The sequence below is a fragment of the Lepisosteus platostomus genome, chromosome 2 (genome assembly GCF_059453375.1).
Source record: "Lepisosteus platostomus isolate fLepPlt1 chromosome 2, fLepPlt1.hap1, whole genome shotgun sequence".
NCBI lineage: Eukaryota > Metazoa > Chordata > Actinopteri > Semionotiformes > Lepisosteidae > Lepisosteus > Lepisosteus platostomus.
In genome coordinates, this window is record NC_142612.1 from 66532195 (window position 1) to 66802318 (window position 270124).

The 270124-nt window shown below is 37.5% G+C and overlaps 3 protein-coding genes across 8 annotated transcripts; 1 reads left to right on the forward strand and 2 right to left on the reverse strand.

Annotated features, from left to right (window-relative positions):
- Positions 1 to 568: 568 nt before the first annotated feature.
- fndc3ba (fibronectin type III domain containing 3Ba) lies at positions 569 to 167710 on the reverse strand. Its single transcript, XM_088614103.1, has 26 exons — positions 167555 to 167710; positions 131744 to 131882; positions 129311 to 129386; positions 83489 to 83565; positions 76241 to 76481; positions 75581 to 75850; positions 63083 to 63141; positions 55959 to 56116; positions 52313 to 52372; positions 50124 to 50262; positions 49106 to 49159; positions 45053 to 45177; positions 42976 to 43150; positions 40816 to 40902; positions 39681 to 39819; positions 38649 to 38720; positions 37516 to 37634; positions 37013 to 37118; positions 34284 to 34456; positions 32698 to 32811; positions 31538 to 31687; positions 27723 to 28003; positions 22233 to 22448; positions 14744 to 14910; positions 13372 to 13499; positions 569 to 4222 (listed from the first exon to the last, which is right to left on the reverse strand). Exons 2-26 carry the CDS (start codon positions 131852 to 131854, stop codon positions 3911 to 3913), a joined length of 3609 nt encoding a protein of 1202 aa, XP_088470229.1. The 5' UTR covers positions 131855 to 131882; positions 167555 to 167710; the 3' UTR covers positions 569 to 3910.
- Positions 167711 to 180577: 12867 nt separating this feature from the next.
- LOC148676838 (transmembrane protein 212-like) lies at positions 180578 to 186522 on the reverse strand. 2 transcript variants are annotated; one of them, XM_088614032.1, is made up of 4 exons: positions 186245 to 186510; positions 185874 to 185933; positions 183163 to 183486; positions 180578 to 182066 (listed from the first exon to the last, which is right to left on the reverse strand). In XM_088614032.1, the coding sequence occupies exons 1-4, from the start codon at positions 186401 to 186403 to the stop codon at positions 182046 to 182048; spliced, it is 564 nt and encodes a 187-aa protein (XP_088470158.1). In that variant the 5' UTR covers positions 186404 to 186510; the 3' UTR covers positions 180578 to 182045. The 2 variants fall into 2 exon arrangements, with proteins under 2 accessions (XP_088470158.1, XP_088470168.1); XM_088614042.1 differs by lacking the exon at positions 185874 to 185933 and having other exon boundaries at positions 186245 to 186522.
- Positions 186523 to 192526: 6004 nt separating this feature from the next.
- On the forward strand, positions 192527 to 243196 carry LOC148676839 (phospholipase D1-like). Of its 5 annotated transcripts, none has more exons than XM_088614067.1 (27): positions 192527 to 192670; positions 215777 to 215950; positions 216533 to 216702; positions 216942 to 217084; positions 217605 to 217713; positions 217913 to 217978; positions 218345 to 218403; positions 218797 to 218889; positions 219216 to 219368; positions 219877 to 220026; positions 220858 to 220941; positions 222286 to 222367; positions 224103 to 224213; positions 224460 to 224651; positions 226380 to 226602; positions 227811 to 227912; positions 230962 to 231090; positions 231530 to 231648; positions 231758 to 231871; positions 232001 to 232111; positions 232258 to 232346; positions 233607 to 233720; positions 235400 to 235449; positions 236982 to 237116; positions 239191 to 239344; positions 239651 to 239768; positions 241396 to 243196. In XM_088614067.1, exons 2-27 carry the CDS (start codon positions 215809 to 215811, stop codon positions 241618 to 241620), a joined length of 3237 nt encoding a protein of 1078 aa, XP_088470193.1. In that variant the 5' UTR covers positions 192527 to 192670; positions 215777 to 215808; the 3' UTR covers positions 241621 to 243196. The 5 variants fall into 5 exon arrangements, with proteins under 5 accessions (XP_088470193.1, XP_088470183.1, XP_088470203.1 ...); XM_088614057.1 differs by lacking the exon at positions 192527 to 192670 and adding an exon at positions 200522 to 200680; XM_088614077.1 differs by lacking the exon at positions 192527 to 192670 and adding an exon at positions 200522 to 200680 and having other exon boundaries at positions 226383 to 226602.
- Positions 243197 to 270124: the final 26928 nt, after the last annotated feature.

Below are 270124 nucleotides of genomic sequence, written 5' to 3' on the forward strand. Positions count from 1 at the left end.
TGAATGAAGGAAATCGAGGAACAGGTGAACTGTTTTTTTTTTCTTTTAGTTTGAATCTTTTAATTTGAATCTGAATCCTCCAATTCTGAGAAGGTATAAAACGAACAGTTTTAAAGAGATAGTGATGGCTGGGGTCTAATGCAGATGGCATCGACATGCCTGTTTATAGTTTCTTTATAGTAATCAATTTTATGGTAATTAGACTGCAGGATACACCGACGTATGAAGGGTTTAGCTCAACTCGCGTGTCCTTGCAATAAAAGAAATATTGCAAGTCTGATTCTTGTGGAATTTTACATTGGTGATAGCATCAACACGCAAGCAAGATTGTCAGTGATAAACACTCATCATCAAAGAGTGAGAAAACTACTGCTGAATTCATCTTACATCTCATTTAGTGTGTATAGCCAGAAGTGCACTTTTATGATTTTACATTTACACTTATATTACATTTCTCTGAAAGGGCTGTTTGCGATCTTGCAAGGCAATACTGTTGAACCCAAGCTAAGTCACCTGAAGCTAAATCCCTTACATGCTGAAATCATGTAAAAAAGCATCTGAAACAATGTCAGAAAAAATTAAAACATTTATTGGGCATAAATATATTACATATACGCTACAGATACAGTTTAGTCTTACATACAGAGTGTAATATTTGCAAAATCTATACATTTAAAATTGATATGGCAGTTTTTTTAATATAATGCATATGAAATTGTCTAAAATTTACAATACAAGAAGAAGTTTATGATTTTCTTTTTAATCGTAAATCACAAAAAGCTTGGAATGTTTGTCTAACTGTGAGGTAAAAATACACATTTTTCAGATTAAAGATAACGTTGAAAACTTCTGTTTCTATAAATGGGTAACATTGAAACAGTACTGATCATTGGCCAGGGTAGTGTATTAAGATTCCATCATTTCTGTTAGAAACAACAAACATAGAACATCTCACGGTCCACTCAGGGATGATTTCAGCTCCTTTCAGATCCATTTTTCTGATGTGACCCCAAAGGTATCAAACACATTTACAGCAACATTAAGGAGTCTATCCAGCTAAACTGAACTAAATGCTTTAATTAAGCATAATTCATTCATTCATTTACAGCCAAGCATTTCTCAAAAATTTAAAAATGTTTGAATTAATTTATTTAAAAAAAAACATTTTCCTGCCAAATTTGTGACTGTAAGCTATTTAGAACAGCTGGATAGACTCTTTTGCATCATGTATTTTCCAATTATCAAACTTGCTTTAGAAACCATGAATGCTGCTTGGTTAAGCATCACAGCTTAATTTTGATACCTTATAATAAGATTTGCTTAAAACAACTGTTTGCTTAAAAAGTGCTTCATTTCTGTTAGTTTTTCTTACCATCATACTATATCTATATAGCTATCTCTATATATTATATCACCAAAATACTGGATATGTTCACTATTGTGCTATCCAAGCAAAATTATGGGAAAAATCTCCTTCTCCAACCTGCTGATTGCTTTTTTAAAGTTTTTTTTTTTTTTAGTGTAAAATCATTCTTTAAAGTTCTCAAAAGGGTTATACAATTAATGGCACAAGAATTTGTTTAACAAAAAAAATCATTACAGTCACAGAAGCTGCTAGTTTCCTTTTCCAGATAATAATGTAGTGTCACAAAGTATCTCATCACATAATCTCTTAAATAAAAGCGAAAATAAGAAGTGGACAAGCCTTGACTTTGGCGAAAGGCATGAGTTTAAAAGCTCAATAACACTAATTTGCAATGCCAAATTATAGCCCATTAACGAAACCATAACCTGTCTAACATCTGCTACATATATATAGGCAAAGAAAATACGCTGTAGGTCAGCACTTGTTTTGAAAGGAGATGATTATGCATTTTGGATACACGTAAACCTCTGTACTGATACTGACAATGAATGCACTACATGTTCCCAATTATTGAAAAACTAACAAACACATAAAGGGTTATTGATATTAGGAATGCTGGCCTGTAAATGTAAATCTAAAATACGACAATACAAAACAGAAAAAAATATAACATGCTACAAGAAAACAAAATTAGTACATAACTACACTTGTCTCTTAAATTTAAAAAATAAATAAATGAAGATTGCACTGTAATTGGCATTTAAAGTACTGTATGCAATATATAGTATAAATAAACCTAAAAAAGAATTATACCTTACTTTCCCATTAACTTTGGTAAAGGTATTTTTTTTTTAACTAGTAAACGACTTTGTTTATGGACAACAGAGCAAGGCACAGCTTAGGCAATGAAGAAAAAAAGCTAACAGGCTAACAAAGATTTTAAAAAATCACAATACAAAATAGTGTTTGCAGCACCCTCTTGGAAATGTAATATTTGCGTCTTCACCTCCTTAAAGTTCAAGTCCCTGAGGTACATTATACAGGCTTGTCACAACGGGGGTTTCCTAGAAGATCAGAAACCCCCAATTAAACTTCAAAAGAAGCTGCAAGCGTGACACAGAAACTCTTTGGAATTGTGAAATCTGCTGGTTTGTACCTTGACATTGCTAAAAGGATTCTGTAAGGACTTCCTGTTGTTTGGCATACGCATTCTTGTGATACACTACAGTAAGAATGGGATAGAGCCTGCTATTTGACCTACTGGCGGTTATAGTCCTAGTAGAACTTCACAGCGTAACAAGCAACGAACACAGAACTTGCTTTTCACACGGAGATTACCTTACAGGGTACATCAGGTTTATTTTCAGGCAGACCTCAGACAAGGCCTGGCCCTGTGACTCCTGAATGCTTACTGGAGCTGAAGAATTAAACACGATCATGGGGCTGCAGAATGGAAGCTGGATACGCAAAGGGAAGTAAGGGTGATGGATTAGCCAAGTTGTTTAGTGGCTACAGATAACGTGAGTAAGCTCAGATCATTAGATCAGGGCATCAGCACAAATAAAATTCTGCAGCATCCTATAGCATGACCAAAAACAGTTCTGGTCCAACAGTTTTTGGATTGGCTATGGCACTCTGCAGCATTTTTGCCTTACATACAGCCATCTTTACAACCTGAACCTACAGACTACTGACCACAGATTTTAAGCACCATTTGTTTTTGCGCTGACTCATACTTAATTTAAAACCTTTACTCCAAACCCAATATTACTTATATTACACTGTATCAATAGAATTTATATATATATTTGTTATATATTAGATAACTGGTTCCATTTTTTTAAAATACAGGATAGCAGCATCAATTTAACCATGCCTTCTGCATGGACTGAAACGTGCTTTGGCAGCTTAATGCTGGTGGTATTGACTCAGAAGCTGAAATATGAATAACCTGTTTATATGCTCTGGAGTTAGTGTTTCATAGTCTCAAAATTTGAGTACTGTGATTTCTTAAAAATACAACAGCCCTGAACAATTATTTTTAATACCACGTGGAATCCATCTACTATCTACCATTTGATCCATGGCCTTCTGGGAGCATGGCGTTATTTCCTGGGGCAATGATCAGTAACAAACTGGTAAAGCTTTGATGCCTACATCAAATATGGCTGTAAAAAAAAAGTTGAAGCAAGATAAACAGTGAACAAAAACGTTAAGGCCATCAATGTAAAGAAAATATTTTGTAGTCATATAGATTTAAAAAAATATAAAAACATGCAAACAATTCTGTTAACAACTGCTTTTTGCTCAACTTTTTTTAAGGCTTGTTAATCAGAATTTTCTTTCCCAAACAAGGTGCAGCAAAGACCTAAGGCTTTTTGTTGAGCTAAATCTGCATGATGCAACACAGAAAACGGAAACACGGATAAACGAAATAGGAAAACAGGACAAGAAAAATCTGAATACATACTGGGACTATAATGCGTAGCATTAGTTAAAAATATACCTCAAGTTTTCTTTCTTTTCTTTGTCATCGCGCACGTATTACTTCATAAAGAAGTATTGCAAAATAAAGGCAATCAAAATGGACAGCGTTGCAAAGCCCAGAACAATGAGGGCGGCAAACTGTTCATCAGTGGAAATGATGCCCTTTGATTTGGAGCCGTCTGTGTTCCCCAGCTCTCCGGACACTCCCACCTCGCTGCGGCGCAGAGTGAAGAAGGTGGAGGGGCTGTAGGGTCCACACAGCTCCTGCGTGGTGTCCAGGCAGCGCCGGCAGACACACACACGAAACCGATAATCCACGTTGCACTGAAGGCCTGAGACTTGGAATGCGGTGTCCTCCCCTCTGAATATCTGTTGAGGATGGAAAAGAAACGGAAGGCCTCTTAGTTTAGCATTTTGAGAAACCCTTCCAGCCAGCACAATTCTGACATTTGACTAAACCTTAATGGTGACTGAAATAAATGACACCCCCCCCCTGTCACCATTACCCAGATCCCATTCCGTGAGCGTTCTGTTTTTTTATTTTCAATCTTACCTGGAGATAAATGGCCCTGCTGCATTAGAATTTCGCACTCCTGCTACACGGCAAATCTTTCCTGCTCCACTTGTTGTTTGACAATGGATGCCAGACTACTTAGTAATATATTGCAAATCACACAAGTTTCATCTTTGCATCGGTATTATAACTTGATGTAGTGTTAATTGCATCAGTTGTAAACTTACAAGAACACCAAAACCACACCCACTTTATTCCATATATCAGTGTCTACTCTGCAGCGCTTTTGTGAATATTACAGGAACAGTTCTTAACTATTTCATGATATTACATTCTGAATTGTGAATCAGTGGGGAGCTTAAAGAAGACAGTATTACATGCCCACAAAAATACCAAGGGAAAATGCTTTGATTCATTATAATGTATTATGATCTAACTGTAAGGAACACAGAAATGGATGCATAGAGTTGGCACAGTACAGTATTTTAATATTCAATCATACTACATGTATTCAGATGTAAGATGTATTCAGCTAGTACCATCTACTATTTTTCTTGTCCCATTCTGATTTTGGAACAGCACAGAAGAGCCTGATCAAGAGACTTCTTGCTGCCCTCCTATGTAAATCCCATTCATTCACAAACTTTGCATAAGTATCACATGCTAACATTTACATAGAGACAAGCAGAGGAGATGAGAAAAGTTTGGAACCTCAAGCACCTGCATTTAAAAACTCAAAAGATGGATAAGAGAAAAGGTACTTCAGAGTTTGGCTCAAAAAGATTTTGTTTTTCTTCTTTTTTAGAATACACAAATATACCCCATTGTGAACATCTACGTTCTAATATAAACCACTATATACTGTATTTTGAAGAAGCTGCCATAATCGATGAGACGTATACATTTTCCTTACTCTTTCATAGTGACATTATATAAGTTGCATATTATTTGCATAACCAATAATACTTAATTCCACATTTTACATTTGCATAACATGGCAAAAATTATAGCTTTATTCCTCATTTTCTATTTTGTTTTTTAAAATATTATTATTTCCTGCAAAATCAGTTAAACTAATCCCCAAAGTGTTGTTCACTTAAATGAAATGTTCATTACTAAATGCAAAACACCATTTTACAATGAGAAACATTTAATAATAATATTAAAAAATTGCGATTCTTTTTACAGGGTATTTTAAGAAGAAACAATTAAAGGAAAAATATTGTTTTCAAGCATGTAATCGTGGACTTAATCACTTAATTAAAGTGCTGTAGATTGTCCAATGAATTCAATTTGAGTGAATTATCCCTGTGCCACTATGTAAAATGAGATAAGTGAAAAGCAGTGAGCACTCCCCATGATCTGCAGGATGTACTGGTGTCCTTGTTTTTTAAATACTCAAAGCACAAAGAGCTGCAAGCCCTCTATCTGCCAGGTGTTTACTTAAAATTAAATGATAGAAAACACAGTTAACTCTAGAAATGTTCAGTTCTGCAAAACAGCTTGGCATTTTACAAAATGGGGAGGATTTCTGAGAGGCAAAAGGACAAAATGCTATGATTCTGAACAATATCAGCATCAGCACTAAGATTAATTAAGAATGTAAGAAAAGTTGTAGGCTAGCCATGTCTTTAAAACAAAATGTCCATTTCAGTATGGTTGTGGTGCCTTTCTTGAGACTAATTTCAAAGAAGAAATTATATTTAGTTTAGGTGTACAAGATTAGGAATAAGCATCCACTTTATTAAATACTGAAAATATATTGTTTGGCTTTGACGGTGCTCATCATACAAGGGCAATTGTGTTTAAATAGCTTTTGCATTGAAATTCAGATACAGAATACATACATACAGAATACACGATGAAACTGTATTATTTAAATAGGCATCATAACAGCATATTTGCACCCTTTTAGCTTGTAATTTTTTTAAAGGAAAGGCTACAAAGCTATAGCAGAGAGCAATTATTCTCGATTTTATTTTTATGATGATAATCAGCAATAAAAAACTTGAATGCGTTTTAAACAACCTTCTTGATGTTTTGGAAGGTTATTGCAGATTGGGATGTATGAAACCCTGATTTCAGGCCTGAGTCTGGCAGATACTTAATACTAATTAATATTTGTATTCCAATATGTCACATTGTGTTTGGAAACCAGAAATATTCCCTGCTCACTAGCCATAAACAGCAGCTGCATTTTGTGGGATCCACATGAATCACAACTACAGTACAATATAGAATATTTCTGAATTATTTCTGAATCTATCCCTTGTACAGCTGTATGTTACATAAATTGATGCTAATTGTAAAGCTAGTTACCCAAATTAATTCCCTCATTAGCTCCCCAAAACATTTCAGAGATGAAGAAATCCTTTTCACGAACCCCCTTCCAGACACTCTTTAAATTAATCAATTTTAAACCTACAAACACTAATTAACCAAATTAAATCTAAATTGCCTGACTACAAGGCTAAAGCTGTTTCTTTTTGCAAGTGTTTCTCCTCTCCTGTAGTTAATTGAATACTCTTCAGCTAATTTTCCCCCCATTTTCTTCTTGGTTCCTGCACTTTAGTTCAATTATGACTTTTGACACAAGCATTTAGTCTTCATTTACAGGTATTAAGACTATCTCTAAACCTCCAACTCATCAATATTATTCCTGTTTAGGAAAACTGATGTATTGCAGAATGTTGTATTCTTGGAGACAAAAGGCTAGTCATGTTTGTTTGAGTCCTGCTAAAAAAACAGGGTGTTTTAAGAGATCTGTGGGAAAGAACATCATTCATGTGACAGTTCTGAAGATGTACTGTAGCTTCTTCAAGGCATTCTAAGGTCAGATTTTAACTTGATCTATTATCTAGCCAAACCAAACACAGAAAACTGATGTGCAGGCACTTCAACACAGGAACAGACTACTTTAAGATTATGAATTAAAACTAGAACAATCTAAACACTTCCAGAGGGTTCTGCTTCTGTAGTCAGCAGTCAAGATATCCAAAATGTTTCAGGTCCCAAGTAAAAGTAAACTATTTTGACCTGGATACCTATTCACATTTCCAAGTGCTTTAAAAACTGAAGTCCTGTATTTCAGCACAATTACAGACTACAGAATACAGGCATTTATACAACACAGGCATGATTAAAAATAGCATGTTAATAACCTACTGCTGAAATGGACTTAGACTACACTCACCAAAATTCTAAAAACATGTGTATCTCCCTATGTACCCAAGGGTTTCCTCTGGGAGCTCTGGGGGGTTAAGCGGCTTCTGGGAAAACCGGTCCTGGTGTGAGTGAGGCCCTATTTGTGTCCTTAGAGGTGGCAAATTCTGAGAAGCAAGGGGCCATATGGTAAGCAAATTCTAGTAAAAGAACTAGAAAAAAGGGATTAGGAAGTACAACTGAACTGGACAGAAGAGAGAGAAGGAACAAGTGAAAGGTTTATTCCATGCTGAAAAGAGAAGAAAGGAACCCGAAGAAGGCTCCACAGCCTCTTCTCTTTTCAGCGTGGAATAAACCTACAGTATTACTTGTTCCTTTGCAACCCACGCATGCTGACGTAGCTACTTACTTGGACTAGAAAAGAAAGACGTTTTCAGGGAAAGAACTGTGTAATTCCCTCAGTGGGTTAACATGATGGCTTAAGCGCAAAGGTTTAAAATTGCACTTTAAACTAAGAGCAGCACCAGTAATAACACACTGGACTGCAGTTAAGGATCAGTATCGAGTCTGAACACATGATAAGTGAAACAGCATTGTATCCAGTAAAAATGTTAGTTACCTAATACCCTATTATGTGTAGGGACTCCAAATGGAAGATTCCCAAACAGATGACAGGAGCCAAAATAGCTTTATCATTGTCAAGGTTTTAGAAGAATCAATTTGTTATGTGCAGATTGGTTGCCTATTGGAATACATTTAATTTTCTAATGGGGCAACAGATTTAGACAGCACGTGCACAACATCAATTATTCCAGGTCCTGTTCAAAATCATGCTCCACAGAATAACAAGGGCATATGTAAACAGATATTAACATACAGAGAAATTTCTAATGCACTGCCCAGGATATATATAAATATTATTTTTAATAAGTTGTCTGGGTATATTAAAAAATAACTATATGATTTCTTGGGAAAATGAAATATACCTTTATAACAAGACAGAAATAATAAGTGTAAAAGGAGCTCTTACATTTATAGCCATTTACAATACAGTTATTCAGCAGTGAATGAGACAGAAAGATCAAAATGGTAGATTTTAGATTTGATCTACCAAGACTCACAATTTTAAATGAACTCCTAAAGCCAGAAATAAATCATTATTTAGAAGAGTTTAGCAATGGGAAAAGGGAATCAGATTTTTAATAAAAAATAATATCATTTACAAACAGAGAACAGAGGAGGTAATGAATCATTCACCTACACCCAAAAAACATTTAATAAATGGTTTTAACAAGCTCAGCAAGTGCTTACATTTTGAACTATAAGTCAGATAATGTTTAAAACCTATGCATCAAAAAGCTTAGGACCAGGAACAGGTTCATTCCATCCTGAATGGTAAAAAAAACACTATTTCAGCTGTGGGCTCTTTTTCAGACATTGTGTGTTTGCATGCCAATGCAGCTACCTATTTTCTCAAATAGCTTATATCCACAACACTCTCAGAGGCATCTATGACGGCCCCCTCTTGAGTCTGGAGCATGATTCAGGCCACCACAAGGCTGCAGTACTGCAGGTAAATCAGCATTCTTTTGCTGATCTCGGCTAATGGTCATCTGCTCAAAGAGGGCAGTCAATTTATTTAAACATTGGTATTGAAATTATCTCCCAGCTTGCATTACCTTTGTAATTTGGTTATTACGTTAAGCCACCGGTAAATGGAATTGCTTCACCTTTTTTGCTGTTGTGAGTGGAAGTAAAATAGTTGAAGGACAAGTCACCAGATGAAAGATCACCAATTAAGCAGCTGGGGAGATGGCAATGTTACAGCCCAAGAAAACCGATACATTATCTAAAACTTTCTTCCAAAACTGAATAATTGATGGGTTATGCTATAAGACATGAATGTAGCTATCCACTACATGTGGCCAAAGGAGATCAATCTTTTAGCTTTGTGATGAACTCCATTGAATATTTTATACTGATTAAACTGGATTGAGCACTACATTAAAAATACAGTTTTTCTAAAAGTTTATGAGAGTCAAAATGTAAATCCCTTTTCTATTTATGCCTTGGGATATAAATCTTCACCCAGGGAGGCATGTAATGTATAGATCTTAGGTAAGAGTTTCTGTGTTCCTGTGATTTCCCCCAGCATGGTAGTCAGAGGAGATGGTAATAATGGTAGAGACTGAGTCTTGACTAATATGTTTAGCTCCCCCCTCAATTGAAGATACTGAAAGAAGGCATTACTTGCCAAAAATAAGTCCTGTTGTAATTTTTCAAATTGTAATAAAGTGCCTCTGTAAAAGATTGGGTTTTAAATGTGTGATACTCCTCTGTCTCCATGATTAGTAAGATGTTTTTTTTTGGTAAACAGAACAGTGTTATTCCCTGGCTGCGAATTAAAGTATTTACTAAGCAGCTGGAGAATGCAGCACCAATTAAAACTGGTGGAAAAAAAAAATCCACTGCAGACATCACAGGAAGTAATTATTTATAAATACATCTATTTCAATTCATAAAAAATAACTGCATAGGCTGACAAAGAGAGCCGGAGGGAATTCTAAGTACCCCTGTGAGTAGAATTATACAATCTGTTTATTTTCTGGCTTATGTCCCTGTTGTAGTGCGCAGAACGTCTCATAAATGTGTCTGAGAGAAATTATTTTTAATTTCAATACAATATAAGTTCCTTTCCTTAGTACATTATACATTACATTTATAGTTGAATACCCCAGACCTTTAAACAGTAAAATGGGACTGAAAAACTTTATTCCACATATAAGAAAAAATGTTTTCTGCATGCATTTTTGCCTATAGCCACAATAATATCTTAAATAAGTTCACTATGTAAATGCAGGACTGTCTAACTTGATCTAACAAGATTATAAAATGAAAGATTAAAAAAAAGAAAAATATAGTCAGGTGAGTCAGTAGTGTATGTATTCTGGTACAATCTAATGGCACAATGTGTTTGAGATCCTGATGGGCTGAAAGGTTCTGTTTAAATGTAAGGAATATTTCTTATTATTAATGCTGAATAAGCTCTGATTTAAACAGCCATGCTAATCATCAGAAGGACCAGATTGTACAATGTACAAGTACAAAGGTCTATATACATTTATACAGTATGGCACACTTACCAAATCAACAATTGAAAATGACTATGAACAAAATCCAAAAATTCTACAGCACTTCCACATATATTTTATGCTCTATTAAAACTGTAAAGGGTCAAGGTATCACTGGGTTTAAGCAAGTGGATGAAAAGGGTAATAATTAAACAATCACTTTGAAAACAGGAGAAGCTATTTCTTTTCTGCAGTTCTGCAACATATTTCAAAAGTCATGGGTATTTAGAAGGGGATATAGCAGCTTGGAAAATATGCACAGGAATATGAACTATACATAAATGTGGTCAGGCACAGCTGCATATACATATACAGTAGGAAGCTTAAGTCATCATTACTGCTCCCCTGACATCTTCTTGAAAGACCCCCAGGGCTTTTTTAATTTACTGACTTTACAAACTGCTGAGTAACAACTTCCTCTAAAAAAGGACACCCAAATCCTGTCAATTACATGGATGATGAGGGATACCTATTGGAAAATTCTTTAATTAAAAAAATTATGCAGCGAGAACATGAGCAATTACCCTTCTTTTCCCATTATTAATGCAATCGGAAACGCAAGCTGAAATGAACTTCTCATTGAAATGACAGAGCTGCGCACTAAAGCAATAATGCAGAATACAACAGCAGTGGGCGAATGAAATGTATGAGGCTTAAATTGTTAGAAACCTCATAATCTACAGCTTTTATGCTTTAATTTACAAAAACACACAATGCCCTGGCCCCAGAGATATATCTTATCATCGGCACTTCAGCAATACTCTGTGTTCTTAGAATAAAACACAAGGAAATGTAGCAAGCATGCCCAATTAATATTCCAGTAACATCTCATAATGTTGTGATACATTTTATAAGCGTTAACAGAAAAAAAAAGAGGACAAAATCTTCTCTAACATTAAGTGGCTATAAAAGAGCCATAAAAGCTAACAGTTATATCACTATAATTTAATGTCTTCAGAGATGTCAGCTCTCCTTACCAGCTAGATGGATATTAAAATAACTCTAATTCACTATCTTTTACTGGCATTTGCCAGATATCAGGTTATATCAGAGTGCTAATTAAACTTCAACTTTCTCTTCAAGCTGCTTAAAATTCAAAATCCAATTGTGTAATAATTACAGTGCACATTAACAGCCATTAATCAAGCAAATGTTTCCTAACGAACGTTACCCATTTTAAAACATGGGTCTTGAGTACTCAAAAACACTTGAGTATTCTAATCTTCAAAGAATATCGGGTTGAATATGTGATTAATAAGGTTTACTTTGTTTCCGTGCAGCTTTAAGAGCATGACCAAACTGAAAACTGATGAAATTCTTATTGATCATTACAATGGTTATGTCACAGGGACAATCTTTCAGCTAACAGAGCAAGAGCAAAGAAGTACAGCACTGCAATTTCGGCAAAGGACCTTGGCATATTTGGCATCCAAAATTTCGACTACTTTTATCAAGTATCATTAAATCGAAGGAAGGTGTCTCTATACTTAACAACAAGAGAGCCAGAAGGTTGTTCACTGTGAGAACTCATTCATAAACACTCTGCATGTGTGAAGAGATGTCAGTCACATATCAATAAAAATCCCTATCACAAAAAACAAACAGAAAAATACTCTCCTCTAACTTAATTTTAGTGCTGTTGCCAACTTCTAAAAACAAACTTAGTCTTTTCTAAAGCACAGTTTGCCATGTCTAATAACGCACTTAAAATGTTATTATATTACAAACACATTATCTACCTGGGAGTTACAAAGGTTGTTTCAGCAGGAGGTTCAATTTCACTTCTATGAAATTGCATATATATGCATATATATTTGTTTCCTTAAGTGTACATTTACACAGCTATCCTATATATCATTTTTTCTCAAAGATTTAGCGAGAAACTGTACCTTTGAAGCACTGAATGAACTGGCATTCTATAATGGCCCTATCCTTTATATCAGGGACTGTTAGAATGGTTGATAAACTTGATTGTATGTATTGTCTATTCAAACTCAAGGCAACAGATACTAAATTTATTTAGACAGTTGCATAAATAGAATATGATATACAAACATAAACCACTGTGAACTCAGAAAAATCAGCACTTAGAATATATTTATTCTATGAGTATCAAAAAATTACTCTATGCTTTTATGAATGCTTTCTATTATATCAACTTTATCTGTTAATGCAGCTTAGTTTTGGGTGAGAAAACAGGATTGTCATAAAGCAATTTTCACATCACATCAGACAAGAAACTTAAAGTGAGAACAAAAACAAAGTTATATGTACTGTCATGAGCAGCCAATATGATATGTTATAGTACCTAATCCATCATGTTTATCTATCAGATTTAATTGACTCATTGTTGGATCCCCAATATTAATATAATTTGTTCCTCACCACATTCATTTTAAAAGACTACTCTTACACATACAAGAGATCTGATTCTTTATAAAGGAAAAACTGGATGATGAGTAAAATATTGCAAAGCACAGCTGTGTATAAACAGCAAAGGCAAGGGGCTTTTGTGAATTGACATGAATGTGTGACTGGATGCTTGTTACATCAAAAAGTAATGTATTGAAATATAATCTATCCAACAATACATTTGGAATAAATAAATGGAGTATTTGTAATCAATAGCAGCTGTTATGTTCTCAGCATACATAACAGAGGCCTTTGATGAAAAACTTTACTGAGATACAAAATCGGTAATGATAACTCACCTGTTTGTACTCTGATTCTCTCCCAACCAAGACTTGCAGAATGTAGTTGATGGGGTCTCCTCTCATTGGTGGGACTGCTTCCCATGAGACTTCACAAGAGTTACCTTCAAGTTGGGCTACTCTAGGAGCTAGAAGCATAAAATAAGCACTTATATACAGCTACTTGCAGTAAAAAGGACACAGAATGTGAAACCAATTGCAAAAACAAGTTACAAGAGTGTAAAACAGATTGCTAATTTAGCACATACTAAATTATTTTTAATATATATCACAATTAGGCCATAAATCCCAAAGCAATTACATGAGAATATACTATACTGGGGTGAACTGCAATGATGCTAATCACAAAAGCATCCTTCTTTTACCATGATAACCCTACAGTACCATATGCTCATATGAGATGTCACATCGGAAGAAGACAGCTGAAACATGCTTCTTCTTTACTTTACAGTGAAGAACTAACTGTTGTCTGTCACTCTGTAGGCTTGCAGGCTGACATAGGTCCCCACCAGAGATGTGCAGAGACCTTTTGGTGGGCAGTGGCTCAAAAGAGAAGAAGGGGCACTTTCTGGGGCAGGATTTGTTACATTAGAGTATCCTGGACACAAATCAGTGCCCGCTTGTATTTCTGTGTGCTTTCATTTTACAGGAAGTTTGGATGTGACTTTTGAAGGCATGCTCTCCTGTTTGTGACTGAACCATATTTATACAACTAAGAATATGCATGTGAGCTGTTTATATCAAATACAAAAAGACTGGTTTGTCGACTCAGTTAACTAATTTTTCTTAAGGAAATCTCAAATCTAGCTAGCTAAGTAACCGTGCAGACAATAATGTGGCGAGTTCATCAGTTTGCAAACCTAGAATAGGTGAATGAAAATAGTCTCTTAAACACAAAGTGCTCAATACGACACCCTTGGTATGTTACTTTTGTACTGTCCTTCTGAAAAACCTGTGTATCTTCTCACTGTTCAAAAATGTTTAACATGGCCTCCACAGGTGTAGTAGCATACGTTGCTTATCGCTGCTTTTTTTCTCCGCCTTTTACAACGAACAGGAGGTGGGCACTTGTGCTCGGATGAGATCAATTAGGTCCAATTTTTTCCCCCCTAATGGGACATCCATACTAAATAGGGAAGTAGAATCATCAAGTAATGAAAAAAATTGATTGGAGTTTTTTTCTACAAGGAAAAAAGGGCACTTGGGCCAATGAGGGCAAAGGGGCAGGGGCTGAAGCCAGTGTAAGCCAGTGTAGCCACCCGGCTCTGCACATCCCTGGTCCCCACAATAAAACCCTGATAATAATATCCTTAATATCCTGACTGAAGAATATTGACTGAAGCATATCAGTGGATGCTTGTATATCCTTTACCTTTGAGAGCAGGTGGCACCAGTTTGGTTGTGCTGAAGGTGTACGTCTCAGAGAATGGACCTTCTCCTGCGTCGCTCACAGCCTGTATTCTGAAACTGTAGCTTGTCGACTCTGTCAACCTCTGTACCTTGTAGGTGTGGCTTGGGCCCCGGTAGATAGTTACAAACCTAAGGGAAAAGAACACAATCTAATGAGTATATACCTACACTGTGTGTGCTAGGCTTATACGGTTTTGGCAGTGTCGGTGGTAATTGCAGGCAAACCTCTGAGAGCCTTGTGTAATTTGTGTAATTTGTCATCTTTTCTTTTGTGTAGAAAATTAATTATGATATTAAAATTAGAGCCAAGACTATTCATTTGAATTAGCATTAATCTTCTTAGAATTCTAATATTTTAATACAAACTATGGGGGAAAAGGCAATCTGGGTTTGTATATACTGTATGTACTGTATATACAAATGCACACACATACAGTACATAGAGGAAGTCTCTCGAAAGACCTGGCAGCTGTGATGTTTGTCCTGTAGCAGCTCAAAACACCACAACAGGCGGTAGGCATTTGTGGAATTAAAGCCCATATGATAAGGCTTGTGTTATTCAGACTCTTAATTATGAATTATGACTGTGCTGTCTGTGAGAGCTTGGCAGGAGAGCAGATCAGCAGAATTCTCACAATTAGGGAATGAGTAAACAACCACCAAACAAAACACAATTCACAAAGGAGCATGTTAGTCTCCCATTCAATACACTTCTTCCCTTCTTTCATTACGGCACATAATTAACACTATGTACTTAAGTATATAATAAAGCTAAATCTAAACAGAGCCTGCATTTTCCTGGGGCTGCTGGAAAGTCTGAAGATGGGGGCTACTGTCCTGTCCCTAGAGCTTTCTATTAAAATACTAAAGATGAATCATGACCAAGCTGTTTTTTCGGGGGTGTCCTAATTAAGAACGCGTGACCTTTTATCCAGTTTTATTATCTTTACATTCCGCTGTTAGAACACAGCGCAAATCGACACATAAAACACACTGCCATTAAGTATTACAGAGTAACAAAAAATACGGCTACAAAAAACAGCCTGTGATCTTACAATTATTTAAATTTGTCTCCCCTCCAAAATCTCAATTCCAATTTACAAAGCTAGAACACACTGAATTAAGACCATGAATTTGCCATACTTGATTGAATTTTAACAGCAAGGCTTTTTTATAATGAAAGAGCATCTCAGCCCAACTATGTAATAAAACAATTATAAATATAAGCAGCACTTCCCCGTAAACAGTAAATATAAACAGTAAAGATGGGCTGATAAAAAGGATAAAAGGACCAAAGAAATCATTAATATATCCTGGGGAAATGCCTGCACCCTGCCTGACTAGTTCAGGGGTCATTGGTGTCAACCTTATTCATCAGGAACAGCCAGGGAGCAGTACTATGCAAATAAAATATGCAAAAATGAAAATGAAACATCTTGCATGTAAATCTTTATAAAGGTATAAAATACTATATTAACTTTGCCATCAGTCTCAAAACCAAGTACACATTTCTACCTATCAGTTTGTTCTAATTACAGCTGTCGAGACTTTCTGCGAGACAATAATTAAAAACAGTTAAAGGAGTCTAAGTGTTCTGCAATGCTCTTTTGAAATGATTAATTCAAACTCTATAAAACAGCAAAGATAATACACTAGGGAAAGACTGGAAGCATGATTGATGACAATTTTACCACAGACATGGCTTAGCAGAAAAGAAAAAAGACTGAAAGAAATCAAAAATGAGTTTTCTGATCCATTTCTAAGCATTAAGCTCAGAGGCCTGGCTCCTTTCAAGAAATGGTTGGATGATACCCTTGGATTAATTAAAAACTAACTACCAAATGGGCTCTATAGGTCTCCTCTTGTTCATAACATTTATGTTCTTACATTATCTTTGCAAATCCCACCATAAGTAACGCAACTTTTATTTTACTGCAGTAAGCAAGTGTAATTCTTTATTCTATAAAAAACAAAATACTTTGTGCTAGGATTAACTATGTCCACAGATTATACCTATATAATCTACCTATATCTAGGAAGAGCTATGGCTATAGATTAATTTTCAGGGGTAAAAATGTGCTTCCTTATTTAATTATCCACAGAGAACATAAAATGTGATCCGCATATTAAACTTCTATATTTGATCAAAGGGTGTCTTTAGCTTTTATATTCAAACAAGATGCAAGCAATTCTAGCACAACTGAAAAAAATTTGTGAATTTAATTTGTGAAAAGATTAACAGTACAACACCATTTTTGGACTTCACAGCAATCTGATCTTGGCTGCTGTAGAGTATGGATGGGATAAAAAGATACAGACAAGAAACAAAAGTCTATCTATGACACACTGGGGTTAACTTCTTTTTTTCTCCTTTTTATCACTGCAAAGTCTAAAAAATAAAACCTACATAAAACCTCTTAAATAAGAAGGATAAGCTAAAGAACCAGAGGTAGGCAGTTTCATCGAGAGAAGGGGATGGTTTGAAATTCTCAAGACCCTTTGAGTTTTATGGGATAGGGGGCAGTACAGAGTTGTGAATTCCTGCTTGCACTGTGGCATGATCTGTGGGTTTCAGTCCTTGCAGATACTGGTCTCTGTGCCTGTGAACAACACAGTTAAATGACTGGGCTGAATTCCCATATAGATTCCAGAAGGACTGGCTTACTCTCCAGAAGGTTTAGGTACCCTCAGTTTAACCCAGGATAATTAATTATAATAATAATAATTGCTTACACTTATATAGCGCTTTTCTGGACACTCCACTCAAAGCGCTTTACAGGTAATGGGGACTCCACTCCACCACCACCAATGTGCAGCATCCACCTGGATGATGCGACGGCAGCCATAGTGCGCCAGAACGCTCACCACACATCAGCTATCAGTGGGGAGGAGAGCAGAGTAATGTAGCCAATTCATAGAGGGGGATTATTAGGAGGCCATGATTAGTAAGGGCCAATTGGAAATTTGGCCAGGACACCGGGGTTACACCCCTACTCTTTTCGAGAAGCGCCCTGGGATTTTTTATGACCACAGAGAGTCAGGACCTCGGTTTTACGTCTCATCCGAAGGACGGCGCCTGTTTACAGTATAGTGTCCCCGTCACTATACTGGGGCATTAGGACCCACATGAACCACAGGGTGAGCGCCCCCCGCTGGCCCCACTAACACCTCTTCCAGCAGCAACCTTAGTTTTTCCCAGGAGGTCTCCCATCCAGGTACTGACCAGGCTCACACCTGCTTAGCTTCAGTGGGTTGCCAGTTGTGAGTTGCAGGGTGATATGGCTGCTGGCATAAAGGATACCCACTGGCCTTGCGACCCACTAGTCTAGTTGTGCAGATATACCCTGTCCTCAGAGTTTCACACTAAATCACCTTCTCCTTCTCCAATGCCAGTGTGCATCTTCCAAAATCTTCTTCACGCTCAAGGCCACATTTGTTCTCTGGTCTATACCCATGTTGAAATGCATTAAAATTACACAAAAACCAATAGGTCAACTATTGCCCTTGGGCTCCTTGAAATAAGTAAATATTGGATTTCAATGAGTCACAAATTTGCTTTATGTCCTTCTGAAATTTGCTCTTAAGCATAGGCAGAGGCTGTGTGTAGTGGTGCTTTCATGTGTTGCTGTTGCTTTCAAACTTTTTGAGGATTTTATACCTCTAAAATGTACAGTATATAAAATGCATTGTATATATTTATCACTCTATCCACTCACAACAAACTCTCTAAACAGTATATCAGTAACTCTCAACAAAAGATTTCCAAGCATCACTGCTTGACATGATACTGAAATCCGTATGCACTTAATCTAATTCTTACTTCTATTTCCTTTGGCAATAATGCCAATGTAGGAGTGTCATAAAAACTTTCAAGAACACATTTTATGTCAGAACCCATCGAGAATAATGAACTGCTTGAGGAATAAAAGCATTCACATCCAACGAATATAATAGGTTACCACTGCTGTAAGGAGGTATTTTGTAAATTTCACACTTTGTCTTGCAGATGGTCTCTCAAGTCTACAATGGAATGGTTTTATTTTGTCATTCATTGCAGGTAAATACTGGAATTGCTTTTTTTCCTCTTGCTGGGGTTCTTAGCTTCAATATTTTTTTCTGCTCTCTTCCCTGCACTTTCGGTTTTGATGGTAGAAGAAAGAAGTGCACAGCAGCAACTGCCATTAAAACCCCATATCTGCTTTAAGTACAGCTGTAAGAAAAGAAATCCTTGAAAGGTTCTCATTACAAAAAGGAATGACAGCAAAATATTGTGAACCACTATTTGTTTAAAAGCAAGGATTTAAGTAATAAAGTATTTCTGGCATGCCCTATTCAATGAGTTTGTGTTTTGACAAAGACTGGGTCTGGACATCGTAATGCTTGCTGCTGCTGGTATTTAACACTGAAAGGCAAGAATGAGAATAAAAAGTACTATATGAGAAAGTGAAAGATGTTTTTTGAACTGCTGGAATTAATTAATCAATCAATTAATTAATCAATAATCAATACTCCAAGCAACACCATTTTTGTAGTTGCCACACTTCATCGCCTTTTTTGTGTAATGTTGTTATGTAACAATATCTGGCATACAGATATGAGTATCTCCATCTTTTCACATTAGTGCTCATTTGTGTTGTTCAGATGTTAATTTTCCTCTATAGCCAATCTATTTATGGAAGTGGGCTTTATGTTCCTCCTGGAAAGTGCCCTTTTTCCTTCCTTGTGATTGGGCTCTGAAAACTAACTGCAGCTCAAGATTCAATTTGGATGCCATCCCAAAAGGCATCAGTAGGAATTAAACCTTCATCACCTGCTGCAAAGATTTAATACTTTGCTTCTCTACAAAGTTTTGTTTGTTATGTTTCCCTGCACACAGTATTTCATTTTCAAGGAAATGAACTGTACATGACCCTTTAAACTGCATGCACCCCCTTGCAGTTTTTGAACAAACGGACAAACCTGAGTGTCATTTTCACTCAAGAGGTAATCCATATATTTTATATTAGTTCAAAAACTGCTCATCTTATATTGCCGTTCTGAGCTCAAAGCACACATAACTATATCATAGGGTACCTTCGAGACAGATACTGGATGAAGGTAATTTGATTTCCAAAAGCTATCAGTATTGGTTTTCATCAATCAATGTCCTCTAAACTGATAGGGTAGATGCATTTGAAATGTCTTCATAGAAGACAGAAATTGCTTATAGGCCATTCGGAACAACATTACTCATATAATTTGTCATCTAATGAAGGCTCAGACTTAAAGCTTGCACAGAGTCAAAACAACCTCTGTTCAGACTCAACCACAGAGACATTCCCTGCTGAATCAAATAGCTTAAACACAAAAATCTATTCATATCACTAAGTTGTTTCAGAATGAGAAAGAAATTTAAATGGGGATTTCAAATTCAAAGACCTTAAATCAAAGAACAGTACTGTGTAACGTGCGGATAGCATAGGGTTGTGTGCTTAAAGAAGAGTGTTAATCATAATTATAAATAATAAAAATAACACATGAAAAACAGTGATCAGTGAATGAAATGTTTGCCAGATCTATGAAAGAAGATGATTTAATCACACGAAATAATGATTTTATTATTATTATTATTATTTTATTCCTTGCTCGCCTTGTTTATGAACCTGAAAATGTGATTTGGCTCTATCTCATAATTCCATAAGGTATTAGAGCCTTCATCTATTGCCCATGGGAAGCAATTACAAACTTAACAATAAGAGTTGCTGGAACTAGAGACAGCTGTATCTATCTTAAATGAATAGACAAAAGTTTTTAGACTTGCTCTTTATGCTATTCTTTTATCTGAACTGCATTTCTACAAGAAATGTTTACAGAAGGTGAAATGTGCAGAACTGAGCAGTAGGCGGTAAACTGAGTAGTAGTTTGCTACTTAGAACACCTGAAAGACTTGAGAAAAACAATAAAAGCACATACATCCAATATTTAGTAAAACAATACTTAGAGATGGTTGTCCTGTGGCATACAAAAATACAAATACTGAAAAAAGACAATTCTTAGATGCACAGGTTTTAAATTATAATTTTCTACAGTATTTAGAAGACAAACTTCCTTTTAAAACTAATGTATACTGCAAATTCTTTCTTCTAACACATTATAAATAAAGGCCTCTTCTTTACTGAACGGAACAGTCAAACTTATTAGGTAAATGTCAAACAAATCAAGGTACATTTGTAAGGAATTGTTTACACTCTGTCTTAATAAAGTCTTGAAATCCTGCTCTTTGCCTTTGAATGAAAACTTAAAAAACACCATCTTGGATCCATATATGAAAGTCTGCTTGAGCTGGATGACAAATACGGCACTATTTTTAACTCAGATAATTCAGTCTTATACATTACACAATGGATTCAGAGAGATTGCACAGAAAAGCCAACTGTCTGAAGCTAACGAGTAGAAGCAAATGTGCTCACTTAAGCTTAAGTGGTGGTGCTACCACAACCGCCACACTCATTAAACTGCAGTTAAAGGCAACCTTTTCTTTTCAATTTAACTTCGGAGTTCAGTGAGTGGTTCTGTATTTCATTAAATTAGTTATGGTTTTAGGCCTATCCGGGATTCTAATGTGTTTTTAAAAATACAAAGAAACTTTAAAGTACACTTAAAAACACTGCTTCAAAGAATCAAATTACACTGCAATCTAAAAAAATACCCTGAAAAACTGGTAGTTTTCCACAATTTTTTTCTAAATAACACACAGACATGCAGATAAAAATAAAGACAGAAAAACCGTCCTGGAGAAACACATCTTTTTCAAAAAGGTTTTATTACAAAAATAAACTGACCTAAAGCTTCTACCTTTTAGACCCAATGAAAACCAATACTTTAAACTTGTTAGTTTTAAAGGCTGTTGGGTTATGGAAAAAGCTACCCAGCCATGCTGGTGAACCTGACACCTGACTAAATGAGATCTTGGCATCAGTTGTTAGCAACCAAACAAGACAGATGGGGCGAATGACCTCATCTTGTGTGAAACCTTCCTAATGTTCATAAATGTGATCAATAATCGAGAAGAAAAAAGACAGAAGTCTGACTCTGATGATTGTCACTGATGCAATGTTCAGCAAATGGGAATATACGGTACATAGCATATGTACTGTAGCTAGACTCAGATCTCTGAAGACCAGATCTAAACAGCCCCAACAATCACCAAACCTCCTTTGTAGATGTAACACCTTCATATCCATGCTTGAAATAAAGACAGTGTAGTTCAGGAGCAAACCACGAAGAAGGCTCCACGGCCGAAACGTTTGCGTTTTCTTTCTTCTTTTTTTCAGCATGGAATAAACTTGTTCCTTTGCAGCCTACGCATGCTGACGCAGCTACCCACCTGAACTACTAAAGCACTGCTTTGGCTGTTTCTTACTGCAGTGCAGCTAGATCTATCAACCCCAGCAGTTTGATGAGCCTCTCACCTTCTGTTCTTGTCCTCGATCTGAAGGGCGTAGGCCACGTCATCCGTGAGGAGGATTTTGGTGTTGCTGTTGTCGCCCCACTTGAGTTTGAGGCTCTGGGGTCCCGCGGCGGCGCACTCCAGCCGAGGGGGTGCTGGGGGCAATGGCCTGGTTCGCACCCGGAGGGGCTGGCAGAAAGCTCCGGCTCCGATCTCGTTCACGGCCCGGATCCTGAGGCTGCAAGCGAAGCCAAGAACAAAGTGAACAAAGTGAGGACCAGCTCCAACGGGAGAACCACAGAGAGGAAGCAGCCCGGGTTCAGCTGAAAAGATTCTGAAAACACATTTCTGTATTCTGTATAACATTTTTGAAGAATGCTTCAAAAGACTGCAGCACAAAAGCAGACAAAATCCTTCCTTGTGAGGTGTAAGACTTTAGACCGCTACATTTGAACAAGTGATGACACTGACAACACAATGGGGAAATTAAGTTACCAGCACAGCTCAAAGACTTGTAAGAGAATACAAGCACTATATAGGCAGGACAATTACTCCAAAAACAGACATATTACACAGTATATCGACGCAATCAATGTTAATCAAAATCTGCAGTGCACTCTTCCTAAAAGAAGAACAGTAAACATCCAAGATAACAAAAACTTGGATGCAAATGCAACAAAACCTGTTAAAGCTTAACCTGTAAAGTTAAAGTTCTAGGCAAAGGAAGAGTCAAGGAAGAAATCAAATTTGTTCAATATATGCATACTATAATAACTAATCTGACATTTTAAAACAAGACTTAATGAGTGAAACAAGTACAAATATGGGGGGTACTTTATTAATATTGGTACAATATTAAAAATAAAAAGTTGTCTATTTCTAACAAAGTATTCTATATTAAGCACCAATTGCATTTCCTGAGTAAATATAAATTATTTATTCACCTTATTCATCAATGCATTTGAAAACAGCTAATCTTTTGACAAAAAAAGTTTCTGAAACACTGAACCATATTTAATTGTACAGTATATATCCTAGGATAGTTTGAGGCACAGGACATAATCAGGCACCATACTCGAAATGGAAGTTTCGAAAGAAAGAAAGAAAGAAAGATTTCCAACTGAAGTTCTGAACATAGCTGTTTAGAATTGAGACTAGGATCAAAGACGAGTCCAAGGTTTCACATTTTAGGCCAAAATCTGAACTGAGTCTTAAAGACCTAGCTTTGAAAAATGATTGTGTCTGGTAGGCGATTTGGGTGCTTAGGAAGTAAAGCAGAAAGTTTGCAGTGAGTCTCCTTAATGTAATTAAAACACATAATGAATATCTTCTGATCCAAGAGTGTATTTTAATTAAATTTATCAGCCTAAAGGGGTATATACTGTATTAAAACTTAATGTGCCTGAGGAAAAAAAAACATTTTCAAGCTTTACATTTAAGTCAAGCTGATGTGTCTGTTGGTTGTTATGGAAGTGCTTGTTGTTCCCATGTTCCCATTAAAAATACATTAAAAATTGTATTCAGCAAACCAATATGTTATGCTATTGAAATGAGAATACTTGCTTATTACCAAGAGCAAAAATATAGATAATGTATGCTCTGGACTCGGACTTGGAGGACACAGGGTTTATATACTAGGTGGGTTGAACCTTTGAGCATTATATAAATGGATATAAACATAAGTGACAATGGACTAAAGCCCCAAAAAAGTAATAAAATACACCAGAATATTACCTATGCATTTTAACCAAAATGAAATTTATGGGCAATTCTACTGAAAAATGTAAAGTGTAATAAGGCAAACTGAACTTATTTTATTAAAATAAGTGAATACAGAGACTATAGTGTCTGTTTTTTTTTTAGATTTTACATGAAAGCTTAAAGGAGGCTTTACTGTCAAGTTTAAAAGTTAAATTTAATTAATCACCCACTCAACATTTTATATCTGATAGCATTCTGATGTAATAACTTTTTTTGCAGCCATTTTTTGTATAGCTGTAAGCAGCAACATGCTGTCCACTGGTTTAAAGAAAACGTGTTAACAATAAGACATTTCTTATGCCATTTTCCTCTTCAAAAGAAAGGGATAACATGAGTCAGAAAAAGCAGGGTTAAAATATGCTTTCAAAAGCCACTGACCCTGACCACAGCATGAAACATCTTTCTGTGTACATTCTTTTAATGCTCAGAAGTGTTAACTTAAGACTGAAAACATCAGACCTTTCACTATTTAGCAGCTGCATATCTTCAAAAGCTTAATGATCAGGTCACCTTCTTTGTTCCTTTAACTATTTTCTAAACCCACAAAGTCAAAACTTGGGAATTCTTTAATATATCATCTCTAAAAATAATATGGGCCATTTTCAATAACTGCATTCCTAGTCCACATATGGAAAACCCAGTCTAAAAAACTGTCATACAACTGTTTACATTCAAATCATGACTATATTTCTCTTCATAGCATCCTCTGGCTTTTGTAGTCTTCTGAAGCTGGCTTGGTATATAGATTTACACACTATGTAAGAGCTAAGAAGAGAAAAACTGTGGCCAGTTATGGAATGTTTGTGCTTTATTGCTGCATCAGGAGTTTTACACAGGAGTAAAGATTTGCAGTATAACAGATATTTTTTATCAGGTTCTGTACCCATAAATATAGTCCTTATAAATCAAGGCAAAATGTCATTGCTACACAGAACTGCCTCCTTTGGATAGACTTTTACTTCTAGCAGCGTAGGCGCATTGTATTAGGAAATACGGTTTGAAGTCAAGAATATTGTATTTTCACAGGACTAAACTAATAGAACAGACTGATGTTCTCAGAAAAATTTTACAGACAGCGGAGCACAAGTCTTCCTTCTAAGGTAACACATTTAAAAAGTTCAAAAGCGATCTCTGAGGTCAGGACAAAAGTGCTAGACTTTCCAGTGACACCTAGAGTATACTTATTGCTGCTGTCTGACCATTCCACATCAGCTTAAAAAACAGTAGGGACATGAGGCAATTTGAAAAAACACTTCTGGGCTCCTGTTAGTACTTGGAGCCAACACTGGCGCAAGTTGTTTATGGAAATAAATTGAGGATCAACATCTTTCTAGGTTTTCTCAATGCTCTTTTTCTTGTGTGGCACTGCTGTTCTACTTCAAAAGTAAGTTCACACATTTTCTAAATTGCTTATCATTCCATTTGGTGAAACAATAATGTTTAGACTATGTAGTTTTTTTATCAATAAACCTAAAACCTGTATTGTGTTTTTAAAAAAATATTCTACATTTAATAAAAAAAAATAGTAAAACCGACACATGATAATTTATTTTCTTTACTAATATCTGGTTTTGTTGAACAGTCCACTAAATTATGGATCATTTACTGAAAGCTCTTTCTTTAATGGCCACTTTCTCACAAGTATATTTGATTTGATTTCTCACTATATACCCACAATTAGTGCCACTGCCTCACAGGCTCCCGAGTTCGATTCCAGATAGGGGAGCAATCAAATAGGTTTTAACATATAAGATATTGCTCTGTGAATATATAGAAACCATAGTTACCTAGTGGTGTTAATAGTTTGAGCTCCATTATTTTAGGAAGCATTTGTGAAGGACAAATGTGAAAATTCTTTAAGGACATTGCTTAAATTAATTCCAATCTGCATCACCATTTTGCAGATGTGCACATTAGAAATGTAACATAGCATGCTTAACTGACACAGACATTTAATTGACATTTAATGGGAGAAGATGCCTTTGAGACAGAAGTATCTATACTGTATGTCTATAGGATATTGAAGTAAACAGATTTTGTGTTACCTTACAAGCATTGGAAGTCCAAAGACATTTACATTAAATCATTCTGCTGAAGCCCATTAATAAAACATGTTATTCTTTTATCTTAAGCTTGGAACTCGCTTTAGCATGCTTAGTGTTGCAAAGTTAATCCATCCATCCATTTTCTAACCTCTGCAACCAATTCTGGGACACGGGGGACCTGGCAAGCAATGGTCACAGGTAGGATACACTCTGAATGGAACGTGAGTCCATCACAGGGCCCCCCCCACTGTGAGGCAGCAATGCTAACCACAGTACCACTATGCTTCCCAAAGGACATTCATATCAATTATTATTAAATAAACAGTTTTAGAGTATAAAACGGTCAACAGGACTGACCAGAAGAAGACAGTAAACAGAAAGCTAATACTGAAAGATACAAGAAAGCAGGTTTACTATGACCAGCTGGGATTGTGTTGTGAATGTCTGAGTGTGCAGGTCCAACCAAGTGCTGAAGAAAGCATCAAGTCAACCACTGTATAAAAAGACTGCTAAACCTAAGAAGGAAACTTAAAAAAACATGACTGGTGAAACCACTAAGCAAAATATTCTTGTTCCAAAGAACAGCAGACACTGCACCAGTAAGTGTGTTTTTTTTTTCAGGAGCTCCTGGATACAGCACTTGGACCTATTGCCATCAGACACCTGTCCTGTCTGGCTAGACAAAGAAACACTATATCAATGCTTTTATGACTTGCCTAGCCTGCATACAAATAGTTACAGCTCCATACAATAGTTGCTTTTTCTGGGCAATAAAGCATTATTTCTGAAGGCTGTTGCTGGGAAGGAAAGCATTATCACAGGGTAGTTTAAAAGTTCAAGCAATGGAGAAAACATTATGTCATTAATCAGCCTTATCAGAACGTGTATCAGGCTTGCTGTACAAGTTGGATACTTCCACAGAGTGAAGTGATCACTTACACAAACCCTTTAATGTAATGTCCAAATAAGTTAGAAATAGTAAAGATCTGTCTGAGTGACGCAGATAACACCCAATACTTCAGGAGGCAGCACAACGATGCAGTAAAATAACTGCAGCATATTTTAAGAGCCATCATTATTCTTCTGGCTGCAGAGTCAGTTTAAAAGGCAGAGCATTAAAATGTTATCAAAATCATACAGCTAGGGTGTTAATCATAGCTCGCAGCTCCTGAAGCAGGCACTCTTGTCAGATGGGCACTGCAACCCATGATTATATTTTTACACTGAGCATATCGCTGTCCATTCCACAAGTGACCTTAATACAGAAATGCCTGATTTGTTTCTGCTGGTATGGATAAAATCAGGCTCTGTCACACTTAAAACAAGCGTTCATATATTAAATTATGTTTTGTTGTTGTTCTCACAGTCAGTTTGGTCAAGTTTCTTCCTCACGAAACAACCCTGTATTTCTGGCACTCTGAAATACACGAATGCTTTGCATGCTGATTCAGACATAGTATTAATAAAGGGTTTGGGTCCCCCCAAAACATATAGTGAAAGATGTAGTTCTGCATTAATGTAGAAATACCATGAAAATTGAAACGAACATGCTCTTTACTTTTTTAAAATTTATAGCACAACCCTATGGAAAAAAATTTATGATATTGCTTTACCCAGAAAAGTTAAATGGAAAAAATAAACCAGTAATGGCTTGTTTTATACAAGCAGCACATATAAGAGTGAAATTGCTTAATGGCTTTGCTCACCTGTATTCACTGTCTGGCTGCAGCCCTTCAACCACATAGCAGGTCACATTGTCCACTATAATTTGACTGTCTCCCAGTTCGATGGTGTATGAAATTACTTCTGATCCATTATTGCAAGGCTCTTCCCATTTTAAAGCAAGGCACGTGGAGGGGGAAATTAAATGTGCATCTATGTGATCGCTGTCTAAAACAAACAGCGTGGAGACCATGTCAGGCACAGAGGCAGGAGTCCTGCATGTCACCAGCTCGCTGTAGGACCCTGCTCCTGCTTGGTTGGCAGCCTGGAACCAAAAAATGAAGAGGAACTCAGTGTCTCTTTATTCCTGATAAAACCAGAACATATTTAAAAAAACACACAGGAAGGAACTGAAGGACTGGGAAAATCGTTGAGTAATAACCAAATACAGTACATCTCTAAGATCAGATGGGAACTTCTCACCCTTGAGACAGGGCAGAATGCTTTTTTAACAGAGCTTCATTTTTAATTCAGTTAATTCTGCAGAAAAGCATGATGGGTTCCTTTATATTTAAAAATATTTGTATGTTTCACGCAGGAAACACCACTGCCTCGTGTTACAACCCAGACACAGTAAAACCATCTCCACAGCAATTTCCCATTTTAAACATCCCCAAGGTCTCCATCTCGTTTTTATGTTGCTATGTAAAATAACTTGAAGGCAGCATGCTCTTGTTATTTCCGACCGCCAGCCACTGTCCTTCCCCATTTTCATAGCCGCTAATTCATTCACATGGGGGGAAAAGATAAACCTGATCAGTTTTGGAAGATATTTAGAAGCACAGCATTTTGTACATTCAGTGTTAAATTTCACACATCCAGTTAAGTGATAAGATAAGATCACTTTATTGGCCATATACAATTTCTTGTATTTGTCTTTTCACTTTGACTTTTCACCCCAACTTGCTCTCCATGAGACAGACAGACAGGAAGAGAGAAGTTTGGGATCAGCCATTTATATGGCACCCCTGGAGCAGCTGGGGTTAAGGGCCTTGCTCAGGGGCCCAACAGAGTAGGATTCCTCTGACGGCCGTGGGATTTGAACTGGCAACGTTCCAACAACAGGCGCAGATCCTTAGCCACAGTGCCACTGCTCCACCCATGCATGAGCAGAGGATCTACCAACACTCCAATCATGGCCATGAGCACTTGCTATTATATACACACTGCCTTGCTTTTAGAATGAAATTGCTTAGTCTGCATGCTAGCCTTAGCCTGAAAATAGAAGTTGTCTCAGTGGTCACAATCACTTTTAAACAATACTGTCATTACTCACTGTGCTCCTTCAGATACATAACATAGTGTAAGGAAATGGACACTTTATTTTTACTATTCTGAAAGGCAGAATAAAATGTGGACATTGAACATATAATATGCAGCACAAAACTGTTTTATAGGCCTTCGTAAACCTTTAAAACTTTCTCCTAACACTCCTGAGAGATTTTAACGTTATATTAGTACTCCAGCCCTCCCATCACAGTGCAATAGGTCTATATTACAATCGCACTCATTTAATAAACTCATTTACTGAATTTAATGTTAGCCTACTTTACTCTATGAAAAAAGGCATGGCAAATCAATAACGAATTCAGCCTGTACACAGGTTTCAAAATCTATCTGAATTGATAAAGATGAGTTACAGGTGAATAAATAGGGATAAATATAACCCTTCTTTCCTCTATGTTTTTTTTCCACTAAATAAAAATTATTCAAATCCACTTCAGAGACAACAGCAATTTCAATTAGCATATTTTTATGACTGAATGCTTTCAGTGCTGTGAATGTATCTTGATTGTAACAGACAGGCAAGGGGGGATGAAATACGATATTTAGGAGAGATTAGTCAACCCACTGGAAAAGGTTCAATATGTGAGACACAAAGCATTGTATACTCTGAACTTGACCTTTCTGCGTACAATATCTGAAAACAGAACTCACCTCAGTGCATAACAATTAAAGAGAAATTAGGACTGTTGTGGTTTAACTCTTTGTTTTAAGTTAGTTATATTAAGGTTTTTACTGCATCTGTTGTGAAAAACCAGTCTGTGAATCAGGTGTGGTGACCATAACCGACTAATGTTAAGAAAAGACTAATACAGCACATGTGGCTGAATAGTAGCTCCATTAAAAGTGACCAGTGTTCTGCTGTGACACAAGCATCTGTCTGTATCCCATAGCACTGCAATCAATAGCAATCAGGAAACCCGCTATTTACAATATGGAGTTCTTGACTGCTATACCAGTAAAGAGGGACAGCATATTGTACAGGCTCAGCCCAAATCTTTCTGGCCTGTGTTTGTGATATGGCCATGTTTCCAATGTGGATGTTTCCAATTTGGCTGATGGCTGTCAGGGCTTGACAAGGGTATTCATGAGCTGCTGCAGTTGAGGGATTTCTCAGACCTGCTTGGAGTGCCTGTGAATGATGTCAGTGAGAGATGTACAACACTTCTCCAATCAGTGCTAACTCTTCTGCATAGGCCTCATGGGGCTTGTCTAGTGGCAGTAACAGGTGGGCAGGTCAGATGAGAATATAGATCATTTCTCATTCTCTCTACACATTAAATAGTTTGCAGGGTAGATTGAGAGGATTAATAATTCCTGACTCTAAACTAAAAAACAATCATACATAAAATATAAAATTAAAGGAAATTCTAGCTGAGGAGCTCTTTTACTGTTCTCCTCAGTTGTCTGTTGTCGGAAGATAACTTTAACCCCTACCTCAGGAAGCTACATGTCCGCATAACCTGTTCTCTTTTCTCAAGGATTAATCCGACACCCTCTTTATAAACCATGAGACAAACTGATATTGCCAAGGTTACAGGAACAGGTGAGGGGAGGTCCATACAGTCTCACTTTTGAGGCTATTTTATATTCTTTCCATTGGACAAAGTAAAATGAGTCAATGTAGCATCACCTGAAATGCCAAGTCAGTAGAATGGACACTAAGAACAAACCAAACTTGGTGTGAAGGATAAACCTTTGAGGATTTCAACTGTTACAGAGCACTCTGAGTTCACCTGCCCTTGCAGTCACTGACATTACTTCTTTCACCATAAATTACCTGACATTGCCTGCAAAGAAAACTGTTAGAAAGCAATTGGTGCTGCAAGAGATCTTCCGCTTTAGCACAAAGATAATGGAAGATAAAGAGTGTGTGCTGCTCTTGTGTGATTGATAGTGCTATAAAGTTTTAATCGCTATGCAGAAAAATAATGGTCACTGTCTTGCGGTGTAGTCAGGACCTGTCTGTCATTTTCAGAGATAAAGAAAAAGTTTTGCATCATTGTATTAACACAGTTTATGCACTGTGAAATTTAAGAATCCATCATTGGGCATAAACAGCTGTATGTTTCTGAACTAATGTTTTCTGCATTGTTTTTTAATAGCAATAAGGTTGAATAAAAGTGTATAAAACTCTTAAACAGTACTGTACAAAATTATCTTTTGCAAATACAGTCTGTAATATATTATGACCAGAACATGTTGTGCATGGTTACGGAAATTATATCCAATTTAAAAAACAAATTAATTAAACATTACGCTGCAGTCAGCACTGAGAATCTATGAATTGATACACAAGCACTGCAAGTGTGATGCACAACAAAAATTGTGAGAAATCAAAATCCCATGTCAGGAATAAAAAAAAAGATAACTGTTCTGCTCACCTGCACAATTATCTTAGAACTTAGGACTTTAAAAAAGCCTGAAAGACTCATAGATACAATGTAGATTAGTAATTGCTGTGAACTCTGAAAATAACCCAAAATCACTTGAATTGTCCAGGCTGCATAATTACCTGTAGTCTACAGCAGTAAGGTGTTGCTGCGTCGAGATCTGAAATTTCATACTGCGTGTCAGTACCACAGTAAATGAGTTCCAGGGGCTCCTCTGCTTTACTCCACTCCAGCCTGTACTCTGAAATGTCAGCCCCAGAGTTCTCTGGGCTCTGGAAAACAGGAAACAAGCATCTATCTGACAACTGCTGAGAGAAGATATGGTATATTTGTTGTATATTCTGTAGCAACTAAAAAAAGCTTTCAGATTGGAATGGACACCTACTGTAACCTTCTATTAGCTGTACGTGATATTGTGCAATACTATAAAAATGATGTGTTTAAATCTTTGAATAATTAACAACACTGACAGCAACATCATGCAGTGTGTTTCTAGGGAATTAAATTTCCAGTTACAGTGCCTCCTGTTGTGTACTCTTGTTGTCCAAGAGACTGCAAACGCCACAGTCCTATTTGTAATGTGTCCTAATTTCCATTGTTGCACAGTTTAAATATATATATTCACATATAGAATCTTAATCAAGAAAAATATTCGCTATAAAAGCCAGTGGATCCCATTCTTTTGCCACAAAGAGCTGCATGCATTTTTTTTGTGAGTGTGAGGGAGGGGGTGGGGGGCTTGTGCAATCAAAGAGCTTTCTCCTCTCCGGACTACAAAAGATTGAAACCATTTGATAGCACAAATTGAAATGTTCAGGGTAGCAATTACCTCTGTACCTTTTTCAAACTATCGGGATGTACAGAAAGGCATGTTTTATCTATGTTAAAAACCATCTGAAGCTCCTGCGATTTGCAGTGCCCTTCAGCTGCCAATCCCTTTGATGTAATGTATTCCGGGATACTCGTCTTCTTTTACAAGCAGCATCCAGCTTCTGTAATTGGCAGTGTCGATGGCAGGAAGTTATGCAGCTCAAACCGAATTTACCATTTGACTTATCACATGGACACTACAGAGCTACATCAACCGGACCCTTATTCTTCATGAATAGGTTACGAAAAGTCAACACTTTCTTCTTATTTACTACAGGAGTTACACCATGCTATAGTGCCATTATTTTATAGAATATCAACTGAAAATGCAACATGGCTTAAAATCTTTGCGTTTCTCAGTAACAAGTATGTCTATGAAATCACCTCCCTCCACGACTTCTTCGGGACTTACCTCCCAGCTCACCAGCATGCAGGTATTGGATGTAAGGGTCAGACAGGGTGGCCTACACTGGCCTGGAGGCCCAGCTGCAGTTGTCACCTCTGTGGCTCCAGAATATGGACCGTACTAGAAAAACACAGCAAGAAACATTCAGTTCCTGATGTGATAACGAAACCATCTGAATAAAAGTGTCAGAAAATACTAGAGACCGAAGATAATTAAACACATACCCCCAGCAGGTTTTGTCTCTGCATAATGCGGTTAAAAGTTCACAGTATACACTAAGCTATTTTCATTGTTTATTTTATTTCTCAAACAGATCCATTCCTAAGATCTTAAAAAAGCAAAAAAATGTGATGATCTCCTTCGTGTGCGTATATTTAATCTGCTTTGTAGATTATGTAGACTGCAAACTAAACAGCCTCTTGCTTGCACATTAGGATCAAACAGATAACCATCTTTACAACCTTGTGTCAGGAAAACAGAGACTTGTACAGATGCGGAAAATATCCAAGATAAATCAACAATAAACTCCCATTCACTCACTTATTGTACTTAGTGTTCAATACACCCAATGCTATATTCAGATAAAAGTTCTGAGTTTTTCTTCTAAGTGCAATTTCATGCCTGCATTTCAAGACAATATCGAGCTCACAATAAAAATGAGTTAACAGCAATAGAGATTAATAAAGAATGGAACATAAAATTACAAGGGTAATCAATTTGCTCTTCACAGGCAAAGCAGAAATAGCCAACCTGTAGCTTAACACTTTCCACAGACTTTTGTCAAATCCGTTTAGTGTTATACCTAACAACTGTCTTCTCCAAAACAAGGGAAAAACACGCCATTTCATCTAACTAACATGGCATGTGTATATTTAATGCCCAATTACGGGGCACTTTTGACAATGACATTAATTATGTCACATCTATGCATTACAGCTTCTCCACTTAAAACAAAGAATTTTCTGATTGCCCAGAAAGTAGTTCTCTAGGGACAGCATGGATCTGGAAGAGAACAGAATTCATTGACTGTTTCTGTGGTCGTCAGGATAAAAAACGACAGTGTCTGAATCATGTCTCCAGAGCGGATTAAGCAAAGTTCAAACTATCAGCGACACGACCACAGAAGAGGCTGAAAGTTTGTGATGCATTAATGCTACTGTGCATTACACTACAAAACAGTCATAAAGTGACTTAAGTCAAATAGACAGAGCAAGCCTTCTCTTAGATAAATGGAAATATGCCATATTAAAAATGTGTAGGGAAAAACCCTTCCTTGTGTATTTTTTTAATTCTGAAATCCACGATAGTGTTCCCAAAGGTTGCATCTGACTTTTCATTTTCATGAACAAGAAATCCTCACAAGCTAAGGGAGCAGGCAAATGAAACAAAAGATCATTCAAAAACGTCTACAAAAATACAAACATTTCTACTAACAAGCACATTCTAGAGCACATTCACTCCTAGTGTGTGTCCCTATTGTATTAAAACTGGCTTGCCCCCCGGTACAATTTTCGATGTGCTTTGGGATAAACATCATGGACACTTCACCAGTCAGGCACTGTGGTGAGACTTCATGGGCCGAGTTTACCCACCCCAGCCTCGTTGGCGGCTCGGACTCTGAAGCTGTATGTGGCTCCGGGGAGCAGGCTGCTGACGGTGCACTCCAAATCAGGGCCGTGATACACCTCCGAGGGCTCCTTGTTCTCTTCACTCATTTCCAGGCTATACTCTGTCACTTCACAGGCTCCCTCGGAGGCAGGACAGTCTGCAGACAAAGAAAGCCCAGGTCGTTAAATGACCTTTACCTTTCCTTCATCGCCCATGACAAACCCACAACACACCCGAAAACATTTCCCTCACGCCATTCTTGTCTTTGGGCAACAGAGGGAGGACGGGCTCATCTTTAGAGAGAACAACAAGAAATAAAACTCATTCTTTTACGGGCTGTCAGGCGAGTTACAGCTACTGCACACAAAAGCCCAAGAAAAAGTAACATCACCAGTCTTCTTATTACAAATGGAATGGCAGCAGTAATTACATCTCAAATCTAGTTGTTCATCAGGCCAGAACATGTTTCAGTTTCTGCTGGGCAAGGGAAAAAGGTGGCACTTGACTTCCCCATGAATGGTGGGCTTGTCCATCCAAAGCCTACCCCCAGTAAAGATGCTGGTACTGGACTCATTTTTTACAGCTGGGTGGAACGGAACATTACTTTTAGGGGTTTGGACACATTACCCTGCAGTTAGGAGTCTAAAGCCCAGCCCTGTAGTTAAGTTTTCAGTATCATTCAACGTAGCAATAGTCCTGTGACTTAATTAACATAAGTTACAGGAGGCAGACGCATGTCTGCAAGACTGTGCCAGGATACTCTTTCAGTGTGGCAGACACACAGAGTATGCAGTGACATTTCAATAACAGTGGAACAAACTGCGGCCCTACAGGACTGCCTTCAGGATTCACTGCAGTTTACAGACATGAATTTTAATAGGCACAGAGATAAAAAGGGTATGTCCGGGAGAATATAATTGCTCCGTATATTCCAATTCAACTATTATAGATGCATAATTAGAATAGCACTGTCTGGAAATCAGACAAATGACTTCACAGAAGCTTCCCTTCCCCTGAGATCAGGTTATCTCCTAAATCCCATTTTATTAATTCAGAGATTTAAACCTTATGAACAAGCATGAACAAGTGTGAATGTGAACTCAGTTGAGTGCAATATCTCGACGGGTCAGAGGAGAAACAATGGATTTCTTGGGGAATTCTAAAGAAAAATATTATAGAGTAGTTCAGGTGTGTAGCTGCGTCAGTAGGCTGCAAAGGAACAAGTAATAGGTTTATTCCATGCTGAAAAGAGAAAACTTTTTTTTATACTTCAACAAAATCTCCCATCTCCGCTGAGCAAAATAAAAAAGACCCTAACAAGGATCAAGCAACGCTTGTCTTTGGATCTGTTTTTAGATTTTTGATTCCTGAATGACGATGACCGATGAACTTCAGAAAATGTGTACAGTTTAGTTATCCATTCACTGATGAACTGTTGCCATGGTGACACCATCTCTACATAGCGCTGAAATGCTGATTCGTGATGGTGAGCGTGAGCTCAGGCAGGACGCTTTTACTGCCTCCCTTTTTTCTCCATTCTGTTGCCCGTCACCTGTACAGACATACGTGCAGGACTCAGGCTATAAGCAATAGCTTTTCCCTACCAAGGCAAATTGCACATTGCTTTGCCATGTGATGTTTCGGTGGAAGTACATGCAGTGCTCAAGGTCAGAGTGATACAAGGAGACAAAGCAAGAAACAAAAAAGAAAACTTAATGGAAGTGTCGAGAAAACAATTTGAGATTACGTAATAGCCCACAGGTTAGAAATTATTCCACAACTGAAAAGAACTGCTACAGTTTTAAGACCAGATTAAGGAGGGAACTCTACTAAGAAACGTAATGTAATTCACAGATTCAGAGCCCAACTATGATCAACCATTAAAGCAAATCCAAAATATCAGTAATACATGAGCAGATTCACTTATAAGGTCTGCAAAAAGTACTGAACACAATCAAACAAAGAAGCAATATAGTGAATTACATTTGAATTCCTTTTATGCAAACCTAATTGTTTTAAAGGAAATGACGGGAATAATTCATAGATGTTTTATGCACAAGCTGTGAAAACAGAAGAAGTTGCATCTGCACTCAGTACATAAAAGTATTAAACAAAGCTTATTGTTCTATTTCAATCTCAAACACTAGGGATACAAAAGGCTGTACCCTCTCGATTTAAATGGCTCTTTTTACCTATAAACAGCTTATTGTCCTTGAAATTATGATTAATTTTTTTTATACGTGATTCAGAGCAAAGTAGTAAACAACATCTTCTCATCCGTTTCATTTGATAGTGGCTGAGGTGGTAGCTCAGATGCCCATGTTTTTTACTGCATTTGAAAAAATACGTTAATACCATGAATTACAGCTATGGGGGTGGCATGGTGGTGCAGTGGGTCAATTTGAGACCTGGGGCGCTATCGTCGTGGTGCTATCTGAAGACATACTGGCAGGTTAATTGTCTTCTTAGAAAATTGGTCCTGCTGTGAGTGCATGCGGGTGTGTGTGTGTGCTCTGTGATGGACTGGCATCGCATTTAGGGTATACCCTTCCCTGCACCCATTGATTACCAGGAAAGGGCACACCTGTGACCCTGAATTGGATAATGTGATTAGAAAACAGATAGATATATAAAGTCCCCCTGCATGATTCACATTTGTAGAGGATCAGTCCGGGAAGGATCTGAACAGAAATGAAAAGATAACTTGACTTACCCCACTGTAAGTGTACTTCCTTATGTCTGACTTTGCCTATGATTCTTGGGGGTTGACATGGACCTGGAGCAACACTTAGTGTGCGAACTGGCAGGCTTTCAGAACACTGCAGAAAAATTAGACACAAGTGCAAAACTGAGTGGCAGGCCTTTCTTCTGTGTGATTCCAAAAAGCCGCCGAGTGGAGTACAGTAGCAAGACTCAGTATTTAAAATAACATATGAAAATTTAACCATTGAAAAATAAGTTAAAAGCATTTTCAGAGAGGGTATAAGACTTAGCTTTCAATGCTCAAACTGTCTTGGACTGACAATAATTGAATACAATAAACATTATATGTCTAATTAATCTTCCCTTTACCTGTATCATGTATCTTCTTAACACATGCAAGAAGCCTGCTGGGCCACAAAAAGCATGAAAAATAACGCCGGATTTATTTTTGTCATATCTGACTGACAAGCTAGATTAGGCTTCCACGGCTAAGCCTAGGGGATTTCTTCATACCTGACTATGCCCTCCAGTGCTGATACAGCAAGTTCGGAGCCTGTACAAAGTGCCTGGTTTCAAGTGATCACATACTCGTTCTGTAGCCGGTCCACTGTATGCGATGTTCCACTGATTTGCTGTGAAGACAAAGGTTTAGTCCTGTCATTTTTCAAACGTCATTGTGCCTACATGGTGCTTTGAAAGTTATCTGGCCAATCCAAAAACTTTATTGTGAAAACTATGAACCTTTGAGGAAGTAAAGTCTGAAATACACATGGAATTCCCACAGACAATGGCATACTCCAGCAGGAGTTAAAATGGAAGATATACTAGTGATTTTCCACCTAGGATCACAGAGGATGATAATCGTGGATATAGCCATCGTTTAGGAGGATTTTGCAGGTCTACAGAGATCTGCATGGAGTATTGACATACAGAAAACATGATGGGTGGATTAATACCCTTATTAATGTATTCCTTTTTTTAATTGTATAATGTTAGCATGACCAAAGGGGTTGGGCAGCCAGTTGACCTTGGACCCTTAGATGTTTTTTTTCTCCTTACTAAGGAGTTTCTGGTTCCTCTCCTCCGTTGTCTTCTGGTCTTTTCTGTTCTGTATTCACAACATATATGGTCACTTGCTTTATTAAGCGCCTTGGTGCAACCTTGTTGTGAAAGGTGCTATATAAAAATAAATTGAACTGAATGATGATTTATGGGGTTTCTGGTTTGTACTTTTACATTCTTTGGAAACATGTTCTCCATTGTTGGTTTCTATATGTTCCAATTTCTATTGCATCATTGTCTTCATGATACTATTGTTTAAACAGGGAAAGTGGCTTCATAAGCACTGTATATAAACACATAAAAATGATTTTCACATGCAAAACAAAGCATCAAGGATAACAAGGTGGAGAGAGCCTTTGTATTATCTGTACTACAACTGAGTGCAATTACAATTCTCTAAAAATTGAAACCAATTTACTGAGAGAACACAATGTTCTGGGCTTGGGTTTATTGTACCTCTATGTGAACTCAATGTAAAAGAACAACACTGGATTAAAATAAAACTGCTAGATAGGGACAAATGACTGTTGAGTGCAGCACAAAGGTGTAATTAAATGGAACATGATATTGACTGAATAATGTACCATCAGAGTTTCCTTCTGAAATTTCCAAGAGGTATTTCAAGATTTCTGAACCGCCATTGTCTTGCGGGGGGTCTGTAACACAAACAAGAAAGCAGACGTCTTAAAAAACAAAATGACTAAGTCAAACATCCAATAACCGTGCATCGCACCTCATGTAACACCAAAGTATGACGACAATGCACTGTTTTATTATTTTAAAACAGATCTGGAGTGTGATAAAGCTAGAAATAAAGACAAATGTAAGACACGTCATCATTGCATTTCCAAGACAACCTAATCTTCACCACAGCTGGAAAGAAATCTATTACATTAATAATGAATACAGTATTTGGTCATCTAGCCATTTCTGTGTATTTGCAAATAAAATTAAGTTTAAAAAATTGTGTATATGATACTTATTGTATTACTAAAACATTTAAACATTTATTATATGGCCAATCATTATTAAAAATAGCATTATGTTTAACTTCATAGTGATAAAAGGTTAATTTCATGGTCTGCAAGTCAGTGAGGATTTCTCTTCTTAAAATCAAGCTTGCAATACATAAATCGCCCAAAAGATTATGAATTCTGATTAGATAGGCCTGACAAATAAATATATCTTCTGTCAAACATAGGGAAGCTCTTAGGTAGTACTGATAAGAGATGGATTGTTGGATTAACTGATATCCCTAGGGACTTTTATTAATAAAATATTACTTAAAAAATGCTAACTGACTTCCTTACCTTGAATAAAACTTTAATTTCTTAAATTACAACTAAAAAACTGGAAAATGGGAGGTCCCACAACTGGGGAATATAGTGCCTGGTAACCTGCATATTAAACTAGATTATTTGAGTAGACATTTATTATACAAGTGGCCTAGGAATGGAAAGATATTAATAAAACAGCACATTGGGTTCTGCAAATGGCACCCTGTGCAACACAAATAACATACAGTGGTGGTTTTATTACCGCTATTCCAACCACAGAAGAAAGCTATATCAAATATGCAAGCCACTAGGGAAGGCAGACAGGAACATCAAACATACCCCACTTCACACAGAAGCTGTAAGGTGTGATGGGCCCTTTCACACAGGGCTTTGAGGGGGGACCTGGCTTGTCTGGGCTTGTGGTGCAAACAAGAACTTCGCTGGGAGTGCTCTTCCCTTCCATGTTGGAGGCAATGAGCTGGAGGAATTAAAGGAGAAAAGAACAACTACATGTCACAAATATAGATAATCCGCCTAGTTTTAGATCACATTTCGCTTTTCCTCTCCTTTTTTATTCTGTTACAAGACATAGCCATCTTTTCCATTTTTAAACATTTCTGACAACAGAGACCTACTCCGATCATGGAGGTTTTCTAGGTCTTTTTAAAGACCTGAAGAACTGGGAGAAACAGGTCAAGTGATCCAATTAAGCTAATAATGATTAAGTTTAGGTCGTTTAGGTTTAAGTGCAGATTTGGACAGAAAAACTACAGACAGACTAGCCCTCAAGGAGTTGAGATGGATCACTCTGACTTAGATAACATTAACATGCATTGTTGAACTGTGAATATTTAATTTCTTGGCATTTGCTTCCCTTGGAATTTATCCTTAGCTTTCATATAACATGTCAGTTCAAAGCCCTATTTTAAACAGGGCTTTCATTGACTACTGTCAAAAATCCTATTGCAATGAAATGATATGTTTTTTATTCTTATCTTTTAATGTAAAAAGACTCCATTATCTATTGTAGAAACACTAATGGTTCTCTTTTATTCTAAAATACAGTTTTTACCTTGTTTAAAAGCTAATGGTTTGGGATCCTGACAAGAAAAGTCTTTTTAATTTAAATATATACTACAAAGGTATGGCAAAGCAGCAGTAATACAGAAGATAAAAATGCTAAATGTAATGCTACAACACACGTGGAACTAGTATCGTTACAAAGGTACATGATAGAAAGATTTCTAATTGACTTTCTTGTTTTCTTCAAGAGCAATGAATGAGCTTCTAAATGACCAACAACCCTGGACATTCATGACTATGTATGGCTAACTCTTAAAAATCAATTCAAAGGCTCACTCATAGCCAAAGCAGGGACAGAGAAGTTAGTAAAATATATTCAGAGAAAGACGTATTCTGCCAAACTGTCTTTGTTACTCTCATGTGGCTGTGGTAATCTGTGGAGTTCACTTACCCTGAATTTATACTGTGTACTTCTCTTCAGATTTTCTACAGTACAAGTCAAGGTTTCCCCTGTGTATTTCGGATGAAACCCAGTTCCCTGCCATTGGATTATGAAGAGAAAAAAGATCATGACATGAAGATAAGTACCAGACGCTTACCTTTGTGGCCTTTGGTTCGCAATAAATGAGCATGAAAGCCAAAAGTAAATATACTGTTCATTAATAAAATAAAATGGTTTAGGAATATTGCAGTCAGGCATGGGTCAAACCTAACTATATAACTGCATATTAGACATTGACTGACTTATTGTCCAGGTGACATCTGACTTTTTAGAAATAACAGCCAAACAGCCTAATGGGGACTGATATTTGGCTGATCTTACAACTCAATGGCATAACTGTGCATAATTTAATTCTTACAGCACATCATATTGATAGAGAAGAAATACAGAGCTGCAGGAGGTACCGTTATATGGTTAAGGTTGTAAGCGGATGGCTCTGCAACCTTTTCAATAATAGCTCTAAAAATATATAACATTCTGCTTTACAACAGCTGGCAACAGAGGAGTGTTAAATTAGCTATTAAGTGGATTCAAATAGGAAATAATAACAGGTTCCTTAATACTACCAAGCAACCTTCAACAGATTATAATATAGATTATAAACTAGGCATTCCTTTATGCAAGAGATCAAGTTTCATTTTGAATAAACATGATGACAGTGGTGGCACAAACAAAGAAATTGCTCAGTTTTCACCTACTGTAAAAGCTTCCGTCTCTCTATTTTACTGAGTAAACGGAGAACTTCAGTGCTAAAACGTAATTTAAATTTCGAATGCACTTGAAACATTTGTGTTGCACGTACTGTAGGTTTGTTGGCAATGAATATTAATAAACGACATTATGAAATAAGTTTAATAAATTGATGGAACCAAGTGTTTTGGTGGTAGTAAATAACACTGTTTATTTTCCTACAAGAGGTTAAAAGCAATATTGTATTTTGCTTTTGAAACATAGGCTGGATGTACTTTTAGTCATCTGTTTTACTTCGTTTAGAGAGATGGCGATGGGCCTACTAAAAAAATAAAAATCTTGTTTACCATAGGGAATTTAAGATGATATTGTACTTTCACGTAGAGCTTTGTTGGAGTTATTTAACACTACATCGTCGAACACAAATTAGTATACAAAACAGAATTTTAAAATAAATGGTAAATGTTTTCCATTTATCAGTTACTGCAGATGCTAAAGATGGCATGTGCAAACTAAATTCTTTGCAAAGCTCTTTTAAGCATCATGATGTTGAATGCAATTTTCATTAGCTAATTTAAGAAGCTTACAGCTTTAGCCAATTTAAGAAGCTTAGTATTAGTAAGTTGCAAAATGGATAATATATCTAATATAGCTGTTTAACTAATAATAACAAAATGGAAGTATTAGAAGACAGAAAAGACTAGTGTTAAAACTTTAAACAAGAATGGCAAAAGAAAAGCTGGACTAGAATGTAGCTTTTAGGAGGAGGTTCTAGATAGGTTACACTTAAGAAAGAATTGAGTTTTGTGTCTTGTTTATTAATTTGAATATATTTAGAATTTTTAGTGCTTTTAAAAATCTTTATCTACGTTGTTTTTAATAGATGCATTACTAAGAGCTTGCATTCTTCAGAAGACATTTTGCTGTTATAATCATGTTCTTCTATCGACTTCAAAACACCGCAAGCATTTTGTGCTCAATTTAGTTGTACATGTACACAAAATATACAATATTGGCGAACGGCAGCCCAGTTTTGGAAACACTGATGTTGGTACTGGCTTGTACAAAACAGTACCAGTGCAGCACTAGTGCATATAATCCCTGTGCAGCAATATGCAACTCAGCAGGTATTAATCAATTTAGCAACTTATCAGTTTGAATATGTAAAGAAAAAATCAGATATGACCCAAGAAGGTGGTAATTGTGCACTTCTGATTTATACCCTGCATTATTCCCACTATACATTGTCTTAATAAATAGATTGATTTTTGGCCACAGCACACGAACCAATGCATACTATCAAATTCAAGCAAAAAGGCTGTCTATTAATCAGTCTGCTGACAATGATGTTCTGCAGGTAAGAGAAGATGGCATGGGAGTGCACTAACAGCCCTTACATTATTACATTATTCTCCTTACATTATTCTCCTCCTGTATTTCCAGGGTGTATGTGATGGTCTCCTCCTGGGTGCAGCCTTCTGGCCTGTTCCACTCCAGTGTGATCCAAGTGATACCGGCCCTGACCAGCCTAGGAGGCAGGGGGAGCTGAGGGATGTTGCCAGATGTGTAAAACACCACTTCAGGGCTGAAACCACTGGGGATCAAAAAGAGGCACCGTGAGACCTGTGAGCTGCCCAGACAGGATTAGAAGCAAAGGCAACATTACACAGGCAAGCTACGCGTACAAGTGGGAAGTACACCAGGGCTCCAGAACAAGTCTTCAACATTCCAGAAGAGATTCGGTGCTAAACGTCATCAAACACATTGGAATGTAACCCACATTCCCATCTCTTCAACCAAAAAAAGACTCGGTAAAGAAGTACAGGTGACATGTCTTAGAGTCACTGTTAGCTGACAACACAGACCAGAGGCAGTTATGTTATTCAATGATATAGAAGTGTTGTACAAAAGAGGGAGATATTGATTTAAGATGCACTATAATATAGGCAGTGCAAACACTCTTGCCAATGCAAAGAAACGGATGTGTTTTCGAGAACTGGGAAAAATAATGAAAGGAACTAATATTTTAAAATAAGGAAATCAATGACACAAATGTAAAAGTTTTCTACATTCTTAACTAAAAAAATAACTTTAAATCAGTACTTTATAGGTCACATGCACAAGTCGCCAATCGATCCAATATCTATAATATACAGTAATTCTATATAGAAGTTATACTGCATCTGCAAGGTGAAAAATGGAAAAAAGCATCCAACACTGTCACAGAATCCAGTGTGGAGTGTACTTTTTATAAACATAAATCCCAGGCAATGCATGCGCTTTCAATATTAACAGTTTATATAAATCACCACCTTCAAACTGGTGGTGACAGCCATTTTCTTCTGGTTTTATAGGCCTCCTTATACTGCTAACTCTCAGAGAAATTTAAAGTGTCACTGAAAGTTCAGGTGATAGGAAAGTAATTTAAAAACACTTGTTTGCCAGTGGCGACACATTTTAAATCTGAGCACTTCCACTTTAAAGCGCTCGAGATCTTGGCACAAATTTAAAGAAGAACCATCTAAAAACTTCTTGCAAGCAATGAAATTATTTTTGAAATGGTTTGCTTCTAGTCTTCCAACTTTATGTGGCCATTAGTGTGAAGCACTAAATGAAAGTCATTCTTCAAATAGGTTTTTGAACATCCAAAAAGCTTTAGGAAGAACTGTAAAGGGAAAGCAGGTACTTTCAGTCATGAAAAGCTGATTTCAAGTCTATGCAGCTTCATAGGCACAAAGGCAGTTAATGAGCAAACAACTGTTTTCTTGTGAACAAAGTCAGAAACAGCAGCTACACAGTATATAGTAGTGAAGCACACCTGCAGTATAGTTATAGTTAACAAACCAATCACCAACTTAAAACATCTTTGGCTCAAGTGTATGTAAGGGAGCTTAAGCCAGCCAGGGCTTTGTCCACAAACAACTCCTAGGACCTTGGCTTGGCACCTGTTGAACTGGCCATGATTTCAGCAAGACATAGTTCTGACAAGGAATGGATATGAAAGGCATGCTGGGACACGGCCTGTTTCTCTGCATGTAGAACATGGGCTGCAGGGGTCAGCTGGTAAATAATTTAAAAATGAGATTTGTATTATAGAAAATTAAATGGTGACTCCAATTTTTTAAACAATATATATATATAACTGTAGCTGTCCATAAAACAGTAATACAACACAGCATTGAAATTCCGGAGCTTTCAATAAAACAAGGTCATCATGCAGAAACGTGATATGATGTCCTTAGTGGATCTGAGCAATCATAAATAAATCCAGTCACCTTGACTGACAGTTCTTATCTTATCAGAAAAGTAATACTCTGCTATGCTAACTAAATTACTTAACCTCCTTATTCTCTGTCCTTGAGAGAGGTGCAATACTATGTTGTACTTGCTTATGTGGAACTGATTCAAGAAATGAAAATGAGAATTTTACAAACTACATGATACTAATTCTGTACTTTAATAAAAATAGCAACAAAACAGTTTGCTAGAGACATACCTAGTGCCAATGTCATTCCGTGCTGCTAATCGAAATGTGTACCCCATCGCTGGGCAGAGTTTAGTTAATTTATAGTGTCTCTGGTTCCCAAAATAACATTCTCTGAAACCATTGTTCTTCTTGCCCTAAAAAGTGAAGAGAAAACAAAATTAGGAATGATACAGTCATCACGGACAAATTTCTGTTTAATGAGGGAAAAAAATCAAATTCTTGAACTACTTTCATTTTCTGCTAGAAATGCTCAATGAATACATGGCTTAATGTTACAAGAAAAATGGCTGCACTTCAAATTTATATATTCCATTATCCTAAAACTGAAAATGTAAAGAACTCCTACTCCAAAATCAGGTTACAAAATTCTTATTTTTATCCTGCTGCACCGTGTGAGTGTGCGGGTCGTCAACTGGAGATGATGTAGGTGCGTTAGTAACACAGCAGGATTAAGGTTACTGAAACAATAACACATCCACATTACATAAAAATATTATGAAATTTATAAGACATTACAGGTGTGAGAGTTATAGTCGGGCAAAGGCAATAAATAGGAAAATGGCAGCTAACCTCCTTTCTCCATGTGAGCATTGAGAGAAACAAGTACATTCCTATTCATAATTTTAAAATAAGATGACAGGATAAAATGTCTTTGAAGGCTAGCCAGTCTTTTACCAAGAGGATCCCAGTTCAATCCCAATTATCCCATTGGCCTGCACGGGTTACAGGAGAGCCCCCTTCTCCAACATTCCTCCACTATCTAAAATCGCCATTTCAAAATATTTCTTATTTTTGTTTATTTCAGTTGTGTTTATGCCTGCAGACTCAGAATATTTCCATGAAATGCAGCTGGGTCATTAAATGTCACAAAATATATGCTGCAACTGTTGTTCAGTTAATGTGCTGTTTATGAGGGAGAACGAGGAGATATGTTGTGACGCTACATTACTGGAATACTGTGGGGCTAACAAAAAAAACACTGACTGGAAATAAATGTTCTAGTATACAAGGCCAGAAGAAAAACATCACATCAAACACAAGATATTAAGCAATATTGAAATAGTCCGGGCATTTTTTTATCTCTACATGAACTTTACTTTTAGTAATATTGTTGCATTGTGTGATGTCAACACTACACCTTCCCCATTTAAAAAAAAAGGCCATAAAAACAAGTAAAACAAAAGTTAACACTTCTTCTTGTTCCCAGTAACAAACAGAGGATGATTGGCTCTGTGGCTAAGGATCTGCGCCTGTGGCTAGAAGGTTGCGGGTTCAAATCTCGCAGCTGGCAGAGGAATCCTACTCCGTTGGGCCCCTGAGCAAGGCCCTTAACCCCAGCTGCTCCAGGGGAGCTGTACAATGGCTGACCCTATACTCTGATCCCAAGCTTCTCTCCCTGTTTGTGTGTCTCACGCAGATCAAGCTGGGACATGTGAAAAGACAAATTCCTAATGCAAAAGATTGTATAGGGTTAATAAAGTGATGTTAAGTATCCCCATAGTATTTACTCCTCTCTATGGATTCTTCCTCTTTTTATCACTTTCATATATCATATCATATCACTTTTAGCCAAAGGGAAGAAGGAGGAAAAAAGTATCGTAACTGTCCGTCAATGTGCCATCAGATCATTAGTGTTTGATGGATAGTGTGGTTAATGCAATGACTTTGGCTTCATTCTAGAGATGAAGTAAAGAGCTAATAATGAGGCCAGCAGCTACACTTGCCTCCACAGGACACCAATTCATTTGTATCCTCCAGATCAGTTAATGGCCTCCTCGCTCACGGTGTAGGACTTTTTATGTTTCTCAACTTTTTTACCAAAGGCCCACTGACATAGGATATTAAAGAGGAAAAGAAACGCAAAAGCAATCCCTTTACAAGATGGCCAGAAGTAAGATTTTGTCAAAAGCTCTGTCTGCCAAACCTATTGGCATTTTATAAGAAATACATCATTTAATCACAGCCACAACCTTTTTCAAACATCCTAGAAAGATCCATTCAAAAGTGTGTGAATCCTACAAGATCCACCCAGAAACTCAACAAACAGATGAACTGTGGGAAATGTAAATTAGGCAGCCCACATGCTTATCGCCCCTTTATCACATTTCCTCATTATAGCCTGAGACTTTCAAATTGACGTATTTTTCAACCCGACTCTTTTAGTTACTTGGCATCTATTTACCAAGTTTCCTGTTTAATAAAAAAAACAGCATATTTAGTTTTGGATTGTGAAGCATGGGTCATATACAGTATGCTAAATTGAATTGAATCTGAATTTAACATTTTACTTTGCTTCTTAGCACTGGATACAAGGAAAGGAACCAGCACTGTGAGAAGGCTCTTTCTCATAAGCAATTTGATACTATTAGGGAAAGCACTAGAAGGCAGCATTGCCTTACAATACTACTTTCATTTTTCAAGAAGTATTTGGCCACAGGATGTGCATATTTTATTGGGAGGCCTACAGGACAATAGTCACTATGAAACCTACATAGGTACAATCCAGCATTTGGAGGTTCTTTTAGTCTTCCAGCACCACCTTAAAAAAGAGAAGGCAGACAAAACCACAGGGAGTCTTTTGCTGATAAATGAGAAAGGAAATGTAGACTGAAAGGACAAAACATCCCCGCTGCAATTAAAAGGAGATCTGCCACAACACGTTGTACACAGACTGGAATGACAGCGAGGCACTGATTGAAAATTACTGTGCAAAAACACCTTAATAGCTAAATGTTCAAATGTGTTTTTACATGGTAATAGCAGATGTAATACAATATACCATTTAATAACCCCAAAGCTTTTAACACCTAAGTTGCCTGTGCTGGAACAAAACTATTTAAAGAAATTTCAGTATCCAGAATATGTCAATGCTGCACTTTTAACTATTTGAGATTCCTGTTAAATTTTACTGTGTTCATAGTTGTACAAATCGTCTCTAGCTGGAAGGGTTAGTTTTGCTCTTCTGGTTATTATAAAAGTGATTTAAAAGTCTGCAGGAGATAGCTTTTTATCTTCAGCCATTTATCATCCCATAAATTCCTATTTCATGGACAAGATGAAGTTCTAGGGATCTGTCTTAGGGATTAGTTTCAATTGTGATGCACAATAAAATCACTGACACCTCAGTTCAGATTGATAATTTCTGTGATATACAACATTGGACTATTTCACAGAAACTGCTTCTATCAAGTGGGTAATGAAATTTTAAACATAACACTGTAGCTTATTGTTTGCTGACAGCTTTGTTCTACTTTCTAAAAATATTTATTGTTCAGTTTGTTTTCAAAACGGTGAAGAAGCATCCTAAAGTGTGCAAGGTTGTTCCATAAACTGGATGGTGAATAGAGAATGTCAGCACACGAAGCTTGAAGGTTAGGTTTAACAGAATTAAACCTCTCCTGTAAGTCCTCTCCAAGTGATTTACCCCAAGACAACAGAACTAAATCCATGATTTAAAACAATATTTAGTCTTGCACACAAAAATCTAAGGTCCTATCTACACTATGCTTTAAAAAGCATCATTGTTTTTAAGGTTTCTTCCATATTGGTACTATATCCACACTGCAATGTATTTTATGGTGTCCTTGAGCCTGGACAGTATGATCTGGTTCTAATTATGGTGTATTATATGTTGTGATTTGTTAGAAGTAAGGATAATATAACACTGATCTAAATTCTGTCACATTACTCCTGGTAATGGATGAGGATGCATTGAGCTGGACTAGAGTTAGAGTGGGTAGCTACGTCAGCATGCGTAGGCTGCAAATGAACAGGTAAAGGTTTATTCCATGCTGAAAGGAAAAGAAAACAGGCACAATGTTTCAGCTGTCAATTAGAATGTTTTTGAGAACAGAGACTGGTCATGCAGTGTAGCCAAGGATTAAAGCAGGCTGGGAAGTCATCAAGTCGGGTGGATACTAAGAACCCTATCAAGAGGAATTCAATCTAAAATGTTTAATAAGCATAACAGACGCGAACATCAAAGATAATTATCTCTTAGCCTTCCTGCCATGTTGCTTGATTTTTGTTCTATTTTTTAAAAGCTGATCATCACAAAAATACCTCATCCCATTCTAACAGGTAGCTGGTGATTTTTGATCCGTTGTCCACTGGTGCCTAAAAGAAAGATGAAAATCTTTCAGAAACAAACAAAAAAAAACAGTCTTAATTTTAGGCACACTGTCTTTATTTGTGTTTTTCATGGAAACTTAGTACCCTACTGACACGATGACCTGTGCGATTTAAACATCTTTTAATAGACAAGTTTATTTTGTCATCACAGACTCTAATAACAGTAAGATCCAGACAATGAGATACAGTATTACACACTCAGTTAAAATGGGCTAGTACTGAAAATTCAAAAGTTTTTGCTCTAAAGACATCTTTTATGAAAAGTAGTGGTTGATTCCATTTGCTCTCTTCATACACACACAATGATTACAATTCTTGTGTGATTTTGGAAGAATAACATTGCTATAATTTATATAGGCCATTTATCATTTCTGAGGGACACATATTAAAGACAAGCATAAAAGAAAAAGCATTTGAATTACCATTTCAAAACTCAACTAGAAAGAAAAAAACATTTAGGTATTAAACTTATATTATGAAAAACAATTTAATTTTAAGTGAGCAGCATCTCAAGATTAACAAGTTTCAAACCTGGTAAATTCTGATCTACTTGAAAGAAACAGTACACTTTAATTTCTAGAGAACTTTCAACAGCAAATGTTAAGATGTCAGAACAACACACCTAAAATGCTATTCTGGCAGACTGCTGAGAAGAGAAAAAACATTTGTCATAGTCTTTGCTTGTCAGATTTCCTTTTATTTCTTTGTTTACATCTCTGGGTTTGGGGCTGTACAGATATCCAGTTTGAGAAACACTGCTGACTTAATATTCATCACTAAACTGAAAAAAAAAACATACATGAAATGTACTGAGAGGCATTAAAAGTGCAAAAAAAGAGTATTGGAACCAAAGCTTCTCAGTATACAGCCCATTCTCATACTGTATCTCGTTGTTCATAATTCTAGCACAGATGTTTGGTAAGTGGGAGGGATTACTGGTCAGTCATACCTTCCACTGCAAAGTGAGGGAACTTTTGGTCCTGTGAGACAGTTTTGGAGGGCAGGGACAGTCAGGTGTGCTGCACTGTGTGGTAAAGCTTCCTGTTTCCGAAGACGATCCCTTGACAGTGTTATACACTGCGTTGACTCTGAAAATATATGTATCAGAACATCAAAAGTAAAACAGCTGCAATCACATACAGTGTTGGACAAAATCATGAACACACAAACCTATATGTCAGTAGAGCATGTAAACAAAACATGTTTTGCACGCTTTATAAATGGTACCCAAGGTTATGCGATATTGGAATAAATAAGATCAGTTTACATGGCCCATATAGTGAGGAATTATTATATCAATGTGTGCAGCTTTTAAATCCTAATTCATTGGAATAAACACATCGAAATGTATTTAAATTTAAATCCAGTCCCTTGCTAAGATGTCCCACTGCTACAGCTGACTAATGCTGCATTTCCCTGCAGTGCCGGCTGTGGATTCGCCAGTTCCAGAAAGGCCATTTCCTTTTTGCACTGCAGTGACCACACAAGCTCAGAGCCAAGCCAGGGAAGAAGCTTGTCTGCAAAACTGACTCAACATCTCTGTCACACCTTTTCGACAGATAGGAAAATTTGCCACAACCTTTAAAATAATGAAGGTGACGAACACATTAAAACAGACCTTAATCACCTGGAACAAAATGTAAATGGTCTGTCACTTAAACAAACAAGCAAAGCAAAGTCAACTCCATTAGACCCGAGAGACTTTTGAGCTTAGCAAAAATTAAATTGACGCTAAAATGTATTTTGCTGTATATTAAATCACTGGTACCATCTGGTCTTGTCAGACGCTTTTAGAGTTTGAAAATGAAGGAGTCAGTAACACTGGCCATCATTAAATATATTTTCTAACAGGCGTGAACAAGGAAAAAATATACTGAATAGGTTGATGCACTTGGATAATTGCGACTGTTTAGCATACTCATAGTCAAACAGATTTTAAAAAACATATTCATGTTAGTTAAGCTGCAACAAGGTTTGATTTTGACATAGTGCAGCTGGTTCGCCTTGGGTAACTGTCAAATTTCTGATTCCAGTAAAGCTGCAGAAGGACTTTAAGAATGATATTATAGGTTGTACATTTCCAAGCAGATGTTTCTTCCCTTCTTGGATTTAGTACTACTTGGTGCATGACAGACTCTAAAGGGCATATTCATAAACTTGATCCATTCTATAATAAAAACTGAAGACATTTTGACCTGTGACTATGCAAATCACCATGTTGACCTTTAGATTTTTTCCCTATTCCCCATGTGAAAAAGACATTGATATTATAGTTCATCTTTCAAGCTCTCTACTAGTCTTTTTTTTTAAATGATTCATGGGTGATTATATATTTATTGCACTAAATGAATATAGTAGTAAATCTGTTTTATGAATGTCTGCTTTCTAAGAGCCGTATGTCACCTAAACCACACCCAAACACAATTTCTATCTTCATTTTGTGGCTTTTATTTTGAGCAGATAGTAAGTTATCCATTACAGCAGTGAAGTGAAGAACAGTGAAGTTAAACCTTTCTATTAACTAGTAGAGGCTATAAAGAACACAAACTGTATATACAGTATATAGTACATTTTAGTCTTATCTACAGCTTACAATAGGTAAAATCAGATTACTAAGGTACTAGACACACAAATCCAAATTAGCACATAACACTTTCAACTCAGGAGCACAGTATGACAAGCATATTTTAGGCATAATTAAAAAGATACTATTTTCAGTTATGTATTTAAAAAAATTAGCACACTCATTCAATACAAAACGCATAACTGAAATCAATCTGGTGTAGCTCACATAATTGACCGCTTAACCAAATATTTATGAGAAACTCATTATTAGTACATTACAACACATCAAAAGCAGCTATGCACTTTTACAAAAATAACTGAAAATGTAGTAGAGGCATGATTTTAAAGTACTCTACAGCACATTATATGGAATAATTACATTAAACTAGCATTCAGACCTACTCTTCAGGGACCATAATCAAAGAAGTAGAAATCAAATTTATATTAGAAGTACACTTATTCAACTTTTAGTCTAGAGTACATTCAATTCTTCAGGTTATAGTAGGTGCTGAACAGCAGCACTTATTTGAATTATATAATTTCAGACAAAGAACGTTCAAAGCTCCTACTAACCTCACGTGATAGTCTGTTGCTGGTCTTAAGTTTTTCAAATTACATTCTAAGTCTTCTCCACTGGAAAAGAAGAAAAGGAGAGAATTAATTGGTTTTTAATTATCTAGACCCAGCAGTCGTATACCAAACATCCAGTCTGTTCCAGAGCTAGTTTTTGATTTGTTTGTAAAATTAGCAATCACAGTTAAAAATAATTATGGAATTAGTAGTACACACACTCTACACCACACTTTATCATTAAACACTTGTTTTATCCTTTAATAATCTGATTCATGAAAGTTGGAATATCCCCATAACACTGCTAAATCTATCACCAATTACTGCAATACCACATAGGCATTGCAACAAAGTTTAAGGCACATAAGACAAACAGTGTGCAAACAGTTCATCATCATACAGTATATATAGTATCATATGTACAGAATATCATGCTTTTCTTAGTAGGGCACACAGAACTGTTCTCTAGTTGTTTTTTACTGAATTAATTATTCTTTAATTGAATAAGATTACAATTATAAGAGACACAAACAGTAATGTAATGGACAATGAAGTTCTATACTTAACTATGTAATGTCTAGAATCAGTATGAGTCATATTATAATTATTGATTACATTTTGAACAATTAAAAAATATTGAATATCACTCTATGCCAGAATACCTTTACTCAAGATCAAAATATACAGTTTAGGAATGCATCCCTATTCCATACTATAAAGTAAATGAAGCAGTGGTTAAAAGGGCTCACTCAAACACAATAAGAGCCCCTATCTATGCTCATCATTTGCTATTTCTGTCGCAATTAAGATTTAAAAAAAGAATAAAAGACATGACTTGTTGATTTGTATAGATTGTGGGAAGCTGAAATACCCCGCAGTTAAAAAACGAATGAGGCTATTCTCCCTACAATGGCAGCACATTTATAACCATGATGTCCTACAGAATGAGCCTTTAGGCTTATTACTGAACTTCCCATCATGTCTCTTGATGATATTTACCATTTACAGTAAGTGGAAAAACATTGCATCCTATTAATCATTGCAGTTCCACTGGATACGAACTGGAGTGAGAAGCAAATGAGGTAAATGCTCACATCTGGGCCCTAAAGACCCCTGGTGAATCCAACGTGTCCAAATTTGTGAGTCCAAAGCAAGAGCTGCCAAAACACACTGAGGGAAAACATAGGACCTTCGTCCTTATCCTATGACAAAATGCATTAAACCGTAAAACACAACCTTTGAAACATTTTATGTGGATTGAAGCACATGACCAGAAAAAATTCAAGATGCTTCTGCGAACAGATTAACCATACAAATGCTGTTGAACCATTTGAAAAAAAATTAAAGGTGTAGTAGAGGCCATTTACTGAAATTCTTTAGGGATTTCTACTCTTGCTATGCAAAAGTAAAAATACTGAAAAGCTTTGCATACCATCAACTCTTTATGGCCAGGTAAACTGTATTCATGAGTTGCTTTGAAGATTTTAACTTCTGACTTGGCAGATTTGAACAGCTCATTGTTGTTTCCTTCCTCTGTTCAGCACCTCTGAAATCAGTACGGGTATTACCAGCTACAATAGAAAGGTCTTTGTCTGGAAGATGTGAAGTTCTCAGCACTGCATCAACACCCCAGCTACCGTTTCTACATGAAAGTCTGCGAACTCCATAACTCAGAAACACACCCTGCAAGGAGTCAGACAATAGTGATCAAGCACACAGGCGATTTTCAAGGCTCTGTAGTTGTTTTACATCGACAGACACTGAAATGAACGGCGGTCCTTCAGCTGCTGCTGTCTCCACAGCAAAAAAAAAAAAGAGAATAAGACAACAATAGCTTCTGATTTTATACAAGCACATAGAAATTTCACAACTAGTCCAGACATGTAGTCTTTTGTAGGGCAGCTATCATTGTGCTCTTATAAGATGAATAAAATGCACTTTCCTGAGCCTCAAGGTATAACTCCTCCCTGAGGTGTTTGTCTGGCAGTAAAGAATTGGTTTATGGTCTAAACACATCCTTAGGTTTGTTTTTGATTCATGAACCCCGATAACAGAAAATAGTCTACTGCATTCTGAGCATTTAACTCTATCTCTACTCTCATTGCCTTTACTTCTTTTGTGGAAAAAAAAAATGTTTTGTGTACCACGTATCTCATTTGTTTAGAATTTGAAAGAGTTTAAAATTAAACAGATGGTCTCGATTCACACAGACATCACCACACTTACAAGCTCTACAAACCATAATGCGCAGTAAAACAAGAGAGATTAGTGGTTAGATTTAAAGGTTCATGTGGTTTCCATGTCCCTCAGCTCTGTCTGTTATTACTAAGTAAATGATAAACTCTGTTCTGCTTTTTTATAGCCTTCAGAAATTAAAAATATCCTAGCAGTTCTGCTCTGAACCTATCAGCACCTATTGACCAATAATGAAAAATCTGGATGGTTTTGTTAACATTGCTTATATATTTTACCAACTGAACTTAATCTAAATGAAAAGCTTTCTTCAGGACACCCAGAGAAGAGTTTAAGAAGTCTGTCATTAGAGATCTTTTCTAATAAAGCCATATAAATAGGTACACTGTGTCAATATAATTGACTGAACACCTAAATGTACTGAGTTTGACCCTTCTAAATAAGTAATAACATTTGGTGCTTAAGTCTTTCATTGTTTGCTTTTGCAAACTTTGTTTTGCTGTTTAAACATAAAACAACATACAACAACAAAATTCAGCTTAATGAGATTTCAAATAAATAAGATTTCACTTTATTCCAGGTGAGGAAATCATTAGAATTTAATATTTTGAAACAAAGGTGTGATGCTGAAATCACTATTGATCAGGGCACTCTTAAGAATTCATTCTTTCAACCTTGTATGTAGTTTAGTCTGTTAACACAAAAATGTAATTGCTGCTTGATGATGTATGGACAGACCAAGCAGCTATACATCTAAACATGATTGACCAAGGCGGATTAGCTGACTGGTAAGTGGTTTTGTTCAAAACCACAGTGTTCACTGAATCAGCAAGTCAGACTTTTCAGACTTCACTGCTTCCGAGCAATGCTGCTCAGGGGCAAATGAGCCTGGGGGATAATAACGACTGCCTCTCCAGCTAAAGCTTGTCAGGTCCTGTCAATCCTTTTTTTCTTCACAACTGATTGGACTCTGCTGGTGTGAAAACGGAATGATTAACATTCCGTTTTACCTGGCTACCAAAACAGCGGAGCAAATTGCAGTGGTAAAATCTTTCATCAACTAATAAGGGCTTTACTTAAATTACGTATGAGCCTGCTTGAAACACAGAATTGCCTGCCATAAATTTTCAAAGTTTTTTCAAAATAATGTGAAATATTTTAACTAAACAGTTATTACTGTTATTACTGTTTTTTTGTTGTTTTAAACAGTTATTACTGTCCACCATCACGGGTTAGTAATTCCTTGCCCTTAAAAATAGCCTTGTTACCCTGGAAAAAATAAGTAAAAATAAATTCTAAGATTTTCACACCTAACCTCATGAATAATATTTGAGCACAGATACAAAATACTAAATGTATGATGTGAACACAGGGATTTAGGGTTGTCTGTGGAACATATACTGTAAGCAAAATTATTTTAAGAAAACATCCATTCAGAAACTACAGTAATGCTCACCTGTAAATAATGTTGTATTTTCCATCCCTCCCCTTGTCTGAAAGCATCACCTCATAGCTGCATGAGTATGGGATACCATTGGTGTGCCTGTCTCCATTCAGGAGCCCAGACGGTGGATTCCAAGTCAATCTGGCTGTCCTGGCTTGAATATTAGACACCTTTAAAAATACAGGAAATATTTAAGCAATCTGATTCACAGCAGGAATGTGATATAAGATCAGCTATATGCAATTACATGAACTACTCTGCTTAAGTAAATCATTTTCAATGAGACATTTTAACACATTAAGGTCACTGAAGGTATTCTACTAGTGATCTGATCATTTTTATTATGAGGTTCTGTAGAATGTTAATAAAGCACAGTCACACGGTAGTATTCATACAAACTCCAACCAACACATTCACCTCATCACCACCATATGTATATGGATGCTTTATTAAAATTCTCAGTTTATAGTTATTGGTTTATTGAATATCTATTAAACCATTCATATGCACATCAGTTTAATGTGTAAACAAAATAAAAAGTTTTTTTATTAGAAACCCACTCTGCCAGTGTCACATCACTGTCAATCTGACTTTCTTTACAGTTTAAAATGCTACTGGTCTTCTTAATATTTTGATCTGTGTGAGGTAAAACATGCTTTCAGAATAAGCAGGCATAGAAATAAACAACAGCAGCCCAGCTGCATGCGAGTAACACAGATTAACAAAGATTCGCCCATTTATCAATGCGATTAACAACCTTGTGGAAGAACTAATTTTTATGCCACATCAGATTTTAATAACAGGAACTATTACCATTTATAGAATTACACGTTTTATAAAAGACACTTGCCAGAGTTATAGCCTTTTAAGCCTGCTCGCAAAGCAAACTCTTTACTCCTTCGTTAGAAAAATGAGAAAAATGTAAGTAAAATTAATTTAAACTGATTGGATTTGTTTCTATTACATTTTCAAACAGACAAACACAGTTCAGGTCTATCTTCTCTATTTACTTTTAATTACATTTCACATTGATTTGCAACTGCATGCAATCTTTACTCCAGGAGACAAAAAATGACAGGGTAAAAGAGGAAAACAAATTTTATTAATCAGTAAGAAATGCCTAATTTTAACTACCACTACTTGACAGTAAATCTACTCTTAAAAGGAAAACGTCTGCAATTCAACTGCACAACAAATCAAAAGGGAAGCTTTCATGCCACAGACGATGTGAAAAGGCAATGAGATTGCCCCATGTTCTGCAATAAAAAAACAACTTATCACATGTCAATTCTCGAGTCCTAGAGGTTGTGGAAAACGCTCAAATGAAGAAAATTAGGAACGACTTATTAACCTCCACTAATTCCCAGTCTGCACCAACAAACTGTTGCTTTGTCCCATCGCCAGCCTGCATTGTACACACTAAATCTGTTCAGAACAGTGTTGATGGGGAAAACTGCTAGGATGCTCAGAGGAGACCATGAAATTTATGGATGATGCTGTTTAAATTTGCAAAGCGAGCAGAATGACGACGACTTCATCCTAAGGCATTGCACATCTAATTTAAAACTGAATTATATGTTGCCATGATGAATTGCCAGCATTCTAATTTTTCAAGGGGACAAACATTTTCGTTTTGAGGACGGAGGAGTTGGGGGTGGGAGCGCAGTAAGAAGCTCTTAAGAGGCTAAAATTGCATTATGTCATGCATGAGTTGACAATTTATCAACTTGTAATACCTCTTCAAAGGCTTCACAGGCAGACCACATTGTGCAAACATGATTTAATGCTTTTTGTGACATTGTGAAGGCAAACAAAGTTAACTTTGTGATACAAAATGAAATTACAATAAACACACAAAAAACCACAACAAAATGAGCTAATTTTCGTATTTAGGAGAGTCCGTTTGTGTCCCCAGGCTTTTAGAACTGAATTAAGTTTATACACTGAAAATCTCATGCTAAGCATTCAATAAAGGTTTTTTTTTTTAAGTTGCTGAAACCCAACCACCAGTGTAGTAAAATATCTGGGCACATAGTTAATTTTTAATGAAAGGCAGTAAGTAGTTTTCATAGGTCATTAAACATCTCTAATATTTAATGATATTTTGATAGATTAGTCACTCAAAATAACCCCACAACTCCTTATTTAAATGAAAATCTTTGATTTAATACAAAGAAAAGTTCAAAAATCAATCCTGCTTATTCATATTCACACAAAGTTATCTTTCTTGCATGAAATATTCTCTAATGCAGGGTAATCTGTGCTGGTCTCTTGCTTTATATAGTATTTTTTCAAATGCATTTTGAATATCTCAGAAAGTTCAGCATTTGCACACTGCAGCACAAAGATAAAAAACATATAGGATATGAAACATTAATGTTTATAAATTCTAGTAGTAAATGAACTAAAATCTTAAAGCAAACCGAGAAAGAAGACTGCAATTTTCCACAGCTTTGCTGATGTCTCACAGTTTACATTATAAGCTTCAGTGACTTACACTAAATGAACTGAAGTTAAATGCCACTTACAACAGCAAAAAACAAAATGTTGAGGTCTCAGGCCTATAATGAAAATTTCAACCTTTCAGCACACCTGCATACAAAACAGGTTTCACTGCGTGCCTGAAAAAGTTACAAACCTGCCCAACATGCTTCAAAATTTCTATTTCTTTATATAGTTAATGCCCGGTTCTTTCTAAAAAGTTATGTTTAATGGTTGATTTAAGTCAAAGGAAGCACTTCTGGCCATGGCTTCTCATCCATTTCTGGCTGGAGGAAGCCTTTTTTAAGTGATTACTCTCAATAAAGATTCCCAGACTTGACCCTTCACTTAAATTCAAATAAGGAAGGAGTAAAGGTTTATTCTGTGCTGAAAAGAAAAGAAACACAACATTTTGGCTGTGGAGCCTTCTTCAGGTGTGGCACAAGAAGAAGGCTCCACAGCAGAAACTTTGTGTTTTCTTATTTCTCTTTTCAGCATGGAATACACCTTTACTTGTTCCTTTGCAGCCTACGCATGTTGAAGCAGCTACCTACTTGAATCATTTAATTAAGGCTACTAGAAAATAATAACAGCAAAACTGCAGGTCAACAATGTACTTGGCTGCTGATTTTACAACCCAACCATTGGAGGACTGGGATGAACATTTCTTGGGCATTATGGTCCATTTCATTCCAGTTTGGTTACTAAAGGTGTACTGTTTGCAGAGTGTCCTTTTGTTTGCGATGGAAGAGTGGTGCTCTTTGTGTAATATGCAATAGTCTCAGCTCTCTATTCCGCTTAACACTACAGAAACTCGATGAGCCACTGTGGTTCTGGTATGGACTTTACCTTTTAACTTTCCTGAGAAAATGGTCAATTAATTGCTATTATGTCAAATATTGGCAGCTTGCACTTATTTTTATACTATAACCATTTTTTTTCTATGGACAATAAATGAGCATAAGAAAAATGTATATGCTTGTATTACATATATTAATATAAGCTTCAGCTTGTAAGGCAACAAAAGCATCACATCACATCCCCAGGTTTGGCTACTGTACACAAGTAACACGAGTCAGCAAGGATCCTACTGAGATACTTGGCATGGAGCACAATCATTTTATTTTATTTGTGTCCTTTCTTAAAGGACACAGGAAACCAAATTCAATCTTCCAAGGAAAGATGAGAGGTAACAAAATTTAAAAATCATTCTGTTAAAGCAATTCGTCTTTTTTCTTTTCGATACTAAAGTGGTGAAGGTTCAAATAGATTTCTTGAACTTTCTTAAAAATAAACAAACAAGAAAGATGCAGAAAAGGTATTTTGAAAAGCATTCACAAATTCTTTGAGCAAAGGGCTAATAATATGCTCTGGCGAGATTAAACAACACTACAGTTGCAAGTACAGAGAACTTTTAAAATATAGTACATTGGGCTTATAAAAGTATTACATGATGAAAACTGTGGTACAGCGTATCAGTGATTCATGTTCACCAAATCATCTTTGCTTCATGTCATGCACACTGTGCAGGCTTTGTTTGTGCAAGTGTACGAAATAAGACACTTTACAGGTAATGGGGACTCCCCTCCACCACCACCAATGTGCAGCCCCACTTGGATGATGCGACGGCAGCTATAGTGCGCCAGAACGCTCACCACACATCAGCTATCAGTGGGGAGGAGAGCAGAGTAATGACGCCAATTCATAGAGGGGGATTATTAGGAGGCCATGATTGGTAAGGGCCAATGGGAAATTTGGCCAGGACGCCGGGGGTTACACCCCTACTCTTTTCGAGAAATGCCCTGGGATTTTTAATGACCACAGAGAGTCAGGACCTCGGTTTTACGTCTCATCCGAAGGACGGCACCTGTTTACAGTATAGTGTCCCTGTCACTATACTGGGGCATTAGGACCCACATGGACCGCAGGGCCCCCTGCTGGCCCCACTAACACCTCTTCCAGCAGCAACCTTAGTTTTTCCCAGGAGGTCTCCCATCCAGGTACTGACCAGGCTCACACCTGCAATCATTTATGGCTGCTGGCATAAATGATTGACCACACACGCCACTCTTGTGTGCCACTGGACCTTCCTCTCTATTTCAATGAAATCACATGGATTTACTTCAAGCAAAGCTTGTGTCCTTGCATGTCTTAAGGTTCATATTCTTTTACAGTTTGTGTAATGCTGCAAGCACAGCAAAGCTACTGTATATAACAAGAAGTTGTCACATAAAATTAGGTGTTCCGTCACCTTCTTGAGGGTGACGGAACACTACACATATACAACATAAATATTTAGCTCAGTAGCCCATGTTGATTTTTATAAGGTGACTTATTTGATACAGTAATATCACAGAGCTTATTAAGTTTCAGTTTTTCCTCGGATCGATAAAAGCCTTTTGATAATTTCAAGCTAAATTTTCCACATTACCTTTCAACCTTCATTTCTGTAACATTTATACAAAACCTTGTATTATGTTTCTTTTAGCCTTTAACTCTATTATCCATTTGGCACAAAACTAGTGTGTTGTACTTCACCATTTTGGGGTCTCTGTTATAAATAAGTTACCAACAGATATTTTGGTTTTGTTAAACCACAATGCAACCCAGAGATACTGCAGACAAATGACCTGAAACCACTTTTCTGAATGCTCCTCTCCTAGTTTATTTTTTGTAAATTAAGGTCTCCCACCAACAGTAAGACCCTCTAATAAATGAGTGCTTTACAAATATGGACTCTACACTGAAGAAAGACTCTCATGGGAGGATCATTATGCACAAGTCTTCAGGTTCCGTGGTTAGACTGATATGTGAGGTGATTCTGCTGCAGCACTAATCAGCTCCATTTTCCTGTATCTAAGGCAGCATGAAAGAAGATGAGCTATAAACAGATAAAGCAGCAATTTATCTATTATTACCCTCTTGTTACCAAGCAGAAAATTTGAGGGCACTGGCTATGTGCAGCATCTATTAATTTTTTGTGTCATTGTGTATGTGGGAGGATGCATTATAATGTTCTTTGGTATTTTTAAAAACAAAAGTAAGCGGTAAACAGTAGTAAAGGCCACAGAGGACTCTGGGAGTGGGTGAAAGAAGTGCTTTCTTTCCAACTATGGTATATTTCAGAAACCATGATTTTGTTTCTAATTAGTTGAATAAACTAATATATATTCTGAGATAAGGCCTCTTAAATGTTTTTGTGTGCGAATTTGTTTGCCAATTATCAAATAACGTCCTTATCTGTTTAGCTTTTTTATAGCTTTTGTCTTCGTTTTCTTACAAGTCCAATCAATATGTCTATTCCTTTTTCAAACCTAGTGGAAATCAGTGAAGCTAGTGATGATCCTTTCAGAGGATCATTCTGGGGAAAACAAACACTGCAGTGATACTAGCTATGAAATGAGCTAAATGGTCAGTTATGAAAAGGACTTTGGTCCTTTAACTGAAACAGTTAAACATAGATGCCTAAACCTTCAAGTGTTGGTATTCAGGTCATTTTGCAAGGATAGTATGGAAGAGAATTTTGAATCATTCCGACACTGAATAACAAACTGTTCAAACAGCAAAAACAAAATCTTATAATACATTTCATCATGCATAAACACTCAGGGTACAGACTCAATACATTTGTGTGCAATGACACAATGACACTAAGTTAAAAAGAACTGCTTAACTTGCATTTTATTGCACTCTCAGTGGTGCATCTTAAGTGTCATAATAAAGTTGAAATTATACCAGGATTCAATTTTCATTACGTAGAACAGCTGCTTTCAACCATACCTGTAAACCTTTTTTTACCCTCAAAGATTTAATATGGAAAACACGTCTGATGAAAAATAACAGGAAAATGTATGACCAGGCTAAAATGTTGTTTCTCTCAAATTTTGATATCCCCCAGAATTCCAAATATATAAACTTTATTTGTGTTTATTCAAAAACATTAAAAGTCATTATTTCAGCAGCATAAATGTATTATAAAACCAAAGTTATAAATTCAAATTTATAATAAAATGTTGAGAGAACATTAAAAGCTGAGTGTGGAAGGAGCTTGAACTCATTACCTTACGTGCAATAAACTGGCTGCATTCAAAAAACTTTTTGGTTACCTTAGTCAGGCACTCAAAAGATTCTAGCATTTAACAGAAAATAATTCCATTGAATTCCTGCAAAACATATTCACTGCAACTTTGAAAAGGCATTTTCAATTGTGGCAATATTCTGCCACCAAGTGGACAAAGCAGACTTCCAAGATTTCAGGAAGGTTAAGGACCAATTACCTAACCTGGGATGACCTGCAACCCAGCTATTAAAACATCATATCTACAAATGAGAAATTGAGACAAATGTGACAAATTAGTCTTCATAATCCCCCATTAAGTAAGTCTTCTATTACACTTAATGTTGAACCAAACTTGAGAACCAGAAATTATGAAGCAACAAACCTGCAGTCTTTCCTCTAACCTATACAACAACCATTTATGAGTGGACCATTTCCTTCTATATGATTCATATGCAATTATGTCTGTCATTCTAACACATAGAATATTAAATTCCAGAGCTTGATAAATCAAGGTTTGGTTATTAATCATGTTTGTGTTCTGGAAATCCTGTCAGCGTCACACAGCACCAGTTTTATTTGATCATTGGAGGCCTACCTGTGGTTTTTCGATTCCTGAAAGCATGTCTTGAACTCTTTTGGTTTCTGAATCATGATCTGTGAAGAAAAGAAACAAACTGTTATATCTGTCATGTTCCAGTAGATGGCAGCTGCTACTTTTCTTAAAAGTTAAATGAATGCAGGAAGGTTATGTTTACACACTATGAACTTTTATGACATATATAGGGTGTAAAGTAAGGAATTAGTGGAGTCAGACTCAATAGTACCGCAGTAAATAAGCACTGGAAGATGATCAAAGGAGTCTGTTACAATAATAATATGTTATTGTTACAGCAAAAGTGACCCTTGTTGATCTAAAAAAATGTGGTATGGAGGGAAATTAAAAAAAAATATCAATATGAACAATACCTTTTTTTTCCCTCTCATTCCTATGTGTACACACCCTTCCTAAAAGAGTGAGTCTCTTATTATCAGTGTGCACATTAATTCAAGCAGGGTTTCTCACCTGGGTAAAGAGAGACATTTCCTAGGTAACTGCTAAGTCATCAATTTTTAAAGACATGGATCATTTAACCGAGATCAATTAAATAAAACAATATGTTAAGCTAAGTTATCTCAAAATTCAGAGATTTAGAACACCGTCAGCCTTCAAGGTATAAAATCCCTCCTCTAAACAGCTTGTTTACAGTACCTAGTGATCCTGATTTTTAAAAACCAGTTGGGTTTAGGATGATCCATAAGACTAACTGGACTGGGACTCTTTGGGATCGGGGTTGGTTTTCCTTGCAATGAAGTAAAAACTATTAACCTTGAAGAAATGGAAAGAGTGTGGGTATCCCTTTAAATCCTTCTTCCATGCTTTTGGCAGCATTCTGCTGCTTTGGACAATACTTAGATAATAGAACACACACTCACATGATAGTACACTGGTAGAAAAATAATTTTAATTAAATAAGACCATGTCAAAACATTACAGTAGCAACAACATTTCAAATATGTGGGGCGGTTGTGGGAAAGTGGGAAATTAGAAAAGAAAACTTTTTTTTGTATTGGTGTCTGTACCTATTCTGAAGACCATGAGAATTCCCCTTTCGTTAACATTTACTGTCTGCACCACAAATCCCACAGCCTCTCAGAAATCCCTAGCAGGTGCTATTGGATTGAGCATCCTGGAATGATTTAAAATCTGAAAACATATTGTCTGGACTCAAAGAGACGTTTCTATTCTATTAATTTCTATTCCAAGTGTTTTTACCACAAAGCTTAAACAACATAAAGGCTTTCAAACCTAAAAATAACATTGCCAAAGAACTCTAAAAAAAAACAGTTTTCCCCTTGACAATTAGACAATTATTCACCTAAAGATGAATAATTGCAAAATTATTACCTTATTAATTAATGAGGAACTCCCTCATTAGTATACCAGAATAACTTTTCACCAGATACACGAATGTGATCATAAAATTTCCCTGATCCATTGCTATCGATATTAACATAAGAATACAGTTGTTTACAAATTCTCATTTGTACTTTCTAAATGAGACAATCAAGACAATGTTAGCAAGTTCACACTTAATACTATTAATAATAGACAACAAACATGTCTTGTAGACAGTCCAGAACATCCCAAAACAGTGCAGTAAATTTCAAAACGTCTTATGAAAGACAGAAAAAGACTAATAGATAAGTCTAAATAGATAAAAGGAATCCTTTGTATTTCTTGAATGTATAGGTGTAACAGCTGCAGAGGAATGCACTTTCCTTTCAAAAGATTCAGTAAAAGAAAGAATCATAGAGTAAAAACAAATGGAATATGTTCAAGCCTAATAAAGCTTAATAAAGGTCAAAAATAAAGCTGCAAATAATTATGACTGGATGCACTAATTAAAGCTTGAATTCAAAATGTCATTTTGTCATATCTTCACTAAGAATCCTAGGCCCTACCCCTACATAATCCACTGCCACCCTCAGTGCCAGGAGAAACCTTAACTACCTGCAGATCAATCACCTTGGACCTCACCACTGAATACAGTATAGTAATACATATCAATACATGTTATAAATAGTATAATACATATCCCAGTATCCCTAAAAGAGCCCTTCTTGTTCATGCAACTCCAGGCTATCACAGTGCAGTCCTGGGACATTCTGTGATCAGGTTCAGCCAATAAGAAAAGCTACTGGATCTACCATCCAGAATGACAAGGACTTCACTCACATCCATCACCTTCACTCACACCAAAGGGTCAACACATAGGTGTTCTCACAACGGAAAAACAAATACAACAGACCCAGCAATCTACCCGTCACCCACACAGGCAGGCTAGAAACACACTTACACACAAATACCTTTTAATCTTTAATGTGCTCTCACTAAATTATCAAAACACAAACTGGAATTTGAGTTTTAAAAAGGCTGGCCTAATCTCGGGCAACAACTGTGGTAAATGTGGTAAGATGTCTACTGTTCAGCAGTTAGTTATCCACCTTTTATAGTCAGCTAATCACTGAGTTGCAAGCTTTTAATACCGGGTCTCTGTTCTTCTTGTATGGTTTATTTGGGCTTTGTTGATTTGCTGAACTGAATTTAATAAAAGATGGCCACAAAGCAGAAGGAAATTTCAATGAATGGTATAAATAAAAAGTACCGTCAACCTCCTTTTTCAGAAAATGGAAAATTGAAGGCAGTTTCTAACTAGTCCCTAAACACCTGGAAGGGACTTAACTTAAGGTGTGCCACACCTGCAGAAGAACACCCTTTTTTTTCAAAGGTTTAGGTTCTATTTTCATTCTGATGACTTGTATTGACTTCAAATTTGCTTTCTGGACAAAGGAAAAAGGCTTAAGAAATTCAGAATGCATTGTTTTTACAGAACTCATGGGGCTGATAGTGAGTGAATCACTGGCGTGGTGAAGTCACTGCAGCGTGACCTCCAGTTGACTTTAAGTGGATAACTTTTTCCCTGAACTCTCTCAGCATTAGTTGGGGCAAGTCATTCTTCCTTCATTTGCAGTCTAGACCTTTTTTCGTCCATGTGGATATGATTTATACTCTCTAGCTGAGAAAGAAAAAAGATAAAAAAAACACAGCAAATCCCAAAATAGACAAACCTTGTGGCACAGTTTTTTTTAACTTTAACTAAAGGTCTTAATAGAAGGAAAAAAAACGAATGAACATTTGTTGTCAGGCTTTAGATATAATGCTCTACTGCACATATCTCAGTTCTTAAGTTAATCAATCTGGATATGTGGAACCCTAGGATACTTTTATATTCCCGCCATGATCAAATAAAAACTGATCCATTTTACCATCTGTAAGTTACAAACCTAAACTTCCTGGTGGGTTTCCATTGGAATGAAATTCAGGAAGACAAAAAGCCACCATTAAATATTGATTTTTTTTTTCAACTGCCAGACAGGACAAGTTTAATTTAATGTGAGCATAAACCCCAATTCTTGCTTTTGTAATCTAGCTATTTGCAGACAATTAGAATTTTTTCATCATTGTTTTATATCAAATGTTTTTCAGAGCTCAAGCATCCTTTTTTATCATTCTTCTCCGGCTGAAGGCCAAAATGTGTCACAGAAAGTGTCAGATTGAACCTGTAATTCTCCATAAAAGAGACTAAAAAAACCACAAAACAAAAATCTAATAGTGGGAACTCACAGTGCAGTTGGTGTGTGCCAAATTATTTGACTAGGCCAAAGGTCAAAGCAATTAAAACACAAATGTTACAGCTCTACTGTCTGCAGAACTTCTTTCTAATAACAGATCAGGTCCTCATGGTACAAATGAGCCACAGGGGAGGCATAACACTGCGTCTTCCACTAACAAGACGTTTCAAATGAAACTGCATCTCAGAGGGCAGATATGGCATTTGATTCACTGAAATGCACAACAATAAAACCAAAACCATCGCTGAATTATTTTTATTTCACATGTATTATCCTCCAGAAGGGCAGAAAGCACATGATCGTATTTGTTGGAGATCTAGGCTGTGGCGTTCCTTCTTGCTATTAGCATTGGCAATAATGAACATCCCCACACACTTTCTGAGAGACTGTACCATGATTTAATCTGCTCCTGCCTTACTAACAGGCTGTCAGGAAAGGCTAAGTCCACCATTCTGCAGTGGAATCAGTATAAAAGATGAGCTGATAGACAGACTCAAAATATTAATGCAAGAGCTTCAGTAAAAAAAAACAACAGAATATAAAACATGAGAAGCCTCTGCTGGCTGGAGATGATGCAGTCCACCTACACAAATAAGTCAGACTGAAGAGAGGGAAATCTATTTAAATGTTTAAAAATAAACTGTTGCTGCCATTCAATTGCCTAGCGACTCCCACTTGGCCATTTTCCCCTTGTGTCAGCAGGCCTCCAGTGTACTGGATATTGCCTGTGCCTTTTTTAAGTACCTTAGATGAGTTGACTTCCATATAACAGGAGTGCACCAACGGCGCTTCTAATAGACCACTTACTTGCACAAACCTCACAAACCTCTCTTTTGTGGAAGAAAATAAAAAAGCTTATTTTCCAAAAAGTGTCTATTTTCCTGTAACCATGTCACCAAAGAGCCTTGCGTTTCTCAGCAACTGACTTGCTTTTCCAAGGAACAGACTGGCTGCTTGAAAACGGTATGTCTTTTGTCCACATTTCTTCCTTCCCACTTTACCCCATACACTTTTTTTTTCACAAGGAGAGAAAGTGTCTGCATTTAATTAGTGAGTGAGGTCACAGGGAGAAACCATATGATGGCAAGAAAACCGGCCAAGAAATGAGAAATGAAAGTGTGTGTGTGTGTGTTTAAGGTAACCAGGACTAAAAGCACGAGAGAGAATGACAGACAGAAAAAGAGAGGGAAATGAGAAGGCAAGAGACAGGGAGCATTTTGAAAGACAGGGGAGCAAAGGAAAAAAAGAGAGCTTTGGCTAGACAGTAGTCCGTAGGATGCAGAGTGCTCTGTGATGTTTACTGTTTAAACAAGCCCTCCATTCCAGGCCCATGACATCACCCCAAGTTGGAAGAAGCCTGTACATATGGTTCTCAGGCTGAGGGGTTTGAGTGCAGTACACTCAGCCATAACAGAGCTTTCTTTCAGAGACAGGCTTACCCTCCCTCTTTCTGCTTAACTCTCCTCTAAGAAAGGAAAAGCAAGACCGAGTCTGTCACGCTGACAGATCCACGCTTGCACTTCTGCTTAACGGGGAGAGAAAAAAAAAAAGTTACATCTACCAAATAATAATCTGGATTTTGAGTTCATCGGGTCCAATGCCAGGTTTACACGAGGGATTAAAAAATAAAACTATGTGCGGTTTCATTTCAGCAACGGCTGAATCAAATACTCAACTATAAATATTACCAGAGACTGTCATGTAGCAGATGTTTCAATGAAACATCTTTCATTTTAAAAAAAAAGAAAGAATCCCCTACAGGAAATGTATGAAAAAAACTTACCAATTAACCTTACTTCACATCATGCATTTTTTTTAAACAAAGAGAAAAACTCACTAACTCAATACTATCTCCAACTTTATCTTTCTCCCCATCTCTCTCAAGAGTCAATGGCTTCTGGATGCAAGCTGAAAATGCAATCTGCCACAAGGCACAAAGACATGCTTCAGTTTAATTAGGCCGGCTGGCTTCCGTGCTGTGGGAATCTGTTGTTCTAAACTCTAGGAGACACGGCAGTGGAAAGTATTTACTGAGCGTCCAAACTTTCCAATGGTAGACGTGACCCCCCAGCTGGAGCCGCCCCGGTCAAGAGCCAGTGTGAAGCGAGTCTGCCGGACGCCCGCGTTCTAAAAAAACAAACCTGAAGGGACACCCAGGGAGACTCTAGACTGCCAGGAATGCCTTAGCTGTCAGCTTCGACAGGAGCCGACTGTATTGCTGAAAAGATACATCAGGCAGACATTTTGGTTGACAATTTAAATGCATACACACAGAGCTGAAAAGAACACAGCTCATCTTAATACAGTTTCCCTTCAAAAAAGGAAAATAAAAACAAGCATTATAAAAAACCACTGCTAAGGCGTCTTAAGGTGCTATTCCACTTTTTTTAAAGAGCGTTCAACCCTGACATCTTGTGGTTGCAAACATAAATCACCCTTTGAGATTCCCAATTAGAAACGGGTTAGGCTGCCCTCAGGGTCAAAGGATAAGGAATAAAATGCCTTTGGAAATGTATGCTTTAATTTTCCCTTTTCTTAGCAAGTATCACAATGCACATGCTTACACAGAGAAACAATTACATCCAGCATGGTCTAGATAAAACCAGAGGAACACCAGGCATAGCCTTAATCAGGTTCAGCCTGGAAGCCAATATCAACAAACCATCTGGCTTGAACCATGTTCTTTAATCCATTCAGCATGTTAGAACAACACAAAAAGCAGTCAGAAAACTATTCTGTTAGAGTTGTTGTTAAGGTAACTACATGCAATATTGGAACTGAATTGGTACAAAGCCCTACAAAAACAAAACCCCAAGACTGTGTATTTGTTCTTATCTCATATCAGTGCAAGTTTCCACAGCTGACAAACAGTATCTATAAAGACTGATGCCTGTCAGAAACAATTAATGAGAAGGTGTAAAAAAAAAATATATATATATTTTTATCAGCCACACCTATGAGCAATAACTTCACTTTTGCCCAAATCCATGTGGTACATTAAAGGTTATAGAAACAGCTAGTGTTTTGTACAGCATTTCCCCAGTGTAGAAACGTAGGGAATAACTGAGAAAACCAGCAAGCGGGAAGGGAAATTAGGGCAGAAGACTGTAGGGTCTTGGAGTTCCAGAACATTTTCAACTCTAAATAGCAAACATTCCATCTGCTCACCAGCTGTGCATCCTAATCCCTTTCACAATTACTGCTTGCTCCACTCCATGAGAACTGACAAACCCCCTTTCTTTCTCCATGCTTTATTTCACACAGTTTGGCAGAGCTAATTCCTAAAGGCACATTTCCACTGTACGAAAGAAAAGGGAAAGGGGTTTGGGAAGGGTGGAGACCGTTCCACTGCTAAACGGTCCTGTGCAGGAAACAAACATGCTCGTCAGGACACTGGCTGAGTTGAAGACTTCCGTCTTCGGTAACTTTGAACACTAAAGGGTGTAATTGAGACGTTTACTTATCTGACCCCATCCGTACCGAAAAGGTATTCTGTCTGAAGGTGGGAAGTTAGGAGTGATTTGAAAAGTTAAAAAAAAAAATCACAAGCAACCCGGGATTCAGGCCGACTGGAGTCACAAGGTAAAGGTAACTGCAGGATCAGATGCATATGTGTTGGAAACAGGAACATGCTATTTATTTTCTATGATTATCTACATTCCCATTGTAGATACAATTGATTCATTTATCTTTAATTACTCCTAATAATTAAATGTCCTTATTATGTCCTTAAACATCCTTTTTAAGAACAAATCATTCCACAAACACATCAAATAAACAAAAACTGAATTTAAAATAAGTATTTTAGTAAAGTATTGCACGTCCTGAAAAGAGAGGGTTACTGTCCATTCATTTTTTTTTTCTGTTTGTTTCAGGCATCTTTATTGAAAGATTTCAAGCGAATCCACAGAAAATCCCCTAAATCAAAGTGCTCACTGTCAAAAGGGTACAAGGAGCTTGGAAAGAACAGAGGTAACAGACCTAGTTTGCAACACATGCACAAAAACGATAAGAAATGCTGGCTTGAATTTGAACAGCGAAGCACGGTTATGAAAACAACAACTCATCTCACAAGCCAATTGCTTTAGTTGTTTCCTATTTGTTTCTTTCATTCATTACAAGGTTGTCATGACTGAATCAGCCTTTATTACTGTTTTTTTTTAACATTAAGAGACACTCAGAGACTTAGTTTTCTAATCTTGTCTCATCACAGTCCTTCACTTCAGCTGTGAAATATTCAAACGCGTACAGAGTACAGAGATTAGCTTCTATGCCAGTATTGACTCCTGCCCTTTCAATCAACAGACACAGGAATGTCTTGGACACATAATGACTGCTGATGTAGCATACACAAGGACAGCTATTCATTTGACTACATTTATGAATAAAAGTTTTCAACTTTTGATTATTTTTTACATAGCTGGTGAAAGTCTATTTTGAAGTACAAAGAAAAAATAATTTCTCAAAATGGGACTTTAATGTTTCCAGACTTTAATTTGAAATAATTACACAAAAAGGAGAGACATGCCTGAAGGCTACCCTAGAATTTCATGGTCTTGTTTTGGGAAGAGACAGATTAAAGCTTTGTTTATAGCAGATCGAGATGCTAAAAAATGAATTAAATAACTGCGTTTGCTAATATGGCTCATTGCCATGCAAATAAAATTCCAACAGGAATAAACAGTTTTAAAGAACAGCTTTGAATCCTTAATTACAGCCAAAACAGATGTGAGTCTGAGTAATTTTATGTTGCTGTAAAATGAGGAAAAACATCCTTCAGAAAATACTCTTGTGCGACCCTTCATTTTTTCTCTACTCCAAATGGCTCTGTATTACTTGCTTTAATGGTTTACCTGAATAATATATGTTCTTTATCAAATGGCATCCTTTATCCAGTTTCTTGTTTTCATACCAAATAGATGACATATAGTTAGCATTCTACAAAGCTCTCAATTTTACTTAATATTAAAGAAAGGCATGAGCCTAATGAATTCTAGAAAAGTGAAGACTTAAAGTAAACAGAAATATTAAATTATGAAAAAGTAACAATGTCTCAATAGAAAGATACAATGTACTCAAATATTATGGTGACAGTGACATAAACATGTTCACTCTACTTCATACAACCACAAATGGTGACTAAAGAGTGCCAGTGTGAGAAATAAAAAGAAAACATCCTGTTGGGGAGGCTCTCCTAGTGTCCTGTTGTGACTTAAGTTTAAACTCCACAGGGGTTCAAAGCAATTTGCAAACTTCTACCCTGTGAGTAACACGCAGTCAAACTAGACTTCAACCCAGTACAACACCTACCCCCCTATACCAGAAACTATTGCCCCTGATTGAAAAAATAAAAAATGGATACTAGTGGTAGGCATTTTTTAGCAACTCCAATCTCCTTTGAGGCTGCTGACAAAAAAAAACAAACACTTGCCCTACTGTGAAACAATCCATATTCTGTCCTATTGCTTTTAAATTATAATTTGCTCTGGGGCACATATTCAATTGAAACTGTCAAATCCATCTGACCCAAAGAATTTGTATCCTACCCCCAAAAAATGGCCGGCTGTTTCCCATTGCAGGCTTTGTCTGGTATTTCTAATCTTAACTGGACCCAACTCCAACTGGGGCTGACGGTTAGAAGCTTGATTAGACACCCGCAAATGTACTGCTTTTTCTGTTTCTTCCAGGCTCTGTTATTACACACAGAGGAAAAAAAGAGGAAAAAGTGAAACCTGTGCTTCTCCGCACCAGTCAGGTAGTGGGATCCCACAGCACCATCCCTAGGACACGCCATGTGGAATGACAGCCCAGAGTCTGCCAAAATCATAACCTCGGGTACAAGCTTGATGCTCATAAGAGCTACGAGTGCACATACATATTAATCCAAAAAACTAGACCGCCTAACAGAAAAGGACTCCACAGAACTTTCAAACTTTGTCGTGGCAAGTGTGTGCGCGCGTGTGTGTGTGGGGGGGTCTATGAAAATGGATGAGTGAAGAGGCGAGAAGTACTGAAGAAGAAAATATGACATAGCAGCTGAAAGGCCAGCTGTTATTCCAAGGAACATGCAGAGGTTAATTCCACCGTGTAAAGGAAAAACTAAGAGTAAAAAACAACGTTTTGGCTGAGGAGCCTTCTTCAGGTGTCTCTTCTGCACCCTATTTAACATTACTGGCCTGTCTAGGCCTTTGGCTAAGTTTGCAGAGACAAATCTGTGTTTGCAATATCATATATTATCCATTCACACAGCCGGTCAAACTCATAAATCATATCCCCTTGTGAATTGATCATATTTGCTCTCTCTTCAGAGGCAGAAGTATAAATGAAGCATACTGTCTCTAGCCTTGGACACATGGAAATTTAGCAAGTCTGTGACTAAACCCCTTGAATAGTATTCAGTGTGTTTATGAATAAGAAAAAGTGTTTTTAGAAAACATTTAAAAAGAAAAGCTGAAAAGAACTTTGCAGAAACAGGATCAGAATATCCCATGTACTTCAATTTTGTCTTTGTATAGCACAAGCTCTGCGCTCTTTATATTTGTATATTTCTCACTTGATATTTTTTACAAGATATAACAATAAAAAGTGCAAAAATGTTTCATAACATAAGGCCAGAGATCCAGTTATGTTCTTGAGAGGAGTGTATAAGGGCTGCTCTAATTTGTAAACGAAAACAAGTTGGTGGGTGGGTGAGAACACTGAGGAAAAAATGTGAAAAGTGTATTTTAAGAAGGAAATATCTGAATTTAATAGACAGCTTGCAACAGAATTTCCACGATGTCATGATAAACTGAAGAAAATACTTGCAGAAGCCAAATGTATCTATTGCCTCCTGCGGAAAATTCAAGAAACTAAAAACCAAATTGACTTGACTGATCCAGTAGAAAAAAAAATGCTGAAAGTTAAGTAGCAGTGTACTTCTCTCATTACTGCACTAAACAAATTAAGACATGTCCTGAGATTCATTATGATTTGTTAACAGCTCAGTGTGTTCAGTGCTTATCATTCCCCTGGTTGAACTGGCAATCGGGCTACAACATTTCCAGGACTTTTTTTCCCCCTCTTTTTACTATTTTTTGTTTTTTTTAAAGGAAGGTCAGCTTTGTTTCTGCAACATGAAACAACCTTATCTAACCGGGCAGGTGCACACTTTAATAATTCAGTCTTGCATATTGACTCGGTGAGAGATCATGTCAAAAACTCTGTATTAAATACCCACGCTCTCCCCCTTTGCAAAGTCTCTGAGCCAACATGATTTGACAAGAAACCCCGTATAAAATGTCACCACAGGGGGGCTTTGAAGGCGTGTGCGTATCAGAGGCAAGGCTAAATGAGGTTCTTCATTGGGAAAATGTGCGACTCCTAAGGTATGCCGGCGGCCACTACCTGGGCACAAGTGCTGCATTGTGAACAAGGAAAACGATAGTGCCCCAGCAGCTTCCAAATATCTGGTTACTATGACAACACCGCTGCCCCCTCTTTTCTTTTCTCTGAAGAAATAAGAGATTTCTGACAGAAAAAATGCTATCCCGGTGGGAAATAGGGCACATGTAAAAGTGCAGCCTTTGACAAAGGGCCACTCTCGGTAGATGAACAAGAATAAAAAGGCAACTTCTTTAAGTGGATTTCATTTACAACCAATTAGTCAACACCTGATCACACTTCACAGTGATGGAAATTCCAAAGGAATCACTTGATTTCACACTGTTACTAATTTCTATATACTGTACAATACCAAAAGATAATACTGGTATGATGTTACTATGAAGACTATTTTTGTATATTATTTTGACATTTGTTTCCGTAATGAAATAAACTAAAATTAATGGTGAACTCTGCTTAGTTTTGAATGATGATTCATTCCTATTAAAACTGCTTTGTTGTCTCAAGATTTTGGGTTCTGCCACTCTTGTTAAAAAAATGAATTCAGTTTTTGCTGTGGCAGCTCTCTTCATTAAAAGATTGCTCCTTCAAGGCTGACTGCAGAATTATCCTCATTACAAAAATTAAAATAATCATAATTATAGGGGGTTCAATTAATCATCGCAATGTGAATGGCATTTTCATCTGTAACATCATCATCTTTCAAAAATTATGCCTCATGTTAGTATTTAATTGATGCCATTTTCCCAGTATCAATCAGACAAGAAGACAGGCAATTTGCAAAGACAATAAAAGAAAAATCCTGTGGTAAAAAAGCCCAGTAAAAAATGATACTTTATGAGATTGCTTCACAATCCTGTAATTTACTGAATTCATTATTAAAGGGTCCAGAACGAAATGTGAGACTTGATTCTGTAAATGTGGTACTTTCCAAGGTCAAATTTAGCCTGTAGTTAAGCTAAAATTACTCAGGTCAACTATTTAAAATTTAAATTGAGAGAAATTATAGAACATAGGCTTTTATCAGTGCAAATTCTCACCCCACTTACTATTTATTTTGTTTAATTAACAATTAACTGTCCACTGACACTATTGCATATGACAGTCTATGGAATGATAACTACAAGTGCTTCAGTATAGTGCTCTTATCTATTCTACTTTATTGAAATGGTTTCACTTCCTGCAGTCTCCTAGCTACACTAACAACACGGGTACAGGCGAACAGGTCTGCACTCGTCGTTTCAAAGGCATTTTTTTAAAGGCTTAGCTTTCAGCTTAGACAGTGGTTGGAAACGCATCTAAAGAGTGTTTAGAGGAAGAGTAGAGATCATTCAGCAGCCCCTCAGACCTGAAGAGATCCCTCAACAGGTTTGCAGGAAGCCTTTGACAAACTCTGGGGATTGGGGGAGGGCGGGGGGTGTTACTGTCGACCCCAGCTGGCTGCACCTGCTGACCCATGCCCAGGGAGGTTTCTTACCTGGCACGTCTTGTTCGCTGGCCCTGGGGCTGCTCCTCGCTCGACGCTCCGTCTTCTTGATGCCTGGGCTGCCTCCCCCTGCCCCATTGTGAGTCTTGCCGTATCCATTGTACACTGCTGTGCAGCCCACGTTGTTTTTGTAGATGGACGCAGGGGGACTATTGAGCCGGTTCTGCCGGTCCAGCTGCCGTTCTTTCATCTTCTTGGGTTGTGGCTTGTACTGGTCCTCCCTGGTTATGTAGTTGGACATACCGTAAACGGGTATGATCTCTTCAAATGGAGAGAAAACAAAAGAGCAACTTGAGAATGAACGACACCGTCGGCGCCCATCTACTCAGTAACATAAGGGGGGTTTCCCCGTGAAAAGTCTTTACAATAACAATTAGTGGAATTCGTTTAGGTTCCACTGTGTACAGTATGAGCACCCAGTCTCTCTGTACTAACCCTTATGATCCCACTGGGCTCTGCTTTTCATTTCGGCCCTCAATTACACCAATCAAACTCTTATTTCAAGCTTTTTAGCTGTTTGCCCTTCCTTAAAGTTGCAGATATAATTTACCTTCTAATACACACCTGCTTCAGAGGAGAACACGACTACCGAGGCCTAATTAACAAGTCATTAAAAGATGGCGGGTTCTCTAAAGCGTAGTAGACTCTTACCTTCCCCATATATTGTTGGAGGAAGGTGGTGCTGTGGAAAGAACTGGGGTGGTATGTCTCCCGGCCCTGTGACAGGGGGGTAGAAGGCTGTATGGGAGTTGGGGATGAAATGATGGTGGTGGGCGAGGTACGGGGGTATGTGGTGCGTAGGGGAGATGGCAGAAGGGTAGCTGGGGGGGTAGCACTCAGGAGACTGTGGTGTCACTACCACACGTCGCACTCCAGTGTTGTCTTCAATCACCTGTGGACAGAAAGAGGACAATGGTCAGTAAAAATTTACATTTTTATTTTTGCTTTCTGATTGAAGAATGGCTACAACAATAAAGCCGTATTAAAAAGATTTTCATCTTGGTTCATCAGCTTAGCATCAAGGTAGCATAATGAATTTGGTCACCTAGAATCTACATATGTGTGACTAAGCAATATTAACTTATTTGGTATCCTCTATCCCCAGCAATGTTATTTACAAATCTTTTGAATGTAGCAAACATGGCTTGCTAAATCGTATTTGGCAGTTTTACTGAACTTTTTCCAATCTAAGTGGTAGTTGAAATTTCTAATTAATGAATTTAATATATAGGATATAATGCCACCTGCACCTCCATTGACAGATACAAAATTGTAGAAATAAGTATTTTCTCCCTTAAAATTCAATAGATTGTGAATTGCACTAAATATATTATTGTTGCAATAATGCACTTGATCTATTGACAATGAGGAAGGACACACCCACATGTATGCACTGAATAATCTCAACTTAATAAATCAGTGTATTGGGTGCCCAGACACATCTGTGAGTGTCAATGACTATTTGAGTTCTTAATCATGTATCACAAATCCCAGGATTGCATGAATACATTTTATGATTGTATGGCGACTGGATCTTTTCATAGTGCAAGACAGTGGTTTTACCACCTCAGTACCTAAGCAAGGGTAGGCAGGGTCAGTACTCAGATACTTAGAAGCCCTAGTTGTCAGAAGAAAAAGATTAATAATAATAAAAATAATAAACTTTATTTTATATAGCGCCTTTAAAGGTGGCTTCTCAAAGCGCTTTACAGGATGACAATAACAATAAATAAGAAGACTACAACAATAAATAAGAAGAATACACAAGATAAGACACAATAACAATTACAACAATACAACAATAACAATAGAGGAGACCGTGGAAGGTGGTACTAAGAAGAGCAGAGGGGTGAAGAGTGGAACCAGTTAAGTAAAGGCTTTTCTGAAGAAGGTTTTGAGTCTGGATTTGAAGGAGTTTAGAGAAGGTGACTCTCTGATATCCTTGGGCAAAGAGTTCCAGAGCTTGGGGAAGGAGAAGCAGGAGAAGGCCCTGTCGCCCATACAATGTAGACGGGCTTGGGGGACAGTAAGGAGGGCAGAATTTGAAGAGCGGAGGTTGCGAGGTGGGGAGTAGGGCGATAATAGTTCAGACAGGTATTGAGGTGCCAAGCCATGTAGAGCCTCAATTAAGCCTTAATTTAAACAGTGAAGTCATTTCTCACTCTCTGGTGATGCATGATTGCTGTCACGTTCCACCCAGGTGGGAGCAGCAATTCAGTGATGGATCAGGTTTGATCCCTTCCCTTATGTAAAGTGCGTCTGGACCAAAGAAACTAATTAATTATGCATGTCTGGAATATAAAGCAGCAGCATTGAACTGTTTTTCCACTGTGATGGAAATATTCGTTGTGTATTTTTCCCCCATAAAGGAAAGACTGAGCATCCTCACTAAAAAATACATTGTGTACCATCTGTTTGCACCCTCAACCCATGGGTCTATAGCAAGTATATCTATCTGCGTATGACTCTGTTATGAGACTGTCTGCTCAACTTATCTGAGGCTCAGATCATGTTCCGACTTTGCTGGCATTCTCAGCCTGAATAGAAAAACTCTGGATCAGCCTGTTTTGTCGCTCATCTTTCATTAAGCCAAGGTTGACAGAAGGCCAGGAATGTACTAGTCAAGGGCTGGCCTTCCTTTTCAGTCTCTGATAAAGTCACTTTTTTATTCAAATTCCAACGGTTAATTGAGAAAGCAATCACTTTCTGAGAAAACAAAATAAGAATATTTACTTTTCCCAGGCTTGTTTTATCATAAATAAAACAGAACATGTGCTACTTATTTACATATTGAGAGTGAGGTGTGGTAGCCAATTTAGTACAGTATATTAAAAGCAGAACACTTGATGGAATGTAAGAGCCAAGAAATAGCAGAGTTTTTTTTACTTAAATCGAGTGTTTTTGGTTTGCAAAGCTTGAAATGAACAAAAAAGAAATTCAGGTACAAACAGTTACTGTAAAAGGTAAGTGAGAAAAAACTGTCTCAAGTTTATATGCTCTAATGCCAAGCACATTCTGATTCAGCACCTCATAAAGTCCTGTAATTTAAGTGTTAATTCAAATGAATAACCTAAGAGCAACTTTAAACTGAAAATGTCAGTTATAGTAATATTTAACATCATATGATGACAGCACCATAAAATATACAGAAAAGTAGAAGTAATTTATTAGTCTATTAATGCATGCATGTTTTTAGAAAAATAAAGTTGATGAATTTCAGATATTAATGTTTTCAGTAATTTTGAATAGTTTGTCATCTGCGACTGATTGGGACATTCAAGGACTAAATCGCCTTAGTAGTGAGAAATTGGATTGGGCAGGGGTGATGAGGTGATTTAATATAGACAAAAAAAGGAAGAAAAAAGAAAAATGGAAATAGGACAGAAAAAATGCCCCACTTAAGTCTGATATCCACAAGTTCACAGACATTTTGGATGACCACAAGGTCAACATCATCATTTGAGTGTGAAGGACTATCCAGTCACTACAGAACTATACTTTTAGTAGAAATTGATGACATTTTGTTTGCAAAGAATAAACTGATCCTGGAATGCAACATGCTCTTCCTGATGTGAGGGTATTCCAAAAAAGCTACCAACACCCTTGGTTGCTCATGTAATAATGGCTTTCATGCATGATGAAAATGCAACAGTGATTCTACCGACTTGCCAAACATGAAAATAAGTTTGAATTTGTTATAATCTGTGGCACAGAGGACAGGTATGTGCTTCTGAAAGTGCTACGAGAAGAATTGGACAGAACTCCACCAGACAACATCTGCAACATGGATCAAAGCAAGTGTCACAGATGAAGAGCTTGTACCACTTCCAATAGTGGGCACACATACTACTAGCCTATGACTTTCACAGGAGACCACCTGTTAATAAACCCCGTAGGTAACACATTTATGACAAATTATGTCATGTCTGATCATTACAATGACCAAAAAAACATTTCTTTTGATGAATAGTATATATTAACACAAACAAATACACAACTTGTGTTTAGATACAGCAGAAAGGTTTTATTAAATGTATTCCCTCAGTAATCCTTCCGATTGAAAGAGGAAACTCAACGAAGACCTAAACAATTGTTTATTAGAACACAGATATTTTGGCGGACAGTGTGATTTGTCATTTGGTTAAATTACATCAGAAGACTCTAATGCCTGTGGATAGCAGGAGGAAGTGGGATTACAGTAACTCTCTCAAGGGAAACAACTGCAAACACATTCAGTGTTAACCCTTGCAAAACACTGCTTGTCCTCTTGCCTTCTACACACATCAGGATGTGGAAATGCTCTCTCTCCATCTCCCCAGTTTCTGAACGATGTTTAAACAAACATGACTCTGCAAAAGTGTTGCTTCCCGCTTGCACTTGGCTCTGATATGTGTTTGTCCCCGATTCACAGAAGATTAAATGAATTTGAGACAATTAACAAATGGGACACCCGAGAGATACTGTTTCACATCACTTGTGTAATGTATCTTTCTGCTTTGTCTTTGTTTCTTCACGTCACTGTGCTAAGCCTCCATCTGTGACTAAACTCTTAAAAAACCACTGACAGAATTTAAATCCTCTACTTCCTCAGGAGGTAGAAGAATAGGAGGGAAGAGGTGACTAATGACATTTAGTTATGTAACACATCCCTAATTATTTTTTTCCCTTTGGTTTAGACTGTTCTCTAAAACACCAGCTGATACAACTGAACCAATGGACATAACTGAAGACGAGATTTTTTTACGCTCACTGGCTTTCAAGGTTGAAAAGCAACCAGCTTCCATTTCTAGCCAAATGCAACATTTGAAATACACGTGTCGAACAATCACTTAGTGAGCTGGCAAGCACTGTATTCTGAAGGCCACATTTTTTTTTTACCTTTCCTGGGACATAGCAAAAATCAGCATCCATAGACAAATTACTCCAATTGGTTTAAATGCCCTAAGTATCTTCTCAAAAATGAAGTTTGAAGCGCAACAAATGGAATTTGTTGTAAAGGATCCATATATGGACATAGTCTGAGATAATTACGTGCAAAGCTATCTGAAAAGGTACATTACAGGTCATCAGTTTTTAAAAGATCTGAGATTATTATTTTCCTCAACAGACAGTAGGTATCCATTAGGCACTGTACTTCTTTTCAGCACTTTGAGACAGGCTTTTAATTTCAAAAACTAGATGAGGATTTTTAGAAAGGCAACAGGTTTTCAACAGTTTTTATTTTATATTTGTGGGAAACCAAGTAAAGATGCAGAAGATGCACAAAATGAGTTACCATCACACCAGTAAAAACAAGAATGAAGTTCTAAACAGAAACATGCGATTTTTATTTCAGCATCACACATCAGCATTCATTCCCCTTCACAAAACAATGACTGTGGATTTCCCAGGCTCAAAAGCACAAATTATTTTGTGTCAATTAAATGCGATGACCTGAAATGTCATCGCTTTCCACTTGAAGCGGCACACACCTGCACAGCACACATATTGAAACAAAAACCTGCTTGACTGTAGAGTACTGCTATTACTGCTAGCTATTATACACTGTCTGCTTCTTCGGTGCCCAGGAGATGGACCCTTCCGCCCTGCAGCATACCTGATCATACATCTGAGTTAACATCTCAGGACAAGGGGGGGGCGGGGGAACTGGGCTTTTAGGTGGGTTCACCCATTCGTTCCCTGCTTCATGACTCATCTTTCACAGGGACCAAAACAGGCAAGGGGCCAAGAAAAGATTGGGCTGATCATTCATTTGCAGCTCCCATACACAGAAATTACAGATGGCTTTTTCACCTTACAGTACATAAAAATGTTATACTATTAGATTAGGATGGGATCCATACTTTCGGTAGTGGGGAACTACACTGAGTTAAGCTATTTTATCACTTTCAGAGAGAGAGAGAGCTTTGCTGTGGGAGGCACCAATGTGGGCTCTGAAATTACGGAGCTGCACTCAGCATGTGAAAACACTGAAATCAAATGGAGTAGGAAGGCTGTTCCTTTAAGCGGTTGCGTACAGTCCACATTGGGCTCACTTGCTTCTAGAGCTGAGGGAGAGTGTGCAGCTGCACCCCAATAACTGCTTTGGTGTTTGATTTCACCTCGATGTAGAACAGGGGGAGATGAAAGCCCATCTGTGATTACTGAATGTCCCCTTGGATGGGGAATCACATTGCCAGCAATGTAGTACATCAAAAATGTCACTTCTCCGCTTATAAACGTCTTTTTAGCTAAGGAATTTTAATTTTAATTTTATACTTACACTATTAACAGTTTTCTACAGCTATACAAAAAGGCTGACTTAGAAATTCAGGAACAAGTTATACGGTGACATTCAATCCACCTGTGTCATGTATTTTGTCAGTAAAATGTTCTTGGATTTTTATGCTCAGGTAAAAAATCATTTTAGTCAACCACAACTACTAATTTAAGAATTAATTTAAGATATGTGATGCTGTCAGAATATTATCAATAAATAATGGTCATTTTTGGTTTACAAGACAGGGGTAAAAATTGTGGATATGTTTGGGACAGCAGGCCACACAAGAAGTGTCAAATACAAAAGGAAAGAGTTCAAAGGCAAGCTAGCTGAGGGGAATACAAAGAAAATATGACATGCAGATCCACAAAAGTTTAATAGCACTAAACCTGAGGGAACAAACCCTGCAATCAGGGTTTTATATTTTTCACATCCTGTTTTTTAAAGCTGTAATTCAGTCCACTAGTCTCAAAGCATCAATATAATTAGTCATTATTAAACAATCATTGGAGTAAACAGTGATACTTTAATCATTTTGATAATCACAAAGTGTGCAATCCACAGATAAACAGCACTACAGACAGATGTGGACATTTAACATTTACTTCCTAGGAGTTACAGGAGTGAAAAAAGACATTGTATTAATTTCTTTTAAACGTGTCACAAAATATTTAATTGTTTGAATGTATTAATCCCTTGTTATTTAGAGCATGCGTGATGAGATATGTATTATTATGTCCCCTTTCACTTACTAATCACTTAATAGAATATTGCAGTTCAGAAAATTAAATAGGGAAATGTAATCCTTTGTTAGAAATAAAAGTCCACATCTATGTTGGAATAAATGTTACAGTCTCTTTTCCTTAGGAATAGTCTGCTGTTGTGTTGTTGACAATTTTATGTTGCTTTTATGACGTTGCTTTATTGACGTTGCACCGATTCTTCTGTACACATTCACTCAAAGAAACAGTTTAATGTAGTTGGAACAGGAAATTCATTTTTAGAGTTTCAGAAGATTAACACTGGATGCATCAAATCTACCCTTAACATGGACTCGAGAGGCAAATTTCTCTGCTTAGAACAGTGTAGAATCTGAAATTTCAGGTGATGTAATACAGGGAGTTTTTCCTTCTCTGTTTCAGCTGGAGGTCTTCTATTTAGCCAAATACTACATCAAGAGTAGGAGCTCAGCAACTGAAAACAGCTTAACACAGGTTCTTCAATTTTCAAGCCCCTTCTCATAGAACTGCCTGAGAAATTACTTCAGATGGCCTAAAATGGAAACTATATACGTTTACCTACCCTGACTCACCACTTCCCTCCTAGGGTTTCCACATTGTTGTTTATAGCCACAAAGGTAGTTTTTGTATGAAGGTGTTATGCAAACATATTCTATTGTATTGTACGGTTTCTTTTACCCGGAAATATATTTTGGATCTATCCCACACTATTACTTTGGATCAATCCTTTGGGGGCAGAGCCATAGATGTTTAAATAATAATGGCATAATCAGAGTGAAGGTAAGATCATTTATCCACATATGAAATAAACAAAAATTGTTCACCATTAAAAACGCCAAACACAAAATGGTTTTCCTGACTGACTAGAAGAGAAACATCTCCCCACTCTCTTCCTCTTACCTGGGAGATGTAACCTGGTGGCACGTGAATTGGTGGAATGGAACCATTGGGTGACATCATCGGAACTTCTGCAGGCCCTGTCAAACAAAGTCAACAGTCAGATCTCTAGAGCAAAGAAAATCCCTTTGTATAAGCCAAAGGAAACATTCCAAGTATTCATGCCATTTATTTTTCCAACATATATGCAGCATGTTTCACTCCCATTTTTTTCACATGTGCAGGGGAGTGTGAAGGCTTTAAGCGAAAAAATAAGTAAAGTAAAACAAACTTGCTTTTTAAGCCAACTCCTATAAAATGAAAGAATCTATATATTTTCCTTCACTGTTAAACTGATTTAAGAAGGATTTCTCGTGGCTTAAGAGGTTCACCACTCTTAGTGTAGGGTAATTATCCACTGTGAAGACATTCACACCTCCATGACCGAAGAAAGACTTGGATCTCTTGGCTCTGGGTCACCCCCTTCAGTGGAAGTTTTAACTCTTTATGTACCTTTTTGTAGCTTAAAAAACCTGAACAATCTGTGCTTTCTACTTGGCAAACAGAAATCCCAGTCAGATATAAGGGTCTCTTCTTAAGATGTGACTGTCTTTTTCAGAAAAATGTATAGGCTTGCATTGCGGCTTCATATATCCCCTCCTGCACACCGATCTATGGAAACACCACAGCATAAACATATTTGCCTCCATACAATGAAATTTAATAAATAAAATGTGGGGAGAAAAATAATATAGATATCATTACATTGATAATATTTTGATACCATTTCTAAAGGATATCTAAAGATGTCCTTTAGGAAATACAGTAAAGGCCGTTCAATTTTGTATTTCTATTTTGCTACTTAGAACACAGAGACGTTATCTAAAATAAGTTAAATTCAATTCATAACCAAAAAACAACTTCAAACAACCAGTATTTTGTAAAAGGATTAGCCTGAACGTTATATTTACAAGCAATTAAAGAAATTTAAAAAATTGGAGTGCTTGTAGCAATTACTGCAATATGTTTGGGTTCTGCATCATGTTTAAAGGAAGAGAGTCACAAGACAAGCACTGACTGTTCAACAGAACATCAAATTTAATAGAATTTGAGTAAAAAGTACAACTTAACGATTAACTTCTTTGGCACATTAAATCACAATTACCTAGGACGCTAAAGTACTTATAATATGGTTGCTATGTTACTGAGTAAGTGTATGTTCAAGCAACTTAAATTCTTTCAGTTTTTCAAAAAATAATAAAAATGACTAATGTACAAAATGACCTTCTGCTTTGCCAAAAAATAAAATCACATTTGGGGGCAAAAATCATGTACTGTTTCTGCTGCTACTGGATGGTCAAAATCCCCTGATTATTATCAATCCCATCTGTTTCAAGAACAGAGATAATCTCAGAGATAATGGGTACAAATGTCAATGCTACTGTAGGGCACTCTTCAAATTACACCCAAACAGAAGACTGATACAACTAGAGTCCAGGCTGTCATCTTGAAACAATCACTCTTGAATCGAGGCAAAGGTTTGAAAAACCCACTCTCTGAAGCAATGCAGATTTAAACAATGCACTGCAGGTTAGTGCTACACTAATTCCACAGCTGCATGATTAGCCAGCAATAACTCCAGGAAAAATGTCATTGTAACTGAGGGACAGGAGATTTCCCATTCCCTCATCTCCAGTAAGTCCCCTGTATTATAAAACATTACAAACGTAACCTACACTTCATGGAACAAGAGAACGATAGGTGCCAAAATCTTGGAAATCAGACAGGAGGCAGCGTGGAAAATATTTGTGGTACTCTGAAAGTTCTATTAGCCTTGATCCAGTACAGATGTAGATGTACTTGACGTCTCAATATGGGGTAAGTATTACTTAATGGAATTGCCAGCTTCTGTTTATCAACAGCAAATCATAAAGCTCAGCTGGCAATAAGATCTCCGCTTCAAAACCTCAGCATCCAAAAGTTGAAAGTAAATGTGAATTTCTGAGACTTACTGACCCCTCCCCTCCTCTCCCCCTGCTTCTCATCTGTAGCCTGGAATCTGAAATGTCAGATTAACCTCACATACTATATCCTCATAAAAGTAACATAATAACAATATGCAAAAATAATGTGCACAAATGGAGTAATTTACCTGATAAGACACTTATAGATTTATATTTACATTAACTGATCACAGATCATTCACCTATCAGAGCACTCCCTCATCTTTTCAGCTTTACTCAATAAATAAAAACTATTGGCAGCAGGTTACAATTAATCTTGCTGTTTTTTTAGGAGAGGAATTCACTTCTGGAAGCTGGAATTAGCATTGGATACTGGCATTTGACCTCCTTCAAGACATAGCTGTGAGGTTCAAACCTCAGATTTTTAAGGATTAAACAAGACAGACAGTTTTCAATGTTATAAATCTCCACAGATAATACTGTGTTATTGTAAGTTCTGCTGTAGTGCTTCACAACAGCTTCAGTAGCACAATGTGAAGCTGGTAAAGACATTTCTTATCTCTGGGGGTTTCAACAGTTAGGCTTCTTCTAAGTATGCCACTATAAATCATTCAGATGGGTTAATGAATTCTACAGTAAGCCTAATATTTTTCAACATCTACCACACAAAATCTATAACCACTACGTAATATCCTGAAACAGCATACCTGTGAAGGCTTAGTGAACAGAAAAGTCATTGACAAAACTGAAGAAAATTTAGTGCGCACACCACATTAATCTACCATAACATGGTGAACATACTGTTACCACCACAACAGATTTTCTTTGGGGATAGTAGTTTGTCTCTTTTTCAAAGCAGACCTGTTATTCTAATCGGGGCAACTCAATTTTTTTCCAGTTAACATAGCAGGATTTTCAACATGTGTGATATTCCTTTGCTGTAAACAATTCCAGTAATATATCCTTCCTTTTCAAATTTATACAGCGCACAAGTTTAAAGTGTTAGCCATAATGTGTTAGGATAATGCCTCCTTAACAGAAAATGACAAAAACCATCCTTACAATAAAGAAAACAATTTGACAATGGAAGGAAATAAACTTTTGGAGGACTTGGTTAAATAACTAAGTAGGCTATTTCCTTAATTATCTGTATAAAGAAAGAAGCATGCTTTGCAGTTCTGTAGATGTTTTTAAAAACTAGTGCAAGGTCATATTGTTCTCTCTTCTTCACCACAAATGTCCTTTACTAAACAGTTTTTTGGACACAAAGGCAAACTGAAACCAACTGGATTAGACACTGAAGCTTACCATAATTCAAAGAACAAAAACAAGCACAATCTTTTTGGTCTAAGGGACCATTTCTTCATATAAACAGGAAATCTGGCTGGAGTTGTTGATTGACAGCCAAGATACAGCGGCAATTTTTCCACTTTTTTTAGTAGCACTTTGTTTGAGTGAACACAGAGTATGCAGAAAATTGACAAATGTACAATGTTCATCTGAAGCATTAACTCAGTGGCTTGAGCTGCTAGGCAAACAAAACCACTACAGATCTGCCATCTTCACACGTATACTCTCCCTATTACTTGAGCTCTTTTGTGCTGGTATTCAATACTCAGCCACTTACATGCGTGATCATGTCTCAGTTTTATGCCACATGAAAACAAACCAAACAGCTTTACTGTGTACCAAAAATCCATCCAGCTATGTACTTAGTAGTGCATGTCATATTCAAACCTGAGAGCAAAACAGACTTATGACATTATTTCATAATTGATATTCACCATATATTCGAGATTCCACCAAATTGAGATATTTGAGACAAAATATTTCAAGCTTAACATAGAAAATTATGATAGGAAATCTAATTAACTGATGAAATTACTTAGAGGTATGATGTTTAAGCAATAAACTTCGATGATGTGTGCAACAGACTTCCTCTCAACTTCAAGTAATTATTTTCCTGGAAGAAGTAATCAGAATTCCAGATAACCTAAGCACCATTTAGTGGTATGTAAAAAGAAACACAAAGAACTCATACTGTTCCTGTGTCCACCAATATGCCCTAATGCATACAAATAGAAAATACAAGGATTTCATAAGGAGAGAGATAATTAACTCTTAATGAAACCTCTTCTAAAACAAGCAATTAGCCTTAAAGACATTTTCTTAATAGCCATTAACTGCAATTAATTTTACATATTTAAATTTTCAGTGCTTCTAACTTCTTATAACCATCTTGCAAGACATAAATAAATGGAAAAAACAGGACAAAAAAATCAATTCCTCTATGTTGATTTTTGAGAGCTAGGTAAGGGTTTTGAAAAAACATCCTGTTATATTTTTTTAATCCAGCAGACTCGATGCATGTCTGATTATGCAGAGAAGGAAAATGTTGGATCTCAGTAATGCAAACTAAGGTCATCCCAGGAAAACACAGACGTGGCTGCAGCAAGGAATGCGTCACAAAAATAATTCATACTCTGCATACTTTTAATACTACACTGGCAAAAAGATTGCTCTGTCTGGCATACCAGCCATTTCTTTCTTGCTGGAGATTATTGGTAACCTCCATCGTGAAATTCATTACTTAAAATTACATGCTCTTTGGTAGGCACCACTTAAGTTAGTAATTAATCATTTTAAATTGAAATCCACACAAATGGCTTTGCCAATAATGCAACTTCACCTGGGCAAAAACTTTTTGTGATATACTCTGTTATTGTATAGTTACAATTGTATGGCACTCACAAGGGAATCCTTAGGGCAAATATCTGTAATCAGCTAGGGGAAATAAGGTACAAGAGTCATCTCCATCTGCTATACCACAATGTTGACAGAGGCCAGAGTCACTGATTTAAGGTGGAAATTATATGCATAAAGAGGAGTAGTAACTGAAATCCCTGTTCATCCATCTTGCAGGAAACAAACAAATGGAATAGGATATCTCTACTGTAAGAATCAAAGGAACTCATTGAATAAACCCATTAGTTTGTACAACCAACGCAAAGAGAGCAAATAACAACATTGAGCAATGTCTAGTGTGTGGGTGTGTGTGGGCGGATAAGCATGTGTATTTTAGTATTTTCAACAAAACAAGGTCAGAGAAACGTGTCCTAGATGTTAAGAATAAACATTCAATTTTTGTGTAATCACCATAATCATGATCTACACGTCCTGAAAAACATATTATTGGCTCTATTTTTTAACTCATTGACATTTCATGTCAATATAAAACCAGAACAAACACACAGTACTGAGTTCAGTGATCTCTAGTGCTAGAATTGAGGCTCAGATTTAAGGTGAGAGGGCTTCATTGGCTATGGCTATCGTTAAAGTTGAATCTAATATTTAAATTGTATGCTGAACTTAAAGCATCAACAAGCAAATTATAGTACAGAACACACTAACTAAAACATAACACCAGAAAAGAGTCACACTGAAGCTTAGCATCAGACGGAGAACAGTCTCACTGAAGAACAGCATCAAAGTGCAGGCTCATCCACTTTTCTCACTGGCTGAGGAAGAAGGTTGGGAAAACTTTCCTTCCTCAGAGCTTATAACAGATTCCGATGTTTCCAGCTAGACAAGGGAAAGTTGATCAAGCCCATCTGTTTCAACATCTTGAACTAATAAATAAATTATATAATTTCTCTTTGCAAGCCATTGGTACATGGCATTCTCCCTTTATGGACTAACTTGGGCAAAAACTTGTGGAAAAAAGAAAGTTAGCTGAAAACAGTTTTCCCATGGGTTAAACTATGCTTCCATCTTTACCAAAATAATGTCAACCCTTTAAAAACATGGAACTTTTTAAATGCATTGGTGTAGAGACATTATAAATGTTCTTCGGTGTGCATTCATGATTTTTGCAGAAAGAATGATGGACAATTTTTTTAAATGGCTAATTAATGCCGATAATGAGCTCAGCCAAAAGGTTCAAGAGGCACAAAGGGGATGTGCCTTCAGGAATTCATTTTCTTCCGCTTAGTTTTTTGATCACTTACTGTTTGGTTTAATACTTCTATTGCTTTCCAGTTTTGTATGATTTCAATTTTGGAGTCTTTTGGCAGGAAAATAGCTCTGGGGGTAAAATGAATTGGGGGAGAATGCAGAACTCTTCCTTCACATTCCCAGACTCCTCCTTATGTCTTACATTCCCAGACTCCTCCTTATGTCTTAAGGTTTCAATGAATACCTTTGGATTTTTTAAGGAATGCTGAAATATCATCAGAGACTGCTGTGCCAGCACTTCTGGAAACTGCTGTGACACTTTTCATAAATTTGGTAAAGAACATTGGGGCTAGTGAACTTTTAGCCATCTAAAAACGGTGTGGTTGAAGCATTAAACTTTAGACATTTAGACGTTGTAACAACTGTATTTCAAGAGCTTTCATTTAAGTCTTTAAAAAAGGCTCCTGATCTTATTTGCATAGAATGGCTTTAATGAAGACTAAAACCAAACCAAATCTGTCTCGCTAAGGACACTTTTGGCCTATTAATTTAAATCCAGGCTCTTACTATGATAAAAAAAATTGGTAAAAGTTGGCACACTGCTGAAGACTGAAACAATGGGTCCATTTTCAAACTAAGATTTCAAGCTAACCAGAATAAAAAAAGTATAGTATATAGACAAAACTCAATTAAATGTATTTTTGAGAAACTTTTCGTTTCAGTTTAAAAGTATTAAGGTCCTTTTGAAGTCAAAGTGATAAAAGGATAACACATCTATAAGGCATTACTTTTAACACTGGTTAACCAGATGTTTTTTTCCAAGGGAACACAATTTTAGATGTCAGAGTTTTGTTTACATACAGCGCTAAGCTTCACGGCTGTTTCAAACTGTTAAAACAGATCAGAAGAGACTAGTTAGGGGGCATCAAGAAGAGGTGGAGAGGGGCAAAGCTGAGGGAAAGAGGGGAAGGCAAAAACATTTAAAATTCCTTCGGGTTTCCCAAAGGGTCAAAAGGGACGGGATGTCTAATCTTCAAAGGAATGTCTCTGATGGCATTATTCAGTGAGGCCAATAAATCCATTAGCAGGCTTCTCCACTTTATCTTTGCAGGTTCTGCATAGGTATGCCTTTCAGACTCAGCACCCCCCACCCCCAAAACACACACACACACACACACATTCTGGCCCTTTCCGTCCAGCCTCCAGCCCCCTAAAGCCAAGGAAAAAACTAAAAGCAGCAGCAGTTCAAGGGAAACTCAAGAGGGCACTACATAGAGGGACCTGGGCCTTCAGAAATGTTGTCTTTTCTGTCTCAGCATCACTGCACAAGAGGCCCCATTCAGGTCTCCATCAAGAGCCTTATAGAGACAGTAATATGTTCACAGTTGGCAAACAGAGGTCTGTTTGGACAGTTTAAGCAGCCCTCTGCTCGGCAAACATCAGCATTCCTGTAACTCCACAGTAAGGAGAAATGGACATTGCGTTCCCATACTGGGCCTCTGAGGCCCAACGGGACCTTCTGCAAAAACAGGAAAGTCTTTGTCTTCAGCAGCTACCATTTTGAACGCAGCTATAGATTTTCAAGGGACTTTAAACAGAATGAAGGCTGAGTATGTGTAAAAAAATAGCTTTGTCAATTTACCAATTTCACATCATATCGGAGCTTAATATAAAATATCCTCTGTGTGTACTTTTGTGTTTTTTAAACAAAACTTGGCCAGCTCACTCATTTTACTTTACATCATGAATCAGTGAGATTCACCAATATACTGTCTTCTTCAACTTGGTCCTATAAAATGAACATCTACCTTTAATTTACACTTAAAAGATAATTTAAATACGTAAAGCAGTGTGGAGGAGTGGTTAGGATTTCCTCCTATCTTGGTGGAAAGCTGTAAAGCTTGTCTGATTCAAAACCTGGCTGGTGCACTTGGTTTGTACCCATGAGCAAAGATCTTCATTCAGATTGCTGCAGCAAAAATTCCTAGATGTATGAATGTGCACAAACGCAAGTTGCTTCTGGATAAAAGCAGCAGCCAAATAAACTAATAATAAACTAATTTCTGACTGTGATGCTCCAGAGACATTGAAATATGCAGAGAAAAAAAAAGTATGGTTTCTCTATGACAGACATCCAAAAAAGTATAGCGGAAATGAAAATAATTTTTTAAATAAGGCCTAAGTAAAACACAGGCTCCAGCTGTGGCTTCTTTTTGGTTTTCATTCCTCACAATATAATACAACAAAATCAAATGTGATTTCCATCTAGACAGTGCCTGGATTTTTATATTCGCATTAATTATCTCATACTCTTATAAAAATGGCTATACTGTAAATAAGAATTTTTCAAGCAGGCAATACTATCTAACAAAGGGAGTAAGATTTATCCTGGTAAGAATTTGAACTATTTTCGTATTTGCTAGAAACGCATTCGTTTTTTTGCTATTTCTCAAGTTTTGAATTCGTGCGATGCTAAAACTATCCCAGCATGGTGGGCCCTGAGCCAGAGTAAACATCAATCTATCTCCACTGTGGATATTAAAGACCCAGTGACATTCCTCCTAAGAACCCGGGTGTCCTGGCTAAATTCCCATTTGGGTCAATGAAACCATGGCCTGCTTAATTTTCTCCTATCTTGGTTTGTTCCAAAATTCATATGATATGGTTTTTTTAGCCCGGCAAATATGGCTTGGCCACCCCTTTCAACCGGATGTTTATCCAATGAGCCTGTGAAAAATGTAAACCTCTAAAACAGATCTTGCAGTATACATAGCAATGCTTAAAAAAAAATATTTTCTCACCGTCACAGAATTACGGTCATCTCCAATTAATTCCGTTGGGTGGTCCATTGAATAGCATATACTCCTGCAGTTTATCCACATTAAATCTACTCAAACTAACCATACCACAAAGGCCCCTGGGAAAAATGTATAGTCCAATAAATATTGACAACAAAGTCTGAAGATATGCAAAAAGAAAATTATAAGGCCGTTGTTAGTTATGTAGTATGAAAAGAAAAGTGAAGTATTTTCTTTGAATAGCATGAAAGCATTTCTCAAAATTGCTCATTAAATTCTCCGAGCTACTGAAAGATGATTTACTCTGACAGTCAGACTGAGAGGCACCTGTAGATCCTCAGTCCTCCTCTGTGACTGGCAGTTCAGCAACAAAGGCATGATACACATTATTATTTTAAGCGCAGGCTTGAAAAAATGAAGAAACTGGATGCTCCTATCAATGAAAAAATAATTTACCTTCGTGTGCTGTGCATCGCTAGAAATAATTACATTTAACTAAGCCAGGTTTTTATATTTCGACACTACATTAATTGCAAAGTGTTTTTACAGATTAAAGGAAGTACTTTAAAGACATAAATGAAAGAATCCTGAGCCAGTGTCTTCAAGCATAACTAATTCTCCTGTGCTTCCATTGTAAGCATGACAAGACTGCCTTAACATGTGAACCAGGGTTCAGGGTTCACTTTTTAAAACTGTAACTTACACTACAATGTAATACAGGAGGAAATGCTAATCAATTCCCTCTCAGATAATCCCAAAAAATAATTGAAACATCACCGGAGATAAATTTGTTTACCTCCTTCTCTTTGTCACAGTCAGGCTAGTGCTATCTGTTAATGATCTTACAAAGAGCTAATAGTTTTCAAGGCCACTAACACCAATGTACCTTTAACATATTACAACATGGAAAGAAATGACAGGGAGACTAAAAAGCAAGGTGAGCTGGTAGCAAGTCGTTGAAGTGCCTTTTATAATAAAATGAATATGCTTTTTAAAAAACAAAACAGCTTTGCTATGGTTGAAAGCCAGCCAGGCACGCACTATTTAGCAGTCCACACATGGCCTCTACCAATGATAAAATAATCTACCATCATTACATCAGTGCACAATTCAGATTGTTTTAGCTTCCCATAGTAATATTAATATAATATGGTAGTGTTCTTTTTAAAAAAAAAGTACTATCACTACTGACTATAATTTGTCTAATTGAAATCTGTCCATGTGCTAGAAAAGATGTGAACTTATTTTACCACCTCACCAAAAAATACAGGAAATTGGCTTGAAAATACTAGGCTTGGTCTAAAAATATGAAATATATATCCATATATATAAAAACCCTCACACTTTAAAAAGCCTGCAATAACAAAACTTCCAATTAATGTTTGCTCTGAAATATTTCAGACATAACTGCACAGTATAATGTCTAAGTCATATAAAAAAATATGTAGTTAAGTTCACATTCAGCATAATGGTACCTACTTGGTACCTAGTTTGAGTACAAATGGCCCAGTGAAAACAAAGTTGGAAATAAAGTGTTGAACTGTATCTCCACGAGAAATCACTTCTGCATAAACAATCTGTTGAGAAACCAAGCTAAAAACTAACGACTGGACATATTAAAGTTCACTGCTCACTGTTGTTTTTTCCATTTTAGAGTACTTAAAAATGCAAACTAGACATAGTTAAGTAACTACATAAACACTGAAAAATGTAAACGTCCAGGAATATCACAGTATTGGACTACATTATCACTGTCCTTCACACTCCCTCTTTCCCTCTCTCAAACTGTGTATATACACTTATCAAATGTTTTTAAATTCCTAATTTTTGCGTGCCCTTCTAAGAGAGTTTCTTTGCTATGGCATGAAGGTCTGTTGTCCATCCAGGAAGGAGACAAGATCTTCTGTACCACAAATACAATCAAAGTGAAATGCGAAGTTGGTTCAAACTCAATTTTGCTGGAAATTCATGTTAAATAAATTACCATTAAAACTATAACATTTCAAGCACATTAGTTAAAGCACCTTTCTATAACTAGACGTTATCCAGCAGTTTTGCAGACACCAACCAATTAGCACTCATCATGGACTACCTAATTTAACCTTTGGCTGTTAATTTGTTAAATGATTTAAGTGCTTTCTTTCATGTGGGGATCGTGTACTGTACAAGCATCAACCAAACCCGAGCAAGGGGAAGCCTGTCCCAACTGAGGTTCTTATTACTCAGTCAAGCCCCAACCCAACTGTGGTTTATAACAAACTTTATAATTACTGGATCTCTGTAGCAAATGGAGATTCATCACAGTATCCAGCTGAGCAACTGAGACCTCAAGTCACGCATGGCAAACCCACCACCAGCAAAGCTTCCAAGTCAAGCCACACTGCTACGTATCAAGAAAAGCTAATATAGCTGGCACGTAGCCCAATGTTTCATTAAGTAATGCATTTCTGTAAACACTGGCTTTTTTTGCAGACCAGCAACAGACCAGAGCAAAACGAATAATTCTGCCATAAACTAGACATTCAAGCCCCAAAATCACCTTTGCTTGTAATAAAAGTATGACACAAACTATTACGCCATCTCTTTTGCGTGTGGTTCAGTAAAATACCAGAAAAGGCTACCAGAAAAACAGCTTTTATGGCTGAATAAACTTTCCGTAATTGCTAGGCATGTTCACTATTGTCTCAGAGCCATGCTTATCTAAGTACTGAATTGACTCTAAACTTGAGTTGGTGAGCACAAGCCCTATGGCAGCAGTCAATAATAATAATGATCATATCAAATATAATTTCATACTCGAGCAGTTTATCCTGGTAGCCGCTGGAAAAGTCCAGGTAAACTCACTTGGTGCTCCCCAACCCAATAAGCACACACAGTAAACCTCCATTTCAAATAAGCCTAGCAACTTCAAAACACTTGACTTTACCAGTCAAAACAGTCAAAGCACAAGTGCACAGGAAGACTAATGTTCTTTTACAGTTCTCTCTCGGCTTGACTAAAAACTAAAACGTGTGCCAAGTTAACACTGTACATTTTATATTGCTATTATTTGGCACACAACTCTTAGTCTGGAACTTAACGGAACACACTAAAGACACCATAAAGAAAAATATTGCATCTTTATAGCCTAAATCTTTTTCTTCTGAGAAAAATAATTAACTGTAAAAAGGGACCCCAAATATCTAAAGGCATTGTTCAAGACAAGTACTGTAACAAATGCAGTGTGCACTGAGAAAAAATAATATTGAATCTAGGTTAAGAAAATTTTACAATTGAATCCTTGAAAGCAACTGCCCAACAAAGAAGATACAACAACATATACAAAGCTTGCAAAGTATTCAAAGTTCTCTTAATATTTACACAGTTACAAAGTGCTATGTGAACTGGTGTCTGCATAAATGTATATATTTTACATACACGTCTGTGTGCATGGGCTAGGGTGTGTGCATAATTTAACTACTTTTCAGATAGAAAACAGCTACAAGTATTGTTCAAAATTGTTGAGCATATTATGCAAATAATAAAATATCTAATCAGGATTTCTCAAAAAACAAGGACAGACAGCCCTGACATCATGAATGCTGGAAGTTGCTCCTTTTTTAGACCAAATATAAAAATGTCATCCTCCTTAAAACTCATTAAAAAATACAGAAACCAGACCAGACTGTTTTAAACCACCATAGAGGAAATCTATGCAGTCTCACTGCATGAATACAGGAGAGATAGCTGGTTGTTATGGTGACCATGGTCAATAAAAAAGCACAGGGAAGCACAGGGAAGCACAGAGAAATAGATCATGCTGTATTCAGGGTCATATTTCAGTAAAAATAACCAAGTAGAAGACATATGAATCCCAGAATGCAACATCATTCAGGGAGGATACCTACAGCAGTTTGTAACTAGCTCCTTTTATATATAGGTACATATATAGGTACAAACGCCACTTGACAGTTTAGATACAAAAATGCTGATAACTAAATTCAAGCAATTTGATGTATAACAGGCTCCTAAAGTCTGGCTTTTTAAATCAACAGTGCAGCAAACTGTTTAGGAGAATACAATTTGTCCAATGAGGCATTAATTGAGCTAAAGTAACAGTCTTTCTGTGGTCTTGTGCTATTAAATATTATTTTAAAGAGGTCTATAATACCTGCTGGATTGCTGCCTGTTAGACATACATAAGTATGCAATAAGTACCTAAGCATATAATAATGCTATAGTTTCATGCTTTGGACAGTGTTCTATGTAGGTCCTTGGATATTTACTTAACCCTACCTTTCAAATTCTGTAAAGGAATACAATTATCATCCACCTTACATTTCTGTTATCTAGCAGATTAATATTTGTCACTGATTCTAGTAAAAGAAAATGCTTTACAGCTGTTGGGCAGACCTGAAGCAGCAAGTATAGATCTAAAGCAAACAGGAATAAAAACTAATAAACATATGGTTAAAAATATATAAATAACATGGTCATAAGTGGTTGCAAGGAGTACTTTACATAATCAGTGGGTACCTACTTATTAATTTATTGGTGTGCTTGATTATCAGTTTGCTCGCTGTCAACGGCGCTTGGCCAATTTGTCATGCTATTCCAGCAGAAAAAGAAAAGTGTTCTCAGGACAGAAAGTCAAGAGATGCTTTGGCAAAATGCAGAAAGGCAATAGGGTCGGAAGACATAGATTTGGTAGACTGTAGAGTTTTTTTTATATGTCCACATTTGCATTAAAGTAGTAATATCACACAAGGTCCTGTCAATGATAAATTACCATGCGAAAGCTGTCAAAAGAGTCCTTTCATAACATCCCTACACATAAAGGCACAAATGCCAATTGATCAAGAAAGCAAATGGCTACTTTTCTTTCCAAACATTCTTCCAATTAACTTTAGCAAAAAACACAAACAGCTTTAGAAAAGAACAAACATTTGAATGTATTCTAAGTTAGCATAATGGCTATAATTAAAAGATTAAAGCAAACATTAAATAAATTGCACAAACTACTCCTTAACCAGTTTTGTTATTACAGTGATCCATATGTTACATTTTATACAAGGTAACACAACTGTTTTCATTGATCTCTGTAGCAGGAATAGACTAATTACATTTTTTGTTTTGTTGTCTGATTTGTAGACAGATCTGTGAAAATCTTAACAACAAACTCAAATTACGAAAACCAACATAATCCAAAACACCTTGGCATATCTCTAAACATCAAACATCTTTTCAGGATAAAACACAATAATAAAAGAAACCATCCAGTAGGTCCTACAAAATGTTCCACACAGGACATGATGTAACATTACATCATTTATTTCTCACAACGTACATGGTAAGTGTCAGTAACAGCTGTGATTTCTCCCTAAGGAGGACAATACAGCCTTTTATGTTTCCTGAATGAATTGAATGATCAGTAGCATTGTACTCTGTATAATAAAAACTTACTTAAGGTTTTCTGGCAAATAATGGTCATGTAAGAAAAGGAATAATTCTACTACAGGATGGGAAAGCATTTTTTTACTTTTCTGAAGATTTGCATTACATCGTGAAGGGTTAAACTCCCCAGGTAAAATATAAAAAGGAAAAAGATTTCAAGCTAATTATACACTTCATGTTGTTATGAGAAGATACAAGAAACAGGTGGCCAAGCAGTTCTTGAATGAACAGCACTTCAGCAGACTGTAAAACCAAGGTTTCTCAAGGTGTTCAGCCATATTCTTTTGTACCACACAGGTAGATAATGTATTTAATTAAGTATTTTAGAGGATTACCTGAAACAAAATTTCGAACATTCTGCAGACTTCCAGGATCAGATTTTGAAGGAAAAGTTCTCTGTTTAATCTTGTGTAACTCAGGTGTGTATCCTGTACATTACCTGCCCATCGCCAAAAAATCTAATTGAGAGGATTCCACACACAGCTCTGAAGAATAAGCTCCAAGACATGCTGTAAATTCGGCGACTGCATTGATCTTTTTGACACAGGAATACCTTGAGATCTACTAAGGGAATACTGATCAAAATTTACAAAGCTAGACGGCTCTGCTGAGCATTCTGAGGGAATTTGGTGCTATGGTGACCTAAATCTGCACATAACTGACACCACCTGCGTATAATGACATTTTAGTAATGACAGATGTACTTCATGCATTCCTTGCTGTTTCAAGTGAAGTTGTGCCATGATTTTACAAGCTGTTATACTGCAATACAAAGATGGTCCACATTATTGTAAAGGCAAGTAGAGTATCTGTTACTCTAGTGAAACAGGTAGGGTGGCTCGGGGGCAATATGACTTGTGAAGTGCTGTAAATGAGCATCGTCCTAATTTATATATGTAATGCATTTACTTTGACATCTGCTTTTTTCAAAGTATGCTGTTAGTATCTTTTCAATAATTAAGAAATGCTCTGCTTTGCCATGCTCTGCTTTGCAAAAGTAACTTGCAAAGAAAGGCTTACACAGATGTGGCAAATGTTCAATTTTACTCCCACAAAATAAATCAAACAAGGAGCTACAAGCTCCACTTTCAAAAGATATTCTGTCAGGTTACCTTGAACTCAGAGACACACGTGGAAACCACAGAATGCTACATATCCCATGGCCTGTAAAGTTAACACTGAAACAAATTCCTATATTTAATGCAAAACAGATTCTGAAAGTTCAAACAACTTCTCTGAAATGTTCTCTATAAAAATAAGTGGGGTGAACATAAACCTTACATCTAATCTGCCTGAAGGAGTGGTTTTCACCCGCAAAGGTGCAGGATCAAATTACTTTCCAGAATACAATATGCCAAAGCTTGACAGTGATCTGTCTTTCCATCTGACTTTGCTCTGCTTTGCAGACAATTGTGCAAACATTCATGTGGAGAGACAGATACTTCAGCTTCTTTTTTTTCCCCTAAGAACAAATTACAATACATGGGCAGTACTCTTCTTAGTTTTCGATATAGGATTCTACGGCAGTGCATTTTCAGCATTTGTGAAGGAGGTTGGTCATAAAGAAAAGGAAACTCCAGTTTTCAATTTATATAAATGCACAGCACAGGAGCTGCAAGACTTCCAACTCTCTATTCTCCAGTTGTACCTCAATCTGGTAAAATAAGACACACCCAGCGCAAAGCTGAGGGGGTTAATTCTATGTCGACATGCTTATCAACTGTCATCTCCTGCACAAACCTCTTCCCAAGCCACAGATTTCAAAGGGGGTACAGGTTGAAATCTGAGCAGGATCTGAAACCAGGTATCCAGAGATGAAAGACCGAGGTAACCAGTAACATGTTCTCTCTTTCCTTCTCAGTATAAAACAAAACTGGTGATAGGAATCGCCAATACATCTCTACTGGGATCCAAAAAGTCCAAAATCTAATACCTACTGAGTTATGGAAGGGGGGAAAAAAAGCAATTGATTTCTTGATAGATTTCAAGAACCTTCACTGAGATGCAACTTCAGCCACCACAGTACAGAGACTATCCAAAAGAAGAAAATTAAGTGACTTGGTTTGACAATAGCCAACCAAAATGCTGATTCTGTCCTTTAAATCCCTCCTAGTGATTTCAGATTTTATTGCTCTTTAATTGGTCCCCAATGTTTCCTGTAAGGCAAGCCAAATTTCTCTTTCTTCCTCAAGAGAGGCATGCAAGTTAGACTAGCATTATGGCATCACAACCACAAAGGCTTAAGAAAAACAAATAAGAGGTTCGACTGTTTGAAATTGTAGCTTACCACCAACTTTCCTTGGAGTATTTTATTACAGTGAGAACTTACCTTCGAAATCTTAAAGTACATGCTGTCTGACAGAAGTATACCTTTTTTTGCTTTAGGACTAAAGCAAATGAAACCTCAAAAAAAGTCAACTACACTAAATAAGTCACCAAATGAAAGACTTTAGGACAGATATAAATATCTGACTGCCCACAACACACACAGAGAAAAGCATACATTGTGAATAGAATATTTAACTATTAACACATTATAGTGTGATGTCATACTAATGTACATGTGGTGAGCATAGTTTAAAAATATTTTAAACATGGAAATGAACTGCAAAGACCTCTGTGAATAATCCTGAAATGTGCTTTTACTAAGAGTAATTTCCAACACATTAGCAAGAGTCCATGTTTATACGTTTGCTGTATCATATTTTGCTCACATTCAAATATTGATTTTTGGAGCTTGCCTGGCAATTAATGCCTTACAGAACACAGCGAATTATAAAGAATAAAATGAGCACAATGTGCAGCTGTCTGTTCTGTGAAAGGTTACTTATCAGTCAACACAACCAACAGCTGTCTCTTTTGATGGTGTTACATAAGAATAATCTGGATGATGTTCTTGATATAACTCAATTGCTAACAACACCTGAAAGGGGTTTGCTCAGGAAGTAATGTTGGGTAGTTCAGTCAAGTTAACATCTTCCCAAGGAATTTACGAGAGGCAATAACCACAATCACAGTCATTAACCTGTTAGTTTTCTGGAAGTGGAACCATTTTATTACTTTGTGCCTGACTCAAGCCTAATAAGAGGATCTGTAGTACCACATTGCTGGACTGGCGTTACTGTATGTTTAAGGTGCTGTTCAGCAGAGCCGCAAACTGCGAAAACTCACACCATTGTCTCTTTAAGATTGCATCTCTACCATGTGAAAGAATGTTCGCGGGTGGAAATCTGCAAATACGCTGAAAAAACGCCCACTCAGGAACTTCCTGAGAAGTGCATTTGAAACAGCGGCAGCACAGACAACTCTCAAAGTGTCTGCCAGATAGCTATAGCCACACAGAAGGGACTGCTGTTCATGTAACCCTCAGTGAAGTAGAAGCCTCTGTCTCCTCTGACTCATTAACATCCTAAAGGCATGACATCGCTTTTCCCTTGTGTTTTCATGCATTTCCTGGAACGCCGGACACAGATTCTATCATTATTTAACTGCTGAAGGGTTCAATGGCTGTAAAGCACAAATAAAACAGTAAATTTAGCCTTCCTCTGCCAAACAGGTGGTGAAGCAAGACCCAAACGCACTCCTTTCACATCAGTAAGGAGTAACATAGAAATGGGCTTTGATAACACTGGATTAAAAAGCAACAATGGGACAGCTCTACACCACCTGTGGGTAGCATTTATTTGATTTTGAGGACAAAGATTTGTAATCACCATGAAAGAAGTGCTTCCTTCCAAGTCTCACATTTCCAGAAACTTTGGATACTTAAAAATCTATCCATAGTAAATAATTTGATATTTTTTCCCCAACAACACAGCACTGCGTGATGAGGTTCAATACATCATCTCGGCGACTTACAGGAGGAAGACAACATTTTAATGCTTTAAAGCCAAGTTTGAAATTAATTTTAGTGTTTCCCCTACTTCTTGGAATATGGCACACAGGAGCGTAGACGTGGGGGGGTGGGGTGATTGAGGGTCACAAGCTCAACACAGCCAAACAGAAGAATGAACTTTTAACAGACCGAAGAATTTTAGTTTCCATACAACAGGGGAGACTTGCAGCGAAAGGGCTCAGAGCAGGGGTTTTAACAAGTTGTCAAGGGACCACATATTCTGAAAACTAGGTATTTCCGACTTAACAAAAACTTATTTTGCAGTCATTTTTCCAAGCTTCCTTTATAGACATTCCAGTCTTCCTGTCCTGGCATATAAATTATATTTTGAGTGGATAGTTCCTTCAGTAGCTTGATGCTAAATCCAGTTATTTGCCTGTGAAGCACACTATGACATAGTAAACACATAATGTGTTTCAAAGTGCTTCATGCTCCACTATATTGTTATAAATTTATTGACAGGATAGATATTATCAAAATCTTGTAGATTTTTTTTTAATCTATATTTTGTCCATCATTGTATCTTAAATAACAATTCAACAATTGTAATTCATTGTACTGAATGTAAAATTATTACGCTTTATGCACTCGCAAAATCAAAATATTTTGCTGTAACATAAAACCTATATAAAACTATATTAAACATCCCTCTTCCCGCCTGCCTTGTCCAAACTAGTTTTAGAGCAAAGATTAATCTAATTGACTAAAATACCTAATCCTGACCAGCACACTTCATCACATTTAAAGAAAGGAAGTGCAAAGGAGGATGGAGTGCCATTTATCCAAGGTGAATAAGACAGATTCATCAGAATTCTGATTCATGATTCACATTTCTGCATGTTTTAGACCTCATTAGCCTTAATATTATATTCTACTAAATAAAAGATATATATATTTGCAGGATGTTCCTATAGTTACCAGTAAGGGGGATTTGGAGGAAAAGGGAGCAAAAATAAAAGCAGAGAAGGGAAATTGGCTCTTCTAAGGGTCGCTGCATGACCTTTCAGGAAAGTGATGGTCTCCCTGGCATGTTGTTGCTTCTGTTGCCTAGCGACTATTTTCACTGGAAGTCTCCCCTGCTCCTTATCTGCTTTCTCTCCCCTGCCACTGGATTACAGCCTTCAGTGAGAAGTGGGCTCCTCATACTGTGCAAGACAACAGCATCTGTTTTTCTTTATGTCAAGTTGATAACTGGAAGGCATTTAACCATTCACAGTTTATTTACCTTCTTTGCCCGTTCTACGTCAGATTACAACGACATTAAAGTTTTCTATTAACTGACAGTGCTGCAAAAAAAAGCAGAATTGTAATTGTAATAAAGTGTCGAAATGTGTTGCTCTGCCCTAGCAAGTAATATGGAACGCACATGACAATGTTTCTGATGATGAAGAAATGAATAAATTCTAGATTCGTTCAACAAGCTTTATGCAAGACTAGTGACTACACTACAAAATAATTCCCCACATTTTGTCAGTATTTTAGAATTGAAAACACTGCTAAAAAAATAAAGGCTGCCACTGAATAATTGTTCAAGCCATCACTTTGCTAAGCATCAACACTACAATTCATTTCTCTCCATAGGGCAGGTGTTTAGGTTGAAGTAGCACCTACTGTGACACACATGATCCACTTGATAGGCAGTTTTATTTTACTGTTTAACACAATGAAAATTCTATACCATAACAGGGCCACTGGAAAATGGAAAAAACACAAAGAGCATTAGTACAAGCCTGATAACCAGACCCCTTGCCCCCCCCCAGCCCTATTTTTTACTAGGCTGACCTATTTGTGTTCTGGACCATTTCCAGAAATCTAGTGTTAGTGTAATGTCTAGATGGGTGGTGAGTTAAATCTTTGTTTTAATTCTGGAGAGAGCAGAACTCAGTTCCTGAAGAGCAGCGTTAGAGTGACAGACACGAAACAAAGCTCTGTTGTAGTAGACTAAAAAAGAGGCAGATCTGAACACCCCCAATATTCAAGTGAGGAACTCCCTAGTGCATGTGAATTCGTGTACAGTATACCGTCTTTTTGTTTTCATTCTTATTATGAACAGGGGTTAATTCAGATATAGCACAGGAAAGGAGCAAACCAACTATTTAAGGATGCCTAAAATTAAAAATGCCATTCTTTAGAAAGTTAAAACAAACCTCAGGCTCTTATTACATTACTGCTGATTACAGTAGATAAAAGTTGTTATAAGGTAAAAATGCTCCTGATGGTTTGTTGAAAACAATCGCACCCATACCGAATAAAACCACTTTAAAGAAAACTCAGAAAAACACTTGAATTCCATATTAATATGCCAACATATTTTCCAGTTAATAAAATATTTTTCCTTAACTGCAAAAGATCCATTTTGCCTGTTGTTTACATAAAATCGCTCAGATCTCTGCAATGTTCAAATTACAGTACATTGTCTTTAAGGTATGTGAACACATGATATGAAAAAGCACACTTAAGGAATTATAACAGAATGCTGAATGTTTTTTATTAGGAAGAATGCTGATTTTATAGTTTTGTTTGATTTTTTAGTTTTTATAAAGGGAAAAGCACTATGCCTGAGCTACACCCCTTATAACCATTCAGCATTCAGACCTGTTATTCTGCACAGTCTGTTCTCCTAGAAAGACCCCTTGATTAAAAGTGGATGAAGCAAGATGTGAAAGGCTAGAACAAGTCTATCTCACATGTATTTTGACACTAAAGCACCAAGGACGAGCTAGGAAAAAGTGAGATGTGTCCGGTTTATATTTCTGATTGAGTGGGTGGTATCAATGCAGCTCCCCAGGCAAACTTTTGAACTGGCACTTATCCATGAGATTGTTTTTAATTATTTAGAATTATTTAGTCTCAGCTAAACCTAGATACCGTGACTCATTCTTCCCACTCCATGACAGTAACACAGACTTTAATAAATGTCACATCTGCAGGACTGTAAACAAATCCGAATCATTAATAAGCACTCCTTGCACAGCATACTTCCTTCAGCCTTGTGTTTACAAAACATGCTTGACATTGTGGATGAAATGGGAATCCTGGAGGTTTTAAAATTTAATATAAAAAGAATTCCCCTCCTCCCCCAACTGACATTTTTTACAGTTGTTTCCAGTTCTTTTTTTTTTAAATCACACTGAGACTACAAAAGACATATGTTACAAACATTTGACTTCAGACAGATTGCGCTCTGTGAAAACTAAAATTCAGAGACTGAGATCGTGGAACAGCCTTCGCACAGTTAAGATTCCCTCCAGAAAAAAAAATCCTCAACACATTCAGATGTTTAACAGCATTTCCTTCCTCTTTGTTGTCACTTTCTTTTTCTTTGTGATGTATACAAAAAAACTGCTGTTCCACAGCCTATGAGTCACAGGGAAGGAATTCCTCCGTCATGAAGATTTGTGGAGCGATTGTGAGAAGGGTGACCCACTTGTTAGACTGAGAATCCAGAGATGTCCTGGCTTTCATTTCTCCAGAGTTACACAGATTCACAGAAGTACACAGGAGCATGAATGGAGCAGCTTTACCTTTCAGCTCGACACTATGCAACTATAAAATATCAGGAAACAGAAATAAAAGCCTTTTGTGAATAACAGCAGCACAATCTTTGGCAAATAGTTCACACATAACATGCAGCACAGATCCTGCATTAACTATTTAACTGTTTTTCATGAGGACAAATAAGTAACTGCAGTCCCCTTTACACAAGCCCATAAAAGGTGTCTACAAAAGACCCACTGCAAGTCCCTTAATAATGCTCAATGCACTGTTACCCCATAAAAATTAAAAGGTCCATCTTGTCACCAGACAATAAGATGGTGTTGCTCAACTTTTCGAGTGCACACAAAGGGTAGCCTAACAGTGTGGGACCACACAACCATAAAGAATTCGGGGAAACCCCACATAAATGATAAAGGAATAAAGAACACCTATAATCTAGGTCAAACTAAACCAGGAAGCTTCAGAAAAGTCACTCCCTTGATTCACAAGGCTGTTCTTTCCCTTTAAGTGCAGGTCTGCCAGAACTTGCCCACTCTGCAGAATGTTACGTTTATATTAGCAGCCAAACGAGACAGGAAACAGGGGGGAAGAGAAGCACCTCTTCCCCTCTGAAGTGAAGACACTGGTGGGAATGCAGTCCCTAGCGAGCAACACAATGCATCACTATCTACCGGACAATGTGGGCATTTTTCTGTACTCCCTAGGATGTACCGGGCCGCATTTTGCAGCAGCAGCCACCACAGATCCTTAAAAGAGAGCAGACAAAGTGGGAGTGATGTCAGTGAATGCTTTCCATTTGGAATCAGAGCATGGGGAATGACCGCACCCACACTCAAATACAAAGAAATCTAGGCCAAGATTCCTTGGATGGAAAAACTTTGAGAAAAACATGCTTTCTGTTGCAGTGCGAACAGACCTCCCTCACTGCCTCCACATTAAAAGATGCAGAAAACCCCTCTGTGCCAAAATGCTGGTATTGCCTTTGAAGAGCAGAACAGCGGGGACTGGCTTCAAAACTTAATCAGCAGCTTTTCCTTCCTGTTCTTATGCTCACGGTATTTTATCTGGTCAACAAAACACAATGCAGAATTCTACATTTTTTTCCCCCATTGCTATTTTACATAATCGGCAGCGGCAGACTTTTCATGGCCATTTTAGTGATGAGAGCACCTTGGGTAAGGTACAAAGTTAAAACAAGTTCAAGGCCTGTTCCATTGCTAATCATGTTAAAAAATTACAGTTTGTTAAATAAGGTGCACATGGCAAAATATTCTGATACCAAAAGAATGGCAAATATAATTTCCTCAAACAGGGTATTATCTGAGGATATTACTATAACCTACTTCCTGGGATGCCTATAAAATGTATTAAAAGGCTAATGAGTCAACAAAGGGTACTCACCAGAATTGTATTAAGATTTTTTTGGTCTCTTCCTGAATCTGACAGACTAACAACAAGAGTAACAAAGTTAGACAAAGCAGCTATGGTGAGCTGTGTGTTTGTATAGAGACTTACAATGGCTACAATAGGCCTTGTTTTACAAAGGCTTACTTCAGCTTGTGTGGTTTGAAGGTTTTTTAGAGAGCACGTCCTGCCTTGCATAAAAGAGACAGCAAAGCTTTTAATTTTAAAAAAATGCAATTGTCTATTTTTGTCTTTGTACAATCCCCCCCCCCCAGTTGTTAATCAAACTGGCTTCATCACTGCCACATAGACAGAAAACAGGAATAAGCAGAGTGCCCAGGTTTTCTGGAACATTCAGCGTGGCAGAGCTATACCCTATGTGCCATCCAGTGTCTAATCTGGAGCATAATCTGGAGGATGTGATTCTGACAACACTACAAGTTCATGTGTTCCAAGTAACTGAGAGAGGTCAGAGTTACAAGGGAAATCAAACATACACTGGTCACCTCAAGTGCTCTCAACCCCAATGAGGCTCTCAATCGTAAACCAGCCCAGACTCAACAGGTTCACATCCAACATTATCCAGGAAAACTTCTATTTCTTGTTGTCATCTGCTATTACAAAGGGGGTTGCATAATGGACAGGGTGGGGAAACTAAACGATTGATCTTGTACATACTATTGTCCATTCCTTCTCTTGCACCAGAAAAGAAGGGCATGCGTCACGCCTCTTTTTGAAGCCTCAAACATCACCAGAACCACTACAGTTAAATTTTCTCAAACTTCAGGGATATATTGACGACACCATGCAACCAGGCACATTATTTATTGCGAGTGGTTCATGGCAAATGGGTAAAATACAATAAAATAAACTCATATACAACTAATGGACAGACTGAGCTACAATTCAGGAGAAAGTAATAGGTTTATTCCATGCTGAAAAAAAGAAGAAAGAACACAACGTTTCGGCCGTGGAGCCTTCTTCAGGTGACCTTAGGAATCCTTTCAGGGGAAGAATGTAAATCTTGGTCACTTTGTACTGTACTGTATTAATGTTATTAAGCAAAAATAACTATGTGAAAAAATCACTTCAATTAGCCAATTGTGGTAAATGTGAATATTTTGTGCACAGTGAGACTTCACAGATCAGAAGAAGCCTAATACAAGCATTCCACACAACTGAATGTAAGATGACTGAGCACATGGATTGGCAGACATATTTTATCCTTTTTCATGTTTTCCCCACAAACGTCAGAGCAGTTTAACTGTCATTCTGGCATTTGTGACCATTGTCAGAGTGGAAATTGAGGTTTGCAAATTTTAATTGTTCCAATAAACCAAGATGGCCAACATCAAACAATAAAAGTGCTTGTTTGTTAAAGCTCCATACATGAAATGGAAATGAATGAACATGTTTTGGATTCCATGAATCTGAATATGTTTATTAGTCTTTCAATCAAGCATCTGCTTTACTATAAGCCTACAAATAACATTCAGGTGTTGTCATGCTAGTAATGCAAGATAATGTCACATGAAAAAAATGAGTTACAAGGATAGGATCGAACTTTCACACAGTTAACAGATGCATGTCACATAGAGTGTACAATAAGCCTTGGAAGCCGTATAGTTGCTTGCAACTTCTAGTTTAGACTCTAGTTTAGTTTAGACTCTGAGCAGGGTGAAAATCCGTAAGGCTGCAGGGCCTGATGGGATACCACCTCGCGTCCTGAGGACATGTGCAGCCCAGCTGACCACAGTGTTTCCAGACATCTTTAACTCCTCCCTGTCACAGGCCATGGTCCCCACCTGCTTTAAAAAAACCACTATTGTTCCAACCCCCAAAAAGGCAAAAGTGACATGCCTGAATGATTACCGCCCAGTAGCATTAAAATCTGTGGTGATGAAATGCCTGGAGAAGCTGGTGTTGTCACACATCAACTCCTCCATCACAGAGTCCCTGGACCCCTTGCAGTTCGCCTACCAGAACAACAGATCAGTGGATGATGCTGTCTCCCTGGCTCTGCATACAGCCTTGGAACACCTGGACACTAAGAACTCATATGTGAGAATGCTGTTTGTGGACTACAGTTCAGCATTCAATTCCATCATACGCAGTCAACTGGTGACTGCTCAGGGGATTAGGTCTGTGCAACTCTGTCTGCAACTGGCTGCTGGACTTTCTTATCGAGAGACCACAGGTGGTGCGGATAGGCAATAAAACATCAACACCACTCACCCTGAGCACTTGAACCCCACAAGGCTACTGTCTGAGTCCAAGGTTGTACTCCCTGTTCACTCACGACTGCACAGCAAGACACAGCAACAACCGCATCATTAAGTTTGCAGATGACACCACTATAATAGGATTGATCAGTGATGATGACCAGTCCACTCACATGGATGAAGTCGTACAGCTGCTTAGGTGGTGTCATAGCAATAACCTGGACTTGAACGTAAAGAAAACGAAAGAGCTAATAGTGGACTTTTGGAGACACAGGCCACACACTCACAGCCCACTCAGTATTAATGGAACGGAAGTGGAAACAGTCACCAGCTTTAGGTTTTTGGGAATTCACATCTCTAAAGATCTAACCTGGACTGTGAACACTGACTATCATGAAGAAGGCTCAGCAGCGCCTTTATTTCTTGAGGTGCCTCAAGGGTTGGGGGATGCTAATACATGTGTTGGTGAACTTCTACCGCTGCACCATCGAGAGCATCCTCGCCAACGGGATCACTGTGTAGTATGGCAACACCTCTTCGCGAGAAAGAAAGGCACTACAGAGAATGGTCAAAATGGCCCAGAAGATCATCGGCTGCGGTCTCACCGAGATTACACAGCTCTATGAGGACCGCTGCCGTGGTAGAATTCTGGCCATCACAGAGGACAGTCACCACCCCGGGCATGAGCTCTTCACCCCACTGCCCTCAGGCAAGAGATATAAGAGCATACAGACACTTACCACCAGATTCTTCAATAGCTTCTTTCCACAAGCAGTGAGACTGGCAAACACATTTAGCCATCCCCCTCGGACCACACCTACACCATCACCATCTACCTCTTTATGATTTCTTATCTATTGCACATCTCCAGTCATTCTTTACACGTCTGTATTGTTTACATTCAAACTGTCTACATGTTTACTTGCACATTGTCTACTGTTTGTTTGTATATTGTCTTGATGCACTGTTTGCACTTTGTTTTGTTTTTTACACTTGTTTTACAATCGAGAGACTTTCTGTAAGTAAGAATTCCATTGTACCAGTACCGGTTACATATGGCAATAAATTTCAAGTTCAAGTTTATCCTTTTTCCGAGTGGTACCCTTAAATGGATATGAACTAATCTAAATCTTTATTCCATGCTGAAACGAGAATGTAGTGTTTCCTCTCTTCTCTTTTCAGCACAGAATAAACCTTTACTTGTTCCTTTGCAGCCTACGTATGCTGACGCAGCCACCTCCTTGAACTACTTCAATCTAAATCTTTGTCTCCTCAGATTGGAAATATTGGAAATGTCTGGACTAGAAGACTCAACCCGTCTCTAAATTAGCACTTCTTAAGCCTCAAGAACTCCAACAGCATTTGTTTTTGGAAAAGCAATAAAAAATAAATGTAAACAGACTCCCCTTTCCAAGAATCTAAATGCCTAACCAAACACTCACTAAAAACGGTGCTTTTATTTGGTTTAAAAAAGATTATGATTTAAACAGTGATGGTGTCGCTTACCTAGAACTTGAGTTTAATAAAACCCGGAGAGACTCGCCTAATCCAGTTTCTAATATTCAGGTGTTCATAAGAAGGGCATGAAAGAATATAACTATTCATAGCAGCAATAGCTAAAGAAGGACATGACAGGAGCATTGTTTGTCATGGGGGGAGGGGTAAGCAACAGTCAATCAGAGAACTGTCTCACCCACATCAACATCTGGCAGTCAGAGCAAGACACACCTGCACCCATTATCTGCCCACCAGGTGTGAACCCCAGGGTTTGGTTGAGATGATCAGAGAAAACAAGAGCTAAGACATCAAGCTGGAACCGCGGGGGGCAGAAAAATTCCCCTCTTCATGTGCCATACAGATGAGTGCTCTTCTAATGTGTGGTGAGTTGCTTTGCCTAGCAGACGGTTGTAAATTGCCAGACCGGGGAGTGACATGGAATTAGTCATTAGAAGAACTAGCCAGACAAGCAACTACAGAACAGTGTTTATGAGCTGCTTCCACAGAGAACATGATACATGTATATACGAACACATCATGTATCATTACTATTCTCAACTGTAATGTTTATAGCTGCAGTGCGACTATGAACCAAAAAATCAATGACTGCTAAAAACAACTGTTGCATTTCATGTAAACAGTATCTAATGGTATGTTTCTACAGCTGTATTTTAATTTGAAGCTTTTTGTGCCTTTATATTTTTACATTTAGATCAGTCAAGCATCTGGTCCTAGCACTTCATGTTCACAAGGTGATGGATGCTGCTTGTTCTGGCATGCTTGTGAATGAAATAAAAAATAAATAAGGAACAGGTGAAGACTTATTCCATGCTGAAAGGAAAAGAAAAGGGATGCAATGTTTTGGCTGTGGGGCCGTCTTCCACGTTTCCACAGCCACAAAGTTGCATTTCTTTTTTTTCTTTTCACCTGTTCCTTTCCAGTCTACACAGAGGTAGTTGACACAGTTACCTCCTTCACAAAAAATAAATGCTTACAAATTGAATATTATTGGACAAGTCTCGCTTGAAGAACAAATGGACTAATGTGATACATACTGCAGTTTGTGAATGAAATTAATTTATTACATGAGTAAATGTGATACACAGCCTAAGCCTGAACAAGTCAATTTTCAATTTAACAAAAATGCTTTAGGGAATCTGTCTTAATGCCACAGACATTGCCATATCTAAAATATCTGTTTTACACTGAGCTCCAACACCATTGAAAGCTCTGACCGAGTAAAATAATGAATCACACAGAAAATTAAAACTCTACTTGTTGTGAAGTCAAGTGATGTGGGGTCGTGGGTTACAAAACACACGCAGCAATTTCACACCGTCTTTGAAAGTGAGCAGTACAACACCTCAGAAGATTTGAACCATCTGCTGACAGGCCTCTGGCTCTTTGATTATAAAGCAAAATGGAATTACCCAGAGGAACAAAGGAGGAGGCCTTGTCCAGCAGAATAATAGAGAAACGTCATCACAGCAAGACAGAGCTTGGGTGGCAGTGTGGAAATGACTTACTCTGAAAACTCTAGGACTTCATTCTGCCTGGGGACCAGGACTATTTACACAACTGTTTTCATATGTACAAAAGATGCTAAGTAAATAATGATTTCCATGATAGTGCAACAAGTTTCAGTTTAAATGATCTGGAAAGACATTTCTAGAGGGTTCAATTTCATGGGAAGTATGTTTGTAAAAATCTACTGCAGTTTTTGTGCATGTTAATTTAAAATATACATGTATTACTTAACATAGTTCAGGTGGATAGCTGCGTCAGCATGCATAGTCTGCAAAGGAACAAGTAATATGTTTATTCCATGCTGAAAAGAGGAGAGAGAAAACAATGTTTTGGCAATGAAGCCTTCTTCACCTATTGCTTGTTCCTATTACTTAACATGTTATGCAGTTAAAACAAATCAGATTATGTAATGCTACATGCATATTAAAGTTTAAGTTTTAATTAAAGTATGCAAATGTATATATATATATTATTTCAATTAATTTAATACTTTAATGAAAGACGTTTGATCTCCGAGGAGAAATCCAAATGTTAAAGTGTTGAAAAAATGTTGAAAAGAAATTGAAATGTGAAACAAGAACAAAAAACTGAAGATGACAAAGAGCATAAACAGGAAATGTTCTAGTCTCAAATATTTTCTTACCTTTAGCTATCACAGCCTTTGCTATGATATTACCTCTGCCCCTCCTAATTAAAGTGAACATGTTGACAGACTTCATTAATTAGCTGAAGCTAATTAATCAGCAAAAAAGGATTAGAAAGCATCACAGACTGATAAAGTTACTATTGATTTTATTTTGGACCACTTTTCAAAAACCTCAAACCACTGCATAACATCTATGATACTCCTTCAGATGAACTCATAAAATAATACAATGAACAATTATTTAGAAGAATACAAAAATGCAGTTAAACGGATTGCAAAAAACAATCACATTAGTAATAATAATCATTCATGAGCACAACTCCTGTTTGGAAAGAGTGATTGATTTGCACTCGGAAGCATAATTCTTTTCCCTCCAGTAAGAAAAATTGTACTTAATTATTGTAATAATGCACAGTAAAGTATATGTGCAAATTAATGCCATGTGCCAAAATGCCCCAAAGCTTTTCTTTGGCCATGTGCAAGTTATTTAAAATGGAGAGCTGCACCTACAGTGCGGTCCAGTGCAGGATCTCAGCACCCCTAGGCCCTCTCACAGTAATTACTGTATCTGAATCACAAGCAACCTTTCCGGTTCAGTCCCAAAATAAGGCAATTTTTGCTTCCTTGGTTTATCTCTTCCATCCTATGATCTGATATCAAAAAAACTAGTTGAAACACTCCCTGATTTTGTAGGAGACCCCAAAAAGGAAGTTTTTGAAGGTTTCAGTGTAACACTGAATGTGATGGTCAATAAGAAACGGCACTGCTTCTGTGATACTCTCTCCAGATGTGGTGAATTTACCAAAAATCTCCAAGGCATTTGGAAGTGCCGTATGAGCTTCATGTACACCTGTTGAATCTATTATCCCGACAACAGGCAAACTCATCCGACCAAATCAGTTTGTTCAATTCTGTCACAGGTAAAAGGCTGGATTTAGACAGGAGCATGTGTAAAGCATTTTGATAATAGGGCCTTGTTTTCACATTTCGCAATCAGAACACACAGACAGCAAACCAGGATCGGGGTTAGTAAGGCTTTGCTTCATTCTGACATCCATAAAATAATATCCTATTGCTTTTCTTCAAGTGCTCTAAACCTAAACAGAACTGTGAGCTGAATACCCAATACAGCATATGCGTACAAAAATCAACACCCTGAAGACACTGGGCTCAGGATGACCTGAAATAACATTCCTGATAAAACCAGGGCAAGGTCAGGAAAGATTCTGAAGCCACTTACCGACCAAGGTCAGAAATAGTGCAACAACAGCCCTTTTTTTATTTTGATTACGCAAATGAATACCCTTGCTTCCCCAATTTGATAACTAAAGAGAATATTTTCAACTTTCCTTTCCTCTTTCACTTCCAAAATCTGTTGAAAACAACTGCTCTAATCTTGTTAAACAGTTTCTTATTTTCTTTATTTCCTTACATATAAAAGAGTAGAGGGAAAATTTGACACAGGGTATTTTAAATCCAAGCACATAACATACAAACCAGTAACCAGGATATTTTCAAATATAGCCAGCAGCTATATCACTCTGCAACTCACAACTAGCAACCCACTGAAGTAAAGCAGGTGTGAGCCTGGTCAGTACCTGGATGGGAGACCTCCTGGGAAAAACTAAGGTTTCTGCTGGAAGAGGTGTTAGTAAGGCCAGTAGGGGGCGCTCACCCTGAGGTCCATGTGGGTCCTAATGCCCCAGTATAGTGACAGGGACACTATACTGTAAACAGGTGCCGTCCTTTGGATGAGGCATAAAACCGAGGTCCTGATCTTCTGTGGTCATTAAAAATCCCAGGGCGTCTCTCGAAAAGAGTAGGGGTGTAACCCCAGCGTCCTGGCCAAATTTCCCATTGGCCCTTACCAGTCATGGCCTCCTAATAATCCCCCTATATGAATTGGCTTCATTATTCTGCTCTCCTCCCCAGTGATAGCTGATGTGTGGTGAGCGTTCTGGTGCACTATGGCTGCCGTCGCATCATCCAGGTGGGGCTGCACATTGGTGGTGGTGGAGGGGAGTCCCCATTACCTGTAAAGTGCTTTGAGTGGAGTGTCCAAAAAAGCGCTATATAAGTGGCATTTTCATCTATGCTTGGGAAAAGCGCTATTTAATTGTAAATTATCATTGAAGAAGGGAAGGAGAGACTTTGGAACTATATATTTTCACACCTGCTTCTGACAGAGTGTCAGAACAGATACCTCTAGTCAACAAAGTATTACTCTATTGTTATACAAGTCACAAGCATCTATTTGGACGGAAACTCACAGCTAAAGGTGTTGCACTGTCTATTGTTTATTGCAGCAGAGAAGATTTCACACCAGCATGACAGGTTTTGTTAAGCTTCTGGGAAGCCCTGAAGAGGATGAGTACCATAAAAGCAAGCACCAGTCAAATTTGTCAGTGTGTCGCGAAACTGGCATCACAAAGAAATCTTGCAGTCACTCACAAAGCTTCACACTTTATAGGGCTCGATGTCAACAGTCACAGCACCATCCAGATTAACAGGCCTAATTAGCTCTCTGGATCTTCCCAGCATTCTAAGTATGCTTTGTTTTTGTACTGATACCATAAAAAATACAGAAACAGTCTGTTATTTTAACAGACAATAAAAACAGAGAAGACAGTATGGTATATAAGAGGAGCTTCAAATGTTCAATCTTATAATATGCAAACCCAATATGGCTAATGTTAATCTACTACCGGCACAGACACCATTGTTATGAACAGAATTATATTATTGTTGATAGTCGGGAATTGCTAGTTTTTAAAAAACAATTTCAGCCATTTTGGAAACCTGCCTCTGTGATAGATTAGCCCAAGTATTAATGTACCCTTGCATTCAAAATGGGCTGTCAAATAACCTCTGCACTAGAAACTTGCAATTTGAGCCAATTCTTTAAAATCTCCATATCCCTAATTATAATTTTAGTAATCACAACTAAGGAAATAACATCTACAAAATATTTTGCAAGCAAGAATTAGACATTTAATTCTATGAAGGATGAAAATGCAAGAAATTTCACCTGTAGAAAAGACTTTCTTCCGGGTATCTCAGAGGAAGTCCACTATAACCTGACCCATCTAATTTTAAAAATATCAGCATTAAGGACAGGTTTACCTGTCAAGGTATGCATTTATCATGCATTGAGGGCAGTTATGAAAATATTTAATGGAATTTCCTACTACAAAATTATTTAAAAACATACAACTTCCTAAATCAACACAAAAGCTAAGACTTGGGTTGCTATTTTACCAGATGATGCAACAAACATCAGCAAGGAGGGGCACAGCTGGCTGGAAGGCAGTACACTTGGATTTTTGTGGCTGCCGAAGACAGACCTCAACAGCAGTCACCATTACAGGCAGGGGTAAAGGTTCTACAGTTAATGCATTAAATTGGCACTACATGCTATGGAGCTGCTGCCTACCAGACAGATTCTTACTGCTGTTTTACATGTGTTACAAATCCATTTCCCTTTCTTAATCCAGAATTCACAGATAAGATAAGATCACTTTATTGGCCATATACAATTTCTTGTCTTAGGAATTTGTCTTTTTGCATACCCCAACTTGCTCTCCATGAGACACACAGACAGGGAGAGAAGCTTGGGGTCAGAGCGCAGGGTCAGCCATTTATATGGCACCCCTGGAGCAGTTGGGGTTAAGGGCCTTGCTCGAGGGCCCAACGGAGTAGGATTCCTCTGCCGGCCACAGGATACGAACCAGCAACCTTCCAGCCACAGGTGCAGATCCTTAGCCACAGGGCACGCGCACCGCCTTAAGATAGCCTAAGATATATACACCGGTTCCCGCCAATGGCTCCAAACATTAACGCACTATGTGGATAAATTGTCCAGCTATTAGGATTAAGGCTGATGGCTCAGACACAGCAGCGAGCTTTGCACCCTGACCGTCTTACCTTTAATCTATAGAGTTCTACAACGGCTGCATGGAAAGAATGATACAGAGTATGCTTTGATGACCAAAGACCTTGATTCTAATTACACCAAGAAATAAAATTCTGAGAAGGGGTTTACCTACTACGAACGAAAAATAAAATATTTTCTTAGCATTCCACTAAAATGAAAAGGTTAAAATCCTTCAGTTATGAGGAACTTAAGAGTAAACACTTAGGGACTGGCTATGCTCATTGACAAATCTACTACAAATCTTCAAGATGCTATTAAAACAACCTAGATGAGCTTCCTGTCTGTGCGGTGCTTTGAACTACTGTAACTAAGCACTACCACTGTAGTGTGATCAAAGGCCCAGGCTAAAACAGACTTCAGTCTTCAAGTCTTCATTTAAGTACTTGAAGAAAGCTTTGATATCTGCAATATAATTTTTATATCATTTTTGTGTACCAGCCTAACCTGCTCAACCCTAACAACTGTGCCTGCATTCAGCATGCTTTCACCTCTCCTGTTTGGCTCTCTGCCTCCCTTCGTAACTCCGAACTGGTTTGTCTACCTCCATCAGCTCTCATCAATCCCCAAATCTTCACTGGGATCGAGCATTTGGATTCTTCAACCTGTCAGAAAGAAGTGGCTCTTTCCATCTACTCGTTATGTCGTAAAAATATACACTTCCTTTTCTCCTGTCCCGTGATGAAATCCTCTTGAATTTTGAACAATTTTTACTTTTTGTTATTTCTTGTTTATAAGTAAGAAGTAGCACATTAGAAAGGTGTGCCGGGCCTTCAAGGACTGTAATCACCACTGCCCACTTGTTACCTTGAATGAAAGGTCATTGTAACGAGAGCATTCAGTCTTGCCAAACACCCTTGGAGGTGTGAAAACTGCTTTGCAATTTGAACCACTTATGGAAATCAGTGTTGGTGTGGTACAGATGAGCTTGTTTTCTGGTACAGGAAACATATGGTAGCGAACAGAGACTATACTTTATGAAAAGTGAAAGTACATACATGATACTCTATGCCCCATCCATTATCTGTCGTTTATAGCATGCATTGGTCATATTTTGGTTGTTGAACACAAGCCCAATAGGCAACTGAATAAAACATTAGCAAATGCTTTATGTTTTGAACATTAAATAATTCTTTAAGGGTGTTGACTTCAGGGTGATTAGCTGTGATGTACAACTAGGGAAACTTGTGAAAATGTAAGAGCAAATATCACTTATGGTGTTTTTGTGCAACTGACTAGAGACACTTTCTAAACGTCACTTGTGGAAAGGCAACCCTGTAAGAAGGAAAGCAGACTGACAAAAGACCATGGAAGGCCTTTGTGACACATCAGTGAAAATGTTCAGCATTCCTAACTGCTGCTATCTGTGTTTGGCCATGAGATAACAAACGTGATGATACAGAACATGAGCAGAAAGCTATGGAAGCAACATTAACCAGCAAACCCAGTCACAACGGAACAATCAGGAAAATGAATGGAAGAGTGTGGTTTCATGGATTTCTAGGGACCACAATGGTTAGCCTCAGAAAATGATGATTCATGGGCAGAAAAAAAAACGAACTGGGGACTTATGAGCAAATCATTATTGAAAAAAAATACAATGACTGAAAACATGCATATGGTATTTTCATCAGCACCTCAAACTGTTCCAAGGAACCAACCAACCAGAGTATGCAAAAGGGCTTCAAAATTTAAAATGTAAAAATAAATCATCAACTTCAATTTGCTTAAATATCATCATGCCGTATCCCGTCACAAACCTCATCATTGAAGCAACACAACAGAAATACCCAGTAACCCAAAGAAAGCACATTTAAAAAAATGAAGTTTGCTCATGTGGAATGCTGGAATATCTCCATAGTCTAGCTTGTTTAATGTTATTAATAAACAATAATTAATATTAATGTCTATGCTTTTCTCGAGAGATTATCCTTCTCAAACACAATCAGACCTTTGCTTCGCTTTGGAGAATACAGGAATTTAAAGAATATTAATAGCAGGGTGTAAACAGTTTTTCCTATTTGTTATGCAAGTGGTAATGGATTAGGAAGGATGCACTGAGTATTGTAAGTCCAAAAGAAAAGACCACATCACACTTTATAAACTGTTCCAAATGTTTGATACTTTACACATTTCCCTTTTAAATTTTGTGCTTTAGAGATTCGTCACACATACTGCACAACCTGTGCAACTCACTTGTCTTTTCTAATTAATCTGTGACGATATCGGAGAAGTGCTTTTGACACACCAGAAGACAGCCAGCCAAGATATGAGTGGATAACAGGAAATGAGAGATTTTACAACTTTCCACTATCGTTGGAAACACAGTTAGCAAGTTTTTAACCTATGAAAAAGGAGAAGGAATGTTTAATCGTTCAGTCCTAAAAATAAAAAAAAGTCCCAGTCAAGTAAATATTTAACAGCTGATGAATATTTAAATGATTCATTGTGTAACAGACCCTCAGCCTGCCAAAGAAAGAGGGTGGTGAAGGGGGTTGCAGAATCCCATACAGTCTTTAGCAGCTCTGATATAGAACAGCCACGTCAGCAGGAAGCAGAGCTGGCTGCCAGGTCACATACTGACTGTCTGGAGCTGCTAGCTTGCCGAGAGAAACACAGCAACCTAATGTATAGAGGCAAATTAATATACACTCAGGAGGGGGGAAACCTACAGGGAAAATTATGCCTAAAGGTTCCTGTAACCTGCTTGAGGTTCTGTGATACAAGCCGTGTCACAATCCTAGCTCACCTAGAGCTGAAACGCCAAGCACCAAACAGCTGTGGTAACACAATCTTTTTTCAAAAGAAACATACTAACAATAAAGAAGATCAGAAGGTAGAAATAAGGATTGCTTGGTGAGCAAATAAAACTTCAGGTTTTTATCACCTTTCCCCTAGAGAGGAATACACCCTCCCCCCAGCTTGAAATCTTTCAGATGAAGCGCTTAGACACCTTTGAAGTGACAGGTCGCGTGCCCAAAAGCTGACTCATTGAAGACAGGGATGTAATGAATAGTTCCCAACAAGCCCTATGTGTCTGTCGAGGGGAAGGTGAGGAAGTACTTTAGCCTGGTATTTCAGTGAAGACAGGAGCAGACATGCTACTGCAACTACAGGCATGAGCTTTCATCTCCTGGCTCTCCAGACTGTCCCAGTTGAAAATATTCACACTAAGGGTTTAATCTACAAGAGATGATATTTATGGCTACTTTAAAAGTAAATTTTTAACAACTCAATGTTCATTGGTCTGCATTCATTTTAACATGCGATTGCCTTTCTGAGCCTCTGAAAAGTATAGGATTATAAACTTGAATATGATTTGTTATTAAGTCACTGTACTGCTCTTATAAGGCATTACCAAAATACCTTTTCCTTTCTGTCACTATAAATTTCCTTGTTGCAATTAATGATGACACAAGATCCAGGTCTGCATTGACAGCAGAGGTCAAAATGCCCCAAAACCTGACCAAAGATTCAAAGAGTCACCTTCTCGACCATCACTAAGATAGTGTTTGCACATCTGTGCAAGACAGCTCTAACCTAAAGGAGTTTGAATCTGAGGGCATTGTATTTGAGGACAAACATTCCACTGCGTATCCTTCCACCACCCTGCTACCTCTCATGATTTTCTGCCCAGGAAGACAAAGCCTGATTAACTCTCGTCAAACATCAAAGATTTGCGTTAACTGTATGCAAATGGCAGGCTTTCCCTTTCCCAGCAGTCTGTAAATGCTTACAGCACAACAGAGGGATGAGATCTGGAACCGCCTGCAACCAGCATATTTAAATCAGAGGGTTCTAATGCAGACCCAAAGATGCAATCTATGCGTTAAAAGACTATGCAAAAAAAGAGCACGCAACTGCTGTTCAAACACATCTGGAATAAATACTTTTAAAAACTGCACCACATATTCGCTGAGGCACTGGGTCCAAATGGTTGCTGTTCCAAATGTACTCTGTAACCTTCTGGTCTTCTCATTGCTTACACATAGTCCAGTAGACAGAGAAGGAATTTCTGTTTTTTTTTCCTGTGGCATGCCACTGAATCCAAATAAAACAGCCCTGGAATACTTAGCAGCTATAACAGTAAAAGCTGCATTTAAAAAGAATAGCTAGTCACAGACACTCTTGTTCTAGAACTTCCAGGAACTAGTCTCCCAATCAGGGCTACCTTTCCATGAAGTATCTATATACCAAGTCAGTAGAGGAGCTTTTGTTTTTAGTTTCCATCTTGTTTGAGAAATCAACATTGTCATCACTTCATATGTTTTTGTGTAATTATGTGAAAAAATGTCCGTCACCTCCACATGAATGGCCTGGGGCATAGGATTGCTAAAATAGTCTTATATTTGAGTCCTTTTCACAGGCCCTAAACACATGCCATAATTGTGCACCTATAGTCTGAGTTAAGTGGAATTGTTGGAATCTGAAGGAGAAATCGATTACAGTAACTAATCACTTCAAATGGAATCAAAAGAGCATTCACATCTAAAGTTACACTTCAGTTATTTCAGGTATCTACCTAGTGAAGGAGCTTCAGCATTCCTTAGAAATGTAGGTCTCTAGGCCCCAGTGGAGTTCTGGCAACGGTTTAAAATCAGTGTACAGTTCAAACAAACATTGCTTGAAATCATTTCAGATCATAAGAGTAATTGAGCAGACATACTTCAGAAAAGTCATCTATCAATCCCCGAGATTCAGATGAAGTGTGCAGCAACAAATTCTACCAATGCATTAAATGAGTTAGGGAGAACAAAATCAATAAAAGAAAGAGTTATGAAATGAAATCCTCAAATTATATTTCAGAACTCGACCAAAGTGGCACATAGACTGGCAGATTATTTTTTGGTGGATTAGGAACCTGGATGCACTATCTAGTGTTTATTCACCGCTTAAGGTTAGTCTAAACTGAGTGCACTGGGACAGACTGGACAGCTGGAGTCTGAAATGAAACTAGCTTGGTAGTAAATAGAGGAAATGTTCACAAATGCACACTCACAGATAGACATGCAGACAAATCAGAGAGATCCCCACCTGAAACGATAAGAAACCCCTTTGTACAAAACATTATACCAATTATACCAGAACATCCAGAAACTCAAAAGTAATTTTGGGATCTACAAAAACAGGTTTCACATTGAATTGTTTTGGAGCTTTTCATACATTCTACAGCTTATGAGAACAGGCAGTGAAAGCTTCCATCTTTTCTTTTTATATAAAGTATTTTTCAAATTTGAAGGCAAAAGCTTACAATGTGCGATATGGCACACAAACCGAAGGGTACCCAGGCTGTTTGAACAACATTAAAGCAGCCCAATTCATAAATCAGAGCTGAAAAAGAACAGAACTCAAAAACCATCACTGCCAAAAACCAACAACATTTTGCTTTTCCATAAAGCACTGTTCCTATTTAAGGTGTCAAGACAGGAAAAAAGATGAAGATGTCATTGATAACTTGGAAATTACAAGGTCATTTATTCTGTGCTGCCTGCGGCAAAAGAAAAGATTCCCTTTCCAGGCTTCCATAAATCAAGACTCTTACAAAACTCCACTAAAGAACACTTACTAAGGTGGTAATTTAAAGATAAAACATTTTAAATGTATTTTAAATGTATAAACTAAAGATGGAAGGAAGCATGTCCAGCTTCTGTGCCTTTAAAAAGTTATGTTCCCAAATTTTCTAGTAGAACATTTAATTGCAGACATAACAAAAAGCAAGAATTTAAACACTTTAAAGACAAGGAATTTCAGCACCCCTTTTCTCTCTCTGTTGTTAACAGTGGACTCAATTGTTGTACCAGTTTTAGCTGTATTTTTAGTTTTAGTTCTTGATCACAAATTTAATTTAGCCAGGAATATGCAAGTTTGTTCATTATTCACGTGAGAAACCCAAATCCAAGGTAATACGCTGTATTAAGTCATTACCATACCTGAATTGTGAGACATGATACATTCTCCTGCTATACAGTAAACAACAAATAGGGTGGAGAAATCTGATGAGTCTTTGGAAGAGAGCTCACTCGCCCACAGCTTCCAGTTATCAACAGTACCATTTTTAAACACAAAAAAAACTAAATTGAAATGCAATTTTTTTGGAAGAAATATTAACAGTAATACAGTCCCGAAGTACAGTTAAAAAGAGCCTTCAAAATTAAATTTCATACAAGATACAACATCAAAAGATTCGCATATCGGGGTATTACACAAAAGTGTTCATTTGACTTCTCAGTTAAAATGTGGGAAGACGCAGTTAATTATCTTTTCAAAAAATGGAATTGTCACTCATCCAAAGGATTAGAGAATCAATCTGGATCACAGGCAAAGACAAAGGCTGATGTGCTGTGGTACATTAACAGATACTTTTCAATAAAATATAAAAAAATACAGTGCTCCACAGTCAGATGGCTTAACAGGTACTGTACTCCTTTAAGTCTTTCCTAGAAGCAAAGCAGTCTCGGAGAATGAAGAAGCTCTGAGTCATACTGTATGGGCTGCTGTAATTAGGCGATTGTCAGTGTTGGATACTATTGCTAAATTGCCATTTGCAGACTGGAATGTGTCTTCCTAACGAAATATGTAATTAGAGCAAATCAATTTCTCATTTTTTCAGAAAGACAATGAAATCCACAAAATTACAAACGACTAAGGGAAGTCTGATACCGGTCAGGTTTCCAACTTGAAAATACTTATATAGCTAGAAATCTGGATCACATAGAGGTGAGGAGATCTGATAGCCTGAGGCATGTTCCGATAAGGTATTACACCAGGATTTTTAAGAGTACTAATATTCATACTTGATTTTTTTACTTCTTCATAGCTTCTTTTTTATGTACTTTTTTGGAGGCTGGGGGTGAGAGATTTAAAGCTATTTGTGGATAAACAGGAGTAAAATTTGGTTCTGTGACAATCCAAATATAAATTCATGCAAGATATATAATACAAAAACTTTAAAACTTTCTTAAAAGCAAGGTTCTTCATTTTAACATTTGCTCTGTGTAAACTGATTCCTCAAACCCACAAAAAACTGGATTTGTGCAATTAGGTTAAAAACACAACCCTCAGGTGGGAATTTATGCATGATGCTATTGATATTACCAAGTGGATTATTTTTGTGCTTATTTTTAATTAACCAATTAAAATCAGGAACCAGCAAGAAAACAGCTGATATTTTTCATTTTTTAATTAGCTGTACTTAAGAGTTTCAGACAGAGAAGAAGGCCAGCTGACAATACTTGGCTGGTGCTTCAGCCTTTTTTTTAACAAACCAAATGAGAATGCAGACCTGTGGCAAAACATTTGTCTCCAACTTTTGTTTCAGAATTAATTGGTAAGGAAATGTATTTGCTAAGCCAGGAGCACGACTGTGTTGGTGTAAACCTGTAATTTAACGGATCTTGGACATTGTGGCCAAAGAATGGTCTTTGTAAAATCAGAATAAAAGGTCAACAATCTCAGTCAAAATCAGTAGGGGTTTGTATTTTTCCTTTATCTGCCAAATGCCATCATCTGTCTAAAAGTACTAAAGATGAAAGGTTTTGCTTGATAAACTCAAGCAGGACTGTTTATAACCTAGGCTTCTCTTCTTTGACCAGATGATACAAACAGGAAACGTTCACAGCTGGCAGGGAAACCACATCAATGGGCCTTGTGTCAGAACCTCCAATTACCACATCTGCCAAATACCTTCCCAGCATTTGAATAAAATAACCCACAGACAAAAGAATTCAGTTCATTTTTCTTTCTCACCTGATTTTACCGGGGGCCTGGCTGTGATATTGAAGTCAGGCAACAGTAAATAAAACAAATTCCTCCCATTGAACAGTCCCCCCAGGGATAAACACACATATTCCCAAGCACAGTACAATGGCTTTTATTGATCTAATTTATTGTTTGCCAGCTCTACAATCTTTCAATCTTTCATTACTGGTGGTCTAGAATCCAATACCTGCCACTTTCAGAAATCTGCACCTAAATCACACACAGTGAGTACACATGGCTCATCTTAAGACATTCTGCCATCCGCAAAATGTAGTACAGTGAGTTGCTGCTTTATAATCAAAACATCCTGAAACAACATTTCTCTCCCTGTTTATTAAACGGTATGTATATCATTAATACAATTAATCTCCTTCAAAATACATTAAGCTATGTAATTTTAATAAGCAAAGAAGGATCAACAGTCTACCCACATGATACAGAGCTACATTAAGGTTTTTTTTTAAGATATAGGAAGCACAAAAAGAATTCTGTATTTTCAGTAAACAGGCCAAGAAAACTGTACAAAAATGACTTGCAGATAAAGTTTTCTAAGCATGTACTCCTTTTAATGTTCTTGGACTCTGCACAATTATGACAATTCCTTGACATATTACCTTTTTATAAATAAAAGAGAAGCAACTTAAACATTCGGAACCTAAAGCCCCCCTTCTAGAGATATTTAATTTGAGCCTTAAAAAGCATTTTCGGGTCTGTCTTAGTGTGGGGAAAGTCTGAGTGTTCCTCGTTTGAATGAAAGAGGTTTGGTAGGAGACTGTTAAACTGAACAGTAAAAAGGCCACCCTTGTATAAACACGGCACAGATTACAGTAAGACTGCTTTCACCCTAATTAGCACACAGATACAACTGGCTAAGGCAAGTGTAAACAAACCAGGCTCTGCTTTTGCTAATGAGATGCCACTCACTCAGGGGTAGTGGTGCTGAGATCAGCGGGACTCAGAGGACAATATTCAACATCAGCAGGAGGATTAAGAAATTATTCTTTAAAAGTAACAACACATATTCCCAAACACAAACCTATAAGTACCTACAGCAGTGGACTGCTACCTTGGAAATGGAAAACTATAAGCTCAACACAGGTCTCAACCACTGAAATGACTGTACTGCCGCAATGATTTATTCCACCTATGAAACCTAAAGAGACCACAGCTCTGCTGGGCAAAGCTTTAATTGGGCAAAATTGTACTTTTTCAATATTGCTTTTATTTTTGGAACATTCATCTGCTTAATTGAAACTTTTGTCAGTTTGTTACTAGTAAAGGTTGCGGTGTACACATGAGTTAAATGTACACAAGCTCTCATCAATCAAAAAGAATGAATGAAAAATTCCAAGTGGCCTATTCCATTGTGTAAATCCAAATGCATTTAGTATATAATAGTACTAACCCCCGAACAATCACATTTTTATTGTTATTGTTGATTTAGCTGCAGGTTAAAAAAAGACTAATATAGTAAAGGTAATTATACAATACTTTTTTAAACCAAAGCTATCCATTGCCAGTCCAATTGCCAAACATCTAAAAGATAATCCTTTTGTGTGTTCTGCAAACCAAACAGTCCACAAACTAAACAGTAGTTACTTTATATAAAAACTTAAACCTAGGGTGCTGCCCTGAGGTTTGGGATAATGACAAAGAAGCTTCTCTCTTAAAAGCAGTCACTTGCCAACTTCAAGATGACTGCTAGTGTAGTAGACACTTTTAATTAAACCTGCTAACCATTTTTATGTATAAACTTTGATAAGAGAAAATTCAAGTATATGTGTGATGTTTGACACAAAATTCCAAGAAGAAAAATCACTTCCTAAATGACTGATTATAAGACAGACACCTCAGTCTAATTCTTCATGCATGTAGCTTATGTGTGCAACACTCATAGTTCATTCACACTTTGGGCAAAGCTTGGCAGCACACAAACAGCACAATAGAGGGAACAAGAAGGGTAATTCCACAAAATAAAAAAAGGTTGTGGTTTGGGGCTCCAAGGATTGAACAAGCTTCAGTTCACAGAAAAGCATGTGTTAGCATATCCTCATAATGTACTAAAAACAGAAAAAAAACAAGGTGTCCATCCCTTTTCACTCAGACGTGCCAGCTTTCCACTCTCAGCCCGCACATGACAGCTCAAAGAGAGACTGTTTTTCCCCCATATAAACAGCACAATTCTATCATCATTCTGTAGTGCAGCTATATTATGTTGGGACAGAACAAAAGAGAAATAAAGAAAAATCCCCAGAAAAAGTTAAGTAACGTACTTCACGCTGTGAAAAGAGGGCTCTTGGTGGTGAAAGACTGGACAATTTCTTTACACATAAACTTCATTTAAAACAGACCGTTGTATGCAGGACCGTTACAATTATCCAATGTCAGCAACAGAACATTTTGGCCATTTACAAAAGAGAACCAGCGCAGGGCTGAACCATTTATATATTGGAATAACTGAAGACTGTCATATGCTACGTGTAATTCTTATCTTGTGTCAACTATATGGCTGCCAAACCTTTACAAGTCTTTCCAACTAGTCTGCCCCTTATCCCAACAATATGCTTTCAGCCAAGCCAAAGTGAACATGCCAAATCACATTTCGTCAACATGTGGACAACATTTTAACTCCAACGTGAACAGCATGGTGCTTCCCAGGCTTTGGGGGTCTATGATACTTCTTTATCTTGGACTGACAAGATAAGCCAGCTGAATTCGGGAAGAACCTGAAGCCATAGGAGACCACATATTTTGTGCAAGATTAAATTCAAAATCATCTTTGAAAATGAGCAACAAGCTATGAGTGAATGATAAAACTATGTTAAGAGAATTCAGATTTTTTCTACAAATTAATGGTAGAAATATACATTGTACCCCACAATGGTCAGTATTTATTCCTTCTCCATTTTTACAACTCTTTCTAAAATGCCAGACTCAGGCAGCCATAAACCCCCTCACTCCAAATTGCATAAAAGCTGGTCATGTAAAATAAGCATGGCCCTTAAAAAGCTGAAAGCACTGCAATGCCTTGCCAAATGCTTTGGCAATAGTAAGCGCTCCTACTTTTGTGGAAGTAACAGCATTTTTCCTGTAGCCACTAATTATGACAGTCTCCAAAGTACATCTAGCCAGAGCTGGATTCTAAGAAGTCAGAAGACCTTATTGCTTCTAGTCCAACACATTTCAACCAATGCATTTGGAAGAGACAGGTATGCTCAAGAATGTGTCCACAGCTCTCCAGGATTCTGTTTTGCATGCTAATTTCAATTAGCTCCCATGACAGAAGATTGCAGACAATCTCCAACAGAAAGAGAAGCAAAGCTCAAGAAAGATGTGATTACTTCCATCATAACTCCAGATTCCTTTCCCTGCTGCCAGCACAGCATTCATATTAACTCTTCCTCAAGCTAAACAGTTAGCCCAGACTGTGTTCTCAGAAATACTGTGATTAAACCACTTCCAGCCTTTAATTAAAATGTATACCATTTTTCCAACCCAAGCCCAATTATACAACAGAGGTGGAGATTATTTTAATGAGATGGCACATCTACTCATAAAAAGGCGGAATAAAGATAATTTCTACATAGAACCATGGCTGGCTATGACAAGCAAAGAATTCAAGAGCTCCCAGTGTATGGTGGAAAGCAAGCACATCCTGGCTAGCTCAGTCGTCCAACCAGTCATGCAGAAAATCAACCTCCCTTTCGTACCACTACATAGCTATCAGAAACAATGTGTTATTTTGGGAGTCTATACAGGAGACAAAACAAACCTGAAAACTAGACCATGTTCAATTAAAATAATCAAGGACAAGGGATCTAGGGTGTATATATACCCATTTGAGATTTATGCTGTTTTTTTTAGTATCTATTGTTTTGTGTTGTCTATATAGACTTCCACTGTCTGGCCCTTAGCCAAATAGCTGTTAGAATAAAACAGCTACTTCAGTAATTCAGTAAAATCTGTGGAAGATAGCAAAGGAAAACTGGCTCAATAATGTAAATAAAGGAGACAGAAAATATGGAAGACATGACATGCAGCTTCACCATATCACACACCAGTTCAGCATTGTCAAGGATAATGAGGCATTTGGTTTTACACCGATCACGCAATTCACAATATATGACATGCTTGCATTCACCACGATAACAGCAGTTTCAGATGTAAGCATACGAAATCCTAATGACAACTAACAGGAGTGAGAGAAATCCAAGGCACTGACTTTTTTATGTTTGGTAATCCTCACATTTGATAAGACCAGTAAGAAATGTCTGATTAAAAGGAGTATCTTCAAGACATTTAACCAAAACTACCAAGGTCTTTTATAAACCTTAACAGTGTTTATCAGAAGACCAAGACAAAACTTGAAAAAATTAAGAAGCAGACAAGTCAGTGTGTGAATGAGACTGTGAAAAATGTATCACACTAAAAATTTGGGTTAACTAAAAGGAGTAAAGGGCAGGAGGCAGGAAGCAAGGCTACTACAGACACAAGGAAATTGATAAAATTACAGTACGAACTCTAAGAGCTCAATTTCTAGAACCTATGGACCAATGCTGCAGTAAATCTAGAAATGAAAGAGGAGAAAGGGCGGTTATTACATTTTCAAGCAGGATGCCTGTTTCATTTAGTGCTGCTATAGATCATCTGCAAATTAATTTACCAACAGCCTAGTTGAGAATGAAGTTTTTCTAGTGATTTGTACGGGCTAAAAATTGAATCACAGAGAAACTGTGGTTCCACTTAGCAGTAAAACCTAATAGAAAATGAACAAACTGTAAAGCTGTAAATTGTGCTGTCGTTTGGTTAGCTGTTTCAATATCTGAATGAAAGCATTTCCACAGGTCTCTGACAATACAACTCCTCCTTCTCTTTTTTGTACACACAATGCAAGACAAAGCAGATTTCATAAGCCCTCTGGAACCATTAATGAGAATGCTGATTTTCTGGCCTGTAAGACCTTTGCTACCAATAAGAATCCTTCAGATCTGCTTTAGATCATTTGAAATAACTACAAAGAATTCCAGCAGGTGCTTTATTAAATTTAAAATAAGAACTCACACCTTCAGCAAAATTTATGCTAGGGACAAAACAGTGAAAACTAACAGGTAGAATTTATTTTCAAAAACATTGTCTAATGTGAACACAGATTGCTATTGCAGATAAAAACATATCCACCATGTGTATAAAAACATATCCACTACTTAACTATGCAGCCAGTGCACAGCATTTAGCTGTGTCATGGTTGAGAAAAGTCATGGTGTTTTAAGGAAGAAGGCAGGGTTTATAAAAAAAGAAAAGGTGATATTTTTAAAATACCTTGAATACACTGCAAGGACCCATCTTCTGCTCTTATTGTAAATGTTTCTCCAGGGTTGACTTGAACCAAAATGACCTGCAGTAAAGAAACACATAAAACCAATAAATGAGCAACAGACATACATAAACAGGACAAACACAACTAGTTCAGCAGTGTAATGTTCAACAGAAGACACTCAGGTCATGATCAAGATTGTGGTGAAAAACGGGAATACTAACAGATTTTCTAACAATATGTCATTCAGAAGAAAGAAAATGTCTGAGTGGATGAGTGAAGAGTCCAAAGCAATATTCACAGAATCCCTGCAAAATAAACCTGGCACGAAGGTAGCACGAATCAATAACCAACGGAAATGGAGGCAACAGATGAAAGCACCAATCTAAAACTTTAAGTCTGTCTTTAATAACTGCCATTAAGAGAAAAAAACATGGAAAAGCTTTTTTAGCTGGTGCTGCAATGGTCACTTCTGCAATAATTCACCTTCATTATTCTGATACTAATTTAGACTAAAAAAATCAGCAGTTCAAGGTTCCAAATTGAATCTAAACTGGACCTGAACTACATTGAAGCTTATAAAGAAAAGGCCTGAAATTAAAAATACATTGGAAAAAAAAACAAAAAAAAGATTGCTACTGTACATCCAATATAACCCAATTTGTATCTGTTTCTCAATTAGTACAATACACAGTTCTCCCATGTTAGTTTTCCCAAACTGCTTAGATTTGTCTAAACACCTGAAATATACACAAATAAATACTTATAAATTAATAAATAATTCCTTTTATAAAAAATAATACCAGCTAATTAAAATTGACAAAAATTGCATACATTTATAATATAAAGATTGTCATACCACAGATAAAAAACAATTCTGCTTCGTGGTACTGTAAAAAGTCTAACTTGATCTGAAGTGTCAGTAGAGAATTAACAGCTCCTTACCATCATATTGTCTGAACAGACGTTGTTAACAGTGTATAGCTGTCTGCATATATGAAAAAGTTGTGCTGCCATTCTCAGACTCTCTAAGCTCTACAGGTAAGTAAGAGGATTTTATCATTATTCTCCTCTTTGCAATATCATTGGCAATTCTCTGATCACGCTGTTTAATACAGTGAATTCTGGGCTTCCTCTTCCTGCAGGACGGGCTGCTGATGAGGTTGCTATGGTTACCAGGATGTATTCTGCACTGTCAACTGAGGTTTAAAAAGAAAAAAAAGCAAAGCGACAAAGCCTTTTTTACAACCTCCCAGAGCTCTTACACACCAGCCTGCTCTCCAGCGCCTGCAATACAGCAATGATGATGGTACAAGCAAATTACATATTACACAGCATCTATCAACACACTTGTGTTGTACGCCTTCCCAGCACTGTTGCGTATGAAAACAAAGACTGACAGATTAAAAGCAGGGAAACAAACTTCAGATGATAAGGCTGTGTATGTTTCATCAGCCATGGTAGGAGCAATACATTGCTGCCTTATTTCTAATTTAATGAGAAAAATATACATAGTATGTATGTGGCGATGATTCGACTCTTCCTTGACAACACATGCAAAATAAACACCAGGCACTGCATCACAAAAGGTAGAAAGAGGATGAGTCAAATATTATTAATATATAAACGTTACCGTTTTATATCTTAAGAAAAAGATTTTCTCCTCTCGTTGCATTCTGTAATGATCTGACCCTCCAGAGATTAACCGTAAAACTAGTCCAACAACAGAAATAAAAATTCAGTCTGCTTTTGGTGCAGCAGAAAATCTCAGTTAATTCCTAGAAATTTGGATGTCCCCACAGTTTATGATTCTGATATGGTTCAAGGTGGGAGGGCAGAGACAGCACATTGTGCCGACTGAACAAGTTTCCATTTATTTTAACTTTCTTACATTTTCAAAAGAAATGATGTTAGATGCAGTTGTACATTTATTCCGATGCAATAACAAAACATACTTGGAAAGATTTGTTTAGTAACCCAAGTGAATTAAAATCCTGAATTTGCCTCACTCTCAAGACCAGACTCCTGACAGTCTTTATCTAAAAGCACAACTTTTACCACATTTTGTAGTGAGAAAAGTCAACTCTAAAGGCTACAACTTAATATGCAATGTAGGCTTTTGGCATGAAGGGTCTTAAAACACCAGCTGTGCTCATATAGTCTTTGGACCTTCAAAACACAGCAGTGTAAACTGAATGTTTCTGCAAAAATTGGCTTATGGCCGCAGACAGTTAAGTTACAGGAAGATAACATTTGTGCTACAATTAAGCACTGTGGATAACCAATTTAAAATTTTGATAAAAAACATACGTGCAGCCACAAAATGAACAATATCTGCTGCACAGGGAAAAAACATGGACATTATATTCAAAACAAAAACTGCACAAACTAATAAGGACTGTCTGAGCTCTTGGGCTTTCAATGATGTAATAACGCACCTGCTGTGATCCATCCCCATTAACCATGTGAGGCATCATAGGCATCTCCCCATTCAGTAAAGGTGGCAGGTCCAGTGGGATCTGGTCTGTCATCATCATTGTGACGTACATTCATGGAGAACTTTCCTCTACTGTCTTTCTGCAAAAACAAACAATTCCAGCAGTTACCATCACAAATCCCCTCCATGGAACCTAAGGGAATTTCAAAGAGTTTTCTAATTTAATTAACAATAACACCACCAACAACAATAATAATTATTTGCATTTGTGATGCAATGTATATATAGGAGAGGGCCCACAGGATCCAAGGGTAAGAAAAGCTGTGATGGAGTTTCTATATGGACACAACAAAGAACCTCAACCTGAAACCCATGGTGGTCAGTTGACACCTTGAGTGAAGATAGCACAGTGTTAAAGTGGCTGTAATAAAGCTGTAAATGCTTCTTTTCTGGTTAGTTAATCATTTCTTTTTTAGTTTTGGTGAATGTTTTTATTCAAATATCCCTGACAAGCTAGCATACCATTAGTGAACATTTCTACTAATTTATCTCATACTCCTAAACAGAAGAAAATGTGCAGGCCACACACCCATTTATCTCCTGTTTCTCCTCTTATCGTCTCTTCAAATGACCAAATGCAATAACTATTCTATCTTGGGAATTTCAAAGAGTGGATGAAAATGGCTTAAATATTTTGTGGAAAAGCTCTTTTAAAAATTCAAACCTAAGACATATAAAGAATTTTGAGTAACTTGAGAAAATGTGATCCAGAGCACTTAAGAGGCTAACAACAATGTGAAGATCCAAGTACCAAGTTTTACAAAACCAGCTTATACAAGGCTGTTAAAACATGCATCAGCAATACGGAGCACTTCAGAAAAACTTCAAAGACAATAGCAGGATGACATCATCATAGGGGAAAAGGGTGTTTCTCTATGGGGAGACTGCCCATTGCTACAGTAGATAATGACTATTTATATCCTGGTGCTATCAAATGACTATTACGCTGCTCATAAATGAACAATAAACAGAGATTCTGTATTTTGGTTTTCTCTTTAAACTGAATAAATCATGAAGTGTTGAGTGAGTCAAACCCTGATGGAATGCATAGCTCTAAGGGAGTAATAATTGAATTTCAAAAGTTTTTTTCAACAGCTCTAAGCTTTATCAAGCTTTATTATTTGATATGGCTTAGTACAAATAAAAAGCATCCATTAAATTAGTGGTCTCAGAATCTCAGACACTTGAGTGAGGAATGTCTGAACAAAGTGCAGTTGCAGTTATTATAGGAAAAGATTTTCTCAGGAAGTGTCCTTCACTTGACACAAAAGTGCTTCCTGACAAAGCAAAGCATATAGCAGGTCACATCAACCACACAGATGCATGTGAAGAACCATTTATCTTCTGACTCAAATATTTTGAATGCTCTATCAGTCATTTAATCATCTGTTTGACTTAGTGAAAGAAACTGGGCTGCCAGTTTTCATTCATGAAAAACAAACCTTAAACATTACTTGTTTGGAAGCTCAGCATGCTTCATATATATTATTGGATAGAATAGCATGTTGTCCAAATTAAATACTTGAGTTAAATACTTTAACAAAAAGCTTTTAATTTCAATACTGTTTATAATTCGTGCATTGACAGTATCTTGGACTATACACAAAGCTGGTCCAAATATACAAGTGGCAAGAAAGATATATGAAGCGAAAAAAGACATAAGTGTTGTGCATGATATTCTGCAGAAAAGTGACAGAAGGTTTAATGATCAGACAAAACTTCAGCTGGGCCTGAGGAAGCTGGTCAGGATTGAGAGGAAAATTGATTTTGTAAAGTACAGGCAAATTGTAGAAGAAAACGGTCAGGACCTGAAGCACAAGGATAAAGCCTAACTTGAATCCAATAGATGATTTATGGTAAGGCTTGATTATTGCGCTCCATCAACTATACCCAATAGGCTGGAGTAATTTGTGTTAGGAATAAAAGATGAAATAAAACCATTGTGCAAAGCTGGCAGAGACTGCACTCAGTTCTGTCAAAGTGTTTTGACCAAGTACTGACTTAGGGGGATGAATACATGATGATAAATATCACCTTATCTCCATTGCAGGTGATGCTGACACTTAAGCTCCTTCACATACAGCAAAGTTCAGTTGGATCCTTTCAATCTTGAAGTAAATAACATATATATATATACACAGTACTTGTAATTCATCCAAATATGATGTTGTCATGGGGTGAATGCTGAAAAGATATGGAAATAAAATCCACTCTTGTCAATAAACTGATCTTACTAAGAGAGATGTCTTACACTGCCAGGTATTTAACAGTGGTGACCGATAATAGAGGGGTCAGTTAGTGCAACTGCTGGCAAGATCTTTTCCCCATAAGAGCATCAGTCAAAGAGGACAGACTGTTGCCAAAACACTAAGCAGTCTCTACTCTTCCCAGTAATCTAGGCTTAGACACACATGTTCTCAATTGAATGCTGGCTTGCTCATGAGATCATAGGAGGGATTCTGTGGATCAGCTGGAGTGACAGGGGCGCCTTCTGATGATGTCGCAACTGGTGGAAAATATGTTCTCAAAACTTTAGAAAAGCAGCAGTTTCAAATAGAGAAAAAAAATAAACGGCTCTTTAGGAGCTCAAAGATCACTTGGCTTCACAGTGGTCATCTTCAAGTTGATTCCTGCTCAAAGAGCTGCTAGAGAAGTGTTCCCATTTTCCACTGCCAGTCTCAGCACATTCCTTACACAAATTCTTTTTCAATTACAGCTTATTCTAAGTTAGTTGCCATAAGAAAGCTCTGCCCCCATTGTTAGAAAGCGCTTCTATGAAAAATCTCATTGATGGCGTTGGTATCAAAAACAGATTGTATGACTAACTCTTCTTGTTTACGGAAAATATCTGATGTCTTTGTAACCTTATTAATGAAAAGGAAGTCCCCTTCTCTAAAACGGCCAAACACAGAGCATGTTCATAATATGTGCCCTGAAAAAACATTTGGAGTGGGGCTCCTTTGGCCTTTTTTAATACCTGAAATAATATCTACATGCCATCTTAAAAATTTCAATCCTGAAAATCAGCTTGAAACTTCACTGCCACCTACAGTAGCAGTTTAATGACAAAGGAAACCACAGGATATTTAAGTTAAAGTGAACATTCGGTTGCGTATATGATATGCAATGAAGTGGACATCTTCCAATCAGCCATACAGGCAGCTCTTCTGGGACACAAAATGTACAGAATGTAAATTGACAGAAACTATGATAATTAATGGGAATCAATTTCTCTAACACCTCCGAAGATGGGATTTCAGGATAGATGGAAAATGGGACGAAACTTCCATGTGACCTGTGGTGAGGGCAACAGAGCTACTCAGACACTAAAGTGGTAAAAAAAAACCAGAGAGACCCCTTGCAGAACAGATGAGGGAGACCCCAGCTTGCAGTGCTTGTCTGTAGGAGATAATTCCTTAAACACTGAGATTAAAAAAAAGGTTTTAAATCAAACTACAGGTAGAGCAGCAGCTAATTATCCAAACTTTAATGACAATTTGCGAAACATAACGGAAGTGCCGCAAAACTGCTTTCGGGCAATCGAGTGTTTCATTAAAAGAGAACTGTGAAAAGAAAAGGGAAATAAACTGCATAAGATCAGTGACTAAGATCTGTAAGCAGCAGGAAAAGGGAAGTTCACTCCATAAGAGACCCACCTACACCTAATTTTTAAGATGGCATGTGGATATTATTTCAGGTATTAAAAAAGGCCAAAGGAGCCCCACTCCCAATGGTTTTTCAGGGCACATATTATGAACATGCTCTATGTTTGGCCATTTTGGAGAATGGGACAAACTACAAAAATAATTAACGACTTTAAAAAATGTTAAAGGACCGTTTTAAATAATGGACTAAAAAAAGCACAACAGAAGGGTATGAATGTTTCGGGGGAAAGGCTAAGCTTGAAGGATGAAGTCATGATGAGGTCATTTTTATTTAAATGCAGTTATCAAATTCTTAATCTATCTTCCAGGGAGGGAAGGACAGGGTGCGAAAGGGAAAGTGTGCGATGCACTCCACCGTGCCATGACTATTGCCTTCTTGAATGTTTAAGAAACCCCACTAAGAATCCAGTTTCTCTGAAACTCTTTTAACACACATACTTCATAGAGCCTCTCTGCTACCCAGCTGCTATAATTAGCATGTTCATTGAAATGTGATACCCTTTGTATCTTGGGACCTATGCATCATTTGCTGAAAATTGAATTGAGCACAGTTCACAGAATATAAAAGAGGAAGAAGAGGAGAAAATTTTGAAACAGAACGAACCACATATAGAAATGGCGTGCAAATTAACATGCATGAGTGCTGTTATTCTTTTTTAACATGATTTTTATCTTTTGCTTATTTTTAGCTGTCAAACTATTTTATGATTGCGGTACCAGAGAGCAACTCTGCTCTGCATGAAAATCCTGTTAGTCATTGTGCGAAGGTGGCAATTTGCATTATACAAATGAAAGAGTACGTTTTGATTGTTCTGACCCTTTGTTGCTCTGCATTTTAACTGAAATGTATCACCAATAATACAGAGCTGATTGTTTTGTTCAGATATTAAGATTTTGATATCTGGTTTAATATTCAAACCATTCAAATAAAATTTCAAATACATTTTCTCCTTCAGAAAAGGAAAGACTAATTACAATAGAAGAAACAATAAAATGGGACAATATACCTATTCAAGTTCAAAGACTTTTAGTAGCTTTTACCTCTATGCAGGTTGTACACACACCAAATACTGTATAAATCATTCTTATAAATAGGTGACAGTAATCAAATAACCTAAACTGAAACAAACCTTTGTGGATTACAATATTAAAAAAATCTACATTTCATTTAATAGTGAAGGTGTACTAAATATTCTTTGGGACTACAAACAGCCTTGTTTTAGGAAAAACAGCCTCGTGAAGCAACACTTTAATTTCCAATGCTGTAAACTGTACTGTCTGTAATAGGGAGATCCACAGTTTCTGTCACACCTGCAATTAACTTATAAAAGTCACATCTGTAACAGTGTGTTTAACTTCATTGTCTACCTCCTTCTTGAAATCTTAATATATAACCTTGACCAGTAGCCAAGCAGACATCTATCAAACAACACCAAACCTAGCTTCACTCAACAGCAAGACTGTAATTCTTGAGGTCATTGATTTGAAAAGAGGCCCTGGTGGAGCCAGTTAGTGGCTTTTCTACTCATTATCTCATTTTCATGGCAATTTCACTCTCTTCACAAAAACAAGAGGCTTCTGTTTATGAGATTCACATTTGTTTAATTCAGTTTTATGCAGTCAAACAATCCTTTGAGGACTCAATTGACATTATAGAATATAATCCAAAACAAACAATTATTGCTCAATCCCACGGTCTAAAAACAAAAATTCATTTTAAGTTTGTCATATCCTGTTTGCACTTGTAAAATTGGTGAACATAGTCCTTCACAGAACAGAGCATTAATGGCATGCAATTAAATTAAAGTTATTTTCCATTTCATATTCCACCTGTGTCCATTTTTGGCACTTATTTTACATGCACACAGATTTTGGAGACGCCACAAAAATAAATGTTTTAATATGGTCAAGGAAGATAAGACATCTAATTATACCATGCATCGGAACTAGAAGGTTATTTTCATTTTGCCCCCCTGCAATTTATGTGCCAAGATGAACCCATTCAAAAATACGAGGGAAAAAAGTTCTGCATCCTATGAAAGCTTGTGATTAGCACTTTGGAAGGGTTTCCAAACTTCAAAGTGCTGATGTATGCAGAGTCAGCACATGGACGTGGCAAAATACCTCCAGGCAGTAGTAGGGCTTCATATTACTAACTGGCCATTACTGGCAAATACTGGCAAATACTGGCCAAATATGGCAAATACTGGCCATTTGCATTTACAATTACAAACTTAAGGCAAATTCCATCATTCTGAAGACTTGTCCAAGTTCTGCAGACAATTTGATTGTCTTTTGGATCTTGAGGCAGTAGAAAGGCTATAGTCACCTCCCTTTCGTGCTTGGTAGCGAGCACCGTCTCAGCCTCTTCTCGATCCTTTTTGCCCAGGGTGACTATTGCTGGTGGTCTCAGACACACAAAAGAGACTTACTTGACGGCAGCCAGAAGAGAAAAAACAGGGACAACACACAGAAAGTACACTGTGTGTTTATTGTGATAACCTTTCCTCCCCTACCATCAATCATTTTGTTCAGCATATAATCTCCCTTTTGAAGTACCACAATTTCCTGTTGCTAGGTTTCACTTTACCCTTTTGCTTTGATTTTTTTTTCAAACTCATTTCACTGTTTTGGAAAACTGGCCCAGAGTGAATAGCCAGTCTTTTTGTCACAAGTGTGGTCAAGGGGACAGTCCCAGTCCTCAAGGGAAAGCGTTCTTAAACAAGGGCGGCTCAGTGTTAACCAAGAATCTAGGCTAGGTGGATGCCTCCACAGAAACGTGAAGTAAAGGAAGCAAAAATGACAGAACGCTGCCATTGCTTCACCTCCCAAAAACAAGAATTGAAACCATGGTAATGTTTAAGCCACACATCATCATGAAATATGTTATAAGCAAAGTTTAAGTAGGGAGTACTTTCTGTTGTATACAGGTGTCCCCAAAAGCAAAGATTCGCCTGAGATTCATGCTAGCTGTTCAATGCACAAGTGCGTAACTGCTAATAGGTCTTAGTAATGCTGCTAAGAACGTACAGCACTAAAAAACATCCCTGGACAGGCTAAAAGAACTGAACCTTCTTAGTCTTGAACTGGGGACATGATTTAATTCAACAAAATTCTCAAAGGCATTGGGTATTTCAGCCCAATGGACTTTCCTATACTTTTATTCCCTATAAGCCTACCCGACAGATGGATACACATAGAAATAAAGGGGAAGTGGCGAGCATCTTTAAAACAGAGTAAGGAGGCATTTTTACACAAAGGATTGTGGGAGTCTGAAACAACCTACCCAACCGTGCACCAGCTATAAAAGTGATACTTGTCTTGTCATTTCTTGAAAGAAGACAAAGATTCAGATTAATGACCTACTAGCAACCAAATGAGCTTGATGAGCCAATGGCCTCCTCCCGTTTTTAACATTTATGTTCTTTTGCCCTCATGGGTGTATTAAGAACATCAACCACAAAGGGAATTCACAGAGGCTGCTTGACTACAGGGAAGGGACTTTGGAAAACCCACTGATTTATCAAGCTAGCAAACACGATTAAACGTGTTTCATCACTACTGACGTCAACATTAATTTACCAAGTGGTACAAAGTACATACACAAAAGACAACCAAAGCATTTCTCCCCTTTAACCCTGTTAAATGGTGTTTACCCTCACAAACAGTATGGTTGCAAGTGTCCTTTCAAATTAAGGTTGTGGGTAGTTGCATCTCTAGACTGGAAAAACATCAACTCCCAAACTTTTTTACACATAAATATTGCAGTAGCCCATAAGGGGCTTAACTGATTCAACAGAGGACTGTTGACTGGATCCCATCACAACTTTTTCTGCCAGATGCAACTGTTTTCTTAACCACAATAAGCAAGAAAAATGAGTACAAAACAATTAACTGCATGAAATAATTAAACTCGCATGTATAAAAAAAAACATTGTCATTGCAATAAAACCCAAACGTTCTGGTGTCACATCTTCATTTCACAAAGATGAAGTCTATTTTCAGTGTTGATGCAAAGTAAAGCCCAATTACTTCTGTCATTGCTTTTTTCAAATATTTTATTTTTCTGAAAATCATTCACGCAGTAAAGCCACTTACTATATTAGTTGGGACTGAAGGTGGTGGAGTCATTCAAGACACACTAAAATACACTCAGTCCTAATTAAATAAGCACTTCACTTAAGAGTGCTTGTTAAAACGAAATACACATGTATTTACATATTTTTGTTAGATGACTGAACTCCCCTCACTAAAACAAAATCCAGGTGGATAGCTTGTTCTTTCTTTTTCATTTTTCACTCCTCAAGGCTGTTGCTGCCTAAATAGAAATGGGGGTTTAAGGGTATCATACTAGTTTTATTTTATATTAGTTATAAAATATTTTAAATATTTTATCTTTAGTTTTATTTTTATTAGGCACATTATGAATGCACCATATTGGTATCACTAAACAACGTGATGTTTTATCTTGCTTTGACAAACAAGATTTATTATCTAACATAATAGACCATTTTGATTACCTCATGTCATATTTACTGTTCATCAATAACTATCGGATATCATGCAATTTTATCCACTTTACTACTTCATAACACATTTAAACATGACAGCTTGAATAATAAAATGTGCTGCAAATTCTACTAATTGTAACATATACTTAGCAATTTATAGTGCCAAACTATTCAAATACAAAAGTACCTAAACTAATCTGGTTCGTGTCCAGTTACAAGCATTTACAACAAAAAAGAGACTTTTACAAGTTTTCGCCTACAACCAGAAATCTTGGAACCAATTATGCTTGTATAGCAAGGGATGAGTTATTAGCTTCACTATTTACCGATTTGCTGTAAACATAGAAAAATTATTGGCAAAGTCAGTTGTCACATTACCTACATTCCTACATTTGTCAAGTAAGAGTTCAATTCAATGCTAAATGAATATAGGACACTGAACGTGCAAATAAAAAACATGCAGAAATGAGCAATCCAAATTCCAGTTTCTTTTTGGCCACACACCCAGTATTGCTTGTTGTATAATCATGTGTTGAGCTATAAATTGTGATGGTTCAAGTTTCAACTAAACCACCCATCACATATAGCCTCAATCATGCCAGGACACCAATCAAGATCTCCTTCTCCACACTAGGATGCCCGGCAAAGAACCATAGAAAACAATTCAGCTTCAATATAACAGCTGTTATTCCAAGCATTTCGTCATAGCACAGCCCAGTGTGAAGGGAGGTGTTTCCTGAAGTCTGTTGTGAGAGTTTGGAAAGTGTTTTATTGAACCTGTGTGTTTAAAGACTCTGCACTGGAGCCTAACCCTAATGTTCAAATGCTGGTTTTCTGTATATGAGAAAGCCTTTACTGTCCACCGAAAGCAAAATACTCAACAGTAAAAGCTGTCTCTAAGACTTCTGATAATAGCATCTTTAAATATCACTATCAAGACAAGCAAAGACATTGTCAAACCTCTCAAGTTACTGTGTCAACAAGTGTAATTAATACTACATATCCAACAATATTTTGATTAATTTTATTTATTACAGGTGATTTACAAACAGTTCTTCAGATATGGTTTAATAGTCTACTACAGAATAGGGTTAGAACTAAATGGTAAATATTATGGCCACTTGTAAAATTCTTGCAAGCATGAGTAACAACAAAGACGTGAGTTTAAAGGTCAGACAGCAGTAATTTACAACATTCTGGACAAATCCAAACATGTTCAACACACAACAAGGTTGTTGACCTAGGATTTCAGAAGACATTTAACCACTGGGCTAGTCCTGAACACCACCTTATCAACAGAATATGTATGATAAACAATTAACAAGCCAGCCTTTTGCATCAGAGCTTTCAATCCTCTTACTCTGTGACTGCTGTTCTCCCATCATAAACCACAAGTTTATAAAGTCACAAATTATGTTATTGTCATGGTTCCAGAAGTGAAAAAAATTGCTGACAGCTTAGAGGAAACACTGGAGCCAGCACACATGGGTCACATGGCAGTATGTGGCACTATGTAAGGAGAAGGAGAAATTTAATATTCTGTTTCAAAAACACCCTCTGGAGACATGAGCTTTACCTGCAAGTATGCATACAGCTGGCTGCTCAGTGCATAGACTGGAATTATGTCATCCTGTCTGATATCTGCTCATTAGTGCTGCTTAATCATACCCTGTCTACAGGTCTCCTTAACCTTAGTGGCAGCTCAAAGTTTCAATTTCCAAACATAAAAAACAACAAGGACAGCCCACTTCCAACAGAATGCTACCGGATTTCCTTCCAGTAGTTCACAATTTGCTATTTTAGTGCACTCTTCACAAAATGATCAATAAGTAGACATCTGCAACATCACACTCAGTGCAAAGAAGAATGATTAGGAATGATTAAAAGTTTTCCAAAAAAAACAACAAATCATGCAGTTTCCACAAAAACAAAGTGAAGTATAGTGGCAAGAGAATGCCTTACTAGTCTCACAAAGCAAGTGCCTTTCATCAAAACAATTGAGTTTGGCAATTATTCCCACGTTAAACATTTAGCAGGGAACACTGATTTTGCTTTAACTATTCAAGTTCAGTTTCCACTGGTGGTCAATACAAATTTGTAGCCATTATGCTTTGCTTTTCTTCTGGATAGTGGGCATGGCTACAGTAAAATACAGTGTGTCCTCATGTTGTCCTATGAATGTGATCAAGAAGCCAGGAAATCAGGGGTTAACGTGTTCTTGTGCCAGAGCATATTCAGCTGAATTTTGGCATTCAGCAACACTGTCCGTCACCGAGACACAAGGATAAAACAACTAACCTTTCCAGGTTTTAGCTTATTTTAACGAAGCAACCAGCAGTTCAGGATTACAAACTGGCATATTAAAAAGACAGAAATAAGTAAAAGGAGCTGATGAAGGCGCTGCGGTTATTGAGTTGTTCATTGGAGAGGCACTAGGCCCTCCTTTTCCCTCTCTGGCAGACTGAAATGCAGTGCAACATGTAGGAGGCACAAGCCAAAAAAAAAACCAAGGAGACGTTTGCTCACAAATGAAAAATGCTGCATTTTTCACCACTTCTTTACTTAGCGTGGCCTCCTTGGGAAGACTCACTCACTCAGCCTGATTATAAACACAGGAATAAAAGAATTTGCATGACTACCATCAGCTACTGTATATGTGCTATAGTTCTGAAGCTTTAGAAAACTATTTTTGTTTGTTTTGGGCTTCTTTTTTTACAAATCCATAATCTAAATATGACTGAAACCTAGACAGAAATAATTTACAAGTATGATTGAGCAAATGTGTGCAATTCATGCTCGATCAATCTTATAAGGTTCCATTATGATGTGACCACTTACTGATAAAGAGTAGAAGACTCATGTGTACTGTGAGGGACTTAAAACTTCAGACATACTTTACTGGGTTCAACACAGATGAGACTCCATCCCCCACCATATTACTCACAAACAATCTGCATTACTTCTCAGGACCAAAACAAAGCTATGGCAACCGCTTATCCCCTTGGCAACAGCATCTCCTCACGTTTCCCTCATCTTACCTTTTCAATCCAAGAAAGAACCAGGGTTGGTTTTTTGAGTAATAATACTGGTTTAAATTTCAGGAAATTGGAAGGCAATTTAAAAAAGGCATGCTGTTAAACCTGCAATTAAAGGGCTTTTTTAAGATTATATTGGATTAGGTTTGCTTTTGTCTGTGGTATTTTTTTGGTCGTCTTTCAAAAAAAAAACAAAGATAGCACTTATATATTCCACACGTGGGCTGCAGACTGACACTACGAACACTGAAGAGTTTTCTGTGTATTTCATTGAGAACAGAAAGCTAAATGAAGAAAAATTAGATTTCAATTGCAAGTCATGTTTGTGTGCAGGATACTCAAGAGATAAATCCAATAAGATAACTGTTGCTGGTTTTGTTCAGAAAATTACTGCTCCAGGGCATTCAAAAAAACCTGTGCCCATTAGGCCTGGTACTGACTCTCTGCTGAAACACAGAGATTTGTTACAGAATCAGTGCTTTAACATCCAGGCTAAAATTCAGGTAATTTAAATAATTAAGCCCAATACCTCCTTTACGGCTGTAATGCACCAGTAATTTTTCTCATGTAATTTACTAAGTGTAAATGGAACGATAGGTTTGAAATACGTAAGGCTTGGAACTGAATTTGAAAAAACAAAACAAAAGCTAAAATCAACTTTTTTTCCAGACTTCCAAAGGACAGTACAATATGGAAATCCTGGTTTTTTATCATTTGCTTTTGTGAAAGAGTACCTTATATTTCCATAATTCATTTCATTTTTTTAACACTTTGCAGCAGCTGTGTTTCGGGGACACGCCAATGATTAGGAAAACCACACACAAAAAAATCAAGAGGCTGGCAAACGGGAAACACGACAACAATAAGGTGACCACAGGAAGGCCACAGGAATCTCTGGTGGCACAGAGAGGCACTGTATCAACATGCCGGACAGCAGAGAGAAAGGGGTCGGATTCGGTGATGCAAGAAGCTGAAGTCGCAAACACTCTCCAAAGCATTTTAAGGTTGACTTTGCAAAGGGACAGGAGGACAAGTACATACCCGTACCCGAAAGATTAAATGTTAAGCATCACTCAAAACCTTTAACCTCGGAAGAGAACTAAAACGCATCCACTCCCAAAATGCTTTTGATGAAGACGTCAGAACAGGAATTGTCTATGGTACGCTGCACACCACTGAGCACAGTCACGCTGAACAGTTTGTCTCCAGATTCCTACTCATATCCTGAACACTGCACTATCTCTTTAAGATTTTGCTTGGGTGTATTTAAATGGCCAGGAATGTTCTCAGGTGTCTCTCAACAATAAAGCCTACTCTGAACAAGTTATTACTCTGAAGCACTCAGAGATTCTGAAAACCAGATTGAATGACTGATCTTTCTTCTATAGCATTCAGTATCCCCTTCCTCTAAAAAAAAAGACTACTGTAAAGTGTGCACCAAGTCACTTAAGGCGTACTGAAGTCTGCCATAAAAAGAACTTTAAATGCCACAATATAGAAAACACTAAACATAACAGGATTTTTTGCTTGGCTAAGAATGCCCTTCGGACACACCTGCTGTACTCAACTGCCTTTTCTCCAAGCCATTTCATGCTAACCTGACCTCATGCCACCGTTTTATTGGCAGCTAGGAGGGTACTTTAATATTGTGGGAAACTGCTTCACACACATCTCCCATTCAAACCCCCTGGTCTTAACAATAGGTATTCACAGAGGGAGCAGAAAGGCAGGCTGCATAATGGAGCACCTTTGTCAATTATTAGAGGGGGGGGGTATGCAAGCCTGAAGGAATGCTGAAGTTCTGTAAACTGTGATGAGCAAATAACTTGCAGACTGCACCTCAGAGTAAACAAATTGAATGCCTTTTAGGTTTATGCTACAGAAAAGGCAAGACCATCCCAGCCCACATCAGATTATCACTGCCTCTGGGTTCAGTTGACAGTGGTTTAACCCTCTTTTAAAGCACAGCAGACTTAATCTATTACACATATAGATGTTATATTGCACACAGCAACAGCAATAAAAAAGCTGATTTTCCATCTCAGTTTACAGCACTAATCTGTTCATCTTTTCAAATACGCTCAGTAAAACTGATGAGAATGAGGTTTTTTTTGCTTGCAATTTCAAGGAGCATGTAAAAAGTACACAGCCATGAGCACTGCATTCTCTCTGATTGAAACAATTACCTACGACAATCAAGCGGTAACTCAGCTGCAGGTAAAGATCCTGGAATTCCATTTTATGCTGTAAACATCTCGCTAAGAGCTCCAGGTATTTCAGCAACATGCCTATACAAGACTCCCACAAAACAGCCTCTGGCCATAAAGGATTTTCCATCCACAGATGAGGAAACTTCAGCGTTCTAAATTTAGATACTGCAAAAGTGTTATATACAAATATCATTTTATCTGAAGCCACTCAGGGATGAAAAAAGAATAGCACTTCTTATTTTGTCATTCATTGACCAGAAACTACACATCATATAATAAACTTTTTGAATTAATGGATCATCCATCCATCAGTTTTCTAACCGTTTCATCCCATGCAGTGTCATGGGGGAACGGGAGCCTATCCCATCAAGCAACGGGAGCAAGGTAGGATACACTCTGGACATGACGTCAGTCAATCACTGGGCACACACAGACACAGACATGTGCACACACTCACAACAGGGCTATTTTTCCCAGAAACCAATTCAATTAACCTATCAGTATGTCTTTGGACTTTGGCAGGGAACTGGAGCAACCAGAGGAACCCCACACAAATACATGGAGGACATAAACGCCACACAGATAGTAGCCCATATTTTTTATGTGTTGAATAAGGAATATATTTCAGGATCATGGTGTTACCAAACTCCTAATTCTGTTTTGTGTTAATACATTGTAAGCAAAGCAGAATTCAAAGTCTCGGATGGTTCAGCCCTCTAAAGATGAGAAATTATCATGGCTAACAAAGCTCACAGATATCATTTACCCTTTATTCAACGTAACATTCAAAACAACTGCTAAAACGCAAAAGATTAATGCAAAAGTTACATTAACTAATGTGGTATTATAAGGATAACAAAATATTAGGAAAATATTAAACTCCTACCTGACAGCAAAGACTATTTTCCCAAGAATTCTTTACAAAGTCCTCATGATCTATAAACATTAAACCCTGCCTCCTGCTACTACACAGTTAGACATCCGTGCTTTCATTGTCATTTACTGTTCATCTTTAACGCTGCTATGTGAGAAATTCATCAGCCTTTCCTGACTGGCATAACATCCATAGCTTACCGGCTTCTCAAAGAAATATGATTTATGGCTTCTATTTGTAGTTAGGACTACAGCAGTCATGCATGTATTAGGAAGCCCGGCACACAAAGCTTTATATATTGTTGGACAGCAGCCAGTCCAACTGTAGCCAGAGCTACAGTATGGGAATGATAAAATGTCAATTAGACTAGACATGGTACAACACCTTGTCAGCCATTAAAAAGCCATTTACCTTGAAGTATGTACTTTTAACAACATCCAAAAAGGATAAAAACCCAAACCAGGAAATTAAATAAAATACATTAGTTTGCAATTTCAATATTTTATTCCGACATCTGAAAAATGAATTAACCCTATAGTAAAAGATCCTTTGCAAAATGTTGTTACAGTATGTGTAAATAACAGATTATCAAAATGAGTAGCAATATTAAACCTTTTAGCCCGGCATACTGCACCTGCCCTGAATTCCATGACAAAATGGCAAATATTTTCCCCACACTTAATAAAAATGTTGTACAATTTAATGCAGTACAAGCATTTGTAGTTTGTGCAACATTTCTTTTACATGAGTAGATATCTAACGCTAAGAACATTTTCTACTATTCTTAGGCTGGTTGTTTTATTACACTACTAAGAAAGATGCATGTGTCAATTTTCAAACTTATTACAAATTGTAATCCATCCTTAAGATGTGAGCACAGTGCTGCTCCAGGCAGGTTTGTTTGCACTCGTTATCTCAAAGTCCTTATTACTTGAAAACTGGTCTTAAGGACAGAAACAATCTCAAACACAGTAAAAAGGAAAAATACCTGAAGGGTTTCATATATTTTGCTATAAATTGCTCAAAAGTGTCCTAAGAACTGTCTCTTTGAAAAACTTGAAAAGAAAAACCATGCAGAGTTTAAAAGGTAAGGGTGAACAGGTCCAGTCAATTGTAACCCTGTTAATTCAGAGCACTGGTGAAACCCGACACCATGACAAGCCAACTTTCTCACAAGGTGCTCTGTGTGTTGGGAGAAGGGAAATCAGATTTTCCACTCACTGGAAGGCCGGGTTAACAATATTGTATAACATCTCAACATTAATCTAAATTCCTTCAGCGAACAGAGGTCGATTTCTCCTGTTTCTTCTCCAACCGACAAAGAGAGAAGCTGCTTTGTACAAACCAGCTCATATACATATACATAAACATTATTTTCTAACTCGGCAAGTAACCCGAGTGTAATGAAAGACTATACAAGTGATCAGTGGCAAACAGCTAGCAAACACACAAGGCAAAAAAGCTAAAGGGTAGTTTTAAAGTGTACATTGAACACTTTAGTCAATAAGACAGGTGAGCACAAGCACATTGACTAATGAAGGATTATAACTGAAAGATGGTTCATTCTGTTTTGCCCCTAAAAGTATCTTAGCAAATGCCATAGTGCTAAAATGTTGAGAGAAAGAAAAAAGTGATTTTGAAAATGTGTTAAAATGTGGCACTGGAATTAACATGACAATATGCACAAAAATATCTGTACTCGGAATAAAGTTCACAGCTGTAGAAACAATTCAAAGGATCCTCTTTCAGTGCAAAATGTTTTAGATTGAAACAGCTTTATTCCCACCTAGGGTGTGGGAATATGGGTGTAACAGAACCCTCCCAGCACCTTTAGTTCAATGATTTCCCTCACGAAACATAAAAGTCCAAGAAAAACATGTAAAAATTTTATAAATTTGAATTGCACTCTACACAACATAACTACATATTTTTTTAAAAAGCAAAGATGTAGCACAGAAGTAGTATAGTATAGATGTAGTTCTTTAGAAGTTCAAACTTCAAAAAATACATTGAAGCTCATACGACCAAAAATGATCAAGATCAGCATGAAATAAAGCATTTTACAATGACGAGAGATAGGCAAAGGCTCTTAATGACTGTTGAGATGCGGAAGAATTCATTTAAAATCCCAAGTCTAATGAAAGGACTCACTCAGAGTAATGATCATCACTCATCTTTCTGCAGATTTCCACCACTTTTCGGACTCTTTCAAAAAATGAAAGAATAAGGCTATATTATAAGAATAAGGAAAACGTCTTGACAGTCTATAATCAATTTATGGAAAAGCAAGGCTTATGGGCTGCGAACAAAACTCATAATTGAGGATATAGCTTATCTACCTCCAAGCAAATACCAATCATTCCTCTGTAAATGTCTACAACACTGGCACTTTTTCCAACCCAAGCTTTCTGCTTCAACATGTTAGACCAAGCAGCAAGATCAGCATTTTTTTTTTGTCTACAGGGGGAACATGTTAGTTCTTTGCAGCTGTCTCTATTGGGCACAGTTCACGTTTTTGTTCTGTCTTAGTCGTTCTTCAGACGTGATCAAGGACCTATTCATTTTTTTTTAGGTCAAGCTGTACAACGTCAGTTCTGTAAACACACAGAAAATGTTACTTAAATGAAGGAAAATGTTCATAACAGCCTTTTGTTTCAGCAGCTTTCGTTCTGGCCAGGGGCCACTTTCAAGGTGCTTTTCTGAAAAGCTGGACTATAGGAGATTTGCTCAGCCACAACTCCACCTGCCAATTTGCGAGGCTGAAGTGTTTAGGGGCTTCTGAATTGTCCTTGGTTTAGACAGAAATCTTGAGCATAACCGAATGTGCCACCCAGTAACTCCTGCAGAACTTAAACCTTGAAAAGAAAGGTTCAGCTGAAAATTGTACATGGCAGGTGGGAGATAAAGAAGTGTAATAATTTTCTGACAGAACAATCACTGAAGAGTAATTAAGCTTTACTGCACATCTCTTCAACTATAAATATCTTGTGGAAAAAAGGCCAATATCTTTAAAGGCAGGCTCTTACATGTGAAGTAACAGGCCTTTTTAGTATATTTCACTGCCGCTGTAGCAGAACTCTCCAATGACAAATCTGTGGTCTGACATGGAATCTGGAACACCATTACAAAGCCACTAGTTTCTGCTGAAATGTAGAAAGGGCTGAATAACAAGAGAACACTATTTCTCAAATGTTCCCTTCCTGTTTAAACACTTTGCCCGTGAAAGAAAATGTATAGCTGTCAAGCAGACACTAATTTACATTGTTAGGTTTTTGTCCACAGGAAGGCTTCTTGTACCTCAAGAGAAAAGGTGTAATTTCTATAACATCTATCCAATAAGAACACAGTTGTAGAAACACTGTAGGGTAAATGGAAGGAAAGCAACATCATGCAGTGAGCTGTACAGGCAACATAAACATGAGGGTGGTAAATCACTCCTTCTTTTGCAGACTTGAAGGCAGACAGAAGAAAAAAATACTCAGGAGTAATTCAAAGGAGATTAGCATGTTGATCGAGAGGAGAGGATCCAATCTGATAACCATGGAGATCAGCCCCCAGTTGAGGAACAGAAGACCATATTTTTCAGCTGCCAACAAGTGGAATGTTGATCATACACTCTTGAAATTTTTCATAAATGTGAAAAGGAAATGTTAGGTCTTTCGACAAGCACACTGTGGTTCCAGCGTTGAATGGGATATACACTGGGAAACCACGTACTGTGCAGCTGCTGCATCAGCAAACTAAATTACTGAATGTCCCATCCTCCAATCACATATATCACCCTCTGAAACATGTACACTGCATGGGGATATATATACAGTTTATGGGTGTACACTCTCATGCGTTTATACTGCTATGCAGGAGTAAGAGCAGAGGAAATGTAGATTTGAAAAACAGAGAAAAGAAGTATTTGAATGCCTGCTTTCACGGGATTCTTACACTTGAAAATTCAAATAATTAAAGGAAGAAAAAAAATAGAAATAAAGACACATAAAATAACCAACTGTTCCGGATGACTGCCAGACCTCATCTGTTCAGTATTAGGACTTGACAAGCTGAAGAATTTCTTCTGCTGACGAACAGAAAAATGTGAGGAATGTTCGGGCACACCACCTTGGATGGATGTGTCTGGCAATACATACCCAAGAAACAACACACATGCTGAAAGTGCCCATGCTAGAATATACTAGATGCAAGTATCTTTTTGCAAGCTTTCAACCAAAAGGTTGACAACATTTTAGGAACTACTCATACTGAAGAAAAGAGAGCACCTGCTACTGAGTTATATAAGTGTTTCATCTTTTTATCTGCTGATTATATACTTAGACATAGATGTTACTTATAACCTATTTGAACACCAAATAATTTCACATTGTCAGCCACAACACCTTCTACTTTTGATTTCACCAATAAAAACATCAGTTTTATTCCCTTATACTTTTCTTCTTATTGTACATTCATTTACAATGATTTCACACACTCTCCTTTTCTTTCACTGCTAAATCCTGTCTCACTGATATTATTGACAACCATAAATGGACAGCATGTGGACACGTGGACATTGTCCAATAAACCCACACCATGCAATCATACTAGGAACTAAAGAGGAATTCCGAAAATAACAACTGGAAACAAGTATTTTGCTTTCAAGAACTAATTGTTACAAACTATTTTCTACTAGATTTGTTACATCTTTAAGAAAATAAGACATTCTTTCCATAAAAAAATAATGAAAGACTTCTACACAAATCTGAAGTGGTTCCAATATAAATTAAAGTTGTGCAGTTAACCTTGACTATATGCAGATTTCTAGAAACACACTAAAGTAAAAAACCCAGCTGCACTCCTGACAGAAAAGAATTTGCGATAAGACAGCTGTTTTGGCTTCAGAAATTGACACTGTGTTATATTTTGTGCCTTTCTAATAAACACATACAGCCAGATGTTTCAGTGCAAGGCTTGAGCTTACCGTAGTACACTTCAACACACAATAATTTTAGCCAAGAAAAAAAAATATTTTTTAGTCAACAGCTTTACAGTGTAAACCACTGTGATGCAATTCAGTTTTCTGTATACAATCAGACTGCTAACTGGAAAAATACCAGAAAGGAAACGGATCTTATCCTAACCTTCAGCTTTTTGTTATACCTCAAGGCATATATAGTGCTTTCGACAGACCACAGTAGATACCATCTGGTTTGAGAAGAGAGACAAGAGAATGAAGATTTTGCTACAATGTCTTCCTCTCATTAAAATATCTGTCATCTCTCCATACTCCACCAGAATGACTACACTGTAGTCAGGAGATACAGTATCATTTTCAGGATTCTTCGATATGTACCACATGATACCAAGCTATGAAGGCCATTCTTAATGATCAAAATCAAAGTGCAGAAGAATTTTGTTTAGTTTTTTTGCAGGAGCCTTTCTGAGCTCAGCGCTTTGCTGCAATACAAATAATCAACACCCAAAACCAAAAACTAACTGACTACACTCCTGATCCTAACAGCCCACCTAATTTTAAATATTTCGCTTTATCAGAAAAATAAAACAAAAACTTGAATTTTATGAACCCAAGAAACATGTTTTCCAAAAACAAGACAGTAAATTACCAATGCTCACACTTCAGTATTTCATTAACAGAAAAAAACATTTAGAGAAGGGAAAGAGCTGGAGGAAGCTAGAGAGAATCAGCAGTTCAGAAAAAAGGTTTTGTTATGTAAACCACCCTGGAGAAATTCAGAAGTTTCTCTGGTGAATCGTTTGTGTCCAAAAAATTAACTTGTCCACAGTGCAGATATCACATGATTATCAATCATCAGCTTCTGCTTTCACTTCACCACTGAAAGCATGACAAAACTACAAGGGGACTCGAGGGAGTGAAAGGAGTGACTGATGAAACATGTTAATTAAAATAAACACCAACAGCGATACTGAGCAATGGAGGTTTGCTTTTTGGATGAAAAGCAAACTTGAGTCGATGGAAGATCCTCAGCTGCAGCAGCCATTTTTGCCAAAACTGAAAAATGTTTTCTAGGAATAACTTGCTGCCATACAAAACTGGTAAACACTACGTCACAGTCATTATAAGGATGTAATAAAAACTTTCATAACACAGCGGAAGAGCTAAAAAGGCATTTTCCCCTCTTCAGCATGCTTGTAATAACTGGATGTATACACATCGTTAGTCATCCTGGAAATGAGCTCTTCACGCAAAACAATACCTCTTAACCCGGTGCTCTACAGTAGGATTGATTTGTTGAAAGGTCTCCACACAATGAGTCACTTTTTCCCAGCTAACCTTTCACGAACAGCTGGCTCGTCAACAAACCATGGATAATCTGTCATGAGTGACAGTCAACAGAGAAAGAAACGGGAGAAAAAGAAAAGGGCTTCTTCAGGAGCAATTAAATCCCGTGTATAAAATACCCCCATCTTCCACAGAACAGTGACTGCCTACCTACAAAGACAAAAACTGAGATTGCTCTCCTGTCACAGGGCACTGAGTTTACTCCTACTGCTGCATTTGATTAAAAATTATTGTGTATCTGATATTTCCTGCCAAAGTTGAGGAAATTCTCCTTACAAAGGGGGTTTCTGAAATGCAATGTTTTTAAGAATAAGACCACTGTTCCAATGTTTCATGAGTGGCCTTGCTCTTACCTTGCCACTTGTTCCCTGTGCACGACAGTCACATAATCAAGATACCAAGACTTGGTCATACCAGTATAAAGACTATAATGTGCTTGATTTATGTTCACCATCTCATTTCACCATCTGTTCATTTAAAGCTTGACATATACAGAGATATAGTTCTTCCTCTTAAGGCCTTAAGAACATAAGTACAGTTGAGAAATGAGAGAAGGCCATTCAGCCCATCCAGTGTGTTTGGTAGTAGAAAATTGATCCAAGGATCTCACCCAGCCATTTCTTGAAGGAATGCAGTGTACCAGCTTCAATTACATGGCTGGGCAGCTTGTTGTCATGGTTCCTGCTTGGAGCAGTAGTGTGGAGTAGTGGTTAATGGTCTGGGTTCAGGTCCCGGATGGGATAGGGCTATAACTCCAGTAAGTACCCTACTGTGTGGATACGTTCCAGGCAGACATTGTGAGAATTTGTTTTCGGTTGACCTCTGTGGTTAAAGAAAGGATTAAAAACATTTACATCCAGTAGAATAGTGTTTGCAAATGCATTTGAACCCAAGTCTGAATTTATGTGCCGATAATGAACATATAATTTGCATGTCACCTATCACATCAAATATCACAGCAAATATGTCAATGGAGTAAATGTATCTGTCAGATGCTACAACTCTCTTAAGTTCTTAAATGCCACCAAGACACAAACATAAGCTTATATATTTGATGGCCATCACATTAGCCATTCTAAATTCTGAATCAAGACGTGTGGGCTCAACACTTCTTTACTGACAGGTCAGACATCTTAATTTTCCAGACTTAGACCATAATTCAGATTGGATTTCAGTTAATCCACTCACATCTTGAATATGTAACAAGGTTAAGTAAAATGATATTGTAATCATACAGGAACATGAACTACAGAGGTCAGGGTGACATGACATGTTGCAGAGATACAGTTGTGCAAGCACCTCGAGCTGCCACACATACAGTGTGACACTGCTGTCAATAAAACCTATTAAACTAAAAATATCTTCAATAGGTTAACAGAATACCTACTCTTCAGATTTATTTAGTAAATATATGATGCATTTATTAGATAAATGTGGTTTTCATTCTCCATTTAAATAGCACTAATTTCTACACTCACTCTGTTTGGACTTGTGATGCTATGAGGGAAACGTTCCCTCCAAATACTTTTCCATTCCCACACGTACACTGCTGGCCCAAGTCTACACAGGTTTGGCTAGACACTGTATCCAGGACTAATGGAAAACCTTTTCTCTTGTGGATTTTTGGCAAACGCTACATATACTACACAGTAAATGGATGAGGTGTGCCCCTACTGGACCACATTTCAGACCCCACGGAGTGCCATTGTTAAATGTTTTAAAATCAGATTCACGATTCTTTATATACAGTATCTTTACTCAAATGAACAGGGTATTTCTTTGCCATAGGACTCCAAATAAAGCAAGTTCACTGGACAGATAAGCAGTTCGGAACCGCCTCTGCAACTTGTCATTATCTAAATGCCACGTTGTTAAGCACTTTCTTTTCCAAATTCATTCACACAGGGAGCATTCCAACAATCTCAATTTAAAACCTTGGTTAGCACTACTCGTGTTTATCTAGAGCCCCAATGTGTCTCTCACAATGTTATCAGAGAACCATGCCACTGCAAAACTTGGCAAACTTGAGCCCCTAGCAGGGACGGGCACAGGAAGTCTGTAAGATAAACCCAGTTTCAGAAGAAGGGAGGTCTTTATGAAAAGAGAATGTGCCAGTCGACTTTACTTCCAAATGCCCTTTGAAAACCTCGAGACGCATGCATGCAGCCATTATATGAAAATTAAGCAACAGCAGGCCGTTGAACAATGCAATTCTTTCAAAGCAGAACAGAACAACTTTCAGAGCAGAGGGCTGAGCTCTGGTCTGAGTGTGGTTGGCAGGAAGAGGACTATGGGCAATGCCATTGTGCTCTAGGTGTGGCTCTTCTCCAGGAGCCATCACCCACTGGACAGTTGCCCATTTTTGTCTTAACTGGCTTTCTAATGCAATTGGGTCAAAAACTCCAGCTGTCAATGAATGGCATTAAAATAGACTAATAAAGAGGACTGCTCTCCATTCTTCCAACATACATTAATCCACCAAAAAGACCTTTGTCACTTCTAATGATTTTGACCTCGTGACACATCAGAGCACCAAGCCAAAGGAGCCCATGATACACTGCTTAAGTAACAGAGTCATTTCAAGGTAATCACAGCTTATTTGCTAAGGAAAATCCATCCAGTATCAATTACGAGGGGTATGTTTCTACAATGACTTTTTTTTCAAGCGATTAGAAATGACCATAGGACAACGCTCACATAAAGGTTGATCATTTAAAAAGCCATCTTAAAATAAAAAAAAAAATTAGGGCAGGCCCATTTGTATGTTAAAACCTGGTCAGAGACAATAAAAGTTCAGGTAAATCACATTTGAGTTTTTAGATTTTAAAACACTCTTCCACAGGTTACTTATAGGAATCATTCTTGATTCCTGTTTCAGTAATTTCTTAGTAATGAGATCTCTGCAAAGACACTGCCTGAGTTTTTGTAACCCATCACTAATGGGGTCAGGCAATCAGAAGTCAAGAATATTTTAAAAACTTCCTGCTATCCATTGTCTGTTTACAGGTTGTGTTGTATGTCTTCTTGTCAGAAGTTCCTTGCTGAAGTCACCACTCATAAAATCACAACTTTTGAGCACACTCTAAATACAGGCATCTTATGTGTCCAGAGCAAAAATCAACCTTTAATACAATTCTAGCATAAGCCAAATAACATCTTGTGTACATGTATAGCTAAAATGAGCCTGAAATGCATAAAAATGTCTTACATATTTCTAGATCATTTTACTAACAACTTCCAAAATACTGCTGAAAGATTGTTTTAGGGGACTATGTAATATATAGCAGGCCAGATAACATAATGATCCTTTCATATCGGTTCCCTATGGAAAAGACCCAGTGGACATGGCAACCCAAGAACAGTGAGACTGTAAGAATTTAATTAGAGATGGATAAGACAGACATAGATATTAAGACACAACCGGCACGGCTCTATATACCCAATCCCTCCAGCTTCACAGCAGCAGCAGAAGCAACATGACGTTGCCAAAAACTCAATCCAACCATCTGGAGTTAGACTAGGCAAGAGGCCAAAAGGCAGTAAATCCACTTAAAGTCCCTGCCACGTAGCCATTATACAAGCCGGAGAGACAACTCGACAACTTAAATAAGGGAGCACAACTGCAATGCAGTTCTTCCAGGTGCATTAAAGAGGAAACAAACGCACATGTGACTTGCTCACTAATCATTTGTTTTATTATGGCTTTCAAAAAAAACCCAACCTTTTCAAAATTTCCTATTTGAGCCAGTTTCAAACAGTTTTGGTATATCTTCTTCACTTTCAGCGTCTTTAGAATGAGTTAAACTGCCTCAGGTGTGGGAAACATATATGTTTCAGGTTTGCATGCTGCTTTTTGGTATGAGGAATGGACTTCACTGTCCTTAACACAGAAGACAGCAGGGGGACCCAGCCAAGAGCCAAGTAAAACGAAAAAGGGGCTACTGAGGGAGAAGAGTTGCAAAGAATTATTTTCCAGTCCAGTGGTCTGTCCCTTGTCCTGTGTACAGGCTCTAAGGGAGAGACACTGGACCAGGTTGCAAAAGGGTCAAGGTTAAGGAGGTGGGAGAAAAGACCCCTTCCTCATGGGGAAGAAGGGAGCAATTTAACAAAGCCTATGAAACCTAATGCACACGTCTTAGGGAGGTAGGATGTAACCAGAACACCTGATGAGACAAAACACTAACAAGTGGGGAACACATTAATTGAACACGGATAATATAGCCTGAGCTGCGAAGCAGCAACCATATCCACCATTTCCTCCTTCCTCGTGATCCAGAGACAGCAGGGTCTCAAAGACATTTTTAAAAGTAGTATCTCCTGATTATCAATTTACAATTGATCTGACGGTGCTTTTTTAGAAGAAAAAAAGACTGAATAGCTTAAATATCATCCCGAAGGAAGCAGCAAGTCTGTGAAGCTGGATTCATGACCTTGCAGGCCATTGCTCTTGAACTTGTTTTTTTTTTTCTGGCCTGCTGAGCTTGTCTTTTGCTTCTGCCTGACAGGAAACAATCTCACTCCCATGAGCACAAGAATATGAGTCATTTCGCTTCCAATTTTTCTGATTTTTTTTTTTTATTTTAGAAATCAAAAATGATTTTCCTGTTGCACTAATTCCAAAACAAAAATCAAGGAGGGTGGAGGCCGTGCCGTGAGCACTTATTATTTACAGATCTAAGAAGATATATCTAAGAAGCACTTCTGAGGTTTGCGTCAGCTCTTAAAAGACTTTTCCATGTCCAAAACGTGCTCGCAAATTATAGAGCATAAACAACACTGAGTTCATCTCTTTTGATGCAATGTGTTGGCTTACATAAAGAGATGAATATAAGCAGGGGTGTAAGTATCAGGGGATAAAAGGAATTTCTATTTTGTTTAGCACAGAATACACAATAGACATTACAATTACCCAATAGACACAATACATTTTACAAGTCCATAACATTTTAGGTATTCTTGCACTTACATCCTTTTAATCTCAAAGAAGGAATCAAAAACCAACAGGTGAGCCTGAAGATATTAGGATCTACAGTATAGGGTGTGCAGATATAAACCCAGGTACTGCATTTTGCATTTGGCACCTGAAGTTCTGTGGGACAAAAGAGACCTGAAACAGACCAAATCACTTCTACCCCATCTACACCAGTGGTTTCAGATGTGGGTTCATCATTTTGAAATGAACCTTTTTACTTTTGTGGCTTCCTCAGCATTTCTGAGACACAGGGATGTAACATGTCAGAATAGCTGGGTGAACAGATTTGCTGAAGAGGCCACATATGGAGCTTATTCAGCCCTTTCTCTACTAGACAGTGCCAGAAACTACTGTAAGTACCACCATCTTATTGTTTTAAGTCCACAATAAGTTTCCTGGAACTTTTAATTGCACAATTTAGTAACTAGCAGACACATGGTAATTGCTTAAAAGTTATTAAATTAAGTTATTAATTTTTAAAAGCCACATATAAATCACACATTGCTACCTACAATTAAACTGAACAAAAGAAAAAAATTCAGGTCAACACATTCCATGATAACACTTTTTAAAGAGGGCAATACATCGATGTAGTACAAAGAGGAAAAAGATATTGACCTCCTAACTGAGGAAGACCATAATCCAGATCCAAATCTCTCAAGGATGTGAATGATGAGCACCTGCAAAACCAAACCAGTACATTCTGAAATATGTAGGTTTAGCTGCCATTTTGTTTTTCACTTGTAACCCTGGGCAAGATTTCAATACAAACCTGTATAGGTGAAAGGCTTTGTCCTGTGTATCAAAGCAAATAATTCTGGATCACATACCCAGAATGAACACAAAAGTGTATCCTGGCATAACTGAAGCTTTCTCGCTGTAAAGCTCACATCAAGGTAGCTCGATAGGGCACATGGTCTTCCCACTCAAAATAAAATATGGCCTAAGCAGAGCTGCAGTTGTGTCTTTGAGACCGCAATCTCAAAACATCCAGGTTCTTGGCAACTCAGAACATCATTTTAGAGATGGTAAAAGGACCTTAGCTTGTTCCTGCTAAACTGTCCCACATGGCTGAATGCCCTCTAAGAGGCCAGCTCAGTTTATACAAACATAACGACTTCCTCCTCACTGCACACAAAGCCTTTAAGCAGTCCCTGTTCCTCCTACGGGGGTCATTCAAGGAAAGTCAGGCAACCAGCAACAGTGAGCTCTCTGTGTAAGGACAGTCAAAAGTCCACTTACTTCAGAACTATACCTACATGGCTTCTCACAAAATGAATGTGTTTATATGAAACCAGAGAAGGCAGTTTGGATGGAGAACTCCAGGCTGAACTAGGATACACTGTAGGGAGTATATTGCTTGCTTGGACAGGGAACGCTTGTGAATTCTCTAGAAGGACCTGGAATTGACTGCAAATTAGTTTCTGATATTCCCTAATCAAGAGGCTCCTGCCAAGACCCTCACCAGGACAAGGAGACTGACAACACGTCGATTGATAGTTGTTAAGAAGTTTTACAGTACCTACCCATTATGATAAGCACACAACTAAAACCACACAGAGAATATAGAGCACTGTACACATTAATTAATATTTCCTCAAAAAATATTTCTGAAAATGTCCTCACATTTCCTCCTCTGTCTTTAAATTTCTTTATTATTTAATTTAAAATAGATTTTAGGCTCTCATGATGCACGCATATAGCTAGGGGTGTGAAAGCAGATCCTAGAAACTTATGGGGTTTGACTCATTGGTTTTAGATGAGAAACATGACAGCGACAAAGACACTATACAGTAAAAAACGCGCTGTCCTTCAGATGAGACATAGAACTGAGGTCCTGACTTGCTGTGGTCATTAAAAATCCCAGGGCATTTCTCAAGAACAGTAGGGGTGTTAACCCTAGCTAAATGTCCCTCCTTGGCCTTTATCAATCATGGCCTCCTAATAATTCTGACCTTTAAATTGGACTCATTCCTCTGTTCTCCTTTCCACTGAGAGCTCATGTGTGATTAGAGGTGCACTTTGGCTGCTTTCACATCATCCAGGTGTTGGTGTTGGTGGAGGGGAGTCCTCATTACTTGTAAAGCACTTTGAGTGCAGTATCCAGAAAAGCGCTATAAAAGTGAAATAATTAATTCCAAAAACTGTCAAAACTCATAAACCTGAAGCAACCACACGCACTTTGTAAACTCATAAAAACAACAAAATACTTCACATATCAAATGTGTGTAGAACACGTATAGCTGCAAATGTGAAACTGGTGGCAGTTCACTGAAAGTTTCAAAATTCAGACACTTAACCATCCCAGGCAAAGTGTCCCAATACACCCCCACCCCTCACCCACAGTCTTGTAGGTCAGCAGGTCACATTCCTCACTTCATTCAGGCCTCAAGATTTCACACATGAGTGGGGAGGGGGGGGGGGTGCTGGGGTTTTAATCATTCAAAGGAGGACCTACTTTAAGGCAGGGAGGAGTGAAAAAACAACAGGAAATTACTGTGTAGACAAAAGCTGGGCTGCAATAATGTGGACCAGTGCACTCATGTCAACTTTCACCGTGTGGGGGCGCTGTGGAGCCAACAATTCTTTCTGGGACCTAAATGGGTGAAGGGTCTTCGGAAAGTCAGCAATTAAAAGCTCAGGCACTAGTTCAAAGGGAGCCAATAAAATGTGGTTTTGCATAAAAATAAACACTTCCTCTCAGGCCCTCCTCACAAACACTAATTCAACATGCATGCCTGAAGCCATAGCTAAGAATATAAAAGACAAAGAACTTGCAATTGAGGAACACAGCAATGCTAAATCTTTCCAATATTAAAAGCTGTTAGGTGACTCAGTTTTCTCTCAGGATACGGAGTTTAATAAAGTGCCTTATCACTGTGAATATTAATGACCGTATTAACACTGGGAGAGAAACAGCATCTTCCCTATTTTTGCTTTGGTTTATTATATCGGTTAGTGTTTGTTATGGTAAAACAAAAGTAATTTTAATGACTTTACAACAAGTTAATACCTTTGGTAATTATAAATCAAGGTAGCGTCTTAAACTGCCAGTCTCCCTCAATCCTCAAAACATTAAAGAATCCAATCATCTCAAATCTTTTGTTAACAAGCTGCCAATCTTGTGACTCCTACAGTGGTAAGCTGTACAAAGAGGGTTCTTTCAATAAAGAGTCACTGTTTTCAGCTATAATACAGCCTGCCTGACTACTTGCTTGTTTTGGAGTTCAAAGGGCTTCCCCATCTTCCTTAAGATAATCAACTGTCAACAGCAAAACAAACTGCTGAAAAGCCAAAGAGCACTTAACACATTACAGTACAATGCTATGCAAACAGGAGAGTAAAACAGTTTCCACTGGAGCTACCCAGAACTGTACATATAGTGTACCTACCTCCTGAACAAGACCTACCTCCTGAACATAATCTTTTACCATTTTCAGGCTTCTTGTTGAAGTTTAGGACTCCTAAGCAGCTCAACTAGTCCAGGTGCTTGCCCAAATAGAGATTGACCTCTATCGGGGAGGGGAGGGAATTCAGAGGATTACATCTCTCTCTCCCCACCCTCCCTGAACAGGAATCACTGCTGTGAATTGAAGAAATAACTGCCAGCTCTAAATTGAGTGGAAAAATTCAAACCCCTTTTCAGATATATAGATAAGTTGTTTTAATTTGCAATTGACATTTTTTTTTCTTTTTTAGAATTAGCAAATAATGATTGATCAACAAAGAGGGAGGGAGACCATGGCAATATCTGCCATTGTCCGTTGTTCAAGCTGGGTGCCTGTGGGACAGCATGCATGAAGAGGTGGAACAATGCAGTGCTCACAGACACCTCTGCAAGCTGGAGAGTAGGAGTGACGGGAGTCACTGTTAGAGAGTGAGCAGAGGACACCTTGAACAGCCCCAGGAACATACCACTACCTGGGGAATCCATCACAATTAGCATGTACACTCTCTAGACTCAGCTGTGTGCTGTAAGCACCAAGGGGTCCAGATGAGGAACTTTCCTGGCAGATAAACCAGAACAGAAGAAGGGCTCCAAACAAGAAGAGGCCTTTTGGCCCATTAAACTCCAGGCTATTTTGAGTGTATTTTAATTCATCAAGGAGAACTTTCATTCAAAAAATGCCTTCTGTTTGTCAATCAAAGACTCTAGAAATACTACAACACAATATAGCAAAGAAAATATCCTGGTATCATGTCATTAGTGAGCCAACTGCTAAAGCAGCTTAAAATTATTAAAGGTTTATTTGATGTTTAATGAGCTACAACCTTCCACTTCCAGAGTCTTAGAGTCACTAGTTGTTATCCAATGTCATGTTCGGTAACAGCTCGACCTTAGGTTTTAAACGTTAAGAGTAATTTTACTGTTGAGGAACCTCAAGGGATAAACACTGAGAAAAATGCACCATTTGCACTTAAAATATACCAAAAATTGAAATAAACCTGCTTTAGTGTAACAGCTTCAGCCACCTCAGATTTAACAACGAGTCACTTTTACAGTCCATGCCTCTGGCTATGACATCATCATTGTAAAAGTAAGTGAAACCCTGTGAAACACTGTACACTTAATCGAATCTTTTCTTTTATTCCCCAACAGAATTTCTATATCACGTTTGCTTCCGACATTATTTGACAGCTTGCCCTTACAATCAGAATCAGATGTCTTATCTGACAACTACAAAAACACAAATAAGAACCAGAGGCTCTATATTTTCTTGGAAAATAAATCCACGTTTTTAAACAAGGTACAAGTTTTGGCCAACAATGAACTGACAATGAAGACTTACAGGAGTGGAAGCCTTTTTTTCTTTCCTAACCCAGTAAATACTAGTAAACACCCATGCTTAGCTTTAGTGGTAAAATTATTGAAAAATGACCGATTTTATCATAAGTCTGGTACCGGATAACTTTGACGAAAATAAAACTGCAAACAAGCACCGGCAGGAGAGGGGCGAGAAATGCCAAATTAAATCATTAAATCATCCCAGTAGCTGCACTGTGTCAGAAGACTTGGAGGAACGTGGACATCCTGAAAGAAAGAAAGCTCCACAACTGGGTAAACCTTGACCACACAATGGACAAGATCTGTAACCATGAGGCATCGACAACAAATAATACTGTTCTAGTTGCCATTAGTGTTTCCAGTAGTTTGTCTAAAAAACTGATGTGCGTGACAGAACACTGCCCTAGATTACAAAAAACTTTCCGGCAACCTACAAAATGCCGAAATTTCCAAAACATGAATAAGGAAGATATGCCAATCTATTTTCTACACAGTACATAAAATAATTGAGGCCAGACAGTGACTTTGGGTTGGCTTATCTCCAAACTTTTATCTCGTTCTTCTCAACTCATCACAACAAGCAGCAGGCCCTGCCTGCGCTGTCGCACTGGCACTTACCATCTCAGAGATCTATCATGCTCCCATATGTGACAGAACATTTCTTTCCCATAATTCCAGCATCATGTTAAAGGAATGCTGGACATGCAGCTGCACCTCTATTGAGGCTTAAAATCCTCTGAACACTTGAACAGGGTTGATAAACCATAAGTGTGAGAGTGAAGCTGTTTATCAATGTCAATGGAAAAACTGGAAAACTCTTCCCATGAATAGATGAAATGCATCTTGTTCCTTCCAATAGATGCACATATGCTTTTAAAGAGCTGAATTTAGGAGGTTGCTTGTTAAGAATTGATCACAAGCAAACTGAGTGTTGCCCTTAGAAATACAATCCACGCATAAAAGCACAGTAGCTTGTGATGTTTGTCCTCAAATCCCAGATTCAATGTCTCACTAAGGCATATCTAGAATCCTATTTGTTCAAATGGCACCAGTCTTAACTCTTTTTTATTGTGAATAATAGTTCAAAAGACACTCACTTCTTGACTAGCCTTCATAGAAAAAGGTCAAAGAATCCCATAAAAACCCATACAATAAGCTGCTTATGAATGTCAGCTCAGGGTCTGTGAGAAAGGGATAGTAATAAGGATGCCGGATTCTGTCCCACACTGACTTCAGACACAGAGCTGTGCAATTCAAACTAGAAAAAAATGAGATCAGTGTTCTCCTTCGCAGTAGCTCTGTTGTGCCTAATGGAGAGGGGAAGAGGCTTGGATTGGTGATAAGATCCACATTGTTAATGCCCACTATCAACTTGCTTCAAGAGCCAGAAGATATCACTGGACTCGTGAACTTCTAACACATATCATTCGCCTTTTACTTAATAGCACTGAGCTCTGTAAGCCATAACCATGCTAAAAAGAAAATCTTCAATAGAAAGCACACAATTCTCAAAGTCATTATGTTCATGTGTTGTCTCTTCATCTTTTAAAGGAAACCATCTTGTTCAGAAGATGACAAATATATGACTCCAACACCCCAAGTAGCATTCCTGCTTCCTTGTTGTTTTTGGTGGCCTAATATCCCATTAAAATTATATTTGCAAGGCATAAACAACTATTATCCAGCCTTGGAGATCACACATCCTTTAAAGACTTTCCATGATGTGTCAGGCTTAACTGAGAAAAATAAAAGATGGTAATATATTTAAAGATGCCTAAAAGCTACTTTATAAAAGAATTCAAATACCGCAAAACAGGAATTTAGATATCTGTCTTCATCCATCTTATCAGCAATAATGAATGAATTACCACCTTAATTCATTAAGATTGGAAAATTTTATTTTTCCAAAGGCGGGCATTTTAGCTATTTATCATTAACATTCTAGTTAACATGACCACAACACATGCTCCAAAAACCTGTCCCCTGGGAACTAATCTCTGGTAAACCAAATACTAACCCCATGACCTTACAATAAGACAAGACAAGAGGAACTATAATAGATTATTATGGATGTCTGTGAAGAATCAGACAATTAACACCAATTTATTCCAGAATTTATATCAGAAACTAGCAGAATATTAATTTCCTCTCCAAGACAACACAAATTGAAAATATAAAAACTGCCAATGAATTAATAAAATGATAAATGCTACATGACAAAATAGTATGGAAAATAGTGTATAAAAGAAATGTTAGAAAATATTCTCCCAATTATGACAAGATACAACAATGTAGGTATAATATTATATATAATTCACTCTTTCATTTACCAAAAAAGACTGGGAAAAATCTATCTCAATATTCAAAAGACCTCTGTAATTGTAACCAATCAGTACCTCAATATTTTTGTTGTTGTTGCTTGGAAACAAAAGAGCTCTATTTTAATCAAAGGAAGACCAGTGTAATTCAGCCGGGTTTACCACTGGCAAGTTGCCTACATTCCTGAAATTAAATTTGACCTCAAAGTGTTCTCAAATTAAAAAATAAGGGTGTCAAATTACACTTTAACACACCTCATTTTTACATAGTGACTTAATACTGCATCTCACACTGTGCCACACAGCACTCGGTCCCAAGCACAAATGCCCTCATCCTGTGATTAGCACCAGTAACTCATGACTGAGACAAAGAATATAGCACCTAGTGACAAGCAGTTTCCTTCCCCATACACACTGAGAGAGTCTGTGTGCTGTGTTCTTCACACAACTTGAAAACTTTTTAACATACGAAACAGTCATGATAACAAAATAACAGTGCAAAACCTTTGTACAAAGAACCAACTGGCCTTTCAGTAAGCCCATGCTGCAAATGCAATATCTTAAAACATGCATTTGAGACAAGATATAACTACTTTAGCCACTGTCAATGTCCTTGTTTCATATAGGGTATGCTATTAAAACGTTATGGTTAAATAACCAACTTTAAATGTGCAGATATGTCAGTGTTATCCAATTTTACTTTATTTAAAGGGTAATAATTATTGTGCATGGATCCAAATTACTCTTTGATTACTCTTTACCTCAAAGATGATATGTAAAACACAAATAAATTACTTGACAACTGAATAGGTAACTGTCCATCTTCCTTCATTCTGTAGTGGTTTCTTAGTCCTACAAGACACTGAAACACTTCCAAAAAGAAAAACAGAAAGCTGTGCTAACAGGAATGTATTCTTCAAATGTGTTCATTCGCCATATGATACATCTATCCACATAACCAAGAAAAAATGTCTTCAGGTGAGCAACAAGAAAAGACCAGCCAGAGCAGTTTTCAGTTCAAAGTCTGGGGGTCATTCTGAAGCAAGAATAAAAATCAGAAAGTGACCTCTGAACTAATTTCAGCAACAACACTTTCTGTGAAGTATTTACAGAAGGTTCTCTGTGTTAAATACGGTCGAGACTTCAGAAGACAATTAGTATAAAATGCTTTCATACGAAGAGACATATGGAAATGAGCTGGCACATTGAATCCCTGAGGTTATCTGAACTATAGAGTAGATAGCCCTTCGCAGTTCACGATGCAAGCATTTTCATACCACATTTAGGAATAATTTGAGCTTTTACAAATTACCCTAATTCAAGCTCTTTTCGAAATGATGCTGTGCTTGCATATGTAGAAGTCATGTTGTTGACTTAATGTACGTTGTTTCCCGATTCCCATGCTATCCATGCATGGCCATTAGGAACATAGAAAAACAATATATTATTTTTAATCGATACCTATACCCTAATTTATGGTTAATTCGGTTTCCTCTTTATAAAACAAGCTCAACAGAAAAGTAGTTGCATGGCTCAATACATGGTTGTTCCATCTGCATTATCTATTTCCAGTTTACAAAAATAATCTCGGAAAACATTACTCTGCCGTTTGCTCCAAAAGAGACAATTTCATGTTTTCGTTGACTACTCATTGTCAGCTGTTAAGAAAGATAGAGACCGAAAATATTTATATGAAAAATAACCAGCTCTACTTTCTTCGACTTCTCTGCAGTGGAATTTCATCTGACGTCATTTATTTGGTATCGAATTTCTCCCGACCATGATAATCTACTTCTTTTTCTCCAATGTGCCCCCTGGATCCAGACATGTTTTAAAGACTTCAAACACACCTTCAGGCTATGAATTCCTGAATAAATGTGTCTTTCAGAAGCGCCTCACCTGAACGACATCTGGCACGACCAAACCCTCAAAGAAACGTGTCAAAGAAAATTCCTTAAGATCTGCACCAGTTTCCCAATGCCAAGCAAATACCAACACCAAACCCCCACCCGTGTTTTTTTTTCTTAATTTACAAACGGATTTGTCTTACTTTGTAAATAAAAAATATCAACCACTACCAAAGGAGATCAAATGCGATCTCAAAGACCTGCTTGGTTAAAAAAAAGAAAGTACGAAGCAAATCTCAATTCTCTTCAAACAAAGAGCTGTTCTAGAATTGCAACGTATTCAATACTGAAAGTCTGATCTCACCTACTTCAACCCAGAAAATCTCAGACTTTCCACAGACAACAGAAACGTCGTTCTTTTCAGCTGTAACTTGACACAGGCTCTCTGGAATACTAGGGCATGATGGAGTTGCCCCTTCAAGTAAACTCTCAGTTCGCAAATACGAAGAGTTCACATCCGAATTAATATTGCTGATAGAATACATATCTTATTATTTTGGATACTGTAGAATTTTTGTTAAAGAGTGTAATCAGTATAAGAAACATCTCAGTAAATAGAGGCTATCCGCATTCTCGTTAACGCCTTCTAGATGCACAATCTCTGATTTTCTTTTTTTATTATTATTATTTTGTCAAACTATTACTTTTCTGTAGTCGAAAATAAAAGCATCCCAGCGCTAAGTACCATGAACTGTAACAAAGTTAACAACTTGTCTTCGGGAATAAACATTTCCTCTCCCTTTCATAACAAAATGGTTAAGCGAAACAATGTTACAAAACTCTTGCGCACTAGACTTTTCACACCACAGCCCGCTATCAAGGGGGAAAAATCTGACTTGGAACAGGGTCTGTGGGCACATCGCATGAAAATACTGAGCATTCCCCCCAACGTCTTCTTTTTTTTAAAAAAAAACAGTCGTACAAATTTAATAATGTCGAGTAAATACGTTAGAATCGTTTTTCAACCCAGCAGAGCGCAAAGTTTCGTTTTCACGAAAGACGAGTTTTGCTTTTTATTTTCGGCTCAGCCTACCGGCGTCTTTTCACTCCAGACACCACATCTCAACAACTTTATAACTTTAAAAAGATCTGCTATCTTTCGTCCTCACTATAGAAATGATACCGTGTATAGCGTGCAGTTGATAAAGGTGTTGTTTTTCTTACCTTGCTGCAATAAAATTATCTTCAAAGGACAATAGATCTCCCACTTTTTCTCCAGTTTAAGATTTTGGCAATTCCCAGAGTATCTGCCCACCGTAAAATCGTTCAGTAGGGAATTCCTCCATGAAAATTAACTCTCAACGCACATGGGGCAGAGGACCCGCCCACAAATGCCGTATAACACCGAATATTTCCACGCATCTAAACTCACTTCTTTTAAGTAATCATAAATACTGGAAAATAAAAGCTAAAATTTTCCGTGTGAACTGCAAGAATAGATATTCTCATTGGAAACACGCTAAAAATAAAAGAAATGGAGACCTTCCGTCATGTGCACAAACAAATTAATCAATGATCTGGTACAGGTATACCTGTATAATCCAGTATATGAATGTACAGTATGTATATATGTTCAAACACACAAGCCTCCATGTATAGCACGAGTGTGCGTATCTTCTGCAAATGAATGTAAACTGCACTAGTATTTTAATTTGCTCAAAATCTACATGTAAAAAGTCATTAATAAGGTGATACATAATAAACAATAAATGTTTAAGTAGTATAATATGCTGATATTAGGCATCGGAAAACAAGTCTTTGAAAATAACTTTTGGTTATTCTGAAGCAATGTCTAACACCAGGTAAGCAGGACCGGTGCCAATTTCTGGCGATGATGCACAAACAAGAACTCGCTTACGCATTGTGTGTGCATGGCGGTGAGACAGATTGTGGAACAGAATCTGTCAGGAAATCCCGTGATACGGGTTTACTGGAACTCTCTAATGCTGATTAATGAAACTCGCTCCCTCGAGCTCACTGAGATGTACTGTATGTTCTGTTATAGAGAAGTTTTACTTAGTCTCTCCACGCACCTTTGTTGTGCAGAGGTGACGTGATCTGGAATGACATTATAAAACACTCTTTGTACTGGGCGCCCTTTCTGACAGATTGCTCGGGTACAGAATGATGAAATTCCCCATTCAGGTTATTTTCCTGTATCAGGAGTTAAAATGTTCATCCTTTTTATATAAATTAGTTGCCTATTGTACAATATCAAAATGATCTAATCCAATATGGTTTATTGTGCAATGTACAGTATTCAAAATTGTTGATTTATTTATTGAATGTTCAGTTCTGCATATCTTTTCCCTTATTCTGTTCTAATGTTTTTCTTTGTTCAGATCTTTTAGAGTGTATCCACAAAGGCTCTCAATATAAAATAGATTATTGTGGTAGAATACTAATGTATAGTACAGTACGTACAATTCTACAGAAAACCATAGTATTCAATAGAACATTGCAATATTTTTAAAACTCTACAGCTAATAAAATGATAGGTGGACCAGAGATAAAGTCAGTGGTTTTGATATAGTCTTGTGGTATGTGACTTCCAAAATCTAAAATCTGCTTAAATTTGACAATGTGATTCTAACTAAAATGAAATATTGTAATTTTCAGTATAATATTAGCACTTTGAATTGCTAAGTTGCAGTTTTTATATAGGCATGACTATAATGAACATTAACACATGCACTCATTGTCAGCAAGAGGTTGGTTACAATTTTTAACATTTTAAGCATGCCAGAGTTTCTAAAGAATTCATTCCAACAGGATACTGTATCAAAAAATAAATAGAATCTTAATCAGAGAAAATGTGCTAAATCTTTCACATTGATTAAGTTTTTTGTGGCATTGTATTTAAAGAAAAAAACTCTTATCTCTTGTACTGCAAAGGGAATGCAGGCTTTATGTTAAGATTGTACAATAATTTGCAAACCTTAGAATGCTGTGTATAACTTTGGTCACCATGTTATAAAAAGGTTACTGATGCTTTTGATACAATATAGTATTAATTTCTGTCACTTAAGGAATGGAACTGCATCTCCTTAGCCTACAGCAGAGACGAAAAAACTTGTTACTCTACCTTTATTAACAATGTCAAACCAGAGGACTATAGATATGACCAGGACTAATGGCATGACCTCCTCACTGTCTTAATCAGTGTCTTGAGTGTGTGGGATCTTCCTGATGGGGCATAACTCTAACTTCTAGTTAACTCTAACTAAGTCTAACTTCAGCTAAAGAAACTAACTGGGACTTAGAAAAATTGATGGAAACCAAGGGGAACATCCAACGCAATGCTTTGTGAAACCGAAACAGCCTCTCAGGATACAGAGTGATCCACTTCTGCAGGAGGCAATCAAAACAAAAGTCATATTCTGTTTTGAAACAGGATACATTTGTACAATTAACAGAATATTAGAGGAAATTGCGGTTCTTTATTGTTTTTCTGCAACAGAACATTTGACTTACAACACTATAAGACATTCCCAGATTTTTTTGAATATCACTCCTCTGCAATTTTTTTTTAATTCTTAATCCTCATATTTTTAAACATGAAGACATAATGAAATAATTGAAACAAGCCCTGTAAACATATTCTGGTGTTTTTAAATTGAACTCATCTGTACACTTTTAGAAAACCTCAGTTTAGACAAACAAAATTCCAGAAAGACCCCATGAACCTGAACTAGACTGTCTTCTTGAGGTGCTGCATTCTTTGTATTGTGCAATGCCCTAATTAAATAACCATGCTGACTCATTGTTAATTATATATATTTTTTAATTTATATGATCGGTTTTGCAATTCTATGTGTCTCCACATAGAATATTTTCGTAGTCCAAAACTGTTGGGGTTAGACTGAGGGTGGATGTTGGATCAGGTGCATAAGCATGTGGATGAACAAAATTAAAACTATTATTAGGCTTTTATTTACTGGTTTTGTCATAATGACCGTGTGTGCTATACAAGGTGAAAGAATGACAAATATATCAGGCTATGAATGTGAGTTTTTAGAAATGTAAACTGTACATACTTTGGATATCGATTATATGCTTTTGGCATTTTGATTAATATATCTTTTATAACTAACTGAGATACATTTAGGTAAATATGAGTGTTTCATCAGCACAGAATCGGCACATCAGAGAGAGAGTTGATTTGGTACAGGTCATGAGGTGATTTAATCTGTTTGGCATCATGCCCAGTGAAAATCATACAAGAAAAAAACAATAAGGAATCAATAAGCTCTGCTTATCAAGAGACAGAGATGTGCTTGTCCAGACACTACAAGAGGAACTGGACAGAATCCCACAAGACAGTATTTGTGTTCTGGTGCAAAGTACATGTGACAGGCTGTGTTTCTTACATTAGTGGCCACACACACTTTTAGCCATTGTTTTTCATAGTACACCACCTCTTGAACCCTTTTGATGCTATTGAAGATTAATAATAATTGCTTACACTTATATAAGCTCTTTACAGGTAATGGGGACTCCCCTCCACCACCAATGTGCATCCACCTGGATGATGCGATGGCAGCCATAGTGCACCAGAACGCTCACCACACATCAGCTATCAGTGGGCAGGAGAGCAGAGTAATGAAGCCAATTCATAGATGGGGATTATTAGAAGGCCATGATTGGTAAGGGCCAACAGGAAATTAGGCCAGGACACTGAGGTTACACCCCTACTCTTTTCAAGAAACACCCTGGGATTTTTAATGACCACAGAGAGTCAGGAACTCGGTTTCCCATTGAAGGACGGCGCCTTTTTACAGTATAGTGTCCCCGTCACTATACTGGGGCATTAGGAACCACACCGACCACTGGCCCCACTAACACCTCTTCCAGCAGCAACCTTAAGTTGACCAGGCTCACATCTGCTTAGCTTCAGTGGGTTGCCAGTTTTGAGTGTGGTGCATTTACAGTACCTGTGTCATGTTAATTCAAATGCCATTAATCCTGGAAAGATGTTGTAATTTTCTGAATTTGTTAGTTTTAAGTGATGTTGATTTTAAGGCTTAGTATATATGCATATGTATTGCAGTTATGTTTCAGATATTACAATTGAAATGCTTTGTTAAAATAAGGCATGTTTTGCTTGCAAGAAACTGATATTCTCTGAATAGTTCATTCCAAAGTTATTCAGTAAATTACAAGAAATGGATGGTTCAAAATAAGAGAGAAAATCCCTTGGAATTCTTTTTTTATTGTGGCACCATGATATTGTCGTTACAAAAATGTTTGTGTAAAATTTAAACAAATGTTTCACAGGAATAAAACGTGTCAAAATTGTACCCAATACTGAAGACAGGAAGATCTTCTATAAAGAAATCAATACATTGGGCTAAAGAATTGCACTAGGTTCTAGATCAGACTTTCTGTAAAAGACAGTTGTTGTTTTTTTCATCTGGAAGTGTACTGTAAATGTTCTTACAGGTACTGTGGAAACCAGGTGCATTTTTCTTAGGATTTGGTTTTACAATTAAACCTTTCCAACATTAGCCCATGGCAAGACAATTGCATTTGATGCAATATTTTATTACATGAGAACAAAACCATTTATTTAAAAGAAAGCAAGCAGAAAAAATAATTGTGTGACTAAAGGAATGTCCTTCTCGGTGTCAGAATCAGTGTTCTAGGTTATTGAATGTAAGTTCAGCAATGATTTATGAATCATTCCCTGCAACATTTTTCCTAGTGTCAGAACACCAGTCTGAAGATTTACAAGCCATTTGTACCACCAATGGCTTTTAACCAATTAACCCATTTTCCTTTATAAATTTAGACATTGCATTAGTTAAGCTTCTGCTTTTGATTAGCTATTTAACCAAACACTCGCAAATCTGGTTTGGGTTAAATACCTTGTAAGACATTATTGGAAAGTCTGCATATTTTCCCTTAAATGATTCTTAACTCTTAAGTAATTCTGAATTTGACTCATTTTTCTTCTAACTGTTTCCACATGTTTTGTTTCCTAGTAGATATGGAGAGTGGCACCAAGGTCTAAAGTAAAATATAGAGAAGACATGTGTTGAGTAACTTATCATAATATCTATAGTCTTATAAATTTGAACTAATGGGGGAGAGAAAGTATTGAGTTTAGGTGAGTTTAGTTATTCTAGTAGCAGAAAAGAGCACTATTATAAGCAACATGTACCGTTTTCAGTTTTAGATTTCAGATTTTTTTAAACATCATAAAACAGGATACACAGCCATTTAATCCTTGTAAGTCACTGTATTTTTCTGTTCGATTTTTTACTGTAACAAAACCAGTAGCAATAAATGTTAAAGGATTTATCATGGAAAAATCCCAAATACATCAATGCTGTGAAATTATTATTTATGGCGCTGTTAGAATTTGCGAACTAATAAGTTAATTTTGCAAATCCTGTCCTGAAGAATGGTTCAGATCCGTATTCTTTAATGACAGCTCTGCATAGGAATGTGCTTTCTGTTTGTTGCAAGCTACTGCACATGTCAAATTTCCATTTAAAAGCATTAGTGGTAGGAACAAGTTATAGAATGACGGATCATAACAATAACAGCCTTTATGGTATTTATGGTTTCACTTATGCAATAATTAACTTTCATTTCTTCAGTGCCTGTCAGAGCCATGGCATAAAAAAACAGTATCACAACAGTCTCGAAAAGCAAGTTAAAAACAATTAAATTAAAACATAGAATAGGCTACGGTACAGAAATAAGAACTGAGCTGTGATTTAAAAGCACCAGCTCAGTTACAGACTCCAGCAACCTTGGGAAGGCTGCTCCATATTCTGCCCAGTGCACTGCAAGACATTGTCATTCATGAAGCAGCTTTGATTGCCTGAAACTGCCTGACGGGGCATCAGTGATCAGCAGATTATTCAGGTAGGAAGTTGGTAAATCATTCAAAACTGTATCCACTTTTGAGGCTCACTGCTGCTTTGTACATGTTCAAATTTATAGATTTTTTTTTGTTTAATTTTATTCAAAAATACTTGCACCCATTGAACATTACTTCCCAAGTTTATATTAGGACGCATTTAGTACAAGTCAGCAACACAACATAACTTAAGTGACTAGATTTTTAGCTTTGATTAAAATTATGATGTAATTTTATTTTATATTACTTAGTTTTATTCTTTGTTAAACATTAAGGATTTTATTAAAAGGCACCTTAATCATTCCTATATAATACTATATAATGCGAATTAAATGTTCCTTTCACTGATCGGACAGTGATATCTTATTAAAAATACATAAAATAAATGGCACATAAAGGTATTAATGATAAATCTTCAGAAGGTCACAGTGTAAAGTAGTTCTGAGTAAGCACTTTAGGAAAGACTAGTCACTCAAATTATTCATAGACGTAACAGCTTCAGTTTTGATATAATTTTGTGACACATTTAAAAATCCATTCTGCTTTAGAGTGTGCTGGAGTTTGTGGGTCATGTGGTCCTCTGGACTCCTGAGCATAGCTATATAAAAAACTAGAAAAGGCATCTCTAGGAAAGAAATTACTTTAGATAACTACTTTAAGGTAACTCACTAAAACAGGCTTGGATAATCTGTAGAGTGAGTTTTTTTGCATCATTCTTCTTATTATTACTTTGGGCAGTGGAATCTGCGAAGCATTTACCAGTGAGAAGCTGCCGTGTTATCTGGTTGTTTGTTTCCAGATGGTGCGTCAGAATTCTTTGGGAAAAAAGGGAGATCAAAGTCCTGCTTGCATTCCCTTCTCAGAGTGCATGTCTGAGCCGTTGAAGCTTCTTCCCCCCTCCCCCCAGGAGGACTGGTACCAAGGCATCTTGAGGGATGTTGTGCACTGAGCTGCTGCTAACTGGGGCCAGGTGAGGAGCGAGGCTGACTGCGAAAGACTGCTCAGAATGATGCTGCAGCCAAGCCCTTGACAGATGATGTCCAGATGTTGCCCACGAGATCAGTTTCCACAGGCTCCCCGGGCCGTTCAGCAGGGAGAGCACAGAGAGAGGGTGGTGCCACTGGGCAGACAGAGCCGTAAAACCTGGCCAGTAGTACTTTGGTTCACTGACTGTGCTGAAAAGAAGTTTTTTTTTCTGCTGATACATGCCTGTTTTCCATGTTTACGAGGACCTGCTGTTCAAATGCACGTTGCTATAGCAACGCAATTTTATTGTCCTGGACATTTTTAAAAACAAAGGTTTGTGCTTGTGTGAATTCTTTTCATGTATATCTGTTAACAAGTATGATATTGTGAGGTAATTAATTTGAAACTTCTGCTTCCACTTTTAATTGGTGTCTTTAAAACGAGCCTGTGCACTCCTGTGTGTGCGCGTGTGTGCCCCGTGATGGGCTGGCGTCCTATCCAGAGTGTAGACCCACCTTTCACCTCATGCTTCTGGGTTCAGTTCTGGACTACCATGACCTTGCTGGGAAGGGGGAACACTTCAGATAATGAACGCATCATGGACGTTTATGCTTTTCAGCTAAAGTTCTGTCTCATTTTACACACTTTATTAATCCTGAAATTTCAAATCCCCACAGAAAATCAACATAACACATTTACACCACGATTATACTAATTATACATTTTTCAGAATAGGATTATGAAAAGCAATTATTTGCACACATGTGATGTATTAGTATTTTAATACTGTTATGCGTGAATTCTAAAATATGGCTAATGCGTTTGTAAAAGCACGGATTGTTACATAAAGTGAACTTAGAATATATATAGACATTATTAATTTTTTGCTAATAAAACAATATAATCTATTAGACTTAAAACCTGTGCATGAAAGGAACATCTAACATAGAAAGATCAAACGTTTTGTTCAATGAGTGCATGTGAAGGAATATATGGGCTTTGCCAGGATAAATATGAAAAGCATGCTTAACATCAAAGTGCAAGTTTTGTTATGGTGCATTAGGGCAGATGTTCTGAAACCAATGTCAGTCATGGAAAACTGCTCAAACAATGGAGACAGCTAGCACATAGATGACCTAAGAATAAAGTGCAAAGATAAAAAGGTAGAGGCTGGGCAGGGGGTATGAAACTTTGTTGCACCTGCTGAAAGTCAAGTCTGCAACAGAAACAAAATGCAAATATTTCTTCATCTATGAGGCAATGTATTCCTAAACCTTATATTGTGTGACTGTCCACCAATCAAATCTACTGTATAGTTAGGGAAATAAAAACAAAGCTGGCTTCTAAGACACAACATATTTATCTATTGTCTTTCCCTTTATTTCCCTTTCTGTCCCAGATATAATAGCACACACACACATATATATATATGATATATACAGAATTATCTGGCTATGCAGACCATGTTCCTATATCCGAAGCAATGTATTATAGAACCTACAAACATACAGTACAATATGTAAATGTGCATTTTACAAGAAACTCCTTTCAGGATTGTAGTGTAATATATTTTTAGTATTTTGGTACTGCATATTCTGTAGTATGGTGTGATATTAAGAATAAGCAGTCACTATCAATTATAGCAACGAATATCAAATAGATCTCAACACTTTCTTTTAAGACATCATGTATACATCATAACTGTTGGTCTGCATAAAAATATCAGCATTTTTAAAGATATGTTGATAATATTTTGTTCTTTGTAGTCCTTCCTAAATAATTTTATAGAGTAATCAAAAAACAATATGTAAATATACATTTAAGGGGAATATATTTGTATTATACTGTCAACATTTGTAAGCAATGTGTATATTACCAGGTGCACAGATGGATACCAGGTGTTCTTTGGGAGACCCACATGAAAATAATAGAAAAAGTAAGCAGAGAATTGACTGTAATAGAAAATTATGGATTTTCTACAGGAAAAGGTGAAATGTGCCCATAACAATCTACACAACTTTTTGTTGTTGTGTTGTTATAAGGATGTACAGCACTCTCATTGTCAACTTTTGTCATCTTCAAGCCCCCTGACATCATGTTTTTTTCCTACTATGATCACTCAGTACAGGAACTGGCAAACACACTTCAGACTAAAGTCATTTAATGTGGAGTATTTAGTGCGCAATTACTGTTTCCTGCAGTTTGATTTTTTGACAAGTACAAAAGGCTAACAGGGAGCAATAATGGGTCAGACTCATACAAGCAGAAAGACCCAAAATAGGCCTGGGTAAGTTCATTATATTCCAAATGTGGCTTGTGAGTATGGTGAGCGCATGTCGATGCATCTCTTACTTTTTACACAACTAACAGGAGCCTTAACTACTCAATTTAGTTTTCACTTCTACAACAACCTGGCTTCCTGGAAATCCGGTAATCTGTATATTTTATATGTAATGTTTTCTGCTTCTTTTTTGAACAACATGTATTGTGTTTGAGCTCAGCCTGAAAAATAATTTAATCAAAGTTAAGAAAAGTAGAAGTACATTCATAAAATGGGCTTGTTTATTTTTTCAAAGACAACATTGCAGCCTCCTTTCATCGTTGCATCTTTTCTTGCGGTCTGACAAACAAATGAATCCCTCTCAATGGGAAAACAAATTTACTGTGACACAATTGGAGACAGAGGAGTGACAGACTGAAGATGGAATTTTTGCTAAACAAAATAGCAATAATCCTTTTCTCAGCTCTTTGGTTTTGAAAAGAATTGCCAATAGTCATGATAAATAGTCAATAAATAAATTAATCTTAAAAACACATGTATGATAAGCATGACTGTAAAAAAAAACAATTAAGCAACTAAATGCTATTAAAAACTTTAACTTTAGTGTTAAGTCTATGAATAAAATATCCTGCCCACAAACACAATAGCAAACACATTGGGGTTTCAGTTCTCAGATCCTCATTTCCTGACAATAAAAGAATTCAAACTACAAACCCCACGCTCCAAATAAGACAGCCAACGCAAAATTGAGATTTATTTGCTCCAGCTCCAAACTTGCTCCACTTTTCCATGTCTAAATATATTCCATTGAAACTTCTCTAAAATTTGTTTTATATGGAAAACAGCATTCACTTTATTTCTCTTTCCCATATCTATGTTGTTTCTTGCCAGATGTTTCTATGAATTGTTTACAATCACTTTTAGAACAACTAGGCATACGTTTTGGACTGGAGTAAAACCGTTTTGAAGAGAAGGTGATAATGTGTCTGCTGCCACCATCAGGACAATCCTGGTAATTGCGAGACTACACTCGGCAGTGACCCAGCCAAATGAGACACCATGGAGCAGAAAAATCTGTCCATGTCCTCCACTTGTAACCAGGGCTAATGCTAACTAGTTTTTTTTTGTTGGGGGGTGGGGATGGGGGAAGGAGGGTTCTTAAATTCAAACAGTTCACTGGTGTGTTGATTTTGCAAAAGATTTAAAATCGTATCCACAGTGCAGTCATTTAAAATGCAGTTTAAATCCTAAAACACATCTCTTGGAGGTTGTGAGTTGTCTGATAGCTTTCACTTTTCTTGATGAAATCCTGTCATTTTTCCCCTCACTTTTGAGTAATGCCAAAGCCAATTTTGCTCCAAAAATGTAATCTGGCAAGATGTCCTCAGCCCTAATTCTGTTACAAAAAACATATGTGCTGGATTTCCCAACTTGCCCCAGCTGCTCTCCCCCTTAAAAAAGGGAATTCTCCCACTTTGAAATCATTTACACCCCAACATAAGGCTTTGATCTTTGAAAAGTGGAAAATCTCCCGAGTTTATGATTTCATTGTACACATGTTTTTTACAAGTAGTGCTAAGAAACAGTTCCTCTGCTGGTGTTTGATATGTTCTTTGTTCTTCCTGGACTGTTTCCCAACTCTTTGCTCTGTGTCTAAATTTAATTTTGTGCTTAACAACAAGCTTTCTATTAATTGGTTTAAGTGTCTCGTCAGATCCTGGTTCCAGCAAAACACATTGTGTTTTCTAGACAGCACACATAATGCTTCTGTAGACCTTGCTATGTCAGTTGGACTCTAATCTTTCTGGGAGACTGATTGGGGATATGCACAGATTATCAATGGTGAACATTTCAAAAACTGATATTTGTATGTGAAAATTTGAAAACACATCAATATTTATTTTGATTCTTACTTGTTACAGGCCGTTATGGAGTGCTGTTTCATCCATTGTGCCTATTGCTTGCCAGGAAAGGCTTCAGCTCTCCTGTGACCCTGTATTGAATAAAATGTTTGTTATGTTTACAATCCACACAGTCGTAGGACAAAATATTAGACAACATTATAAATATTAATACATTACAAAATGCTTAGGAAACATGAAGTAGAAATTTGGGGGATTTTCTTAACAAAAATATTTTTTATTCTTCTAAAATCCTTCCTCTCTTAGAACACAGAACTCATTGTCTAACACTTTCCACTGTGACAATGATACGTATCACAGTTGGTTTCTTTGACACTTCCTGTTTTATTCAGAGGCACAGTACCAAAATGAAACGTCATTGGAATAGTGATTGCATTTATCACAATCAAAGTAACACAGAGAACACAAGGAAATACAAGGAAAGTATCATAGGGGTTGAGAAAAGAAAAACATCTTTACACAAAGGTATGCGGGTGTCTGGAACAAGCCACCCAGACATTATGTTAAAGCAACGTAAAAAAAAGGGTGGAAAGGATTCTTAGGTCTCTTTTTGATACTAACTTTTTGCATGTTTAAATGTAATGTTAAAACATTATGTTCTTATATTCTATGTTCTTGATATTATCTAAACTCTAGGGTTTAATTCTATGAAACAATAATAATAATAATAATACTAATAATAATTGCTTACACTTATATAGCGCTTTTCTGGACACTCCACTCAAAGCGCTTTACAGGTAATGGGGACCCCCCTCCAACACCATCAATGTGAAGCATCCACCTGGAACAATGCCTTCTAGTATTATATATTACAGACCAAATGCAATGGTCTTAGACAAAACTCACAGAACCCTGCACTGTTTAATTACTAGGGGGTCTGCTTTATTCACAGGGATCTCTGTTAGATGGTGAAGCAGTTACTTCCATCCTGGTACACTGCAGAGGAGGAAGAGCTTAGAAAGAAGCAGAGCTCAGTATTTATAGCACATGAGAGGTAATGAGATATTATTTTAAAAGCATGTTTTCATTTATTTCATATCGTGAAACCCATCTTGGCCCCTGTGTTGTATAATATGCTTAATTGAGATGTCATGTAAAAATTCTTAGTTAATTTATGAAGTGTGCTAGCATAAAGAGGATTTTTAAAAACCTATCAGTGCAGATTTGATTTAATGGCACTAAGAAACACTGGGCACACTGCAGGCAAGAAGTACCAAGAAGTACAAAGACTGTAAACTCATAGCATGATACACACAAGGACCAAAGAGCACAAAAAACAACTGAATATCTGCTAAGAGAAGCCAGGGGAACAGTGGTGCTATCTCACTTTCAGAGATTTTGCTTTAAAGTGATTATACCTGTGCAGATGCATGGAGACCATCAAAATCGAAAACCACATGAGGCCTTTATTCACACATAGCACAGTCCTGAACTACAAAGACAAAGAACACAGCAACAGCTTGTTTTCCACTGTACTTGTTTTGGGTTTATTAAAATATTTATCTTTCATTTTCTAACCCTTTTCAGTTAAACCTGATTTAAAAATGTATAAGTAGATTGGGGGGCTGACTGAAGTGTGTTTTTTTTTAAAAAGAGTAAAACCTCAATTACTAATGTATATTAATGGTAAGGTTAATAGTACAATCAATGATAAATTTAATGTATACAACCTTTCAATGCTATTTGTTTTTGAAACACTGTAGATCTGTTTCACACTGGTACCCAGCATTAACCTCTCTCTCCTGAAAGTGTTGCTTAATGGTCTATGTACAGAACGAAATGTCCTTTTCCCAGGAATCATTCAACTCCTACACCTTCCCAGAGGCACTCTCTTCGGCAAATACTCTGTGAGGAGATGGGGTCAGTGACTGTGAGTGCGATGGTTGCTACACAATGTGGTGTCTTCAGAAATTAGTGAGAAGAAACCACAAAGGATAAAAAAGGAAAACTTAAGAAAGAAAATGAACAAGTAATCTAGTGCACGTGGGAAATGAGTGTTTCTTATTTGGAGGCTGTAGGAATAATATGAGGTCTGAAAGGACGAATGATTCTGACCTCTTCAGACAAATATCAATCACTAGAGAATAGGAAATTTATGAAGTGACTCAGCTGTGAATGTATAAACTATATAAAGGCCACAGTATTAGAAGGTTTTATAAAATGTACTTTCATTTTCTGTAAAATGATTTAACAAACACTTTCATTAAGGCTTAATAATAATTTCATCTGACATTCAAAGCTTCTTCAGATATGCTATACTGAGGATCTTTAAAACTTTTGACAAATACTCTTTATGGGCTTCAGTTTCCACATACTCCACATTTATGGCAATTTCAGCATCTTTATATATGTGTTTAATACACACTTCCTCATTATACTTTGCATTTGAAATAAGATCTGTCCGTCAATTTATTAAAGCAACAAAACATTAATGTAGCCCAGTACGTTACTTCATAGTGTTACTGTAGATGTTTGTGTAACACCTTCAGAACAGGAAAAGAAAAACATGTTTTGCGTTTCAGAACAGACAGACATAACCTAGCATAGTGTCAATAACAACATTTTCCTCAGACAACCAGAAATACCTTGTTGCTGCCAGTCTTCTGTCTGTTTGAAAAATCATTTTATAACAGCTAGAAATACATGTGGAAAAATATTACCCAGAGAAGCAAATACAAACAACACTGCTATAACAATGAAAAGTTAAATAAATTCAATACATATATAATAATACATTTTTTATTTTTTTATTTAATTTACATTGTATTGTTTGCAATTCTTAAAACAAGTCTTACTTGACTATTCAACGTGATTAAATTAATGTATTTTCTTATAAACATCAATTTCACTGTGTCTTACATATCTGTATAAGATTTTCTAAATCATGTAAGCATGTTAAGAATTTCATCTAACTTATTTCAGAAAGGTACCATAGTTTATTCATCTTTCAAAAGATGGATTTGATTATTTAAGACAATATTTTTTTCTTTCATTATCAGAAAGACAGAAATCATTATTTTTGTTCATTTCTCAAAAAAACATTTTATTTGGACTTAGCAATATAAAAATGCCCTGATGCCTACATAATTCTTAACTTTAAGATGTCAAGAAAGATATGCAAACATTTACAGTATTTAGATATATTATACTGGATATGTATTTATATTTTCAGAATATATATATAAATATTTCTTCACTTGCTTTTTAACATTCTTGGGAAATATTGAACATGATGCTGTGACTTCAGAGCATTTTCTGTTTTGAAACAAAAAAAACAGCTTAGTTAAACATTTAATGAAATATTAGAGAGTTTAATAAAATACCTCTGCAGGAATATAATCGTAAGAAATTGTCTGATATGTAACAAACAGATGTCTTTAAGAATTTTAATTTTTAAAAGACACTTATTTATCCATTTAATTAGTTAATCCTTATAAAATGATCAAAGAGTACACTCAATGTAACCAAGAGTTATAGTTATCTGATTGTCCTTGATGAAAATACGATCCTCATCCAGGAGCCTTCTGAAGAATTTTTACTTTGTGATCTTGATCCAATAGCAAAAAACCAGGGATTCAGGGGTTTCTGGACCAGAATGGAGACCACAGATTCTCCCTACCAGCCTTGTATGCTTCTCTGTGAAAATATGAAAGGTAACAATTGTGAAAACATAACTTAGTAATTTATATGTTGGGAGCAATTAAAGGGTTATATTATATATCGCATTATCTTACACCAAATAGCCAAATTACGTTAAAAAACCAAATTACATCTTAAGCCATGCAATTACAATGCTATTATATCATTCAAGATTATTACCTCATTACAACAATGTAATAACATGTCACGGGCGTCTATAGTACATTTGTTGACCACACACCTCACTTGAAATAGCTTACAATTTACTGAGTTTAATGCTGCACACAACCTTCTTTCTCTCACTTTTCACCCCAAGGCCCAAAGAGTCACTTTCTCCTACCTAAACACACTTACTGTACAATAATAATAATGGTATTTTTATAGCTCATTTCATCCCAAGATGCAGTATGTACACAAGGGGACCCACCTCACCCACCAATGACATGGGCATACAGTATGTGGTTTCCATTCTGCACCAGAGGTTCAAAATGACTTCACCTCTTGAATTAAAACCTCTTTAATTAAACTTTAGCCAGGCTAAACTGAGCAAGCCAATGTGGAATTTCATCAGGACAGTGTTGTTGCTACCCCTACCTTCTGTTAGTGAGGAATGTGGATTGACAGTCCTTTCTACAGGACAGTGCCCTATATCTGTCATTATCGTAAATCCCTCCTCTTAAGGTTACTCCGGCTCTTTCCCGTTTCAGCTGACGTTGTGCACCTGCCTCTGATGCAGCCCCTCCCTATTTAAGCCAGATGCTCCCACCATTCTGGGCTCAGCTTTGGACGATGGACGCCCAGAAGCCCGCCTACCAGCGGGTCCAGGAGAGACCCGACGTCATCGGCTTCACAATGGCGTCCTGACCATCTGGTTCCGAGTCCGGGTCCGGCGCTGGGAGTGCCTGGCCCCATTAACCCCACCTACTGGCACACCACACCTCTTGCACCAGCTGTCTTTAGAGGTCTTCCATCCTTGTATTGAGCAGTTCAGCATTGCTTGGAGTGCGAGGCTACAGGGTGGTAACGCTGCGGTCACTCGAACACACTGGCAGTTCTACCAACTGGGGGAGCTTAAGTAACAAAACACACTTACATTGACATGTCCTGCGTGGCTGAGCCTGCAAGTCAACCTGATGACGAAGATCAGAGAAAGGCACAAAATGCCAAGGCTGGTGAGGAGATCCACAATCTGCAAACCCAGAAAGAACCACTCGTAGGAGGCTGGGTCCAGACACACATTCAGAAACCTGGTGTACGGGAAGGGGAATTTGACCGCGTAGCCAAGATAATCCGTGCCAACCGCGCCAGCGAACGTGTAGTAGCAGCAGGGGCCGATCATGATGGCAGCTACAGCAACAGCAAATTGTACAGGTGAGGTCACAGTGCACAGGATGGAGAAAGTGAAGCTTGTTTCCCACTACAACAGAAAACAAGGTGAAGTATGACATCCATGTTGTGGGATTAAAGCATGAAACATATATATTTCCACATGTAAGTGCAAAGCTGCTTCCAATATTTAGTCGTGTGTGGGACACACAGTACTCAGTTTAAAACTTTCCTTGCAGTTCAGCTGAACACATAATATTGCCACAAAAAGCAAGCCCGTTGGTCCCAAAGGACTTCTTGAAATTGTTATCTAACGTATTATTTCTGTGAAAAAAAAAAACATTCAAGACCATTTATAGAGCATCTGTCTCGCCAACAAACAAGGGCCAAGAATTTCCTTTTTTGTCTTGGCTGGCGCATTGTGGTTTGATGCTGTGTTCTCAAAAAGCAAGTCAATTTCTTTTCTACCCGAATGTCGTCTAGCATTCTTGCCAATTTCAACTGAGATAATTAAAGTTTTGTGTCCTGTTCTTTTTCTTAACCTCTTGTAATTCCTGGGATATTTTTGAATGTCTACACTTCCCTCTCTTGTAACACTTTCGTGGAGCACATGTGGTTTAATACTTTTTTATTTATTGAACAAGTACATGAATGTGCTCCGTGACCAAAATATGAGAGTTGCGGTGCAGAGAAAAATAGAAACATATTTAAGAAAAATGTAGCGCAAAGCTCAGTCTAAAGATTTTTACGAATCATGTTATTAGTTTATATCAAAAACATTACAAAATGTCTGAGGCTCTGGTTAAGGTCAAGAGTCTGGCCAAAATGTCAGATATTTGGCAATGATTACAGTGTAAGAAGTAGATTTTTAGTGTAAGTCTTGTGCTGCTTTTCCTTGAACATATTTATTTGGAAGAGATAAGAGAATTATCACATTATCATAGCATTTTTTAACATTTTTACCTGTCTCAACTCAAAGACTACAAAGTCCAAAGTTTGTGGTGTTACTGGGGGATCAGGAAACTGAAAAATAAACGTTTTAGACTGTACAGCCACTTCTGTCTACGAAACTAAGCAGCCATTCTTCAGAAATATTACAGATTTTCCTTCTGCCATGTTTACCACAGTATGTGTGCCTGTAGTTTGCTTTGTATGATCCCTCATGACTTTTTGTGTTTTATCTTGCTTTTAGGCAGCACAGTGGTGGAGAGATAAGCCAAACTATCATACATGTCTTGGGTCCAGGGTTTGACTCCAGCCTGGGGTGCCTTCTATGTGGAGTTTGTGTGTTTGCCACAAGGGTTGTCCTTTGCTGCTCTGATTTACTCCTACAATTCAGAGACATGCTGTCCAGGCTAATGGGCATTTCTAAATTGTCCCCTTTGAGTCTACGTGTGTGTGCGCCTGGCATATATAAGTGTCTGGCATCTGTAAGCTCCTGGCATCCTGTCCAGGCTGTATCCTGGCTTGTGTCCACTGTCTGCAGGGCTAGGCTCTGGCTCACCAGAACCCTGTATTGGAATAAGCGGGTATTAAAATAAAAAACAGAGAGAAACCTTTACTGTGTCTGTTACCAGTCTAGTACGAGTTACCACAGGCATCTGGAATATTCTGAATAAATAACAACCCCTGTTGAAATAAGATATAAAATAAATATATAAGTATATAACAAGATATAAAAATACAGTATTTCAATATTCTTTATACAGATTTCAATGTTTTTGTTGTCCTCTCCTGCATTTTTTCCGTGCCTGAGCTCCTTCCTGCTTTTTACAGCGCAAGTGGAAACTGTGTTTTAGAAATCCTTTGTCACAGTTGCCTGGTTTAACAAAATTTAAAACGTCTCCAGGGTTGGTTTCCTGGTTGTGAAACGTCCACGACAGCATTAAAATAATAAATAAGAAACAGCGCCTCACCCACTGGGTGCATGTGGTTTTTATTTAGTTCTTATCCATCAGTTGTGCCAGGAGTACTAAAGCATGGAGAGCTGAAAGCATGCCCCATTCATTTCTGCCATTTTCCTGCTTTTTTGGTGGAGGTTTATTAATAAGCTGTGTTTGAAATGACAGGATGTCCATTGAAAAGTAAATCACAAATGTACAAAAAGCATCCATCCATTAATTTTCTCACCGTTTTATCCAATACAGGGTCACTGGAGCCTATCCCAGCAAGTGACAAGCACAAGGCTGGATACACCTTGCACTGGATGCCAGTTCATCACAGGGCACACACACACACACTCACACTAGGGCCAGTTAACCTACCAGTCTGTCTTTGGACTGTGGGAGGAAACCAGAGTACCCAGAGACAACCTTTGCAAACAGGGAGAACATATAAACTCCATGCAGACAGTACCCCAGGTCCGGAATTGAACCTAGGCCCCAACACTGTGAGACAGCAATGCTAACCCCTGCGTCTCCATTATTATAATTAGGAGTATTATAAGTATAGTATAGTAATAGTGCTGATAGTATTTACCATGGATCTTACAGTCTGTTTTCTGTTCGCCAGCAGAACACATATACTAGAAATTAGTGCCTGAAAAAAGAAAATAAAAGAATAAAAGAAAATAAAAAACATCAAAGATATGCAGATCCTCCTTTGAATTTTCTTCCGTTACATATTTATAACTTACAAAAATATTAAGATATTTTTTAAGTATTAGAAAGTAAAAGAGATGACCAAACTAGTCAAATAACATTATGCCACAGACATGTACAACAAAAGCACATCTTTCTTTGTCTATAACTGGAAAGCTTAACACACTGCGAAAGACTCACTGCCTTGAAATAAATAATTTAATCAAATAGTGTGGAGGAAAAACTGAATTAGATAACTGCCAAACCTACCAAAATTCCAGTCCAGATTGGAGCAGCAATCCTTATACTCCATCCGACATACCATGGCTTGTAGCTGAAGACAGGAAAGAAAGCAAATACTCCTGACAGAAAGCTCAGAATACCAAAAACAAGCTGGCCTCCTCCGACAAACTGATACAAGTCCACCATTTTAAACTAACCTCTGTTCGGTTAATGAAATTCAGTCTTCCTTGGCCATTTGTGCCAGGTTTTTGTGTGCAGCTTCCAGAGAAACTGTTGTCAGTGTACACATAGGTTCCTGTGTACACATTGAGTTGGTGATAAGACTGTAGGACCAGGCCTACCTGCTGAGCATGCAGACATGTCCACAGGACTCACAGGACTGTGCACACGGCTGGGTTTGGAAGTCAGAGAAAAATCTAAAACCAAAGCCATAAAACTGTTACTTGCATTTTACTGGCCCTTGAAATGATTATCATCATCTTTTTTAAAAAAAAATATAAAAGGCACCTTGAACTATCCAAACTCATATTAGATGCTTTTTTGCTACAAAAATGTCCTTGGAATACCTTTTTTCTTTGAGTTGAAATAGTATATGAATAAGGGAAACATCCCTATCAATTTAATATGGTAATATCATATTAAGTACATATTATGCTGTTCTGCATTCCTTAAAAGCACCGCTAGATGGCCCTCTAATCCAGTGTATGTTTGGTACACTGGTAAGAGCTGAAAACTGAGAAGCAGAGAACATTTGTAGTTTTAGACTATGAAACAGTTTTTACTCTTTTGCCCTTTTTATAATTCGTTATTATAAAAAGTGGTTTCATTAGTTTTAAAATTGTGTACACCAGAACTTTTAGTGTATTTTTTGTTCAGTAAAAAATCAGTCTGCAGTTGACTTCTGTTTAGCGCTTTTCTGGACTCAAAGCACACTCAAAGCATTTTATAGGTAATAGACACTCCCTTCCACCACCACCAATGTGCAGCCCCACCTGGATGATGCAATTAGAACACTCACCACAGATCAGTGGGGAGGAGAGGAGAGTAATGAAGCCAATTCATAGATGGGGATTATTAGGAGGCCATGATTGGTAAGGGCCAATGGGAAATTTGGACAGGACACCAGGGTTACACCCCTACTCTTTTTGAGAAATGCCCTGGGATTTTTAATGACCACAGAGAGTCAGGACCTCAGTTTTACATCTCATCCGAAGGACAGCGCCTGTTTACAGTATAGTGTCCCCGTCACTATACTGGGGCATTAGGACCCACACAGACCGCAGGGTGAGCGCCCCCTGCTGGCTCCACTAACACCACTTCCAGCAGCAACCTTAGTTTTTCCCAGGAAGTCTCCCATCCAGGTACTGACCAGGCTCACACCCGCTTAGCTTCAGTGGGTTTCCAGTTGTGAGTTGCAGGGCGATATGGCTGCTGGCGAAGTAGTATTGACAAAACCAAAACAAAAAAATATGTTCATATTCAGTCAGAAATGTGCGATACATCTATAGTTATTGAGACAAATTTCCTCTACAAATAGAGGTCAAGAGAAATGAACTTTCAGACATAATTAGTTCTATCAATTTAAACATAATCCTCTGAGCAAATTATGAGGTACCTCTTTGTTAGTTTGACGTAAGAAATCAGTTGTTACTTTCCCACACTCCTGCTCTTGTGAAGCGAGTTTATTACTTGAAAAAATATAAGAAGCAGAGAAAGCAATGCCACTCCTTTCCAAACAGCAAAACTAATTTAACTATTTAACATCAATCGACACAATGGTGGAATGATAGAAAGTTTTGCTTTTACCACAAAAGAGAGTCTTTGAATAAGATAAACATGAAAACTGAGGCTTCAATCGTAAACTAAGCTGTTTAGTATGCTTTGGGATTGTAAGAGGTGGCTTTTGTAACCTCTGACAGATTAACCACAGCCTTGACAATCACCTGATACATCAACAGGCAAACCAGATATTACTGGGACCTAAGTAGGAAATTCATTTTAAAAGAGAAAAACAGTTCTAACACATAACAGGGATATAACCTTGAAACCTTAAGACTATAATTTTCCAAACTTAGTGTCCACGTTGCAATTCAGTTGTATTCATTTCTAAATAGTCTGGGAAAACATCCACTTAAACCCTGAAGGCATGACAGCATCCCTATGTTATACTACCAAACTGTAGTAAATATGATTAATTACACTTTATGGTTTGCATGACTCTGTAAATAAGTGTTCTTGGAGTTGCTTTGCAATCTTAATGCAATAAAACCATCAATTGCATCAAACAGGGGTTTTCCTGTTTCTTAATGCAGTATTGCCATGGCCCATGACAGCAGCAGAAACTGTTCTCTATGCCACTGTTTTCTGTCCGTTACAGTTTTTTTTTTCGCGTAAGTAGAGGACAGCAGAGCAGTATCAGGATTAAACCAGCGGAAGCTTGCTCAGGAAGTACTGCAAGACCATCAAAGCCACAAGCTGCTATATTCTGCAATGCTGCACAGTCTTTTTGAGGCATTATCTGTGTTTAATTGATAGGCCTGATCTTTAAAGATGGGAATGTGTTTAGCTCAAAAGAAGATTCCTGATTGTACAGTACTCATGACAGTGTGCAGAATTTTTATAGAACCAATGCATGCAACGTTGTGAAAACTGTCAATATTGCAGCTCCTACACTGCAATATTTAACACTGGTTTACAAAATAGTAAAATGCTTTTTGCTTTATGTCTTATTATTTGTTTCGCTGACTTCTAAATCAATCACAGAATGATGCAATTCTGAACCTTTAGGTTGCTTCACAAGACAGAATAAGATCACATGAGTAGCGGACAATTTAATTAGGCCTTAAAATCCTTGCACAGCTTTCATTCACTCAGCTTTGAGGAACACTGGACCAGTGCATTTCTGGGCATCTTTAAATAACTTATGACTGGAAATACATTAACGTGCTCCAGTTGACTGTTGAGTTGTGTGAGCACAAGACTTTGGGTTTTGGTAATCGGAGGCCTATGTCTGGACAAGTCAAGCAGATTGATTTCACAGTAGGTAATAATTCTGCACTCCCTGTATTGTGTGAAAGTTCAGGATAGTTTATAACACCAGCTGGGGCCACCAACCTAACACTTCATTCCAGCTACAAACTAATTAAGTGCCTTTCCCTTTCTTCACATTACTAACTGTGCATCCCCAAACCTAAAACACCCTGATCACACTCACTTTGGGGATTCAACCCAAAAATACAAATTAGTACCAATATCCTCTGGATAAGCTGTTGTTGTGGGCCAAGATCTCTATCAATTTTTTAAGTTAAAGTCCAAGAGTGTTTATTCCGCATATCAATTTAAGATTTTAACGTGCTTTGAAAATTCATTTGCTTTTCATCCAATGGAAAGAGAAAATCAAATCTGGACACATGGGTATACCTGAAAGCTTCTATAGAACAGATACATGACAACAATAAAACTTTCATTAATTAACGACCTTATCAGAAGAGAATCAAAGAACACAATTATTCCTTCCATAGAGCATTAATGAAAAAGGTTGTATTGTACGTGTGGAGCTCAGTATCAGATCCTTTTGTTTGTGAGTTGCATTTCCTCCAGGCTTAGCAAAGCTCATTCATGTGGTTTTTGTCAGTTTACTTCTTTTGTGTCACTTGCAGCTTCTTCACAATTGTTGCTTAACTTTGACTCATCCCACCCCGAACTCACAGAAACTAGATCCTCTATTGTTCTTTGCATTTTGAGACCAATTTGATCATTTTAGGAGACATAATAAAGACTCTTGCTTGAGGCCCTTGACCTCCCAGAAATGAGAATGAGTACCTTAGATGATCTTTCAAGTATGGTTACCTGATCCTTCTGAAAGTTTCCAGTTTGCATTGCTGCAGCTTATCATGCTTGTCTGGGCTTGCGTTCCTCAGGAAACCTGAAGTTTCTGAGTAGCTGCTCTCTGATTTTATGGTAGAGGAAGTAAGTTGTGAGAATGTAGAATAAGGACTAGCTCCCAGACATACAGAGAAAGTAAATTTTGGTTTGCAGGCTCCCCAGAAATCTCGCCAGAGCAAAACTTTGCCACAATACAGGACCCAGTCTTTTACCTCAGCTGAGTTCACTGATGTCTAAGGAGTGGCGCTGTGTACACTCTGAGCCCACAAGTGACCGTATTTGTACTCTGGCAAGCGTTAGACTTGTGCAGTGACTCGCATTGCTCAGACTGATGCCTATCAGTGGTTGAGGTTACTACGAACGAAGAATCTAGAAGGAGAGAGTGCAAGAGGACTCAGTGAACTGACCTCATTACAGTGGTGACATCATCCCCTCCCAAATCTAGACAGTGTAAAACTTCGTCAGAGCAGAGTACCCAGTCCTGTGACTCGGCGGGGTTCACTGCTTTCATAGGGCGGGACGCTGCGCACGCTCAGAGCCCACGAGTGACTGGGATCGTGCAGGCGCAGAGCACGCCTTATGCCAGCTTCATCGACAACAAGCAGTGTCGAAATCGCACATCCTGAAAAAGAATTTGAAACGGGCAATCGATCCTGAAATGATGGTGGGAAATGATGGTCTCGTGTATCTGGAAGTAAATATGTAGTGATATTTCCCTAAATAACCAGAACAGATATAAGCTTGCAGTAGAGGCTGAGATTACTTGCACAACTGGAAATACATTGAAAGTGTATGACTGTGCAAAAATGATGCAGAATTTGCAAACTGCACCATCAAATGCTCAGACATGAAAAGAGGGAGCCTGTTTTAAGGAGCATTATCTGCTCAAGCCAGGCCAAAAACTCAATGGAGTATCTTCTTTACTTATTGGTTCCATGGCATTACCACAGTATGTCATATGCGTCAGCATGTGTAGGCTGCAAAGGACACCCCCGAAAAAGGCTCCATAGCCAAAACGTTGTGTTTTCTTTCTTCTCTTTTCAGCATGAAATAAACCGATTACTTTCCTGTGTACATAGAAGATGATTGTGCATCATATCCAGAAAATGCAACAGATATGCTGAGTGATATCTACTGTATCTCCCAAGCACAGGGGTTTGTGCCACAACTCCATTTTCTGATATGGCAGCACATGTCCTCATATTTCCTCCTCACTACCCCAGCATATTAGCTGAGGCATGCTGGGTAATAACATTCTAGCCCTGGCACTGACAGTTGCTGAGACCTATGCCCTTTTCATCAATACATTCATCAATCTCCACCCTGCTCTGAAAATGAAGATTTATTCATCTGAGTCAGCGGGTTTCACATCAGTTCTCAGAGCAATGCTCTGTTCTACTGTAGAGCATAGCACATGCACTAAATGCATATTCACACAGAAACATTCACAATTCTTAGCCAGAAAGTATATCACTGTTAATACAGTGCAGTACACGCAGAATTATTCTGCACTTATTCTTCCTGCAACTGCCTTTACTTGTTCATCATTTCTTTCAAACGGTAGCAAATAATGGGGTTCTTAGTTAAATTCTTTTTCGAAATGTGACCAGCTGTGCTTGTGCTGTTGGCACATTGTGCTGTCTGCAATGATGCCTTGCTGCATGTACTTTTGATAAAAGTATTTCTGTGATGGCAGCACTATTTCAGCTATAGCCTCATCCTAGATGTGTTCAGACCACGTGAGGTGTCACCCGTGACATAGTAAAGTTTTAGGTCTTAAGGCAAGAATTTCACAATTCAGTTTTACAATTCGGAGTTTTGCACTTTGGCACTGTCTTTAAAAAAATGTTAAAAACAAAATTGTCATTTGTAGTTATTTAAATTAGCATTTCGAGCTTTTTTTTTGTTTTTCAGTTTTTACTTAAGTGCTGTGTGGTGTGGTGTGGTGGCTAGCACTCGAGTTTGGAGGTTGTCTGGAGTTTGTATGGTCTTAACATGTTCACATGGGTCTTTCCTGGCGTTCGTGTTTTGTTTTCTGGCTTTTCCACAACCTAAACACATGTTAGACTACCGGTGTGTGTGTGTGGGGAGTAGCGCTGTAACCCCTGTCCTTGTGTTTAACTTTCCCCGGTCCGAGTTATTAAATGTGTTGTTCAGCCGCATTGCCTGTCCTATGCCTGCTCCATTCCGTAACGAAGGCCGCGGTCGTTATATTATGATAGGTGGATATTATATGGTTAAAATGTGGAGGATGCACTCTAGTCTCAGCTTGCTAACAATTTAAAGCATCTAAAAATTGCAGACTATCTTCCACATCTTGTTTGGGATAGTTCTGGCTGACTTCCTGAGTCCGTGTGATTTTTGAAGTCCCGGTTCGAGATTAAGGGCACCCTAGAGCGCACTCGCACATTTCTCAGGAAAGACCAGTACAGTAAATACTGTGATAATGGGCGGATCTTGAGTACAGCAGAGGAAACTGCTGTAACGCCCCAGCGACTAGTGTCAGGCATCTCAAAGCGTTGCTGCACAGTAGCTGTACTGTGGAGCACGTTCTTTGCAGTTATCCAGGTATAGTTTGAATTCTTTTGTATTGGTATTATATGAGAGGTGTGGTGGTCAGTGATTGCAAGTTAAATAATAGTCATCTGCAATGGGAACATGAGAATCTGCAAATATATTTAAGAGAAGATACACTTCCGGCAAAGATTAATTTATATTTTGGGTACGAAGTTATTTTTAAAAACTGAGACCGAGTCTTAGATTGTCGCTTGTGATTAGCACTCTTTCACGTAGTGTATAACAAGGGTCCACTTTACATGTTTAAAGGGTATATTATTTATTAATTTGTGTACATCTATTAATTTTTGTTCTAGTCCTTGCGTAATTTATGTAAAATCTAGGGGAGTGATCAAACAAAACTATTGGCTAAATTAATACGGGACAGTCATCTCGGTTAGAGTTACTTCTTAAACCAGCATGAGTGTACATTGCGTGTCATATTTAAGAAGCAGGTTTTCATAAATGTTAAACGTATTGTTTTATCCTGGCTTTACAGTACCTTCTAGTCCAAATTTAAGGCGGTGTCCAGCGTAATTACCAATTCGGTCATACCAGAATGAAGTATTTTATCAATTTAGTAACTCTTAAACGTTTCACTTGAGAGGAAAATATAATTTTGTGCTGTGGGAGATGGTATTAAAGAACTACTATACTAGTTTGTTTTCTTCCTTTCTATACTGCTTTATTTGTCTGGGGAATAAATATACTATTCTATGTACAGTACGTATTCGAAAATCTGTTATTAAATATTTTATTTCCTTAAAAAGAGAACCCCTATTTTCTAGTATCAAATATGCAAACGTTCTGTGTGAGCTACTAAACTTCCCTTTTAACTTTTACAGCCAAGTATCCTTGTAACCAGTGATTACATGAAAATGATTGTTATCAGAGGAGAAACATTAAAGTCATTGGATGGTTATAAGTTCTATAAAGTGTAGTATATTATGGTAGACAAATGGTTACTCTATAAACATTGAAGGGATAGGTCATAGTTGACTTTGTGGGTAGGTGTAATTAGAGAGGCTTAAACTAATATTTAAGGTGATACCTGTGTAATATACTTTAGCTTAATTTCGGTAGTGATTTCTTTGTGGGTGACACCCATAGTGGTGACAGTTGCAGCAAAATATTCATATAATCCTTTTAAGCAAAACAATTTGATGTTGAACATTTATCACAACTCAATTCCTTGCCAAGGAATTGCCCATGGAACGCAATTCCCTGGTTAGGTGGTTAGGCAGATATACGGTATATGCTACGTTTTACTGGTTTTAAGAGTGTCTTAAGTATTAATACAGGATATCCATTTAATTATCTTCTAACAACATCCGTGTAGCGTATTTGTATTTTTCTTATTTACCTTGTTCTTATTTGTAGAGGCTTAAGTCACAACTCATGTGAAACTTAAAATATGCAGCATTAAACATAAAGTAGGTATTGCGGCCCAGTGTAACACACCATACCTTTGAATAACAAATCTCAGAGCTTTAAGAAAGTTGTCCCGGTGATTTAATCAAAACATTCAATTAAGACATTCATACTTTGTCTTTCAAAGCACACAATGTTGTGGAGTGTGTAGTTATTCAGATTTTTGTGGAAAGCTCAAGGTGAACATGATTTTTCTTACATTCAATTAAGAAATTAGGTAGGTATTTAGGAAATATGACCATCAGTACATGCTTGAGAGAGATCAAGTCATTTATCCAACAACAGAATATAAATTGGAAACTACAGCTTGGTATCATTTAAAAATGTTGCTGTTCAAAAAGTTAAAAATTGAACATTGTGTTTACTGGGGAAGTACACAAGTCTCATCAAAGCACCAGCTAATTGTGCAATTCCAAATTGCTTGTTTTAGAATTGTGTTTTTTTAAGATATAGTACATGAAAGACCTTTTAAAAGCGACTTACTTTCTTATACCATAGGTATAAGGTCTGCTGGTTTAAGGCAGGTTGCAAAGATAAAAGTGGTCATAGACTTGCTGAGTAATTTTAAATTTGTCGATGTGTATCTCATAAAACCATGCGTTAAAGGAAGTTGCAATTTAAACAAACAAAAAAGATGATCATTGTCTAGAACAGCAATGCTAACAAATGTCATTGTCAAAGTTTAATATTTGCAGTAGCTCCAACAGTAATACTGTGCAGGGAACAGAGACAATTGTTGCAGAGAGTGCTTCCAGAGATGTCTTTTTCTTTCAGTATATATCTGAGTTTGGTTGTAACAGAGCAGTACAAAATCCAGATTAATTCTATTTAAAGCAGTACATCCATTTGTAGGGGCAGTGAGTAAAGACTGTTCACTTTAAGAACTTTTTTGGTAACCTAAACTGAAAGAATTATGTCATTAAGGACTGAGCTTTTTTCTTGTGTTCAGAGAGCTGAACATGTGGTTACAGTGAATCATGTGAAAAACTACTCAGCTACTTATGAAGGCCTCATAAATTGTTTTATCCAATGTACAGTGGATGTGTCGAACTATTTTATTAAATACCTGTTTAATGTATAATTATTGTTGCATGGTCTTGTTTCTTCCTTAAAGTGTTTGGAATTTGATCTGCTTTTAAAAACAAAAAAAATGTCAGTTTACATGCCTGTCCATGTATCTTTCCAATTATTGGCTTTTTAACTTTGAATTCACAGTCAGTTTTAGTGAGACCTACACTGTAATTTGTAAATAACAATAATAAGTATGAACTAGGTACAGTACTGTGCCACAAACACAGTTGTAATGTGGGTCTCTCTTTCACATCTGCCAGTTGAAATGTTGTGTTGTTAAGCTATCGATCACCATCTAGCTCGTCGTTTTATCACATCTTCAAGTAACCTCCCCCCCCCCCCCCAAAAAAAAGAGTTTCACTTTGAAACAACTGCAAAGTGTACATTTTGTTTTGGACATATGAAACAATGAGCAATAGCAAGCCACCGGTGCAGGGTGAGATACAACCACAGACACACACACTCACACCAGGGCCAGTTTCCCCAGAAGCCAATTAAGCTACCAGAGTGTCTTTGGGTGTGCTGGAAACTGGAGCGTCAGGAGGAATCCCACTCCAACACAGGGAGAACATACAAACTCCATACAGATAGTTTGAAATTGAACCCAGGGCCCCAGCATGGCAAAGCAGCAGTGCTAACCAGTGCGCTACCATGCTGCCCCTTTGCAGAGCTGTTCTTCCCTATTGCAAGAGATGCTTAGGTATAAATCTTTGTGCACCTGCTCCCCTGTGATTTAAGGGTCTATGCAGAGCTTTATCCACAAGGGGGCAGAAGCACCTTGTTTATTAGCTGACTGCTAACGTGAGCAAAATAAGTCAAATTTATGTATATGTTATGGAAGCTCAGATATTCTTTATTAATATGTACAGTTGCCATTTTGGTTTGTACCATAATGCTATTCTTTATCAATAAAGAATCAAGAAAATTACTACATTAATAAAGAAATTAATTAATTAATAATAATACACAGTTACCATTTTGTCCATCACAAATAAGCTTTGCCGTACTTGGAAGAAAAAGTGGTATTGCAATCTAGTAATTTAATAGGCTACCATACAAATATAGTCATGCTTCTTTTTTCAGCTGGATTCCTATGATCTGTAACAGTTAAATCCTTCAGCTTTAGTTCGAATTGTGCTTATTTTGTTTACAAAATGATTTGTACCTCTAATCTTTTACAATTAGTTTCAGGCAATCATGTTTAAGTATTACTCAGGGGCAAAAAGGTTTACAAATCCATGTATTCTGTGTCAGATTAGGACAGCTGTTGCACCATTTGTTGATATTCTCTTCTGAATTCTGAAAATATAAAACAACGAATATCTTTCATTCCTATGAGCCAAGGTTTTAAAGAACATTGCTGCATTGTTACAGGAAGATTTAAACATATTTACTTAATGGGCATGGCAGGTACATTAACTTTAATATTAACAAAAGTGATCAATAAAGAACTAAGACTTGCACACGCCTTTCCAACCTCTTTGTGTGTTTAACTTTGTCATGTGAATATCTAAGGTCTTTGTAAAGAGTCTTAATTCTCTGTTTAGAATTCAATTTCCTCTTCTTAAGTTTTTAAAGTCAAGGTGAGGGTAAATTCTATTGTATTTTTGGAGAGTATTGTAAGCATGGACAGTATGGATTTGGAAGTGTGCCTTATAAAAGCTTTCTTTACTGTTCTATTACTATTCCTTTACTATTCTAATTTACAGTGTAGTAACGAGCATTTAGAACACAGTATTCTAAACAAAGTAGAGAAAAAAGTAAAACAGAAAGAGGGAAATCATGTCAAAGCAAGGCATATGTATGGTACGTAATATTATCTTAGGAACACAGCAGAAAAAGTCTGGTTTCAGTTCGCAGAGTAATGGTTTATCTTTAAATTGTCATAGACTTTGGGCAGAGAGATAGGGTTCACTACTTTGTGCTGTTTACTTCACACAAACACATATATTGTACATGTTTGTGTGCATCTATAGGACCCATGGCTGTATTTGACTGGAAGAAATAATAATGAAGCTATGGAATAAAACTTATCCTAGCAGAGTATTTCAGTTACTTAGTTTCTTATAGGTCTCTACATTGTCATCTTCTGAGGTGTGTTCATTACAGTGAGAGCAGAGAAATATGTTGGTTTTTATTCTGTTGGTGATTTTGGTATCTGCCTTAAAATCTTAGTGGGGAATTTTATCTGATCTGAACTTAATTGTTTTTTCTATGTGTATATCATTGTAAAACTGTTTTCCTGTCTCCTTCTATTGAAATTGCCCCAGGTTCTATTCAGTGAGGAAATGATAACTCACTTCTATCTTTTCCACAGTAATAATGCATGGGGTTACTGTATATACACTTTATAATTGTTCAGAATTGTCTTTCCTGGTTCATTCTATATTTGATTGTCTTGAAGAAACATTGCTTTATGCAGACACTGATAACACTTACGTTCTCTTTAGGGGTTTGTTTCCTCAAAAGAGAGATTTAACTGTCTTTAGGTGAATGGTGTTACATTATATATCCGTCTGTGATTATATATTCTCTTCAAGTAGTTCTGAACTCCATGGCTCTGGAGTTAGAAATGGACAGGGCAGAAAATTGAAAAATAAATGATTTATGGCCTGAGTTTTTGAAGCCCTGAGTCATCCCTGCTAAGTTCACCATTCTTGTATCTAAGATCAAGAGAGCAGTGATTCGTTTGTAACATTGTGATCTGATGGTACAGGCAAATATGGAACTAAAGCAGCCCTTGGGCAAAATGGGCTTTATTTTTTACCCTTTGTCTGCTCAATCATGCATGGTTGAGGCATGTTGACCACAGGGCACCATTATTTCGGATGGAAAAAATATAAAATCCTTGTTTTATCAACTTTTAGTCACTAAAGTGTCATGTAAAGTGGTAGTTGTTTTATATACAGTATTTTTAAAATAATATTTATATAAATTCTATTGTCAAGTATGACAGTCCCTATCAGAAAATCAGACATTCTCCTCTAAAAAAAGTTTAAATCCAAAGTAAGTGTGACTTATGCTGCTGACACTGTGAAAGTCTTGTGGAATGGGAGGTCCGTGTCGCTGTTTGACCATATTTTAGGGGTCCTAATGTAGAAACCTAGAGCACAGTACCACTGAGGTGGGTGGTGGATATTATATTCTAGTCTTCTTGTAATTTAACAAATAAAACATAACTGATCTAAAAAAACTAAATGTGACAGGTGACATGTGTCTTAACAGCTATAGTATCTTATATTTAATGGAAAAGCATGGAAGAGCATTTGTAAACCCTAGAAAAACCCCAAGAAAGTGTAAAATACAAAATGCCAAACAATGCTATCCCAGCTGGAGCTGGCTGCTCGACCCTGCTTCCCCTATAGATTCTATTCATATTATTTTACTAGTGTAGGCATGGTGAAATTCTAATAATTTGATATTCACTGAAGGTACAGAATTCAGAAACCTGTTTCTTTCTTTTCTGGATGATTTCTGATCTTTATTAGTTGGAACATAGACAGAAACACATTAACGGTTGAGGGCATTTACAAACTAGGTGTTATGAACTGTGTCTGCTGTGTAGATTGAATTGACTAAGGTAGCTGGCCCCATTGTCTACAATGGGAAATGTTTTACATTCACCTGTCTACAGTGCAAAGTACAGCTGCAGTATCAGACACCAAAGTGATAACACTGCATGGTCCTGACAGATCTCAGGAAGCTGGTTCAGGTCAGTACTGGATGAGAGATCTCCAAGAAAAAACACTTTACTGCTATAAGTTGTGTAGGTGGTCAATCCTTCTCCTGGACCATAATTTCCAAATCAATCAATGTCAGCAAAGTAACCAGGGACACTGTCCTGTCAGAGGTGTGGTCGTTTGAAGACATTAAATGAGGGTCCTGACCCTTGGTGACTAATATAAGAGTCACCCAGTTTGTAAAAGTAGAGGTGTTAACCCTGGTGTTCTGGATAAATCCCACTTTAACTTTGTACAATCGGGCCTCTTTAAACAATCTTCCTTAATTTAATTGGGGAGAGAATTTGTCAGTCTCAACCACTGTACTGTGTAGCACTGAGTCATCTTATATAGGTGAAGCTTTTTGGGAACCTTTGGTAGAGAAGTGGTATATCAATGCAAATAATTATTTATTAATATGTGTCGTAACGTGATCTATTTGTTTAGTAATAGATGAATCACCAAATCTCAAAAGATGAGTTCGGTACCGTAAATCTGCACTCCATCCATTTCCAATTCAAAGTGATGTCCTGAAAAAACACTGCCCTAATTCTTTTGTACAGTTCATCTGTGGACATATTGCTACACATACTGAATGGGCCATGCGTGTTTTTTCATTTGTATTGGGTCAGATGATGATCTTAATTGAACTTCACAGGGAACTGTAGTCCTAATTTCTCAGACTGGTTATTAAATCTCAGCAACGAAATAAACTCATTGACAGTGTAGAAAAAAATTACAAATGTTGAATTAAGCACAAAATCGTGAACTTTGTGAAAGTACTGTTAGTCACCATATTGTCGCAAACCCCTGGTCTCTCCATGGGCGAGAACAATATTTCCACAAATTGTGACATGAAGTAGCCCTTCCTGCTCCCTGGTCACTCTAATGACTAATGTAATGTGATGTGCGAGCGAATAAGTGCAGATTGTGCAGAAATGCACAATGCGATCTTCCTGCAAAGTTAACAAGTCAGTAGTATTTATTGACAAAGCCATCTCAAAGTCAAGGGCAGTATTTCTATTGGATTAAAAGAGATGTATTGACAAGCCTGCTTGTTTACAATGTACTGTAATAGGGCTGCTTCACATCACCGAAAGTTTTGTTGCCTCGTTCTGAATTGCAGGATATGGTGCTGCGTATACCTGGAAATTTTGTTTATTTTGAATGTTTTACTTGTACATTTTATTGTTAATGCGGTTTGAAATGCACTCACCAATGCAGATTCATTCTAACCCCAAAATGTAAAAATCGAGTAGCAGTTCTTCTTTATTTAGAGAACATAGTGAGTTAAACTACAGTAAGCCTTTTTAGGGTCTGTTTTTTAAATCTATTTGTACATCTTAAGTGCTCTTCTCTGTGCAAGGTTACATTATTCAGTAGGTGCTGTAAGTTTGATCTCTTTGTCAATTGAGAATGAGGTAGCTCAAGATAATGGGACAGTTGATTTTGAGGTCAGTGGCAAGTGCTTACAAAATCATCATGATACAGTTAGTCCTTCCCAAAAGCCCGTAGAGCTGAAGTTTGAGAGGAGGCAAAAGGACTGGAAGTTATGGGGAGGAGCTTTTTTTTGTCTCTGAAAGTCTAATAGGTTCAAACTCTGACTGGCATAGGGAAGTCACTGCCCTAAGGGAGTTGGCCTGTGTGCACTGTGCTAGTCAGCCCTGGCTCTTGTACTTTACACTGACACACTGCTTGAAGTTCTGTAAGCTTGAACTGGAAACGGCCACCGCAGTGAAAACTTGAATCAAGTGGAGAATTCAAGAGCACAATGTGGAGTCTACTGCCAGGCAGAATGCAGGTTAGTGGAGCTGCAGGTGGTATTCAGTTACTCCTCAGTTATATCTTAATGTTTCTATATTTGTTTCAGCTTGGAACAGGCATTGCTGACTGGATACAGGATAGCAGAGTGCTATGCTGGGATCCATTGGGAATACAGCAGCTCTTTTATGAGTCCTGGTGCTTGTTTTCAGGCAGCACTGTTGTGTGTTTTGGAAGCTTTACTGTTAACACCCAGCTGAGAGACTCTTTGTTTGAGTCTTGGAATGTGAGACAAGTTTTTCCTGGAAAAAAAGCTGAATAATATTTCCCAATAAAAATTAAAATGTTGCCATATCATATTTTTTACAGAAATGTATTTCATTACACTGATCATTTTAATGTTTTTAAAAATAAAGAACAATATTTAAAAATCAGTATTTTGAATATTTCCTGGCAGCTATATAGCTGTTAATTCTATTTTCGATATATGGCAGCAATTTTGAAAATAAGCTTTTTGGATACCAGCATACTCTTTTGGATACCCTTTTCTGAAATGTTATGTCAATAAAACTAATTATGTACAGCACAGGAACTCTGCTTTTTTAACATCCTGAAATGTCAAATCTTTCCTCTGTAGTTACTGTATGGCTGACCCATGGTGCCTGTTCTTATTTCTTTGATTTGAAAAATGTATAATTTTTACCCCAAACTCCTAAAAACTATTTTTCAGAAACAGATATTAGCGAATATGACATGGACTTATTAGAATAGCTCTGTTATTGCCTTCTGAAACATGCTCATTTTTCTTTGTCAGTCAAAATTAAAGGAATTTTATGTGAACTTTAGTATTTTTATTTTAGTTTTCTTTGCACAAAATTTCTATAAAATGTTAAAAACACAGTCAGAGCCCCCTCTTATACTTAATATTGGATGTTAAACAACCGCTTGACACTTTTCCTTTTACAGTGCCTTGCGAAAGTATTCGGCCCCCTTGAACTTTTCAACCTTTTGCCACATTTCAGGCTTCAAACATAAAGATATAAATTTTTTATTTTATGTGAAGAATCACCAACAAGTGGGACACAATTGTGAAGTGGAACGAAATCTATTGGATTTTTGAAACTTTTTTAACTAATAAAAAAATGAAAAGTGGGGCGTGCAAAATTATTCGGCCCCCTTGCGTTAATACTTTGCAGAGCCACCTTTTGCTGCGATTACAGCTGCAAGTTGCTTGGGGTATGTCTCTATCAGTTTTGCACATCGAGAGACTGAAATTCTTGCCCATTCTTCCTTGCAAAACAGCTCGAGCTCAGTGAGGTTGGATGGAGAGCGTTTGTGAACAGCAGTTTTCAGCTCTTTCCACAGATTCTCGATTGGATTCAGGTCTGGACTTTGACTTGGCCATTCAAACACCTGGATACGTTTATTTGTGAACCATTCCTTTGTAGATTTTGCTGTATGTTTGGGATCATTGTCTTGTTGGAAGATAAATCTCCGTCCCAGTTTCAGGTCTTTTGCAGACTCCAACAGGTTTTCATCCAGAATGGTCCTGTATTTGGCTGCATCCATCTTCCCCTCAATTTTAACCATCTTCCCTGTCCCTGCTGAAGAAAAGCAGGCCCAAACCATGATGCTGCCACCACCATGTTTGACAGTGGGGATGGTGTGTTGAGGGTGATGAGCTGTGTTGCTTTTACGCCAAACATATCGTTTTGCATTGTGGCCAAAAAGTTCGATTTTGGTTTCATCTGACCAGAGCACCTTCTTCCACATGTTTGGGGTGTCTCCCAGGTGGCTTGTGGCAAACTTTAGATGAGACTTTTTATGGATATCTTTGAGAAATGGCTTTCTTCTTGCCACTCTTCCATAAAGGCCAGATTTGTGCAGTGTAAGACTAATTGTTGTCCTATGGACAGACTCTCCCACCTCAGCTGTAGTTCTCTGCAGTTCATCCAGAGTGATCATGGGCATCTTGGCTGCATCTCTGATCAGTCTTCTCCTTGTCTGAGCTGAAAGTTTAGAGGGACGGCCAGGTCTTGGTAGATTTGCAGTGGTCTGATACTCCTTCCATTTCAAGATGATCGCTTGCACAGTGCTCCTTGGGATGTTTGAAGCTTGGGAAATCTTTTTGTATCCAAATCCGGCTTTAAACTTCTCCACAACAGTATTACGGACCTGCCTGGTGTGTTCCTTGGTCTTCATGATGCTCTCTGCGCTTTCAACAGAACCTTGAGACTATCACAGAGCAGGTGCATTTATACAGAGACTTGATTACACACAGGTGGATTCTATTTATCACCATCAGTCATTTAGGACAACATTGGATCATTCAGAGATCCTCGCTGAACTTCTGGAGTGAGTTTGCTGCACTGAAAGTAAAGGGGCCGAATAATTTTGCACGCCCCACTTTTCATTTTTTTATTAGTTAAAAAAGTTTCAAAAATCCAATAGATTTCGTTCCACTTCACAATTGTGTCCCACTTGTTGGTGATTCTTCACATAAAATAAAAAATTTATATCTTTATGTTTGAAGCCTGAAATGTGGCAAAAGGTTGAAAAGTTCAAGGGGGCCGAATACTTTCGCAAGGCACTGTACATTGTTTACTGTTTGTTATTTGGCCTGCATTAGCAAAAAACACATTATTTGACTTCCTTATGTTGTTTTTAATTTTTAGGTTATCAAATCTACAAAAATAAGTATCTGAATTAATGATTGCATTGCGGACTCTTCTGGTAGTGGTATGAGGAGTTGATTCAAAATTTAAAGATGCAAGCTTGCTTTAAGCTTTTGTGTATATGTATTATTTTTATTTTGTAGCGAAGTGGAAGAAATCAAAATAAGTGTTTCATGGAGTGTTTTTAAGAAGCAGGTCATCAGTTGTGGGCGCTTTCTGTGCTACATTGAAAGGAAGAAATTAAAACCCATGCTGTTGTTGCTGTTGAGAAAGGGTTTTCAGAAATGCTTACTTGTGATGCCCAGATTCCATTGAATGATGCTTTTTTGTTGTTATCAGTATCTTACTATTATGGGCTATGGCTATGACAAACATGGGATGATTTATGGTTTCAAAAATAATTGTATGTACATAAGAAATACATGAAGTTTTTTACATTATAGAAGTGCATCCTTTATATTCCCTGTCGGCACTGTTTAGAACATAAATGGTTTAAACCCTCTAAAAATGCAACTATTGAGTACAGGACCCATACAGCGATGCTTCCCTGGTAGCATCAGAGTTTGTGTTATAAGAGTGGGTTAGAGAATCTCTGTCACTGGGCGGAACAACGGCCATTTCTGACAGCTTGCAGGTGTGCCGAGTGCATTTGTTCTTTAAGTTAATAAGGCAGTGGGCAAGGGTTAGTAACATGAGTGCTAAGGGCTAGAAATCATAGGGGGGAAAAAGTCTGTTTAAGGAGAAGCTTGTGAAATTTGTGAAGAAATTTCATAGGAAGGTCTGACTCGCAGGAGTGAAAGCTGCATCTTGAGGAACAATGCCGATGTGGAGTACCATGATGTATAGACTCTGGTACCAAAATGACATACAGGAATGAGCCTATACAGAGGAGATTCCGCTGTTATCAGGGACTGATATATTTATGGCAAATTGGGTTTTTATGTGCATTTTTAATTGAAGGTTTTAGAAAGTTGGGTATGCCAAATAATTGATTTTTTTTTTCTCACGGGCAATTTGAACTCTTTGTTATTTGCTCCATTTAAAATGTATGCAAAGTCAGTCGTTCTTTTCCACGGAACTCAACCAAGCATTGTTGAAGAATCCCATTACCCTGTTGCTAATGGCACGGACGGCCCTCAGAACAATCTTAAGTCTTCTCTCCCCATCACAGTGATAACGATGCTTTATAACGTAACCTATTTTAATTAGGTAGGAAAAGGTCAGATTCTATAATGGCTCATAGCTTTTTGCAACATGAGGAAATGTTTATGTTAGACACTGCAAAGCACAACAGATTGCTTCAGAACATTCTGTTTTAAATGTTTTCACAAATTGATCTAGTCCTCAGTGCCATACTGGTCTGACAGGAACTGCATGTTCGAGTATTATGTTGAAGTTACCTTGCATGCACCAACATGCGGAAAATGAGGTAACTTTGGAATAACACGTTTTCTCATTGTGTGTAGTATTTTATTGTTTTAATTTATTATTGTTCTTGTTGTATGCTTAGCAGGTGGCCTTAATCAGGGTGACCTATGTTACATTTTACAATACCTGTAATGCTTTATGGAATTTACAGCGACAGTCATGTACAGTATATACAACAAGATAATAAAGTGTGAAATGCAATTGCTGCATTTGGCATAAAAAGGAACCAATCTGATTCAAAAATGCAAACACCAAACAGCAATGAGGGCAGCCCGGTTTCCTGAACTCCATTCACACAGTGAACAGGAGGAACAAGCAAATTGCACCACCTCGCTTGAGAGAGAAGCACATGCTGAAGAATGTAACTGAGAGCTGAGAGGTCACAGGTCATAGGTCACAGGTCCTGTGTCAACAGCGGAAGGTGCTCATGGATGGAGCTCTCCTGGTTTCTGGTTTCACCCCTGACAAGTGAGAGTGGAGAATGAATAGGCTCTGGAAGTGGGACATTGGAGAGGGGTGCACAAAGTTATATACACAAATTTCTGATCTGTGTTTTCTTGCTACTGTTACTCAGATACCACAGGCTTTAAAAGTGGTGGAGTTCATTGCTTTGATGTGGTAAATCCACTAATATTGTTGTCACTTTTGAACTTCTATGACAACTATTCAGAGAAATTTTGAAAAAAAGGGGAAATAATTTTTCATGTAGACCTTATTTTGGAATTTAAAACAGGATCTATTGTGTGACAGTTCAAACGGACATTTTGTGCTGAAATAAATTGATTTAAAGTGACCACATTCTTGTACAATCGGTTATTAATTTGACTGATTGTACAAATTATTTTATATTTGTGTATTTTTATCTAGGTGGACTATACAGAAAATATGCAGTGAAGCACAGCTCGCAAATTTTAGCTTGACTTTTAGGAGTTTAATATATTTTTTTATGTGAAAATATATTGTAGCTTCTTTATTCTGTCAAGGCTGATAATATATAGATAATTCACATACTGTAGCTTGGCCTATTAAATATATATTTTCATTAAGTCAACACCTCTCTCTTTATTTAAGCTTGCCTGTTATCGTCATGTCCTGGCTTGATAATTCATTTCAGACCATTAACTTTCTTGGCTAATGCAGATGTTTTCTGTCTTTCTCAGAGCTGCAGTGCATTCACATTTGTGAGTGCTGTAGTTTCACGTTAGAGCTCATCTTCTGTTCATCATAATGGAACATGATCACCTTATTTTACAAATTAATATACAAGGCTTCTGTAGCACTTCTGTACAAAAATCAATAATACTTAGTGTAGTGTTAGTGAGTGCATGCACTTCATTTGTAAAAGACCTAGATGTCCACAAAGAGAAGCACCAATTGTTAACCTCAGATTTGTGACTTAATGTTGTGTTATGGTATATATGTGTTTTGTACGTCATCCGGTGAGCTTGTAATGCACATAAATAACTAAATGTTCCCTATTAGAGAAGCCTATATTAGTGTTGGAATGTATTGCTAAACCATCATTTTAGTTTAGAAAGGTAATTATTAACAATTTATTATAACCCCCCATAAACTATTTGAGGGTGTTAAGCATCTTGGAATTCCCTTCTAAACACTCTGGCGTACATCTTGGAATTAATAGAATACAATTATTCTGGAGTGGTTGCAGAATAATTCCCAACTTCATAATCTTTAGAAATGAGAGAATCAGTTTAGCTGTAGAACACTAAATGAAACATTTACATATGAACTATACATTTTAATGAAATAAAGGCAGTCTGTGTGAAAAGTAAAGCCAGAAATACATTTCAAGCTGTCTTTACTTAACTGCAGCATTAACAAAGCCTGTTCACTCTTCACATCTGATAAAATAAATATCTTTTTTTAGTCTTGCAGTAATTGCTGATTTGAAATTAGGCACCAATGTGTACTTTTGCCAGCTGTCAGCTTCTAATATGAATAGGCACTTTTACCATGCCAATTCTGGTTAGGGTCAAATGGCATTCTGGCATTTTAAACTTTTTAAAAATAACTGAAACAGAACAAATGTTCCTCTCAGAGATGTGGTAGTGCAGTGATGCTCTTGCAGGACTCTGATATGTGTAATGGAGACTTCTGTTGTTTTGTTTTGATTGGTGGCATAGAAAAAAACAAGATTGCTAAATCATGAGATCAGGTAAATTGTATTTTGATGTAGCACATTATTATCTTGAGATCCTGACTTTTGTGTTCCAGAACTTTCTTGATCAGTTGTGTAACTGTACAATGCTCCTCATACAAACAGTAACACAGACACATTTCACTTAGCATTTGCTTGTTGACTCTAGAGTGTTCATAAACACTTTCTTTATCAGGTAAATACATGAGTGCTGTACTGTAAGTGAAGCCACCAAAGATCGAGTAGATAGAAATCTTAAAAATTGTCACCTTTTCTTACTGCTAACTGCCAGTGTGCTTTTCATTTCACATGCTGATGTATGTTAATGTAAGGGGGTATCAGTTTACTTAATACATATTGTTGTAATAACATGAAGTTTTTTTAGAACCAATGAGACATTTAAATGTATCATGAAACTACCTGACAGTGTTAAATACCATTAAGACTGAAATGTAAGCAATGTACTCCCTTTAAGTACAAAGCAAGCTGATGTTCTCTGTTTACTGGTCTATGAACTTATTATGTTGCAAATTCCTACTCTTTTCTCCCAAATGAAATAATATCTGCATTCAAGTAATGGTTAACGTAACAGAACTCAGAGACTTCTTTGAGTCCTAACACAAACTATGGGTGTTGCACACTTATCATTAGTCTTGCAACATTCATATTTCCTGTTTGCTGACATGATGTAATTTTTACTTAATGCAAATATGTATATTTTAAAATGTCTATGTCATGGCTTTTTTTAGTAGTTGTGAATTTAACTTTCAAGTCACAGATTATAACACAAGTATGACTGGATTTCAGGTTGTGAGTCATATTGTGAATATTGTGGGGTGCAACTGGGCAATCAGTATAAAGTCACAGCTTGAGAGTCAGTTATCAACAAAGTGAAAGTCTTGGGGTTCTCTAGATATTTTGAGAGAAGTGCTTGGCTGGTTATTGAATAGGAATTTGTGCAACTCTTTATCGTAGTAAACATTTCAGAAGGAAAAAACAAAAGCCAGAGCTGAAAGATAGTTGCTCCCACTAATAAATACTGTTGATGGCCTTGTGTTCAGGCCTGAGACTGGTTCCAAACTGGGCTGTAACTTAATCTGAGTCAGTGGATGATACAGGAGAGCCATAAAATATTTTACTAACAAGTGTTTGCCTTGTGTTTCGACAACAGTAAAATGTTTATCTAATAAAAATGATCTTCTTAGGTATTATCTGCTATTATAACATATTTTTCCTGTATTGCAGATGTAGCAAGTACTCTACTCTAAAAGACTGGGTGCGGTAGAATTTCTTACCGTTATTGGCTTTGGGAGTTATTTCCGGAAAGATAACACAATCATGAAAAGGCTCACTAGTGCATACAGTATAACATGCATGAACATGTCATATCCTTGATTTAATGAAAACCTCCTAGAAAAAGCTGGTAATTAACATTACGTCATCGGATGACTTATCTTTCTCCTAGTTGTTGCTGCCTCCCTCTGTTCTCATTGAACTCGGCCTTTTCCTTCTAAACCAGCTGGAGGTTTTCCGAGCGGGTTTTGTCTCGCACTGATACTCAGATTTCATAACTTCCACTCATTTCTCACCCGTATAATATGAGCAGGCATTTTGAAAATGTGAACGGACATTTTTAATTTGAATTTTTCCTGCCTGGGATTCAGACCCTAACAAAGAAACGGAATTGCCGAAGTTTCACATCTTTGAATACTTTTATTGGCTGTTTTCCCTAAGAGGTTACAAAATTCCCATTCCATTTTAAAGGAGGGGATTACGTTTTTTGGTATTGTAGTCATGGAAGCATATACATCTGGCCTTGTCTAATGACGCACTTAAGTGAGGAAAGTCTTTCTATTTGAATTGTGAATAGGCTTGCCCTGCTATTAAACTCACAGTTTGAAACAGCCCACTTTGTCTGATTACACTGCAATTTTTTGTCCTTGAAAAGTGGAGGGTTTATATATTTAGAAATGCATTTTTGACAATAAGCACCTTGATTTATATTCTGACACCATTATCCACACTCCATATGTTTACAACTTTATAAAATGTGACTTTTATATGACTGTGAATATGGAAGTACATTTTTATGTGCAGTACATATTTTAAGGTACAGTCTGCTGTTCCAGACAGCCAGCAGCAGTGGTACAGTAAGTCTTATAGTAAGAGTGGTAAATTATGTACAGAGCTCATAAATACAGATTCATACGTAATTAATTTACATGTTGTACCTTCAGAGCCTGCTTCCTTGTATTCTGTTTCCCCTTAACGTGAAGTTTGATTTTATTTGAAATAAAAAGAAATTTAGCAAATTCTTTGCACCACGTGTATCACAGCTGAAATAATCAAAACCTTTTTCAGAAAGAAAGTCTTCTGTGGCACCAGCTGTAAAGCTGAATGTCATGTTGCTCTTCCCAGGGGTTCTTAAAGTCTGCCTTGAAGGGGATCTGTCTTTTCTGTCCTCTGAAGCTGATAACTTTAATAAGAGCAGTATTCATCTTGATAATGGCTTTCTTACAAAAAATGCTTTCGGTGTAAAGAAAGATCATTAACTGTCGTTTAAACCTCTGCAGAATGTCGCCCTTCTGGTTTTACGTGATTGTGTGTCTAATCTACATGAACAGTAATATTACTATTATCAATATTCCCATCAGGTCATTTTTTATTATTACTATTATTCCAGTCAGAGTTTGGCTTTTGCTCTCCCTTTGTTCATGTATGGGATGAGCCTCCTGGCAAGGTCACTGTGGCAAATGAGAATGTGTTTTCAGCTTACCTGTGTGATGATTCCACGTCTTTCAGTGCCTATACCTTTCACAGTGGCCTCTCTTTGTGGTCAGAAACCTTTCAGTTGTCTAATGACTTTTGTCAGGTTAGGACTGGTGCAGGATTTCTTTAGAAAAAGTCATTTTGTGATTTGGCTTCAGGTTAATGTTTCAACTACCGATCAGATCTGTTCACCTATGAGTCTACAAAGGGCTAATTATTATTTTCTGCCTAAACAATCATGTTAAACCTGAATGTTTCTCTGTAATAAAGTAATTCAAGTTTAATGTAGTGAAAGGAGAATATTGAATCATAGAGACTGAGCACACATTATTAGCATGTCACTTTTTAGTCATCCAAAAATCAAGAAAGTGAATATGTGAAAGGAATTTATTTTTATATTTTTTTTAATAATTAGCCGAGATAGGTACGTACAGGTGTCCTGCTAGGAATTCTGTAAAAGACCCCTGTCATTGTAACAAGATGGTTTATTTCCATAGAGAAGTAAAGAGATTTGTCCATTCACACCTGCCCGCAAATTACTTCTACTGTAGGTAAAGAAGCATAGACAGTATATAAGCCGTATATAACTGCTATTGCTGTCCATCCACCTTAAAAATGACCCTTTTAAAGGAACTGTAAGTCCATGTTATGCAACATTTTATAATGGGTGTGCCTTGCAGTAAATGATATACAGTAGGTATTGTGTACCATTAAATCTAATTTGTACATGCTGGCTAATATGTTACAGTGCAGAGTTTTTTTTCAAGCAATCAGATTAGATTGCAGGAGTCTGCTAGTCTTCAAAACATGGTTAAGCATTTGGTTTACTTCACATGGTCATTAAGTGGTCACTTTCTCCTTTTTTTCTGCTGTAGCAAGGCCTCATTTAGCCTACTGTGTTCATTTTATGAGTGTGCAATGTACATCACCAAAGAAAAAGACATAACTGCTCTGAAATCATTTCAAGGAAGAGCAACCATGTACATTTCTACGCTTCAAGGAATCAAACATTCAAACTTTCAAAGGCATTGAAAGAGTCAAATCTTCAGAATTAACAGTAAAACATTAACCAGGGAGCAAAAAGGGAAACTTAAGAGAAGAGCATTTAAATCTGTGAATCAGAGGCAATTCTTTACAGAAGGAGTTGTGAGAGGTTGGAATATATTGTCTGTACCGTCACTGCTCACAAAACATCTAGATGAATTTCCCAGACCAGCTAGATACTAGAAACCAAATGAACTATTCTTGTTTGTAACATACTCATAGTCTTACTGTATGTAACTGTACTCATATCATCTGATAGACAAATAGACATACTGTAGTTAAGACCACTCTGTCTTAATGTGGTCTGATCAGCCTGAACTACAGTATACTGTATCAATTCAGACGTGTAATTCAGACCAAAATCTAACTTATTCAGAGAAAAGGCTAAGGTGTACAGTAAAGCATGACTCATGTTCAAGGCAATTTGACTGTAAAGTCAAAGGTTGTGAGCCAGATGGATTCTGCTTTTACCAGTGGAACAGTACCAGGAATACAATGAAATTGTACCTTTGTCCAAACAGTCATTTTGCAAACTCCTGAGAGACCAAACTCCAAATGGAAATCCCCCAAAAGTAATGAGCTGAAGCTCTTTTACCCTTTAATATAAAGTGGTATGAATTTTACTGAAATTATACTGTAGTTATGATTTTATCATAAACATGGTATCAAATTATACTTTTTAAGAACTTCTTATGTTATTGTTTACTCTTCATTTCCTGCAACTCTTGAAAGGGTAATGAAGCAAGCAAGTACATATAGTATACATATAAGAAATTCACACATTTCCCAAAGTGTTTGTGCTTTTGGCAAATGGCTTTATTAAAGACTACTTTTATTATCACAGTCGTATTTGCTCATTAAATTATCAGAAATATTGTTCTTTAGTTGCAGCCTACAGCTCTGCCTTCATTTTTAAAGCTGTTTTTTTTTGTTCTGATTACAGCCTCTCTAGTTCGATCTTTCAGTATTGATTTTATAGGCACTATGGTCACACTGTTCAGCACAAAAACAACTGTAGATTTTTGCATGCTATTTGCCTCTTAATACGATGCATTATTACGTACTTAGCTGGTGCCTTTATCCAGGCTGCCAGGGTTAGAAAAATACAGACACTATAATAAGGGCTGTAGTACAATATTGCACTTTAAAATCCAGTACAGTGCAATAAGATAATAATATTTAAATACACATCAAAAGAGTAATAAAAAGTACAATCAGTTAGCATTACCATGTACAGTATGTGTGGGACTAAGTCAGGGACAGTAAAGATACTGGGCAGAGTTCTCCCACAGTGGAAGACAGTGGTATGTCTGGTAAGCCTGGGAGGATCACTAGTGCTGCATGAATAGGTGAGTCTTGGGAAGGCACCAGAATGATGCAGTGGAAGATTAGAAGATGTCAGTTATTCACCCGGATGGCAAACATCTCCGATTAATTTAAATGCTGCATATTAGTAAAAGAAAAGGAACCAGATATATATATATAGAACATATCCCAAAGAAGGCCATTAAAATTGTTTTACAAAAGATAAAGTAGGAAGAGAAATAGTTAACTTACTGGCATACTAGCATTATAGCATTGGTTACTTTTAATTATGTATGAGTCATGGCTGGATGAAAAGTAATACTGTCCAATAGAGTAGTTTGAATAACTTGGCTTTTATAGAGCCCTTCTCTCAGTAATTCAAAAATCTCATCCAAGTCACAAGGAGTAACAATTTGTGTGGGATTTGCTTCTATGCTTCTAACTTAAAATGAAAAACCAAGAGATAGGTTGGACTCATATTGTATAGATTGTGGGGCATTAATTTTGATTATGAGAGCATTCAAACAGTATGAACAAGCTGCTCTGTAATTGGTACTAATACACTATACTTTAAACACATTGAAATGTGCAATGTAAACTGATTCTCATTGTGATGAAGACAATATTTTGTTTTCCACTAGTGGTTAAGGCTTTGCTTAGGATTCTTAAGTTGTGTGCTTCTTTGCTTAAAAACAAGGAGAAGACAGAATCCCTCAGAATATATATTACATACCTGTATAAGAATGTAAAGTCCCAGGATAAGGGAAGGCCCTGTGATATGCCTGTGGTCCATTACTGTGACACAAAGTCTATCTAATATTGCTATCAATGGCAACAGAATGAAGATGAATAAATGGAAAGCATTCAGTGTGATGAACAGATTGTACAATTCTATATAAACTGCAAAGGTGCTTTTCCTCTTTTTTTAGGGAAGTATATAAGTGGTTTGGAAACATATACTTTGTTGTTCTAATCTGAATAGTTGCTGTTGAAAGGACCCTCTCCTGTCACCACTTCCTGTAGTAAGAATAGCTGCTTGTATTAAAGTTGTTTCTCATGGTCATGTCATAGCACAACAGAATCACTCAGTTGTATCTGTAGCAGAGTCTCTCATACTTTGGTTTACATTTGGTACTCTAAACATTATCTTTTGAAATGTTTTAGAAATTATGGGAAAATGTGAAGCTGTATTGTTTTGTTTTCAGTTCCACAATATCATTATTTAAACTTTGTTTCTGTTTTTGTAAAATACTGAAGTAAGGAGAATATAATTTTGTGTTTACAATTAGAAGAGCTCATGTGGGATTCAGAATGGGCGTCTTCCTGTATTTTGTGTTATGGAAATTATTACTTACTGTTATGTAATTGATATTGGTTAGACACATGGCCTCCGTAATTTTGCCACCCATAGCTGTCCTATTAATGCTGCATAATGAGTTCATTACTGCTCAGACACAGCATAAAGGTAGGAATTTTTGGATAAGCAGATACACAGCATTCATTAGTTCTGTCATTTCTATTTTAAAATGGCGGTCCTGAGCTAACAGACTAACTCCATGTAGTTTGGGAACTGCACTAGACTCTAGATTTAGCCCAGATGTGCTAAAATTAGGCACTGTGATGTTACTTCTCAAGGACAGGAAAAATACATTTTTTTGGCCCTTCATTAACTTCCTGATGTACTGGCGTTGGAGTTCATCCCAGTTTCTGTTGTCTTGAAAAAAAACAGGATGTCCCCATTCAACCGAAACTTGAACCCAAAACATCCCTCTGATGAGCCCACATCCCTGGCCACCACTTTATGCTGACACAAGCATAGTAACAAAAACTACTGTTACCACAAATGTATTTCTGGATGTTCACTGTGATTTACCATAGTAAAAGAAGAGGGAAGTACAGGTGGGAGATAATGCACAGTGATGTAAAGTATGGTAAACCTGACAAGGAATCTGTGATGTAACCTGCTAACTGACAGTCCTAAATCTTTCAAAAGATTTGGTCTGTGCTTCACTCTTTATGCTTTGTCTGTTTCTAATGAAACTAGACATTGCTTTTTTGTTACAGCATAGAGCTTTAAGACTTCTTGAGCCTTCTTCCTTAAACTCCAAAAATAGTTAACACAAATAAAACAAGATTTGCAATAAATGCCTGCCAACAGGAAAAAATTGAGGAGTGAAAACTCACAACATATAATAATCCTTTATTTAACAAGTCACTGAAGACAAAATCTCATTTACATTCTCAGTTTGGTCCAGAGGCTCACACCATTACTTAAAGGAGTGAGTGTCATCAGCTACTATATGTGAAATCAACAATGCTTGGTCTTGTTTATGTCTTGTTGCCACTGCTTCACTTTTAAAATAAACATTTCTGCAATGTATATTGTTATTTGATTTACAGGCAATACAGTGTAAAAACATTCTGTTAAACTACTGTACCACACTTGATGCATTTCTACAGACTAAGCACAAAGCATCTTTCCCTTAGTAAAAAGAACTATGAGAATTGTTATTAGCAATAGGATTGCAGTGATCTGTTATTTTTTACATGCCTTGCCTCCTATAAAAAAGAGTTAGTTTCATTAGTTTCATAGGTGTCTCTGTATATGAAGGTACTTTTTTGTTTATGGGGATACCAAATTACAATCATAGGAATAATCTACAAAGACAACTTTGCTTGATCCTATAATTCTATGCATTCTTTTTCAGCACCCCTGTGCTCTGAATTCTAAACTGAAAAAAAAAATATATGTCTGAAGTATGTGACACAGGATTGAATAGCACAAAACGGACCCTTTTCAGTAAAATCTTTCTGTGAAATCATGGTATCCCATGGACACAGACAGCAGTTAGACAGAATAATTAGTCACTCTGGGTGTGTGCAGACTGCTAATGATGCTAAAACAAAGATGCTTTTAAAGTGTGGGTTTAGAATCTATCATTATGCAGTATAATCTCTTGGCATGTGGTATAAGCAGCCAAAATAAATTCTGAAACTCTTCAGTTAGAATGGGTACCATTTCTTATTTACTACAAATGATTATACTACAGTTCCGCAAACATTCTGAACGGCACAAATAAAATTCTTTGAAAATCATTTTGTGCAGGGTACAGAAAATCATGACTGGTAGAAGAAATAGTGTTTTTTGCTTATATTAATCAAACACCCCCGTGACCCTAAATTGGATGATGCTTTTAGAAAATAGATTAATCAAGCACTCCCTTTGTACTGCTTTTCTCAATTCACAAGTCTGATGCTTCCAGTTTTTGATCAATTAAAATATTTGTGTAATTAAAATAATAGTGTACACTGCATTTAAATGTTGTCTGTCAAGCATAATAAAAAGATAGCTACTGAAATACCCCTTAATACCGCATATGGAGTGAGTACTGCTCTGTCCTTAACAGGATTTAAATAAGAATGAAATCCAATTCTACCAGGATGCATCCCAACCCTTAATTCACATAACACCTCCCTCATGACAGCCAAGCATTCAGTCATGCCATAGAACCTGTTCTCCCACAGCTGGGGAAATTGACACTAGTCTGTTTCCTAGGGGATTTCATCACTGCAGCGGGGCCAGACAAGCCCGTTACCTGTAACACAGTTTCTTTTTCTCATTGTAGTGTCAGAGGACAAAACCCGTGCTTTGGATGTGGTACAACAAACATTTAATTGAATTTAGTCAATTGAACAGCACAGACCAAGTGCTGTGCGTGCCTTAAACAAGTTCACATGCTGGTTGTTTTCTCTCTAGGTGGTCCCTGCTCTGCAGGTTGAGTGCTAAGCATGTTGCAATCACATAAAGCCTCTGATAGTGTGCTACATCTAGTGGCCTCCGACATGTCCGAGATCATGGAGAGCCTGGACACCAGAGACCTGGATTTAGGAGAAGAGGTGGACTTTGATGGGAGTGGTTCCGATCATCCAGGTGAGGTAATTTAGAGCCAGCTGTAAGAGCCCCCAGAAAACTTTTTTTTGGCAACAAGTACAATCATAGAAGATATGTGACTCACTTTTACTGTATTGACAAGTATCAGTCCAGTATAAGACTTCTAAAAAAGATTTCTTAAGAGCATGATAAACCATTGTCACTGAGCTTACACTCCCAGAATGTTTTAGAACTCACCTGTAATGTAGACACTAGTTTAGATGTATATAAATAGTTATCCTTTCACTATGATTTATTATTTTAGTTGTTTTTTTTAATTTGTGATTGTAATTCATTATTTTGATAGTTTTTTTATTGTGTAGTACACAGTGACAGGCTTCCTTCATTGCATGTTACAAAGTTCTTCTCACAATACAGGTCACAGCTGTTGGAACAGTATTTCGGGTGTGTTTTAGGTGTGTTCTTGTACAGGAAGTACCAAATATCTGCATAGTTAACCAATTCATTACACGACGGCGGTTGAATTTCTGATTAAGCTGTGGAGCCAAAGCTGGGTAGGCATGGTCTTTCTGTTGGTTATGTTCACTTCAGTAAGGCTTTGTTCTGTATGTCCCACTTCAGAAGTCTCTCGGATCCCATTTTCTGCAGTTTACAAAACCAGAGGTTTTAAGGAAACAGAAGCCAAGGTGTTCCTCACAGGTGTTCCCATTACAGCCAAAATTCTGGAAGTGGAACGTTTCACATCAGCACAAGATCGCTTTAACAGAACAAATCAGAGGAGTGTTTCAAAGGTTGGTAGCAGTTTTGCTTAAATTCCTTTTCTGAAAGGTTTTCACGTGACCTTTGCTACTGGGGTCAAGAAGAGAAAACCAGACAACGTTTGGAGATGCAGCACATTATATTAAAGTTAAATATAGCACTTTAAAAGTTTGATGATGTTGTGAAAATTTAACCAGGAAAAGACATCCAAACATTATTTTACTGGTGTGCTGTATACACCGTAATTGTATTTAATGTTATTTATTTTTAGGTACTTCCTGCTGTCTTCAAAATTGAATTGAAACATGGAAATTTTACCTGGCATGTAAAAAGAAAAGAGAAGCACTTTCTAGAGCTTCACCGAGAACTCCTTCGATACAAGACCCTTATGAGGATCCCATTACCTTCTAGAAGGTAAGTTTCATAGATGATGAAAACCACTTACAGTATGTTCAGACTTCAACTAGAAGAAATTGCTAGATCATTATTTGTAGGCTGAAAGGCTCTACTAATTTAGAGTTTAAGAAGTTCAAGTAGGGAGCTGCGTCAGCATGCGTAGGCTGCAAAGGAACAGGTAAAGGTTTATTCCATGCTGAAAGGAAAAGAAAAGAGACACAACGTTTCAGTTGTGGAGCCTTCTTCAGCCTTCACATACCTGAAGAAGGCTCCACAGCTGAAATGTTGTGTCTCTTCTTTATAAAATTTTAAACTCCTTAAATAAACTTTTACCTGTGATTTTGCATTCATCTCAATCCTTTGCTCCTCTTTGGGTATTTAAATGTTAGCTCTTCTTTTATATTTCACTTATGTCCTTTACGGGCTAAATAATGCAATAACTCACAATATCATACATTGCTGTATGTGTAGCTGAGGAGGACTTTAGGTAGCAACGCTCTAGTTGCATGACGTGAAATTGTTTTCCTTTCCTTCCCAGACACACAGTTAGAAGACAGACTGTCAAGAAGAATGAAGTCCGAGAGATGCCCTCTCTTCCACGTGGGGGAGATAACCTGGTCAGAGAAGAACAATATTCTAGCAGAAAGGTGAGTGTAACTGCTGTACAGTATGTACATAAATCTCACATGTGTCTTGGGGTTTAGGACTCCACAGATATGCAGTATATTTCTTCTGGAATAGAAGCAAAAGTACAAGAGATTATTACTATATTAACATGCTGGAACTTTAATAAATCTGTTCGTTTAAACAATGGTAATATAGTGAAATTTTGTCACTATTTTTTAGAAACAACTAGAAGACTACTTGAACAACTTGTTACGAATGTCAACGTATAGAAACTACCATGCCACAGTAAGTTTCTTCCTGTAGTTTTTATCAATTTTATGAATGAAAGACTTAACATTTTAATTGTATCATGGGCTTTCTATGAGGAGATAAAGAATTCTGAATGGCGACTCTAATAATAACGCAGTATTTAATGCAGTATTTGGCACTTAACATTCCAGTGATAAAACAATCCGTTCTTTTTACAATAATCCTTATATTCTTCCTAGCATTCTTTATTGCCAGAATCAGTCTCCCTGCTCATAAATAGTTCTTTTACAGCATTAAATCTTCTGCAATTCTGAAGCTTTTCTGTAGTAACAAAATAAGAATGATCAATAACATAAATCTAATTTTACTGTCTCTTTACAAAGAAGTGTTTATTTCCTACAGATGGAGTTTATTGATGTGAGTCAGATGTCCTTCATCCATGATTTGGGACCCAAAGGCTTGTAAGCTATACTTACTGCTGTTCTTACATCTAATGTTATATTTAAATTTTTTTGTGAAAGTAAACAAATCGGAGTTGAAAACTTAACAAAAAATCACATCAAGTCTGAAATCTCTGTCATCTTAAAAGGAGTTCATGTGGTTTTGTTGGCTTTTTAATCTGTGCCACATTTAGAAATTGTCTACTATTGCTGTTATGTTGTATGTGGTTGTGCTCTGAACAGGAACAAAAGGCCTTAATTAACATTTTGACAGGAAGAATCCATTTCCATTGATTGATTCATTTCAGGATTAGATCGTTCTGGAAGCTGAATCCACCAGGCACCTTAGAGATGCTGAAAGTGTTTCCCCACATGCTGCTCATTTTTCTGTAATCCTTTTTACATTTCTCTTAGAGAAGGCATGGTTCAGAAGCGATCTGGTGGTCATCGTATACCAGGCTTGAACTGCTGTGGCCACAGTCAAGTCTGCTACCGCTGGTCTAAAAGGTCAGTGTGCTTTAGTTTCTAGTGCCTGTTTAGCGAGTGAGAAGAGGTTCGACCAGTTTAATGTCTTAAGTCTTCCTAGACCTGTGTAGGTTTTAAAAGGAATGCTTCTTCTTGGCAGATGCCACATAAACCTGTGAGAACTTATACAGTTTGAAATGCCTTTCTAAATCCAATATATTCTGGTTAGAGTAAAAACACACAATCCCTATTTTATGTTAAAGCTGTAGATTTAATTAACTGTACACTTTGTCAGTGTCTTCCATTTTAATTAAGGGATTAGGAAAAGTAAATATTGACACTGTCTTTTGAACCAACTCCAATTGCAGGTGGCTGGTTGTTAAAGACTCTTTCCTGATGTACATGCAGCTAGACACAGGAGCCATTTCATTTGTTCTTCTGATTGACAAGGAGTTCAACATTAAAATGGACTCAAAGGAAACAGACACAAAATATGGAGTTCGAATTGACAGTCTTTCCAGGTAACTGGAAGGTTAAAATATCTTCCTTTCAAGTGAACCTATAACATGCAGATATCAGCGTATTGCAAAAAATATGTTTTATATTTCTAAATTTGTATACGTGGAAAAAACATCTGGGTTTCTATGATATACTACATTATTCTGTAGTAATTTCAAATGATAAGTTATAGTAATTATTATTTCCTTGGTAAGAAGAAGGGAGCTTTTATGGGAACTGAACAATATTTGAATATTGTTACACAACCCTGCACTTTGACTCTCCTTAATTATGTAAGCAGAAATTTCAGGCTTTTGCTTTTGCAACCAAAAAAAGATGCATGTGTTTCTTGGCTTAATATGATAAAGCACAGGAAATGTGGGAATGCTAGCCTGTTGCCACTAATGTTTTGTGTAGAGTCAGGATGAAAAAAGAATCCTTAAATAACGTTTGTGATATCGGTTTAAAAAAAGAATTTAAGCATTTGTGAATGCATTTGAAGAGGTGCTTCAGTTGTCCTAATGTCTGCAGGACGCTGGTTCTGAAGTGTGTCAGCTTTCGCCACGCCCGATGGTGGGGTCAAGCTATTGATGACTTCGTGCACAAACACGGAAAGCCCTTCCTTCGGGATCACAGATTTGGATCCTTTGCAAGAGAAGAGGAGAACACACTTGCTAAATGGTATCCCATTGTTTATTTCATACCTTATAAGATTTTAAATCAGATAGATACTGATGTAAAAACAACAGGGCAACATGATGGTGCAGTGGTTAACACTATTCCTTCCTGGCTTTTTGGGTCCGGGTCTGATTCTAGGTGGGGACCTGTCTTTGTGGAGTTTGCATGTTCTCGGTTTTGTTTCCAGATACTCCATCAACTAAGTAGGTGGTCGGTGCTAAATTGGTCATTTCATGAAGAGCGGGTGTGGAGCTCTTTCCTCATCGTTCCACCCTGTGTGGGGTAGCTATGCTACAATACTGAGATCAATGCAGTTAGGATAAGGTAAAGAAAATCATTTAGAAATAGATGGCTTTCAGCCCTGGGGCCTTGGGTTCAATTTTGGACCTGGGGTGCTGCCTAGAGTGTGGAGTTTGTATGTTCCCTCCACATTTGTTTGGGTTTCCTCGGGTGCTGGATGTTCAAAGACATACAGGTAGTTTTATTGACTTTTGGAAAGATTGGCCCTGCTGTGAATGTGTGTGTGTGTTTGTGTCTGTGTGTGCCCTGCGCTGGATTGGCATTCATTCAAGGCTGTATCGTAGCTTGCTCTCGTTGCCTGCCAACAGAGTACAGGCTCCAATTCCCCAGATAACCTTACTGGAAAATGGGTGGATGGATGTCTTTGTATCAATACGTTTATGTGCCGCAGGTTTCTTTCTAAAACTTTTTTTCTTTAAAGGTTTTAATGGCTTTGTAAAACGCACTCTATGGTGTGGTAGCAAGCGAAGCCTTTTATGGTGTTCTACTTTCACTTCGGATTTTTATGAGGAAGTGTTTTTATGTGCTTTCCAGGTATGTTAATGGAAAAACATACATGCATGATTTGGCCGATGCTCTGGAGGAAGCTAAAGAAGAAATTTTCATCACAGACTGGTGGTATGTTCTATAATAAAACTGTTTACAATATTTATTGTAATCTTTAACAAGTTAAAAAGTGAAAACAATGGCAAAAGACGGAAAAGCAGAAAGGATATGAACTTAGTTCTATACTTATATATTCAAGGTCTGTAACTATAATACAGGAAACAGTGACAATAATTAAAAGCCCTATCTGAAGTTCATTTTCTTGCAAAAAGTCCTTCACAGTATATACATTTAAACAACGTAGAAGAAAAAAAGAATTTGATCACATTTTTGTTTCATTTTTGTTTTTCTAAAACATGTAGCTTATGGTGAAGGCTGAGTGCTACAATTTCAAATTTTCTTGGCTTCTTCTTGTCGACCACATTACAGTTACAGTACATTTTTACTGTATGTGGAATCCTAGGATCCTACAGGATTCATTAGACTTTTCCAAAACACTGAAGCTTGTTGTTTGTGATTTTGCTAAACTAGAAGCATGAAGACAAGTGTCTATTATTTACTGGAATTCCTCCTGGCTTTAAAACCAATCAACTACAAACCCTACTGAAAAGACAGGCTCTCTGTTTTGGCACTGTAGCCAGGAAATGGCTTACAGAGGAATAGCAGAGCCTCATCCTGAAGGAAATTGTAATGGAATAACCTTTAATGAAATACTGTACCATGAACTGAAATACTGTATCACTTTCAGGAGAATGTGAAAGTATTCAGATACTATTACATTTGTTTTCTCTTGTTACATTGATAAAATCTTAACAATGGTTTCACTGCACAGAGATAAGAATGAAACAATTAAACTAGGTAATTAATTATTTCATTTAGAGTTATCTTAATAGGGCATTATACAGTAGACTTCAACGGTGAGCACATATTCAATGTGCTCTGAGGATTCTCTGACATTGGATTGTTTGAGAACTCTAACATGTGGCAAAACTATTTTCATATTTTGTCCGAAGTTCTGTTTTGACAAATATGAATTCAGGAAGTAACTCCTAGTACATACACTAAATCACTTGTTGTGGATGGGTGTATTTTTAGCTACAAACCGACAGTGTTACAGGAGCCAAACAGTAATTTGAATAAAAAGCTTTTCCACAGGACACTTTACTTTCTGTGGTCTTTCATTATTAACAACGAAACCAGGTTAAAGTCACAGCTGTTATCATTGATACTGTATACAGTCTAGCAAGTTTAATTTTAATGTTTCCTTTCTGGTCACAAATCTCCAGTATTTTAGGAATTGTTAAAAAAAACAATATAGTTACCCATCTATAGTTAGCTTGTGAAAAATTGCATCAAACAGGGAATAGCCTTCAAAAACATCACATCAGTATTTGATGTATTTGGTGTGTTTGACAGGTTGAGCCCAGAAATCTTTCTCAAGAGGCCTGTTGTTGAGGGGAATCGCTGGAGACTGGACTTTATACTGAAGAGGAAAGCTGTGAGTAGCACTGCATCCTAAACCCATAGTTCCCATAGAATTTGGGAGGTTATTGGTATTTGCCATTTTCATTTCAGTTGCCATCAACTTTACAAACTGCAGTGTGCTGTCTTCTTTATTTTACAGATTTGTGAATAAGCACTATATTATAGGTACTCATCCCAATAATTAGTCAGAATTGGGCAACATGTACAGAAGAATATAATAGCTTCATCCAGAAGGATATTTCAATGGAACAGCCTTTAATGAAATACCATTAACTAAATTATATATTTCAGAGGGATGGGAAAGCATTCAGGTAAAGATTCATGTAGGCTTTTGAGATCCAGAAGCAGAAGGAAATCTGTATCTAGCAGAATGCACAGGTTTTTGAGTTGTTTGACTTGGTAGAGCCTCACAATACAAACCTATCATTAAATAAAACAACATGTTATGTTTGTTTTGGGCTCTACCGGTTGTCTGGTAACATTGCCTGCTATGAATTTACTATTTGCAAAATGTTTTAAGAAAATAGAAGATTTCGAGTAAATTCAGGACTACAGCTTGAACTCAGAGGTTTATGGTATTTCAAATCAGTAAGGTAAGCTAAATGCTTATAATGTGTATTTCCTAAACTGGATTAAGGATAATCTACACTACTGTAGGAGTGTTTTTGAATCATTTTTATGTGTTTCTGATATACATCAGTTGCTTCTGTTGTAGTCAATGCTGCAGTCTACACTGGCAGAATGAACAGCACATCAGCAGAGAAGCAAAACACAAAGCTGTCCATCCTGTTATGTTTTTATACACAGCTGTATTTTCTCTCCTTCTGTGTATGCATTAGGAGCATAAAAATACAAAAATAGCTACATAATGCAATACAAATATTTCATTGTTTCATTATACAATCCTCAATGGTCTACTACCCCTAAAACAAGTCACAGAATGCTTTGCAGGGGTGCCTTTGAGCCCAGTGCCATTAGTTTCCCTGTTCTGACACTCAAAACCCTGATCATAGGCCAAGTAAACCTGAGGTATCAAACCATGTCTTGGAATTCAGTTTGCTTTAAGAAAAGTATAGTTTAAGACAATCAGTCAGGACAATGACTCTGTTATTATTGAGGCAGAGAATTGCAAAGAGCTCTATGACCCATACAAGGACATAACACAAAAAATGTGGTCTGGAATTTCATCTACTGTCAGTTCACAATATGAGTATTGTATTTAATAAACTATGTGACGGGAAAATAATAGAACTACATTTTCATCTAATTTCATATTCATCTAATTTTCATTTCAGATTCATCAAACAGTATCACCTGTTGTATAGTTATCAAATATATTGTTTGTTTATATAGGTTCATTGATGTCTGAGCTATAGTGTTGAAAACAAAGAAATGGTGAACAAATTGAGGAGTTCTTGTTATTGCACAATAGACAGCAGGAACAGGATACAGTATGCTTCAGAGACAGAACTGTGTAACAAAAACTACACCAAAAAATGTTCGAAAAATGGTCTTGTGATGGAATGCAGTCTAGATTCAGCATTAATGAAAATACTTTTTTCCCATTTGTTAAAAAAATATTCAGTAACTAATTATAGAATATACCTGATAATTATAAATTATCAGGCTTTCAGTCACAATAAAGACATGCTTTACAGTCAGTTCACCGTTGATTCTTGTTTTCAGTCACAGTGCTCGATTGAAAACATGAGCCCTCTACCGACAGCATGCTCTTTTCTCATTTCTAGCAACAAGGTGTGCGGATTTTTGTGATGTTGTACAAAGAAGTTGAACTTGCTTTGGGAATCAACAGCGAGTACAGCAAGAGAACATTACTGCATCTTCACCCTAACATTAAGGTACATTGTGGACTCATTCAGATGCTCCTGGGATGGAATCTGAATCTTCTTAATAGGGAAGACGAGAAGCTCTAAGTATTTATAAAATTCAGTGGTGATGCAGATATCTTCTCCTTGTACTTTTTAAATGCATTTCCTGTTTTAGCTGTTCTGTTATGTTGTTTCGTCATGTTCCAGTGATGAAACAGCTATTAACAGGGTCCAGTCTTTAAAAAAAAAATCCCTGCTGTGTTTTTCCACATGAAGGTGATGAGACACCCAGATCACGTCTCCTCCACTGTGTATCTCTGGGCACATCACGAGAAGGTCGTTGTCATTGACCAATCGGTAGCCTTTGTAGGCGGAATTGATTTGGCCTATGGGAGATGGGATGACAGAGAGCACAGGCTGACTGATGTGGGGAGTGTTATGAGGACAACAGCGGTTTCCGATGAACATGTAAGAGAACCGTTTATTTTCAAATAACTTTTCGCCTGGACTTTGCATATACACACTTTTGGTCATGTTGATAACTAAATTGAGCTTGTGATCTTTTCTTTGTGCATGTCTGAGCTCGTGGGAGGCTGCTTGCAGGTAATCAGCTGCTAGATCCTATTGTATTAACATTTGCATGTATACCATGTCTCTGATGAATTAAAGGCAGGAGGCTTACTTAAAGCAGCAGCTCATCTTTAGGTATTATACATATCCATAAAAATAAGACACTGATTAAGTGATACAGGCAAGAAGTGGATGATGGATGTTAAGTACTGATTGTCGGTACTTGAAAAACATAAGATACTTTCTTAGAACGGTGTTTAGCTTTGCATAGTATATTACTGGTACTAAATTGGAAAAGACATCATATTTAGCCTTAGTTTTCCTTCATATAAATACACTTTCAGTTTAGGAAAGTATTCATAGCTAGGATCACCATGAAGGCCACAGAAAAGTGGGATTTCTTGAGCTCTCAACCAGACACTGCCCTGCATGAACATCAGGAAGCAGCTTCCCACTTCTCAGGCCTGGAGACACCTCCATTGAGTCATCACCAGAAAGTTACCATGAGCAAGTGATGGACACCACTCCTTCCTGAGGGAAGTTTCTGCAATTTACCTTAGGTGCACCGCTGTGGTGTACTTCTGGGGACCAGTGAGCAAGTGGACATTGTCCTAGAGATACAGTGTCAGAACTGCAACAGTGTCAGAGAATGAGAAAGAACTAAATCTCTGTTTAAGTCCTGTCTGAATTGGTTGCTAGAAAATTAGATGTACCACCACAGGTTCTCTACTTTTTCCTACTTTCCTGATTACTGAATACTGTCACTGTACAACCCAGAAAATATTTTAATTTCTAGCATATAATGTGATTCTGTGAAACAGGAATTGAACACAGGATATGTTTGTCAGGCTCGCTTCTGGTGTAACGGTGTTGAGCGAATTAGCTCAGCCGTGGCAGCCGGCCACACCCACTCACCTGTCCGCCAGTGCCAGCTGCCATTGAAACGCATTCTGACAGGAAATCTGTATTACCTATAGGCAATTTACAACCATGCGCGCCTCAGGTGGTGCAAGATGTTTAACATGCAAGATTGTTCTCCGAATACTCATGGCTCTGGTATAGAGTTTGTTCTCTAACGTTTTGCTCTGAATCACAACCATCTACAGTCGCTTAACATTCCTTGCTTGGATTTCTCTTGGCTTCTCTACCCCGCTTCTTCCCAACCTTAAGATTTGGATTTCCCCAGTGCTCTGCCTAAACCTTGTTATGGACACAGCTTGTTTCTGCACCTCTGCTTGGATTGAATTGGTGCTGCGCTACAGTGTTTCTCAGCTTTGACACTTGCTAGTTGTGGATGACAACCCTGTATCATGTGCCTGCACCATGCTCTGCTTGTGTCCCTAGACTGCTAGCACACCACGCTCTCTTGCCCTGCATGTGGGTTCACCTTCAGACTCTCAGACCTTCGGACAGCTTAGTTTCACCTTGAGGTTATTTGTGTGTTGTTCATTACAACACCTTTTATAATGTACAGTGCTTTTTTAAAAAAAATGAATAAAAGCAGTCAATAAAATTTTTAAATGTAGAGAACAGATCAAATAGGGCAACACTGCAGATTAGACCATAAGCTGTTTTGCACTCAAGCTCTTACTTTCCAGTGGTAATTGGCGTACACTTTTCTTCCAGCAGCCCAGTGTGAAGGCTTCTTCAACCAGTGCAGGACTCCCTGGTGGCAGTGCAGCACACAGTAATGGCAAGAATGTAGCATCGGCCAACACAACAGATGTGCCGAGGCTGAGGGGGGTTAGTCGCACACGGAAGCATGTGCGCTTCAGTCTCTACAAACACCTTCAAAAGCACACCCTGCGTCATACCGACAGTGTCAACAGCATCGACAGCACAGAGGAAAGTAAGTTCCAGGTGTTTTTGGTGCTACGTGTCAAACGCCGGTAAAGAACTGAGGATTTGCTTGCTTAAGCATGTGCTGAAAGGTAATAGAAAAAAGTGTGTAAAGGTGGCAATTGTAACATGTGATGGTTCCCATCTAACTAGCATTTTTCAGTACTAATCCCTTCTCTGTAATATCTCTCCAGAAGCCTGACTCCTGGTGGCAGTTTTGGGGTGGTAAAGGTGTAGTTCTCTTCAAGAAAGCTGTACAAAAATTCATAAACCCAAAGTAAAAGTACACCTTTTAGAGTGTAATATTTCTATCCAAATATCCTTTTAATCAGGGCAACTAAATGCAAGAAGCCAATATAAAATGGATCTGTTTTTGTTTGTACAGATCCAGATATGAAAAGATCGGCTTCCATCAATATCCATTTATTTAACATACGATACTAAACACTGTACACAATAATAAGATGTATTTACTTTACATTTGTCTGTCATACAATACTAAATGCAAGTACAAAAATTGGTAGCCGATAAATATGTCCTAATAGGAATATCTAATTATGGTGTTTAGTTGTTCTTGTGCATTACTGCTCAATCTGTTCAATTTGTTTTTGAAAATTACAGCTCAATTTGTTTTTGTGTTTTCAAGAATTTGTATAGAATATCATACAGAAACAATTACATCTTTGCTGTGTGCATCCAATTTGTAGAAAGTATTTTGGCAACGAATGCATTCGCTGCTTTAATTTTTGGAATTTCAGCTCTTATCTGAGACCTTGTTTATGTAACGAAAATAATATAAATACAAACCCTGAGAATTTTGCAGTTTCCCACAATATTAATGACCATAAGTACAAATATAGAGAGAAATTACAACAAACCAATATAGAATGATTTAGGACAGAAGACAATAAAAAGTTGCAAACATTAATCTGCAACAGATCTCTGGTAATGCCCATATTTTGGAAAAAATAACCGTGCATTTAGAATCCCAGAAAACAAATCATATAGATAAACTGGATGTAATTATGATGTACTGGAATGTTTTAATAATTCCTTCTTTGGAGTGGGTAAAGTTTGGCTTGATTCCTTTTGAGTGTTCAGAGACACTCTTAAGAATTAAAGTAAAAAAGAAAGGCTGGGCTTCACCAAGATTACCAATTCCCCGTCTTGTTGGACTCACTCCAGCAAACAGCTTTAAAATGCAGCAACTCTCTGCAGGTTGGTCTCAGACTACTAGCAGTCAGGAGAATTTAATCCCAGGTAAAAAGGCCCAGTTGAAGCTAACCCACAGTGCACCGGAACAGGGATTGTCTAAGGATGGTAAGTGTGCTTGTGTGCTGGAGGAGAAAGTCACCAAGCTTCATGAACTCTCATTTCTCCTGTGAGCTTTGGCTTGTGACTTTCAGCAGTTATCTCAGCACAATTACAGTGAGAGACTAAGAAGACTTAGTTTTTTTTGTATTTTCATGCATACACTTTCATTTTAAAGTCTAATAGTAAACAGAAATGTACTGTAAGTTTCCCAAACTATGTCATAGCTATGCTCCGCATATCCCATAGAAGCAAAAGTCATTGAGATAACCTGAATGTGGAATATAGTGGTGCATACATACCACACATACAGAGTTGTAGACATTTTTCCAATGCTCTTTTCCTGTTTATTCACCTTATTACATCTGTTACATAACTTTTCAGAACTGAAACAAATTGGTGCTAAAAAATAAAATCATGGGCTAAAAACTAAACAAAAGATTCTCCAAAAAAATAATTGTGTACTTTGTTATTTATTATCTAGGCCTAGGTGAGATCTCGCTAACTACGGAGAGGGTACCGCTTGAAAATATTGGACAGTCTTCTTGATTAACACCCATCAAATTGAAATACCAGTCTGTCTGCCTGTAGCTCCCAAACAAACACCTTGTTTCAGGATTTGCACTTCTCCAGAATGTCAAGAAAGGGCCTTTAACAATTAAAAAAACTCCCCTTAATGTATCCCAGAACACAATTCTCCTGAATCAGTCCCCAGTTTCAGCTGGAAAGATTAAATGAAGAATATTATGAGAAAATGTGTAGGCTTTCCAGATCACATAGACTGTTATTCATACAGTAGTAATACCTCCATTGTAATATTATCAGTTGTTTGGATAACAGTAGTGCAGCTGTTAATCCACACTGGGAAAACTAGATAAAATACAGTATCTCTTCTGTCTTCACACAGCTCTCATAAGCTGAGACCAGTAAAAGGCCAATAATCCATAACTTATCTTTGAACAGTACAGTACTGAAAATCGGAGTGTTTTTTCTTTTGCTTAGTTTGGTTTTCCTTCAGTTCTGTGAGTTTTTCCTGAAAATACACACATTACGTTGTATATATATTTTTCTCTTGCAAGTGTTGAAAACAATGCTGAAAGGGTGTAAAAACTCGCAGAAAATATTCAAACTGAAGAGAATGAAGCAGAGATTGTGATATGCATTAACAATCTATTGACATTGCAGAACACGTTCAACACTGAAATGAGAATTTCTAAACATTTTGAGTGAAGCTTAAAAAGTTGTTGAGAATCAATTATTTGAAGGAAGAAATAAGGAACCTTATTTTAAGGTTGTGCCTCCTGTGCATGTCAGTGTATAAAGTGCCATTTCTTGAGGGGCCTAAATTTTAAACTGAAGTTATCAGTCTAATTTGTTTTGTTTTAGACCCAGAACACGAAGATGTTTAAAAAAGCATTAAAGATGTACTCTGTAAGAAGCTTCATTCATCAGCTACTGTACCTATGAACAACTACTGTATACTAGGTTTTTTGTTTTTCCTGCAGAAAGCAAAGCAAGGGTATATATTTTGTTAGATTGTTTATTTTATTGCATTGATACAGTAAATTATTAATTATTGTCTCACCACCCTTAAATCCCATTTCTAAGCATGCTACCTTGGTTGAGTAGCAAAATAAACATAAGCAATAGTTACCATATTCTGGTGGTTTGACAGATGCTAGCACAATTACTGTATGGAAGGTTCTTCCAACACATTTGTTTCACATCAAAAATTGCTCCTTGTTCAGGGACAGATGTAAGAATTCCAAAGCAACACATAACTTTTGAAAGCTTTGAAAGTCACCCTCTGTGTCTGTCAGAAGAAATTCATCTCTCACTGTATTGGTATTGCTGAAATAAACCTGTTCCGATGTGTTGCATGTCTGCTACGCTTTGTAACCCCTTTTGTTTTGGCTTTGGTTCCCTTGCTGAATAACTCTGGCTCCTTCTGAAGCAGCTGGTGGCCGTTGGTTGTGCTAGAAATGTGTTGTGAGCTTATGTTGCGAAGGTGCTTCATATGTGGGCTGGTGTTCCTTGATATTTAATCAGATTTCGAAGGCTGAAAACAAACCTGCTAACCCATTGTCTCTCTCTTTTCTTGTTTGAAAAGAGAGATGTGCTGGCTGGTGTTTGTGCGCATCAAAAGAGTTTGTTGGCTGAAACAAAAGAAAGTATAATTTGGATTACTTGTCAAAGTTAAATCTTATGTTTCAAGCTTATTTGGCCATGGGACCTAAAATAGGCTAATGGAAGTAGAATAAAATGTGAATATTGCTCTTCTAAAATCAGGCTCCATTGAGGTTAACCTTCATTGTTTAGATTTTTTCATGCTGCACATGCAAACGTTTTAAAGAAGTCATATCTGGCAGTGGTAACTGTGGATCTTTGAAGTAATGATATCTTCCCCTCCATATAAAACCTTGAAGGCACTCTCCAGCATCTTCAGATGTTTCATTCTTCTGCAAGGTGTACAGAAATTGCCTGAAGCGTGCAATTGCAGCAATGCAAAGATGTGCCCCTTAGTAATGTTTATGTATTAATGACATAACCAATCCCACTGCATTTACTGTAAAACAATTTTTACTTCTATAACCCTCTTGTAGCTTTGCAATTTCTCTTCAAATGAAGTCATATCTTTAATATTGGGCAGGTTTAGGCCTGTGCACCTCCTTGGATTACCAGAAGTCCTTCCTGATAAAACTTTATAAAACATCCATGGCTTGTTTTTTCTTAACCAAAATGTACTAGACATTTCCAGCTGATATAACAAGTCACAGCTGTAGAATGCTACTAAGACAAGGTACATAGTACATAGAACAATATTACCCTGGCTTTTAGTGAAGTTAATTTTACCAGAACATTGTATGACAACTCCAGCATTAACATTTTATTAAATGCAAAAAAAGATCAACGAGAAGATTGGTTTGCTCACCCATACGGTTAATGATAATATAAAGTAGAAAATTAGTGGAGCGCTTTGTTTTCATGTGGTATCCCTGGGCTTACACTGAGAGGAGCTGAAGTAATACAATAATTGTGCTTTTCTCTGTGACAACAGAGCTGAAGCCATCAAGAGACACAGAGGAAGACGCAAGTGTGCTTATGGGAAACACGCGTTTTTGGCATGGCAAGGACTACTGTAACTTTGTCTTCAAGGACTGGGTGCAGCTGGACAAACCTTTCGATGGTAGGTACTGTACTTCTGTTTGACACTGGCTAAACACCTTCTCCCATGAGCAAAGATGATTGAATCCATTGTATTGAGGATTTTCTTACTTTTCTTTTTTGAGGTGTGTAGAAAACGCATCTTTATTTCGAAACAAATGACTGCTGCAAAGGGCTGCACTGACTGGATTTCAAGTGAAAGAGAGATAACAATGTTATAGCGTTAAAACTGCCAGAGTTATAACAGTGATGTCCAGTACACCATCAGATTCTTATTCATATTCATATCTAGAACAGAGTTAGACCCGGCACAATTACATTACTGGATGGGTATCCTGCTGTCATGTGTACTGTCTGCTATGTTGCATAGTGTGAAAGTTGAAGTTATGTACAGTACAGTAAATAACCTTTGAAGCATGAAATGGCCTCTTTATTGCCAGCCTAACTCATTGGCTCTACAGACTTCATCAACAGGTACACCACTCCAAGAATGCCCTGGCATGACATTGCCTCAGTGGTTCATGGGAAAGCAGCCAGAGATGTGGCAAGACACTTTATACAACGATGGAACTTCACTAAAGTGAGTCTGTTCCTCCATATACCTAGTAGGTTTCTTTTCTCTGGCTATTGTAGCAAACAAGCATGTTACAGGCAGCATGTAAAGCTAAATTCGCTCTGTTCTCTAATAGATCATGAAGCCAAAGTACAGATCCCTCTCGTATCCTTACCTTTTGCCGAAGTCTCACACAACAGCCAACGATTTGCGGTACCAGGTTCCAGATTGCATCCAGACTAAAGTACAGGTAGGATAATAATAGGGCTTTAATGAAAGACAGGAACTGCCTTGTCAAATTGTTATTTGATATTAAAGTTACTGGAATTTCAAATGCTGCATTATAGTTTTCTTTTAGATTTATGACCATTTCTTCCAGATCTTGAGATCTGCAGCTGACTGGTCTGCAGGAATCAAGTACCATGAGGATTCCATCCACAATGCCTACCTCCATGTGATTGAAAACAGCAAGCACTACATCTACATAGAGGTCAGCTTTCGTGCCAATACGATCCAATGGAATTAACAAAGGTTTCTTTGAACTTCAAAGTTAGATTCCCACAAGAATTGTTAAGATGTTGTTTCAGGGATGGTTATTGTAATATGTTTCTTACCGTATATTTTATTGTCTTTTAGAACCAGTTTTTCATTAGCTGTTCTGACAACAGACACGTTTTAAATGGAATTGGAGATGCCATTGCAAAGAGGATCAACAGAGCTTACAAGTAAATGTTTTCTTTTCTTATTCAGTTATAATAATAAAAAAGTGTGTGTACTGTATGTGGAAAATATCATTTGAATTAAGCTTTGGTTATTTTTGACCTGTAAATCAATTAGTAACATTTCTTTCAGTAAATATTTCGTTCTTTACTGAGAAATAGTCGGTACTTGTGTTATTCAACAGCAGTTGCTATGCTTTAGTATCTGTTTTTATTGCCTATTCAGTGTGAGTTAGAGTCGATATAGCTGTTTTCCTCTGACTCAGGCTTGACTTGGACTTTGTATTGGCCTTTGGCAGCCCACCTGTCTGCAATAAACCTATACACACTTACATCAAATGATAAATACCTAACTTGAATGCAATTTACAAGACCTCTAAACTAAACAGTGGAATTTAAAAAAAAAACAATTAAAAAGGCAGTGACTAGAGTAGTGAGACAGATGAATTCTGAAAGTGACTTTTTTAGCCAAGAAATGAATTCAAGCATATGGTGTGTTATCTGATCTCAAACATGATGCCAGCTTGCAAACAGGGCCATGTGCTCCCTTCATGCTTCGTTGCTTGGTGCAGAAATGTAAAAGTTTGAGGTATTATTATTGTGTGTATTAAAATGAGCAACATTTTCCAGAAGTTAGGCACCGCCAAGAGCAGGCTGTACGTGGCAGAAGTCATTTTGGAGGCTGTCTATTCAGTATTTGCTCACCAGCTATAAATTCCATATTCATATGTGCCTAGCTGTCAAAAGAAGGTCTATATTTAACCAAGGGTGATGTAATCAGCTGGTTAAGCTGCTTGTCATGAGAGTACTTTGCTGGTCTAGGTTCTTAGGTTCTGGTTTGGAATCTGTACCAAACTGGTAATAAACCCATGTGACTGTACATATTTTGCTTGTCCTGTAATATCTCTTATCTGTTATCACAAATTATTTGAATATCTTCATTATACAGCAAAATTGTCTGTGGTTATAAAGGAGATCATTATACTGTTCTATGAAATACTAGCAAGAACTTAATGACACAGACTAATTTAAAACTCCCAACTGTGTTGTAAGAGCATGACAATATTAAGAAGGTACTACTTCTTTAATTTTATGAGCATTGCATTTCTTTTAAAATAATGGCACCAGATATCCTCTGTTGCCTTCTGAGTTCAGAATTTGATTTTATTCCACTTTTCATAATTCATAACCCCAGCTGGACCTGAGCTTGCTTGAGGTTGTGCAGTGGCTTTTTATTATTCCTCCATTGTTTCTGCTTTCTTCCAGGGAAGACAAAAAGTACCGTGTGTATGTGGTGACCCCTTTGTTGCCTGGGTTTGAAGGAGACATCCAAACTGGAGGAGGCAATTCTATCCAGGCAGTCATGCACTTTAACTATAGGTGAGGTGAAATAAAGTTCAGATTTTCAATAACACAGGTAGAGACTGCCACAGCACAGGAATTTCAACAGCTTCCTTGTCAGTCTTATTACTATTCTCCGCTGTAAAAAAAAACTAGCATTACAGTGCTTACAGTGTGCTTGTGAGCTCTCACATCTTAACTCTTGAGAAATATTAATGTTCTGGCTATTACTTTGAGCAAGATCTTTGTCTCAGTCTTGAGCACTAGATACTATGAGACATCAGCGGCACTGTCACTATCACATCTGCTTAATTATTACAGTAAGAATAAGAACATATTATTTTAAGAACATTTTAAAAAAGAATTATAATGCATGAAGGGGGGTCCAAGGTAACGTTGGCATCTTTCCATGACTAAGAAAAAGCAGAAGATTCAGGTTTTTGTGAGGACTGACAAGTCAGGGAGACTGTATTCAGTGTCTATTGTTTCTATGTGTGATCTGGTTGTAAAACACTGAGTTCTGGGGCAGTAAGCTCTTAATGTTGCACAGTAAATGTACAACTGTTTGAGAATTGATTTTCCTAATTCAATTTGGATCTGTAAAATTGTATGGTGTAACAATGTTATCTCTTATTGGGTCAGAACACGTGCATTACTGTGCAACTGAATACCTAACAAGACTTTTAAGTAAAATGCAAATATTAAAATTCCCCAACTATATCGGCTTCTTTGCGGGCAACAGCCACAAAAGCAGTCACATTGTGAAGTATCTCAGAATTGTTCAGGTACAAAGAACTGTCTGTCAGGCACTCTGTAAGTGGCTAACTGTAACAAACACCTCCATTTAAAGAAAAGTCTCCTTCTCTAGACGTTTCTTAGTCTTTGACTCTTAAGAGATTTACTTTGCATTTTTTAGTATTTTTCCAATGGGGGATCAGCTGTTGTAGTTGGAGTAACACATAATCAAAATATCTGGTCTCTTTTCAAAGCTCAGATAAATAACCTGTGTTCCAGATCGGTAATGTTTCAAATTTCCTGCTGTAGAGCTGTATGGCTCAGAAAAAGACAGAGCTTTTCAGTCTTGTGTGGATTCATTTAATTTAAAACCTGTGTGATTTGTCAAGTATTAGTTTATGTCTATTCATTTTCTTTATTGGTAAGTGATTGATATTCTGTATTATTACTTTTAGTGGTTTTAAATAGGGGTACATGAAAAGTTCTAGACCAAGTCAATGATTGGAAAGTTGAAATTTTGACATTTTTGAAATGTCAAATATAAAATCAATAGGCTACAAAGACAGGCAAATAAAACTGAGCTAATGATTTCTGTTGGTAAATTAAAGGAGAACTGCAATGCCATTTTTATATTTTGGGGTAGGATAAGTGCATTTCAAACTGCAATAAAAGTCAAATGTACAGAGTACATTGGTGATGTGTGGCGGCCCTATTATATTGTAAACAAGCAGGCTTGTGAATCTCTTTTAATCCAATAGAAATATGGCTATCAACTTTGAGATGGTTTTGCTGACAAATACAACTGACTTGACTTGACTCTGCATGTACTGTAGATCACGCAAAAACATTTCTGAGGTGAAATGTCAGCTGCACAACCTGTACTTATTTGCACGTACAGTGCATTACATTAGTTATTACTAATAACAAGAAAATGCAGTACTATATATAAAATGTACAGTAATTACGGTTGTTTTTTTTTCCAGAACGATGATCAGGGGAGATAATTCCATTGTTTCGCAGCTGAAAAGAGAAAGTAAGTGTTTTGCTTTGGCAATAAGGTCATATTAGCTATACATTTCTTACATTTCATTAGATGTACTGTGTATTTCTTACTTTTGGAGTTTTTTTGTCTCACAAGTATGCCGTCTTCTAATTATATACTTTACATCTACTTTCAGTATTCTGAAAAAATACACTGGAGAATGTCGAGATATCAAAATTAGATCTTGGGGTCTTGACATTGACATTGGGGGCTGAAATTTTGTGGCGGCTTTCCAAACTCAGTAAACAAAACTGAGTGAAAAAGAAAATGTCCATCCATTTGCTAACTATTTCATCCAAATTAGGGTCGTGGGAGAGCCAGAGCCTATCCCAGCAACAATGGGCGCAGACAGTATAAACCCTGGGCACACACAGACATAGACACAAACACATACACTCTCATGCCAGAGCCAGTTTTCCACAAAACCAATGAACCTACTAGTATATGTTTCTGGACTGTGTGAGGGAGCATCTGGAAGAAACCTACATGAACTCGCTAAGAACATACAGTACAAACTCCATGCAGATAGCACCCCAAGTCCTGAACAGAACCCAGGGTCCCAGTGCAGCAGTACTAATTTCTGCGCCACTATGCCATCCTTGGATGATACGTGAAAAATAATGTAATGGCTATCACAGTAGTTTTCTTCCCGAGTTATCTCTGGTTTCTAGGGCTGATAGAATTTCTTACAGAATTGTCATGACTGACATGCTTCAGAAACCTCCTGTTCCATCTTCTGATGTGTTATTTTTTAAATGTATTTGAATCTACCGATGATATGCAGGTATCCTGCTCCTGTCACTACACATGTTTAAGTAATAAATGGATTATTACTGGACGATTTAAAATAATTAAACACACATTGAATTAGAAAAGGTCCAGCCAGTAAATTTCATGGTAGTGGTTACTATCTACAAAGTTCAGCTGTTTTGTCCCTGGTGCAGAAGTGCTGTGGTGTGGGGTGTATCTTTTGGGGTTTCTGTCTAATTTAAATATTCTGTTCCACTTTCTGCTGAACACAGAGATTCGTACATAAACAAAGTGGATTCAAGGCCAGTTTACCTCACATTCCAAATGGAATCTCTTTTCTACCTATCGGCTAGATCATCTGAAGATGTACAACACTTTAGGGATCCTGATTTCAGCTTCTTCTTCTGCTCCACTGTATCCACTCTGAGGTGCTTTGTTGAAAATAATTATACAAAAAGTATGATATAGACTCATTATCTGCTAATAGACACTGTTTTGTGAGATCTTTTTCTATAGTAATACTTGAGACAAACTACTTTTTTTTTACCTATAGTTCCATCTGTTATTAGTCTCTCTAATCTCAGATAGTCCGAACAAAGCATTAAAGTTCTCCAAGAACTTTTGTTAGTTTATGAAACTCCTAATTATGTTTCAGAAAGTTTGGCCTTTCAGGGCTCATGTGGTCTGCCCTGTGGCCACGGGTGACTGCTGAAGACCCATAAATGTTGCTCCACTGTGAGACCTATGATTATTGTATTGTATTGTATTTCCAGTGGGGGACCAGTGGATGAACTACATCTCGTTCTGTGGGCTGAGGACTCATGCTGAGCTTGAGGGAAGGCTGGTGACTGAGCTCATCTACGTCCACAGCAAGATGCTGATCGCCGATGACAACACGGTCATTATTGGTGAGTGAACAAGATGGGGCATTTGAAGCAGAAGGCCGAGGAGTTACTACTTCAAGAACTGTGCAGGTAGTTTGAAATGTGTATACCAGGTAAATGGTGATGCATTCAAAGTATACTATATTCCTCATGCTGAACGAGACCTCCAAGTTAAAATCTTAAAGTGCAAACAAAAAAAGTTCTTAGTATGGTATGAAATAACATGTCCTGAAGTACGTACATATTCCAAATTTGTGCTTTGTAGCATAGCCCTGCTGCCTTGCCAAAAGTGACTATTTCCGCGGATTGTGTTAGTACAATAGATTGCAATTGATTATTGTCTGGAATTAGTTTTAAGCTCCCCCTGCTGCTGACAAAATGTATCTGCAGTTGGTCAAATACTGTACAATTTCTTTCCTGTGTTCCTCCTGTGTGTCTGATGGTGTGGGCATTATGAATTTTATTTTTTGATTAAACATCCCAGAAGAATATTTTTGGCCCCAAAGTTTTTCTTTTCATAAAATAGAACAGGCTTCACACTTGGCCTTTCAAGTAGATACTGACCAAAAATAATCTTAGAAATATTTTCTAAAAATGTATTAAACCTTTCTGAAATTATATTTAAAAAAATTATCTATGACACTGTCTTCAAACAACACTTTGAACTCATTTTGAAGTTACGATTTTCTAAGATGCAGCACCTGGGTATAATCATTTATATGATTGTTGGACAGAAGTTGTAGAAACCAATGCAGTGCAGGAAATGGGGCTAGGGATGATGTGTTGGGTTGTAACAGTGGTTCGTTCTGGTGTGCAAATAATATCTAGTTTGCACGAGGCTACACCTCCGTCTAGCTTTGGATGATGTCAGTTTCACAAGCCTTTAGTTTGGCTGTTCTGAACACTCTGGCATTTCTTAGTCAAAGTCTTATTCAAGATGGACATTATCTTAAACATATGACAGGCTGTGCATACAGGCATTTGTCCTGCTGCCACTAAAATATCATCACCAGCTGTCAGTGTCTGGACTTTTCCATACAGTCTCAAATGCTGGTAACCAGGCTTATCCATAAAAACTGTAGTGTTCATTTCCAGAAGTCTGCCTCCTCACTGTAATATCATTTGAATTTTATTTGAAGAGTGGATTATAAAGAGCCTTAAAACATATAAATGCAAAAATAGTTTTCTTTCTTGATGACTAATGTTTGGTAAGTGGTGTTTGACTTTAATGAAGATTCTGCATGTGGGAAAAAAACAATGCTATTCTGGAGTCAGGGAAATCCAAGGAGCAGAAATGATTTGGCAATTTGAAATTGTAGTTCTAATGTTTGTCTTGTCTGTCCTTTTTAAAGTATTAGCAATGTTATAATGGGGACCTTTGGTGACCTCACTTAGGAAAAATGAGTAAAAGCCACCATACATTTTGACTTCTGACCTGAATCAAATCAGAATTGAGCTCCATTTACACACTATTGAATTAGCCTGTCTCGCGACCCTCACTGGGACAAGGGAACTGAAAGTGGATGGCTGAATTAGCCAGCTGCAGAAAATCAAATAATTGTTAGGGTCACTTAATACCAACATCCACTGCTTTAAAAAAAAAGATCAAAGCAAAAACAGCAGGTCACCGTGTTCAAACTGCAGATGACATTTTTCATTCAGCTTGGAATTTCACACCTGGGTCTGGGATACTAACACTCTGTCTTTGGAAGTCCTTCATTCTTGTTGAGGCATTCACGTCAGCAACAAGAGCGCTCTGTTGAATTCGAGTATCTTGTTACAGATTGACTGTTGTTTCCAGTACTTGTATTGACAGCACATGAGAGGCTTTTATTGCAGCAATCATCAGTCTGTACCATTTAGTGTCACATACTGTGCTTACATGGACTTTGTGCTTGTATGTCCTCGGAGGAGCCTGCGCCATCCACAAGCTCATAAAGGCTTCTGTCAGGGCAATTAGTAATGCTGTAGCCAGCAAAATTAACCATGCTTGCTTTCCTCATTGCAGACAGGTCATTTCGATCCCCAAAGGGAACGTTATGAAATTATGTAGCCTGCTTAAGCAGATGTTTTCTGTCTGTCTCTCGCACTGTTTCAGGCTCTGCGAACATCAATGACCGCAGCATGCTAGGGAAGAGGGACAGCGAGGTTGCCGTGATTTTTGAGGACACAGAGATGGTGCCTTCTGTGATGGATGGGGAAGACTATCAGGCAGGAAAGTTTGCCCTTCAGCTTCGTCTGGAGTGCTTCAAGTAAGTCCGGGTTTTCTGCTGCTCGTGTTCTTCATTGGAAGCATATAAGAAAGTGGATGGCGTTCGGCTCATCTTGCTCTTTTGGTTTCTAGCAGGTAATCGATGTGTTGATGTCATCTAGACATTTCTTGAAAGAAGCTAGGGTATCAGCTTCAGCAACATGGCTTGGTAGTTCCAGGCAATGATCATGTAAAAATGTGTCTCCTGTTCTTTGTCCAAAACATCCCTGCCATCAGTTTCCACTTGTCTTACAAAGTAAATATGTCATTTTCAAATGTGAAAAAAAATGGCGTTTTTTCTTTACAGGATCATTCTTGGGGCATTCACAGATCCCACAATTGATGTAACAGATCCTATCAGTGACCGTTTCTACAAGGAAGTGTGGATTGGGACATCTGCGAGGAATGCAACCATTTATGAAAAGGTACTTTTAATTAAATAAAACAGGATCCCCAGTGGTCTAAGGAACTGAATAAGATCTGCAGGGAACACAGGGAATAACGAAGAGCCCCCCCAAAATGACAAGGCCCTCAGTTTGACTAGACCAAGGTCACTAGCCATGATCTTCTGTCATTCACAAAAGATCCTTGCTGTCAGTTTTGTGTTGGAATATAACAACCACACTTGCACATTTAAAGCCCTTTTGGTTATGTTGTGCAGGGGTGATAATTCATTGTAATGCTTTACAGCTTGGATGTCCCATGTCATAAAAGTCATCCGTCATCAAATATTAGAATTCCAAATTGTTTAACCCATAAATGGGCCTTTGTGAAGCACACAAAGGTCCCTCTACTCAAACGTTTGCTGAAAGTTGCAAAGTCATTCCACTAGAGGGTGTTTTTTTGGAGGATTCTCCAGACAGTTGCGCACAACCGACTGCTGTCAGAAGCCGATAAACGTTTGCTCACCCAGGTTATTCTTGGGTTATCAGACAGCAGTAACCCCTGTGGCTGTGCCAGGTGTTGATGCACTTGCGTCGTTATGAATGAGCTTCATCTGTCCTCCTGCCAAAGCTGCAATTCTCCCCCTGGAGCTGGGGGACTCGCAGTGTGGCAGAAGAAACAGACGGCCTGTCCGTGCGAATTGCAGAGGGCGCACATGTGCTGCCTTCATCTCTACCGAGCTCCCGTTGATGACGAATTGGCTGGCACAAATAGGTGTGGGGGGTGGGGTGGAGCTTTAAAACTGAAAGAATGGTGGCCTTCATAAAATTTAAAGGCTCAGTTCCATTGCAGCATACTCCCCAGTTGGAAGCAAGCAGAAAAAGTAAAGGGAAAATGCAGTACTTTAGTGTAGCATTTAAAGTTGTAGCGCCTGAGAATGTTAACTCTCCGTGCCGCCAGCTTAGACATTGCATGGCCTACCCATGAATTTTAATAAACCGAGGGATTCATCATTTCAAAACCAATCAAGAGCTGACACTGCCAGTAATGCAGCCCCTGGCAGCTCATCCCCACAGCTGCCCTGCAGTTCTCTGCATACTGCTTGCAAGGTCAAAGTGATACAACCATTAATTAAGAGAAACATGACTTTTGTGAGCTCCTTTACAGGGGGGAATGTTTGAGAGTAATTTATAGAAATGACACTAAGAGGTGGCTCAATGTCATCATGGGTTAGAGCAGCGGACCCTTTTAGGCTGAGTTAATTGATTATTTATGTTATAGCTGGCTAAATACAGTATATCATTAAAAAAATACACTACTTTTTTGTTAAATACTACTACAGGTTTAGCTCATTAGAATAGTTAGCTAAAATCCTTTGCATAGACAGTAACTTTAAACGACCCTGTGTGTTATTTAATTTGCTGACCTTTGGATGAGGTCTTACAATTTAAGAAACTGTCTATGAAGAGTGTTGGTGTGGTTATTAGAAGGACAAAGGAGGCTCTCCTTTGGGTTATCTTGATAACTTTAGAATAGAAACTATGAAGTTATTTAGTTTCACATTCACCTGAGTATGAATCGGAATTATTTTTTTAAACGATTTAAAGTATTTCCTGTGTACACATACATCCTACTGAAAGCACCTTGTTCATGCTCCAATTTCCACAGGTGTTTAACTGTCTGCCCTCCAGCCTAGTGAGAAGCATGGCCGAACTGCAGAGGTTCATTTTAAATTCCAGTATGGCCTCGGACGATCCCGCCAGAGCTCGCGAGGAGCTGAAGAGAATTCGGGGTTTCCTAGTGCAGTTCCCCTTGTACTTCCTGTGTGAGGAGAACCTTATGCCTTCAGTAGGGACAAAAGAGGCCATGGTTCCCATGGAAACCTGGACATAAGACCAAACACCCATCTTTCAGCTGCACACCACTTCTCAAGCAGAGCTCACGGCCCACAACTACTGCTCTTGGAAGGGAGTTGCTGCTTTTATAAGGAAATAAACTTCTTTGAAACCAGTGACGTCGTATAGAGAACAGATTGCAGCTGACCTCTAATGAAGAGCTTTTTCATCTACAAAGAACGAAGAGACAATGGATTAAGAAGAGACTGGTGTCTAAGATGTAATTTTAGACCAGGAAATGTCAAAAAGCACTTTGACAGCCAATGATTTTAAAATATCAACAACCAAATGAGATACTTAGTTCAGATTGGCTTCTTCTCATTGGAAACTTTTATTATGTTCTTATTCCACGATTTTATTTTTTTTAATCGTTAAAATTTTTACATGCTGATATAACACTATACATTTCTTATAAAATAATCTATTTCATCTACTGTATATGCAGCTAGAATGCTTTCCTTTTACTCTCTTTGCTCTCTGATAAAGTATATTAAGAAATCAGCTTTTATTGACCTAGGTACTACTATTGCCATGGTAAAAGCACATTAAGATGTACTGTAGTAGAACCTCCTGAAAGTAGTAAAGGCATCTCTTTTGCACTCTTAGTAGCTACTTTCATGAATCTCAATGTTAGCACTGCTCATTGTCAAATACTTTTCTATTTTTATGATCCCTTCCCATGCTTTTAAGTGTTCACAAAATTGATTTCCACTAAATGCATGTTTGCACAGTGCCTGAGTCAAGACAAAACCTTTTTCACAAAGGGTGTAGATAATGTTTATCCATCCATATGCACGGTTGTTTCAAACTATAAAGGGCTGTGGTTAGACAGAGCTGAGTCCTAAAGGCATAGGGTGAATTGTAGGACTACAGTACATCCTGAACTGGATGCCATCGGATATAGGGGCACCTGAGCAAAAAACAGGAGAACCAGGAGGCAGACTGGTTCTGTATGCAGACTCTGTACAGAAAGCACTCCAGTCCAGAATAAAAATAGGAACCAAGATGCAGCTGTACTCATAATGAGCTCCACCTCATAATATTATTGAACAACTACACACAGAAACACATTACTTTTTGTTTTAAAGTCGAAATTGTCTTCTAACTTCGAGAAGTGCAGCTCTCGTGGTTTTCACTTCCCAAGAGGGTTTTTGAATAACAATTTGACTCCCTTAGTTTGTTGCCCGTCTTAATTTTTCTTGCGTTCTTCATCTCATCTTAAAAAAAATAACACGACAATCTGTTGAATGTTCTTTCCTTGTGATTTTACATAATCTTTCCTTATGTTAAAGGTTTCAGATGGTATTTTGTTGCATTACTCCAACAGAACTGCATTGAGGACTTGCCATCTTCGGCTCCAGTTCAGTTAATTGTTTTTGACAACGTGTTTATGCGTTCTCGTCTCGTATTGATAACTGTTCACATTGCCATGTCTTATTTGACAACCATGAATACTATGCTGGGTCGTCACAGGTAAGTAGGTGACTGACTATGGCACTAATTGTATACACCTTCTGTGAAGGGCTAACTGTAACTTGGAAATTCTATTAAAAACAATTTTCTAAGAAATAAAATAGATTGGATTCTGTATGTTTACCCATAACATAACTTTCATTGTTTTGTCATTTTTTCTCATTGGAATTGTCTTGCTTGCAGTCATTCAACACTGTGTCATAGTGGTAGTCCTATACATTATATTCCTGTTAGATTCCCATGTCAGACTGCTTCCATGCAAGGTTAATGAGTAAACATGTGGAGAGATGGAGAAATTGTAGCATTGTGTACCTATCCAGTCAGGAATAGTTTTTGAATTTTGCTGTTGTCACCGTAACAATTTAATTACAATATTTTACAAGCCCACATAAAATTATGATATTTGAAAGGCAGCAATGGTCACAAAAAAGAATACTGCAGAGGAGGCCAAAATAAAAAAAAAATGTAATGTTTTCTCAGTATTACAAAAGCAAAGCAACAGTAAAGGATGAAATAAGGCATTTCAGAGAGAAAAAATGGGAAAATGTTGGAGGCTGAAAGGGAAAAGGTTGATGTATTAAATTAATATTTCACTCACAGGTTTCCCAGGAAAAGCCTCAGGCTGAGAAAAAAAACGAAGTTCAAAATTAAGTAGTATCAGCAGAGAAGAGGCAGAAGTGTTGCAGAGATTAGAAGCAGTTAAGATAAACAATTCCCCTGGGCCTGATGGTATTCTGACAGCTGTATGTAAGGAAACAACATGTTAGAGGATCTTAGCAAAACTGCACTCAAGACAGTGGATTTGCTAATGTAGTTCAGTTCAGTTAAAAAAGACAAGAAATGTTAATAGAAATTTCAGTCCAATAAGACAATAATTGCATGCAGTTGTCTGAAAGCTACTGTATTGGGACAGATAGTTAATTAAGGGATGGAAAACAGTACAGAAAAGGAACAAGTGTTCCAATTGGAGTTACAGTACATGATTAGTGGAGTACAACAAGGGTCTACTCAGGGATCACAACCCTTCTTGATTTATATTTGGTAATACATTCTGGTATGCTTAGTCATGTTCTCAGATGATGCCAAAAGGGGAGAATTAGAAAGCTGAAGAAGTAAAATAAAGGAAATTTAGAACAAATGTAAGACTTGTTGAACATCTGGCAGCTACCATTAAACTTTAAACTTAATGTTTTACATGTTGGTAGAAAAACATTTTTTAAATTTTAAAACAAACTTATGAAAAGCCTTAGGTGTTTTATGTTGTTGCATCATTTTCATCCTCCTGACAATGTGGAGAACAATAAATAGAACATCATGACTTACAGTACAGTTAAAAGTGCAGAATTTCAATCAAGGGTTGTTAAAGATTTGCAGTGCACTAGTAACATGTCATTAATTATATTGTGAACAATTTAGGTAACCACATTACAGAAAGATATTACTGTGCTGGAATTAGGATATATTTTTGTACTGTATATATTATTTATAATATCATGTATTACATTTTATAATTAAAATATATATATGGTATATATTATTCTAATATGTAATTTATAATAATAATTCCTTATACTGTACATAGCGCTTTTCTTAACACTCCACTGAAAGCACTTTACAGGTAGCAACAGCAGCCATAGTGCACAAGTACGCTCCCCACACACCAGCTATCAGTGGGGAGGAGAACAGAGTGATGAAGCCACTTCATAGATGGGGATTATTAGGAGGCTAGAACTGATAAAGGAAATTGGGAAATTTGGCCAGGATGCCGGGGTAACACCCCTACTCTTTTCAAGAAACGCCCAGGGACCACAGAGAGTCAGGACCTCGGTTTTATATCTCATCCAAAGAACGGCACCTTTCTCACATTATAGTGTCCCCGTCACTATACTGGGGCATTAGGACCCATACAGACCCCCTGTGAGCGCCCCCTGCTGGCCCCACTAACACCTCTTCCAGCAGCAGCGTTAGTTTTTCCCAGGAGGTCTCCCATCCAGGTACTGACCACTTGAGCTCCACTGGGTTGCCAGTTGTGAGTTTCAGGGTGATATGGCTGCTGGCTTATCTAATCTAATCACTTTATCTAGTTCAGCATTGGCAGTGGAACCAGAGCCCATCCTGAGAAGCAAGGAGCAACTGACCCCAGAATCACAGCGCTGCGATGCAGCAATGCTAATCAATGCCCCACCATGCTGTCCCCTACATAAGCACGTTTAAAAATACAGTATTTAGCTGGAGTCCAGTGCAGAGACAAGTCAGAAGGAAGTACCTGTATGGCTATAATTATGCATCTGATGATGTCAGATGTTAACAGACATAGATTCATCTTATTCCAGTATTTGCCTTTTCAGACAGTAGGCATTAACTGCAATTGATGCCTGATGGCTTATTAAATACAATCACATGTAACTAATATGGAAGATCATTATTAGAAACCAATTTAAATGCAAATTTTGGAAAGTTGCTTGAGGTCATCTCTTCTCTTTATAAACAGGAATGTTTAGGAAGGGTATTTGAAAGCAGTAAATAGTCACTGATGCTGTCCTTTGAGCACAACTAAGAAACTATATAATGCATGTAAATGAAAGACAGGGCCTGTGCAATCTCAAAATTAGATAATCCCAGCAAGCCCAGTAGCTATCCATCTATGCTACTAAACCTCATATTAATGATAGTGATGTACTGTATGTGTAAAAAATTATGACAATGAAAATAACTTGATAGCATTCAGCACATCAAAAAGAATTGCACAGGGCAGAAATCAATACTGTTTAATTCAAAATGACCTTATTAAATGATACAGATGAAATAAAACGTTTTTTAATGTTACCTTGAATTTGTTCAGTAAATCAGTTAGTGTGTATGTTGAAAGAGGTAAGAAACAGCATGGGAGATAAATGGATTGAATTTAATTTAATTAACACAAACCTCTTACCATTTTTTCATTCTAGCTGTTGCCATGTTATCTCCTAGGAAGTTCTTTTTGTGTAGAGTGCATTAAGATAACAGAGAGAACACTGGATTACATAAACCAATCAATATGCTACTAATATTGTTTCTCTCCTACCAAATGATGTAAACAATACTAATTTATTTAATTTACTCATTCGTCCTCAAAACGAGATTACATTTATAATATGTAATAATATTTGGTGATTAGGGTGCTTATTTGGATGGTTCTTATAAATCCTTGACAGAATAGAAGTTCTGTTATTCTGTTATATTGCATGTGGAGGTCTACATTCCTTGTGCTGTATTGACTTAATAAAGGAAGATTATCTTGGAATCTTTAAGTTTGCCTTTGTACTGTAGCAGGGACGTAGCCAGGAATTGATTTTGGGTGGGCCTGTGCAAAAGTGGGTGGCCCGGACTCTAACTGACCACCCTGCCAGCATAGGGGCACCCCTCCAATTTACAATGCAATCCGCGAGCAGAATTAGCAGAACCTTATGTGTTGCAGAAAAAACTGACTTGCTTTAACAAAGTATGTTTACAAATCCTTTCACCTGGCAATCTACCTGAATGCCCAACTATCTGAGAAGCCCTCCATGAAACCATGGTTGCTATTAATTCATTTAGGGCTTATTGACAGAATTGCTGTTTTTTATGCATGCTAATTTTCTGATTCCTCACTCTGTTTCATGTTTATAGATAAGACTTTATTGATCGTGAAGGGAAATTGATGTACACGATGAACATGTTTGCATGTTCTTTTGTAACATACACCTTTTTGTGATTTTTTTTGTATATCTAAGCAAGTGTTCCTGCATCCCTCTTCTGCACTTTAGTCATGGCTTTTTTTCTGTTTGCTTATTTCAAAGCAACACCTGCTCCATTTCTAAAACTTTTTACTCATGTGCATTTTTGTATTTTTTACACCTCTAGCACTTTAACATCGTGAATTTTCATTTGCCTTAATTTGTAGAATGAACTTGAGTTTTAGCCTAAAGAAGTTTTCATTATCTTTTGTTTCTTGTCCTACAACTGTTATTATTGATCACCGAATTATTGTTCTTAACATGACTTCATTCAGCCTTTCCTGAACGTCTATGACAGGCAGAGAGAGTGCTGTTTCTGGTGCGATCTTTTGCAGCTGACATTTCACTGTTTTAAACGAACAAGAAATTAGATTGCTCATAGATCACTTATCCTATATAAACACAGCGTAATTGCCCTCCGAAAATCCTCTTTTTCTTGTTCGTTTTAGAGACCTTGATCGAAACTGATTTTAGATGTCAGAAAGGATTTTTCTCTGTATTTCCTACATTGCTTTGTCGAGATTTTAACTTTATATCTAGGCTCAGATTTCAACTATAAATCGTACAGTAATTAATAGCAGTAAATACTGATGTTTTGCGCCCTCTTACCACAAAAATATATATGTTTTGTAGCTGGGATGAACTTTATTTCATACGCGTAGCTACTGCGATTCGGACACGGACGGTTAAACATGGCGGCAAATCAGACACCCAGAGAGGGGGGGGGCGTTTTCTCGCCTCCATAACTAAAATGCCAAATAGGAGTGGCTTAAGCGACATACACAGTCGTGTAACTGACAGTTTGAGGTAGCCTATCGTGTAAATTTCGCTTTGTTGCTGATAGGTTAAGCTTTCGAAACTCTACCCCAAAGTCATGTGACTGATTTTTCGCCCTGTTTCGTTGGTTAAACGCAATGATCACAAGCACCACCATGGTAACTGGGATGTGTAGTTTTTAATTCCGTTTGAATTATAATTGTACGTACTGTCTTCGTATTTGGCCAGGGCTTTAAAGAGAGGGCGCGCCAAAAATTTTCGGTGCCGTCGTCTCCGCTTTAAAGGTACCCCCGTCGCGGAAGAATTCGATCTCGGACGTTTGCCCAGCGTACTTATATATATATACTGTCTCTCTCTCTCACACACCCACGGGTTAAGCAACAATTACCTAGGCTGCCGAACGCTACTGTGCCACGGCGGGGACACACAAAAAAACAACCAGTGCCTACCTCTGTTGTGAGGTTTTGGCCTTCTAGATCAGACGCAGGCGTCGGGGCTTGGAATTGAATATAGCGATAATCTCGTCACTTTCTAGAGATTCCAGTTCAAATGACAGCTAGTTTGCAAAGGTCTCTCATATGAGGACTTTGTCTTTAGCTAAAGAAAGAACTGCAAGAGCTCATTTTCACTTGTCGCTTGTAACAGTTTTAAGTATTTCGTATGCCTGCTTTTAGATTGTTCAGTAGTTTTACGAGTTACTCTGATGTTAGTTTTTTATTGCAAAACACAATGAAAAACGCAAGATTCTACATCCGTCCGAAATATTGTATTTAAAATACAATCAGGGTTTACCTTGAGCTCCGCGAAGTTGGCCCCCTAGACAGCACGAAAGTGTGCCGTTGAATGTAGCGTTTGTGCTGCTTTCGTTCCCGAGATATAGCGCCTTGTTTTCCCGGTGATCAAGTGACCACGCACGGTGACTTTGACCTCCAGTGACCCCGTCTGCCGAGTTCAAGCGTCTGTTACCGGTGCGAGAGTAACAGTCCTGCAATTGTGTTCCCGGGTGGGGGGCGGTGGTGGATTTTGCATTTAATATCAGTGTCTTCTGTGCGTTTGTGTGAGCAGGAAAATTAAATTTGTCACGAATATCACATACCATAATCAGAAGAGTTGTGGGGGTAGTCTCAAAAAGCGAACACTAGCAAACAATTGCATGTTCTTACTTAGAGTCTTTAACGAGCATGTCTTTATACTTCGTAGCCTATAATGTAGCGTTTTTGCTGCTTTCGTTTCCGAGATATAGCGTCTTTTGTCGGGTAATCATGTGACTGTCTACAAGGAAGTTCACAGGTACGAATAAACTCGGTACTTGAACTCCTGATTGTGATTAAAACAACGGGGGCAATTTTTTTTTCTGAGTCTGTCTGGTCGGGTGGGGTGGATGTTTCAATATATTTCAATATAGCGCCTTCTTTTCCTGACTGTGACGTCACTCTGTGACGTACAAAACAGCGAAGTCACGACCACCAGATCTTTCAGTTGTGATCTTTTGATCAGTTCACGCCAGACTTTCCAGCCTTTACGGGAATAAACAGTCTTACACTTAGGGAGAAGTTACTTAGGTTAGTTCGTTGGGTTAGGTGTTAGGCATGTTCTCGAAAATGTATTGCTTGTGTACTCCTTTCATTGGTGAAGAGACCAGTTTCCAAATTACCGCTGGTACAACACGAGAGCCCATATTCACATTTTTAGGTATTAGTTTCAAGATAGATTTAATTTATCAATAAAAAACAAAATTAAAAGCACGAGCATAATAATATAATGATCAACTTTACATTTCTATTATTGTTTTAAATAAAAAGCAGAATTACAAGTGTTCAAATACACAGTATCCATTACAGAAAGCAGCGGAGACAGTTATATTGCAAATAAAAATATATTTATTTCGAAGAGTACGTGACATTGTGAATCAATAAAGACGTTAAAAATAAGCCGATGTAGTTATTTTGCAAATAAGTAAAGCATTTGAAAAATATTCTCATTGACAGTAAACAAGCCGATCCACCTGGCGCTGCTAGCTTGAACAGCTCTCAGACCCGTGATTGGCTAAACCCCCGAACAGTTCGGGCCGCGATTGGGTGAAGAGTGAGAACCGACACTCTGATTGGGTAAAGCGCCACACGGAAGTTCCGAGATCATGTAGATACACAGGTGATGGATGTTCTTCTTGGTCCAAATACTGTCGCCCGGTCAACCGTGTGTGCTGTATGAGCACGCTGGATGTACAGTAACACATCCATTGGTTTCCAATTACTAATCAATCTAAGAGAAGTTGCACTGAGGTCAAAACTGAATAGCAGACAAAGAATGGCATGGCAACCACAGCGCGTTCACGACTCGATAGCCTGTCACGATACCTATTGCGAATGGCGTGGCGCCACTGTTGCGACATTAAGTCCATATATCGCGATACGACATACCCTGACAAAACGCCCCGCTCCCATGTCGCGACATGGTGCTCGCATATCGCGATATGGCATACCCCCCCCGTCAAAACGGCCACCCCCATGTCGCGACATGAAGCCGATATATCGCGATATGACAACGCCCCCCCCCCCCCACATGCTCATGTCGCGACATGAAGCCGATATATCGCGATATAACATACGCGGGCAAAAATGCCCCCTGCCCCATGTCGCGACATGAAAGGTCCTATATCGCGATATGACATGCCCAGCCAAAACGCCCACCCCCCATGTCACGACACAGAGTCCACATATCACGATATGACGACACCCCCCCCCCCCCCCCCACATGCTCATGTCGCGACATGAAGCCGATATATCGCGATATGATATACCCAGGCAAAAATGCCCCGCCCTATGTCACGACATGAAAGGTCCTATATCGCGATATGACATACCCCGACAGGATATGCAGACCCCATGCCGCAACACAGAGTCTATATATCGCACTCCACACCTCCTATCTGGGTATTTCATGTCCTGATATAAGACCTTTGTTGCGACAGCGGTGCCAGGGTAACATTGAAGCAAGGCGCCAGTCGTGATATACACTGCCGTGATATACATGTGATATACAGGGGGTCCCTATCATGACATGCTGCTGAGGACTTGTCGCGATGGTATCCCACAGTTACGCGTTTGGCAACAGCGTGTCACGGTAGAGAAAGAAAGGAAAACGTGCCTTAGTAAATAAAAACCATGGATCTTACAATCACGGTGATTTTACATACATTACACCCACAGGTTTATGACATAGATGGTTAACTTGTTGGCATGCGTCATGTCTTAGTATTGTAGAGGCTCATATGTTTATGGTTATTGACAGTTTTTAAAATGTTAAGGGTACGAGCTAAACTGTAACAGAGCGCTTGAACTCGGGAGACGGGGTCACTGCGTGGTCACGTTATCACCGGGAAAACAAGGTGCTATTTCTCGGGAACGAAAGCAGCACAAACGATACAAATGATTTATTAATTCATTCAATTTTCATTAAACATTCATTACTAAGAGATATTCTATCTTCCTCCGAGAACATCCCATGAGTAAAAATGTGGTCAAGAATAATTTCGAGATTTCTTTAAAGAGGTCTGCGTTTGAGGTAGTAAAAATGTCCCTATCCTACAGGCTATAATTAGGGATGACCTGAAAAAACGAGTGGATCTAGTGTACTGGGATTTTATCATTCACACTCTTGTAATCCAGGAGCCATTCTGTTCTTTGGTACAATTTCAGATTTTTAGTTGCCTGTCCTCTCACTTGATGTCGGAGCCGTAATGTCTTCCAGCTTTAATGTTTACCTCTGCAAGTGTCCAATAGGTGGAGCTGTGGTGTCGGTTTCTGTGCTTTTTGAACGTGGTTGTTGGCAGGTACAGTCGTGGTCTGATTGTATCGGTTTATTTGAATACACATAAAGCATAACCAGCTCACCTGACAGCTCTTTGTTTGCCAGGGTCTGTTTGATTCTGCCCATTAGAGATCTGCTACACGATACTGGGCTTGTGACTTGCAATTAGCAATCAGATTGCAGTTCTGCTTTAATCTGTGCCTTAACTGTAACAGTTTAATTTTGTGCACACTCTCCGTATACTGACAAAGCTCAACGTGCCATTCTAGAATGTCAGTTAAAGAAGCATTGCCAATGCCAGCACATGTATAAATACAGAAATGTCTATCTTTAATCTAGCTTTCACTATCTTGTAATGTAATGTTTCTTTATTAGCCCTATACAATTTCTTGCATTAGGAATTCATCTTTTCGCATACCCCAGCTTTTCTCCATGAGACACAGACACGGAGAGAAGCTTAGGGTCTGAGCACAGGGTCAGCCATTGTACGGCGCCCCTGGAGTTAAGGGCCTTGCTCAGGGGCCCAATGGAGTAGGATTCCTCTGCCGCCTGTGGGATTTGAGCTGGCAACCTTCCAGTGATAGGCGCAGATCCTTAGCCACAGAGCCACCGCTCCGCCCCGAGCGGAGCCTTGCCTTGTGAAAGGCAAGTATATACAGTATATATATTTTTGGCTTACAGCAAAGATGTTTCCACTTTCCCATGTTTTAAAGGTTTGCTGCTATGTGCTGCCAGGAACATTCCAGTGGATTTGTGTGAAATTGTGTGTTGTTTTTTAAGTATAGTGAAAACAATGTTAAACCCTTACAAAACATACAGGACAGAGTGAAAAGTCAAAAATGTAAAAGTTGTGAAAGTTAAAAAAGTATGCTTAAAACACAGTACAAAGACTTGGGAAGCTGTATAGATACGAGGCAAATTTCTATTATTTAATATTCCTTAAGGTATTCTTTGTATTCTAAAACACTTTGAGTATTAAAGATTTTTTTGCAAAAAGCATATCTTTTTTTGGAGAAGATGTCTTATCTTGCCAGCAGATCCTTGAACATGCTGTACAGACGACCCTTTCAGGAGCCAAGCCTGGACTATATGACATGTAGTCTCCAAACACAGGGTGTGGCTTTCACCTTTGACCTCAGTGGTCTTCTTGATTATGCAATAGAAAGAGGGTCTCTCTCTGTCTCTCCTGGTTGACATATAACGAATACTTTAATAGATTTATACTGTAGGTGATTTCATAAAGACATGCCCTCCAGTGAACTCTGTATTACATTCCTTGAGTAAGTCCTAAACAGTATTAAATATTGTAACGCAACGGGGGCTCAGGCGGGCGCCCTTGCCGCATCTGGTCGGCCCCATCCCGACTGGAGGCTCGAACCCGGGACTTCCGCGTCTCTCTGCAGCGACCTAGCCCCGTGAGCCAAAGAGAGATCTCTCCACAGCCCAGTAGCTGTGGTCCTGCTATCACAGGGAAGGGCGGTGACGTCACCCGCTCTGGTACGCCGGCTCTTACACAGCGCCTGTCGGCCGTAAGCGTTACAATATGAAGTCCAATTCTGCATGTCACCATAATAACAGTGTGTTCAAAATCAAATTGTATGTAGGAAAACGCATCCTATATGCAAGGAATTTATCCTATATTCATATATGCAAGTTAACAGTAAAATATTACATGGATACAGCAGCTTGATGTTTCTTACACAAAATGTAATATTTTTCAAATCTTAGAGGTACTGTACTTCTTGAACCTATGAGAAAAGAACGTTTTGAAACAAGATATGGTCATTCAGCCCATCTAAGCTCCCATTTTTAGCAGCTAATAACTCATCCAGTCATTTCTTGAAATGAGCCAGGTTACCGGCTTCAACAACATACTGTAGCTGGTAGATTGTTCCAGACTCCCACACTTCACACAGCCTTCCCTATGTGTGAAACAAATCCTGTGGTTCCAAGTTCTAAATTCACTTCCCCTGAGTTTCCATTCGTATTCTGTGGTTCATGTTTCACTGGTCATCCTGTAGATCTCCAAGGAGTTAAAAACGAGGAAGCTGAGGCTTCCAGTATCAGTCAAGACCTGCCATCTGGGAACAGGGGCAGATCCTTTTTTATATAAGGGAAGGATATAAGGAAGAAACCGACTGAACAAGAAAATAGTGGAGCTCTTGAGTTTTGCCATCTGAGATTTGGAGCCTCACATGTGCTTTTGTTGCTAGTAAGAGAGAGGGAACCGTAAAAGTCTATAGAGAACCTCAAAGACCAGCTTAGCAAGCGTTTTGTGGTGTTGGTTTATTTCAATTGCACTGTAAATAAAAGAGAACTGTCTCTTTACCTAATGGCTGTTTTGTGTGTCGGTCTTAGCTAGATCTGACTGTCAGTGCTCCTGATTATGACACCTCGCTGCAGGGTGGGTCACAAGGATATTACTTTGAGCTCATTATATACATTATATACATTTTATGGACTGATTCCCGAGAAGGAATACATTTTTTTAACAAGATCTAACAATCTCAATTGAACGTCCTTTTATTTAAATTCTACACTATGCATCGTCACCCTGCAATAAACTGGCATCCGGTCTAGGATGTATCCTACCATGCACCCACTGCTCGCTGGGATAGGCTCCGACTTCTCCGCAACCCTGAATTCAAAGAAGTGGTTAGAAAATGGATAGATGGAGTATATATCCTAACATTCGGTTTGTCTTTTTATTGCTTCCCCACAATGACTATAAAATAAAAGTTATATATACACCCATATATTTTTAATATGTAACTCATTAGAACTACTCCCCAAAGCAGGTGTAACTTTATGTTAGTTTAAAGAACAATTTGTCTTTGCCTTGGGGCAGACAGACAATTGATAATTTATCACCACCCTTTATAATGCACAAATAGTGCAGTGCCCAAACCTGTGAGAGGAACTGTACCTAGAAAAAACTCCTATATTTGATCTTGTTTACTTAAATAAAAACAGGACCTTATGTACAGTAGTATTTTAAAATAAATACTATCAAAATGGTGTTTCATGCTATTTGTACATGTGATATATAGATCATATTTATGTAATAGTCCTGGGCGATTCTTTTTTGTGATGGCAAAGAGTGATTTTATCTTGATCTGTTCTAGGAAATACCCACTTATCTTATGTCTTTGTGGAATATAGTTCTTAAAGTGCAGTCAAACTTCAGGAATATGTTTCACACTATTTATTTTGTAAATACAGTGTACGTAAAAAGCATTCAAATACAAATTTTATTGCAAATATATATGTACAGTATGCACTGGGCACAACTGCCTCAAAATGCTAGTTAATTGTCTATGCCAATTTAAAGGAACTATTACACTGCAATATCATAAGCAATGGCTTTGCCTGGGTTTGAGACACACCCATATCTGAAGCTAAAATGCAATTTTAATCTGTTCTACAAGTCACTGAAAGCAGTTAGTTAATTCAAAGTTTTTTAATTAGTTCACTTTTGTTGTTATTGCATTTTTTAAGACAGCAGTGTCATTCTCATTAATTGAAAAAGAAACCCCCAATCTAATTTTAATACAATGTGTTTAAGATGCAATCAGGATAGCAGAAATTAAAATTATGTTACATAAACAGGCAAAATATACTGTACAGTAATATCAATCTTGAAAGGACAATTAGAACATAGAGAAAACCTTTTTAAATCTCTTAAATTTTGTTTGCTGGTAAATATGCAAGCACCCTTTCGTCATTATTTTAACAATATTAATACAGTATGTTGCGCAAAGCATATTTTTTTCTTACTCATAGCAAGTAATTTTAGTTTCAAAGATGTCTTCAGGTCACTGTTCAGACACGTAATTTAGGGTTCTGACCTATAGACTTACCATCTCTAAGGTCTGTACAGGTCAAGCTCTAATCTAACAGGATTTTTCTTTAAAAACACCATAGTAACTAAAGCACTGGCTTATGAAATTGATTCATGTTAGCCGAACTTGAGGTAAGATGGCAATAGAATTTGACAGTCATTTTTATTGTTGGGATTGTACATTTATATATATTCAAAACTTCAACACTCTAGAAGTGTTGGTTCTTTAAATAAATAAAAATAGTACTTAAATGCATTGTCCATGAAATCTGCATGCGCGGAGTTAGTGACAACATGTTTCAAAAGATGTTATTTCACAAAGTTGAAAGGAGGAACAACATGTCTCCAATTACAGGTTGTGACACACAGGCAAGTTACACGCTTTCAAATTGCGGCTATAACTCTGATGAGCCCTTGGAAAAAGCTATCATTCAAAGGAACGTTAAAACAACACTGCTTGAAATGCAAAGTTAGAGCCGAGTACAAAATTGTTGTGATATCCTGTATGATAATGCTTGCCTTTCTTTAACAGAGCAACAATACCGATTCAATTTTCAGTTCAAAGTGCTCTCTGAGTCTTCAAATTGCTGACATGTTTTTTGTTCTATGCATTCAGAGACCATACACCCTGCATAAGAGTCATTACGACTGAAAGAGAGCACTTCAGAGGCATATGCTCTATTCTTAATGTTTACTATTAAGTTCCTATCAATTATCCTAATCACAGTTGGAAATGTTTAGATTCAATATGGGGATAGAACTGAAGAGCTCCACTTCTGTTTCATAATGACATTTCTGGCAACAAAGAGATAATCAAAAACAGTTCTAATCAACAAAAGATTCATTGTGCTTAAAAGTAATTTTACTATGTTCATCAACACAGTCCTGGACTGGACAAAAATGAACAAAGGTAACAGGCAAGGATCAAAAGACCTGTCCTGTTAAAAGGCACGGAATATATATTATTTAGCTTTTCAGGTTCCACCAGTGATATGTCCAAGAAGTTTTTTTTTAGAAAAGTTTTTAAAGTTATGTTTACAGCTGTCCCTGTCATAAGCATCTTATTAAAATTTAACAGTATCTCACAGCTAAGCTAAACCTAAGTACTTTAGCATCAGAGAAAACCTCAATTATTATGTTTAAAAAAGCATTTCTTAAATAGCACCACTGAAACTCGTCACTATCCACTGTAGTTAGTTTCATCAGCAGTTTTAAAATCAGCAGCACAATTACTGTACATCCTGCTACTGCCAGTGTAAACTGATGTGGGGAGTGATGTACAGATTGTATGCGAGCCAGAGACAAAACAGGGCCATGTCATGTCATCAGATCAGATCACTTTATTGGTCATATACAATTTATTGTATTAGGAATTTGTCTTTCCGCATACCCCAACTTGCTCTCCATGAGACACACAGACAGGGGGAGAAGCTTGGGGTCAGAGCACAGGGTCAGCCATTTATACAGCACCCCTGGAACAGTTGGGGTTAAGGGCCTTTCTCAGGGGACCAACGGAGTAGGATTCTTCTGCCAGCCGCGGGATACGAACAACAACCTCCCAGCCACAGGCACAGATCCTTAGCCACAGAGCCACTGCTCCACCTCCATGGCATGTCATGTACCAAACTGCTTTATACCACACAGTGTCGGGGGAAATCGGAGCCTACCCGGCAAGCAATGAGCGCAAGGCAGGCTACACTCTGGACGGGGCGCCAGTCCACTGCAGGGCAAGTGCAAGCCAATCATACATGGGGACAATTTGGAGGCCACGGTAAAGGCCGAGGGCGGGAATTTGGCCCGGACACTGGGATAACTCCCTACTCTTATCGAGTAATGCTTGGGGATCTTTAATGACCACGGAGAGTCAGGACCTCGGTTTAACATCTCCTCCGAAAGATGGCGCCCAATACAGTATAGTGTCCCTGTCACTATACTGGGGCATTAGGAGCCCCTCTGGTCCCACTAACACCTCTTCCAGCAGCAACCATAGAGGTCTCCATCCAGGTACTGACCAGACTCAACCCTGCTGAGCTTCAGAGGATAGCCAGTTGAGAGCTGCAGGGTGATATAGCTGCTGGCACAGGGTCATGTGTTCTCTTGCAAATAATTTGAAGTAAAATATGTTTGCACAGAAGCCAAATAGATCCATCAGGAAATTAAAGGATGCATACTGTATATGTGTCACAGCAGACTGCTATCTCTTGCCTCTCAAGTGTTCTGCATTCTTTTACTAGGGACCTGACATTTCTGACCTCCACTCATACCAATCAAAAGAAAATCACAGTTTTTTTTATTCTTTACGCAGATATATTTAAACTGAGATATTTGTTATATGTAGCAGCTGAGAGCTGTCTCTGGAGGATATAAAGTGCTAAGGGACGATCACAAGGAACACAAACAGATCCTGTTTCCATAATTTATCCCTGCATTAAAAACTTGGTGTTGCAGTACAGCAGGGGAAAAATCTTCCAACTTCCAACAAAACTGAACAAACAGATTACCATTTTTTTTTTGCGTTTTATTTTGGTTTTTGCAAACACTTTTGGAGATATAACGTACTACTGGGGTAAGACTGAGGTAGGGTTTGGTCTAGGACGAGCACAACTTTGTGAAAATCTCCTGTTTTGTTTTAAATACTAAAATCAAGACAGTGTAACATTTAGATTCAGCTTTTCAGTTTGGATTACTATTTCTTATTAGGTGTAATACTAAATGTAACCCAATAAAGCAAAAATTCAAAATAGGAACACAATACAAATAATGTCAGAAAAAGGTAAATCTAAATAAATCACAAATATTACTTCCAATGAAGTCTAATTCTAACCATAAAAAACACCTAAATTCACATAATATCTGAAGACAAACTTAGGCTCCATCCAGGTTCATAAGATTTTTTGCAGTTAGACATTTGTTCAGATTTCTTACAAGGCCAAGCTTCAAGATGTAATGGAGTGAGTTTTGGCTATATGAGAAATTTCTGTAATAGAGTCACACCTGTTTTGTCTTCTAAATTCAGTATGCATTCTGTTATTTGATGCAAGATTTCAATTAATGAAGATGACAAGCTGTCTCTGTAGGTGTGGAGTGCTCTGATACTTTTAAATTAATGAAGTGTCTGACTGTCCTTGAAATGCACCTCCAGTGTTTACCTTGCAAAACAGCCTTCTATAAAAAACAGGTTATGTAAGTGCAGACAAAGCAGAGTAAATTAGGTGCAGTACAGTCTCATTATTTTAATTGTGCTAAAGTGAATTTTAAACCACATTTGCTTTGATAGTGAAGCAGAAGAGATAACCTTATGTCGCTACCAAGTCATTTGAACTATTTTAGATCTTATTTCTCCTTTTGTGATTAACTCACTTTAACAGAACAGAGCATACCATCAAATGAATTATACAACAAAGACATTATATAAGCATTCTGTTTCTGAAATACATAAAGAAATCACACAGTTAGCTGGGAAGAGTGTGCACTATGGAAGTTGCTTTTGCATCAGAGCAGGTGATAGTAGCCAAAAGTGGGACACTGAAATACTGAACAAAGCAATTGTTTATACAAATATATGCCAAATTTTACTTCAGAATCTTTTTAATTCCATGACATCTTCTTGTTCCAACAAGATTACAATCCACTTTCTTTCAAAATACATTGTGTAGCAAGTTGGAACATATGGCATTCATCTTATGATCAAGTAATTTAAGCTCCGTTTGAAAAAAAAACAACAATCCAAAACCAATTATCTTTAAGACTGTGGACAATTTTAACATTATAAAATATTGTGAAGTATTGATGACAAAATTAGAGCGTGCTTCACTCAGCATTACAACGAATTGATTATCAGTGAAAGTTATAATTTTGTCTTTGGAAGACGACAAGTTGACATGAAAATGGAGATAAAAGTTTAATAACAGCATCTTTTTTCAGTGCTAACCATTCAGATGTTTTATGTAGAAAGGGAATCAGTGTGAATGAAATCAAATTCTCCACTGCTTTCAACTTGACAGTTTAGGAAAACAATGCTATAGCCAATAACATGCTTTAATATATCTTTAAAAGTTTACAATAAAAAAAAAGGTTAAGTCATATTAAAATTCTTGAATGACTTGGAATATTGAGTTCAGTTTTGGTCACCACGCAAAAAGAAAATTATTGCTGTTCTAGGGGCAGTACAGAGGAAAGTTACCAGATCAATTGCTAGCCTGGAGAGAATCTCATTCTCGTTCAGACAATCTAAGGAAAGTTTAAGCCAGAAAGAGAGAATTTTACTTAGTGAACTGATATTATTAGATACAAATATTAGATATTTCAAATTTTGAATTGGGTGGCACAGTGGTGCAGTGGTTTAGCATTGCTGCCTTGTAGCGCTGGGGGCCTGGGTCCTATTCCGGACCTGGGGTGCTATCTGTGTGTAATTTGTAATTCTCCTCCAGATGTTCTGCTTTGCTCCAAAGATGGCCCAGAGATGCTTATTGGGGTTAGACTCCAGCTTTCTTCATAATCCTGTACTTTATAAAGCAGTTTAGAAAATGGATAGATAGGTGAATGGAAATTTTGAAAGGCATTGATCAAGTGAAGTCAGGGAACTTCCTCAAGATGAACAGCAATGCAAAGACTAGGATACACATTTAGGAGCATTCAGTATTGAAAACAGGATGCACTGATTTATGCAGGGGATTCTGTTATTTTACTAAACTTCAACTAGTAACCAAACACACATGATAGGCTAAATTAACTCCTTTCATTTGCAACTGGTTGTAAGTTCTTTGGGCTTACTGCTTAATGTTTCTGATCTATATTTGTAAAAAATGACTATGCAAGGCAAATTAAAACAACATAAACAAACAAACAATGTATGCACCATACAGTAGTTACCTGTGAAAATGTTTTTTGTATTTCTTGTGAGGAATGGTACAGTTGCATGGTGGTTAGTGCTGTTTCCCACAGCAGTTTCTGCACTGGGTAGTTTTTAAAGTGGTGTTTTGATGTTTTGTGTGTGAGTTTTGTCCATATGCTGCAGTGTACTCCAACCTTCCAAAGACATGCTGGCTGGATGAATTCGAGTTTCTAACTTGTGTGAACATGTGCCCTGCACTGAACTGACATCCCATCCAGGGTGCAGTCACAGCTTATGCTCTGTGCTTCCTGGATAGACTCTGGGTTACCATATACTGGGCATATACTGTGTTATAATAGAGGGTGGAGGCTTACGTGATTAAGAGATGAGCTGAAAAAAGGTTTTCCAATGTGGTATTTCTTTTTATACCCAATTGCCAAGTGAGTCACAGACCTAAGCACAGGCAACTAATTATTCAGTGGAATTATTACTTAACTCAGAGGGAAAGGAGTGGAGAAACTCTTTCCATTTCCTAAAACAATGGATTAGGCATTTTTAGTGAAACTTTTATTTTAGTCATATCTCCTCTCTACCTCCTGAGACCATGATTGATAGTAGTGTATATGAAACTTCCTACTGTGTCTTCTGATTTACCAGAATTGGCATTAGCAATCAGTTGGCTAGAGTGAGATGCAGAAAGAAAACAGAGAGCTGACATGCAGAAACATAGTTCTGTGTTCACAGAGACTTCCCAGATGTATTTCAGTGAACTACATATTTTTTCATGTCTTCACGAGGTTCTGCTGAAGGATCAGGTTCTTTTCTACTGATGGCTTCCAAGCCCTCAGTTTACAGAAATAAATCTCCATAACCAATAATTTCAATAAGGGGTAAGACAGCTCTGCTCATTCCTCTTCATGCCAGGGGCCAGCAGCTCTTCTTTTTCCTCCCTGGACACTACTGAAGGTGCAGGCTCTTGCTCACACTATGGACAACCCTTTTCAACTTTTTCCTCTACATTTTTTTACCTCCAAAGAAAACCTTACAAAACATACAAAATTAACCACCCATTCATTTTCTAAGTGTTTTATCCAATAAAGGGTCACAGGGGAGCCAGAGCCTATCCTATCAAGCAACAGCTCCTATCAGGCTGACAAAGTGGGATACATCCTGGACCGGACACCAGTACAACACAGGACGCAAACCCACATTTGAAGGCAGGAGCTAAATAACCCACTCGCTTGTCTTTGGACTGTGGAAGGAAACCCAAGCACACATGGGGAGAACAGACAGTACAAACTCCACACAGACAGTAACCCAGGAATTGAACCCAGGGCTGTCAGAGGAGCCAGTCCTGACTCCCGAGTAGTGAATATTTTGGACCCTATGCAGACGATATAATCCGGAAGTGCCTGGAATAAGACTTCAAGGGAAACACAGCAGGAGCAGGACGGGATGACAGACAGGGGGCCGTGACAGCTGTGATCTAGGGCTCAAGGGGGCGTGGCGCAGACAAACAAGTCCTGAGGTAGTCCAAAGGGGAAACCGGGGCGCAGTCCAGGGTCCAGGAGCCGGGAGATCATTTTAACTCTTAAAGATATATTAAAGCATTTTATTGGCTATAGTATTGCTTTCCTAAACTGTCAAGTTGAAGGCAGTGGAGAATTTTATTTCGTTCACGCTGATTCCCTTTCTACATAAAACGTCTGAATGGGAGACACACAAGATTAAAACTGGAACAGGATCCGATACAGGGACAGTGTCACGCCCTCTGCAGCCAGAGGGCACTCCTACCCTGTTCTGTCCCTAGTTTCCTGTGCTTTGCTGTCCTTCTGGTGTCTCTCTGTCTGTGGCTATATATTTCTTGGTCACTCATTTCCCTTCACTCAGCATTGACGTTCGGATGTCCTGAGACCCGCCTAGCACCAGATCACCGCTCCGTCCGTGGCCTGAGGGCATAGGTTTCTATACGGCAATTCATGAACTCCTGCACCGCTGAGCCCGGGCTAACTCCCCATTCCGCGGGTCTTTTTCCGCTCTCCTGCCATTCCACAGTTCGTCCCTTCCGACACCCGTGACAGACAGGGAACCAGGAGGATAAAAACAGTAATGAGGCCAGGCACTCTGAGCCCCAGACTCAGCAGGTCAGGACGCCGTGATGAAGCCTATGCCATCGGGTCTCTGCAGGATTTAGAAAAGCTGGATGTGGCAGATAGTTCTGTAATTGTCTTAAATAGACTTGGTGGCAGTAAGGAAGAACCAGGTTTTTCGTACCCTCGGTATACAGTAACTCGGATTCTTCAAATTTCTTTAAAATTATTTAGATCTGAAACATATTTCTTTTTGCATGTACTGTAGGCATAAATATTAATTCTCAGAGGATCTATTGAACGTTTTTCAGTTATAACCCACAATTTAACCAACTTTAAGTTATAATGCTGTTTATGGGCATTTTAATGAATGTGTAGGACTAAGGAACTGCATGTTAAGAGAATCACTGTTTTTTTCAGTACAGAAGTTTAACAATGGGTTGTGATTGAACAGATTCCCTCCATTTCAAAATGGCAGCTCAGTATTTCTACAAATACAATTTCCATGCAATTAATTCACATGGTGGCACATTCATTTTTCAAGGAATGCTGGAATGGTGTTTCACTTTGGCACTGAGATTCACTGGAAAAAGTGTTGGTTGAGTATTTTAATTCCAGATATTCACTGTTTTTCAAGGAAGCTGCAAAATAGATGTACTGTACACCAAAATTTCCCCAACATATGTCATACGTAGTATTATCCTGGTGCGTGACTGTGACCCATTAATCACACACAACACGAATGAATGCCGGAGAACTGGTGTGCCCGGTAAAATCCCTCCAGAACACTTCCTTGCACAGAAGTGTTTCCACACGCATTATAAGCATACACTCATTAATATTATTTTTCTATGTAATGGTTCACAACAGATTTAACCACTAGATGGCTCTTGTCAGTGTCTTGAAACTATGTTCATTGATCTAGGTCTATAACTCCTTATCTCCGAACTATGCTCTACTAATATATTGATACTGTAAGTTTACTACTACTACTAATACTAATCTTATTTTATTTAGTTTTATTTAGTTTTTTATGTTGGGCAGCATGGTGACTCAGTTGTTAGAACTGCTGCCTCGCAGCGCTGGAGCCCTGGGTCCAATTCCTGAGATGCTCTCGGTGTGAAGTCTGTATAGTATGTTCACATGGGTTACCTCAGGTTACCTCAGGCTGTTTCCACCCGCAATCCAACAACACACTGGTAGGCAAATTATCTTCATGGACAACTGGTCCTTTGTGTGAGCTGTGTGAGTCTGCCCTGCAATGGACTGGCACTGAGAGTACACTGCCTCGCGTCTGTTGCTTGCTGGGATAGTCTCACCCCCACCCCAACTCTGAATTGGAAGAAGAGGTCAGCAAATGGATGGATAGATGAATTATAAATGTTTTTCAACAGCCAGAGATCTGAATTCTGATTTTCTGATGCTGATTGCACTAAACTCTGATATTGCTAGTAAGGACTTTCTTATGGTTGAGGCTAGGCTTGGTCAGTATTCAGACGAGAGACATGTAAGGAAAACAATATATTGTACTGTAGCTGCTGTAAATTGTTGAGAGAGAAAAGAAGGTGGCGCTTTTCCTTCTGGTCCAGAACTTCCAAATCAATACCCCTGGGACTGGGAATGCTGTAGGAGATACCTTCATTTGGATTGAACTATGAACCAATGCCCATTGTACTAGCTAAATTGCAACATGGGCTTACATAGTCTGACCTACTGTACCTAAACTTGTCCTTGATTCGATTGGCGAAGCAGTTTTTCCACTTCTCCTCCTGATCTTCTGAGTAGTAGGGCTGCTAGAATGAAATGGCAGTGGTAGATGAGGTGGGTTCCATCCTGTATGTATTGTGTCTTGTGATTTTGTGAAATCATAATGAATGTACCAATACCAGAGGCAGTGTACATGTAGTAATGGGCATGACCTGTACAATAAGTATCACGCCAATCATAAAATCTTCTGCATCATCTCAGTAACCCTGCATACACACATGGAGAAACATAGAAAACTGCAAAGACTGTAGTAAAAATGAACAATTACTATTATTCACAAATGCAAACTAATGTCTTTAATACTTCTACTTTCATGAGTACTAGCTTTACTTAGGTTATTGTACTGTACAGCCTGTGGGACGGAATGGGTATAACATGTAAATTCCAATATTTCTTGAAAAATACATCCTGTTGCACAAGAGTATTTACAGAAGGTGGAAATTCTCTTTCAGTTTTTTCCTCATTCACTTTACCGTGGATTATCGTCTTCTACAGAATACAAATTACAGTTTTAAGGGTGACTGGCAGAATATCACCTTCTGCTTGATAACACCTTTGTCATGTGCAACTACGTCATGTTAAACATCAGATCTACAGTCTAGACAACTACACATTATTTATCATACGCTGGCTCACACAAAAGGGATCAGATATGTCTCTATACAGTTCTGTCCTCCTGTATGTTGTGAAATGGCATGAATTAATTGGTATTCATTACCATAAATTAACATGGTCTCAACATACACCGTAAGCATGAAAGATATTCTTTTTGAGTTTCAATGAAATATTTGAGTTGCCAGATCTAATAAAAATCCATAATTTTGGTTTAAACGAACAGAATGAAATATGACATATAATTGAAGTTGCCATAATGACATTTTCTTTATCTTAACAGAGTGTCATCCATCAGTCCAGTTTAACAATCCACCACTTCAGTAGTAATATCAAGTTTGTAACGCTTTGCAATTTGCAGCCAAAGCTGGGATAAATCACTTCAGCCACTGAACCGTGTACTTGTAAGCTGTCATTTTACGTGTCTGAGTAGGGAGAACAAAGCTCCATTTCAAATGCCATGGAAGATGGGGTATTTACAGTAGGAAGACAGAGGGATACCATTATTCAGCTTACAAAAATGACCATGATGATTGGCCAGTCACCTCTTTTACTTGTCCTGTGTTGTGCTTCCATGGCATAGCCATTGACCATTTCTCTGAAGGCTGACTGAGTATTCTGGCAGACTGTGTTTGTGATGCGTTGATTGACAGAAACGATAATCAGGAGTGGTGATTAGAAGAACAAATTAGATACCTTCCATCACACAATCATTTAGTGAAGAGAACCAAAGCCTTTCTGAAAAGGCCTTGGTGACTACTAAAAATCTAACATTGACTATTTATAACCTGGTATGCAGCTCAAGATATGGAAGCTATCAGTGTGCAGTTTCCAGTTTTAGAATCTTGGTTTGCTTTCATGATTAAGGGGAGTAGTTGAGGTGTTTAAGTGGCTCAACTTTATAGGCACTTCAGAGAACTGGTTAAACTGTGTAGTCCATATATTGCTGATTTGACTTTGAGGTCTTTAAACAACTGTGACTGGGATTTCCTGAGCTTGCTACTGTAAGTGCTACAGGGGTTTTGTAAGCTGAAACTACAGTATCTAGGGTGTCCTTGTCTTACTATGGAAAAGCAACTCCTTTCCGTGATGTGTCAGTTGCCTGAGAACTTGCTGGGTTGTCAGAGATCCTCAGCACCCTTCCCACCTATGCTATTACAGGGGAATGATTCTGTCAAGTTTGGATCAAACGAGGTCTTATTGGTCCTCATTCTGGTGCTGCTGACATGAATGCTGTAGCCGTGAGGTGAGTTTATTAACTAAAGGGTTACAGTGCAGGGTTATAAACAGACAAATATGTGGTGACTCCAAATTTGTAAAACAGGAGGTTAATAAAGAGTGAGGAAAACCTACGCAATAAATCAAAATTGTATAAAAGCAGTTTTCTATCTAAAAACAGTAAACACATTTGTCAATGCGCATACTGAATGGGCCTGTCTCAAAACCCAGAAGAAAATTCAATCACTTCAGAAGGAAATAAACATTCATGAAAGCTAAACATGATGTCCATGTTATTCCATTATTCAGTAATGTGTAACTATTCAAAAACTGCTGGAAATTTCGATTCAGTACATGTGGTGACATAGAGGAAAGGTTTAAAATCATGCAACAATTTCTTGGGTGCTAAACCTGGAACTACAGGATAAAATCATGGAGATCTTAGCAATATGTTTGTTTACTTTAGTTTAGTAACAAGGTGGCATTCATCCAGGTGAAGAAAACTCAAATTGTATTCCAAGAAGGAATGAAAAATGAGACAGATCCCAAAACAGTCTATGAATTAAAATACATGGAACAGACTAGAAAATGTGATTTTCTAGGAAAACAATCCTAAAAGCAATTGACATTTTGCTGATTCATTTGTTTTTTTTTCTGAGAAACTAACTTGGTGGTGTAATATAATGGCAGGGAGCCCTTGATTCAAGGGTGATCTCTACCCCAGTTCAATTATGAGTCATTTAATCCAGTCTAGGGCCGCAGGCCTGTGTCCTCAGAACCGGCAAATGTTTGAGTCAATTATTTTTCTTTCCCTTACTTCCTCTTCTTGGCTTCTGGGGCAAGGTCCTGCAACAATAATAGTGTGACATTCATAAACTCACTTAAAACAAATCTATTGCAAAAAACTGCTTACCAATTGCTGAAATGGATATATATACAATATCTGTGTCGGCCTATTAAAATGAAATATCACTATAACCTCAGCTAATCACATGGGTAAAAATGCTACAAATACTTAATGTATACTGTACATACAGTACTAGCAGACGGTGCCATCTGTAAAAGTCAGCTCCACACTGAAAGTAACGAGAGAGCGTGGCAATGTTTCGGCTGTGGCAACCTACAAGAAGATAATGGTTGTTTGAATGTAATAAATCTTTGGATTTATTTAAAAGGCACCCTTACCTGGTGCCTGAAGTTCGTGTGGGATAGGTGTCTTTTAAATACCTCAGATCATCTTGAGTATGTATAGCAGCTGGGCAGGATACACATTTTTTTTTTATTGACATAACTGGTAAAGCAGGAAAGAGAAAAGAGGGGAACCTGAGTACAGAAACAGATGGCTCATAACTAGTCCATTCAAATCACTTCAATGATCATACCAAAAATATGCCTCAGTAAAAAAAAAGTTTTCAGTGGAAGCACAAAGATATGGGACATAAAGAAGAACACATATGTTTGCCACTTTAAAAATCCAGTTTTGAACAGGAGTCCATTTGGGCACAATATTTCCAAGTGGTCAATTCCATTGCTAAGAGGGAAAGGAAACTAAAGTTGTACCTAGCCAGTCTGCTGCAGCTAGATGATGAAACACTGGGATGTTTTAAAAGATAAAATGTACAAGCGCTGTTGAACGATGGGTCTGTTTTATGAAATAGTTTGAGGAATGATCTCCCTCGATGCACTTTTTTAAAACAACAATTATTTAACTTATTGTAGCATAGCAAGGCTCCTGGGCAAATGCTACTTTTTATGCAGCGGCAGGCAGAAAAAGAAATCTAAAGTAAGAAACTGAAATTCCAGGATGCTGCAGAAGTGTAAAATTTCAAATGAACATTGTTTCTTTTGTTTCAGACTGACTGGAAAATGCATTTCTTCATGGGATCTGAATGGCAAATCTGAATGATTCTGAATGATTTCAGCCATTTTGTGGCATAGGCCTTTTCAATCATGTATTAACACTAGTGTACCATCAAAACTTCTGGAGTGCTTTGCAATATTCATTTTGTTTAATTAATGAGATAATCCATATCTGCACAAGTACAAACCAGTAATGGTATTTTCAATAGTATCTTTGGTAATATTCAACATAGTACTGTTTTTATAATATCATTTTTGTCATGAGAGACTTCAAATGTAGTACAAGAATATATAGAATAATAATTGTATTACCTTTAAATGTCATTTTGTATTGCATTTCGAGTTGGAAAAGAACAGCACTTAAAGAACGTTTGTCATGGCTATTTCAATAGTGAACTGAAAAGCGCTATTTAAGGTGTTTTTAAATGTTCTTTTTGTATAAGCACAATGATAACAGTTGTCTTTCAAAATCAACACTTGTCACACGGCAGCAAGACAGGAAATACAGTAACCACTTTGAAGATTCATCTACTGTATAAAGCTAAAGCATGGTGACTTTATCATGATTTTCTTTTCACTATATGCTATAATTTTGTCATGTCTTTTCTGAAATTTACTAGACTGGGACATGGTAATATTTTAACATACAATAATAAACCTTTTTACGGATGTTTTTTTCTCTTAGACCAGTGTTTTAAAGTACAATGGCACAGTAAAGTCATAAGAAACCATACTGAGAGTGCAAAGAATATACAGTATAATGTCTATAACCATAGCACAAGAGTCAAAATAAATGTGATAAATTCACTATGATAAACATTTGCAAGGGTGTGAGAATGCTTTTAACACAATAGGTTTTACTGAGAGGTACACACCCTCAACATCTTTAATGAATACAAACAAGCAGAAGCACAGACAGCCACAAAGTGAGACATTCGGGGAAACAAGCCAGCTTCCACAAATGTGTGTGCCTAGCATTGCTTGAAATTCAAGTTAAATGAAAAAACAAGACAAAGCATGCATTCTAAACTTATTGAGCATAACAGTACACAGGCTGCAAAGATACAGGGAGAAAAAAAATGAAACACATTAAAGGTTCAGCAGATCTCTTTGTAGCTAACTAACCACAATAATGATCATATACCGACACGTAAAAGAAACACTACACTCAGGTCTAAAGGATGTACAGTAATTTGATATTTTAAACATGAATCTCAACTCTAAAATATTCATATTCAATTCTAAAATAATAGAATATGAACAAAAATACTATAAAAGAATCATGATATGTGTTCGACATGTAACACAAAACCCCATCAACGTGAAAATAAAATTATGATGTGAGTACTGGGTTTGAGTTTTGACACAATCTGTTGACATGCAGACCTGATAAGCCTCTGGACAGACTGCTGTGGGCCTGTAGTCACCTAGTAAAGGTTGATTGGTCGCCGTCGGCTTGAACAGCTGGCTTAAACTTCTCCACCCCACTTATGTGTGGCGAGTGTACTTGCACACTGCACACATTGCATTATCAAGGTGTGTGCTACACATTGTAGTGGAAGGGATTACCTGTAAAGCTCTTTGAGTGGAGTATCCAGAAATGTGCTATATAAAGGTAAAGAATTATTCAGTATTATAAGTATTGAAAAGACCAACAGTCTGTGTAATTCTCAAGTCCTTCCTTCAGGTCTGTCAAGGATATGAAAATGGCTTTCCTTAGTTAATAAAACATTCCAGCACTCCATCTCTACCACCCCAGATGTTTTAAGAACCACAGGACTTGGCTATTACCATTAACATGCTACTGTAAGACAGTCAATAAGAGTCATGCTGCTGATGCTCGGGTTATTTATTCCTATAATTTCTAAAAGTGTATTCAGTGCAGTCTGAAACGTATTGCACAGAGCAATCACCCTCTGCTTTCCATGATGTGGTCTGTCCCTCACACAGCCAGTTTCCTGATTTGTCTGGACTAATATGCTGATATATCTCATTCTCCAGGCAACGTCTCTCACAGATTGGTGGCTTTCAATCATGTACATACTGTAGCAACCAGGACAACTTCATAACTTCCAAGAGGGTTAGGATCACATCTTTCATGGTTTTTACACTGCATAAACTGTTGCTTTTTTGAATGCCTAATTATACAGATGCATAGTAAAGTCACACGAACCACTGAGGATACAGTGTTTTAATTAAATCAAATGACTTGTGGTCAGTATTTTCGTATCCCAAGGAGCAACATTTCTCAAACAATCAACAAGCCTATCTACTCAACGTTTCAAAGTGCTTTAAGTGTGGCTCCAATGAGCTCGTGGTGAAAAGTATATGCGTCAGGTCGTATGTAAGATCACTTTATTGGCCATATACAATTTATTTTATTAGGATTGGAAATGAATGGCACAGTTGATACTTAATTGCTTAAATAATACAGGTAAGGTAAGTGGAGTTTTTGCTTTCAATTT

Bases quoted from the DNA above. Each gene is read 5' to 3' on its own strand.
- LOC148676838 (XM_088614032.1), bottom strand. From the start codon at position 186,403: ATGGTGGACTTGTATCAGTTTGTCGGAGGAGGCCAGCTTGTTTTTGGT. The intron at 183,487-185,873 runs GTAAATACTATC...TTTCTGTTGTAG, and splicing joins AACAGACTGTAAGATCCATG to TGGGAAACAAGCTTCACTTT. The intron at 182,067-183,162 runs GTAAGTGTGTTT...ATATTTTCACAG, and splicing joins GCCACGCAGGACATGTCAAT to AGAAGCATACAAGGCTGGTA.
- LOC148676839 (XM_088614067.1), top strand. From the start codon at position 215,809: ATGTTGCAATCACATAAAGCCTCTGATAGTGTGCTACATCTAGTGGCC. The intron at 231,091-231,529 runs GTAGGTACTGTA...TTGGCTCTACAG, and splicing joins GCTGGACAAACCTTTCGATG to ACTTCATCAACAGGTACACC. The intron at 232,347-233,606 runs GTAAATGTTTTC...GCTTTCTTCCAG, and splicing joins AGGATCAACAGAGCTTACAA to GGAAGACAAAAAGTACCGTG.
- fndc3ba (XM_088614103.1), bottom strand. From the start codon at position 131,854: ATGTACGTCACAATGATGATGACAGACCAGATCCCACTGGACCTGCCA. The intron at 37,119-37,515 runs GTATGAAGAAAT...ATTTTTCTGCAG, and splicing joins GCACTGGAGGGCATAGTCAG to TGTTCTGAAAGCCTGCCAGT. The intron at 31,688-32,697 runs GTAAGTCCCGAA...CCTGTTTTCCAG, and splicing joins GCATGCTGGTGAGCTGGGAG to AGCCCAGAGAACTCTGGGGC.